General features: G+C 36.2%; 2 protein-coding genes and 2 long non-coding RNA genes across 4 annotated transcripts in view; 3 read left to right on the plus strand and 1 right to left on the minus strand.

Moving 5' to 3' along the window:
* Window positions 1-1,165, plus strand: part of ISOC1 (isochorismatase domain containing 1) — a 15,542-nt gene extending 14,377 nt beyond the window's left edge. The window contains exon 5 of the mRNA XM_039724113.1: window positions 1-1,165. This exon is cut by the window's left edge and continues 317 nt beyond it. The gene's annotated coding sequence lies outside the window, so the exon portion shown is untranslated.
* Window positions 1,166-14,204: 13,039 nt separating this feature from the next.
* LOC120509508 lies at window positions 14,205-56,472 on the plus strand. Its single transcript, XR_005629284.1, has 4 exons — window positions 14,205-14,233; window positions 28,334-28,441; window positions 49,470-49,551; window positions 56,399-56,472. It is a non-coding gene; the product is annotated as an uncharacterized LOC120509508 (long non-coding RNA).
* Window positions 56,473-111,739: 55,267 nt separating this feature from the next.
* Window positions 111,740-115,469, minus strand: LOC120509471. The gene is made up of 3 exons (XR_005629275.1): window positions 115,414-115,469; window positions 114,522-114,644; window positions 111,740-111,859 (listed from the first exon to the last, which is right to left on the minus strand). It is a non-coding gene; the product is annotated as an uncharacterized LOC120509471 (long non-coding RNA).
* Window positions 114,841-242,954, plus strand: ADAMTS19 (ADAM metallopeptidase with thrombospondin type 1 motif 19). The gene is made up of 23 exons (XM_039724118.1): window positions 114,841-115,235; window positions 116,186-116,799; window positions 139,926-140,091; window positions 146,799-146,971; window positions 147,908-147,991; window positions 148,797-148,954; window positions 159,095-159,138; window positions 180,901-181,006; window positions 193,100-193,240; window positions 193,822-193,972; window positions 201,077-201,178; window positions 203,924-204,054; window positions 206,459-206,628; window positions 209,614-209,741; window positions 210,451-210,571; window positions 212,554-212,634; window positions 215,444-215,601; window positions 216,313-216,466; window positions 219,197-219,332; window positions 221,603-221,807; window positions 223,712-223,864; window positions 239,057-239,234; window positions 241,733-242,954. The coding sequence occupies exons 1-23, from the start codon at window positions 115,151-115,153 to the stop codon at window positions 241,882-241,884; spliced, it is 3,591 nt and encodes a 1,196-aa protein (XP_039580052.1). The 5' UTR covers window positions 114,841-115,150; the 3' UTR covers window positions 241,885-242,954.
* Window positions 242,955-243,793: the final 839 nt, after the last annotated feature.

Raw genomic sequence — 243,793 nt, forward strand, 5'->3', positions numbered from 1 at the left:
GTGTTCTGTTTAGTTACAGCTGTCAGAAGTTTTGGGTATCGCAGGACCCTTTTGTTGTCAAATTTCTTCATTAAAAAAAAAAATCAACAGAGGTGCCTGCTAGTCCATACTATACACTGATTGTAACAGCTCAAAAAAATGCATATTTCTGTGACACCCCTTGATTGTGTGCTTTCAATTGTTCTGTGATGTCCTATTTTACTTTTGTATTAATAGAAGATAATTACTTATTGGATAAATATGATGTGATACACTTTAATATTCTATATAAATGAAGTATTTTATTAGGGCATAAATTAAAACTGAGTAAGATATATGACCTATATGTGTGCTTTTGTTCTCTAGGATAAAATTTAAGCACTTTGCTTCATAGATAAGACACATAAATCAAGCAGAGCTGATGTTTGGTTGCCCTAGGTAGCTGAAGTCTGCATCATGACTTTTGATTATATGAAATGGACTGCTCTAGGCTGTACTTTCCTTAAGTGTATACAAACAGAAGACTGTTGTGTAATGAGTTCTTTATAAACAACTGGTGTAAACTCCTCCAGAACTTGCGAATATTACCAAAGCTTTCAATTGGAAATGCTGAGGATGTTTAATAATGAAAACTTTCAGGTTCATGTGCTAAATCTGCTAATATGTTTAAATTTATTTTGCTTTGTTTTACACCCAGTTTAGTTAGATTGATTAATTCTATCCAATTTACTCAAGAGGGCTCTGAAAGAAGGTTTAGCTTCTCTCAGTTTTTGTGCTTTTTTTATGGTCTGTAGTTGGGTGGAGTTTGAATAGAATGTGGTCTAAAAATGTTCTTCAGAAAAATAGCATCTTTAACATAATGATATATATTTTTTCTATCTAGAACTAATCTTTTAACATGTGATTATTCATAAAGGCACTTCCTTCATGTTCTAGGGGATTAACTATGTTGTATAAAGTTTACAGTGTGCCTGAGACATTTATTTTTTTTAAAGAGTACTAAAAGATGTCATACTAACCACTGATCTTTTTGGTAGAAAAGCTATTAAAATACATGTATTGTTTTAATTTGCTTATTTTCCCCACCAGACGGCTCTAAATGAATTGTTTCATAAATAAAAATAATTTCAGTTGTTTCATATAACTTTGTCTGTTCAAAAGAAATAAAAAGTTAACATTTGCTGTCTCTCTTTCGCTTGTGATATTTATTGTAGAGCAAATCCTGAAAGCTGTGTTTGCCATGGACCTTATTCTAGTTTGTACAGCTGTGGAAGTTCTATGGATGTCATGGGAATTTTGTGTAAAGATCAAGGGTGGATAATGTTGAATGATTCTGGTCTTCAGCATCTAGTTATAGTGTTATTTAACACTGTGGAATATGAGGAATAAACATTATGCTTCAAGCTGGAGGCTGGAATGCTAGTTGGGTTAAGAATGCTTGCTATTATCACTGACCTACTTTTAACCTTCTTTCCTGGTATATTAATTGTGTTTCTTAGCAGTACAAAGCTCACTTATATAAATCAACAGCTATGCACAAAAATACTATAAATTTCTTATTAAATAATGGGCTGTCCTGGTTCAGGGCAAATTTGGGAGATAACCCCCAAAGGAGCTCCTCTACAAAAGCAGATTCAATTGCCCCTCCCCCCAAGCGGTTTGGGAGAAAATATCTCCTTGGAGAAAAAAGTGGAAAGAAACCTGTTCATTAAACAATAGAACCCCAACAGTATTAAACAATAAAACCTCTTGCTGCTCCAAAAGAGATGACAAGCTCAGAACAGTCCCTCCCGGGCTGCACTCGGCTCACTCGGTCCCTGATCCGGCCCTGCCGTGCTGCAAACGCCGCGGCCCAGGCCCGGCCCGGCGGCCACAGGTGGAGCTGCCGCTGCTCTCTGGGTGTTCAGGCCAGAGCAGGCTTGAACAGGTGCAAGAAAAAGAAAAACCACAGTCCAGGGAACTTCTTTGCCTCAGCTAGCTAAAACTAACTAAAAGCAAAAAAGAGCTCTGTCCTGCTGTCTGTCCATCCGCAGACAACACAGTCCAGGAGTGGGAATGTGGAGGAGTGAGTGCAGTCTGAAAACAAACTGTGCACTTCTTCCCTCCCCTCTTCACTGTCTGGAAGAGAGTCTTAAAGGTGTAAAACTTATTATTCAGTATAAACAGAACAAGATGATTGGGGATAAAAGCATCATATAGTCAACCCAGGACAGGGTTTATTGCCATCCTTAACATTATGTGGTGATGGTACCAAGAGAAAGTAATTGAAGGAAAAACTGTAGCATTTTTTCTGACGTTTATTTCTGAAACCACATCAGTTGCCTCAAAAACAAATGCATTGGTTTCTAAGAGGTAATGGTATTGTTACTAAAGTTTTACCACTTCCATAGAAAAGCAAGTTGAAGGACAGATGTCACATTTTCCTTTACGTTACTCTTTTGTGACAAGGGGAGTCATTGGGTAACAAGATGGCACTAAAGAAGAAGCTATGAAATACATTGATAGTCTCCATGACAATTTTACTTTTATTTTCCTTTAATTTGCATTGCCTTCTGTGATACACTAGATTTTTGTCAAGACCCCTAATTTGTGGGGTTTTTCCCATAAGCTTAAATTATAAGAATTCAGAAATACCCAGTATTATCTTATAAAACAGCTCTTAGATGTGAATTTAGGGGTGAAATACATTCCTCTTTTGTTAGATGGATGCATTATTCAGCATCACATGGGTCATTCAGATGAGATTGTAAGAGTGTTTATTTAAAAAGAAGAGAAAAAAAAAGTTGCCATATTTCTCTTATGTAAAGTAAGTTTATTCAGAGGAAATGATTTCCTTTGCTTCTTCATTGCTCTCTACTTTCCCATATTTTCTGTTCTCTGACAAGTGGGTGTTCCAATGCAGCAGAGCAGCAGAAATGAGTCGTTAGAGAAGAGGTCTGTAGGCTATTGGACTGTGTAGAGTAAGTATTGTTTTGTTCTGCAAGGATAGGAAATAAATTAATGAAATAAAGTAGAGGAGGACTGCTTAAGGGTATACTCAGCTGATTTTGAAGAATCTTTCTGTCAATCTTTTCTTTCTTTGAAAACTTCACCACAGCTATGGCTAAGCAATACAATTGTCACCTGCTGTAGGTTGCTTCAGCCACCTAGATAATTTCTCCTTTCTTGGGGGAGCAGAAAGGCACTTCTTGATAAGTGTGGTTTATTTTCCCTTGTAGGAAGGAGTTCTTGTTCTGTGCAAGGTTGCTAATACATTGTTTACCTCACTGCAGTAGCTGATATATAAATGCTGCATGAAGTATGGCAAGAGACGTGTGTGATTAGTTTTAATCTGCTAAATCCTTACAAAGATGAGTATTTTTTTCTTATTAGGACAGTTTTGGTTTCGAATTTAAAATGTGATCCTGTTTATTCACAGAACCCTGGTCCTTTTTTCATATTTCCATGTGCATGAACCAAACTGAGTAGGGTTTCCAGTAACCTTTGCATTCTCTGAAAACAGAGAATGAATAAAAGATCAGCTATTGTAAGCCAATGTTTTCTGTTATGGCTGAAGAAATTATGCTGTGAGAGCATTCCACCATAATTTTTGCAGCTGCCTGTTAGTAGCTATCAGGCACATGTTCGCTTAAATCCTGCTGGTTATTGAGGACGTTTCCTATTAGACATAGGAAACCCTCTCTCAGCTCCATGCCCTGCCCCCATATTTATTACTTTGTCTGAACAATTACATTAGCCTTTCTGGGGGGAATTCCAACCAGTAATTTTCTACTGCTACGGACTGTTTTTCTCTTAGGGAAGAGATGAAGGCTAGATTGTTGCTTTAAAAGCTTTGTTTGAATTAAAAAGTGATTCCTGGATCTCTGGAGCACTGAATAGTGACAAATAACGTTCAAGGCTTTTCCTTTGGTAAGGGGTGATGCTGACTAGTAGTGATTTGTACTCCACTTGTTCTTCAGAGTGGTTTTTTACCACTTTAACTGGTAATGGCAGAAGATGGCAGTGATTTCTAGAATCTGGGGTTTGGGGTTTTTTTGCTTGCTGGATAAACTAGAGAGAAAATGTACTGAATAGGTATAGCAGATGTCCTTCAAATAGGTTTAGAAAATCTGCTCAGCAAATGAACTATTGAAGGAGATCCATGAAAAAAAGATCTGTTTTGTTTATCCAGTGCCAATTTCATCTTAGTAATTGGAATGCTATCATCGAGTTGTCGTTAGCCCTTTCTGTAATCTCAACCAGTACTTGCGGTTGAGGAGAGGTTGCCGTTGATGGTATGTCTGCTGCTCCTCTTCGATGCAACTGTGTGTATACATAAATATACCCCAAAGTGTGGGGTCTGGTCCTTTATTACTCATTTGAATTGCATAACCTAGTTTTCCTTATGAGATAAAAGGATATTTGCAAAGGACTGCTGTGAATGGAGGGAATTTATTAAGTATTAGCATGCTTAGGTCAGCTTAATAGACTTATGAAAACCACCAGGGTTGGCAGCTCTCCTGCCACTGACAGCATTAGGCTTTACTTTAATGAAACCTTTTTATCTGCTCAAGAGAGAAGATTGAGCAAACAAATGAAGAGAGCAGTTAATAGAGAATAGATGGTGAAGTGCAAAGGCAAAATGGAAAAGAAAAAGTTTTCTAATTATTACTGGCTTGCTTCTTTTTTTGCATGGGGCTGTTAGGAAGCTGGAACATTGTTAATACAGAGTTACATACCTTAATTTTCAAAAACTGAGCAGGTCACACGAGTCATTGCCTCTATCCCACTGCTACCAAATAAAAAAGAAGGAGAAGGTGTTGGAGAAAGACTGAAGATCACCACATACTTGGCACTGATGTTCCCAAGCAAGTATTACCTGTGTTATGGCATTCCGACCTTCAGATTTTGATTCAGAATGTAAGGATTTCATTTGGTATGTTAATAATTTCAAAGGGACATTAATTGAGGTATTGCAGACAGGGAAAACTTCATAAAGTAGGAATCTTTGCTAATGGGAATAAGCTAACTGTTTAGCAAAGTGTTTAGTCAACTTGTGGCATCAGTGTTTCCACTTTAGGTCTCTGGATAGCTTAAAACCCATAAACTTAGAGTAATTTCAGCCATTATCTATCTTCTGTTTGTGTGTGTATGTGCATGGTGGCATTGTTCAGTTTCCTTGTATTTCTACTCAGGCATTGAAGATCTTGGGAGTTTGTCATGTTGAATAATCCCACTGGATGTTCCTAGTAAAAATTTTTATTTCCAAGGAATGTATTGATTACTGTGTTGTTTGCTAGCAACAGTCAGCTCTGTTGGTGCTGATAACAGTGATCTACGTGATCCATGGGTGGCAGAGACTGGAGGTGACAAGAAGGGTCAATGCCAGGACTATCCAAAGGCTCAGAGCAGCTTTTGCCATCTCCAGGAGACAGACCTTGGTAATGCATAGTGTCAGTCACCCCACAGAAACATTGCAGGAAGCCTGTGAGAGCAAAATAGGAGGTTTCTTCCTAGGAAACAGAAGTAGTTGAATGCTTTCATCTCTCTCCTGGGGTCATATTAAAGGGAGAAGAGGCTAAAGTCTGCTATGGAACCACTCTTCCCTCTTCGGTGATAAACATCTCATAATTATCTGAAGGTCAAGCAGAAGACTGAAACTGAAAAGCTAAAGAACATCAGTTTTATTGTTTTAGACAGTTATTTTATTTTAATAAGTACTCAGGAGGATACTCAGTCTGCAGGAGTTGAGCCCAGCACTGAATGACAATCCAAAGACCTCCAAATACTGAAGATCTACTAATCTCCTGTCTGTAAAGTGAGACGGGGTTAGAAAATTTTCCTGAGAAGTCATGATTTGTGGATGTCACTGTATTATATTAAATGCTTCCCTCTAATCATGTATCTGTGAAACGTGGTTTCTCCTATAAAAAGTGCCATAAGTTCATTCCAGATGGCACATTTTAGTATATTTTACTAATATTAAAAATTATGTTCATATTATCATTAATTTAAAACAGCTGGGTAGCATATAGCAAGTTTACATAGTGTATTTTCTGATGGGAACAGCTAATGTGATGTCCTTACAGAAACATGTTTTCTTGTTAAAAAATCTGTATTTCATATTCTGCATATGGAAAGAAGAGCAGCAATATCTGCATTCCCTGTTATTAATTGCCTAAAATCTATGTATTCTCAATGGAAGACTGACTAACAAATGCTGAAGTGCTGTGCTGAAGTAATTTCCTCTGTGAAAAACCTGTTCTGAGCTTGCAAAGAGTAATAACTGAAAACATTTCTTGTAATGCATTGTGGTAGAAGATTAGGATGTGTAACAAAACACCACACTTGGCAGGGATATGCAGTATAGTATTGAAAGACAGTAATATAAAGGTGGTTAAAATTGTTTGAATGTGACTCTTTTTCTGCTAGATAGGTTAGTTAATGTAGATAAGTCTATGTTCCTACTGCTCATTATCAGTAGTTTTCATGACATGGGAAATAGTTTCTGCAGAATTTTTAACTTGTGCTTCAAATAGAGTTTAGAGCAAGTTTTTTAACATCACCAGTATCGAATAGAGACCTCAAATTTTCTCCATGTGTGCCTTCATTATGGCTTTACACTGACATACATATAGGAGTCACGGAGGCCAGCCTGATTTGAGATAGGTTCAGATAGATCACCATTCCCTTGGTGATCCTGCACCAGTGCTGCACAGCTGCACCAGGAAACTTGGGACAGCTGTAGTCCAGCTGCTGGTGCAAAAGTGTGTCTGTGACAGATGCCACATAAAGTGGACTGAGATATGACATCCAAACAGCTTTTGAAATAGCTTTTGCCACACCTGTTATTCTGATGACTGAGCAGAGACAGCAATCAGGCTTTCTGAATTACATGCCTTCGGAAAAAGGTTGTTAAGGGCTGAATTCCTGCCTCTTGTAGTTCTGAAAGTTCTTGCTGTCTGTTCTCCCAAGCTAATACATAGGAGATGACTGCTCAACACATTGCTTACCTCCTGACCTTTTGATTTGAAGAACACTCATTAATTCACAAAAAGAATCTGGTGACAAAGTGGAATTTGTGCACAAATTTGGGCACAGCACCATACTCTTTTTGTAATATGCTGATTTAAGATGATCCTTCAAAACTTCTGTGATATATAGAAGAGGAAATCACTGTAGCCAAACCTTAACGTTGGCATAGGAGTGGTAAGAATTTCTGCTATCATAGAGGTGTATCATATTTTAAATCTTATAGGGAATTTTGTCATTGAATGTCAGAAATCCAGGATGTGCAATTATGCATTAAACAGAAGAATAACAGAATTTAAATCCAAGTGCCAGTGGTGTCATACAGTCTTTAGCACTGGCATGCAGTACTTACACATCTAATTTGTCTACAGAAAGAAATTTATGTGAAGTGAGGAAAAAATAGGAAGTGACTTTATAGTGACATTCACAAAAAATAAGGTTCTTAGAGAAACCCCACTATTGTTGATGCCTGATACAACCCTCTGCTCCCATTAGTACCTTCAATGAAAATGTCCTCTCTTTTCCTTGCCTCTGTAGGGAACAAGAAGAGATCATTCCTTACTGGAATAAAAGTCAACAAAGAAAAATTTCTGAGTGCATAAAAAGTGGAAAGAAAACATGTATGTGCAGAGACTAATTCTTCCTAGCAGGGTTTTTGCAGGTATTCAGGTAAAATATGGGTCAGTATTCTATTGCTTGTCTCACACCACAACCTGTTTCTGAACAGCAATAGAAAAAATGCAGTAGAAAATATTAGTATTTTCAAATGTAATTTGGATTTGAATACATACTAGAATGTATTGAAAACCTTCACTTTGCAGATAAGGGAAATAACTTTTTTTAGATTCTTTAGAAATTTCAGTTGTTTGAAAAATGTGGGATATTTCAAACTACTCTGTTTTGGACTGATCTGTTATGGTGGGGTTGTTCATCAGAGACATACAAATTACACAGCTCTTGAAGGTCCTTGTGACAAACAGCCTTGAGTTTATTCTCACAGCTCCTTTTGTAGGAGCTTCAAGTTTCCCTCCCTTACATGTGATTGGCTGAGGTCAGTGTGGACCAGCTAGCTCTCTGGCCAGTGATACATCTGCGTTTAGGGCTGCATGACATTGGCTGAGGGTCCCTGTGTAGATTTGAGTCCAATGTATCCTTGTTCACCCAGGGACTTGCTTTTACTTCTAGGCTGGTTGAGTTTGGGGGGCAGCTTCAGGTCAGCTCCAATGTGACACTGGTCCTTCTAAGTGATCAGTATTTTAAGTCTATTACCTGCATATGCACACCAGTAAATGTTAATTAAAATATTTGCCCTTTCACAAGTATGTGTTCCTATTATTCAAGCTGACTTTTTTTTCATGTCACCTTTTGTTCTGTAGCCGAGAGGCACATGAGATATCTCTCCACTGGCCACTCATCTCATCATTGAAATTGCTGGACATCACTCTCCTGATACTCCTGTTTTTCTGAGGATTTAATTCTGGAATCCAGATTATGACACCAGTTTATTTGGGTTAATGATTTGATTAACTCATAACTAATCCCCTTGCTTGCAAAGAGATTAGCCATTTCAAAAAATGCAAGTTTCACCATGTGTTCCTTTAGAGAAGCTAAAATAACTCTTTATTACCAGTCATCTCAAATCCTCAAGATCTTTCACTGTTTCCACAGTCTTTATTGAGTTAAAGTTTTTTTTCCCTAGGGAAAATAGTCTTCACTTTCCTGAATAATGTGTGGAATGAACAGAAGCAATTACATTCTCTCAGAATAATTATTATTATTTAACAATTTTTATTAATACCCAAAGCTTTTTTTTCCCCTGAAAATTCTAGTTACATTCTTTTAATTGTTATGTGCAACCTTGCAAAGATTCAATTATTCTTCTACTCTTTTTAAAACCTGATGGAGTAGACTTTTCTCTACAGACTGTTATCTACTGCTGTTCTGTAAGACAGAAAGGTCACATCCGCATTACCACATTGCATCCTTGGAAAAAAAAATCAATAGTATTCAAGGATCAGTGAAAAGGGAGCCTAGAAAGTTGCTAGGCAGGCATTATTTGCTTCCTGTATTCAGCAATACAGTAAAAGGTCCAGTCTGGCTAGATCTAGCTGTGTTAAAATGGAGACCTCAGTTGGCCACAGTTGACAGATGGCTTGGGTAGCTGTTCCTCACTGTTTTCTATTTGTTAGCCATTATTTACCAAATGAAGGGCTGGTGTCTGGCTGTGTCTTATTTTGGATGTAAAAATTTAGTAATCCCAGGCACCAGCCAAATATTCAGTGTGAACATAATTTTTAAATGGTTGACATTTTTAAACTAGTGGGGTGAAAGGCAATACTTGCTTTCTAGAAGAGCATATGGGGATAAATCCCAGCAAAAAAAGAAAGCTGTCGAACTTTAGGAGTTATAATCACAAAAGACAAAGACATCAGCCAGGAGTGGCTTCAAACACGAAGTTAAAGACAGCTGCAAATCATCAGAAGAATGTGTTTTTTAAATATTCCTCCAGTGGAAATGGCAGCACAAATTCTGACTATTTTCAAATAAAATATGCTTGTGTTTCCTGCATATCAAATCCTGCTAATAAATAGGAATACATTATATATTTGCTTCCAAAACTCAATAGCTGGTTAAAGTGATGACCCAAACTCTGAATATTTGCCACTTTATGGAGACATGCACTTTGCATCTACACAGACCACCTGAGGCTGATGGGCCTCCTCATATATGCATTGAAATCATCTCTGGGTCAAGACCATACTGCTCACCTGGCATTGTTTGAGACAAAACCCCCAACAAATTAGAAGACTTTTTTGAGGAAAAAAAAAATCAATCCAGGAGCTGAATCCAAATTCCGTAATAGGCTTGTGAGAGGCAAGGCCTCTGTGTCCAACCAGCAGTGTGGCTGGAGATGGGTTTCCAGAAGGTAGAAGCACATAGAGTGTATGTACACACCACATACCTGCCAGTACAGACATCCAGGCAGACACCTGGAGTCCTCACAGAGACACAGACTACACTGAGGGTGTCATTCTACTGCCCTCTCCAGGGCAGTAGGATGGGGCTCAATGAGTGACAATATACATTTGTGGATGACATGTCTGTCTCTGGCAGTTCTCTTAGACCCTGAGTCTGACCAGCCACCATCCCTTGATGTCAGTCTCCCGAGCTGCTAACACAGCCTGAGGTTGCAGCATCACACGGGCTGCTGGGTGTTGCATGCACACACAAACACACATACACAGGCACACAGAGCTGGCTGGGACTCCTCTGTCCTCATAGACAAACCCCAGGCGACTCTCTGAACCAGTGCCCTGAACAGGCCAAGGTCCACCCTCTGGAAGTCCAAGGTCCAAGTATTTTGCTGATTCTCTTCCTTACTTCTCCAAGAATCAACACCTCTGTGATTGATTCCAGTCTGTGACAGACTCCCAGCAGGATCTCTGCCATGCTGGCCATCCCTCTGACTGTCACCCACAGGCACCCAGCCTTATCCCCACTGTCCCTGAGCTCTGTGCAGCCAAAACCCTCCCCAGTGTGCAGAGCCACCCCACAGCCCCTCCTTCCTCACCTGTCCCTTCTGAGGAGCTTGTTGCCATCCACTGCAGCACTCCAGTCATCCCACCACATTCCCATGGTGATAACCACATCACAGCTTCCTGCTGCCACTGGCTTCCATAGTTGTTACCGGTGCTGGGTGCATTGGTGCAGATGCACTTCAGCTGGGCTGTCCGTGCCACTCCAACACAGGCGAGTCACCCCAGGCTCATCTCTAATGAGCCTGGTCTTGTCTCTTTCCCCCTTTAAAGCTGCTCAGTCAGTGCTGACAGCTCATGGGATAGAATCCTTTCCTCCCTTTCATACAGGTGAATCCAACCTGTCTGCATCAGGTCTGGTGCCATAGGGACTATCCCATGATCAAAACAGCCAAAATTCTCTCAGTGACACCAATCTGTAAGAGAGAGTGAGAAACATGGCCTGCAGGTGTTCCTGATGGCTAGTAATGGGTTTCCTGCTGGATGCAGACAAGAGTGTGACTGGTCCTGTGACAGCCCTGGGAGAGCCATGGCAAGGTGGTTTGTTTCTCAGGAAGCCTTGTTTTGAGTTCCTGCCTGCCATCCTGCCACTGGGCTCCTCACTGGGCTTGTGCTATGGGCCCAGTGCTCTGGGCGGGTGCAGCCAGGACAGGATATTATCTGGGATGTGTCCTTCGTGCTGTTGTCACCCTGTGCTTTTTGGGGGGGGGTGTGCATATGAGTTGCATAGCCTGACAAAATCAGTTCAGTAATCAGATCTTTGCAACCTTCCATACATAAAGAAAGCAAGTACCAACAAAAATTTGATGGCAAATTGTCTTTTATCTTTCAACTCACATGCCTGTGGCCACCCACGTAGCAGCACAGGGAAGTAACTTGTTGCATTGGAGTCTTTCATCTTTGCTTGCAAGAAAGCAAGTAAGGGTGACAAAAGAAGGAGGCAATGCTTCATTTTTTCCAGGGTTACCAGCTCTGGAAAGTCTGCCATTAGTTCCTCCATACTGTCTCATTGCTGCTTTTTAAGAATTGACTCTCTTGGCATTGTTTACTATTGTCTGAGAAGAAGAGGATGGTAGTTAATAAATATTCAACCTGGGGAAAAATTTTCTGCATGACTTATAAACTGGAAAATCTGGGCTGAGCAGGCAAAGTTTATAAAAGACTTCAAACCCACTAAAACAAGATGACATTTGACAAAATCAGTCCCACTGGTACCTCTAGTCTGTGAAGGTAAACAGAAATCAGTTCTGTTCCCTTCAATTTTTCTTTTGTTTTTTTAAGTACCTGAGATAAAAGAAAGGTAGAGATTGCTTGCTTATTTTATGCTGGTTTTGTAAGGAAGATCTTTAATTAATACTTAAATTATTATTTTTAAACTATGTTAAGCAGTACTGTCTTTGAAAACAAACATGTATTTCCACAAGACTTACAATTACTTATGCTGAATATCTTCTTTTCCATGGCATTTCAATAATTCTGCTTCAAGGGTATTTTGCAGGATTGTTAATATTTACATTTTTCATATGTAAATGGAAACATATGTCATCATTAAAATAAGGTATCACATTTTGAGATCTTAGATAAAAAAATTAATTTCAAGCAGAATTGACTTCAGTTGTATTAAAGTAAGCCAATTAAACTTCATGTATTCTGCTTTATAGCCTGCCTTTTTATTTTTTTTTTTCATGTTTCAAAATTACATGTACTCCTGAACATTTCAAGTAAGTACTAGTGTTTCCTTGGAACATCTCATTACAACTGTAGTTTATCCCATAGAGAAGTGTAAATTTAATTTATTCTTTATGTTCATTCGTAACTTGCTTGGATACTTGGCATATTCACTGTAGGAGTCCTGAATTGAAAACTCTGAATGTTCAAGGCTCAAGCTACTATGTTTTCTGTTTTTAAATCCCCCCATCATGCACCCAAGCACACATAAACACACTCACATGTCTTAACTGGGTTTTTTTTGCTGACACTTCATAGCATTTTTGTACATCTAGAATGTCTCAGCTTCAGAAGACAGTGTCCCTCCCTACAGATTATGGATCATAGAACCTTGGCAAGGGGTTGAACTAGGTGATCTTTGAAAGTACTTTGCAGTCTAAAGCACCCTCTGGTTCTGTGATTATTCATTTACTTTTATAGCTTTTTGCACAAAAACCTCAGTGCTGCAAATCTATGTTGCGGATCACTCTTAACTTGCATGAGTGATAATCCATTAGCATTAGTTAGCTTTCAATGACAGTCCCTTGACAGTGATAACAATTATTGCTTAGCAGCTTAACTTAGTGATAAGACCTTAAGTACTAACTTAATGCTTATTATAAATCTTTATGTTTAAATACAAATTCTGCTTTCCACATGCTGTTCAATTTTGTGACATATTGGTTTCACTGTAATGTGGCATTACACGCGTATCACTAGGGCGCTTCAGTGTGCAGCCCCCTTGTTAATACCTCTTCTATCATCTTGCAGATGATAGCAGTATTTTCTGCTGCCTTACAATCAGTTGCATAGCTGATTGGAAAAGGTAGCAGCACAGGAAATGTGAGTCCACATAGTCTGATTGTGGACAATAGTTCATTCTGACTCTGTTCACTAAGAAGCCATACAGAGGAGACACGAGTCAGGTGCCTAGCAGCTGGAAGGCACAGATAGCTACACATCAGGCTATGTGAGGTCTGATTTGAGGCTGACCCTGAAGAAAACATGATCAGGAAGGGTATTAAATAACAGAAGCAAAACAAGGAATGCACAGTTGCCTCCATTACCAGTTTCCCCAGCATACTGTAATGGAAACTCAGCAGCCAGACAGAGGCACCATGCGAGGAGTTAATATGGGAGAGACAGATGTGTTCAAGTTGAAGTTTAGCAGACCAGTAGCCATGGGCTTACCACTTCACAAAATATGAATAAATATTATAATGGAGAGGGGACTTATGATCACAATGTTGTTATTCTGCTTGCTGCTTTGTAAGCAACAAACTTATCTACTTATCAAACAGCTATGTTGTTCTTCCACTTACTTTGGCAAGTCACTGTAATTTCTTGAATCTAAGAGTGGCATTTCTTTCTGTCAATATATTTGATAGTGCTTTTGGGGATTTTAAAACCACTAATTAATAGATAAACAGCAAGATGCAAAACAATATTATGTTTTCAAATTGGGCTGAGTGGACATAAACAACAATTTTAAGAACATTTTAAAAAGTAAAGCATTGTACGTGCTCTGTCTGTAATGGACAGATTTTGATCTTAAAATTTAATGACCATTTGATGTTCTTTTCATAATGGAGATCTAGGCTGCCCACACATCTGAACAGCAGGTTTTTTTTGGTTTTTTTTTGCTTGAGATAACAGAAGTTACATCAACCAATCATTGCTGTAATACATGAAATCTTTATATAGTGGACAATTAGCTATTTTTCACACACTTCCAGAAATTGAAAACAATGTGCTCAGAGCTGCATAATCAACCGTATCTGGATTGTGATATTCAAGGGCAAATCACATTCTGTTAATAAAAGCCACAAAGGCCTTGGAGGTATGTGGTCTCAGGATAATCTTTTAAGTGAACTCATAGGTTAATCAGTAACCATGTGAGCAGGATACTCTGGAAACAGGCACATGCAGTACTTTGGAAGGCATTAAATGCTGAAAAGGTGAAGAGATGGAGCAAAGTACAATTGGGCAATGCTTCACAGGTAAACTTCTATTCAGAGGACAATGCTTTTACAAGATATATTAACCCTTGGAGGTATAACCAGCCCAGGCTTACAAAGCATTAATTTATCTGTAAACATATGAACATATGAACTAGTGTGATTTGTAGGTGTTTTCATTTGGGACTTTAGTTTGGGCATCTTTATAGCTGAACCTGCCAAAAGGGCCAGAATCATATCTGAAAACAGTGAACTTCACATAGAGAAGACCAGTACTTAAATTCTCCCCTAATGTTAGTTTATTTTTTGCAGTTTTTCTTTTCCTGGGAAAGGATGTAGACTGTGATAGTACATAATAGTTCAAAGAAATAGACTGTTATTAACCTTTGGAGAAAATCTTTTATGTTCCTTGCAAGCTCTGTCTGTTATCTTGTGCAGATTTGTTTTTCTGCTTTTTTTTTTTTTTTGGTGTGGGTTTTTTTTTGTTTGTTTGTTTTTTGGGTTTTTTTTGGTTGTGGTTTTTTTTCCCTAATAAAAGATCCTTCCAGTTTTCCAACTGGAAGATAAATTGAAAATTAAAAATCTAGGAAAAATCTAGAATTTTTGTTACCACCATGCTTAACCTTCACTAGAAAATTGATGAGATTCTCTCTGGAAAATTTTTTACAAGGAAGTATAGCCAACAAACATTTAACTTACTAACTACCAAAGAAATATCAATGGAAACAACATATTCATTGCCAAGATGCAGTCAGTAAACACAGGCTAGAGAAATGTGAAGCACCTTAATTGCTTTATGCGTTTCAGAGGCCACAAAATGATTTAAAGATCTACTTGTGTACCATGACGTATAACCCTATGGAGACATTTTCTAAAGAAAAAGCAACATATAAAAAGAAGCCAGCCTTATAAAATTGTCCTGGTGTTTACTTACTCCCTGTTTTAAGAAAGTGTGTCAAAGGTGTCTAAAGGAAAGCTTTTCCGTTTGAATAGTGACTGAACTGATACGCTGATGGCAACTGTTCTTGGTTTCTTGTGAGAACAATTAAGGTATTCAGGGAAAAAATCAGGACAGATCCCTTAAGGCATGACACATTCATTGTGAGTTGTACATTTATGTGTGTGTGCATTTAAGTATCTGGTCTCTGCTGAATGAGGGACCTGACTGAGTACCTTGTACTACCAGCCACCTGTCTGCCACACATCTCACTTTTGGACATAGGTCCCAGAGCACCTATTTCCTTCATAATCACTGGCAAGGGCCAGGCCATCCACACTGCAATAACAATCCCTCCTTTAATTTTGTCTAGAAAAAATGAGCTAAAACTTTATCCTTACTTTCATGGTGACATGATAAAATAGATAGGAACCCAAGAAGGATTTTCTATCAGAGAAAGGGAACTTATGCAAGAAGGAGCCTGGGGTATGTTGTCTCTGAAAGTTGCTCAGAAGTGAATGTTCTAAGCCTCCATCTAACAGCTGTAGTTAAAAGGTGATTTGAGGTATATTTTTGGCTGCAAACCTCACTGAAAAAAAATTAAAGAGGCTTAAGTTATTCCCCTGTTTTATGTGGGGACAATGAATACTCTTGAGTCTTGTATTTCCAGACCTTTTTTGCTGAGAAGCTCTTTCACTCAGAAATATCTCAGTACTTTAAGAGCTTTTGTTTTGCCCCTTATCTGAGATAAGTTCTTGGCACAATATCAGTCAAACATCTGAATGTTTTCAGCAAGAGAGTACTGGTGATCTGCTTAAACCAAAGACACATATGACAAATAGGCAGTGTTGTGAGGGACAGGTACAGATCACATGGTCTTCCGTGGCTAAAGAATGGAACCTCTAAATTAGAAATGAGTTTTTGCTAATGTGAGGTAACTGAACACAGAAATATTTAGGCATCAATTGTTGTTACTTTGTATTATTAATAGTTTTCTAGTGGTAACTATTAAGGACTACTTGGCAGAAACTTTACAAAACTGCCATGACTTAGTTATTTTAACAATTTCTAGTAAACTTGACACATACTATTCCAATAAAGGTCAGATACTTCTTTTGTTTCAGGAGAAATATATCTAGCAGGTGTTTATTTTTTAGTATTCAGCAACAGGCTGTATTTACACTGAAATAAGAATGGCATGTTTCAGGGAGGTTTCAAGCATCCTCTAATGAATACAGTTAAAGGAGTGGGAGGTCTTAGGGTTATATCAGAAAAATTATCTTGGGTTCTGCTACTTTTCAGCTTAAAATTGTAGAATTATAGAATATCCTGAGTTGGAAGGAATCCATCAGGATCATAAAGTCCCACTCCTGGCTCTGCACAAGACACCCCAATAATCACACCATGTGCCTGAGAGCATTGTCCAAATGCTTCATGAAATCTGTCAGGCTTGGTGCTGTGACCACTTCTTTGAGGACCCTGTTCCAATGCCCAACAGCCCTCTGGGTGTCCTTTTCTTGACATCCCACTTAAACCTGGTGATTTCCCAGCCCTGTAATTTATCCAGGTCTCTCTGCAGGGCCTCTCTGCCCTCGTGGGAATTGACAGCTACCCCCAATTTAGTGTCATCTGCAAACTGGCTTAGTATTTCTTCCAGTCTCACATCCAGGTCATTTATGAAGATGTTCAAGAGAAGTGAGCCAAAGATGGAGCCCTGTGGAGCCCAGTGGAACCCCACCAGTGACAGGTCATATCAGTCTGATGTCACCCCATTCACTGTAGCCCTTTGTGCCTGACCCGTGAGCCAGCTGCTCACCCACCATATGATGTGTTTATCCAGTTGTGGGCTGGGCATCTTCTCCAGAAGGGTCCTGAGAAAGACAGCATTGAAAGCTTTGCTGTAATCCAAAACCATCACATCAACTGGATGGGTTTCCCTGTCCTGGAAGGAAATTATATTTGACAAGAAAAACTTTCCTCTCATGAAGTAGTGCTGGGTGCAATGACTGCATTGTCCTCCAGACAGTTTTCAGTACTTCCCAGAATAATATTTTTCCATTATTTTAGTGGGCACTGAAGTGGGACTTACAGGCCTGTAGGACCTCCTTCCTGCCCTTCTTAAAAACTGGGACAACATTTGCCAGCAGATCCTGCACAAGTTCAGGGTCAACAGGAAATTGATCTTTCTCACAGCTGTGGTCCTCCAGCTCAGGGCACTGAGACCTCCTTGGTCTCTCACCTGTGTTGAAAACAGAGACAAAGAATGCGTTAAACACCTCTGCCTTGTCCATGTCCCTGTTTGTGAGATTGACCATCCACATCCTGTAAGTGGCTGACGTAATTTCTACACTGCCTTTTGCCATTAATACTTTTGGAAAAAGCTCCATTTATTGTCCCCCAAAGTTCTGGCCGTCTTCAACTCCAGTTGAACACAAATTTTCCCTCCATAGACAGAGTCTGTGGGGAAGTGAAGTCCTTCCCACTATAAGCAAAGAGCAGGTTCAGGACCACTTAACCTGAAGAGCCACCTGTTGATAACACCTGATTAGGCCACCAAGGCCCTGAGGGAGATGACTGCTATTGTTTCCAAGCCACTCTCCATCATATTTGAAAAGTCATGGTGGTCAAGTGAAGTCCTTGGTGACTGGAAAAGGGAAATATCACTCCACTTTTGGAAAAGAGAAGGAAGATCTGTGGAACTATAGATGAGTGAGCCTCTCTGTGTCTGGGAAGATAATGGAGCAGACAATCCTGGAAGATACACCATGGCACATAAAGGACAAGGAAGTGTTCTGAGGCAGCCAGCATGGCTTTACGAAGGGCAAATTGTGCCTGACCAATCTGGTGACCTTCTGTGGTGGAGTGATGGCAACAATCAGGATGGAAAGGCCAACGGATGTCATCTATCTAGAATTCTGTAAGGCTTTTGATATGGTCCCACATCATATTCTTATCTCCAAATTGGAGAGACACAGACTTGTATTTGATTCAGTGGATAGGGAACTGGCAGGATGGATGCCACCAGAGGGTTGTGCTCTGTGCCCAGGTGGGAGCTGGTGACAAGCGATGTCTGTCAGGACTCTCTGCTGGTACCGCTGCTCCTCAGTGTCCTCATCAATGGCACAGACAGTGGGATTGATGCATCCCCAGCAGGTTTGGAGATGACACAAACCTGAGCAGTGCAGCTGACACAACACAAGGATGGGATGCCATCAAGAGGTACCTGGATAAACTTGAGAATTGGGCCCAAGAGAACTTCATGAAATTAAAAAAATCCATGTGCCAGGTGTGATGGGATGCCATCCAGTGGGACCTGGATAAACTTGAGAATTGGGCCCAAGAGAACTTCATGAAATTAAAAAAATCCATGTGCCAGGTGCTGCACCTGGGTTGGCCCAATCCCTGATATAAGTAGAGATGGGGAGAAGAAGTCATAGAAACAGCCCTGTGGAAGACTTCTGGGCTGTCATGGGTGAAAAGCTGGACGTGAGTCAGCAGTGTGCACTCCCATCCCAGAATTCTAATGATATCCTAGGCTACATCAAAAGAGAAGTGATCATCAGGCTGAGGGAGGTTATTCTCTCCTTCTACTCTACCTTGTGAGACCTCACCTGGACTTCTGCATCTGTCTTTGGGGTCCTCCTCAGCACAAGAAAGATGTAGACCTGTTAGAGCAGGTCCACAGGACACCATTGAGGATGATCAGAGGGCTGGAGCACCTCTCCTGAAGACAGGCTGAGAGAGCTGGGGTTGTTCAGCCTGGAGAGGAAAATGTTTGAGGGAGCCTTTTCTTAATTGTGGCCTTCTAGTATTATAAAGAGGCCTAAAAAAGGAAGAAGATCATGCTTTTTTTAGATTTGCAGCCCCAAAATCCTGCTTCAGAAGTGGTAATAGACACTTGCCTTCACCTTTTTGTAAGTAGAGTTGGGATGCTTTCTGCCTGTACACATAACCTTGTGTTTACTGACAATGGTAATAGACACTTGCCTTCACCTCCCTTTTCATAAGTAGAGTTGGGATGCTTTCTGCCTGTACACATAACCTTGTGTTTACTGACAGTCTTTCATTCACCTTGTATTTTGTTGTCCACTCAATGGATTTAGTCAGGTGTTTCTGCCATTCTTCTCTTGGCCCTTGTAATTATTGATTTTTAAAGTTCATTTAGTAAGATGTTACCTTACACATATTTTCAGGTCATTTTATTCACATATTTCATGCTACTTGCTTTTTTGCATGAATTTACTATAGTATTATATAATTTTACCTTAAAAGCAACCTTCTTTAATATAGGAAGATCTCATGAAAAAACAACATGTTTTGTTGTACCCGTACTGATCTGCTCTTTTTACTATGGAAAACACACAGCTGAATGGCTTTTAAGACTTGGAAAAAGACATAGTTCCTGAAAGATGAGTTTATATTTCATATGTTTTTAAAAAATCCCAACTAATACACACTCCCAAATATGCTGGTTCCCAAGATGAAAATATTATCTGGAAGGCAGCTTTTTGAAATAAAGTGCCTTATGAAGCAACTCACACATAAATTCCTTCAGTGACAGGTTCTGATGTAAGTATTTGATTGAAAAAACTTCTCTATGGTATTCCAGAAGATGGAGAATATGCCCAATGTCAAAGAATTAAGAAACAAACCCACATCATTGAAGGTGGTGATGGAATAATGACAGGACTAAAATGAACACATTTTTAAACATAGCTCTTTGAAGAGAAGTCCAGAAGTAGGGACAGCAAGCTTTTGGATCTGATGAAAAGATTAAAAATTTAAATGGTCTAAGAGGGGTCTAAAAACCCCTCTTTTGAAGGTAGCTGGTAGGATTAGAGTTAGAAAAAATAGGATGAGATATGATTTGCTATTTAAGAGCATAAGTAATTAAAAAATTAACATACTTTATAAAACAATATTGTTTTGACCAGGTAAACATGAGAAATCTTTCAAAACAGTTTTGTAAGGGTGGCATGTGTAGGAATTGCAATTTTTATTTATTGTGCTTTTCCTTTAGAGATTGCTTTATCTTAAAAAAAATAAAGTTCCTCTGAAGTTATTGAGTTAGATTAAGATAAGCTGCTTTCCCATTCCCTGCACTGATAAGGAACCACTCACTAATTAACAAAGGCAACCAGCTTCTCTAGGAGCATTTAAGAAGCTCATATTTTCACTTTACACTGATTTCTTGAGAAAGGTAAGGAATTCTTTCCCATGAAGGCTGTGCAGACAATGGAATAGAAATTCCACCTTGTGAAAAAGCTCATGAAATATCAAGTACCTTCTCAAGAATAAGCAGAAGGTGCAGGAATAAGCCTCAATGCTGCATTTCATCTTTCTCACTGAGTATCATTCCCTCCTCAGAGGTTTACAATTGTCAAGGTTTATTTTCTGGAAGAAATGCAGAAATATCTTGACAGATCTATACTTCTGTGCATAACATTTTCTAAAGGAAATATAATTTACAAAAGTTCAGGAGAGATACAGATCCCTAATTCTGCATGGCTTAGTGTGGTCAAGTTGTGGTCTCTCCACTGAAATAATAGCAGACTATATTAGTGGAGAATATAGAACATAGATAATGTAGTCATTTTCATGCAAATTTTCCAGGTGAACAATGCACTTTCAAGCTCATCCAATTGGCTTTCAGGGGAATTCTCTTTCAAAGATGTGTCCCAGAAACAGAACTGGAAATGAAGATGTCATATGGTTGAAATTGAACCACTTACCACGCCACTTGCAAGGGATGTTCAGGTCATATGTTCAGGTGCTTGGAGGGCTGCCTCCCCTCCTTATCTCACATCCTCAGCAGCCTCCAGAATCTCCACTGAACCACAGACAAAAGGCTTTATTTCCATGTCCTTTGCCTAGCCTTTCAAAATCCCATCTCTTTTAAAGGGTAATCAGAATCTCTGTAATGTTGCCACCGGCCACAGTATCAGTGTGAAGATTCAGGGGTCTCATTAAAAAGTATAAACAAATTACCATGAGCCTAAGAATTTAAAAAATACCAACAAACTAATATAAAATTAATTTGTATTAAATAACACATGAAATATTATCCTTTTTCCCCCCCTCTAATTATTGTAAAGCTGTTGAGCAACATTTTATTGAGAACTGAACTTCAGCAAACTCCATTCATCATTTGGAGTACACTTTATGGAATAAAAATCCTCTTGCTACAATTGTAGTTCTGCCTTCTGCATGAGCCAAAGCTGGGTTAATGCCTCTGTGTCACCAGGCATTGGCCATACATGGTGGCCTGGCACTGGTGTTGGGGTTCTGTCACTTCTACTGACTTCTTTTTGTGCTTTTCTTGGGACTAAGAAGGTTAGAGCAAACCAGCTGGATCACAATGTTACTCCTTCCTCAAATGGGAATATGAAGTTAATTAGTTGTCATTCTAGAACTTTTAATCATCTATGGAATTTAAATGCTTACAAGTTGTTTTTAGGTTTTAGTTGTTATATTGTTTGGTTGATTGTATTTTGGGGGGGGGGTTTCTTTGTATTTGTTTTTGGGTTTGGTTTTTTTTTTTACTTTTACCTTCTGCAAACTAAGGTAAAAAATACACAGAAGAGATTACTTTTTGCCCCTATCGAAGTGGAATTTTTTTTACATCATGCAAACTTTTGCATGATGACTATGAAATGATTATGAAATAGGACTTTATTCAGTGTATGTATAGTCTGTGATGGATGCCCAAACAAAATGTCAAATGTCTGAATTTCCAAAATTATTGCATTGACTACTTTTAAATAAAAATACTTTTGCACTTCTATATGCTGAAGGTTGCAACTCTGAAAATGTCATCTGGGAAATGGAAAATTCTAGGTCTTAAGTGAGCTTGAGGTAGGGAGGGGCATTCTGAATGGAGTGTGAAAGGCTTGGATACACACATGCATTTTTTCTACACGGCCTTAGTGCTTCTGAAAGCAAGAAAACAATAGTAATGGCTTTGATTGGACATGGTGCAAGCAACCACTCTGAAATCCTCCCCATGCAACTTGCCTAATGCACTTCAGTGCTGGCTTATGATATCCCTCATGGTTCTTGTTCTGGACCTTTCTTGAGCAGAGGCTGCCAAATGTGTAGCCTTGTGCCAAACTACATGGTGGTTTTCAGATATGTGCAAATTGTGCCAAAAGAAATTTATTTGAAGAAATGAATCATATGTTGAGATGTTGTTAGAAATAAAATAGAACCATTTATATGCTGAGTTTATTTCTAAAGTTGCTTTGATACGCAAGTCTAAACAATCCAGCTCTTGTTAAAGTGCTGGGGTTTGGGTTCTTTTCCAGCTATAGAATATGAAAACCACCCTGAACAGTCTCAGCTGAGAAGTTGGTTAGTTAGTATGCATAGTAGCAACCTCAGGAAATATTTGGAAAGAGCCAAATGTGGAACAACTGATGCAGTGGAACAACATTTCCAAACTTTTAACGGCTCACTTTTTGGAGCTTGTTCTGTTCAGCAACAAAATGACAGAGCAACTGGTGTTCCCATGTAAACCACATGTTGCTAGATCCCACAGTAGGACATATGTGTGGATATAAGAAAACTTCCAGATTTAGGTTCAGCCACTGCCACATAGCATCAAATAACAGCAAAAATATTTTTAACATGATAACTGCATACACTAACTGGTTTCTTGTTTCTGTTCCTCTGTAACTAACATTGATGAAAGAGGAAAGAAAAGGCCTGGTCACCATGGTATAAGTGTTTATGAACCCTTAGGATAGAATCTTTGAAAGTGCCTAGCTGTGGCCTTTGCCCCTCTGACATCAAGAGGAGCAGAAATAAACCAATGCAGGAAGTGCCTAGCTGTGGCCTTTCTTTGCCCCTCTGACATCAAGAGGAGCAGAAATAAACCAATGCAGGTAACGCTATCCTTAATATGTTTTGCAGCAGAACTTGTACTTCTTATTATACCTTACACCTTGTTATCCCTCTTTTCTTCTCTCTATTTGGTAGTCCATTTAAATTCAATTACTCTCCAGACTGGTTAGCCAGGAATATTCAATGGCTAAAGGCACTTTTGTTACTTCATAATTTTAAAGATAAGGTGATTTTAGGAAATGTAGGACAAATGTATTCAATTTCAAAAGCTCTTTAAACAGCATGGCATAGTACTGACTAATACAACAAAAATTTTGTTAACAACAAACTTAAGCATTAAGAAATTAAAGTCAGAGCTATCTAGTATAAAAAATGGTCTAGAAATCTTAAAAATCCAGTGAGATACTTTTATGATGTTGCTAGCATATCTTGCTTTCAGCCCAGATGGAAGGCTGACAGCAAAAATTGTGGGGTTTTTCTTTTCTTTTTGGTTGTCTTATTGCTTCTCTTCTCACCAAAACTAATATTTAAAGAGGTAAAATAAAAGAGGCACTTAAATGTTTTGGAAATGTACAGTTTAAATGCACCTTCTTCTGTAACTCAGGTCTGGGCATTTTTGATGGAATGACAAATCAGAAAGAATATAATGGCAGAAATTCCCCCTTTAATCTAAAACTGAAGGCTTGGATGCTGTTCTTGGTTATACCACTGCAAGACTTGGCTACTGTTAATCAGTGCATTTTCACTTGTTTCATACACAAGCATTAGACAATTTAGAATCTTGCATGGAGACTTTCTGGTATTTTGTGAATACTAACATTATAAGATGGGGAATAAAACTAAAAAAATATTAACTCTACTTTAGAACTAGCCTAACATCTCACTCCAACCTGAGAAGAATACCAAAATCTTGACATTTTTACAGAATTCTGGAAAAATTACAAAATAATTTAATGCCATTCATTATTAACTTTTAAAATTATTATGCTATTAAAATTATTATATGCAGCAAACAGTTCTTCAGTGAGAACTAGACAAACATGCAGCACCGTCCCTGGTCATAATTTTCCCAGTTTTTGACCAAATACCTCCTTTAAAAATGGTTCAGGTACTTAGCAAATCAAGGGATATTCTGATCTGAACCTGTAATCTGGGTTGGATCATAATAATAGCTTTGAAAATAAAAGAAATGTGAAGGAGTGTAGATCCTGATCCAAGTATCTTGTCTTAGACTCCTTATTGTTCTTTAGCCTGTGGATTTCACTACTGGACACTACTGGCTGGGTTTTTTTCCAAGCAGATAGTCAAATGGGGACTTCTATTTCTCTTTATTTGGATATTTAATGGAACTTCTTGACACACAACTTTATTAGAAATCATTTTAGGCGAGATTTTCCACATTTTTCTAGTGAAACAGTATACTTTTCAGTGACTGTAGTGCTTTCTTTTTTGTATGAATTCCTAATTGTTAAGGCAGATGCAGTAAGTTTTTAAACATGGAATTATATTGTTATCATTTACTTTAATTAACACTAAGGGATAAGAACTTTTTCTGGCATAACAGTGCAAAGTTCAGTTGTCATGAGAACTACTGTGTGTCTATCTTTGTTAAACAAGTGAAATGCTGCTGACAATTATTTCAACTTTTTCAAGATACATTTTTTATTTTTCTTTTCTGATCTACATGCACCACAACAATGAATTCAACACTGTCTCAGCTGGTAAGAGTAGTATGGAGTACTGACATATTTGTCTTCTAACATGGAAGGCTACATAGCAGACAACACTGACCTAGTTACAAGATGTATTATAGGAAATAAAAGTGAAAATGGAGGAAAGCAATATCACAGGCCACTCTTACTATAAGTGAATCTTTCTGTAAATAACAAGGTTTTTCAACTTATGGCACTAAATTTTTTCAACTATGACAACAGAAAGAGATTAATTAGATAATGTTGATGGAATAGAAAAGCAAAATTATTTTAAAAAACATTTCAGAATATGCTTTACCTCCTTTTCTTCTTTCTTTGCTGATGAGCTAGTAGATCCAAATGTAAACTAACCAGCAGGTGGTAGCAGTGTTTAAGATTTCTAGAACTGGTATCTAAATCACGCAAGTTACTAATACATTGAAAAAATTTCAGAGGACAGACCACACAGTCAATGCCTCTGCAAGTTCATGGCAAGGTTCTTCCAACTTTATTGATGAGGTATGGACTTTTAGTTGACATCTTTAAGACATTTCAAAGACAATTTCATGTGCAGAGTAATAGATTAGACTAACAGGTTGTTGGGAGTGTTCTGTGGTTTTTGTTTTTGTGGTGTTTAGTTGTTTTGGTTTTTTTCTGGTTTGGTTTGGGTTTTTTGGCAGGAGATAGAGTATTAGCCTAGTACTTCAACTTCACTCGTTTCACTGCCATTTCCTCTGCATCTGTAAAACATAGAAAGATTTTGACAGTGTTCACATCAGAGGTTGTATTTTTTGTTTCATATTCACTCCAATTCCAGTACATTTCAGCTTTATCCTTTCATTTTGTTTGGCTTCTATTATTACAGTCATTAAAGTGAGTGGAAGAAATGCACCCCATGGAACCATGTCTTTGCAATTCCTTTTGTTATTTAACATAAATAATTTCAAGTAGTATGAGAACTCTGCTTGTTGTAACACACACAAACAATTTTTATAACAGGAGGACTTTTCTGTAATAGGATAATTTTGGGTCATGATACAGGCAGTCTCTAGCAATGCCTGAAAATTTTCTTAAAAATACCTGAGGCAGGTGCCTGTTAATGAAAATTTTGTGATATCAACAATGTAGCAAGCTACCTCTTCTTGACTAAGTGACCCTAATTAAATAAGAACTTTTGATCTGTACTAGAAAATCACTAAGAACAGCATGGTTATGTTAAAATTATGGATGCATATAGTCAACTGATCAGTAGAGGGAAGAGAAGCATATCCCCCAGACCTCAGTTTTAGGAGGTTACAATTAATGCATTCAAATTATACTTTAGGGCCTTTCAGCCGCTGCTCACATTCATGTAAATACTAACAAGAAGTAAAATATACCAGGCATGAATGATATATCAGGTCTTGTATTTTGTCATCAGGTATATTCATTACTCTTCTCCATAACAAGCAACCCAAAATATCACAAAATGGGGAGGGAAAACATGACTGATAAGATATAATTATGACAGAAATATAAAGCAACTTGTACAGTTAGTTCCAGTAACCTATTTTGTACTGTGTACCTCTGATTTTAGAGGGGAGAAAAAAAATAGAGAAAAAGCAGTAAAAAAGAAGAAAACATGTATCTGAGTCACAAGTTTGAAATAGAGAATGATTTAATCATAGCATACCATCTAAATACAGCCATGGTAGACTACTGCAATAGGTCAGCAGACAGAAGGGCCTTGAAACAACCAGAGAATCACAGAATATGCTGCCTTGGAAGGGCTCTCAAGGATCATAGAGGTCACCTCTCAGCCTTGCACAGGACCATCCCCAAGAATCACACATGCCTTGAACTCTATTATGCTGTGATCACTTCCCTGAGAGAGTCTCTTCCAGTCCCCAGTGGTTTTTCTGGGTTCCAAACCATTTTCTAATATCCAACCTAAACCTCTTCTGACACAAGTTCAGGCTGTTCCCTCAGGTCTTGTCACTGGTCAGCAGAGAGAAGGGATCAGTGTCTGCCCCTACTCTTTCCCTCACAAGGAAATTGTAATTGCAATGAAGTCTCCCCTTAGTCTCCTCTTGTCCAGCCTGAACAAATGACCTCAGCTACTCCTCATACGGCATCCCCTCAAGGTCCTTCACCTTTTTCATGGCCCTTCTATGGATGCTGCCCTATAACTTAATTTCTTTTAAAATATTTTGGCACCAAAACCACACACAGCACTGGAGGTGAGGCAGCCCCAGTGCAGAGCAGAGCAGGGCAGGACAATCTCCTCCCTTGCCTGGCTGGTGATGCTGGCCCTGATGCACCCCAGGACAGGATTGGCTCTCCAGGATTTGGCTGAGGTTGTTTGGTCTGTAGTGATGAATCTAGTGACCTTTTTTATTAGTTACTAAGTTCTATCTGTATGACACAATCACTTATTTATACAAATAGGCTCAGTTTCAACAACATTGATACAGCTGCTCTGCTCAGACACTGCATACAGAATACTTCATGATAAACCATCTGCAGTTATTCTGCCATTAAAATAAATTTGTAGTTTGATTTTAGAGAGATACTTAAAATATTCCAGAACAGAATGCACATATAATATACATTTAGTATCATACCTGTCAGAAAGCTTTGTTGGTACAGCAGCATATTACAGTTCCCACCCAGGGATGTGTAGCTTCTCTCAGTGACTGGACATGCTACACCTCTTAAGAAAAGAAACAGATATCTTGTGTCCTTGGTGCTTTAGAGGTAGTTGCAATGTATAAACCTGATACAGCTGCTAAGAGCTACTTCTCTTGGCAGGGTTACACACATTTTTGGGAATTCAACTTCCCTCTCTACCATTTACTGTTGATAATTTACATAAAATGTTTTATTTCTTCAGGTTATGTTCTTTTCTATATCTCTTCCATAAATGCTTGGCAATCAATTTATTTTTGATTCAAGAAATTGTCTGGATGTATGTTGACAATAATGTTTTCTTTTTCTTGCATGAATTTATTTATGAGACGTGCTACCAAAACTTCTTTTACTGTCTTGTATTCATTAATAGTAAGAAAAATGCAGTTGTTTGAAATGAGAAAAACAAAAACTTATAAATAGGGTAGAATTTAGTTTAATGCTTGCTTTCACATACAAGTTCACAGGCTGTCCTTAAACTTGCAAATGTAGGCAGTTGCTGAACTAAGTAATTCATAAATTACCACGTGTTACCTGTGCTAACTTGTTAAGAATTCAGTGGCAAGTAGACAAGAAAAACTTTGCTAATTTTCCCTCAGTAGGTGGGTGCAATTCAGTTGCCTAAAAATTCAGGGTTGCATCAGCACATCATGTCTGATGTATTTCATTGGCTTTTCCACACAAGTGCAAAAAGAAACAAATTTTTTAATAGACTGTATTGTTAAGTTTCTGAATATAGTCCTCAAGTGAACTTTTTAATGTTTACTACTCAAAATGTTTAGTTATTTGATGCCTTCTGGTTTTCAGGTTGTAAATTTCTGGAATGAGAAGTAGGCTTTGACATGTGGTTTTTCATTTCCATTTTTTCCAGCTCGAGTCCTTTCATAATTTATAGATTCATATCAATACTTGCTTCATGAAACTCTTTAACTTGCCAATATTACCTGATATTACCTATATAACAAATAATATATGACACAATTAATTGTCACATTCAATTTACAGAAAGACTCTTACAAATGACTGGAAGCCTTCCATACATGAAGATGATGGTTTATTATCTGTTTCAGCTGTGTCTCATATGGATTCATAAATACAGTGCACCGCCAGCCGGTAAGCAAATCCGTGCACTCTTGTTTTCATCTCGTGTAACAGTCTTGTACTTTAGGTAGTGTTGAGAAAACCTCTTCCCAGAGAACAGACATTTGCAACAGCTGTCTTAAGTTTTTGGCTAATTCACTATATTTCTATACTTCTGCAAAAATACTTAATCCCTCCCTACATTTTTTTACCTATCAGCAACCCCCACTACTAGGATTCCTCTTAGTAGCATGTCCTACAGTGACTAAGCAAAGTTAGCCAGGCTGTATTCACATTCCCACTCGAGCATAATAACACCATCTTGTCTGAGGTTTTCTTTTACATTCCTGCCATAGCTTCTTCTTCCTGAAAGGCTGGGTGAATTTCTGTGCAGTAAACATAGCAGGTATTGCCAAACCATTTAGTCCATATGATAGCTGTCTTACTAAGGTAAAAGTAAGGACTCACTTGTCATTTTGAATATTGAAAAATAATCTTCCTTTCTTTCCTTTTTACTGATTTTCATGGATATAACAGATGATTACCCTCCTGGGTGAATGGGATATCAAGATGCTAAGATTCAAGGAAGATAATATGACCTGCTTATTGTATTGCTCCATAGGAAAGTAATCCAAGGACATACAGTAACATGAAAAAATTGCAGTGTTTGTCCAACTGACCTGACTTCTCACCAGGCACTGATTATCCCAAGAAAAACAAGCTGTGAATAATCAAGTGCCTGGTTTCTGTGATGTAGCACCTGGACTTGTTTAAGGAATGGATGTAATGTTTACAGACAGCCTAAGGAAGCTTATCAGATGCTGCAGATGGTGCAGTCAGTCTGTGCATGTCATTTGTTTTTTACAGGATTGATTTGTAGATGAATCAGGCATAAAAATTATTTAATAGATTTCATAATTGAGGGCAGTACAAATCACTGAGTAAAGCTGAAACAGTTGAAACACTTTTAAAGTGAATCTCACAAGATGCTTATTTACTTTTCAGAGTAAAAGTAAAGAGAACTCTGGAAAAGGATCAATCTTCTCTCCAGTAACCACCCACACTGTACCTCAAGCTCTGTGCTATCATGACCTGTTACTTCACTTCCTTTTGCTGGTATCACATCTAAATAAGATTTACATGTGTAAATTGGCAAAACCTTTTCAGTAATTTAACTCTGTCATTCTGGATAACCTCTCCACTTTCTTGGTTAGATTACTTGCAATGACTGTAACATGAAGTACAAATCAGCAGAAATCTGTTAGTAAGTTTGCCCTGTATTTTCCGTACATCTGCTGCTGCTTATTGTTGACATTTGGAAATGCCCACACTTTTCTCTATTGAAGAATATAACTGATAATTCCAAAGCAATGGATAATATTAATAAACAAAATTCTACAAACTAGAAACAAGAATTGAGGAATACATACTATATTTTGACATAACAATACTTTCGTTGACTCCCTGATTTTTTTTTATTTGTTTTGGTGTTGTTTGAGTTTTTTTCCTGTCAGAGCTTAAGTCTAGGGAATGTCTTTGTACTTGTTGCAAAACAATGTTATGGGAGGATTCTTGGGCTTATAAAATCTTCATTAGAATGAAAATTAAGAAAAAATATTTTAAAATATCTGCATGTAGATAGATCTGCATGTAGATGACAAACTATTTCAGTATATTATTTTAAAAGTGCTTTTTATTTAGTTAGTTTACAACTTTGAAAATCCTGCAGACATGTTCACAAGTGTTTTTTTCTATTCTTTTCTTTTGGGTGAAGGGATGGGGGATTCAATTTTGTTCTACATTACTGTTTCCAGTATGTTTTTGTTTCCAACAGTAAATCAATTCCTGCAGCATATGATCTTCCCCAGTGTGGTTAAGCTTCAAGTCAGATTAGAACAGGAAACCACTCTTAATCTTACTTGATAGTAATGATCTGTTTAGCAGAAAGGTCAAATGCCTACCAGACCTATCATAGCTTTTCCCCTTCCAATGAGTCATTGCTAATAACTCTATTAAGGAACCTTGCAGACTGTCAAAATTTCCTAAAGCCTTGATTTGCCTCCTGTTCAGAAGATCCTATGGAACCCAATAATTTCTGTTCCTCCCTGGGGGAATCTTGTCCATTATGTTATTTTTCACCTTCCTTGGCTGATGTTTAAGTACACATACACAAATAAATATAGCATATAAATATGTATTTACATACATATACATATGTTCACATATACACATATGGTATCTATATACACACAAATATATGCAAATAAATATATCTATATCTAAACACATATGAAACTTTTCTAGCTGTAAGAAATTGTGAGTTTACAAGGCTGATAGACTCATATAACTAAGTAGTACAGTTCAGACTTTGACTTGAAATTTATAAATTTATTTTCAGATACTGTCCTCTAGCATGCTTAATCTCTCTTTCATTTTGGTTTATATCTGATAAACATATACAGGGTTTTCCCCAATTTCCCCCCTCAAAATCTGAATAATGGTGGAGTAAAGTTTTAAAAATCATATGTGAAACTGTGCTCAAGGCAGCTGTGTTGACAGTGTGCTAGTAACAACGACTGGCACTTTGGTGTTACCCAGTACTCTTTTCTTCTGGCTCATGCTTCTGTAGGTGTGTGTAATGTTACGTGGAACTTTATCAAAAGATTTTTTTTGACAAACCCAATACATGTGGTTACTGCTTTCCTTTGCTCTAGAGGCTATTAGTGTGTTTGAGGAAGACAATATATTGCCTTGGCATGATTTATGTTTTGATGGAGTTTGCAATTTGGCTTCTTCTCCTTTTGTTTTATTTGAAGAGTTGACAGTCATTTACTTGCTTCATGTTTACTCACTCTTTCCTTTGGCCTCAGGGATGTTACACTCAGGGCTGGGTACATATCTCTGGAGGGTATCTAATCCAAGCCTTCTAATTCACCCAATACAGCAAGGCACCCTCAACAACTCATCAAGGCCTCTCCCTAACTCAGTGAGGCCACAGTCAGTTGCTGTGGAATCTTGACAGTTTTTTAGTATCTCTAAGGAAGGAGACTCCACAACATCCCCAGGAAACCCATCTTCTTTGCAATTATTAAGCCTGTTTTGGGAAATATTTACTTAGCAAAAATAAAGTGAATGAGATTGATCTCATTCTTCGCCTGGCAAACAAAAGACAGGTACACATGTGATACCATGTGTACCTGTCTCCTTTTCAGTCCTCTTTTTTCTTTCCAGATTTAGTTTGCAATTGGAGTTTTGACAGATGTGAAAATCTGAGTTAAAATAATGAAGCTGAGTTAACTTTAGGTCATAATTCTAGCTGGAAGAAAACATGGTGGGATCATATTTAGAGTCCCCAAATTGGTGCTACTGCTGCTGCCAGCAACTCCACTGTTTTATCTATCTGCTGTCAAGCACTCCAATTGTGGTTACAGTGTACAACGGAGTACATGAAGGGCAACACCTTTTCCTTCCTTTTATGTAGAAAATGAGGTTTATCATAAGTCCTTAGGAATGGTGTTCTGATCATCAAGCCATAAGATGTTTCTAAGTAGGATTTTTTGTCGCTAATTCTATTTTCATTAGATCATTTTGGATATACAGTTGTGGGTAAATGCCCTGAACAACAACTACTCTGAAGTTGTTACTCAGCTATTGTTTATATTGAATATTTAATAAAATATTTGGTATTATCAAACTAACTGCAAGAATGTTATAATCCTTTATAATACATAAATAAAATTCCCTGTGAGGAAAGACATCCCAAGTTACTCTTTCTCTTCTGTCTCTGCTGGAGAGGTCAGATTAGTAGTTAGGGCTCCCTGACTTCAGTGAAAATCTTCAGCTGAAAATCAGATATTTTGTGCCAAGAGAAGGAAGAACTGGACTTAGTAGAGATCACAGGATGCTAGCAGAAAATAAAAACAACTTGCCTTCTGAAGTTTATTGCTGCAGCATTTAAACCTTACTCCTTCAAAAATGTAATGGAAAAAAGTAATTTTAGAATTAAATTTAAAAAGAAAGTGCTATAAAAACTGATTTCCTTGAAAAAATATATGAATTGTCCTAACATTTTTGCTCTCTGAAGTCTACTTAGGCAGTTTAAGTGTATGAAATATGCAATGTACATAAAAGCAGAGCATAATTTAGGATTCTGTCAGCTGTGCCTAAATGTCTAGACCAGGTATCCTGTTCAGTTCAGCAGCAGGCCAACTATTACAGTCTACCAACTACTCTATAACCACTTGGAGCTTGGATAGATTTCAAAAATACTAATGGTATTTGCTTTTATAGTCTGGAAAGTGACCCCTTAGCTCTTCACCTACTGTATGCAGGCAACAAACAAGCCCCTTTCAGCTATAAACCTGAAAATAATTGGTTACTTCAGTAAGCTGATTTATTTAATCATAGAAACATAACTATTGGGCTTTTTTTCCTGTTGAAAGTATCTTTGCTTGCCTGGGTAGATTACATGATTAACAATTGAGATTGTTAACATTTGTCACTGGCTCATGAAATTATTTGTTGCATTATTCCAGAAATCACTTTGTTGTTTTTCAAAATGCATGCCACAACTTTTAACTACTTTTCAGAGTATAATACTGATGCCTGTAAAACTATTTGATATCATTGAATAAGTAGTATTAAAAGTAACTTTCTAGATATGAGAAGGTTCAGATGCAAATCCAAACACAACTGTATTGAAACCACCTGTCCTTTATCAATAATATTGTATACTTACATTTTCTTAAATCTGGGAAAATAATAAAAGAAGCTATTAATTACTTTACTTGGAGTAGGTAGCCATGATGATGCCTTCCCTTTGTCTTCAGCATGGAATTTTATTTGTGTCAGTGGAAATCCCATATGTAGTTCCAAGATTAAGAAATGAAAGTTGTCTAAAAAAAAAAAAATTACTGGAAAATGTTCATATTATTTCAACTGCTGGGTACCCCTCCCTGATTTTTACTAGCTCTGGACTGGTTGCCTTTTGTTGAACTTACAGGAGTTCAATATCATGCTGGTTGCAAAAATTAGGAAACACTGAACATTGTTTATGTATCAGTTATGTCAGGAAGTGTTAGGTGAATGTAACTCCTTTAATTAAATTATTTGAAACACAGGAATACAGCATAATGCTTTGCTTTTTCTATGGGATTAGCTTTAACATATATAGTTTTACAGACAGACACATTCTATTCAGCTTGTATTAAAGACAACATGCATAAATATTAAGAAAAAGACAGATAAAATGGAAATAGTATCATTAAGTAACTTGAGATTGTAAAAGACATAATGTCAACAACCATTTAAAAAAATCTATTTATAGATAAATATAGCCAAAAATGCTAAAACTCAGAGAATAATTGGCCTTATAAAGTTCCTTTCTTGCTTGCAGAAATGAGGTTTTCCAAAGGTAATAAAATTGCCAGTCCTTGTCTTTGAACTACCTAGAAGGGAATTCAGTGGTATCAGTCTTAAAAGTGCTACTATAAAAACATTTAGTTTCCAATGCAGCCCTGGAGGACACACACCTGCTTGCTCCACACTGCCTGAGGAGTTCAATTTACTGAAATATAACAGTCTGAATGAGAGAAAGGCAATTGCAACATGGCCCTTGGGCCCCCTCAAAGTGACCACTGCACTGAAGTAACAGGCACGTTTGATTACAGGTGATGCAAAGTTGAAGGCTTAAACATTTAGTCTCTTGAAAGAGGAGCCTGGGACAACACTCTTGATTTAAATAATACTGTGTATACAAGCAGAAATTTGATTTATTTTACCTGACCCAGAACAGAAATGGGATCTTCACATCAACACAGAGGTGAAGCACTTTTGATCTTAAGCTCCCTGCAGAGTCCCAACATTCTTTAGTCTTCTGCTTTTCAGATGAGATCAACACCTTGGAAGTTCCTGTGCTCTGTGTCTTCCCCCCAGATGTGTGCAGAAAGCACAGCTGGTCAAATTTGACATGTAGAAAAATCCCAGAAACTAGTGTTCCGAACTGTGTATATATTTTTTCTATTGCTATAAATTTTGCTTTTAGCCAGGAAGAAGGTCTGGCAGAACTGGTGAACAGAAGTAGATAATTAATCAGAGTGGTCCCACCAGAAAAATCTTGGCAAAACACAATTAGGTCACAGGGAATGATCAACTTCTTATGTGATTAATTTTAAAACTTCAAAATTTAAAACTTCATAATTAATCAGAGTGGTCCCACCAGAAAAATCTTGGCAAAACACAATTAGGTCACAGGGAATGATCAACTTCTTATGTGATTAATTTTAAAACTTCAAAATTTGTCTATGCAGGAGATGTTATCGTAGTTTCTGGATCTCGTAAGAGATGAAGTTGTTTATGTAGGGAAAGCTAAATAAATATTATTAAAACTAGAAGAAAGGACTATTAAAGAAACAGTTTCTGATATTTTCTTTATAGGAGATAGTAAACATAACTCTAAAGCTGTCATAAATATTTCTATGACAAAGCCCTGTGCTGAGAAAAAAATTTAGCCTCCAATCTATGTAAAATTTTTTTTCTATGTAAAATTTCTTTTTATGTTCTTTTTTTGCCTTACCTGTAAATGTCAGTACAGATTTAAAAGATTCAGCTTTCAGTAACAGAATCATTATTGGGTAATTACCCTAGAATATTAACTGAAATGCAGAAAAAAATTAATTTCCTTTAAAATAATTAATTAGTGGTATTTGAGAGGTGAAAATATTGTAATGTCAGATTTTGTATTAACAAATTATTTGTTAATTAAGATATCAGAAATGCTTGACTTGTATGGCACTACCTTATTACTTTCATGTGGCAGCTGAAGATACTTTAATGATAAATACAGCACAGTATTTAATTTTCTAATTAATCATAAATGGATTATTTAATCTGTTTTGCTGTAATTAAATAAGGATGTGTAAGAGCTATTCTGTTCTAATAATGGCATCCCATACCAAAGCAAAAATCATTTGAGCTATTGTCTCATTTCAGAGTGACCATACTTGTTAAAGTGCTCTACTTGTTAAAGAGTCAAAGTAGCTATGAGTTTGGGATTAAAGCAAATCCCAATGCAAAATGGACACACTTCAATGACTTCAAAGGAATTATTTCTGTATATCTTTGGCCAGTTTATGGTACCCTTCGCTCATTATGAAACACATGTTAAATCCCTGTAGCACCTTTCCTGCTTGTTTCCTTTTTTTGCTGAAAGCTCTTTGGCCTGGTATATTGAATTATGACACTAGAAGTATTAAGGTATATAACATGCTTTATTGAATTGCTTTTAGAGATTTGAATGCTCAATCCATTGAATCGATATGAAAAATATTATTGTGATGCATTCTTCACTGATACATAGTGTCTGTGATGTTGCTATCTCCTATTAGAATGTCTGAGTTCATGTCCTGAAACTCAGTCTTGCAATGCCTTTACAATAGATACAAAAATAACAGCTTATTAATTACAGGAGAATTCAGACAAATGGATAGTGGTATCTCTGAAAATGTAGTCTCTCTGTCAGTTGTATTTCCCCTTTATTTTGTGTATTTGATTCTTTATTTTTTATCTATAGATATTTAAAAATAATTAAGACACTAGATAGTCTCTAGGCTAGAAGAATTCTAGAGTTAGATTACTTCTAGAGTCTCCAGCTTCTAAAGTTCCTTGAATGTAAAAAATATATGGGAATGATTTATGTTCATTACTTTGTGCCATAAAAATCTCAAAGCAAACTAAAATACTACCTAAAAGCCTTTATTTTGGAAGATAATCACAGTCTTTCAGAAATATTTGTTTCAGCCTAAGGAACATAAGTATTAGTTCAAAAAAAGGCTTTGGCCCAAGAGTTACACTTGCAAACATCTTTCTGAGTATGTGGACTTCTTATGGTGTCACAGTTAGACTTAAGTTAGAGACAGGCTGCTTCAGGCTCAGTCCTGTTCATGCACTTGCTGTGTTGGACTCATGCAGAGACCCGCTGATACCATGAGAGCTCAGGGAGGCGCAAAGTCAACCATGCAGCCAAGATTTATTTACAAGGACCAGAATCTTAGGTGGAGAACATGTGAATTTTGTTGTACGGCCCATTAATTTTTCACAGCTTTGGGGGAAACACAATGAATAGCAAGACTATTAGTTTCGCAGCTCATAGATCACAGCTCCCAGAAAAGGAGAGAGCCAGCAGGCCGGGGTACTGTAATAACCTACCAAGAACTCCCACCATCAGGAACACAGACTTCCTGCTTCGTGGTGGGGAGGCATCTGGCTGCACTTGCCAGCAGACATCAATTATTTCAGAAATTTTCTCTACTACAGTACAAGGGTGTAGGATTTCACAGAATAATTTGTAGGAATTCTAATGGTTTCTTTTGCCAGTATTTATCAATGTTGGGATGTACCTTTAGACTGTTGAACATATATCCACAAATTTAAGCGGATCTGAGATTTTAACAAGATATGACCTTGAGAGCAGATGATCTTTTCCTCTGACGATGTAATTTTTGAATTGGCAAATGCAGCACTGATCTTGTACTTTTCAATTATTAGACTAATTTAAAATGCTTCATGGTTTAGTTTTTTCTCATGACAATGTCAAAATGAGGGCAAAGGTAACTAGATCTATGAAAATAAAATACTCTTTCCTTCTATGCCCAGGAAAATTTTTATTTCCTACCAATGGGCTCCCTCAGGAAAGAACAGAGGAAAAGAGGAAAGAACAGCTAATCTCATTTTTCCTAGCAGTAGCACACATGGAAAGCTCTGACCTACACTGCAAGCCCTGCTAGGCTAAGACTTCCAGGACCATGGCAAAGATAAAATAGTTGTTCAGAAAAGAGATTAAATAAATGGGATTATCTTTAATAGGATCACTCAGTAGGGCAGAAAACTGTGAATGAATATTCCTATGACAAAGCAAACAAACTCCAAATTAACAATAAGTTGATGTGACACAGGGCTAAGGTGAGTGGAAATTAAGTTCATAATTGGGCTTTTTGCCTTTCTGGAGGTTAGTTTAATGGAGGGAATTTAATAAACTTTGTCTTTGATTCTTTAAATGTTAGACATAATATGAAGAAGTGGATTTCTTTAGGCTTAGAGAATTTTTACTGTGTGATTACTATTTAAGACTTAGTAAAATATGCATTCTTGCTGGCTTGCCTAAACCTAGAACTGGGGTAAAACGTGAATTTCTTTTCATAGTACTATGGTTTTATGCTAAGCAAAGCTGAAAAATTAAATTTTCAGAATGCTAGTCCCAGAAATAGCATCAGGAGCTTCCAGTTCATTATAGAAGCATACATTTCCTAATTTACTTCCTATTAAATATAGGAGTGTAAATATTTTTTTCAGCTTGTTTTACTGCCTTTCTTCATTTATAGAGATTTAATGGAGGATTATTGCTCAATTTTGCAGGTACCTGGTAGATAATGCCTCCCAGATAAGGCCCATAATAAGGCTTGACAGAAAGGAAGGGTGCACTGCAATGCAGTAGAGGAAATATTCAGTGAATCTAAGGCTCAGAAATAAGTATAGTAGCTTGTATTAATTATAGGTAAAGAAAATGTTGAACTGATTAAGTCAACAAACAAAAAATTCTGATGGACAACATATTTATATCAGTGTTATTGACAAAGAAGAATGTTAAGCCTAAACTGTATCCTAATTTTAAGCCTAAACTTTTCATAAAGGACTGATCAGGTGTAAAATGTTGACCAGTTACACATTAAATTATCTCTTGATGGTTAGCTATGTTACATTTGATGCCATTACTTTTGAAAAGCAGTAGAAACTCTTGAGTGTGAATTAGGTTCATCGGCAGAGTGTGTCCAGAAACTGCTGTCCCTAAATTTTAACACATCCAACATCTGTATTACATTATATTTAATTCATACAGAATAATTCCAGTCACTTACAGTAAGAATTGAAAGCAATTTAAAACATATGTCTCATAAACTGTCTGCCATAATCTATGTAGGTTCTTTGCTACAGCACAGATGCTTATGTTCAGGATGCTAAAGAATGGTTTTAAACATATTTTTGTATTTAATGAAAGCCAAAGAAAGTTTCTGTCAGTTCTTTACTTCTGTGTGTCACATAGAACTGACTTGTCCTGGGATAAGCTACCACACTGACACATCTCTAGTTGAGTTGGACAAATAAACTCAGCTCACTCTATGAGAACTGGAAACAAGATTTATCTATTGAATAATCCATCCCTTCATGAGTGTGTCATGCATCCCAATAGACAAATTATCTGCAGTCCTGTGTATATAATATATATATGTGTATTCCTGTGACACCTGTCCACAGTAATTCAACAGAATGTGTCATAAAATATAATGACTTTCTCTGATTGCATCTTCAAATATTCATCTTGTGTCCTTGCTAGTATATATGACATGCTGTCTTTAGCTGTTATAATTTTTAATCTATAAAGCTCAATAAAAATTCTTTAATTGTGAGAAGAAGGATTTTTCTCATGTTTGTAGTACAAGCTAGCACCACTATGACTGTGATCCTTTTTCTGGGAAAAAGAAATCTGATGAATAACACTGAACAACCTAATTGAAAAAGTTGAAGAAAGAGACATGAAGCAAAGGATACAATGATAGTTATACACTTCTGGGTACTAAATTGTCTTAATCCTCTTCTTAAGTGGGCAATGGGAAACCTGATCTCAGCACTCTAGTTTCTAGGAGAACAAACCACAATTATGTGCTTTGTCCTTGAAGTGTGGGAAAAAGTGCCAGAATATTAAAAGGAGCAATTTAGGTTCTTAGGACTTCAGGGACTGTGTGTCTGTGTACGTATATGCATATATATACATATATATGTATAAAGATATACACATAGATAAATATATATAATATGGATGAGTGTATATTCTTATCCATATATATGTAAATAAATGCAAAGATAGCTATGGGCTGAAGCAAAGGGCCACCTCCCTCTGAGGTGTTTTGACTTTTAGTTGCATTACATAGGGATTCTTCAGCTACACCTGAAAAAAACCATGGGACTTAATTTTCTTTCCATGATGGGGTAATAAGGTTCATCTGCAACAGTTGTAGAGGTACAAGAGAATGAATGATGTGATAAACTTCATCATGTTTTAAGAAGTAATTTTGCTTCTTTTCCTAAGCTACAACAGGACGTCCACTCTGATACCTCCAGACCTTCTCTTTCAATGTTTACTCTTGCCTACTTTTCATGAAGCAGTTTTAAATGTGAGGTAATCATTTAGTGGCATAAAAATCATAATTTTTGTACCTTCTATTTACTTTCAGCATAGCTTAATATTCCAGTGTATTAGAAAGTCTTCAGTAAAACAAAAATAAACTTTGGGAAATAGCATTTTCTTAAGAAATGTTGTAAGGAGTGCATACATGGAGCAATCCTTGTCCTTTTGATTGAACCTCATGGGTAAAATTCTGGCACCACTTCAATCAGCTCAGGTTGCCTGTTCTATCCACTGAGACAGGATACCCTCTTCTGTTTTTCACCATGTAGTAAAATGAAATTAAGGAAATGTTATCTCTATGAGTTTTGAAATGACAGTGTCAGAAAAGACAGATTTTTCTCCTGTCACTTTTAGTTGCAGATAAGATGTTTAGATGCTGCTGACAATTAGTAAGTTAATTGGTAACTAAGTTTCTAATTAGTAATGTTCCTAAAACACAACCAAACCTTTAATTGAAGTAGAAAGAGAATAGGAGTAACAGACATTTCATGTGAAAAAGCTACATACAAATTAATGGTTATCCTCCTGACCTTCCAGAAACATCTTTCCAACATCTATGAGAAACCTACCAGGAAACAGGAATCTAAGTCAGTAGTCCCTAAGGTAGTTAAGCATTGGTTGCTAAAGTAAAGAACTCTTTGTTGCCTGAACATTTCCTTTGATTTAACTTGGAAAGGTTGCTGGAAAATTGTTTGAGTTGGCCTTTTCCCGTCCAGTGATTTTTGTGTAATCCACATCTAAGTAAATATGTAATCACAACAGCATAGAATTATGTTAAAATCTTATTTTAGGATACTAAAGAATTTTGACACTTTGATAGCCTTGCCTTTTTACAGTTGAGAGTTATTTGAGGGTGCAAAGAAGAGAAGACAATCCATTCCAGTTCTCAGAACTCTTCAAAATATTGTCTGGATGAAATCTGATTCTCATAAAACAAGTACAAGTCAAAGAATACTGTACTGAATGACATGTGAGAGAAACAATGATGAGGAATACAGTAAAAGAAAATTTCAAAGGAAAGGTGTATTGGAATTCCTCTAATTTGTGGAGTACATCTGTACCAGTGAATACAGAAAATTCTATTGTCCATGAAATTCTGACATTTCACACTTATCTTACTAAGAATCAAATCAACATATTATGAAGCAACCTACAAAATCGCATTCTATTAAGTCAAAACACATTTCAGCTTTGGTGATTATTCATTACCTTTCCACATAGAATAAAACTTTGCACCAACCTCAACAGTTTTCTTTCATTGCCAGCCAGATTATATATTAAGTTCTAGAGAAATAATTTTTATAAGCTTGCTTTTGGCAACACTTACAGTGTGAGTGATATGCAGTATGACACCAGATTGAATTCCTGTTAGACATTATAAAAGACACCTAGAAGGCAGTCTCTCCTCTCCTCTCCTCTCCTCTCCTCTCCTCTCCTCCCCATCTCATTTCTTTTCTCTCTTTTGCTTTATATCAAAACCTGCAATGAATTTCTGGGGAACAAGAGAGCTGATAATGAATGTACAGAGATTTGAATAATCAGCCAGTTCCAAGAAAAACATTGGAACAAGTAATCATTGTACTGCAGTGTTATCTGAATTCCCCTTTTGAATTTCTAAGAACAGATTTTACTCCAATTACTATGGAGACTATATAAGTCTATATGAATTTGTCCTATAAACATATATTTTCAGAAACATAGTGTTATATCAGAGATATATACACACACTTATTCAACAGATCAGGGATTACATAAAGGTCAGGCAATTTTATATGTTATATTTAATGTTTATAAATTATATGTTTAATATATTTTCACTGAAAATTATTTCCCATCTTCATTTTTCATCTTTTCTTCAGTTTTCATCTTTTTCAGTGACAAAGATGTTACAGCTTGAAGAAATGACCAATGTGAACAATTTATGGAAGAATAATACACAAATATAAAAAGTGAGAATAACAAGGAATGTGAACAGAATTGAATTCTGAGACTTCACACAACAATATTTCTATCTTTATTTTGGAGTACTAATGAAATTTCTTATCTATACATTTTACTTCACAACGGCAAAAGTATTTCTGAATTCATTTACTGCTGTGAGAGGTTTCCTTTGCTTTTGGCTGCCATGAGCTTGAGCTGAGATCAAGACAAGCAGTATTTCAAAGCATTTGTTAGTTGAAAAACAAACAATCTGATTTTTTTTTTTGTTTAATCATCTCTTTAAGTGGCTAATAGGAGTATTTCTTTAGACAACATACAGAGGTTTGAGTGTGTCTGATTTTTGCAATTTTTAGCTTGCAATATTCAGATAAGGTTTTCTGCACTCTCTTTGTCAAGAAATGTGTGACTGACACTGATACAACAGCCCACACATACCTGTAGTTAACAGAGAAGGTGGCAGTCTGTTGAAACAGAAGATTTCTTATAAAGAAACTATGTAAAAGTCTTAATCCTTCTTCCTGTAGAGGTCGGTTGGAGTTTTGCATTTGATTTTGTGGAAACCAAATTGGTCCCTTGTTGAATAGAAAACAATCACTCACTGTATAGTGAGAATTTATATCCTGCACAAAAGTATACATTATTAAAAGGGACTGACATAGGGGTCACTGAGCAATTTTAGTAGCCTACAGATCATTACATTTATTACTCATTTTTTTTTTCTTTTATGCAAGAAAAACTCACAGTGACTTCAGTAAGAGTTTTTCTTACTTAAGGAGTACAGAACTGAGTACTTAGCTGAGAATGAAACAAACTTTAATGACTTCCATATGTTATTGCATAAACCTCATTCATATGTTTTTGATTTAAAATATTATAAAACAGAAAACAAAAATATTCTGTGTAACTTTTGGTGAGAAGCAGAAATGCTCTAAAGACCATGGATGAGAACAATTGAATTTTAGTTAGATGTGCAGTAATTTTTTGAACCCTGGAAATAATTTCTACAAAATAGTCCCATTCTTTTTGTTCAGTCTATCTGTCTTACATACTGTTTCCATTCTCTTGTCTTCACCTTAATTATTTCCAAAAACCCTGTGGGGATATTATGTCAGCACTTCTTGACCTCATGTGGTGAAGTTGTCAATGTTGAATTAAGCATTTTTTTAATATAACCATATCAATCCCATACACAGATCTTCCCTACAACACCCTTGATCATGTAGTGAGGTGAAAATACATAGGCAAATGCTGTAACTGAACTGCACTGAGAATGTGGGAGCTTACAAACTAGTTCAAACTTGTTAAATAAATTATGACTCAACATATGAATACTGTTCAGCTCCTATTCTTATGCAGAAATACTTAAGCAGAGACATAATCCCCTCTTCAAAGATAAGGAATTGCAAACACAGCAAGACTGAAATTCAAAAGAGAAATAAAACCTGTTGCCACAGAATCTGAAAATAATATTTGCAGCATCCTTAGGTACTGAAAATAGTAAACTTTTTTTCCAATTTTTAAAAAAATTAAACCTATACCAGGTTATAACCTAAACTACTCCTGTAAGGACAATTGTCTAAAGTGGACTTCTACTTTGATCTTGGTATCTGGAATTTGAAGTCACATGTACTTTCTAGCTCAACTTTCTCTCTATGGCTATTAATTGGGTTCCTCTGCCAGACAGGTGTAGCCAGACAATATGAAAACAGCTGCAATTTTTTGTATTTACTGTGTTCAAAATTTATCTTGTAATTTTCCTGGATGTGAACCATGTAAAATAGTGTAAGCCTTAGATCACAATACAATCAGTTCAACTATTTCTTTGCATTTATTTAATGAACAGTGCTGTGTTATTCTGTTACTGATGAAGTGAGGAAGAAAGCATGAAGAAAGCAAGGTAGTCTTCTAATGAGCTGTGTTCATACCAGACTAGCAGCTTTCAAGCAAACATGCTGTGGCTGGAGATTTAGGTCAGTAGGTCAGGAATTGCTCTTTAAGAAAAAAAAGGCTGACACTGACTGACAAGGCTGTAAAATTTAGTAGCACACATTGAAACGAACATATATAAAACCTGCAAATAATGCAAGCTGAATTGAAATAAAAGGATTAAGGAACTGGAAACATCTCCAGTCCTCTTCCTTTTTATTGCTGCACTTTTAATAGCATTGAATCAGTAGGATTAGAGGAATAAGAAATCACTATTTAAAATTTTATATTTATATTAGAGGCAGATATAAAACATATAAACCTATATAATATATATATTATTATATACAAATATATAAAAACATATAATGTATATAATACATACATTACATATAATATTATAATATATTTTAATATAGGATAATATATCACAATATATTATAATATATTATAGTATATTGTATATAAATAAATATTTATATAATTGAAAAAAACCCACCAAACCTCAAAATACCATAGCACACTCTTGGAAAAGGTGGCAGCCCACAGCTTGGACAGGAGCACTCTGTGCTGGGTTAGGAACTGGCTGGATGGCCAGGCCCAGAGTGGTGCTGCATCCAGCTGGGGCCAGTCACCAGTGCTGTCCCTCAGGGCTCTGTGCTGGGGCCAGTTCTGTTCATTATCTTTATTGATGACATGGATGAAGGTTTTGAGTCTTTCATGGTAAATCTGCAGATGACACTAAGCTGGGAGCATGTGTCAATCTGTTGGAAGGTAGGAGGGCTCTGCAGAGAGACCTGGAATGGCTGGATGGATGGACAAGAGTCCAATAAGATGATGTTTAATAAGTCCAAGTGCTGCATCCTGCATTTGGCCACAATAACCCCCTGGAGTGTTACAGGCTGGGGACAGCGTGGCTGGACAGTGCCCAGGCAGAAAGGGACCTGGGGGTGCTGGTGACAGCTGGCTCAATATGAGCCAGCAGTGAGCCCTGGTGGCCAAGAAGGCCGAGGGCATCCTGGCCTGGATCAGGAATAGCGTGGTCAGCAGGGCCAGGGAGGTCATCCTTCCCCTGTACTCGGCACTGGTGAGGTCACACCTTGAGTGCTGTGTCCAGTTCTGGCCCCTCACTTTGGGAAGGACCCTGAGACACTTGAGCACGTCCGGAGGAGGCAACGAGGCTGGTGAGGGGCTTGGAACACAAGGCCTGTGAGGAGGGACTGAGGGAGCTGGGGGTGTTTGGCCTGGGGAAAAGGAGACTCAGAGGTGACCTTATTGCTCTCTACAACTCTCTGAAGGGTGGTTGTAGTCAGGTGGGGGTTGGTCTCTTTCTCCAGACAGCAGCTGACAGAACCAGAGGACACAGTCTCAAGTTGCACCAAGAGAAATATAGGTTGGATAATAGGGAAAAGTTTTATTGAAAGGGTGATAAAGTTCTGGAATGGTGTGCATGAGGAGGTGGTGGAGCCACCATCCCTGGATGTGTTTAAAAAAAGACTGTATGTGGCACTCGGTGCCATGGTTTAGTTGAGGTGTTAGGGCATGGGTTGGACTCGATGATCTTTAAGGTCTCTTCCAACCTTGTGATTCTGTGAATATGTAACCTAGGATGAATAATTTTTCATTGAAATGTTACTTTCTTAATGTTGACAGTAACTGAACAAGGCATCCAAAATTAGAAGCAGGTCAGTCATCTGAGGATATCTCTTTCCATTTCCTTGCACCCTTGTCTTAACTAAATTTCCCCAATAAACAGATCAGCACCTTTTACCCCATCCAGAAGTGAGAAGTCCTTACAGACTAGAGGTACATTATACTGGCTCACTTTCTACAAGTTTTTGCTTTCTAGGTAAGTATCCAGATTCAATGTAAACATCTGACTCTTTAATAGGGATTCGTTACTGTTTTCTCCACCTAAAAGTAGTATCAGTTGTTTACTATACAACTAGTTGAAACAATGTATATGCTCATCCTCAACCTGCCTACAATGATGTAATTAGAAAATTAAAGAAAAACATTTTATACAATTTATTTCCTGGGGTATTCTGCAGGGCTATTTTTAAACATACATTGTGTTATTCTATTATTAATGCAAATTACCCATGAGGCTTTTCTAAGATAAAATGATAAAAAAGATCAACTATTTACTGTGTTCAAAATTTATCTTGTAGATAACCTGGATCTGCAGATAACCTGGATCAATACTTTTTGAAAAATTACTCTTTAGCCACTATCTCCCAAACCCTCAGCATTTGGAATTTTTTTTTTTTTTGGTGGCAGAACATTAATCACATTGTGTCAAAAACTAAAGAAATATCACTCTGACAAGAAGGATTTAGTTAAAGAGTGCACATTATTAACAGAAGTGGTAGTAATAGTGTAGGGAGTGTAACATATACACTTGCCTGGCTTCCAGCTGTTTGGCTTCACAGTTATGATGTGCACTGTGACATAAATAAATCTTTCAATAATAAAGCAAAACATTTTGGAGTCCATGAGTTACTTTTTTTGAAGATGAAAGAAAATTTTCTTACACTATTAACTTTGAGGTACTACATAACCTCTCTCAAGTAAATCCAAAAAAATTAGAATGACCAGTGAATTTTGAATGACCGGTGAAATTAGAATGACCAGTGAACAACCTAGAAGTTAGTTCAAGAAAATTCACTATTTTTTCCTAGATACAAACATACTATTTAAAAATTTTTAGCTTTCCAGAAGTAAACATAATTTCAAGTCAGTAGTACAGTTAATATTATTTCAGATCCCTCTGTTCTGATACCGATTAAAATCTAGGCAAATGTAAGAGAAAATATTGGCTTTTGAGAAAATTCAGAATAGATGTCTGTGTTTTTCCAGATTTGCAATTTTTGGATTTCTTTTCCTCAATGCTTCTGAGGAAGTATTTTCATATTTTCAACAGGGAAGTATTTCTACTTCTTGAGCTATTTATTGTACTTGTTTGTAAACTCTTTACAATAAAATCTGAATCCATGTTTATATCTAGGAAGAACTACACGGGTGCATAAAAAGAACAGAAACTGAAGATGGAGATAAATACAATATAACACTTGATTTCTAATAGTTGGGTGGAAGGAAACCCTGTTCTGGCATTATCACATCCTACTGGTTATAATACTTTTGTTACTGAGACACTAAAAAGTTGAATTTTAAATCAACTGTAAGAACATTCTAAACCCAGTAATTCATGTAAGACCCAGCATTTAATGAGCAACACTGAGATTTGAATGTGAAATGTACAAATTACACAACGTGTTGAAAGAATTGACTGTGCAAGGCCTGATATGCTTAGGCATATGGGAATCCTATTTGTTGTCCTGCTTCACTGCACTTAAAGGCTGCTATTTTCACCATAAACACAAGTACAAGACACAAACAAGAACTCCTCTTGCTAACATCCTGATAATTTTGCCAAGAAATTTAAGAATTTTAAGATAACAGAGAATAAGAGACATTATTTAAGAGTTTAAGTATCTATTCAGTCTGATTTGTGTACTCCAGCTTGAGATATGGATGCAGAAAGATATAACAAAAACTAAGCAATGAAAACAATTGCTGTCCTTCCCCTAGGTGTTTCATTTCAGCAGATGTTAGAACAAGATGAAAACACAGTAATTACACTTACATAAAATACAGGGCTCTGTGTGTGTGTGTGTGTGTGTGTGTGTGTGTGTGTGTGTGTGTGTGTGTGTGTGTGTGTGTGTGTGTGTGTGTGTGTGTGTGTCCCCTAGGTGTTTCATTTCAGCAGATGTTAGAACAAGATGCAAACACAGTAATTACACCTACATAAAATACAGGGCTCTCTCTGTGTGTGTGTGTGTGTGTATGCACCTTTATTCACTAAAATTGACTTATTTTTACATCATGATTTTTCCCATCTTTGCTTCCAGATTTCATGTAGACAAAAAAGGACTGCCATTTCAGAAAAAAGTTCTTTTTGGGAGAATGGCCACTGCAGAGTTTGGATCTCACCAGTGAGCCAGAGCACAGATAATAACTGTCTGGGTTTCTCTGTTATTCTGTCCAATTCACTGGTATTTCTGCATTCATCTTACAGCACTACAGTTGACCTCATCCTCCTATCTGAGGTGAAGTTTTTCACCACTACTATCTTCTTTTTATCACCAGCATTGTATTTTTTTGTTCTGACTTGCTTTTAATAGTTTTCTTGGTGGGCCTTCTGCGATAGTCTTGTAACACTGCCAAAAGTTATTTTCTCAATTAATGTAGTTTAGTCCATGTCTTAGTTGTTTATTCACACTGTATTGTAAGAAAAAGAAAAGTACATTGATGATCCTGATTCTCAGTCTGGAAAAGCACAAATGGAGTCCCAAGCTTGTAGGCAGCTACTCTGAAGATAAGTAACAAAATGAGATGACAGTAGAACTCTATAGAACTCTATAAAAGATAAGGGTTTTATTCACATGGGTCTAATAATGTGACTGGGATCCAAAAATTATATGGCTTTTGTCCTTACAGATGGTCTGAAAAATAACTCCTTTTGGTCCAGGTACTCCTTTTTAATTTTGGTTTCTTGTGAAAGTCACATCTCTATCATAATGCATGTGAATTTATCTCCAAAGGCTAAATTACATTTCACAACTGGGGTCACTTGTATAAAATGCTAGAATGACATGCCAAAGACTACAGAAGTTTGGGGCAGAAAAAGAACAGAATGTTCGTATCCTACAACCTTGCCCAGTCCTTGAACCACCAGTTCAGCCTTCTGTTTCACTGTTACTGTCATCACCATGACTCACAAGTTGTCCAATCTGTAGTCAAGCTTGAATGTTTTAGTAATTACAGCTGGCTAAGTTTAGTTTGTAGAAGAAAATCTTGAATTATAGAAATAAACTTGCAAAAAAGTGACTTTTGTTAACTGTGAACACCACTTGTATTCATTAATTATTGCTAATTATGCAACTGAACCTTCTTAAAAGGTTTTTTTTCTGAGAAAGAAAGCCAAGTGTTGGGTATTTGTAATACATAACATTTCCATAACATATTTGTATACAGTGTGTGCATAATATCCTGCAGTGTGTGTTCCTTTATGGAAAACTGGGCTTAGAAAAAAGAAATTACCCATCTAGAATAACACATAAAAGCAGTGGGGGAAAAGAAATGGCTTGTACTGGGGAAGGGTATCCTTTCACTTTAAAATTTTTAAGTGAGAATGGATCATTTCACCCATTTTTCATGGGTAACAACTGATAAACACTTTTAGATATTAAGAAATAGAAAAATATTATGGTGGTCTGTAAGGAATTCTGAGAAAAAAACCAAAATGACAATGTTTAATGAACAATTTCATAAGACTGATTTTACCTCTCAAGGATTTAAAGTCTTGTCTTTTTGCTAGATCAAAACAAATTAAACCATTAAATTCAGTTTATGCTGAAGAAATCTCTTCTAACAGTCATGACTTAGGACCTAGGAGCTTGTGTTGTGAACAGAAGCATATTGCAATGTATTTTAAAAATCTAACATGATTTTCTTATAAGAATAATTTTCTTAAAATATTATTTTTTTTATATCTTAGAATTGCTGTATTTTAAGGGTTTTTTGTTTATCACTAAAGTTTACCTCACTTGTTGGAGCTTTTCTTCCCACTGGAAAACTTAAACATATGTATTTATTGCAATTTACAGCTTTTTGTGTTTCAGCTGTCACTAAGGTCTCCTTACACAAGTGCAGAAGTATGCAACAATGAGAAATAATGGCAAGAAAACACTTAGACAAGCATTTCTAATGCTGCAAGAGAGTTTGATCTGGTATGAGATTTCTGGCATAAAGGCTCTAGTCGGGGGTTAAAATGGGCTCCTTATTTTGCTTTGTAAACTCTTTTCTTCTCAGTGACACCATGAAAAAAAATCTACTACCAACCTAAAACATCATGCCACTGTGTCACTGAATTTATGTACACCTGTATTCCAGGAACTACTGCAACTATGAAAGAAGCTGCTCTTACTTTGTGAGACCAAACTTCATTAATATTTTAAAGAATTATGCAAATAAGGTAACTAGTTTTAAAAATAATTTCACATTTTTTCAGTTTACTAAAAATGCATCTTGGACTTCCGGCCAAGGTAGATCTGTTGGGTATTTTTTGAAGTGTCTACAAGTTACAATAATTTTCACATCCTTACTGAGAGCTTAGGTCTAGGGGAAAAAAAATGTGCCACTTTACTGATGGGGAAGACAGATAAGACTGCCCTTGCAGCTTTTGTTTGGGGGAAAAAATCAAGGTCACTCACTTTAATCAGTTGTTACAAATAGAGTTTGGGCATGAATTTTAGCTGCACATTGCCTGCTTGAAGCTAGTGCAGAGGCCACCTGGCACCAAGTGAAATGACTTTCTATCTGCTCTTATCTCCTTTTCCACTGTATAGAACAAAGACAAGCAAAGTATCTTAAAGCTGCTTAATCTCATCTGCCTGATGAGAAAGAACCAGAAGTATTAAAAGTTAGAAATACTTGAAAAAGTGGGTTAGAAGCAACTATCCTGTGCTTGTCTTTTACTGTCTATTCTTTCATCCCAGACACTAACAGTGTTTTTGTGAATGGGCTTGGCATATATTAGTCAGAATAATAGCAAGTCAGAGTAATATGAACAAGACATTTATTAACAAATCTGAATTGAAAATTCAGAGGCATACCTGCATTGCTCTATCTCCTGGGAAAGCACTTCAGCAATGCATAAATCTCCTTACATCTGAGACAGAGTTCTGCATAGGGCTCTGCTGCCTTCCATGTTCCACTCATTCGCTGTAAAGGTCACAACTTTCTTTCTTTTTCAAGAAGAAGATAACGAACTTCCCCATGGTAAAATATGCAGATGTGAAGGATCAGAGAAAATGGTAGATGGAGTGAAGAGCTAAAGTCTAAGATTAATCAGCCTTTATATGTACATATATATATATATATATATATATATATATGTATAATTTACATATATGTTTTTAAAATATATATTTATATGTGTCTTAACCAAAAAGCAAACTACAGGGACATTTCTGTGATTTTACCATGGTATTACACTCAGTTCCTCTTTTGTGCAAAAGCCTCTTCTAAAAAGAAAATATTTTCCAAAAGTTGACACAAGCATCTAGACAGTTAGATACTCAGCAGGATTTGTGTGCATAAATACCGTTTGTGGAGCTGAGATGTAGTATTTAGCACCAGAATGGTTAAGGATATACTAGGAATGTCTTGTAGTTGAAGCTGCCTAAATATGTTTGAATTATTAGTGGGTTAGCAGAGAAAGCAGGAGGGGTTACTAATGCATTTCTTACCCTGTTCAAGTTGTTTATCAAGTTCAGCCAAAGTTAAATGTTATGCTCAATGCACTTCAAGTTTTATAGGTGGTATGGGGATAGATAACATGTAGAGCTCTGCTACTTTCTGCTTGTATTCAGCTATTGCTAACCTTCTTTTTGCTCATTATCTAAAGCTGGTCTCCATGGGTTGCAACTATTTGGGACACATACATTTTGCAACACCCCTATGTTAATACGGTTCTCCAGAGATCACAGCTGGGACACAGCATTTCTGTAGCTGCTTATGATTAGATTAAGACTGTTCTCTTTCCAACCTTTACTTCTTATGTCACTGTAGAATCATGAAGCCTGCTTTTGCAACTTGTGCCCACTTAAATTCTGGAAACAATACTCTCAAGGAGATTATGGTTTATTGTTTTCTTCTCTTTTTTTTGTACATGTTGTTTGCTTTAATTTGGATTTTTAATATTGATTTTTAATTCCTGCTGCTGTAATTTAAACAATTTTACTGTAAAGATTTTTAAATTACTCTTATTCCTGGTGGAATTACAAAACAATATGTTCACATCCCCCTTTTCTTGTTGTTTTATTGTGAAAAAGGAAAATATATTCATCACTGCATTCATACTAAATAGTACCATTTTCTTAAAGCTGTGATCCAAATTCCTTGCATAACAACTATTTAATCCACTTCAGATGAAATCTACTCTGCAACTTTAAATTTACTAAGTACTGCATGTGCCCTGAATCCACCACTTATTTTAACTGATACAAAGGATAAGGCATACTAGATGAACATCCTTACCACTGGTTGAAAAAGGGTATGCTGCCTGAGGTGAAGACTCAGAGAGAAGAGTGGAAGACCCTAATTTCCTGCACTGACATAGCTAGATTTCAAAAAGGATGCCCAGTGCCTGAAAATGGGTTTCCAGGCCAGTACAGATACAGACTGGAACTCCAGAAAATCTGATTCCCTTGACAGGAGTGAAGGGAAACTCTTGCAAGTTTTGGTTCTTTACTTCCTGTGTCTAGATTTGACCCTCCTGTCCAATGTGCATAGTTGTACATGCATGCACAGTCTTTTTAACTGATCATATTCCTCTGCTTTTGTAAGTGGTGCACCATTTTCTCTCTGTTTAACTCTTCCCGGTTCCTTTTTGCAGTATTCCTCATGGCTGAACCCAAAAGGCAAAGCCTTTGTCTTTTGATTGGTGTAGTGCAACCAGTTTTCTGTCTCCTGGTTAGACAGGGCACACCTAAATATCTGTAAAGGTGTACACATGCTGTGTATTGAGCAAAGAAATATACTGAGTGCTTTAAAATGGGGGTCATCTATGCACTCTGGTAGAGGACAAAGCATGTGTAAGACTATGAGAAGGTTCTGTGTTACTAAGTGAAGTGAAAATATTTTCTATTTAGTAAAGAAAACAATCTTGAATTAATATGCCTGCAAAGATTCTTAGGTGAAGCTTTTACTTTCATTCTAGCTAGTGCTGTCCTTGGTAAGATTCCTCAAAAATTATTTGATTAGTTGTTTTGCCTTTCTGGAAAAACCTGGAGAAAAGCTGCGATGTTGTGATGCCTGTCATATTGTGAAAGACCCAGAATACCACATGTGAAAAACCATGAGGTTGAACTACATATTCATTTATTAACTACCTTGTGCAAAGATTGTGATCATATCTTCCATCCCCCAAATACTGAGCTCTGTGGGGAGGGAGGGAGACACAGAAATGGGGTCAGTGAAGCTCATGAGCGTGATAGCAAAGCCAGCAGTTTGGGGTGCAGTGCTCCTGGCAGGGAGAGCAGCCTGACATCCCGCACCGGTACGGGACGTATCAGATCAGTGGCCCCCAGCTGCAGCATGAGGTTCATAAACAACTGAAGAAAGGCTGAGCTGCTCTCCAGCTCCTCTCGTCTTCCCTTTTTATCACCCAGCTGTGAGTATTCATGCAGACAGTTTTATTGATGTACAGTTAGTATTGTTTTTGCAGGACAAAGCTCTTAGCATGTCACAGCCTCCTAATGGGTGGTACTTTGCATTTAGATATTTTGATCAAATTGCTTTCTGTGTTCCTCCCTTCTTTCCTTCCCGCTAGTTGATCTTTCTGTTTATAACGCCCATGTTTGAAGAAAAAATTAGTTGCAACATAATAGCTGAAAACTTGCTTACTTTTACTGTTTGGTACAGTCATTGCAAGGAAGTACTGTATATACTTATATACAGTATTACTATACATATTTATAATGTATATAAGGATCTAATTTTTAATGTTATGCATTTATTTTACAACTTTTGCGTGATGTTGATATTTCCTGTGCAATGGATGGACACATATGTTGCATATACAGTATATGGCATATGGCACTATGCTGGGGGCTTTTTGACTTTAGCTGGCAGCTGATTCTTTATGTAATAAGAAAAAAAAATACACTCTTCACCCTATCCATTCTTCTACATACTGACACTGCAAGTGTGCAAACTGTCATATCTATTAAATCCTTAAAATTATGTAACATGTATTTATTTGAAGAAGAAATTAACTCCAAAAATTACTGTTAAAAAGTTATTAAAATTTAATCCAATGTAAGACAGACAGTGCTAGTCTCTGCTGAGACTAGCAGAGCTTTATAGGAATTAAGTTTGTTCATGATTTTTAGTGGTTTTCCACAGGTTTTTTTTTTATATAATTTTTATTTTTATTTCATACTGCTGAGTACTTTCTCAACTGGCTTGTTTCCGAGTAGGGCCCTAAGGAGGGACCAGCTGTCACCTAGCAGAGAGAGGTGACAGCTGCTCCTGACACTTCATATGGTGGCAACAGCCTTCAGGATAGGATTTAAGATATGTAGTGAACACTCTGCATCTGTAACAAATTAAATAACAAATCTTGATGATCTGACAGAGCTACCAGCTCTCATAATCCTTACATTGCAGCATTTGTTCATGTTTCCTGAATTCCTAATTACTGAATATCTGTGATTGAATGAAAATTTCAACTCAGAAAATAAATTTCTAACCTCCATTTTACAATTACCTATCTATGTTTTCTCCCCAGCCTCCTAGAATTCACTCCAAAGTTTGAAACTCTGTAGAATATAATAAGAAAATAGTAACTGAGGAGCAACTTTTCAAAACCCTGCATTAGTTGATTGCAAAACATTATTTATTTTAGTTTGTATATTTAGACCTTTTTCATGAACATTTTTATAATCTTAGATTTTAAATATATTATAGCACTGAAAAAAGTATGTGCATATTGCACATGGATATTTACTCTAGTTGATGGTTATTCCATGAAAGGATGAAGGACTTAAATCAGAGAGGGATGTAAATGATTCCATCAGTATTATCAGTTCAGCATTTTAACACTGGTAGAAGACTAGGTGAACAACAAGTCATCATAATGTCATTTTATATAATGAACCAAGAAAGCTGATAATTTTAACAACTGCAATTTTATTAAATTTAGTTTTTAAAGTTTAATAAATCTTTTTAGTATTTTCATAAACATTGATTTGATATAGACTGGGAAAACAATTGGAGTTCCTTCAGACTCAGAGTTTGCATAATAACTGTACTCCATACAGTGCTTCACTCCATAGCTACTTTCACTAAATTCACAGGCTTTAGAAGAAGATTTTCCTGTCAGTCTCCTAATTCCTTCACTATTGCAGCTGCAGGTGCAGAACTTCAGAACTTCAAAGGGTATAAATCTGCAGACAGTAAATCTGCAGAAAAATGTAGAGAACACTCTAGAACATGAAGACCACCTCTGATAATTTAGAAATGCCTTGGTACGAATCTGGACTTCAAATTTCAAAGGAATTATTTCTAATAGACGTAGTTGGTTTTATTTTCTTTCTTCTTATTCTCTCTTTTAATTTGTGGACAGTTTCTTTATGTATTTCTATCAGAAAAGAGAAGCTCTTTGATCTCTAGGATTTACAGACTATGTACCTGGTATTTGCTGATCAAGTTTTGGAAGTGGTAATAAATTGGAAAATGTAAGGCTTAATTTTGTTTCCGTATATTTTCTTTTGGGAGAGGGAAGGAAGGGATGAAGGTGATTTGTCAACTTTGGAACAATTGCTTGAATTTAAATGTTGAACGCCAAATTATTGTAGGAATTGTCTTGTCACATCCTAGAATGATTCTTGAATGTCTAGTAGAATGAAAATTTTCACTCTTATGGGTTGTTAGTTCAAAGTTGGTTGCATTTGTTGGCTGAATTTTTTTCCCTTTTTTTTTTTTTTTTTTCTTTTCCAGCAGATATCCTCTTGATAAATTTCTTTCTCTCCTTACATCTAATAAGAAAAATATTTTGGAAGACAGCAATGAACTTCTTCACCTATCCAAAGTATTACAAAGTTTCTAACAAGTTTGCTATTTCTTTTCAGCTCTTCAGATGACTGTAATTTAGTAATAACCTTAAAATCTCTGTGAAGTGAGTGGTCAGTTCCTAGAAAAGGATAAAAATCAGATGCCACTTCTTACATGACCCTGTAGGCTTCAGAACAGGGCTCTGCTATTCCCCACACAGGTTAATTGTGAGGCTAGGGAAAATGAAAACAGTAAAAAGCTATGTGAGAGAGAAAGAATTCAGCCAATTCCTTTTCTTTTTATTATTTTCTTTCTTTGTGTGCTGTCCTTTTACTGTCTGTCTCTCTCTCTGACCCCTTTTCAAAAGTGAGAAATGTATTACTGCAATCAGAAAACTTTAGGTAAACAGTAAAAAAAAATTTAGTTCTAGGGTTGAGTAAAGTTTTAGTAAAGAGGCTCTGATATTTGGTGTTATGATTTTCTCTCATTAGCATCATGTAAAGCTGTGGAATTTTCTAGAAACCCGCATTCTAATCCATAAGATAAATATTTTTTAGTTCTGTAAGCAATACTGTGAATGAGAACATATGGCTGAAACAAATGGTAATAATACACTTTTTTCACCAGCTCATATCAGCATGAAATACATGTTCTGTCATTTATAACAATAAAGGGATTTGTTTTATTAAATAGTTGTTTATCCATACACGCTATGCAGCTGCTAATGTCAGTTTATCATTGTGATCTTGTTTTGTTCATTATGTGGCAGCTGGAGGTTTGCTCTCCATGGACTTTGCAGAGGTCAAAAGAAGTCTTTCTTGTAATTTGGAAGGCTGTATTTCTTAAAACAAGCTTGACATATTTGAGAACATGGTCTATTTTGCTAATACCAGACTATTCTACATAGACATATATTTCAGATATGTTTTCTGATGAGGTTTTTTTTTGTGTGTATATATATATATATATATATGAGAATCTTTATACATAGTGCTAGAGATGGAGATACTTATCCATTTTCTGTTCTGATTTTCTTGTAGATCCTTAAAAATCTATGCCTCTTGTCAAACACAATTTAGAATTTGGGGTTTATTTTAATGACTTATTGGATTGGTGAAGTGGAGCAGTAGGATCAATTAACTACATTATTAAGCAACTTCATGTGTATTTTTTATACTTGTTTTTTTTTTTTTCTTTCTTATAGATTTGAACTGTAACTGACTGAAACTCACAAAAAATTAAAATGTTTCTATTTCTTTCAGAAAATAACCAGTCTGAAGAAATGACTATGTGTGATATCACTTCCTTCCAGAACTGGAGATGTAATAAAGTGGACTAGCTACTAATAAAGAGGTCTAGTGGTCTTATTTTATCTATTATTTATAAGAGGTGAAAATGAATCAATTTTATTATCCGGATTTTTTTGAGAAATGTCTGTGAATGTTCCTGTGTATGTGCAAAGTAGACATTATTTTTAGAGGTCATTTGTAAATGAGAGAGACTTTGGGTTTTGTTTAAGAAGCAGATGAAACTTCCATAATTTTTTTTTTTTACTTCTCACATTTAGGAAGATCAGGATTTGACATTTTTCCTTTTTATTTTGCCTTAAGGGCAGGTAGAATGGGAGTGAAGTGTATCATAACTTTGTTTTGTCCAGACGGAAGAAAACATGTAGGCTTGAAGGAGCTCATTTGAATGCAACCCATAATGTCTCTAATTTCTCTAATAATTTTCTCAGTGGAGAAAAGAGTGAATTTCTCATTCAGTTATTAAGAAAGGATTATTTTACTCCAGAGGCATTTAGAAACTGATAGATCAGCTTTCATGAAATTAAAATTTATACTTGAAAACCTCGCATGGAGTATGTTCAAGTCCGTATGAACTGTTTTGACGTGAATTCTCGTGTAGACAAGATTGAATTTTCAAAGAATTACAGCAACACAGGGGAAAGAAGAGGCTTTTCTCCTGTGTAGACATCGATCATCTTCTCTCTTTTCTTGAACTTCATTCATTTGGCCCACTGGGGCCAAACTCTTACATGCTATAACAATTTTCAGCATTTTCCATCTCTTCTATTTTGAGTTGTTTGATTTTTTGAGCTCAGTTGTAAGTCCTGGCAAGAGTTTTAAAGATGACCTTTATATTTAAACTGTTATGAGGAATATGTCCTCAAGGAATTAAGCACATACATTTCAGTGTAACACTTGAGTGAGACACTCCTCATCATCTCCTAAAGTCTCTATCTTTGCCCCCTAATTTAACTTATAGAGAGTGAATTAACTTGGTGACCTAATGACTTAGTTTTTTAATAAACATTTGGATACAATGACACAAACCATCAAGACAGGCTTATAGCCAATATAAAGGATTCTTGTGATAAAGTTTATATATCAAAAGCAGCTGGTTTTCCAAGGCATACCTCTTTCTAATTATCCCTGTTACTGGAAATCTAGACAACAAAATAATAGATATGTTATCCTATATAGTAGAATGAAAATGGACCTAAAATATTAATGTTCTTTAACTTCCAAGGGTAGAGAGTAAAAAATTGATTTGTTAAACTTATTTCATATTTTAAAAACATCATTAAACAATTCAGGTTTATTTGTCTTCGAGTTTTAACATTGTGAGAAAACTAGCTTATATTTTCCTGATTGTTATTCTTACTTTTAAAGAAATGATCTATTTTTCTACTTGAGACACAAAGTTTGCATAAGGACAAGCATAATTTTTGTTCCAGGTCCACATTTATTCCAAGTATGTGACTATAATGATGTAAAACACGTAGCAATACATAACTTGGATTAACATTTACAGATCCTTCTTAACAATAAACATATCTTATATTTCCATTATCCACATTTTTCAGATTTTTATATGCATCGTTCATTATTCCTTCAATAAAGCAATGGAGGGAACAAACAGTTTCTTTGTTGAACACCATTTCATCTGGAATTCTAAGCATACATTTTTTTTAATGTTGTGTTAAATTGTTTTGTAACAGATGGCTCTAAAACCAATTGAAGAACATGTATGTGGAATAAAATAGTTCTTCAAAGAATACACAAATGTTATATTTTTTGGACAAATTAATTTGCTATTCTAAAAGTATGTACATACTAACATTCATGACAATGATTAATCAAGTTTACATAAGAGTTTTAGTGTAGAAGATCAGTCATGTTTATCAATTTTGTGCTAATAGCATTCCTTAGTATTCCAGCTCTTTTATGTCCCTGTCTTAATTCTTTATTCTTGTAAACTTCTCACTCATGTGGTTTTGTACTCATGAGTGAAACATTAGCAATGAACCAGACTAAAATGCACTCAAGTTCTGTTCCTCTTTTTCTGATTTTTTTTCTCAGTAGCTATTCAGTTTTAGTTCTCCTTGAGACTGACAAACTCCAAAGGTTCTGAGATTACTTTTCTTTATGAAGGAGAAGGGACTTAGCAACTTACCCTTCTGTTTATGAAACACTGTTTTCAAATGAGGAATCTCACACTGTTATGTATTTCTATATTACATATAGTCTTTACAGTCAAGAAGTCTCTCATATTGTCAGACGTCTATGTGCTCTTGGAAGTCCAAGTTCTGCACCTGCTTGGTTGTGTCTATAACGATGTTCTTTGTGACATAAAAGTGTATGTGCACATTTTAAAAATTTGTGATACTGAAATGTAATGCTATAAAAACAATCCTTTTTTCATTATTCTATTTGCTTGTGGATAGTGCCACATGAACTGGATAGTCAAAAAAGCCAATAAGCTATTTTCACTGTTTCTTTCATGATGCATCTAATCAATGTCAAAATATTTACCCACACAAACTGTAACTTTTAAATCAGCCTTTTAACAGGTCTGAAAAAAAACTTCATCAGTTGTATACTGCCCTCCTTGAATTTAATAGGCTGATGTTGAAAAAAAAGAGATCTCACTTTAAAGGCACTGTATGCTCAACAGCTTGGGATTTCAAAGGAAATCTGTGTCTTCCATCTCTGACTCAGTAAAGTACATTATATAGTACTGCTGATTTATAACTAACAGTTCTCAGATCTTTTAACTAGATTCATTGTGACTTGGGTAATTTCCAGTATCATTGAAATACAGCAAAAACTATCAGTAAGTACTCAGTATTGCTCTTAGAAAATGTCCTCAGAAAATTACTGTTAATTATAGTTTTATGCTACCATGAATTATTATTATCGAATAATTTATATGAATTAAAAATCTTAAATGTAAATGCAGATGCTTGTTACCTGGTTCCTAATATGCTAGTATCTCACAAGTTATTGAGAAAAATTCCCTTTTTGTTGTGAAAGGAACTGTAAATTGCAGTATCATTAACACATATAAAAATAAGGTGAAATTGACTATCTTCAGAAATAATTCTTTGTGAAGGAAAAATTACTTTGGAAATAACTAGGCAAACACGGAACTGGTAGTCATAACAAAAAAATGGAAATAAAAATATGTTTCTAATAGCCATGTCTTCTTTGCACAATTAAAGGAAGAAGAAAAAACATTGTAAACAACTTTTTTATCTGCCAAAATGAGTTCAGAGCAATTAACTTCTTTTAGTACAGAAGACACCACAAACAACCAAAGCAGCAGTACAGGCAAATTTGCTCTTTGTATTTGATTTGCATGTTAGAGATGCCATCAAAACCAAACCACAAAAAATCAAGCAATAACCAGCAGAACAAAAAACACCAAACAGCCTTTTAGATTTTAATATTTAAATGAAGAAGGAAATAACTTTAAGCAGTTTGGCTTAAAAATATATTTTAAAACATCCATTAGTGATTCTGTATTTGACTAAAATACATATTGTACATATACATCTTGTACATCTACATATATTGTAGATATTGTACATATTAGAGCAAAAGTACTTAATTTGCTTTGAAATGATATTAAATAGAAGGTTTAATGCCTGAAGATAAAAGCAGAAAAAAATACTTTGAAAGAAATACAAAACTTTATGCACCTTTCCAGGTAGGTATGGCAGCAGTTAACCCTGGCAATACTAAGGTAGGCTGGGGAGTTCAAGGCAGGCAATGCCCTGCCTTCAAGTAACTTCAGTGTTCCTGTTGTACATTCCCTACAGCAGGAGCTCAGTACAGAAACAACCCCAGGCACCTGGACCAGAGGCACATGGGCCCAGTTAAATTTATTAATGCACTTTCTTCTGCAGCTGCACCATATCACTAAATAAACAGATAGGGATGAGAAAGAGACGCCAGCCACAGCAAGAACAGAAGAAAACAAACAAGAAGTGGCAGATACCCATGATCATCTATAAAACACTGTTTATTTTTTCAAGTTACAAAACCATTGGAAAACAGGGCTGCTTTTACTTATACTCATTTTACGTACAAGAGAGGTCTGAAAGAGAAGTACCTGGGAAGTATTCAGTGTGGGAATTATGGATTTGCTAAATAGGCAGAGTGCTACTTCAAAGGACTGGTCTTACAAGCATATTTTCTGAAGGTGTAATTACTGAGTACCCAAGAAATTTACATACTTCTTTTTCATTTCAATTATTCAAATGAAATAACAAATAAACAGGGCATAAGAGCATTGGGCTTTGGGCATCGGTGCTGGACAGCAGCCAGGCAGAGAGGGACTTGGGGGTGCTGACTGACAGCAGCTGAACGTGAGCCAGGAATGTTCCCAGAGGCCAGTGACATCCTGGCCTTTATCAGCAATAGTGTGACAAGCAGGCCCAGGGCAGGGATTGTACTTGGCACTGGTGAAAGCGCACCTCAAGTTCTGTGTCCAGTTCTGAGCCCCCCAATTCAGGAAGGATGTTGAATTGCTGGGGCATGTCCAGAGAAGGACAACAAGGCTGGTGAAGGGTTTAGAACACAAGTCCTCTGAGGAGTGGCTGAGGGAGCTGGGGGTATTTAACCTGAAGAGGAGGTTCAGGGGTGACCTTTATCACCCTCCTCAAGTGCCTGAGAAGGTTCATCTGAGTGAGGTTGATCTCTTCTTCCAGGTAACCAGTGACAGGACAAGAGGACACAGCCTTCCCACTACTTTCCCTCTAGCCTTCTGTGGCAGGGGAAGTTTAGTCTGGACTTTAAGAATTTCTTCACAGGAAGAGTGACTGGAGATTGGAATGGGCTGCTCAGGGGTGTGGTGGAATCACTGTCCATGGAGGTGTTTAAGAAAAGACTGGATGCAGCACTCAGTGCCATGATCTGGTTGACACAGCAGTGTTAGGTCATAGGACGGACTGGATGATCTCAAAGGTCTTTTAAACCCTTGTTTTTGTGATCCTGTGGATCATATCATTCAAACATTTTTATACTTACGAATTTAGACACTAATTTTATACACAACAAAAATAGACTAATTTAGTCTATGTTGTCAAATGAGAAAAAAAAATTCAGCAGTGCTTTATGCAAGATAAAAATCACAGTAAAAAGTTTATAGATAACTTCTGTGTGGAAAATAGCTATTATTTTTTATTTTTTGTTTTTATTCACACTTTTCTAGACCTGCAGATACTTAATTTGCAGATACAAATTAAGTTAATTTGGACATGGGAGGGAAGCATTGCCAGCCAATGTTTTCTGAATTCCTTAGACTTGCATATTTCTGCACCTGTGTATTTTCAAATAACTGAGATTTCAGCTGTATGAAAATAGGCACACTTGTGGTAATAAAAAGAAACAAAAACCCTGGGGTTATTTTTGTGTATAAGATCAATCTAAAATAATTATTGAGATGGTGCATTATGTATGTAGTGTCCTAGTAATCCAGAGGAAATGTGTATGTTAAAATTGCATGGGAATAGGACTATGGATATCTAACATAAAGCAATAGATAAAAAATACTTACTAGGAGAAAGCTTAAATATAGCTCAAGTGTATGCAAAAAAGGCACAGTGGAGTCTCAGAGAAATGTGTGATTCTATACCCTAACAGACCAGCTAACTAAATAATTTAATATTTTCACCTCTTTACTTACGCATCCTTATGAATGTGCATGAGAAATCATGTCACAGAACTTACACCTAAGTAAATGCATTTTGAAGTAAAATGAAATAATTTGTGAAAGTGAGTCTTCTCATCAAATGTCAGAACCATAACATGTTGAAGGAAAGAAAAATTTCATGAATTTCCTTACAAGCAACTTGGGATGGGTCAAAATTTCCATTTCTACCACCTCTCCTAGTCATGTAAGTTAATACAGTTTTCCCTGCAAATTTGAGTGAACTCCTGTCTCTTTTGCCAAGCAGAGTTGTGAAACTGCCAAAGGCGTAGCTACCAGCTCCAAAATAAGGTGTCCAGATTTTACCCTGTACCCTGTATTTACAGATTCAGTGCCTGCAGAACACTGTTGTGATCTGTCCATGGGGTGTGTGGACAAGGGTGAAACACTTTTGGGTCTGAGGTAATTACTGAGTTGCTCTGCACACTCTTATTTGCTCCTGTAAATCCTGCAGTATTTGAAATTGTCTGTCTCTGAAGAAATACTGTTTTTGCTACATCACTCTTAAGTACCCAGGTGTAGACACCGAGGCCCAATCTGGATTGCTAAATAAGAGAGACCAGAAGCCACATCCTGGCTCCAAAGCCAAGTAGCAAAGTCTGGGTTGAGTACACACATCTCAGCTTTTCTTGTCTGCAGGCAGATCCCCTGAAACAGGACAGTCACACTAGAGTCTTCCCAACTGGAGTAGTTTCTGGAGTTTGCTATGCCCCAAATTACATTTGGGAAAGCACAAGCTGGTCTCAGACAGAACAGTGCCAGGGAATGTCCTAATGACAAAGCAGTCCAGGCAGGCAAGCAATGGGGAAAACTCACACTTTCTCTGTGTTAGCACTCACACCCTTCTTCTTGCCTTTGGGATCCTCGAAAGATTGTGAGGTCCTGGTACAGGACTCACTCAGGCTGGCCCTTGTGGAAAGGGCAGGATCTGTGAGTTTGTAATGAGTTGATTAAGAGTTGATTGGACCTTAACCTGAATGATGATCTTGTTAGAAAGAAAACTAATTTGTGCCTACTGAAATGCAGATATATAATGAAAGTGGTAAAGCAGATTTGAATAAATTTCTAAACCTTATGTGTCAATTCTAGAAGGAGTTATCTAGTCACCACTCTGTGTTAGGAATATTTTCCTGGGTAAATCTGATAAAATAGGCCTCAATTCTATTTCTTTAGCAGGTCTGTAACTTCAAATTCGTAGAAAATTTCATTAACATTAATGGGACTATCAGCATTTTCAAAGTTATGAAGATACTACTGATACAGGTTCAGTATATGCCTCTCTCTTCTCCCAGCAGCTTTTAACATTATCACTTGTACTTTGGTAGCGGGTGCTGTGCTATTTTAAATAGAGCTGGAAAATTAAACTCACTCAGGATGCTCTCTTTCCCCCCTCCCCCTTTCAACAAAGGAAGAGGACTAGGAGAGATTATAAATTGGAATCACAGTTTACTGAAAATTACAATAATCACAATAATTTTAGAACAAAGAGCATACAAAAGATAGAGGGTGTTTTATCCACCAAAGGGTATTCACCACTGAATAAATGACAGTTTTTATGGCTTAACACCTGCATCCATCCCCCTTCACATGCTTTCAGCCCAAGAAAACAATGAGGAGCTCCATCAAACAAACCCCCCAAGAAGCTAGATCATCCCTGTTGCCCCACATGAGGTTCTCTGATGAATCCACTCCATTGATTTGATTCTGTGCAGCTGCCTCCAGCACCGGCACCACTACACTCGGCTCTGCTGAGGCTTGGGCTTCACACAGCTTGGTCCTGTGCTACTGCCACTCTCTCTTCTTTTTCTCAAGTGGCATCTCACAGAATTCACAGAATGACTAGGTTGAAAGAGACCTTAAAGATCATCGAGTCCAACCCATGCCCTAACACCTCAACTAAACCATGGCACCGAGTGCCACATACAGTCTTTTTTTAAACACATCCAGGGATGGTGACTCCCTCGTTGCTCCAAGCACACTGTTCCAGAACTTTATCACCCTTTCTATAAAAACCTTTCCCCTATTATCCAACCTATATTTCTCTTGGTGCAACTTGAGACTGTATCCTCTGGTTCTGTCAGCTGCTGTCTGGAGAAAGAGACCAACCCCCACCTGACCACAACCACCCTTCAGGGAGTTGTTCAGAGCAATAAGGTCAGCTCTGAGTCTCCTTTTCTCCAGGCCAAACACCCCCAGCTCCCTCAGTCCCTCCTCATGAGGGGGTTTGTGTTCCAAGCCCCTCACCAGCCTCGTTGCCTCCTCCGGACGCGCTCAAGTGTCTCAGGGTCCTTCCCAAAGTGAGGGGCCAGAACTGGACACAGCACTCAAGGTGTGACCTCACCAGTGCTGAGTACAGGGGAAGGATGACCTCCCTGGGCCTACTGGCCATGCTATTCCTGATCCAGGCCAGGATGCCCTCGGCCTTCTTGGCCACCAGGACTCACCGTTGCTGTCTTTCAACATGAATCCACAAAGGCCGTGGTTCAGAGGAAAAGGAACTGCCAGTGGCAGAGAGGGGCTAGGCATGCCAGGGTGACCCAGTGACTTTTCCTGCAGAGAGACAGGCAAAATGGCCAAGTTTCCATTTCCAGGCCTGGGGTTTTTTTTCCCATGGAAATCTTTCTTCCCCAGCAGTGACATGTAAGGTACCAAACAGACAGCACTAAAAGCTCCACCCCCCTGCCTCTGTACCCAAGACAGGTCCATATTTGCATTACAGGTTCTTGACAGTGTATGTCTGGATAGTCAATCCCATAAAAAGAAAAAGAATATTCTGTCATGCAGGCTTGTTAATTTGTATTTCATATTCAAGATACATGAGCCTTCTCTTTGACTAGGAACATAGGATGAGATCTGAAAGTCTTGAGCAAGATTCACAAAATATTAGACCAGATAAGCAGTGAGTGCTATAAAGATATTTTTGTGGAAATGGAAGGCATCTGTAAACATTTATGGAAGAGAACAAAAACACAACATGCAACAGAGAATTTATATGGGACAACATTCTGAGCAGGTCTAATAAAATTAACCTCGCTTCAACAAGAGACATGCTATTGCCATGAACTCTTTTGTGAGTATATATAAAGAAAAGGTGTTTACTATTGTTGTAGTTATTGGTGCTGATTTCATTTAAGTATAAATTTTGGAAAGCAAAGGCACTCCATCTCACCCCAAAATCATCAGTTTATACAACACTGAATGGATTTTTACTCTTCTCATTTTGCAGATTCATTTGAAATCCTCCTCCAAATATTATGTAGTGTAGGTATTTCTTTTCCTCGTCTTGATGACTGCTTAAAAGTTTGTGACATTAAAAATATCTGTAGGCAAATTTTTAGCCTGGTTTCCTGAGGAAACAAGGCTTAGGCAGTCATGCTGTCTGTGTGTCTGTGTTTGTCTCACTGGTGCCCTGGAGTGCCTTGGACAATTTCAACAAAATTTGACAGACATGGAGTTTTCAAAGATATTAAGCTCTTTCAACCAGCCTGTACAAAATATTGCCCTGGGGCCTCATTTAGGCTCCAGAGCTGTTTGTTTGATCCATCAGAGTTGAGTTGTTCTGTTTAGGCTCAGCCAGCAGCCAAGAAATAGCAACTAGCTGGGCAGTAAGCTCACAGAGATCTGCTAGTCAGTTGGCACAGTTGCATTTTTACAAAGCCACAGTGCGTGACACTTCTTAATCATTTTTGGTCAGGAAAAAATTGATAGGAACCTGACACGTTGTGGGGAGACTCATGCAGGAATATGGACATAGCTGCCCAGAACTGCAAAGCACTGGGGTTTTAACCATTCTATAGAATAAATACTAAGAAAGAACACAAAGAAAACACAAAGAAAACCCTCTAGAATTTTTAATTTAAAACTACTGAAGTGGTGAAACAACACACAGAGTTCAAGACTCACCACCACCCAAATATGTGTGTAACACATCTGTTAAGAAGCACTCAGTAACTGAAAAGTACAGAAACAGAGATGAACATCCAGAACATGTGAACATGCATGTAGATATATCTATGCATACTTGCATATGAATGCACTAATCCTTGCACCTGCAAAAGCTGATGGACATAGTCCTTAAAAAACCTTTAAATTCTGTGCCCTTGGTATTTTCAGTACATTTTGGCCTCACAACACATAGTTGCTACACTACTAGATGGTGGAATACAGTATTTGGCCAGTAAGATCAGGGTCAACTCTACAAATTTTAATCAAGTTTACTGGTTTAGTTTTTCTAAATAAAATTTTTGGATAAACTATGTAATTTGTCACTAGCAGGGCTCATATTACATAATTACAATGTGAGCTGCAAATAATCTTCACAAGGGCAATGGTATCACAGAAACTTTCTAGTAGTTCTAGAAAGCAGCTTTTTTTTCAGAAAAAAGTCAGAAACTATTTCACAAATTTATTTTATTGCCAAAAATCTATTTCAAAATGTGTTAAACATTTGCCTTTGCTCTTTACAATGAATTGCTGTCTGTCTTCGGTTAAGAACAAAGTGGAGCCAAACGATTAAGGCAACAATTTAATATTTTTGTATTGTTTAATGAAAAAATGTATTAAAATTAATAAAATTGAAGGAAAATGAAAGGAAAAAACTCAAAAACAGCATTTGAAGGGCATAACAGAGTGGACAGCAAATGTCCTGTAAGTAATGCCAGCAGGCAGGAAATAACATAGATTAAATTCAAAGCAGCCATTCGTGTCTTCAGTCTCTCCAAGAATGCTAGTATAAATCCAGCTGGCACCTCAGGTAGCTTCTCCAGCCACATCTGCCTGACGCATTTGGCTGTGTCTGATACTTCTTTTTTTTTTTTTTTTTTTCTTTTCTTAAGGAATAGTCTGACTGCTAGGAAAAATATAATTCATTTATTTTAGGATTTCACGGAACAGATAATTCACCACGTGGCAACTTCTCTCCTCATCAGGTTTTTCCTACTGTTGCAATGCTGAGCAGGAAGAGCTGAACAGCTATGACTGCCATGCTTCACATTACTTAGCGAGGCATGGCTGTCTTTCCATCACATGTTTGTGGTTTTCCTTTTTCAGAAAGATGCCCAGTCATGAGCTTGAAGAAATGCTAACTTCTTGCTGTTGCACCTAGAAAGCCCTGAACCAAAGGCAGCAATATATCAGCAAACAAACAGGTCTTCAGTCTGATTACATAAAGCACTGGTTAGGATTGTGCTAGTCCAATTTTACAAGATTCATTTTACACCAAACATTATCTGGCCAGGTTTCACCTTCATTTAATTCTGTTGAATTTTGGCTTAAAATCAGGAAGGATTTGGATAACAGGCTAGGAAAGGATCATAGTCTCAAAATGTGAATCAAAATTTTTGAAAGCCTCTAAATTGGAAGTGAAGTTTTGTTACAAGCTATCTTTCTTTGCCACAACAGGACAACATGGGATTGTGGAATTTAAATGTTTTGTGTTTTGATTATATGGTTTTTAGCTCATCAGAGTACAAACTATTTCTCTATTTGAAAGAAACGTCTTTTGTATATCTGCATCTATATGATGCATTCATCTTGGAAAATTGCATATAAATTCCCAGTTCAGATTTGAGTTAGAAGTGTTATGTGAAACCTCAAAATGACACTACTCTATTGCACAAAAAAAAAAGGAAAAAAAAGAAGAAAAAAACCCAATTAGAAATAAAAAAGTGCATTATTCAATATCTTTCTTTATGCCTGCACAGCATCAAGCAAACAACTAGCTCTCAATAAACCATAAGAAATAACAAATAAGCACAAGAGAGTACAGTTGAAATAATCCCAAAGAATTAAGTCCAAGTAATTACAGCTTCTTAGATATGTTGACTATAAAGAAGTGTTTTCCTTGAGGGAACTTGAGGTTAACCATATGGCATACTGACCTAATCTTCAAAGGTACAGAATGGGAGGCTTAAGATGAAGCATGGCATTGCTATCTAATTCCATGACACAGAAGAACAATTTGTGTAGTTCTGTAGATAATTTGGTAGTCTTTATTAATAAAGTGGTGTGTAAGTTAATATTATGGCCAAAATTCTAGCATAATGTTTTAGGATATAAAGGGAGGAGTGATAGAGCCAGGAAATCATGTTGCCTGTGTGGAACAGTGATTCAGTGCAGTATGAATCACTTGTGTCTAGAGGCAGAACTGGTCCTATTTGTGTTTTGCATTGTGTCAATATTTCCATGGCAAATCATTGTTTTCAGGGCTTCTATCCATGGAAAATAGATTTTTAATTAAAACTGGTACATAAAACACCAGGGCAACAGCACCAATGTGAATTACTGGAAGTTATAATTGTTTCCCCGTACAAAAGCCATTTGGGTAATTTGTAAATATTTTTCCAGACAAAATTGATTTTGAAATGAATATTTGAATGATACTTATTTTTTGTGAACTAGAGAGGAAAAGATCAATGAATTTTACTGTCTTTCGTTTTTAAGCTTTTATATTATTGTTCATTCTTTCCACTACCTATTCTTCAAATCCTTACTACTTTGTACCACAAAACCATTTTGTTTCTGGATTTCTTTAGTTGCAGGTGTAAACCCAGATAACCTGTGAGAGCCTGACTCTATAGTCAAGAAATAGCAGACTTTTAACTCCCAGTGTGTTCCTTGTAACAGGACTTATATTTATGGTTTATTTCCTAAGTATTTCATAACAGGTAAGATGGAACTTTGGGCGATAAGTACAAATGCTTTTAGCATAAAAGTATAAAAGGTTTTAATCAAAACCTCATTATCAGAGCAAAATTTTTTCAGGTAATGAAAATACATTAATAACTAGATTTCCCAAATGTCATTGGTTTCTGTCTGGCATTTGACAGGTATGACAAACTCTGACCTCTTCAGCAAAATTATAGAAATGGACGTGGAGATTTTTTTTGTCCCATTTGGGAGATGGATAAACTAGACACTTCTGTGTAAGTCTGTTACCTGTGTATTAAGCGTCAGTAATATATCTGTATAATTTGAAGATTTCCCACCATGAAAATTCATTTTTTTCTTTACTCATTTTCTTCAGATTTTAGTGCTTTGGGCTTTATATGCATGTATTTCACTACCAGACACCTTGAAATAAGTAAGGTTGTCTGACACAGCTTGGTAAAGGGGGAGGAAATGAATAAGTGGTCACAAAGATTAATAGTTGTAGGGCATCATTATACATTCTGTGAAGCTTATTGATCATATAACAGTCTATCTTCAAAATATCTGAAATGTTCTGGCCTAACTCAGTGTAGGGTTGGTTGGTTTCCTTTGGCAAAACGCAAACAAGCTAGGTCAAACAAGCTAGGTTTTGCTAAGGGGAACTTTCACCTCAGAAGATATTACAGAGTTTAGACACTTCTTGCTTTCTCAGATGTAAGGAATTTTCTTTTCATTCATGACTATATCTATTAGGTAAATAAATTACTATCTCATAATTATGAAAATGTCTGATGAAACTAATAACACCACTTAAATTATCATTAAAAAGGGTTTAGGATAGCAAATGTAGATGCTAGTAAGTATTCAATAAAATCCCAAATTAGAATCATAATGCTGTTTAATAAATACTAAGGATACAAGATAAAAATGGTTGTCATGACAATGATGATTATTAAAAACCTTCTTAGAAATTTCTTCCACTGAGGTAAATACTACAACACTCACTGTCTTAATATTAAGAGCTTTAATGTCATCCCCTGCCTCTTTTTAAGTTTTGTTAAATTGAAAGTACAACTCAGAAGGAGTTATCATCATAACTGTGATGACTGGATCCTTGACACCACCTGTTACCCATGCAGTGATTGTCTCTCACTTTTCTCATAAGAATTTCTTCTTTTGCAGAAGAAGAGGTTTAGATAATGTAAAGAGGATTAGATACCCTAAGAAAATTTAGATAATACTATGGGTAATAAAAAGTTTTAAAGATCTGAAGTCCAGCTTTACTTTTTAACAGGGTAGAGACTCTAATATGAAGTTGCAGATTTTTCCAAACTTTCCTTTCTCAATTCAAATTATTGTATTTAATGTCAACAAAAAAATTATTTATTACTACCACAAGGTATTCAGGTCTAAAATTTAGAAAGAAGATTAAAAGTTCCTTTAAAAAAAAAAATTCCTGCATAAAGTAAACATGGTGAATGTCTACTGCCACTTTTTATGGATGAAATCTTCTTTTTCACACTTCATGTTTTCCTTTCTCTATTCTGGCTTAAATTTAAAAGTATGAATTCAGGTTTTAACCTGAAAGTACTCAGGGAAGAAGATGGAAGAAGTAATCACACTTCCACTTCTTGGAGTGGAAGGTTGCTGACAACAGTGCACCAGCCTACACAAAATAGGAGTGAGAAACAGATGGGAATACAAATCATACATAATCCTGTTTTGTTCTCCATATGACTCAGAAGAGCAGTTCCTTGTGGGGGTAATATGTACTTCATTTGAATAGATGTACATTTCCATTTTGCCTTTGCAGCCTCGCAGTCCAGAGCTATGCATATGTTACAATTCTTCTGACTCCAAGCCAGATAAAGGGGAAGAGCTAAAGGTCTTGGGTTTCCTGTGGTATACCCACATACTCACTGTGGAGACTATAAGAAAATACTTCACACCTCCTATTGTCTTTACTTTTCCATAAGTGGAAAATTTTCTCTGAAGTGGATTCATTATCTCTGGCATGGATCATCTGAGTGCACCTTCAGGGGGAGGTTGCTCTGCAAGATTTTAGCAAAAGTCTCACAAGAGGACACTCTCACTGGGAGCTCCCTCCAACACTTAATTGTCTCATTCGAACATGTCAATCTTGAAGCTGCTAAATGGAACTTCAGATAATGCCTACAGAGAGTTTAGCAATAATACTTTGCCTACAGCACTCTGGCAGGACTGCATGAGCTGTCAGTATGCTTGCAATGCAGTAGCATTTCTTTGAAGTAACTATTTATTTTGGAAGCTTACTGTCATTAACAGAAACCACCCCAAAGGTATGCATGTTTCTTGTCATCCATAGGTATTGGATTCAGAAATTTGTCTGGAATGTGCATGTGTCTTCTTTAGTCAAAGTTAGAGGAGTTTTATACTATATTCATAAAAGCATGACTTTTTAAAAGCGAAGATTACAAAGCTATTGTAGATGCCAAAGAGCAGCAGCTGTCTGCTCAGCTGGAAACCAGGTATTCAATAGCAGGAGTCCCCGTGATGTGGCTTACTGTGCATAAAAGGATATAGGTGAAAGACAATTCATAATGTCAGCCTAACAGGCTCTTGAATCAGCTGAGATACATGTGAGACTAAATACCTTCTCCTTGTATACTGCAAGGGGGGGGGTCTGTTATGTAAATGTGCACCTATTAAAGGATTTAGTAATATCTTCAGCTTAGAGATATCCAAAGCCTGTTTGAACACAGCCTTGAAAAATTTGTTCCACCTACCCCTCTTTTGAGCAGGGGTGTTGGATCTCCACAGGTCCCTTCTAGCCTCAACCACTCTGTGATCCTCCATAATAATGTGATAATGTGCAAAATCCAGTTAAACTGGGTGCCTTTCATTTCTCAGCCCTATTCCAACTGCTAATGAATCTCATTCAGGATGCTTGCAAGAGTGAGCAAATCAAAATTGGTTAGACTCCAGCTTTTTCCCACTTTTTATAGTTCCGAGTCAAGAAGAAAACAATTCAGAAATTACTTTTCTCCCAAAAAAGTTAAAATGCTTTATTTTTTTCTTTTTACCATTTTAATGTTATTTATTTTCTGTCAGTATAATGATAATATAATTATTTATAATTCAAATAGCTTCTCTATATTGCCATGCTTCTACATACAGAGTTCAGTAGCAGAATTATATTATTTATTTTCCATAATAAGAAATACTTGCCCTTGAGCCACTGGGAGTTGTACTTAAATTCTTGACAATCTAGAAATAGGAGATGAAAAATGATAACTCTTTTCATCCTTGAAGAGTCAGTACTAAAATATCAACACAAAAAGCTCCTGAGACATGAAATTTTATAGCTGTGTTTTCTCTGGGAGAAAAACATAATTGAAGTCATTCTGGTTTTTAAATAATTATCTCATTTTGATCTCAGTGCAGCTGGTTTCATAGTAATTAAAGTACTGGGGGTTAAAAATTTAATGTAGAGACCATACAATAAATAAAATTGAACTTCACACTCAATTGCACTAGGTAGTGGGTGTATTTTATTTCCTAACATTTGATTTTTTCTTGGTTGTTCTGATCCAAACAGGATGCAATCTCTTCTTCTGAAGATTATTGTTTCAAGCTGTGAGTTTGGAGGTTTGTGTGTTTGTATTCAGCTTACGAAGAGCATCACATTGTGGAAAGATACTGGTATAAATATTTTAGGCAATGGAGGTGGATAAACCATCATTAAAAAGAAGCCAAATGTGCAGTTCCATATGTGTTTCTGTTTGTTTAGGGTTTAGGTCTTGTTTGGTTGGTTATTTTTAATTTTTTTTTTTTAATTTCTGGGGTTTTTATAGTTTTTTTTTGAGTTTTTATAAAGTTTTTGCTATTGGTGTTTTGGGGTTCTAAAATTATTTTATTTTATTTTATTTTATTTTATTTTATTTTATTTTATTTTATTTTATTTATGCAGATTTTATTTTATTTTATTTTATTTTATTTTATTTTATTTTATTTTATTTTATTTTATTTTATTTTATTTTATTTTATTTTATTTTATTTTATTTTATTTTATTTTATTTTATTTTATTTTATTTTATTTTATTTTATTTTATTTTATTTTATTTTATTTTATTTTATTTTATTTTATTTTATTTTATTTTATTTTATTTTATTTTATTTTATTTTATTTTATTTTATTTTATTTTATTTTATTTTATTTTATTTTATTTATGCAGATTTTTGCATTCAAGGGTTAAATCAGAAACCACACAGACATTGACTATGGAGTCTCCCCCACCCTGCATCCATTAGAAGACTTTGAACTCAATTCATGTCTGCAATCCTCCTTCCATTACAAAGCAATGTCAAGATCTCTGCAAAGACTGCTCTGTTTATTGTTTCAAGCTGTGAGTTTGGAGGTTTGTGTGTTTGTATTCAGCTTACGAAGAGCATCACATTGTGGAAAGATACTGGTATAAATATTTTAGGCAATGGAGGTGGATAAACCATCATTAAAAAGAAGCCAAATGTGCAGTTCCATATGTGTTTCTGTTTGTTTAGGGTTTAGGTCTTGTTTGGTTGGTTATTTTTAATTTTTTTTTTTAAATTTCTGGGGGTTTTTATAGGTTTTTTTTTTGAGTTTTTATAAAGTTTTTGCTATTGGTGTTTTGGGGTTCTAAAATTATTTTATTTTATTTTATTTTATTTTATTTTATTTTATTTTATTTTATTTTATTTATGCAGATTTTTGCATTCAAGGGTTAAATCAGAAACCACACAGACATTGACTATGGAGTCTCCCCCACCCTGCATCCATTAGAAGACTTTGAACTCAATTCATGTCTGCAATCCTCCTTCCATTACAAAGCAATGTCAAGATCTCTGCAAAGACTGCTCTGTTTCATGTCTTATTTGTCATCTAGTTAAATCCTACTGTTTGACATTTAGAATTATCTCTAATAGCTTTGCCACTTTCCTAGGATCTTTGTCCCCATTCAGCACAGCTGTTGTATAATCTTTACTAAAATAGTATGCCTAAACCAAATAACATATATGTTACATAGATTTTAAAATTGTAAAAGGCTATATAAACATCAAGTCCGTGGAGATTCAATCTTGTTATTTCAAGTGTAAAGAAAAGAAAACAGATGTCATACATGAAACTTAAACTACCTTAATCATAAACAAAAAAGATTAAAAGAAGGGAAAAACTAGAGGTTGCTGTTAGTCTTATTACAATCAGATTCAAGATTTTTTTCTCACAGTTCTCATATTTTCAAAATGGAATTTAAAACCAGCTGGGACAACCTGAAGACTTTAGTTTTCCAGGCTGAACAAACCAAATTCTCTCAGCCTTTCCTCACAGGAGTGGTTCTCCAACCCTCTGATCAGCTCTGTGTCCCTCCTCTGAACTCACTTAAAGAGGTCCATGTCCTTCCTGTGCTGAGGATCCCAGAGCTGGATGCAGCACTGCAGGTGAGGTTTCACCAGAGCACAGCAGAGGGACACAGTCTGTAGCCCTTCCCCTGCCACTGATGGAGTCACTCCATCATTCAAGGCCGCTGGGTTGGTCAGGCAGGACTTGACCTTGGCAAAGCCATGCTGGCTGTCTCATATCCCTATCCTTCATGTTCCTTAGCACAGCTAAAGAGTAAAGTAAAAATAACTTCCACTAATATTTCATTATTAATATTAATTAAGGGACTAATTCCCAATACTCTACAGGCTTGACTGTAGTAGCATTAATCTGATAATCAGACTAAACTTCTGTCATTGAGATCAGTAATTTAAATTACATGCTGCTTTGCTCTGCAAATAAGATCATTATGTTTTTTACACTCAAACTTCACTACTAAGATGGAGAGTTAAATTTTTTTTGGTCAGAATTTATTTTGTTTGCAACTTTCTGGAAGACCTTGGCACACAAATCCATTGCTACTTTCTTCAGGGAACAAAGTTGAACAAGGTGTAGCCTTCTCCTTCCTTGACCTCCAAATGGTGCTTCTGATTCTCTGTCCCAGTATACCAAGCCTTTGTACCTCTCCAACTCTCTGTGGGACAGCACTGCAAATAAATTAAATGAACTTACGTTTGAAGTGCAACAGGTGAACTTGAAAAAGTTGTCAATTAGCAAGCATAACTATGGTGGTGGTGAGAGATTCAGCATTAGGGACATTCTGGCTTCTTGCTGTTTGCACTATAAGAAGCTCTCTGCCTGGGGCTTCTACCTACTGACATTGCAATGTACAGACATGGTGGTAAAGTGTTCACTGTAACACAGCGATTCAGTCAAAATGCAATGGAGAATTACATTTTCCTGTGTTTACACAAAAAACAGGAGTGGCCAGAAAAGATGACATAAGCATACATCATAATACATCAAACTGGTTGTTCTGATATGGATAAGGAAAGCCATGTCCATAAAACTTTGTTGCACTCTTCTGTGGGTGCACCATCTTACAATTAGTAGGATGACAAGGCCTTCTGAATGACAGAAATTGCCCTCTGAATTCCAGTGAGATGCTAGAAGCAGCACAACATGACAGTGATTGAATGTTTTCAAATAATCTTGGCATTTCCTTTCCTGGCTGAAATATCCTTTTGACTAGTTCATCCACCAAGGTAGAACTTAAACACTGATGTCCATGGAAAGTTTCTTTAACCTGACATTTTCCTCAAACTCTGGTATTTGTGGCATAGTCCTCTGCTACCCATCTTGGTATAGCAATTTGTAATTTTATTTAAGCTTTCACTGACAGCAAAAAGACTGACATTAAAAACAAAATCTGTTCCCAGATCAGCCAGTGAAAACCATGACAAATCAACAAGTCAGAAGGTGACAATGCTGATGGTGACAGACTCAGGACAACAGGCAAATATGGTGTAAGTCCTCACCACCACCATGCTAGAAGAGAATGAACAGAAGCAACTAGGGCCATAAATGAAAATTTTGAGGAAAATGCTATGTAAGCACCTAGTTATATCCTCCACATAATTAATTCAAAATACATCTACTCCAGATTCAGTTTACATTACCTAATGATCAAACAGTGCTCATTACCTCATGATCAAACTGACATCAGAGATCACCAGGTCTTTTTAAGAGTGGGAGGGAAAAGGGGCAATGCATTTTCCATATCTTAGTTTCAATGTTTAAATCAATTTTTAGCAAACATTTGAAAATTTCTGAAGAATATGAGTGAAGAAAAATACCTTAAATGGCCTGCTAAACTGTGGTGACTTGAGCATTGTAGAAGTCTCTGTATGATTGCAAACACTCTGGATCTATTTTGGTGGTTCTATGCTATGGAAATTGGACGTGTTTCTTTGTTTTTGAATCAAATACTATATTTGGAGATAGGAAGAGTAAAAGAATAGATGTAAATAGATATAAGTCTTCAAACTGCCTGAGAACTGACCAAACTCTTAAAGGAGGAAACAGAACTATAAACTGAGAAAGAAAAGATGCATTAACACATTGTCTCCGTTAGAGCTAAGAATACTTCAATTATGTTGGGGTTCAATCCAGGACATGTGATATTAATTAGAGAAGTGTATATATGTAACAAAGATGCAAATGTAGCAGCTGTTGCTCAGAATTTTTCAAAGTTTGTTTTGTAACCCTGGTCACTGCTATCTGTATTCCTGGTGGAATACAGTAGAAAATATTAAATATTTAGAGAAATTGTTCCTAAGGAACTGCCTTTGGGCAAGGTGGCATGAAGTTGTAGAAATTTACTGTAAAGTTATAGAAAGAGTATATTTACTACTCAGAACATCACATAGACTCTGAAAAACAATGAGTGCAAACAAATTAACATTACATTCTGTACAGACCACTAGAAACTTATGGAAATGCAATGTTTCCTATGCTGACAACTTCAAAACACAGTCTGTAAAATAAAAAACCTGTGTGGCACAATTAACTCAAATACTTTCCCTCTCTGCGCCCGAAAAATGAGTTTGAGGAACAAACTCTGTGTCTGTGTTACATTGCGTTTGGCTCAAGAGTGGAAAACACATTGTAAAGTGCAGAACAGAGCACAGACTTAGGCCCCTAATTAGCCTTCCAGCCCTCAGGAGAACGGGCATTTGGGTTCCAAGAGGGATCTTTTGAGCACTAAAAGGTCTCCATCATCTCTAATACTAGTTAAGTGCAATCCTGCAAATGTTATGCTTTGTTGATTAGGGGGAAATGCAAGGTATGAAGTAAGAGCAAGAATTTATGTTAGCTACAAATTGAGACTTTATTGCAGAGCTCTGGCCCTGCATGTTAGATTTGCTTATTAAGAAAGCGTATGTCAAATCATCAAAATATTTTCCTTTCTCTTTTCAGACAATATGCATATAATGTACGTGTATAGCAACCTACTTTTTAGGAAAAATAATAAATAAATTATATGTATAAAATGTCCACAGAATGACAATAGGTTAAAAAAAAAAAAAGCACGTGTATTTGAGCATTTCTTGCATATATTTTACCCATCTCTAACTTTCAATCTCTTTAATATCTGTCTTTCCCACCAAACATGCCCTAGAAGTCTCATACAATTCAGTCCTTCTCTACTTTTAAGTCCTTCTACTCTTCCCCTTTTGACACCAGCCCTTTTAATGGGACACAATTAAAATAATAAAATAAAATAAAAATAAAATAACTAAATAATCCATCAGTCTGCTTTCAAAATAATTTCTTGCTTTCCTGTTAAAGACAGGAAAGAGAGGCTATGAACAAGCTTCCCCTGAAACACTGTACTTATGTCTAATACTCTTATACGGCTATTACTCCTGTATAACACAAGGCCACTCTGCTATCTATGACTTCAGAAGAGTGACTCAGAGCAACGATGCAAGGTTTATTTCTGCTTGGAAAAAAGCCTTAAAATATTTGTGTGTTTTTATAATCATAAACTGCTCAGTACAATAATTTGCAAAACTGCCAATATGTCAACCGTGCCCAGTCTTTCGGCCCATCAATTTCATATATCTTTAGTCACATTTACCAGTTTCTGTTAAAAACTCCACTTTCTTCAGCTGTCCCTGTGAAATGCCGAGAAAATCAAATATTTAACAATACTGTACAATATGCAAAATTTTGCAGATGGAGAAGGGAACAGTTGGTTGTTTTAATTTCCTTTAAAGTGCATTAATTGATTTCCTAAGAAGCATAACAAAGTCATGTTTTCACTCAGATTCATGACCTGAATAAGCAGTACTTTTGTAAGAGTCTTTTCCACAACATCTACTGTCTGTAAATATTAATGACAATCAACAAAATAATGAAGTTATAAGCCTTCTTTTTGCAATTTGTTTTTAGAAGTTCAGTGATGAATTTGCTCTGGACAACTGGTCTGGTTTTTTTCCCCCAAGCTATGCGAGGCTGTGAGATGCACAAGTTATTGTGATGATTCTTGAAACACTTCTACTACAAAAACAAACAAACAATTAAAAATTTTGTCTACCTGTGTGTTCCCAGGATTTAGAAAATAAGGACAATCCATTCTGAGATACTCTGCAGACTTGGGATTTTCCCCTTGAGACTGCTGGAAGCCATTTTTCTGAACATTCATCACTGAGTGAAACAAAAAAAAAATTATATTTTTGAGATGATTTAGGATAAAACATATTCTGCAAAAAGAGAAAAGTAAGATTTTAATGTATTCATGAACTGAGAGTAAAAGTAAAGTAAAAATTCCTGATGAAATGAAAACAGTAAAGGAGCTATGTGAGACATTCTGGCTGTGCGTAGAGAAAATAGTGTAGAATCCAGAGTACACATATATTTGTAGGCAACATGTTAAAAAAGAAGTAATTCATTGAAGACAAATTTGCTCCAAATCAAAAAATCTACCAATAACCGTCCAACTAAACAGAAGACTACTTATTGAAAACTATTGAAACAACCTTGCCCTTTTAAATTTATTAGATTAATGGGATTAATGAAAGATCTATTCAGTGATTGAGCAGAGAAGTCTCATATTTTTTCCCTGCACTTGCACACTAATGTTGATTCTAATCAGGTAAGGTTCGTACAGCTGAAACTAAACTAGTTTTCAGAGCTTCAGTATCTGTGATAGCTGACCTTTAGAAATCTTTCTAAATGTTAACATAATTCTGAAGATGTTTCTAAAATATTTTTCACACATCTAATATGACTTTAAAAACTCAAGATTTTGACCTTTTTGAACATACCAGAAAGACCAATGAAGCTAATTTATAGAAGCAGGAAAAACAAATGAGTGCTAAGTTTTTATGAGTAAATACAGACTGGAAGTTTTACTTCTAAGAATTCAAGGAATAGGATGTTGCAGGAATTTTTCTACAGGGATAAAAAGAAGCAAGTTATTTTAAAGTGTAAGTTTACATACTTATGGAGGACAAGACAGAAGAAGATTATGTGCAATAAAAAGGGTCTAGACTTAATATTCCAAGAGGATCTTTCTAGTTTTATGTCAAATTAGAGAAAACTGCAAGCTATTGGAGTGCATGATTCTTATTAGGCAGTTGCAGAAGATCCACACAAGAACAAGTGTTAAATCCTTAACCCAAGGGAGTCTGAGTTTGATTTTTAGAGGAATAGTACTCAGTATATTACATAGTTGAAGCTAGTGTCTAAAATACTCAGAAGTATAAAAGTTAAATGCCAACTTTCAAGAAACTGCAACTCAGTAGCTTACATTGCATTCTCTTAGGTAAGTAAGATGCTACTAGAAATGGAATTTATTTTCTTAAATTATCTGGCTGCTTTAGAAATCTGTACACATTAGCTTCTCTAAGTGCATGATCAGAGAAACAAATTTAAAAGAAAAATTACTAAAGAATAGTAGGGAATTATAAAGACAATTCTGGGTTTTATTATTCAGCATATGACTTAATACAATGTTTCAGCTTATTTTAGTATGTCTAATTAAATTGGAAAATTCTGAAATATCAGTAGTCTATTTTGCCACTGTATAAAATTGCTACATTTGAATGAAGAGCACTACAAATCTCAGGGCAATTTTACCATTTTTGTATTTCTTCAATTAATCAAATCAACATATCAAAATTTGTTACTGCTTTAACATTGCTGGTTACTATCTGTTATTTTTTAGACTAATTTTGAAGTGAAATTTTAACCTTTTTTTTTTTCCAACAATATTCCACAAATTGCAGCTCAGCAGACAATTGCCATATTTATATGCTTAAATGGCAAATCTAGATTCTTAATTGAATTAATGGTTAGGCAAGGTATGCTTTCTATGAGGAGACTAAGGGAAAATATATGTAATCAAGCAGGTTGCAACCTTGCATAAAACCTTAATTTGGTATAGCCTTAACAATTTAACAAATAAATAGTGTATCAATATTTGGCTCTTTTAAGTCTGGCAAGATCTATTTCTTCTTGTGAGTTTCACTGTGCTCCTTCCCACCCCATACATCTCAAGGAAAGCAGTAGAAGCCCCAAGGAGCAGTTTAGCTTGATTTCACAGCACAATTCTATCTTCTGTGGACAACAGCTGGCAGTTAATCACAAAAACCCCTGTCTTATCCAGACACATTTATATTCCAGGTGTTCTTCTGTAAATTTAGGCTGTGAATGAGATTATGTCTCCCTTTTTATGTTGCTTGCTGTCTTGGCTTTACAACACAGTACCCCCAAGTGGCCTGTTTAAGTCAGAATTCAAACATAATAGTTCACTGATGGGTTTTTAATGAACAAAGCTGAAACTAGATTAAGATTAAAAAAATAAAGAGGGTAGCAGGGAGCATTTCAAAGAATCTTATGCAAACAAAACTCAGCTCAGCGACGTGTCAGAGGAAATGAGTGTTTTACTTAAAATCACTCAGAAGACAATCACACAGATTTTGACTTTGCAATGCCTTTCACTGGCCTGTGGTCCTGGCGCATGGTTTTGCTCAAGAGTGTCCGTAAAATGGTAACACTAATCTTTGGAAGTAATTTTTTCCCCTTCATGGAGGTTTTGTGTGATCATGAGCCAAAAAGGACTGGGTAGAGCTCAAACTTGTTTTCATGTTTATCACATGGCATTAAAAACAGCTGAGCATACGCTAGATTAATGACAGTGACATTGAAAGGATGACAGAAAGGAGAGGAAAGGGGAGAGGGAGCTTCACCCTACTTTTTAAAAAATTGGCTGTTCCCCTATTTTTTTTTTCATGAGCTAAAATGTAGTATGTTTTGTACTGGAAACTTCTGTTCTAAGTAGCCAGTCAGCTTGTTGAAGCAAAAACTCCCTGGACAGTTGTCATCAAGCGTTTTGATTGAAACCATGTTGCTTTAAACAGACATGGGATTATATTCTGCAAGGACCCCACAGCTGAACAGCCTCACTGAATTCACTCGTAGGTGAAGTTGTACTGATTGGTATCAGTCAGGGGGCGTGCAGTCCATGCTTCAACATGCAGCCAGGGTTAGAGGAACTGATTGAGGCTCCATGATTGGTGTGGGACTCTTGGGAATGCAGAAAACACCTCTTGCTGTAGTCTTCACTCATAGCCCAGTGAGAGTTATTCTGAATTCAGATGATGAATGAATATTTGTTTTAAGGTCTGCCTGGTTTAAGTACAATGATAAGAATGCCTTAATCTGATTTGTTTCTACCATTGGCATAATCCTTACATAAAGGCTACTAAACACTGCAGTCATTCTATCTTTCACGGTAGTATGGTAGGATATCGTGCCTTGAACTGAGGTTTCTGGGATGTATCTCTCCCTGAACAATGTCAGTTAATTCATCTGATTGAAGGACAATCATGTGACAGCAAACAAAGGGTTTCATGTAATATGATAACTTTAGGATTTTTTCTCTTGTTTTCAAATATGAAATATATATCTATATATGTCTGTCTATCTATCTATCTATCTATCTCTCTATCTATCTATCTATCTATCTATCTATCCTGTGTTTAAGATTGAGTGTCAAAGACAAATTTTACCTCATTGAACATGATAGCTGAATGATACTGCCAATCAAAATACTAAGTAAAGGTAAACAACATATTTTCAGAGTCCACATGATGGTTTATACAAGAACTGATATGCAGGGTTAATATTGGCATTTAAAAATGATGCCAAAAATGGATGGATGGAATTACAGCAGCAGTAGTTACAACTTGCCACCAACTTACATTTTGAATTTTGTTTCTTTTTCACCACACAATTATTTCATTAAATAAAAAAGAGAGATGAGAGAGAGAAAAAAAATAATATAAAATAGATTAGTTAGGATTTGAAACGTGCTATACAACTCTGAGTGCTCAAGGGTCTTCTGTTATGGACCACATTCAGAAAACTCTATCTTCCCTTCAGCAGTAGCTCACCCAAAACTCACCCAGGGTGGCTTGCATGGGGTCCCACCAGCAGGACTTTAGATCCTGTACCTTCATTTTTTAGAAAGATACACTAGTCCAGAAATCTTATTACTCTCTAACTATGATCACGATATGAAATACCACATGGGAGATTAAAGAGAAAAATCATGAAATTACATGAGGAAGCTATAATCTACCCTCTCCATTCCTTTTGTTGTTAATGGTGTTACTGGTTATATGCTGCCAACAAGCACAGGAAAAGAAGTTATATGCCCAAAGGACTTACAGTTGTACAGACCTGTTCTTGCTTACTGCTGTATGTGACTGTACACAGGTATATACATACCAGCACTGAATATATTTTCTGTTTGCCCATTGACTGAGATGCTGGAAAATTGCAGTTTATTCAAGAAAAGCTTCCATCCACATCAAATGCAATTCTGAAAAAATAATTAAGGCATGCAGTGAGTATTAAATAGTACTAGTATTTATTTAAAAAATCCATAAAAACTGACTGGCAAGAATACTGACCTACATCAAATTGTAGGTTTGGACAACTGTTTGATAAAATAAAAATTTTAAAGTAATCCTACAACTACTTATTTTTCTACTTATTTCAACTATTCAGATAATGGGGTTTTTTGCTTGTTTTTTTTTTTTCCCCTAAATCGCTTGGTTTTGCTGATTTGTTTAACATTCTCTATTTATGTCTTGTTACATGTTTTCTACTTTTTTTTCTAATGTCATCTCCCCACACTGGGTAATTTTCCTTCTGAAGCCCTATTAAAACAAAGGATAAGCTGTATAGCTAGTCAGTTGTTAGCTATTGTCATCTTTATCTTATTATTAAAAATGATGAAGATTACACAGTTTTGATTGTTATTTACTGGGGGTGTGGGTTTTGTTTGTTTTCATTTTGCCCTGTGGGCTAATTAGGCCTGCATAAAATATATTATGATTATAATAATGAGAAAAATATAGCCTTTCAGAATTTTTAAATCACTCTTCTCATTTTCATACAATTTCAAAGAAGTTCAGGTAATTCTGTAAATGGAATTTGATCCAACTAAGGCTATTTCTTCTTTAGTAGTCTGTTACATAGGTATATATGAGGCTGACAAAATATTTGCATGCATTTTTTAAAGAAAATCTAAAACTGGTAAAGCAGTCAAACCTTACATTTTTGATATTGATTTTCAGGTTAATGGTTAAGGTTTCTGCATGTCATATAACCTTGTCTATCACAATTACAGAGTACTGCTTGTTATGTCCTTCAAACACCTCAAGAGAATAGTAGTGTAAAGGAACTATTTTCTTGTGCTGGAGCTTTTATGCATGAACAATCTGACATCATGCCACTCATTAAGGAAAATTTAATAAATGTTTGCTATGAGTTAGGACTGTAAAAGCAGAGAAAAGTTGCTCTGTGACAGGATAAACCTGAATATTCCATAAAGACCTTCTTTCAAACTGTCCTGATTAAATGACTTAGTCCAAAGTTACCTGACCCTTTTTATTCTTCTTAGTTTTCATATTTAGAAAGCCTTGTGAATTATTTTGGTCTGTCAAGAAACTTTTTTCCCTTTATCATTAATCATCTTTTTTATCTCTAACTTTTCTCCTCTTAGGAGGAAATTGTATGCAGAACATTGTCTGCATTGTCTTATGATGACTTTTCTTTTGCTAAAAGAAAGTCAATCAGTCATTAATCACTTCTTATCTGAACTATTGCTATTTCCTCTTCACAGTCCTTATAAATCCTTATTATCACAGCTTTAGCAGGACTGAAGTATCATAGCCATAGAGTCCTTCCTACCCAGTAAACATCAACACATCAGACTCTACCCTAGCTTTCTACTTAAACTGATCTTCTAATCAACTTCAAAGTGGTGTTTTTCAAAATGTTGATAAATTATTTTCATTCACTACATTAACTTGTTGTCCAGCTATATCTAACTTTACTATTTCCCCTTGATACCTTCTCTGTGTCTGCACCACCATTTGAGCAGATTACTAGTGCCTCAAATGAAATTCTGTCTTTGTGGTATCTCTGTGACAAAGCAAATTTAAATCTCACATTTAAGTCTCTCTATTTTAAGGTAAGTTGATTGATTTTGTGTATATCCATGTAAGATATTGTTTTATACAGAACTCTGTTTCAGAATTTGCCAGTAAAGTCCTGCAGAATAAAACAAGAAAATAATGCCATGTAATTCTGTAGTTTTTTCCAATTTAATACTTGATGACTTTAAAGTCTTCTTCATTTTATACTGATGACTTAAACTGACATTTGACATCAGTGCATCTTTTCTTTGCATGAGTTACTCCACAATATTTTTTTCTTTTTAATCCCCTAAATTAAAATGGGAGTGTACATTAAGTACACGTATGTAAAAAGATAAAATTTATAGCTACATGAAGAATTTGAAAGTTTTTAATTTTATAAAGCATTCTGTTTAAGCAAAGTAATACTTGATTTTTTAAAATTATTTAAAAAAATCTTTAAATCAAGATATTAAATGAAATTGATGAAAAGACTCTGGCATGAAGCATTATAAAAATTGTGAGAAATGCTTTATAGAATGTGAAAAAAAAATTAAATAAAGAAATCAAATAAAATCCACATTAGATTTTTCTAGTAGAGTAGATTTTGTGACTAAGTTCCTTCCAAGCTGAGTAAAGACAATTTTGCTGTTCATGAGAGCATCCAACATTTGTAAGGCTATGGGGATGATGCACTTGCTGTCTGACAAAACAGATATATGACAGTCAAAACCACCTCATACTGCTCCTCAGACAGGAAGCCTTAAATTTATCCCAGCACCCACTTTTAGGCAAATGTACATTGGGGAGCTTCCTTTGATACAATATAAAAAATACAAAAATTCAAATACAGGTTGGTTTGTGGTTGGTTTTTTTTTTTGGTTTTTTTTTTTTTGTTTTTTTCATAAATTATCATTCCTGTCACAATCAGGCCAATCGATAGCATGTGAGCTCTGTTTTCTTTCTTTTTAAAAAATCTTGATTTGCAAACTGAAATAGGAGGTAAATGCACTACAGGAGCTTCCTTTTACCAGGCTAATTGAAGGATTTTTTGTTGTCATTGTTTATACTTGAAGAACAGATCTGTAAGATCTAATTAAAAATATTAAGGATGCTACAATCCAGAAAACTGTACTTATGAAACACCCTGACTTTTCAATGAGATATAAAACATCACATAGTGTATGAAAGCTGCCAGTAGAAGAGTAGTAGAGAGAAACAGAAACAGAAAACAGGGACAAGGTCAAGTCTGGAATATTTCAGAGACTGAACAAATGACAGATGAGTGTGATAGAGGTATGGAGGAATAGATTCCTGGAAACATACTTTATAATTAGAATATGAGTCCTGAGTATCTATCTGGTGGACAATCTTCAACTCCAGCTAGGTTGACAGATTAAATAACTTTGTGTTTTCTTTCAATATAATGGTAGGTCACTGCAACTTCTTATACTCAAATCAACATTTGGCATACTGTCAGTAGTTGGCTATTCATGGCTTTTGTTATTCCAAATAGAAGTCAGAAAACTGGACACAATGTATCTTTAAAAAAAGGTACTAGATATTTGTAATTTCTCTGGAGGTTGTTACATAATTGCTGTATACATTTCCATCAAATGCCAGTGCAGAGACCTGGGTACCATACTCTGCATCATTTAAGCTCATCTGTTAGAGTAAAAAAGGATAAGGTTCTTTGGCTGCAGGTGAATTTAACCTATAGTTACCATTTCATAATTTTAGAATTACTAGTGGGGAAACAGTCTTTTTTCCATATAAAAACATAACATGAAAAATTGTTCTTTTTTTCCACTCCTTTTTGGTATAGACTACCACAACTTCTGGATAATAACATGTGATGTGAAAAGGCAAAGCCAAAGATTTATGTTTTATAATACTGAAGACTGAAAAAAGAGATAAAATTGAACACTGATGAACAGAAGCATAAGATTTTCTGATAGTCCTAAAAAACAGTTTGAAAGAAACTTACAAATTTGACAGCAATACAACTCAAGAAGGCTTAAGAACCACTAGTTTAATGAAGATTTATTGATTACTGCTTAAGCAGTTGCTGAGCTTTGTTTGTAGGCTTTCCACCTACCATAACATAATCGATGTTATACTCCTTTATTACAGAATTAAACAGACTGGACCATTTCAGCTTGGGTCCTCAGGGAAGCCAATCTCAGAGGCAGCAACAGGAGCTCCAGAGACAACAATTTCAATTGCAAAAATACATATTAGTTATAGTGGGATTATTAATTAAGATGCTTACTTGCTGAGGTGTTACTAAATGATATGCTACAACAGGCATGAACATACTCTTCTGAGAGCCTAGGCCAACAAGAGCCATTTAACTGCAATTAGAATATCACAGAGCCCAAGCTAATAAGCCTTGGCCTGAAGTATGGTATGTTATTTTAGGAATTATGCCATACTAAAGTGGCATGGACCATATTGGTTGACAGTGAAAATGAATGAGATTATTTGCTAGCTAAAACATACACAGATATTGTCACAATTTCAGCACAGAGATTAGGTTGCTCCAGCAGTTCAGTTGTGCATTTCTAAACTGAATATTTTATACAAGAAAAGCCAGAGCCCCAGCTCAGAACAATGAGTTACTGTGTTTTCATACAGAAGTTATGATGTCTGTTATGTAATAATTAATAATTAATAACATGAAATCCTAATTTAATTGCTTTTTAGTTACCATTAAACATAATGTTGGGAACTGGGGAGAAGTGACATTGCAAAGAGGTTTAACTGCTCTTTCTCTCTGGAAATAGTTGAGATCCCCACAAAATTACAAAGAAAAGAGCTACTTTGCTAGAATTACATGTTTTAAGATGGACTTGCTATTAATGGATAATACAGAATCACGGAACAAGTCAGGTTTGAAGGGACCACAGCGTGTCATCTGATTCAACCTCCCTGCTCAATCAAGCAGGAGCATCCTAGCATACACAGCAGAGGACTGAGTCCTGATGGTTCTTGAATATCTCCAGTGAAGGAGATCACAGCACCTCTGTGGACAATATTCAGGTGGAACTTCCTGTGCATCAGTGTCTGCCCATTGCCTCTTGTCTTACTGCTTATACCAAGAAGAACCTGGCTCCTGGACGATATTCAGGTGGAACTTCCGGTGCATCAGTGTCTGCCCATTGCCTCTTGTCTTACTGCTTATACCAAGAAGAACCTGGCTCCACGCTCTGACAATGTCCCTTTAGATATTTATACATATTGCAGAGGTCCCCTCTCACTTGTCTCTTCTGAAGCCTGAAAAGGCTCAGCTTCCTCAGCCTTTCCTCATAAGAGAGATACTCCAGCCCTTTAATCATCTGTTATCCTCTGTTGGGCCTGCTCCAGGAGCTCCATGTCTCTCTTGTACTGGACACAGCACTCCATATCTACATATTCTTAGAAAAGATATCCTATTGTCAGAGACATTATTATGACTGTTGAAAGACTTCTTACTCTCTTAGGTTGCACATGCAAGATTTGGCCAGAGGTATGTATTCTACCTGTTAGAGGTGGGGCAGTTTTCTTTATCTCTTCCACGACCAATCCTACCTCCAGGAGATATCTTCTGTTAATGGGCCATTGAGTGTCACTGCATGACTGATAAAATTACATCATCCCATTGGGAGATGCTCCAGCCAGAGGGAGGAGCCAAGCATTCCTACCTGGATATCATCTGAGATATGGAACACAACAGGCAGCTTTTTCCCACTGGACTCCCAGAGGAGCAGCTGTCTTCTTCACTGGATTCTCAGAGGAAGACCAGGCCCATCTACATTCCCACTGGTCCTTCAGAGGAAAACTGCACCCAGAGGATCACTGCTCCAACAGAATCACACCTGTCACTGCAGGAGGACTGCAGCCACCACTTAATCAGACTGCTACCAACACCCTGACCCACAGGGTGTCAGGTTGTGTTCTGACTCTATCAGTGTTGTTTTATATCATTACATTTTTATTTTTCCCTAGTAAAGACCTGTCATTCCTACTCCCATATCTTTGCCTGAGAGCCCCTTAATTTCTAGATAATAACAATTCAGAAGGAGTGGGTTTACATTTTCCATTTGAAGAGATGCTCTTGCCTTCCTTAGTAAACACCTGTCTTTTCAAACCAAGACACTTTGGAGGATGACAGCCTTGCTGTGGAGCCATCTCACATGTAGATGCAAGGTGACAGGAACTGAGATGCTGGAGCATGCAGAACTGCAAAATCAGGTTGCATTGGGAGTCCCTCATTCTGTACTTAAGAAATAAATGGGTACTAGTAAAAACTAAGATTTTCAGACAATGGCTTTATTTTAAAAAGTGTCTTCGACTAAAACATTTATTGTGTTTAGTAAATGAAACAGAAAGTAATAGGTTGGTATGTGCATTATGAGCTAGGACTGTTTTCTAAAGGAAAGGAAAAAAGTGTTTGAAAATACATGGCAAGTAAAATTTTGGAGGAATCTGATTCTTCACTTTCAATTCAGACTGTAATTTTGGCCTGTCCTGGACCTTTGTAAGGCTGTCAAAAAGAGGAGCAGAAAAAGATAATATTTGCCAAATAATATTTGGCAAAATATTTAGAAATCCCTGTCATATTTTTCTGCATATGCCATAAATAAAGGGACACCTCTCTCTGCCCCTCAAAATAATAACGTTTTGTAGTCTGTCAATCTCCAAAGCTAAGCAGGCAAAAACTGGTATATTGTCTGAGGATAAGTGGAACCATACCCTGAGCAATTTGACAGGCAACACCCACAACACAGCTACAGACTGTTGGAACCCAGAACATTCCTCTGGCTGCCCTGCAAGGGGCTCAGAGACCCTGGCACAGAGTCAAAGACACCTGTGCCTTCAATTTTTAACCCATGGAAAAAATTACCAACTTTGTATGAAGATGTAAAAGCCAGAAGAGTTTAAGTAGAATGATAGTTAATTTGTCACAGGGTGAAAAAGTAGAATTTTGGGGTTTTAGAATGGGGGTTCAAGAGGCAAGATGGAGAAATTTGGGTGTGTTCTGTCCTACCATCTCCTTCTTCTTGTCCTCCATCTTCTGTGTGATGGTGGAACTTTTGGATTGTTTTAGAGTAGAGACAGACTGTCTAACATAGATGATAGGTATTGGAAAATTATTGTAAATAATGTACACATAGTTCTTAGTATAAAATGTTGACACCACCCCAAGGGTGGTCAGTGTGCCATGAACCGACCTGTTAGACAGACCTCTGCGGGTCAGGAAAAGAATGTATTAGATAAGAGGAAATAAACAACCTTGAAAACCAGAGCCAAGGAATTCCAACTCCATCTTCGATCACTGGGCTGGGAAAAAGAGACTTTCTAACAACACCTCGATGTCATCTCGACCTCAGAGACCCCCCATCAACAGATGCCAAAACTTCTCCAAGAGCCCCGAAACCTGATTTTCCAAATGTAAGTTTGTCTGAAAACACATGAATTGAAACTCTGTTTTTCAAGACGTTATATATCTAACATAGCAACAATATGTAATGCACAGACAAATGACAGTGACTTCAGGTACTGAAGTCTGGGGTGAGATACAAAATCACTCATCCCAGTCCAAAAGGAAAACTTCCTCAGTAGCAAAACATCATTAGAGAAATCATGTGGTATCTTTTATACTTTGCTCAACCAAATTACATTTTGGCATCAGCCAAGAACCAAGCTATCATATTTAATAGAAATGCAGTGAGCCTATAGTATTTAAAACTGATTCCAGAGGAAAAAAGGCATTGCAGAAGTACAAAAAAGCAAACAATGACAAACAGAAGAATTTATATGATACAGTTTCTGAAGTGTTTTCCCATTCAGAAAAAATATAATATATATCTAGCAGAGGAAAACAACAGTAACATCTTATATTGCAGTCCTGAAAATCTGGTGGGCACAAACAGAGGGAAGTTTGGAATTGGACAGAAATTCCTTCTTCCAAGTTTCATCCTAGTGTGCTGCAAAAATGAAGGTAAGGGGTGACATGAACCTGCCAATTTGTACAAGAATACCTAAAGTGATAATATCAGAACTAGCACCCCTATCAAAGCAAAGAGATCTCATAAACATCTTTAGTAAAAGTGACGTCTGTGCCTGAGGGGGAATATATAGATCCAGTTCACTGGGACATCACATATACGTCGAAAGTATCTGGTACATTTTATGGAGCACTCAGATTTCACACAGAGTACTTGCCTTAAGTACACCTAATATGTCATCTTATTTGTGCTTAGCAGAGCCTGAAACTCTACTAAATCAGCACAGTATCACCAACAGAGCTATGTCCATAATAATCCCCATAAACTGCAGGCAGATGCAGTTTCTCCCCTTGTAGCTTTCGTGAAACAGCAGTGTTGTGCCTCATAAAAATATGACTTTGAAAATCCCATTGTGCTGCAACAGGGGTTTGATATGCTCTTTCTTGTGATAGCTAGACTGAAATAGTTTGTTCTGGTTCTGTGTTCATCTTCCCTGACAGCTGGGGAAATGTCCTCATGTTTTTTCCTCATGAGACATGGCTATTACTAGAATGTGAGCTACTTTATTAAGAAAACTTATTTTACTTCCCTCTTAACAGTTTTTTCCCCTCTGTGTGGCTCTCTTATGAGATGCAACCAACTGTGAAAAAAGGGGTACCATCAATATAGTTCTGGCACTTTAGTCTACATCTTGGAACAATAAAAATGGAAAGCGAGTGAAAGAATCATAACCTAATGCTACTCTTAGAGCTGAAGGATTTGAACTGGTAAAAATCAAAGTACATGTTCAATTCATATAGATTTGCCAGAATTAACTGTCCCCAGTATGCTTCTTCTGTGTCAGTAGGAAACAGAATATTACCCAATGTGGCAAAATGTATTTGAGAGGAAAAGAGCACATTGGATTAAGTAGCTCTGGTGAGGGTGAGTTCTGCAGCACAGAAGTACTGAGCTCATCTTAGAAAAGTTTGAAAGCAAAGGCTGTGCCCAGACATCTATTCAGCCTTCTTGGCAGTGTGCTGTCTGGGGTCACAACTGTGAAAAAAGGGGTGCCATCAACATTATTCTGGCTAGTCAGAAGGAGCCAGATGTGGGGCTGTTCATTTTTGTAGAGAGCAGCTGTGTTTTGGGTTCTAACTCCTTTCTGAGCAGAGGAGAGAAAGGCTGCAGCCTTGAAATGCCTGAAGGAACAGTTTTCTAACATGTAGCTTGTTTTTCATGGATGTGATGCACTGGAAGCATTTTCCTTATTCCCCAGGGAAATGGTGGACTACCAGCTGCAGTGCATAATTAATATTAGAATGAATCTCAAATGAGGTCATATAATAAATATCATAAACATCTCACAGTGCATTTGATCGTCTCCTTCAACATCTGTAGTTTCAACATCTGTAGCATTTACGGCAGCCATCACTTTATGGAACAGAAAAATTAATATTTTTGCTAATAAAAAAGGTCTAGATTTTCTCAGTTTCTATCATTTCTTTTCTCCATGCCTACATTAATTCTCCTAATATTTTTGAAATAATCTGCTATTTGGATCCTTTTTGCTAAGGCCTAGTTTCTTCCTAAGAAAATCTTACGGAGGGAGAGGGGGTAAAAGACTATGATACAAGGCAGACATGGTTTTGCAGTAGGATTTCTTAGATTTTGGCATAAAAATTTCTTTGCAGTAAATGTATGTTTTTCATCAGGCTTGCTCTACCATGTGGCCTAATCTTCTTGATATTTTGCCCAACATATTATGAGCTCAAACTACTATTTCTTTCCTTTGTACAAGCCAGTAATATAAATGCTAGAGCAAATGGTACAAATCCCAGTGGAACACACATATCTATTTCATTTGGGTTGCTGGTTGCCAATGGGAATAAACAGATTTTTTTGTCTTTGAAGAGTTCATTAGCTTCTAAGGGGAAAAAAAAGGGCATTACAAAACTCCCTTTCTAACTGTGTAAATCTATTGGGAACCAAACTCAAAACTTCATTTAGTTTTTTTAGGAGCATCTGCTGACCTTGGCTTTGACAAACCTTGTAAGCTGTACTTTAGCCCACACAGCTTTAGACGCTCACTGTTAACTTAGCAGACACTGCTTGTGTCCAAGCTGAAAAAGGGTGTTGGTTGAGAAAACAACTGCCTGAGTTATCCCGATGAACTCTTCTATTAGATCATCCCTATTGCCAGCTTTTCCCTACTGTTTGAACACCTTTTCCTCAAGGTTGGCCAAGGAAGTATTATCTTTCCTGGACAGTGTACAGAACCCATCAATACTCCCTCAAAATCCTATACCTGTATAGAAGTGCAGTGTATGCAGGATGTATCCAGCTACCACTCTCAGTCTCTGTTTCTATTAAAAACATACATATAGGAAACTAGCAAGATCTACAGGGCCAAATGCTATGATTCTTACTTGATTTAAATTGCTATCAACATTGAAAGGATGAATGTTCAAGAAAATACCAGATTGTCTACTGGTTTTTTTTTTCCCAGAAGGCACTGTCATCCTACTGGTGATCCTCTCTCCAGACTGAGTCTCTAGAGGGAATTCTAAAGAATCAGTTTCAATCATAGGTAATTCACAGAAAAAGAAAATTAGAAAGTGGAAAAGGAATCTCTGACTAAAGAGTACATAAAAAAGGGGTCTAGAATTATTTTTTATTTGGGATCAATTTTACTTGTTCCATACCATCTTATAGTAATTGCTCTATGACAAAGAATACTAGATAAAAAATCAAGTTGTTAAATTAAATGAAATAATTTTCATACGAAATGCACGCATGGGAGCTTGGAAAAACTGGCAAATTAGTTATGATTTTCAGACCTCTAGAGAGGAATTAATGAATAAATTTGTAAAATTGAATAAATAAATGTATTTGTTCTGCTAAATCTATATATAATATTTTCAAATAGATTAAAAAATATATCAGAAGTGATTGAAAATGTATTTCAATGTAACTTCAACTGTTAAAATGTAGGCAAACCAGTAATTACAATGCTCTAGTTGTTCACAGTTCATACAAAGTATTTATTTGATGTAAGAGAACAGTACCCAGACATTAATAACAAGTCATGTAAGATCCTCAATTTTTTGGAGGATTTTTTTGTATATTGTTAGAACTGATCAGTGGATATAGCATCAGGTAGTCTTGAGATATGAGATGCCCATAGGTAGCATGACTATTACTGCCCCAAGAACAAAGCCACAGAAAACTCAGCATTCAGATTTCCATCACTATCATCTCTACATCCTTTGTTTTGTGGCTGTCTTACACTTGAGTGCCTGCTACAAAATAACTGTTATTAAAATTCAATTACTGAAGATAATATGGTCTTTTACTTCAACAACTATTCATGACTTTTTGTGAATTTCATGTCCAGCCATTCTCCTAGCACAAGCATTGGATGTTTCTTACACAAAGTCTCATTCTCACTGTAACTCGCATTATGTTTTCAGCTTTTTTGTTTGTTTGGTTGGTTGGTTTTTTGGTTTTGTTTTGTTTGTTTGTTTTTTGTTTGGTTTTTTTTTTTTTTTAATGCGATGCCTAATGTAATTGGTTGTTATTTAATGGATGTCAATAGTGGACACGAAAGGAACACTATCATCAACAGTAGAGAAGAAACATGGAAGGAGGAACTACCTACCATGCTTGAACTAATTTTTTCCTGGTGCTGATATTTTTTCCTGGAGGTACAGCAATCTTGAACAGGGCACTTGTACTAGCATATCTCTAAAAACTGAATATTTAGGGATATCTTCAAGTGCTTGCATCTTTCCTGGTCCTGTGTTGTGGTTTAACCTGTTGGCAGCATAGGACACCCCCTTGATCAGGTGGAGTCAGTTTTCCCAATTCAGTACCCCTCAAAACTCTTGTGTACCCCAGCCTCCTTGCTGGAAGGGCAGTATGAGGGGCAAAAATGACCTTTACACTGAATGGGCACTGTTCAGCAATAACTAAAGAATCCGAGTATTATCAATGCTGTTTTCATCACAGATCCAAAACAGCACCAAACAAACTGTATAAAGAAAATTAACTCCACCACAGTCCCAGCCAGCTGAGTCTGTCCACAGATTCTCTCAAACTTGCCATTTTAATTAAAAATAATTTCCTTTTAAGACACAGTGATAAAGGCGTAAATTAATATAGGTGATGACATTTTCTGTATTGAAACCCATTTTGGGATGGTTTCCAGCTTTAAAAAATATCAAACTAAATAAAAACAGCAGATGCATCAGCATTTGTCTGTGAAATTCTGAGGCTCCAACCGTGAAGGCAGAACTCACAAGCAATTTCTCTTGAAGTCTAAAGTACTTTTATAATCCGTGAGTGAATTATTTATATGCAAGCCTAATCAATGTTTACAGCATGGTAAGAAATTCTCACCTCCTATATGCAATGCAATTTGTTGTGTAATTTCATTTAGTTTATGTAAGCTTGACAACAAAATCCAAGAGAAGGTTGTACATTCTGTAGGTATTCTGTAGGTCCCTATTAATGTGATTATTGCACTGTGACATTGTCACTGTTATCCTCATGCATCAAGCAAGACTCTCACAGCCATTTGCTCACTCCCCCACAAGTTGGACAGGGATAGAATTGGAAGGGTAAAAGGAAGAAAGCCCATGCATTGAGATAAAGACAGTTTAATAAGAAAAGCAAAAGCCATGCACAAAAACAAAGCTAAACAAGGAATTAATTACCACTTCCCATGTGCAGACAGGTGTTCAGCCTTCCCCAGGAGAGCAGGGCCCCATCACATGCAAGTAATTTGGAAAGACAAACACCATCACTCCAAACGACCCCCCACTTTCTCCTTCCTCCCCATTTTATAACAGAGCATGATGCCATATGGTCTGGAATATCCCTTTGGTCACTTGGGGATCACCTGTCCTAGCTCCTCACAACCTTCCACACACCCCCAATGTCCCTGCCAGCATGGCAGTGCAAAAAGCAGAAAAGGCCTTGGCTCTGTGTAAGCCCTGCTCAGCAATTACAAAAACATCTCTCCATTATCAACCCTGTGTTCAGCACAAATCCAAAACAAGCTCCATACCAGACACCATGAAGAAAATTAACTCTACCCCAGCCAAAACAAGGTTATGTCTAGGCATATTTTTTGCCTAGACATGCCAGATGTACCTCAGTCGTACTCTTACCAAAAACAAAATTAAAATTAGAACTCATTAATGTCCAGCTGGGTCACATTCTTCTGCTTATCAGGCTGCATCAGGTTTTATTAAACATAGGTTGCATTACAATCTCTGCCACCTTTTCAGTAGCTGCTGCTTCTGTGGCTTCTCTATCTGCTGGGATTCTCACATTTCTGGTGACAAGCCCAAACTGCTAGGCCCTAAATCTGGTTCCACTCTGCACAAACTTATTGGACATTAGGGTGTTGGATTAGCTGGAAGTTGTGGCATAATGTAATATATTCCGGTATTCCGGAATATATGTATTTCCGGTACAGTTACGACCATTAACATTTACTTTAATATTAGACACAGACGCCGCTTGTTAGCAAGTAGTACATTATAAGTGCACTAACCTGACTAGTGAATTACAGACCTTAACTAAATTATTAACCATGAGATATCCTCAGCCTTTCTGAGGATCTTTATAGCATTCTGCTGTTGATTTATTATTCAATTTACCTCCACGCACAGTATATACCATGGGCGGAATCCCAGTGAAATGAAATGACAGATGGACTTCTCTCACTCCAGTAGGTCACTGGACATATTTATTTTAGAACTTTTGCATTTCAACTTAACTAAATATCCAAATTTCATTTTAAATTAAATACCTAAATAATTTCATTCAGCTGGGTAAAATGCGTCTACTTGAACAGATCAAATGTGAATAAACTTATTGCCCTGGGAAACTGTAGCACTTATATGAATACCAAATCTTCTGAACAGCTTAAAAATATAGTATTTTCTGTAAGTAGCAATGAAGGTAATAATTATGGTTATTATGGACCATGCTTTTTATCATGCCCTTTTCTGAATCTTGTTTTTCATACAGGACTGGAGATAACAACAGTGTAGTATATAGAATCCATATTACATATAAATTCCAACTAGAAATCACCAAAATACATAATGATTAAGAATTTGCTCATTATTGTCTGGAACACTTCCTGATCCAGACTGCCTATAAAAAGCTCTGGAAAAAAATTTATTTTGCTGCCTATTAAGAGATTGGTAAGCCACTGTTATCTCAGCTGTAGGTGCAATACTACCTAATAATTATTTCTAAGACTTAGCATAGCAATGTCCTGAAGTATCACAAGAGATAACTAGTGTCAGTGACAAAGATGCTAGTAAAGACTGTCCAATGCCATGACTGCTCAGTTATATTAGTCTTCTTTTCCATGACATCTGTAACATCTCAGTCACTGACTAGTTCCAAGTAATTGTCTACTCTTGGGGCTGTTTGAGTGTTTCATGATGAGGGGTTTTTGTTATACTTGGATAAACACACTAAAACTCAGAAATTACTTTTGGCTTGCAAACTAAAAGCTGGCTTCAGAAAGGACAAATGCTTTTTTGGCTTGAGTTTTGGTCAACAGTATCCCTTGGTGAGACTCTAGAAGCACTAGGGGAGTTTCAAACTGATAAATAAGCCAAACACACAAGTTGCTTTTGATCAATGAGATTAGAGGAAGAAAGCAAGATATCACTTCATTTGTTCTCAATTCTCTGTGCACTGACAAATTTTTTATTTACCAACTTGATATCAAACATTCCTTCTATGACAACATATAGAACAAAACTCAGAACAGAAATAGATTTTTTTCTCATGTTTTATGCTTTGTGGCAAAATACTGTGCCTATGCCAATGATTGCCTGTTACCTTGCAATAAATGGGAAGGGAACGCAAACTCTAGCCATTGATTCTAATTGAACAAAAGGGATTATAATAATAGTTTAACAGGCAAAGATAAATCTAACTTGGATTAATTTATTTAAATTATTTATAGACTATGAACAATCTCCTGCATCCTGTTTTCAAGACAGTTTGTGATGGCAATAAAATTGTGGTGTCTGTATCTATTACTCAGCTTTATATTGTTATTTACTAGGTATGACAAAAATAGTCAGCTTGTCTCTTTTGGTAAGGGCATGTCTGCAAACAAGTTTGTGGGAATAAAATTAAGAAGACTTATCCTTGCAAAACTCATCAGAAGAGCTAATGGCTTTGTCCTATCTTCTATTCTATTAAGGAGTTATAACTGAGGATTATGACCCAGAGCTTTCAACTGAGACGATTATACGGATTTTTAGGAAAAGTTTCTCAGAAGGAACATCTGTGATGTTCAGCTTTCATTTAATTTCTTTATGTAATACAAAGATTCTGTTTCCATTTTAATTTTGTTATTTTGGTTTTAACTTTTATCTCCTTAATTGCATTGGGTCCCATGTGTCTCAAAGACAGTTACCCTCTGAAGACAGCCACCATGGTAGGTAAGAGTATCTTCAGCATTCCAGTTAGAATTGACTGTTTATTTATAAGAAATGGGAACCAAAGCCCTTTTTAATGAAAGGTTCTCCAAAGTTTAAGATCCCAGATAGGGCTATTGTGTAGTCTTTTGTGACTATCCTTATCAGTATATGGGGAATCCTTAAGAAATGTATGTTTTTCACAAAAGGGTCTCCAATTGGATTGTGCTAAAATGTAATCATTACTAGGATAACCCTGGCAGAACTAATGAAGACTGACATATTTCCTTCCCTCTGATCCCTGACATGCCTTGTATTCAGGTTACAAATGATCAATATCCTGTTTATGTTATGCTATTATGAAACCAAAGCGCCTAGTCTTTTGACAAAATTTTCAAGTCTAATATTGAAGGTCTTTCCAGTCCTTTCCCCAGGGAATTTACAGAACTACCTGCATGCAAACGTACTGCTGCATGAGCAGGTTTCTGACTAAGTATATTTCCCAACCATACATACCTAGTTTTGGAGCAAATTCTGTTGTTCCAGTGTGTTTTACTCAACTTTCATTTATTTGACACTTGTAGTATTAGATCTTTTTGCCTCAGCCATTACTACAATTTGTCTCTTTTTTCCACTTTAATGACTGTTTCTTTGTTTTTCTTTCTGTTCCCGCATTCACTTCCCATAATATCCAGGTAGACAAATTTCCCTACACACTCAAAGGTAAAGATCCTATTTCTTCCTCTGGAGTGAATAGTTAGATCCTGTTTTCCTTGGTGTGTCTGTTTGGTCCAGATGCCTTTCACAATCACTCACTAAGACGTACCAGAAGTATTTTATTTGGGCATGTGCCTGGGGGAAAATACTCATGTTCTCAGTGGCTTTTAAATTGTTCCTGGTCTCCTTGTTTTTGTTGAATATGATCGAATACAAGCTTCAAATACATGTCCAGAACAAAACTGGACATTGAGTTCACTCTAACTTCCATGGCACACAAATTCAGCTTGTTGTGATTGAAGGGAAAAATGGCAATCCAGGCAATTATATTTCTGTGCAATTAAGCCATGTCTCTAGATTGTTCCTGGGACCTCAGAGCTGGAAACCTCTGTTTGTACTGAGAAAAAAACCAAAATTTTTTGTACTCCTCTTCTCAGACTAAGAACAAACACATTATACTTACTACAGCTTCAGTATTGTTGATTGAATGAAAACTGAATCTTTCTAAACACACCTTCTTGTCACCTGAGGTTGAAAAACATGAGCTTTCATTGTCATCAAACAGAAAGCAAAACCATGTCACGAAGCAAAACAACTTTGGTGTGGAAAATCAAGATTATAGATCTCCAAGACAAAATAATTTCAAATCCAACTTTCTCCTACATGAATCAGTCTTGTAAAGACACAAGTCACAGAATTCAGGTATATGGTACATATTGGTAAATGAAAATGGCTGATATAGGTGCAACCCATTCTTGTCACTTGTTATTGTAAAACTAAACTTTTAATTTCAGGAAACTGTCGTGAAATATGATGCAATATTAGCTTCCAAATGATAGCAGTGAATGAAAAGAATGAATTATTGGTCACTAAGATAACATATAAAGTCTGTTTCATAAATCATAGTGACATAGAACCATGGTCATAAAACCACAGAATGGGATGCATTGGAAGGGACCTTACAATCATCTATTTTCAACTCCCTGCCATGGAAAGGTGTGGATGCTGGTGGGTCAACAGGGAAAGAATTCACAACACTCCCCTAGAGGGAAAACCCCTAAAGGGATAGGCATTTCTTTAGGTTAAGCAAAAAGAATTCTCCCAGCATACCTTGCTGTGACATGCAGATTTAATGTATCCCATTGGCCCTTCCCCCTTGCTCCACCCCTGTGCCCGCATCCCACTGGCCCTGGTGTTCTGCTCCACCCCTCAAAATCCATATATATAAACTCCTGCTTGCTCTTTCTGAGTGGCTCTTTGTGGCTGAACCACTTTGAGGCAAGAGCACAGTAAAGCTCTCCTTGGAATCCCACAGAAAGACCCTGTCTCTCCTTCTGCATCACTTGGATCACAGAAGAGCTGAAATCACCTGTGCCTGCACCCTGAGGTGTGTTTTTCAAGATGCTTCTTCAGGAAAGTTGTGGCACTCTGAACACTGCCCACCACAACAGAAAGGGACTAGGCCACGTTAGACTATGGTTGACCCACTGTATATAAAAAGCAAATAAATTAATAAATTGCTCAGAAGACAGCAGTAGTCTTCCTAGATGTCCAAGTACATAAAAGTTTGGAACTGCAATATGGGCACAAAACCAATCTTGTTCAGACACTCAGTCTCAGACCTCTTTGGTTTTTTGTTTTTTAATCAAACATTTTCCCCCCCTCCTTCATTCAGAACCACTTTCCTTATTTTTGTCTCATGAATTGCCTGGGCTTTTGGGTAATGAAAATCAGTGCTTGATCCCACAGCTCCACAGCTCCAGAAGCTAATGAAAATGTCTACTATCTGAACAGCTAATAGAAGTAGTCTTTAATACTAGAGGGCTAGCAACAGTTTTCATTCTACCTGCTATTTTATTTCTAGCTATTACTAAGAATCTAATTTTCTCTTTTAGTTCTATGGCTTCCAGACTCTTAAATTTGTTTTGATTTTGGTTTTGCCTTCCTCTTTTTGCTGTCGTTTAATCTTTACAAGTTCTACTAGACTTGACAGCTTCCAAAAGTTCTGTAAGTTGCACTGTCCCCAAAAGAACAAATACTCTATTGTTTTTTCTGATACATTGATTTTCCATAGTTTCTTAAGATACCCTCAGGCTATTTTGTTTCTATGCTTAACCTTACTCATTCTCTCTCAGTGTGTTTTAGAAACTCCCATGTGGAGCTGCGTGACTCTAATTAGCAGTTTTGATGTCATATTATGGAGTTTTCTGCAATGTGTTTCTTTTATTGTTGTATTTATTCTTTTTTTTCGTATTTTTTCTTTCATGCAGGCTGTTATACTTGTACATATTTTGGAGAGTAAGAGAGAGTTACTGTGATCTTATTCTGTTATAATTCAATGCCATGTTCCATTCAATTAATTCAGAAATAGATCTAACATAAAAACAGTGAATTGTTTCTGTCACCTGCTCCAGCACTTTTACTTTCATATACAGTTGTAAGTTTGAAACTACACAATTTATTTTTGCTATTGAATACACACCCACAATGTATCCCTGTGTTGTGGAGGCTGTAGCTCTACCCATGAACCAAAGAGATTTAAGGACAGCAATACCTAATTCTGTCTTAAATGTTACTTTAATCCCTTTGGGGATGGATGCTGCAAAGGAGAGCATGAAGGTTTTTCTGAGGAGAAATGAAACTGCTCAGTTGCCTAACTCAGCCATGGCTGAGACCAGTCTCTTTCACCATGAGGGAAGAGACATAAGTTAGAAGGACATAGAGGAAAATAGAAATATGTAAGAGAACAAAAGGATGGTGATGATGATAAGTTTTATAACCACCCCTAGAGACCCTGAGAACCTGAACCCTCCAGCAAACATTTCACTTCCCTCCAGACTGTGGCTCATGAAAATATGCCTGCGCTCTGTTGCCACATTTATTTTCTATTCTAGATTGCATAATCCTGAGGCTCAGAAAACCAGAATAATAGATGCCAATGAAATTCAGTTTGAGTTCCTTTCACACGAGTGTCATTAACTATTGCTAAAAAACGTAATGCTAGTAGCAACTGTTATATTTTTTCAGATGGATATTTGGTGAGATCATTATACTTGCCTGCAGTTAGACTAGATATGGTGAAATCATTAGAGAAACAGGCGAATAATTTTTTTGGTATAAATTTTGTGTTCTCTCTATGGAACTATTGCACTCTTTTTGTATAAAAGTTTTAGTCTATGGTCTTATCTTTCTTGAAATTCATTCTGTTTATTTGTTGCCTATTAAACAGAGAGAGATTTACTAAAGATACAGCACCTACCATTTCTGTGAGCAATTGAAACTGAAGGCTCTTTGGAACAATCAGGGCTTCATGATGTCACAGGTTAATAGAAGGCCCATGAGGATAGCCACTCTAGCTTATGATTACAGAATCTGCTGAGGAGATTCACCATAATGTTTCCTAATGCTGAACCTGAAAATCACAGGAAACCATACAGAGGCAGAGAACACCTGAAATACAAACTATGTAAGTTTATGTACAATTAATTCCAGCTAATACTAGAATCACTCAGAGACACTACAAAGCCCTAATTATGGTTCTTAATTTGACTGCAGTAGCAAAATAGGGGAAATCAAAGAGCTGTCTGTGTGCTACATTTCTTCTCCTCACTGCCTGGTTTCCACTGGTCTTTTGAACATATTAAAATCTACCATATTTCTGTGTCTCTTTGCTTTTGTATAGTGTTTATTCTAGAAGAAGAAATGGTATATTGTCCTGGAATACAATGTACCAATACTGACTTACATCACTTAGTCATTTTGGAACACATTTCCTATGAAATAATACAAGATAAGTACATTACATAGCTAGTTCTTATGCTTACAAAGGATTTAAAGTCATGAGAGTTTTCTTGTCTGGGATCAGGACCAAGCTCTACGTCAACAAGTTTCCATAAGGGTTGCTGGATGCCTTCTTGTACATCCTAAATACTTGTGCTTTTTAAAATCCAAGGAAACAAAATATTTTAGAACAATTTTCCTTCAAATGTGCTGTTGAAGAAAAGCATGAGAAAACACTGACAATAAACTGAACTGTGGTTGTTCAATTCCCGTTGAAGAAAATCGTTCATCAAGTCTAACAGTAGTAGAAAGTAAATGAAAATGTGACTTAAATCAGCAGCACAAAAAAGCATAGACTTTAAGGCTGTAAGAAATGCTTCTGTCACATTTTTGGCATAGTTTTGCCCGTATATTATATGTCTAAAATACTGTAGGTATGTTCTCAAAATAATAATAATAATAATAAAACTGTAGTAGACATTAAAGCTGTTCTTCTTGAAGAAGCAATAGAAGTTTAATAGAAACCATCTGTTAAGATGCTTAGACTCAAGAGGCCATTGTTTCAGCTGGTTATTTTGATCTTTTTATGTGATATTTTTAACAACAAATTCTTTGCAAAAATACTCTATTTAAATAATTTCTAAATTAGAATGTCTGTATTTTTCCCCCCATTTTTAAGGTGGGGGGGAAATTTGATCATGCTATCCTTTCAGTTACCTTTAACTGCTTATATGCTCTCTTATTCATTGGAATAAGCTCTTCCTGGAACCGTTTGATATGTTGTATTCAGTGAAGTTTTACATTAAAGTTTACTTGTAAGTACAGCATAGGAAGTTGAATCCTGTCACTAATATAATGTAATAGTCAGGGTTTTTCCTCTGGTTTTTAACACTTAGTTGTATCTTCTGCTCAGTAATATGTATATGGGAGAGAGATTCAGGCAGTAGTCAGTAATGAGATAAATTAAAAGCAAAAGCACTAACAAGGAAACTTTTTTTCCTCTCTGTGTGAAGACACTTGGTTTTTACATTCTTTCATTTAGGAGCCACATCTGTGCATAACACTGCAGTGCAGCACACAAGTCCCCTGAAACAAACCTTAACTAGCTCTGCTAGCAGGACAGTTTAGTGGCTAGAACATTTAGCATGGTAAAATGTCAGAACATTTTCTTGCCTCACACAGGTTTTGCAGTGAGGCTGCTTCACACAAGAGAATTTAATGCTGCCTTTACTGCTAGCAAAGCCAAGGCCTGCTAATGCAAAGCAGACGCTGAGAGGTTGTGGCGGTACAGCTGTATGGAGGCAGCAAACTGCACAGTGGATAAGTAGACATTCCAAGGAATGAACAGAAGAAATGCACCAAGACAGTCTGACTCTAATTTAGAGGCGTAAATGAGAAAACGAGTTGAATTCTTGACCAGCTTAAAGCACCTGAGTAAAAATCATAACTTTATCAGAGGTCATATACTTTGTCTGGTTCTACTGTAAAAGCAATGAATGTTTTACCTGACACAATATCAAGCTTTTCCCTGCATTTCTTATGCAAAAGCATGTTCTCTATTTATATTCAGGCTTGAAAATACAAAAGAAAATTTATATATTTTTATAAAACATTATCTGCATTCTTGAGTAACAGAACTACCATTTTAAGATACAACTGTTAAGAGCAGACTCTAATTTGATTGAAAAAAAAATTTCAAAGCAAAACCTAATGTTTTACAGATCATTAACAACCTCGACGTTGTGGTCAGGACAACATGCAACATATGATGATATTTCAAGTTCAACTTAACTTATTATAATTCTGTGTAGTGTTATGGGAATTACACGTCGGCTACCATAACAAGGTTCAACACCAGGTTTCCACTGAATCAGTAAGCTGAAAGTTGTTTTTATTAATAAGTTGAGTTGTTGAAGCTTGACCTGGGTGCTTCTGATGGCAGGCTTCAAACAAAGAAATTGCTGGGCAATTATGCTCTTAGCTTCTAAGCTCCTTGTCCCATCCTCAAGGGACAGGTTGGACCCATAGTAATATTAGGATTTCCTTGGTTTTCTACTGGTTTGATTTGTTGTTATTATTGTGTTGTTGTTGTTGTGTTGTTGTTTGGATTTTTTTTACTATGAGGTTGTTAAGTGGTCACCTTCTTATAAGATACCACATCCTGTAGAGTCAGCTTCGGCTGCTCCTGCGGTTATCTGTTTGGCATGTTGAAATCTGGCTGATGTGGATCGTATGCCATGATATACAGGCTCTGTCTGCTCTAGCTATTACTACTGTTTAAGCTGCTAGCTCCAAGTTCCGACTAACTTTGTCTACAACAGCAGGTAGACTGCAAATTCTTTTAAAGTTCACTTGAGTAAATATGTAGCTGCAGAGCTCCCTCTAGCAGAGTTCAGTTATTCTCAGTCATTTTATCCAGCTTGTCCTCTGAAGTGGTTCTATGACTGCTTTTCTCTCTGTTTTCTTAAAACACATTGCTTCGCATACATGTTTTTTCAGAAGTTAATGCTAGATATTCTGGAAATATTTTGAAAGAGATTTATACAATGCAGGAACATTATTTTCCTTTCAGACAAAAAGGTTAAGAAAAAACACTCTTATCTTGAAAAGACACTTGAAAAAAACTTTGAAATGTGCAGTCAGTTGTACCCTTCTGTGAACACGTCAAGTGTGCTTAAAGGAGATAACTATGTTACCACAAAAAAAGACAGAGCATTCTTTTTCACTGTATATAAAATTGGAAATGCTTCTTAGAAATTTTGTAACTGATAAGTTGGGAAGGTGTCTCAACTAAAGATAACTGAGTGCAGTATTTCTATCAAAGTTATTTTTATACAAAATAGATTTAATTGAACTTTCTCTTTTCACTAAATTGAAAATGTATTAATTTCATTGGGAAACTTAACTGAAACACTCCTTAACTGATGGCATTTGCTTTCTTAAAGGGGGTATTTATTTATCTTCATTATATGTATCCCCTTCATGATTTGTATTGATTAACAGATATTTTATATGATGCAGCATATTTTCTTACAATCACCATTTGCTTGCTGCTTTACTTATTTTTATTAATCAAAAAATTACATAAATATCTAATGAAATCTTTTCTTGAAGACATGGAAAAGATAAAGAAAAAATTAACAGGATAATAAAAGATATCAAGACGACTTTCAACCAATGTCACCCTGAAGCTTTGAGGAACAGAAAATGAGCAATCTTTTTAATATATGACTGTCACCACTGAGCTATTAAAACACACAACTTATATCTGAATACTCAGTAAAACAAAAGATCATTTTTTTCAAGGTCAAGCCCCAAGACATCTAGAACTTTATTATCTACTGCTGATCTTCTATGATAGGCATATGCATTTGCCTAGAAATAATGGCAGCAATTATTATTCTTAAATTAGACAGACTACTAATGGATATTAGGAATATAAACAATATAAACAAAATATATGCAGCCTACTCATTGATGCTAGGAATTTTAAATTAATAATTTCAAAGTTGGAAGTGAGAATAATTTCTCTAAAGAGAAACTTTTACTTCAGAAAAGAACATGCAGAAATTTGACATTATGTCCAAAATGCCTTATAATAGTATGCCTTTTGCAAAGCTCTGTAGTTTACTAAAGCAGGAGCAAAACTTCAGCAGCCCTCAAGCTGAAAGCTGGTATGCTAGACAGTCACCACAGAAACCTTGCAGTACTCATAACTCTTAAAGGGACAAGGATGTGTCTCACTTTTTTCCCTTTTTTCCCCTTCATTTTTCGCCCTTTCCTTATATTTTTAGTTGTATCCTTGTTAATTTATCACTTTTGCTTGTATATGTGTGTCCCATTTCTTCTCAGAATAGCCACTTGATTTTGTATAGTGGAAAGTATTTTAAAAAAGAAGAAGAGTAAGCTGTGAAAAATTATGATGTGTTAAGATGCGCAAGATGACACTGCACTGTCAGCCACATCGGAACTGCAAATTTGTGCTTTGCTTGTTCAACAAGTGCAGCTGACCCTCTGTGGACTAAGTACTTAACAGTTTAGTGCAATTCTGCAGTGCCTAAAAGTAGGGGAAGATTTTTCCCTCTAAGTAATTTCCTTTTCTGAATGAAGCAGTGGACCTTCTCACTAGCTTTTTCATTGGCCAAAATGGAGAAGAGGAGGAGCAACTTGTTCATTTAGAGCATTTCCAACACTGATAGTGGATAGCCATTTCATAGATCAGGAGGGACAGTCACAGGCAGAGCTTGTTATTTGGCCAGATAACTGGGTTGTTATTTGGCCAGTCTCCACGTAATTTCTTCCAATCAAACTATATCCTTATTTGCTTTTGCTGTGCCTTCATCTCTTGTTCTCTAGAAGTCATATTAAAAGAGAATATAGGTTATATGGTCCTCCTAGCTTGTGAAACTACGTATGTTCCTTAATGCACTCTAAAGTTCATCACATCAAGTCACAAAGGAATCAAATTGGATCAACCTTTTAATAAGTATCAGCTGGAAAATAGCCAATAACAATGATGCTTTTATATAGACTGTGAAATACAAGCAGTAGCTATCGGGGTAAGTGCAGTATAAACAACTTTATTTATCTTCCTTGTCAGAACTAAACTAAATCTGAATGCTCAGTTTTCCTCTGAGCAACCAATGCTTTAAAGCTAAATTTATGATTTTTGATTTCAATGGGAAGAGTTCTACCTGTGTAAGTTTTGATCTTCACAGCCCCCAGCCTGAATTAGCAAGAGGCTTTCTGTGCTAGAACACCTGGTTACAAAGCAGGTAGCTATTTAACCAGGCAAGGGACCCCACTCTTTGAATTTGACACCTCGCAGATTTTATTTTAAAGCCAGCATCTCTCTGCCTGCATCCAGGTTTCTTCACTGCTTTGCAAAAATTATTTCTTTGGCTCCTTTTTGCATTTGAAATAGTTTTCCAGAAGAGATGTCTTTATTTCCCAAGATCAAAGGAAGACTTTCTTCTGATATGTGCAGACTGATGAATGAGGGGATAAGTAAAGTACAAAGAAATCCTGCTACATTTAGAATGAAACAGGAGGTGCTGCTTTGGCACCAATGTGCAAATACCAAACACAGATTTCCTGAAGCAAAAAACAACCCATCAACATTCTCTGATCTGTATTCTGCAAGCATTTACCTTTTCTGGGTAACTGCTATGTGTTAAAGTATTTAATTTCTTTTTTTTTAATTTATTTTGGCAGAAATAGGCTTTGTTTAAAATGTGCTGTTTTCCCTTTAAGCCCATCTTCTGAGAGTGTATTTTTGAAAAATTTGTACAAAAGGTTTGTGCAAAAAAATAATCCAGTTTCATTTTCTCTGAAATCTGTCACACTGGCACTGATCTTGTTAAATCAGCCATCCCTAATCATAAGCATCTAGAACCTGCTCATCTCCTTTCCTTCACATAAAAAATTAAGGTAAGAAATGGGAGGGGAAAGGTGCAGATGATCTTACTTGTTTATGAAATTACTGAATTTATAATATCTTGGGTTGATATTATCTTATCTAGCATAAATATTAAATTAACTGTTTCTGCTATCCAGGACACCAGCTTGGAAGTGAGAGATCATAGAATCATGATTGTAATTTTAAATTCAACTTATGTACCTCTCAACAGATCACTAGTTTGTGTCTATGTGCTTTTTTTACCAAAAAATAACATGAAAATATGTTTTTGTATCTTTTAATCATGTAAGTACATTAAAACTGTAAAAGGCTATGATAGTAGGACCTTTAAAAGTAGGGTGATGTACAACATAAGTGGATTAGCAATAAACAATTACTTTGATGTTCTATCAGAAATATTTCTGCATATAGGAAAACTATTTCATGTATTTCTTATTATCAGAACACCTGTTAGTCTTTTTTGGCAGGATAACCATTCCTTCCGTTTTTTTCAGTGATATAATATCAGTCTCAGGAATCATACAGTAGTATTTAGTTTGAATGCAGGGAAGCCTGTTTCCTTCATACTGGACATGAGTTTACATGGCTATTTAGACGTGGAGGTAAAATCCTTGGTCTACAAGCTTTTACACTGGAAGAAAATTAGGGAGCAATCATGGGCCAGATTTACATCAGCTGCCTCAGAAAAAGTATTTATAAGTAATCTGAAAGTCTTCTGACACTACATAGCATTTTACTGGATAATTGAAATTTTTAGATAGTAATGATACATAGCACATTTAATCTTCAGGGAGCTCTGGAAGCAGAAACTGATGTCTCTTCCACAATGGAGATTTTTGAGCTCTCTCTTTACTGGCACTTCCTGCTTTTGGCCAGGGGCACGATCATCATTGTATGGCTTGTCAATTTGTTTATTTCTGTTGCCTGACCTTGCTTAAATACACCAATTTTTCCACTTTGATTATTATCCGTCTCAGCTAATGGGAGAGAGAGTGAAGTAGAGATTAACAATTATTAAGAAAAACTTAGAACATCTCATAAGATGCCAGTATTAGTTTTTCCACCTCTGTTCAAGCAAAAGACTTCTAGAGCGTAGCTTGGAAACCCTTTAGCCGTGTGTTCTTGGCTTTTTGCCTGTTTAACAGAGGTCTTGCACAACTTGTGTTTTATGTGCTGTCACCTTCATTTCTCTATATTTTAGCTGGTCTCCTGGTGCCACTGTTTGCCATTGGCCTGCCTTCAAAGCGAGTGCCTGTGGACAGTACTCATACGGTATGTAACGTACCGTATACTTTGACAACTCATGTGGTCTTAATGGGTTTCCCAGTTACAGAGGCTAAAAGAGCAAGGCAGCCTGTTCTGCAGGCTACCACACAGCAGTTCTTATGAATAAATCCTTTAGATAGGAGAAAATAAATCATTTCTACAATGTTTGTTTTTTATATGGTAGCTATAATGAAGTCTTTCTCTTCTGTGGCAAGGGAAAGTGCAAATAGGATATTCACACTGTCACCTAAATGAATAATGACTGGGAGACTAGTTAACTTCATTTATAAGGTTTTATGACATCTTCAGTGCTTGCAGATAGGTAAGAAGCTGAAGGCTGATATCTAGAAATCAGTGACTGTCTTTGATTAGCTGTTACTGAATACTTTCTTTAAACCTACACAGAAAGAAAGATGTGCTTCAGAAAGCAAGACTATTTGTATGCCTCACCTTACCAAACAGCAAGGAAATTACCTTGCTGCATGGACTGCTTCCTTTGATTTACTTACAGCTTTTGAAGTGGAATCCCATGACCTTCTCTGTATTCTCTCGTTTTACTTGATTTCATTTCCTTAATCAGTTTTCCTTAATCACCACTACACCTGCTTCTCCTCATCCTGGATCCATTCTCCTTCCTGTTGTCTTCTTTTACGCAGTGTGAGGTAGTAGCATAATAAAGATATTGTTACATAATAAAAATGATAATGTATCTATACTGATAAACTGCAGCTTAACTGTCTGAAACTCTTGAAATTACTCAGTTTTTTAAAACATCTCTTGGAGCCACATTTCATGTCATACCATATTTGCCTGCATTGCCTTTTATATTATCATTCCCAGTCCTATATTCTTCATTAATTTTTCAAGTTTATAGGCTTCTGTGTTATACTGATTCCTTGACTGAAAAAGTAGGGGGTTTGATCTTTCTTTTCAGAAAATGCTGTAAATAGATTATGATGGTAACACCACTTAGCATCTAAACTGTTTGTGGAAGCAATGGAAAGTATTTTTAATTCACTTGAAATGATTGGTCCATTTTCTGCATAAAACCTGAATAAATTCTGAAACAGACTGGCTGATTAGTAGGGCTGGGATAACTTGCTTATTGAATATTTTAAACTTACTAATTTAAACATAGCAGACCTAACACTCCTTGATAAACTAATGTAGTTGCCAATAATTCTGGTTTTATTATAAATGATCAGTTTTGTACTCAGTCCCAGAGTTTTGCAGTTCCTACCAAAAATTTTCTTTACTTATAAGGTTTGTATTTCTGCCTGCTGTTCCCATCTCCTTTAAATGTAGGGGGATGTGTGGGCAATGAGATAATGAAGTCACCCTGTCAAATTTCCTGATTTTGTTATTTTGTTTCTGATAGGAATGAGAAGAGGTTTTATGTTTTTGTGGTGTGGTTTTTTTTGTTGTTGTTGTTTTTTTTTTTTAATAACAATGCTACAAATGAGATACTTTTCCTACAGGAATCATTTCCACCATTTTTGGTGATGAAAAATTTCTTTTCTCTTCTAACCTATTCCTACAGTTTGGAAGAGGAGTTTAAGTTTCTTTATTTTGGGGACAGACTTTCCTCCACTCTGAAAATTTGTGTCCATTAAGCCCTTTTTAAGGGTGTTTTCCATAATTACTTTTTTTCAGTAGTTAATGTTTCCATGTGCTCATATACATTTATAAATTGTGCTGCAGTTCTAAACTATTTTTATTGTGTAGATGCATTCTAAAACAGGATTATTGTATTATTTTAAAATGTAATTGTCAAGAAGAAACATACAATGTTAATCAACAATGTGAATTATTCTCCATAAGTAGCCTCTGTTATAGCATCTTTTCTATTATCTCCAAAGGCAAAGGTTTGATGATCTCAGAGGTCTTTTTCAACCTAAATGATTCTGTGATTCTTAGAAATTAATGATATTTTTTCTCCAAGAGATGACTTGCAGGTTTCAAATTTGAAGCCTTGCCCATTTAAGATGTTCCAAAAATGGGAACTATTTGTTGATCATTCTGAAGCCTGTTTGCCAAAATTGATCAGGTGACATAATTGCTTGTTAGATTATTCAGTTAAGAAATATGAAGAAGGTCCCATTTGAAGGAAAACTTTAGCTTGGGAAGTTGTGTGGAACTCAGGTTCACACAGAGTGCCTTGCTGTCTTTAAAGTGGTTTCAGCTTGAGTAGAGTACTTTACTACCTTCCATTGTACAGGCTGAGCTTTCTGTAAAAATGTAAACAATTGCCAAACTTAAAAAAAAAATCACTACATTAAAAGGCTATAATAAAAGAGCTGTGAAAGCCTATTCTAATTAAGTGGTGACTTGGTGAAGCATACTAAATAAATAGGGTAAGTGTTGACAGCATATTTTTAGCTAATATTATCCACAAATTGATCAATACGACTTTGAGAAGTAACTCACAAGGCACCAACTTGGGAGTAAATTTTCCTTCAATTAAATTTACTAAATTCAACTGAATAATAAGAAGTAGTGGTGTGGCATAATGATATTTAGCTGCTGTGGGCTTAACTTTGCCTTTTCAAAGTCGATGCACTTTAAACAAGTGGAGGTATTAAGCTCACAACAGTCTGACACATATCTTACTCAGCAGGTCATCTGATTCTACCACTGAGTTCAGATGTAACCATAAGATTTGGTCTGCAGTAAGAGCTGCAAAAGAGAAGTTTTTTTTTAAAGTGATCTTAAATACAATCCTTTGAAATAAACTTTCATGTTGAGCTTGTAAATAGTATAGAATTACAGACTAAATGTTCAGAATTTGTGAGCTAGTGGACAGTAGAAATTCACTGTTCAGTTGAAGAGATAGGGAATATAAAATTTTATAGAAGGGAAAAGACTTCTTTCCATTCATGCTTAGGTGGAGAAAATTTGCAGCACTGGTTCACATGTATCTTTTAAATCAGAAGACATTTTGTTCAATCTTCTTTGAAACAAGTTTATTTAGACTGAGATAACATTTGCAAAGCACCCCAGAAACAGGAAGATGTGAGTTTCTGTTTCTAATCTCAGTGGACACATGATATGTGGCCTTAATGTAGTAAGCACCATTCAAAAGAGAATTGATTTCTTCCATCCATCCAGAATATCTTCTTAAGTTGTAAAAATCTGAAACACATATACTTAAGGATTTTTAAAAAATCAATGGTATCAAAGTTCAATAGTTAGATATAAAGCATACGCAAAAATAATTAATAACTATATCCTTGTGAAGAGAATTAAAGGTTTGTGGGGTTTTGGTAACAATTACTGGAGGAAATCTTGTATATAATGCAAAGCTGAGGTAATCTTAAAACCCTTTTTAATGCATAAACTTGTATGAGCTTTTACAGTTAAATGATTAAGTAAGGAAAAAAACAAACCAAGGGAAGTCTCTGACTGATGGCAGTGTTTATATTGCTAGAAGATGATATTTTGAATTCTAGAGAATGCTCTGTCCATACTTACCTTAATCCTCAGAAATAAATCACTCCTAACAGATAGTAAATGAAATGAGGGTCTGGGGGAAATGGATTCAGCCCCTTGTTTTTGTAAGATAAGACAGCAACTGCAGCACAGATTTAGATCAAACCATGGGAGGAGGGGAATGAAAGTTAGAGAATCATACTGATATCTTCAAAAGATGGCTTGAGATGTCTATATTTTGTTATCAGTGATCATGAATGATCTTGGCCTACTGAAGAAATGGGAAGTCAGCCTGTGGTGGGGACTGGGAGAAACCTTCCCCTGGCTGTCCTTAAGAGAGTGATGGCACAGCTTTGTAAATTTAACATCAGGGAGGACTAAACAAAAGGAAATTGCCAAATTTATATTGATTTAAAAAAAATTGGGTTGATTTATCCCAGTCAGGAAGGACTGACAAGGACATATTCTTTGCTTAATTTTCTGGTTTTTTTTTTGTTTGTTTTTTTTTTCCATGTCAGTGACATGGTCTGAATCATTGTTGAATTTTAAAAATTAACACATGCTTTACATTTGTGATTCTGCACAAATCTTATGAAATGCCAAAAGGCTTCAACCTTTCAGATGGGTGGTACAGTTTTAGGAATTTACTGGATCAAACAATTTTTCTTTTCATTTTGCTTTGTATTATGTTTGAAGATATTATTTCTTCCAATTTTACAAATGCATAGTTAATAACGCCTCCTGTACCACATCTTTGGTAAAGTAAAAATTATTTTGCACAGTTGGAAAGGCTTTGTGACTAAGAAAATAGTATTTTCTAGACTACACACGGATACAATATTATTATCTCTGCAAACTTACTGTGGTATGAAAGAATTGTTTTGTTCCTTTAATTATTATTCTCTTAGACATAGGTTTCCCTGCACTAGTCTCACAGTGACTACAGTTAGCATGTGGTGGGCTACAATATCATTTACCAGCATTAACCTATGACCAGACTCTGTTAAAGATAATGAACACCAGTAGGGGCTCTATTTTATAGTGCACTTTCCCCAAACTTATACATAGAGAACTTCCTCCTGTATTTTTACTTTAACTATTGAAATGATAAAAACAAAACACAAAATGAACTAAAGAAATTTGTTGCAGCTCCATGTTGATTTTAGCTTGCCCTGTATTCATATGTGGAGAATTATTAGAAATGTTCTTTTTTCTTTGGCTGGTTATGAAGTCAAACATATTAAAGTCTTTCTCAATTGGCATTTTTTAAAATGTCTTTATCATTTGCAGTTGGTGTTGAAAAGGCCAAATTCTCCTTACCTTACTGTCAAAACCAGTGTTGTGTCTTTTTAGTAAGATTATACATGTGAACAAGAGAAGCAGGATCTTGTCCAAAGGGACCAACACTTCAGCAGATTGGAAACAGTCACAGCAATTTGCAGTTTTAAAGTAAGCACATTCACATGCCGTATCTCTTTTTACCTTATTCCCCCTTGTTATCCATTAATGTATTTTGTGATGTAACCGTATGCAGAGTAAAGGTCCTCTCTGTGCATTTTTGCATCTTGCCTGCATATTCTGATTTGCCAGAACAAAAATAAAACCAGAATTTGTATCTAGTATTTTCACAGGAGCTTATAAACCACATTTTGCAGCACTTCCTGATCAGTTGTAAGGATATTGTAGCTATGAAAAGGCTGCAGGATTTGGCCTATTAACTAATTCCACTGTAAATTACTACATATGTTTTATTTATTTGGAAAACAAAGCTTTTCTTGAAATGCATTTTAAGGTCACCTAATTATCAGACAAATACCAGTTTGCAGCCCTGAAAAACTCCCCTCTTCCTAATCAATTCATCTTGTTTTCACTGAGTCCCTCTGATTTTGCTTAGTGTTAGTTGGCTCAAATGCCAAAAAAAAAAAAAAAGAAAAGAAAAGAAAAAAAGACCTCCGTATGATAACCTTTTTCCTCTAAAAAATGAAACAACTAATAAAATAATACTATTTGGAGTCAGCTGAGAATACCTATCCATGCAGTATATGTTTCAAGCAGCTATCGAGCAGAACAGAGACCAAAAGCCAGCTGCATTTGGCTTCTGTGGAGTCTAAACGTGTTTTTTATTTGGAGCTGTAACACGTGATTTTTGTTTGTTTGTATGCTTTGCTTTTCATTTTACACAACTAACTTCTAGAAAGAAGTCTTGCAACTTCTTAGCTTCCCCTTAACGGCACAGATGGCTTTCCTCGCCGCACTGGATTGCTCTGCCTTCGCCTAAGGCACAGCAATCACCTTTGACACCAACAACAGTAGGTAAAGCAGCAGAAGTTACGACAAAATCCGACTCTTAGAGGGCCGTGTTTACCTGTTGCTTTTGCAGTTCATGCTGATGCTAGGTGTGCAGCTAAACCTTTTGGCTCAGCTCCTCATTTACTCGTTCCTCTGCTGACAAGGGCCGGGGTGGAAAGTGATGGGTTTCCATGGAGAGCTGCGTGGTGGGGGCAAAAGGAGTTTAGAATCAAATTACACAAAACTAGGCAAAAGCAGCCAGTGCCTGCTGCTCCCTGAATTTAGGCAAAGGCTCCGCTGAGCGCCTTGCTGGCGACCGGGACGGGGGATCCCTCCCTGCAGCCGGTGCGCGCCGCTGGCGGGCGGCAGGGCCGGGCGCTGTGTGCGCGCACGGGCCGCGCTCCTGCCCGCCCGCGCCCACGCACACGGACACACGCACGCACACGGACACGCACACACGGACAGACAGACAGACAGACAGAGACACGCACGCACACACACACACGCGCTCCCGGCCGCCGTGCGCTGCGCATCCCGCGCCGCCGGTGCTGCCTGCCCGCCCCGCCGGGACGCGCTACTCGCGCTCTCCCGCGGTTCTCCGCGGGCGCCCAGGTGGCTGCGCCCCACGGCATTCCCCGCTCGGCCCGGCACGACTCGGCACGGCCCTGCTGTCCTGCCAGCCGGCGTCCCGCGGGCGCAGAGCCGATGGCGCTGGGAGGAAGGATGCGCCTGAGCCGCGTCTGCTGCGTGTTCTACCAGCTGTGCGTGCTGTCAAGCGGGCTCGGCGCAGGTAAGTGCGCGCCTTTCGCGGGATGGGCCGAGCCCGCGGCGGCCTCCGCGCCCCGCCGGCCGCCGGTGGCGGTACCTGGCCATTGTTAACCGCGCCCGCCCCCCGTAAGCGATGGGTGATCGGATAATGCGCGCCTTGGCTGTGAGAATGCACTGCGCTGCGTTGCTCTCTACGAGACCTGATTTCCACAAGCAGCCCTGTCATCTCTCCTGGCTGTGCTGTTCCTAGAGTGTGCGATGAATGTGTAAATAAAACTATTTCCTGTCTCAGGCTAGTGGAGGTTGTGTGTACTCAGATCCCTGTAAACATAATGCTGGCATGACGGACTTTGGTTGTATTGTGATGTAAGAGTGTGTGGGATATGTGGACATCAGTAGTTAGTGATTCTAATTCAGTTTCATTATAAGAATGATCATGATACGGCATGTCCATGCAACTGCTGCTTGTATCTGCAGCCATGGTGCGTGTGTGCGTATATTTTGCCAGACTTTGGGAGGCATAATGGGTCTTGCCCAGCATGCTGAGAAGAAGGTTGAAATTTTTAAATTTGTTCAGATCTTCCCCAGCAATTTTTTTTAAAAGCTTTATGGAAAAGTAGTTGCCTTGTCTAAATGATGAAGGGTTTATGCAACTTTCCTTGCATGGAGGTGGTGATCATGGTACAAACACAGCTTCTGCCCAGCTTGGGGTCCAGCATTCTCTGTGTTCTGCAGAGCCTTGGTGTGTTCCAGATGCATCAACAGAACAGACACATCTAGCAGCTGGCCCCCCTGCTGTGTGTAAGGACAAGATGAAAGGGACAAATGAACCCCACTGTATTTTGTGTGGCATGCTTGTTGTCTAGGAGTCAGTAGGATCATCTTGTGGTGGGCAAAGGGGAGGGTTTTTTACAGGCACTGGACGCTGTTTGGTGCTCCACTCATTTGAAGTATCTGCCGCATTTCCCACAGGTCTCCATGCTTCAGAAGAGACTGAGGAGTGGGAGATTGTCTTCCCTGCACTGTGGAGCCCGGGCCAGCAGGAGCCAGCGGGTGGCAGTGGTGGTGGTGGTGGGGGTTGCAATGTTGACCCCAGTAGTGGGAACCGAAGCAGCACTTTCAGTGCCCCAGTCACACCTAGCCCAGTGGCTGGCAGCTCCCGAGAGGTGCGTTCAGTCTCCTCCTCGGTGGATGGGCAGGCACAGGCTGTAGGGGAGGCAGCAGAGGAAGAGGACACTGAGGATGAGTATGAGTCTCAGGAGTTTTACCACTGGTCCCCCCTGCCCCAGGGGTCTGGTGCTGCCTCTCAGTTGCCAACACCACCATCCCCACCGCCACCACCTCGAGCAGAGGATGGAGATGAAGTGCTGCTGAGGATCCCAGCTTTTGCTCGGGAACTCTACCTGCTGCTCAAGAGGGACAGCCGCTTCCTGGCTCCTGGCTTTGCTGTGGAAGAGCGGCTTGGGGGTGAGGGCAAAAGTTCACCCAGTGCCACACAGTCACAGCCTGAGAGAGCTTGTTACTACAGCGGTGCTGTCCTCCGCTACCCGGGCTCCTTCGCCTCCTTCAGTACCTGTGGTGGACTGGTAAGATGACCTTGCATGCACCTGGCCTAGCACCCATGTCTCCTTCGAAGTCCCTGCTTCGTCTATTGCTTTTCATTCCCATTCCTTTCCTAAGGTCTTACTTCTTTCTTGGTAGCATCTTGGGTCCTACCTCTGTACCTAACCTCATTTTTTAACAATTTGCCTACTCATACTCTTCTCCTAACACTTCTCAAATCCTGATTCTGCCTTTAGCCTATACAATGGTGATACAATTTAGCCTGTTTCCAGATACATACCTATCTGGTTGTGGATTTCCAGTTCTTACACCATCCTTTCTTAAACTTTTCCCATCTCTGTCTGTAATTTTATCTTGCCTTTAATGAGTTTTGTAATTAGATACTTTCATGCTCTCTTTATTTTTTCTGTCTCATCATCTCTCCTGCAGTCCATCTGTAATCCATTTGTTCTTCATTTTCATCCTGTATTCTAAAGTTATTTCCCTCATTTGAATTATCTTCCTTATGCTGTTCAGTTTTCAATCTGTTCTGTCTTTTCCATTTCTAGCAGTATTTTACCAACGTCTCCTTTTTGTTATTCCTTTGCTTTCACCTCTTTGGCCTTTTTTCTGTACCTCACAGCTTCTCACGTGTGGTACCTGTAGTTACTTGAATTTGGAACATCTTTCCTTTTAACTCCTCCATAGAAGAATGCAATGAGCGTGTTCTCAGCAGAAACCTTAATGCCTTTTCAATTGTTATTACTTCTGTGGCATACTTCTCTTATTTAAAACAAGCTCCCGCTGCTATTATTTCTGTTGCATCAGTCGTGATTTTTGATAGAAAAAGAGCAGAATTGGGTACACTGACAAGAGCAGCAATGATCCAAAGAGCTGCAATCCTAAGGTACTTGCAGGTGGGTGGAAAGTATAGAAAGAAAAAAAAGTTTACCTGCGATGATATAGAATGCTGGCAGGATCTTAAAAAAACCCAATTATTGCTACTGTTATTCTCATTTGGGGCCTTTATGTAGCATAACAAATGCACATTGTTGCAGCACTTAACAGAATTTAGACTAGAAAGAGTAATGGTGCTCTGGAGACGGTTAATATCCTCTATAATCCTGGGATTTGGGTGTAAATCACCATAACTGCACGATAGATTTTTTTCTTGTATTTCCTTCTGAATTTGAACATCTAACTCCACTGCTGATTCATGAAGATACAGCTTTTTATTTGTATGGCCATGAAGTGAAAACAGGTAAAATGTGGAAAATTTGACTTCTTATTCATTTGCCTGTTTGAATTTATTCAAAAATCAACACAAACTGAGAATGGTGGATTGACACCAAATAAAATATTTGCCTGCACTCCTGCAAAGTGAAACCACCAAGTTTCACACGACTCTAAGTGGCTGGCATTTAATTATTGATATTTTGTCAGATTTTCCGAAGCAAGGTAGTAGAATTAATTGTGGAGAAAAATATTGAAAGTCAGATGGTGGTTTAAAAACAATTGGGTAAAAGAGATTTGTGTTCATGAAAAGCATTTGACTTTTATGCTCCTTCTTATTTTGAGACTTTTACTTCCCTCTACATTGTGTTTGGGTAAAATTAAGTTGGAAAATCTTTGTAAAGAAATTAGTGGAAATAATTATCACCTTTTTATTATGTCTACTCAAAAGCCATGTACATCATTGCATGTCTGTAACACCTCTGATTTATTATATAAATTGATTCACTTTTTGGATAGATCCCAGTTTCTAGAGAGCCCCATTAGTAATTTTTGATTCTGTTAGACTCTACTAGGAACCAGATTACTCCAAAGCCTTTGGCCATCTAAGTGTGCATGTACCTAGATAATGTTTTCCATCTAGAAAACTGCAGCTGAAACATAAAGTATTGTGTGTATCTCAAATAAAATTGTCAACTGTTGTTGACTGGTGTTGTCATGATTCTCAACTGCACTGTCCTATTTGTGGTGAAATAGTTAAGCAGCTGTTCTTCCTGAGAGTGTTGCTGTGTCAGGCATAGTTAAAAAAAATTGCACAGTGCTATTATGTCAAAGTTGTCATAACAAATCCTAAGCTATTTGTCATTCTTTATTCAGTCATTGCTTGGGCTCTATTACATATGTAAGTTGCTGAGTTTCCAAGAGTATTGAAAAAACATCCTAACATGTGTTGGATATTCCACCATGTTTCATCTAGGCCTAGCAAATAGAGTCAAGCCATATTTCAAACTACATTTTTTTTAACATGTAAAATAACAATAGAAACTTGTCCCCAGAAATATTTTATTGTAGTTACTGGAATTAGAGTTTATATTTTCATTTTAAATATAAAGACATTTCAGAGAAAATACGAATGTCTTACATATGCTCTCGTTTCAAAGCCTCGCACACCTTGTGTTAGGTTTAGTAAGCTGCACACACTCTGGAAAGTCAAATGTGGGCTAATATGCTGCTTAGATTACACTATTCTGCTCTTCAGAAATAGCCTTTTACTGAGTCTTTTTACTGACCAAAGAAATCAGCTGTAGTCTGACAGACAACAGTGATTATGCCATGCAGGAGAAAGGGTGAAGGAGTGTAGTGGTTTGGCCATCATATCCAGGGAAAGGTCATACCTGGTAGTACAGATGTATGGCTGTTCCTGTAGGACTAGTTTTGTCAAAAGATTGTGCATCTTCAATAAATTTAAGAGAGGCCTTAGGTGAAATTGTTGTACCATCCACATAGGATGCTGGTATCACTTCCAGTTTCTCAAGGCACAGAGACCTCACATGCCAGTGATATTCAGGAAATAGGGGGAAAAAGGCCTGTGTAGTAATCCACTTATGTACACAGAAAGAAGAATATTGTTGCAGATGTTAAGGACCTTACCCTCTGAAGCTGAAATTTAGATGCTTTTTGAATATTTCACTGGTTGCATTTGTGTAAAGCATCTAACATACAGGACAACATTAAAGCTTCTCTATATTATTTCACAGTTCTTGAGAGCTTCAGTAGTGGGTTTTTTTTCTTAATCTGCTCATCAAGAGCCAGTATGGAGGGGTAATAATAATGTAGCTCCTTATGCATCATGAAAGTCATGCCAAAATACAAGTGAAAAATGAAAGCTGTAGTCCTAGATAATTACTAACCAAATTCTGACTGCAAGCATTCAGAAGTGTCTTCATTCAGCCACTTAATATTGACAAACAAAACATAACTCAGTGGTTATTTTCTAATGCATCTAAAGATTGGAGATAGTAATCTAGAAACTATCTACTCATCTAGATCCTATCTAGAAACTTCATCATGGTGACCTTGATGCGATCTCAGAGCTCACATGATCAATGGTGACAGTCCTCTCCAACTCCTTGGTAAAACACTTGAGGATGCTTACATCTCTTTGAAGCTCAGTGGGATTTACTCTGACTACATTTTGGGATTCTGCACTGGTGCTCTGGGAAGATGAATAAGGAGAGGTTTCTGAGGATTCTTCCATCTGCATGCTGACTGCTTGGTTCTTGTTCATGGCTGGCCAAATACCAAGATGTAAACAGTCCTGCTGATGCCACTGAGACTGTTCTTCTGAAAGCAATTACTTGAACAGCTGTACCATTAATTATTTAAGTGGTTGTTTCTTTTGTTTGCTTGTGTTCTAACATAATATTTGAAATAAGAAAAAAATTGTGTCAAAGGTTATTGGTATACATATATATATATATATAATATATATGGTTATTTTCTATAGCATGCTGTAGGAGAAATTTGCTGTGAACCTAGAATTAAGAAATGAGACTGCTGGTTCTTTATCTACTGCTAGAATGAAAGTTGAAGTAGTCTCACTGCTTTTACCACAGAGTGCTGTAAACATGGCAGATATGTGCTTTATCCCCTATTCATTTCATTTCAAAAAGAGAGGTATGACTACAATTTTTTCTCAGTAATTAATTCCTTAGGTAGTATTCTATGGCTGTGTACTGATAGCCAGGGATTTCGCCAAAGTTTCTTCTTCTTTTGACTAAAGCAGTCTGCAATAAATAGAGAACAGCTATTTCTGTTTAGGCTGAGAAAGGATCTGAATGGCTTTTTATTTCTAAAGCAGTGGAGCATTTTTAGACTTTCAGGAAGTGCAAACAAGAGCAAATGTAGACACAGAGAATGGACATAACAATGCAGCTTCTTGCTGCTGTGCTGTTCATCTCAGCTTCTTGCAGGTTCTCTAACAGAACATTTTTGTAGCTCTGCCTCAGAAGACAACATTGACGTTTGGGTTAATTTACTGGAGAGAAATTTTGAAGTTCATCTGATTTTCACTGGATCATAAGAAAGTGAATCAGGCAATAGCATATTTATAGTTCTGATGAATCTGTGTAAAATACAATTTACAATTAAAAGTAATGTGCATTTTTACAGTGACTTGAGTTGGAACAAATCTTATCATATCTCCAGACCAGGGAAGAGCAGAACTCTCTACAGAAGTGTGTGGTGCTTTTACTAGGCCTCATTGCCAGTGACAAGCAGGTTTTTAAATGTCAGATCGATAGTTTATAGACAAGTACTTCACTTAAATAGCCCTATCCAAAGCAACCTTGCCAGCATCATCAAAAGAATGGATGACAATTGTTCTGTGCCATGCAGAAATGTGCCAAGTATCATTGGAGGACAGCATTTCAATGAATATTTCTAATTGTAATGTTCTACTTTTACAATAAAACAAGTAAATAAGGATGTGAAAAATGTATGTGCCTTTACTGGCCAATGGAAGGGTTGTATAGTGCTTCAGTAAAAAAACACCTGAAGCAGCTCTACAGGAAATGCATATCTTTTTTTACTTCTGACCCAAAGTTTGTGAAGATTAGTTTTGAAGATTAGTGTTATTAACTACTAGTAATTGAATGACACTTGATGGATTAAAAATATTTAGGTTTCTTAAGATATTCTAATTTCACATGTCCCTTACATTCAGGACATTAGAGCTTCTAGAAGACTGGAATTATTATTTTGTACCTCTGCATTGAAGACAGTATAACTTTGTAGCTTGTCTCAGAACAAGCAGAATGAAATTGGAATGACCAATAGTAATAAAATCCATTAAGAAGTTTACGTTTTCCTACAATTCTGCACACAATCAGTTTTGGGGATAGGATTCAGCCTAAGAAAAGGCTGAATCTGTGTTTTGACATCTTTCTTCCTAGACAGCGATTTTAACTATATTGTTTCAACATTTTTATATGGGAAAAATCCCAGTGAATATATTGTTACACTTCCTTGTGATTTCTGCAATGAGAGTAGTGCCTGATACGGCAAATATACTTGAATATTTGGACAGTTCAAACAGTTTTGGAAAGGTGAACTGTACTTCTTCCTTTTGGTTGCACAACTTTCAGTGGCAGTGCAATATTTAACTTGCTGGAACTCCTTTCTTGGCGTAGGACCTGATGGGTTGAGGATGAATAGGCTGTTTGCATTTGGAGTGAGTAATGAGTCTGTTTGTTGTGTGGTGGACATACAAGCTAGTCTTGCTTTTGTGACTATCCCTGCTTTTGTCCGCCCCTGGGAGCAGGTGGTCAGAACAACTCATACATGTGGGCTTCACACATTGCCCTGGGAAGCTGTGCTGTTACAGGATGTGAGCTCCCCCTGTAAGGCTCTGGGACTTAAATAGACTTCTTGCTTCGATCAGGCTGGAATGCAACTACCCGGTTACACATCCTGAATCATACACTACCCACATGGAAGCTGAAATGGGTTAAATACCCAGCCTTTTGTCAACCAAATGTAGTGCCCCTTCCTCCCCACCTCAGTGACCCTTGCAGTTACACATCCGTATTGAGTAAAGTCCACACCAGATGCTTTCCAAAAGAAATTTGAGACAATTACAGCTTCTTTTATGCTGGTGGTAAGCATTAGAAAATAGAGATCACCAACAATTTTTCATAAAAGGGTAAAGAAAGGAGAATGTCAGCAGTCTTTTTGGTCTTTTTGGTCCATATGATACATACATACTAAAGTTTGACATTGCAGGAGGAGGATTATAAAATTCAATAGGATTATCCTTACAGGCTGCCAGGATGAAGTGAAGTACAAACTCTTTCCTATTCACCCAGCTTCCTGGGATCCTTAAATGAAGGGAGAACAAATAGAAGCAGTCTGCCTACTGTTTCATTATGAATTTGTTAGAGAAATAAAACTTTAATGAGAAGGAGAGAAATAAGTACGTGAATGAGGGTACTCTATGAGTATCCCATACTGAGAATTCTCCAACAAAATTTGCTTTGTTGACTTTAAAATGTGCTTTATTTGTGTTTTAAACATGCTTAAATGGGCAGTATAAAATTTGTGATCAGTATAAATTGGTGAGCAAGGCAGGGCATGAGTGGAAATGTTAGAACTGAAAGCAGTTTTGCTCTGTTATGAAAGTGTTTTGAGTATTTTTTTCCCTCAGAACAAAAAAACCCAAAACAAACATTCCTGGGAAAATAAAGCATTGGACAAAAAATTAGTGCTTTCTCCCTCCGCATAAGTTTGGAGAACCAATGAGATGTGGTAGTGCTCCTGGATGAATGAAGTCTTTCATTGTCTGTGTTGAAACTCTTCTGGGTTGTTCCTCCCGGATTTACATGACAGTGGAAGGTGTGAAAGAGGAGGGCAGCCAGCCCTGTAGGAAGTCTGGTTTCCAACAGGACAAAACAAGTTGTTTACATGAGGTTACCAGGGCATGGTTAGGCAGAGACACATCTGCCTCATTATTGCCTCCAGCTAAAGTTTAGCTGCTGTGTTTGTAATCTCTCTATTTAATTCTCTTTATTAAAATATCACCTTGAAAATCTAATGAAGCAGAGCTCAGCACACAGTAGAGAAGCCTAAGAAAATTAAAATGGAGTAAGTGATTGTGGCCAGCTGAAATAACTAGCATATATGCACAAGAAAAATGCTATTAACACTCTTAACAAACTTGCTGAACAGGAAGTTAATTACAAACAGAACTATTAAATCTAGGTGGGGGTGTGGGTTTTGTTTTGTTTTCTTTCTTTCTTTCTTTCTTTCTTTCTTTCTTTCTTTCTTTCTTTCTTTCTTTCTTTCTTGTACTGGAGTTAGTATCCCTTTAAAATTTTATTACTGTCATTAAGTGCCATAAACCAACAAAGATCTGCTTAAAGATAAAACAATAAGCTGTCTTTGTTTCTGCTTTTTCCTCCTGGGTTCTGATGCTGCAAACTGTTGCTATTCTTTATCTTTCTGGATGAAACATCTTTTGGTTAGATTTTTGTTTTGTGTATCTGAGACCTCATCCTAATTCATAAGAAGGATACGTCTTCTAAACGTAGGAACAGTATTGCTAATGTAAAGCTGAAAGATTTAGAAAATCAGGTTTGACTTAGGCCAAGACTTCCTTTGAACTGTAACAATCTCTGTTTCCTTTAAGATTAAACACTGTCACACGGTATGTGAGATTTTGGGCCACCATGCCTCAGACCTTGTGGTAATGATTCCTTTCTTCTAAGAGCTATACTACAATGATGTAGGTGCTCTATCCTTAGACAGGTTTGATTTGTGATTCCAATCCTGCTTATAAGCAGGCTGTTATAACAGCCTGCTTTCTACCTAAAGTGCCTAGTTTCAATACAAATACTTCCTTCACAATATATTTCTGAGTCATAATTAGAAATTAGAAATATGCGATCTCCAGAGTGGCTTCATTTAAGGAAAAGAAAAAGAGATTGCTGTGCATCACTTGAGATCTCTACCTATTGTAAATAATGTATAAAATTATCAAGGTTATTTTTCAAGGTAGTGTGATGGTAAAACAGAAATTCTGGGTAATTCCATTAATTAAATTAGTAAATTAGTGACGTTTTTGCCTCCTAATTGGATGTTAACTGCTTTAAAAAGAAATGGCAGAGCACTGAGTGTCTTCCAGCTACAAATGCTAACGTTAGTAAAACCAACATTTTTTTCAGAACATGTATCCCTGGCTTATATATCTCATGTATCTGCCAATTGTTTCTTTGCTAGCAAATGAACCAGGATTTTTAAAAGAACCAAATGTTCTCCCTGTTGCAACCCTTGTAATACTCTGTTAAAAGGACTGTTCTTCGTCTTTCTTTTCAAAATATTTTCTTGCAGGAGTGGAGATTATTTTGGTTGTTAATGATGGATTGTGACAGGGAGAAAAAGAGCAACATTCATGATCTCCATGCTAAATAAGATAAAAATAGGGGGAGCTGGTAAATAGGGAAAAAAAAACAACCAAGAAACAAACAAGAGAAAGTATCAGGTGTGCGAGCTGTGGGATTGATAAAAGGTGAGAATATTCAGGAGGAGTCTGTGAAAACCAATAGTCATGTAGAAGTAGTATTCAAATGGTGAACAAATTTTTGCTATGTGATGAGGAGAACTACCTCAATAGAAAGGAGTGAGACACAGTGATTTGGATTTCTGGCAGAATGAGATGTTTGCAGACATTTTTCTGTGGAGTGTGGTCTTTCCTTGGTTTTCTCAGATCTCTGACTTCAGTGATATAGCAGGAGGGCTGGTTGGTTTCTCCATGCAGAGAAGTTGTGGAAATAGCATGAAATACACCAAACATGAACATCTGTCTTATATTGCAGATCCAGACAGTAGTTGGTCAAATTTTTATAAACCAATAGCCCAAAACATCTATATTAGTTTTAAGATCACATGTGCATCTGCAGTGCATTAGCAGTTCAGTTAACTTTTTGTTGTTAACATGTCATTGCCTGGACAATCTGGTCTTCTTGTTTATTTGTTGGGGTTTTTTTTAATTGCTTCTCACATGCCATATGAGCAATAAGTATTATTTGGAAGTGAAAGAATAAAAAATATTTCTAGTGTTAATTTTAGAACGGTTGATTTTAGACTGAGAAATCAATCACCTAACATTAGCTGCTAATAGTACATACATCTGCATGTAAGTGAATAAAAGTAAAATTTTTTTGGAAGCCTGTGCTGTTGAATGTTTTTCTTGGGTCCACCAGTACTTCAGTCAGAATTATTTTCTGAATGAGTTTTGCATCCAAAAATGTAGAAATGTGCCCAAAACTGACTTGTGAAGTGATTTAGTTTCTGTGTGATTATCTTCCAACAATTGCATATGCTTGTTTTATGATCTCAGCTGTGCTACCTTAAGTTCTCATTAGATGTCAGAAGTTTAACTGGGTCAAGTCAGGGCAAGCTTATTTAGACAGCAGCAAGTTAAGGAAAATACAGATATTTCTGCACATGATGTTAATTCATCTGGGGACTACTTTCTATGCTTCAGTGCAAAGTAAATGTCCTGCTCTGTCCCTCTGAGCTTCAGGGGATGCTGGGTGGAAGAAGTGCCCAAGTGATAGCTACAGTCATTATAGTTACGCCATCTTTTATATAAAATGTTAAACTATGCTTCAGATGTGCTTACAATTTGGAGTGATCTTTTTTTTTTTCTTTTTTTTTTTTTGCTTGTTTGTTTGGGGTTTTTTGTTGTTGTTGGTTGGTTTTTTGTTTTTCGGTAATTAGCCTGACATTTGGATTATAACCCTGAAAATTCAGATGTAACTCTCATTCAAGGCATGTATGATGTACTTCAGTTTTCTTCTGGAGCTGGGACACAGGAGATAAAAGGGACATCATGAGGGACTCATATTCTCTTAATATTTAATTGTTGTCTTACTTTATTTTCTTTTGAAAAATACTGTTAAACGTGAAGCTGTCTGTATGTGTTTCTGTTGTAAGCTGTATGTGAAACTCTTCTAATTTGCATAATTTTGAAATCTGAGTATTTACAATCTTGTAAGTTAGGAGACAGGAAGCTTAGGTGATTTTTTGTCTAAATAAGAGATTGCTGGTCTCTTTTGTCTCTTTGTGACCTCAATGGACCTCACCTCAATTATTATTTAGAAATACATGAGGTTAGGAAGTTTAAAGTAGAAGAGGATTTATAGAGTAAAATGGATGCAATTTGGCATATAAAACTTTGTTTTCCAGTTTCTGGCTGATAGTCCTAGCATGTTTCCCTTTTTCTTTCTGATTACCTGCTTCTTCTGTAGTAAGCTATCTAAGGAAGCATAATAATAACAACACATTTCTTGGATGTCTCTTTAGGTTTGTTTCTTGGCTTTTTTTTGTGGTTTTTTTATTTGTTTGGTTAGGGTTTTTTGTTTGTTTGTTTGGTGTTTTGTTGGGGTTTTTTTGTTTGTTTGGGGTTTTTTTTGGTGGTGGTTTATTTATTTTTTTTCTTACCATACAAAATCATTTGCATGAGAAATAATGGAAGGAAATAATTCCTTTCCTTTGTATTTTGTGTTGGGTAATAAATAACTTGATTATTTCATATAAGCAAATTTGTTTGGAAGTGAGTCAGACTGATGGTACTTCGTTATGATCCATCGTAATGGATCATAAACTCTATTATGATCACCATTTGTGTTCTTACACACATAAAATTAAGTTCTTTAACTTAAAAGAGAAACCTTAATCAAAATTTATATTTCTTCTTTTAGTTTAAATAATAATTATTGAAGAATGATGAGATACTGTACCTTCTTTCCTAAGGGTAGCAGAGTTTTAGTTTCTTAGTGCAAGAAAAGGTAAATAGATATTTCTTTTTCCCTCACAAAGGGAAAGTAGGGTCTAGGTTTAGAAGTTAAAAGCAAGAAACTGAATGTTTAGAAAAAAAAACAAAACAAAACAAATTCAGTTAGGAGTCAGAAGAATATGACTTCTGTATATTTTCAACTTTTTAAAACAATGTTGTGGGAGTCTTGTTTATTTCTCTTAAAGCTGTCTGGTTTGGATTAATGTAATTCTAGATAGAGATATAAAACCCCTAAGCATAACTTTATTTTATAGAAGGACTAACTTTGTTTGTTGAATTGTAGTTCCATACCTACAAATATATTTTATTTTCCTTTGTTGAATTACTGTTTTCCACAGTTAGTAATTCTGGCAAATTGCAGATTTGAACGAAACTGAGTTTCATGGAGTGTTGCCTTGAATTAAATAATGTCTAATAATAGGAATAATAGGAGCAGTTCAGCCTCTCTGTCAGAAAAAAAACCCCAAGATAATGGAGTTGTGGATGGATATTTCAGTAAGGATTAGCAGAGATTAAAATTTCTCTGTGGACAATCATGGGTGGGTTTTGGAACTGTGCCACATCCTTCTGTGGCTACCATGAAAGCACATGGGTTTGAACAATGGTGACTCGTTGGTATGCACTATTTAAGTGTTTTACATGGATGAATCAATTTAAACTTGGATCTCTTGTGTTGGTCATCTTGGTACTAGTCCATGTGTTTTATCTGATGCAGATTACAGTTGTTGGCATTTCCTGTTTAACCTCCTGCACGGGACTAGGTGTAGAATGCTTAGTGCTCATACTTTGTGTATTATAATTTTCCTCCATAAAATACCATTTCAGATTCTGATGGGATAAAATCCAGGCTTGCTCTAAAGAAATGGATTTAATGCTGTTTCATTAGCTAAAGGTACAGCACTTTGATTCATACTCCAAAAGAGTGGTTTTTAGTCTTACCACAAGAATTGCTGAAGTTACTCATATTACACCAAAATGTTCTAAAGGAACATCTTTATGAGCACTGAGTCTTTAATTGCAAGGATTTTTTCCTTAGGTGATATGTTTCCATAGGTGTTGCTTTTTTTATAACTAGTCATGTTTAGCTGTGCAAACAGTCTTTCTTGGACAGTATTAATAACTACTCAAACGTTGTTGTGAAATAAGTGATCTTAAATATCACTAAACCAGCTCATTGTAAAGAGTTTTTAGTTTAAGTTTTATGGAATAATTTTTTTAAAAATCCTGACTCACTTTATAGAAACTCTTGTATTTATTCTGGAAAGGAGTTATGGCTGGGTTTCTGAGTTTTATTTTTTTAACATTAAGTGAGTGGTTGTGTTCCATTTTACATAGCATATACTTGGTGAACAAAACCAATTGATTGCTAACATCATGTCTTAGGACAACATGATAGACACAATTTACAGGTTAGGTGGCTGTTCTAAAAATGTATTTTTATGTTAGTTCTTCTTTGAATTCTACAAGTAAAGGGCTGTGTCAGGCTTGTTTAAATATAATAGTACTTTGCTTTTCATTTTAATTGTAGTTTATTTTATTGGCCAGTATTAGTCATCTGTAGTTGGTTGAACATAATGCCCCAGCATACTTCCTGAAGCAAAATAAAGTAAGGCTTTTCGGAACATTTCAGGCAACAGATCGGAAGCATTTTTATTCATTTGTCAGTTGATGCATGTACCAACAATGGAGCTGAAGTCATGCAACCACATAAAATGTATATTTAATACAGGATTGTATAGGGGGGAGAATTAATATCTTTGTCCATAGTACACAAGCATTTAATTTAGTTTTTCCCTTTAGGTTTAGCAGCCTTGGTAGTTGGTTAATGCTTCCTTTTGTGATGGTGGTTAGGTTTTTTTATGCATGTGGAAGCTGTGCCTGAACCACAGTCAGCTCTGATCATTGTTTTTAATGAACCAAACTGAAGACATGGCCCTTTTATTACTTCCAGCTTCTTGGAACATATGCCTACATGAAAATGAGAACTAAGAAAAATGAAAAACTAATTCTGTAGCCCTCATAAGGACAGATCACAATTTGAAACCTGAAAACCAAGATGCAAGAAGACCACTGAAAGAACTTTCGTATAAAAAAAAAGTTTCTGTCCAGAGATTATCATTTAGAGCTGTGACTATAGAAATTTTCTATGTCCTTTTAATAGAATTTTAATTATTTCTAAGTCAGTAATATTGAGTTTTTAATGCAAGTGAAGAGGAATAAGGTGGCCAATTTTTTATTTTCACAGACATTGCCTTCTAGTTGTCTTCTCTTTAGTAGCTCTAGCTCCATGCATTAAATATTATTTTAAAATAAATTAATTTTGTAACATAAAGCTATGGGCAATGGATTTTGCTACACAGCATAAAATCAGAATCTTAATTATGTAAAATAACTTTCTCATCAAAACACTACCATTGATCTAAATCAGTATGAAATGAGATCTAAATCTTAGTGTTTAGACAGCTAGGATGGAATACTGTATCTTGCTTTATTAAGGATATATTGCCCAGAGATAATTGAGCGTTATCATCATGGCCAGAACAACAGCCTAATTTGTCTTGCCTTTTACCATAATATAATTGAGAAAGTATCTTCAGATCTGATTGTAGGCCTAGAAAAGAGCTGGAGAGGGACTTCTTGCAAGGTCTTGGGGTGATAGGGTAGGGGAAATGCCTTAAAAATTGATTAAGTGTTTAGATTAGATTACAACTAAATTCTTTACTCAGAAGGTGCTGAAACAGATTTCTCAGAGAAGCTGTGGATGCCCCATACCTGGCAATGTTCAAGGCCAGTCGGGGTGGGCTTTGAGCAATCTAGTCTAGTACAAGGTGTTGCTGCCCTTGGGGGTTGAATGAGATGGTCTTTTATGGTTCTTCCCAGCCCAAATAATTCAATGATTTTAATCATCTTATGTTACTGATATAAGTCCGCCTTTAAGGCTTTCTAGCCCTTACTTGTAGTTTCTGCTTCTTCTGTAATAGAAACCAAAACTACATGAGAGAGAGGAATAATTCCAAGATCTATTTAGTTTTACAGATCAGTTCAGCCTCCTAAGATGAAGGGTAGAAGCTCCTGAGTGAAGAGAGAAATTATCAGAAAGAGACCATTAACTTATAACACAGTGGGTTGGCACGTTACATATTGTTGTCTTTTGTGACAAAAGTCATGGTTGCCATAAAATCTGCATTGTTTTAGGTATCTAAGGATGAAAGTATTGTATTTATTTTCTTAAGGATTACAGTGTGCCTTGTGTGCAAGTATGGATATTCTTAACATCAAATAGCTGCACCGCTGATGAAGTCTGACTTGCCGATAGCTGTCTCTTTTCTTAATGGTGTTAGTCAATCCTTGTATGATTGCCTGTAGCAAATGAATGAAAGCGTTTTTCAATTTAAGTTAGTTTAAAAATCAAGGGTATTTTCAGTGTGTCATTAATTCTAAGTGTCTTGAAAACAGTTTTTAAATTGACTGTCACATGTATTGAATTTCATTTAAATGATACCTTGTAGCACTTGGATCAAAAATTCTAACTTGGTTTTAAATTTTTTGTGTGTGCTGTTCTTTCTAAGTTACCTGTGCTGGGAGTAGTAGGCTTTCTCTACCTCATAAACTTCCAGAATGCTGCATGAAAAAAAAAAAGAAATAAGAACACACCTGTGTTAAGTCTGCACTTCCTAGTTTGTAGTTGTGAACTGTAAATCTTCAGGTATTAATAATTTTGGATTTATGATTTTAAAGGTATAATTGTGGAATACTTTTCTTGAGTGAATGTGAAACTGTGTACGTGAAGGAGAATGGAAGTTCATGTACTGCAAACTCAAATTTCCAGACCATCTCTATATTCTGTAGTCTCTTTCCCCTTTCCTTTTTCCTCCTCTTTGAAAGAATCTAAACACCTAGTAGATGGGTAGATGTAAAGCTATTCTATAGCTTTCTATAGCTGTGTATCAAGAGTCTTAATATCTGCAACTTGGGAAAAAAATATATTTCTTTACACAGTCATTTTAGCTGTGCAACATGGTAACAGGGAAAATGCATTTAGAGTGCTTCTGTCAAATATTTTTCAAATATTCTTGCATGTTACCATGTGACTGCAATTCTTTTGTAGATGTTACAATTGAAAAGTAGGCTTTAAAAGGTGATTTATGTCAATTTTTAAAATATAGCCACTGGTTCTGAATGTCTCAGATTTTCAGTATTCAGCATATACATATATAATCCCCAAACTGAATGCTAGTTAAGAATACATAAGCATCTTGGCAAAATTTAGATTGCAAGTAGATAGAACAGGACGAGAATTCAAAGCTTAAAGCAAAGACAGAAAGAAACTAAATAATAGAATTGGACTAGAATTTAGAGATCAGAACAACTGATAAACAACTGAGTAAAACATCACAGGTAAGTATGATTCCATGTTGTATGCCTACTGCTCTCAAGGACCACCAGGACCATTTTAGAATATCTTCTCACTATCCATCCATCCATGTAATGTAAGTCTGTGCTAGTGCCAGCTGTGAATCTGTCCCAGGGACTGGAGCTAGGCTTGGCATTCATCCTAGATGAATTTCATGATGTTCCTTCTGATAACTCTCCATAAATACATACCTATACATATATATATATATTTTTTTTTTCATGGCACTAAAATCAAGTTAAATAAATTATTGGAATCTACATAGACCCACATTTCTGCCATTCTATGGCTTTAATGAAGATACTGGGATTCTTGCTGGCTCTTGCTGTTCTCTGTGCTTTTACCTGGCTCATAGATGACATTCTTTATCTAGTCATACCTGTTCAAGCCCCAAAATTTTAAATTTTCTGGAGGTTACTATTACATGTCATGTATGTGCCTATTAAGCATAACAGTATTATATTCCTGTGACACCTTGTGATAAAGTTATCTGCAGCTAGATGCAGTTGGTTTGGTTGCCATGATTTTTTTTTTAGAAAAAAGTAGGCTATACAAGAGCATAGTACATTTAGCTTTAGGAGTTTGTGTTTCATATTTGTTACTTCTCTGTTTTAAGCATTTGAAAATAGAACTTAGAATTGCCTTGTGGAAGTAGTTTTCAATGAAGTGTTATTAAAATCACCTCAAACTGGGAAAGATTAGTCTTGTATCTAAGGAGAGAAAGAACAGCACACTCAAATACGGTTCATGGGACACTCTGTGTAGGGTAGTAATTGTTTATAAGGTTTCTATAGTTGTTCCAAAACGAGTCAGTGTAAGAACTATAGGGTTTCACTCAACATCAGTGTCTATTTATCTTCATTTAGTTTTTTGAAATTTGAGTTATGGTGCCTTAGTGATTTTGAATTTTTTTATGTGTGTTTAAACTATTCTGTGCCTTCTCATTGCAAGATTCTAAAGGGTTTGAGATTAATTCTGTGTTTTAAAACATTGAGGCCATTCCAGTGTTTTTACACAATTAATTTGACTGAAACACACTAGCTAAACTACACTTCAGGATAACTGCTGCCAAAATAATAGTGTACAGTGGAGTTCATTTACAGTGTGCTATTGAAGCAATAAATCTGTGAAAAGAGCAACGTATGTTTAGTTTCAGTAAACTTAAATTTTTTGCCTTTTTTTTTTTTGTTAAGGAAAACCTGTGAAAGCATACATGAAGTTATAATGAACTTGTGGGCACATTATTTAGGTGAAACAATTTTCACAACTGTATCATGTTACTCACCTTATACCTTAGGAAAAGTAAGTCGCTCCAAAGACTAACAGATAAAACTAGGTAGAGCTAGAAAATTGAGATGCAAAAAGGTATTTATAGAAATACCTTTTAATATAGAAAAGTTTTATAGAAACTGAATGTCAGGTGTAAATAATAAATTGGAAATAGGAAAATGTAGAAATTGTGTTACCTGTAGTCATCCTATTCTATTTTTGTCTGTTGTTATGTACTTTCCCACTTCTTAAAGACTTCATTCTTCATGTGAAGGTATCTGGCTTTCAGTGGAAGATGTACCTCTGGTAACTTCCTATGATTGCTCTGAAGTGCAACTCTCACAAGTTTAACTGGCAGAATGAGAGAAAGCGTTGCAGTAAAGTTTGCTTGGGTTTCAGTGTGACTTTTGTTCACATTAACGTGGAGAGAAGGCAGTGTTTTAGATGATGAAGTATTTTCAAAGGAAGTAAACCCCTCTATGGCTGAAAGGGTTGGTCCCTTTGAGATGTAGTCATGAAAAACCTAGTTTGGATGCTTTATATGGTTTGGACATGAGTTCAGTAACAATCCCTGGGGACTTGGCACTCCATTAGTAGCGCATTCAGAGCTGGGAGGCACAGAACAATTGAACAGACCAAAGGTAAGTTGCTTCTATTTGTGACTTAATAGTTTTATACATTTATAGATTTACTTTGTAGCGTAGTGAATTAGCTGACAGTGACAGGAGGAAAAAAAGATATGTGTATTTGCTGATCACAGGATCATTATGGCCCATCAGGTGTGTGAAATTGGTGGAGGACGTTAAGTGAAGATATAGAAACTTTATTTTCATTTCACAAATTTGCAGTGTAATGATAGCTGAAATGTGGTTGCAGTTGACTTGCAGTTCTGCTTGCTAATGTTCAGAAAGAGAAGTTAATTTGTGGTTACAAGGATAGCTACATAATCAGAATATTCCAAGTTGGAAAGGACCCACAAGGATCGAGTTCAACTCTTAAGTGTTGAACTTAATCCCTCTTCATACAGGGACTGAACCCACAAACCTTGATGCTATTAGCACCTGGCTCTAACCAGCTGAGCTAATCTCAGAGTTATAGTAAGCCTCTTTCATTAAGCCATAGTCAAAGGCTGGTGTGTTTGTCATCACACAGTAGAAACTGCAATACACTTTGATTACCTTTCGTAAAAACTTCAGAGTGAGTATCAAGGGACCTTGGAAAGCCAGCCTGGACAGCTGGCCCAGAAGGAAAGCAATGTCAACACTGGATCAGATGGATCTAAAATAATGACCGTGAATGCATTGTAATATTGGAAAGATTGTAAGTTGTAATATTGAAAAGATTTCCAAATTTTAAGAGATAAAAATATGAAACCTTTCAAATAAAGGTAGTGAAATAATAGAGCAGCAGTTCTATTGAAACTATTTTGTTTAACAGTAGCAGCAAGGAAATGTGAAAAGAAGTGTAGTCTGACTAAGGATTTGTGTTATAACTGTAAGATAGTCTCTGTTTTACAAAATCTCAAATGCATAGGAGACTGGACTTAATGTGTGGATCTAAGACATTAAAATACAGAGATAATTTTCATTGTGTCTTTCATTATTTTTCCAGTACTACAGGACCTAAGCAGTGACAATTGAGGTTGTATAATGAAAATAATGAAATAATGCATGATGCATATGATGTAAAAAGAAAATTTGGTTTGACTTAGTGTGTTGAATGTAGCTGAGTTTGTTTCAATAGTCAAGTGAAATCTATAAGCAAAGCTGCAACTCATGAATGATGTATAAATATATTTTAATATGTTTGATTTTCTGGATAGAATAAGAAATTAAATGGCTTTTTATGACTTTGAGGGAAAGCTGAAATTCCATTGTGCTAGGTAAGTTGCTAGAGGAATCAGCCAATTGTTGTCTCATCTGGTGCTTTCCTCAAGACAGTGTCCTTTTTTTCTGAATAATATACATGGGCTGTGTTAATACCAGGTGCTGCAATCAGTGTTGGAGAGCTCCAGATGACTGGTAGCAAGTGGTCTTTTCTGCTGTTTTTTTATTCTTTTCATAGGTCTTTCAGTCTTTTCATGTGTTGGGCTATGCCTTCCTTCATCACAGGTGTTTTTTAAGTTCAGGTGGTTTTGATCTTGTAAGCCGCAGATTAGTCAGCCAGAAAGTGGGCAAGAGATTCCTGGGCAAGGGAGGAGACAGGGGATGGAGCACATAATTTCAGCATTTTACGATTGGTTTGCTGACTCTACTAAATTCTTCTGATGGTCAAAAGGCAAGTGTGCAGTAGTTCAGACTGCACTGACATTTCTGAAAATAGTGATACAAGCTGAACCAGCGAACTTGGTGACAGTGTAAGTTCCAGGAGTGTACAGTCTTCAGGAGGCTGGTAGTTGTAACAAGAAGAACAGAGAGAAGCTGGCAATTAGAAGTAGTGGTCACTCGAGCCTGATGACCAGCTAGTTGCATTGCACAGATAGCTCTGGCACTTGGAGGGGCTCCTGTCTGGTTCATGAGTTTCACTGCTGATAGCAGTGACCGAATATCTGTCTTTAAAACACCACCATGAGTTTAGGAAACACATTTGTGCTTTTACTAGAAAAGACACTTAAAAAAATTATAGCATTTAGAATTGATAAATTTTATGTATTTTGTTTGCAATTACATTTTGTGCCTATCATAGAATCAGTTAAGTTGGAAAAGACTTTTGATGTCGGCAACTCCAGCCTATGGCTTAGTATTGTGAATACCTGTTTAATTTTTAGTAGCATAGGGAGTGCTGTAGATTGACGACATAAATATTTTGCTGAATCTTTGTGCAACATCAGGTTGTTTTGAAATAAGTAGCCATTGTCTTAACATGAGAGCAGCATCCTATAGAGAATGATTTTCTTAAGAATTCAGAGCATTGTGTATCTTAAACCAAACAGTACAGGAGTATGGGGGATTTGGAAGGATTTAAAAGGATTTAAAAGCCATGCAAAAATTGTTTCCACAGACCTCAAATTTGGGGACTAGTACCTGAATACATGCTTTGAACCCAGTGATCTCTGCATAACAGTCTAAACGTTTTTTCCACTGTTGGGGCTATAAGGTATAGCATTGTGCATGTTTGTGTACTTCAGTAAGGCACAGCCCTCTGATTAAAAAAGATCCCAGAAAGGATTGGATTGATCACTACATCAGCAGCTGAAAGCCAATCAACAGTAATAATGCTGACTTTTCCCTCTGTGATGTCTCCTAACTCCATGCAGCAGAGTGGAGTGAGCAGACAGGTAGAGAAAACCTCCAAGAAATGGGCAATGTGTATGATGTGCATGGCTGTGAAACAAAGTTAATTGAAGACAGAAGTTGCCAGCACTTATGTTTCTTCAGCCTCCAGCAATGAAGGTTCTTATAGATGGAAAGTGGTAGTGCGTTTGAATAAGAGCTTTTACAAAGTTCTTACACTGTTGTTTACACCGTTTGAAAAGATATTTAAGCTTGGCTTATTATTTGCATTAATGAGATCTGGAGACGTTTTGTTGTATTTCAGCTCAGGTCAGGTTCTGATAGAATTTTTAGAATCAAGACACTAAATTAAACCTGGATTGTTAAAATCATGGAGAAGAACCGTCTGAGTGGGATACTGATATACAAATAAAAGATTTTGCCTGCTTACTCAGAAATTAATGCTCTGTTTTGGCACATTTGACAAATAGCACAAAGCCTGTTACGAAATTATTTTTCAAAACAAGTAAATAATGAACTTAAAATTTGGGTTTTTTGCATGGTACAGTGAAGGGAACCCTTCATTTTTATACTGCAAACATAACATTAATATTGTGGTGCTGATGGATGCAACATATATAGCATAAACATTTTCTGCAACTGATAGGAGTGCATTTTTCCCATTGATACTTGCCTTGGGCAGTATGTTGGGAGCAGGAGGAAGTAGAGTCTTGTAGAGCCTGTCCTTACTTGCTGTGTGCATTTGCTTCACAAGACAGTGGAGAGTTGGCTGCAGCAGGGAGAAACTGTAACATGATGACCACACCCACTGTTCTCTACCTGACCTGTGCCACTCAAGGTGATGGGGAAAGGTGTTGTTTTCACTTGTCTCAGTTTCCCACTATCCAAATTTGGCAAAAAGATAATTTTCTGTAACTAAAGTTTTTTATTTGCCCATCAGCTGAAGTTTGTCCTATATTTAAGGTCTCTCTTTACTTTATAAATAAATAAAATACAGAGCAAGTGCTGAGTTCAGCAGTAGTTTCAAAATTTGAGGATTCTTTTTGCAAAATGAGATTGGGCTGGTCTTGAAATCTGCTGAGATATGTGTGCCACATTTAAGTTTTTTTTGTTTGGTGGTTTTTTTTGGGTTTGTTTTTTTTTTTAATGTAAGAAACTTGATAAAGTGGGGAAAGAATGTCATGCTATGTTACCTTTGCATGAGATATGTCCAGCATCCTGGTAGGCTTTTCAATTGCAGCTGTGAGCAGTAGTATTTTTTTCTCACCAGAATTAGTGGAAGATGTGTCAATTAGCCAGAGCTCGCAGTTCTATCCCAGATGGATGTTAGGGTTTTGCTTTTCTGTCTTCTTAATTTTTGTTTTGCTGTGCATTTTCATAGCATGGAAGTTTTGCCATTTGAACTGTCTAAAGGCTGCTATTGGCCCTGGCATTCAATATCTGAAAATGTGTTAAAACTGAAATGCTTTAATGCATGCTTTGACTTCTCTGCTTTCTGTGTTTACTTCATGAAAAGATCTTCTCAACTCCATTTGAAATGATTATGAAAATATAAGAGCATGGTTGACAAAGCTACAGTTTCACCTACCACTTTCTACCTGTGAAATTATCCGAAAATTGGAGAAATAGTATTTTTTTTTCCCCAAAAGCAGTCAAAATGGCATCAAAGATAATTTGGCTATACAGATTTGTCTGAGGATCATCCATTTGCATATCTATAACTTTACATCACTGTTCAGTTCTTTAACTTCTGACCCAGGAAATAAGCAATAAATTTTCTATCTATTTCTCTACCAATGAATTAAACTTCAGTTTCTGTAAGGAGCTGGAAGAAAACATTAAATGTCGGTCCTAGCACAACTTTTCAGAACTTCTGAAGAATGGTGGCAATCTGAAGAGCATCATCCTAAAGCCCTGGTTTTGTTTTACAGCAAAGAGAATGAAGATGGAAGAAATGTGACAGATGTTCTATGATTGACTCTGTTCAGGAGGGACTAAGGCCTTGCTTTTTGTTGGTGGACAGGGGATACTGACAGCACCAGTAGTGGGCTGCTATTCGTGTTCTATATTCAGTTTATCAACATCTTTATTATACTAAATAAGACTTCAAAAAGGGGAAAATAATCTATGCCTGAGAGAAGTTCAGCATTCAACATAAAAATCAAATGAAAAGTAATTTATGCATTTTACTAGTTTGAGAACTATGCTTTTAAATAAATTCTTTTCATGTAATTTGAAATTTATATAACACAATTTAATTGTTATATAAAAGTAGCATTTTAAAGATACACTTTTCAAAAAGTGTTATCTTGTCGGTGTACAGAAAGTATGTAGCTAACTTCTAGTATGTGACATTTAAAGCTTCTGCTGAGCTGAACCTAAAAAGTAAGTGAAGAAAAGGAAAAGGAACAGCCAAACCCCCAAATACATTTGTGTTTGTGTGCAATGTTAATGATGACCTTTTGAAATATGTTCAGCAATCCTTAGCTATTGTAACTGATTGAAAAATTTTGTGTGTGTATTCACATTTATTTCATGTGATTGTGCAGAAAGATTGTTGGGTTTTTTCTTTTTGAGGTGTTGTGTTTGAATAAAATTCAAACTCAAAAATTTTGATTTTGTTTTCTTCCTTGGGTCAGAATATTTTTGGGTGGTTTATTTAGCTGTCAGACCGGATATCCAATGTGATAATGGCACCTACATGATTCCAGGAGAAACAAAATTGTTTTCTACTTCTCCCCATTGGTGCTACATAAAAATATACAGAAGAGCTCTCTTAGCCAGATATATCTCATTGTTTTGTTTCTGTAGCAAAACAGTATAATACGTTTTTTAAGTTCAGAGAATGTGGAAATTAGCTGTCAGTCTTGCTGATGTGGAGGGGAAAACCCCACAAACCTTGCTGTCTCCAGCTTTACTTTTGATAGGAACTTGTGTGTGTTGGCAGCTTAACAGTTTGTGCTGAGTTTTATTTGTGTGGTATTTATATCAGTATGTTTTGTAGAATTTTTTTTTTTAGCTTTGGCTATGCCCTTGTAATATTAGATGTGCATCTGGTGTGTTAACTTTTCATGTGTGTTTGTGTGTATAAATATACTGGGAGAGGGGAAGAGTTAACCAGCTAAACGGCTGTGTTCAAATATTTTCCTGGTATAACTGCTGGAAACCAAGAAGGGATTTCTGCCTTTTAAAAATAATTTTGGGTTCTTTTAGTTTGAAAAAGAGAAAAAAGAGTGCCACATTTTTTTTAGGATGTATTTATATGCCTTACATTGTTCCTGTTATTTCAATAAATATAGTTATCTAAAAATGTGACAATAATAAATAATAACACCAGTGCATAGACTTTTCTGTACATACTGTACGTATATAAATTACCTCCTGGGTCTCCTAAAGTAAACTTTTAACATTCCGTATCTTTTACTGTGCATATGCTACTGGCATGTAGCCACCCACCCACCCAGATTTAGCTGAAATAAATGAAATTTATTCTAGTTCATTTAAGTAGCAATCTTGTAAAATACAAAGGTACTCACTTTGCTCATAAGGTTACTAAAACAAAGTGTTTCCTTAAATGGAGTGTTGTGGTTTTTTTTTTTCTCCTGCAGGACTGTGCACAACTTAATAAATTCTTACCTTATATGTTCCTTTTGTTTTCCTTTGCAGATGGGGTTTATACAGATTAATGAGGACTTCATATTTATTGAGCCACTCAATCACACTTTGGCTGTGACAGGACATGCACACAGGGTGTACAGACGAAAAAGGTCCGTAGAGGAGAAAATTTCTGAAAAGCCACCTTCTCAGAATAATTTCTGTGGTGTTGTTACAGGTAATATAAAAATCGTACTGCAAAGCTGTAATGTAGCAAATATACTTTCAAGAAAAGTAGATAGTAGTTTCAGCAGAACCTTGACAGAAGCAGAATTGATTATTCATGTAGCAGTATCCTACAGTGGACTCTGAGGTGGCATGTCACTTGCTGGGAGAGGGAGTTGTCCATTAGGAATAGACTCTGCTTCTTAATATGCATTTGTATTTGAAAGTAGGAATCTTTAGGGCATTTTTAAATTTCAGCTTAATTATTAAAATATATTTCTTGTCTGTCTGTCATCAGAGCTGCTTAATCACTCACCATGTGCAATGATTGTACTTAATTTTCTGTTGTCTGTGATTTTCATGAGTCTTGTTCTAAGAATGACACTTAGATGCGTATGAAACAATCCTAATGCATCTTCCTCAATGGCAGGTAGAACAAATTGTTGAAGTAGAAGGGTTTCAACAGAAGTTTGGCTCATAGTGATGACTTCATAGTTTTCATTGGGGGAAAATGGCTTTTGTGAAAGATGGTGTTTTGTTTTTTTCTGCTTCATCATCAGCTGTCATTCTACAAAGGATGGAGGACATCTCAGTCCTTTGACCTCAACATGAGCTGAGGGTGTTTCTAATGTTGCTGTGAGAAGTTATTTTTCTCCCAGGAAATAAACCAGAATGAATGCACATTTTTAGGCTTGTTTTTCATGTGTAAGTGGAATCCTGGCAAAATGCAAAGAAAATGGCAGAAGTGCACTGAAATTGTTTGGAGGCTGGATTATATGACATTTGAGAGGTGGAAGGAACTAAGTTATTTCAAGCAGGTAAGGAAAGATAAAGGAAGGATACAGCTGCAGTTGTCTGTTGCCTAAGGGTCTGCAGAGAGAAGATGAAGCCAGACATTCCTTAGAGGAATGCTGTGACAGACAACAGTTGTAACTTGTGTTCAAGGAAATTTCAATTTCCATAAGGAAAATAAAATCTCTACAAGAATGCTTAGCACTGGAACAGGTTGCCTAGAAAGGCTGTCAAGTCCACATCCTCAGGTATTTATAAAGCATGTCTAGAAATGGCTCTAAGAGAGCCGATCGCAGTCTGACACTTGGCCTGACTTGAGCAGGAGGTTGGACTAGCTGCCCTCTGGAGATAATTTTCAGCCTAAACTTTTCCATGGCTGTCTGATCCTTTCTGAACATTTGTACTGCTCTGTCCATTTTATATAGTTACAGAATAAATGTGACAGTTTTTGTTGTGTTGGATTTTTTTTTTCCATTTTGGAAGTATTGTTTTTATAGTTAGGCATCAATCTAGAGTTTGAAATCAAAGATAAATTAACAAAGCAAGGCTCTTTTTGCAGTGGGATCAAATAAATGGCATTTAATTTGCTCCAGTTTGCTCTGAATTACTATTCTAGGCTTTGTATTACATTAACACTGCTTATCTGAAAGTTAAACTTTCTGTATTATCACAAGTTTTTCACATTAAGTAAAGCTGTTTATTCCTCCCTATTAGAGAAAAGTGAGTTAGAGTATGCATGCCTGCATGTGTATGGGAATGAGAAATAAAAAATGAAAAGTGTGCATGGTGTATGCACTGCAAAAAGGGAGGAGGAGTATCTGACAAAGTAGCAAACTATGATGGGTATGAAAATGAGTAAAGATGCAAACTTCTCCATGAAGACATGATTCTTCTGTGATGTTCATTATCAAATATCCTTTCACTTTCTCTTATGCTCTAAAATGGGATTATTCTTTTGTAATAATCTTACACTCCAAGCTCTGATTTGTTCTAAATAATCTGTCAACAGAGAATCAAATATCTGCTTGAAGGAAGTTTCATTATATCTACCACCAGGTTTAAAATTTCAAAATAGTGCAAGCTGTGCATAACTGAGTAGCATCTTCTGACAGCGTTATTGTGAGAGAGTATAAATTGCTGAACTTTCTAGCCAATGCTGTTGTTCTAGCAAGACCAGTCCCTCACTCCACTGCTACAGGTTATTTTACTAAGAGTGACTGCAGTAAGTTATAAGCTTAAAAGCTCTGTCTATGCTGAGAGCAATTTGTTGGTGTGACATGAATTTAGTTAATATCACCAAAATACTCATGCTACAGACACATGCTACACACATGCATGTTTGCACACATGGTACAGCCTTAAAGGTGAATAAAAGCATCAAAAATAAGCCTTTACATAAGTATGTCAGAATTCTAAGTCAAATAATAAGCTAAGTAAATAAATTAAACAAAAATAAAGCACATGAGTATGTGGGGCTCTGAGACAGTTTCATCTGCCTTTATGGTAGAGGTGGAACTTCGTGACATAGAGCAGCTACAACCTTGGTAACACAGCAACTTCTCAGCAATATGGTCTTATCTTACAACCTTATCTCTTGCTTCTACAGTGCTTGTGTGTCGGGATAGAAACAGGTATTCTGTTGCTGGATTTGATCCAAATTGATCTCAAAGGCTGGCTACCTATCAAGCAAATGTGTATTGCTTGATAGGTAGCCAGCCTATCATGAAATTCAGCCAGTGATGAATTGTAATTATCAGAAGGAATGAATGTCTGTGCTGGAGGTGTTGAAGGATCACTATTGGGAATAATAGCTTTTCATGGAGAACTGGCAGAGGCAATCAATGAAGGTATTGTTTGTTGTCCGTTACCATTGAGGGCTGGACTGAAAGTTGCTACACAGCCAAACTTGTTTGGAGAGAACAAAGAACTTGTTTTTGTGAATGGGGTGGTTTTCTTATTAATTAGGCGAGGGAGAGAATCATACTGACAGAAGCAGTTGCTTTCTTGATTGTTGACAGTGTGCACATACATCCTTTTGTTGAAAGTGCCAGTGATTTATTTACGTACGTGAGCCAGTTCGACATACACAGATCTTACACTCCACACCTTTCTTTAGCACATGACCCATGAAACCTTTAAAAGAAACCAGTAGAAAACTGTGTTACAGAAAAAATGTGAGAGAAACAGCTGTAATTAGGGCAAAGGGCCACATTGGGAAGCTAAGGGTTTTTTTCTACCTGCTCTGAAGCACTTGTTCCAAACCAAAGTTGTTTGTATAGAAAACTGAACTCATGGTGAAGGCATGTTGAAAAAAAAAGGAATCTCTTACCAATCTTATCTCTTACAGGATACAGTAAATATGAATTTTGAATCCCTTCTGAATTTGGAAGACTCCTACTGCTTAGTTCTGGCAATAAGCAATATACTGTCCTGAGATACCTGTGTGCTTTTCCTCTTAGAATGATGGAATATTTAATGAAAAGCCTGCTAAGTTTCACTGAATCAAAAGTAGAAGTCCTACTTTATGGCATGTAGACTAGGCAGTTAGCTGGGAGAGCTGTGTTGATTCCTGCTCTACAGCCTGTTTATACATGTGATAAAATATATGTAATATATATATACAATAAAATGTGCAAACAATCTTGGTCATGGATCTGTGAGATTGCATAAGATGGAGACTGATGCTACTCGAGATATTAATTTCTACTCCTTGGGTCAGAAAAAAAGTTGTCACTCTGTAGGAAAAGTATTTAAATCCCTATTCAAATTGTAGTAGAGGTATAGCTCATGGCTTCTTAAGCTCCTGAATATTCCCTGTGTAGGCAGAATACTGCAATTTCCATATGACTACGTTACCCCCTGGGGAGTGATGGTGATTCCTCTGTAGTCTGGGCTGCATGTGCATATACTCAGGAAATGCTTTTGTGCCTGAGGACTTGAAGGTGTCCAGGAGTCCTCTAGTCACAGCCTCTTCTTAATGTTGGCTTAGATACTTTATGTAACCTGTGACTATAGTAGATGGCTCTAAATTTTTTTAGAGTAGGGTTATTGTTTTATTAACATTTCTGCTTGTTTTCTCTTAATTGCCTATTTTATGTCAAATTTATTTGCTGCAGTATTTTTAGCCTTCTTGCTGAAGTAATGCAGTATTCTGAGCTTTCCTTTCAGTCAACTGAGTTTAAGTAGGAATGCATATGGAATCTTTTTATTCTACATAGTTGTACAAAGAGAAGTCTTATTACACAGAACTCTTCTGTAGAATTTATATTTTATTTGGCAATGTAATTAAATTTCTAAGATGAATTAATGCATCTTTCTTCTGTCTTTTATCTTGTTAGTAAATGAATTATTGATGTAGCTGGGGTTTTTGCAGCAGTTATCTCTACATACTTCAATAATGACCAGTTCTCTGTAATTTTACTGATTTATGAATATGTAAAGAAACAGGAGTTTTCACCCAAAACCCAAGTTTGCTTGTTATCTGGCAGCAGTTGTGGCAGTTATTTGAATACCAATAGTACCAAAATTACTAATTCAATTTATTTAAAGTTCTTAGGAAAGGGCTACAATTTTCAGATAAATGAGATCTCGTGATGGGGATTTCTGCCAGCAATTTGGAAAAGGTTGGCTGGCCAAGAACAGATTGTCCATTTGTTTGTTAATGGGAGAGATATCTAAGGCAGACAAATGATGAGCAGACAGCTTGTCTAGAGAGCTGTGTAGCCTGTGTAGTCTTCTCATTCATTACAATCCCAAAAGACAGAGGTTTCAACAGCTTTTGGGACCACAGTGTTCTTAGTGTTTAGCACAATGATGTATTATTGTGGACTGTCAGTTCTGAATAGAAATGCACTACTAGCTATAACTTTTAGAGAGATGTGTTAAGAGAATTCTTTGTACATGCTAAGATTAAAGTTTTGAATCACTAGCTGCTGTCTTTTACAAAGAAGTGAACAGTGAATAAACTGTTGCTGGAAACTGCACTGTGCCTAGGAGGAAGGCAAGTTGACCAGGTGGGTCATAAGAGATGTTTTTTAGCCCACATGAGTTTACTTTTTAAACTTACACCTACATCTTACCCTTGCAGCATTAGATGTTTCTATGTTAAGCCATAGTTGTATGGCTTATAGGAGGAGGATTTTTTGGCACAAATATTAACACTGAGGTTTCATTAGAAATTATTCTCAAAAGAGCGATGAAAACACACATAATATTTTATTAACTAGGCCGTAGATCCACAGTTAGCAAACATGAGTTAGGCTAGAGCGTAGCAGAAATTATAAGGCTAAGCAAGTTTCTGAATGATCAAAATAAATATACTTTAATTTTAGACGGCCAGAATTTATAAGCTGCTTCTATTTCTAGGTCATCAAACACCAAACATTTATTTCTGGAGAATACATACTTATTTCTTTTAGTAAATGTGTTAGTAAGTCTTACACTGCCACCAGTTGTAGAGGGATCAGTAAGACTTTCTCAGATGCAGTGGGATGAACTAAGTCATTCAAATGAGTAGTCTTTTTTTAACGATTCAGAAAAGGATAGAAAACTTTTTTAAAGTGTACATAATTTACACATGTTACATTGAAAAATATATATCTACATTATATTTACATAAAATCTTTATTACATGTGTATTTAAATCACAGACTCCTCTTCCACTGGTATTTTGTATTTTAAATTTAATTTGTGAGTTAATTGACTTTGTGAATTTATTTGTAGCACTGTCCTGAAGAGTGACTTATTTTTTTGGAGAGTGGTCGTGTATTATAAATAGAGATGAGATTGATTGTTTCAAACATTGTCTCAAAATTTTGAATATTTGATTGTTTCCAGAACATAATTGTCATCTGAAACATCACGTTTTTTCATCACAGAGAGCCTGATATTCCATTGTGGATGCTGCATTTGGTTTCAATGAGATCAATCCCAGAAGTTTTACATCCTCTCAAGAGGATCTAACAAAATTTGGCTATTACAATAAGGAGTTTAATTTTTCATTTTGTTTTAAATTAGATTATTAAAAATGGCATTGCTAACTCCTGTGTGTAAATCTGACCACCTTCTGGCTTGAACTGTTTCTCTGTAATTAGGCCGGGGGGGTTTCATATGTATCGTAGTAGTAAGGGGGATTTTGTTGGGTTTTTGGAGGGGAAACTGAAAATTAACGCCATTAATAACCTCAATCTTACAAAAAACATAACATGTTTTCAATTTGTAGCTTTCTGTAGATTTGGAGTCGTGTTTCCAGGGTTTAGTTTTGTTACTTTTCTTCAGCTACTTATAATGACAGGAGCACAGATTTTGAAGTCATGTCAGTAAAAATTAATTTTTTTATTTCTAACAAACTGATGTCGTTCTTTGTCATTCATCTGAAATATTTCCTCTTCACAAATCACAGAATTGTTGCATGTATTTACAGAATACATGATTTTGTGGCAAATCTGTATTTGTTGTCTTGTATGCTAAGATATTGAGACATCAAGATATTTTCTCTGTGATTTATGAAGATGGACAGACAAAAATTATGCAATGTCAGTAAGACTGTTTTCCCTTGCAATGTCAATAAGACTGTTTTCCCTTCAGACTCAGCATGAGTTGAATTTTCTCCCACAAACCAAAGTAAGAGACACATATTCTTTTTATAAATATCTTAGTTGAAAGGGTGCAAATAATCTTTCTGACTTTATTTGAAAAGATGGTTAAAATTTCTGTTTTCTTGGTATGAGCTAATATGTATACATAGAAGAGACCTTCAGTATGAGCCCCTTAGTATTGGCAGTAGCAAATAAGCATAATGTATTAAAGTCCATAGCTATTAGTTTCCACATAATGAGAGTTATAATATAACCAAGGGTAACAAATCCTGAAAAGTACTGCAGGGGTAGTTTGAAGGATGAGTTTCTCAAGCACTGTGTTGGTTTACAGATAAAAGAAAATCTAAGAATCAAAAAGGGTCTGAAAGTGGAAGAGGAAAGCGATACTCTTACAAGTTGCCTCAAGAGTACAACATAGAAACTGTTGTGGTGGCAGATCCAGCTATGGTTACGTATCATGGAACAGATGCTGCCAGAAGATTTATTCTAACCATCTTAAACATGGTAGGAAATTTAAAGCTAATTTTGATGTTTTGACAACCACGCATGCACCGCAGGCTGATTTCATTGCTCCTTCTAGTGATTGTGACTGAACACCTGTAAGACACAGTCAAAACAGGACCATCAGCAGGCTATAAAGACTTAGTCCATATATTTTGCAGCAGAAGACTGTAGTGCTGCAGGCTTGTCTGTACTGTCTAGTCATACATCTCAGGGAAGCCTGGAAGTGAGAGAACAAAATGACTTTGTGGTTAGAAGCCCTTTCCATGTTGTTGGAAAGGTTGGGATATGGGATAATTTCTGGTGACCTGTTCTTGATATGAAGACATGACATTGTTATCGGAAAGCATTGTGGGGTCAGTGGTGGTGCAAAAAAAAAAGAAAGAATAATGAATTTGGACAATTACAGTCCCTTCCAGTTCTGCCTGGAGCTGTAGTGTACTCATTTGGTGCATAAAGCAGTGAAAAATAGCATGTGTAATATACAAGGAAAGATTGTTCTAAAGAAGGAGCATAAAGCAGTGAAAAATAGCTATAAGCTTTAACTATTCTGAATGGAAGAATTTGAGAGTTAGATGTTGGCTGAGACCACTTGGTCCAAGATCATGGATTTAAATGAATAGAAATTTTCATGTGAACAGTATTAAATGTGTGTGCAAATATTTGGAGAAAAAGGCCACAATTTATAAAGTGATTGTGGCCATTGAGAGGAAAAGGTCTTTTTTATGTTCCCAGAATGAATATTGCCTGAGCTCTATTTTCACTTCAGAAGACCAACACAGTACATTATCTTAATGATCTGTGCAGATTACAGAAAATAAAAGCAGTCACAGTAGAATACGAGAGCTTTTGAGGTTCTTTGGGGTTCTGTTGTTTTTAGTGTTTTTAGCAATACAAATTCATATTCTTATTTGTTGGAATTCTTTTTTTCTCTCTTAGGTTTTTAATCTTTTCCAACACAAGAGTCTAGGATTACAAGTAAATCTTCGGGTGACTAAACTGGTCCTTCTTCATGAGACTCCAGTAGGTATTTATAACATTTGTCTTAGCCTGTAGAGGGTAATGCTACTTAGCTTGCTGCTCCACAAAAGCTTGCAATATTTATGAACTTCAATGGCTAAAAAATTTCCTTGGTTAGCTTTCGTATATTGTGTAGTGGTTTCCACTGACAAGCAGCCCCAGTAAAGATTAGTCTTCTCCTAATTTGTGTACTGAGACTTATCTGTTCTTGCAATTAAAAGTCAGTCAAAGTTTCCATGTGGAAATCAGGTAGATCTTAGCAAAATCTGCTTCTGCTCTGCTTTTTGTGCATTCATATATCTCAATGGAAAAATAATCTCCTTTAACTCCATTGGATTGCAAAAGGGGGACTGATGTTCTTTGTTGTCTAATCCTTAGACAAACAAAAGCTGATATAGCACTTCATAAGGAAGTGGGATTCCCTTACCAATGGGTCTAATAGTGAGTAAGTAACTTCTTTCTCCAGTTCCTCTCAGCAGCTGGAATAATCTCATTTCATGTTCACATTTTGCATCTTAACATTATTATACTTTTCCTCGCCATGGATAATGAGAAATCAGGAAATAAATAAGACTGCAGTTTGGGTGAACTCTAGTACACATGTACATATACACTCTCAATGCACTGTCTTCATTTGTATCTTTAACATGTAAGGAAGGTGGTCTTGGCACCTGAAGTTTGAGTTGTTCTGCCATGGACATATTATGCCATAAAAAGTGGAATATTTTTGCTAACTCAGTCAAAAAAGGGTCCAAATTCTATGTATAGAATTCTAATTTTAATAACATTAATTGTCTTTAATTCCCAGGCAGATATGTATATTGGACATCATGGTGAAAAAATGCTGGAAAGTTTTTGTAAATGGCAACATGAAGAATTTGGCAAGAAGAATGATATACACTTAGAAATGTCGACAAGCTGGGGAGAAGACATGACTTCAGTTGATGCAGCCATACTGATAACAAGGTAAAGTAGTGAAAGATGAGCATTAAAAAATAGGTAGGAGCTTAATGGATCAAAGTAGATGGCCAAAATAGTAAGAATTTAGTTTGCAGTGAGGAAGGGAGCATTTTGAGGCATTTGGATCTCAAAGTTGGTGGTAAAGTGTTGGTAGAGGTAGTGCAGAAAGCAGTATTTCCCAGATGGTAAATATTTGAAGGTATGAACTGGTTACTCTTTTGTTTCATCATTGGCTGTATAGCCAAGGCCTTATCTTTATAGCAAAGCTTGGAATCCTTCAGCCATATGCCTTCATTTAACAGAGGCAGCACCCCAGGCCTGTAGATACTTTCAGTCAAAACACAAAAGCATATTTAAACCATTCAAAGCTAGACCAGCATTAGGCACATTACTGAGTTATGCTTCTCCCTTGACTGATCTAGAACTGGTATGATCTGTGCTGAAGGTACATCACGTTCATCTTCAGTATGTGTCCTGCAGCCACAAGGGTATGATTACAGATCTGCAGTTCCTTGTAGCTCTTAAGTGTCAGGTATTTCACACATTGAGAAGGAAATAGGATTCCAGTTCACCTCTTTCCTTCCAAGCAGGTACATGGTTTTGTCATGGTTTTGTCTGTAAGTGCTGCATGGGGGATGCTGGTTGGTGTTCAGCCAGCGCACAGGCATGATCCAGAGGAAAGGACAGAATGATGATTCAACCAGCCTAGGGTTGGACTTAGTGCCATTTTTGAGGTGGAGCTTGGACTGGATAACCTTCAGAGCTCCCTTCCAAAGAAAATTGCTGTGATTGGCTGTTGTGGAATACTGCTGTGCAGTCCCATGCTGGTCAGTGATATGGTGTCCTAAAACCGTGTGTAATCTTTACACCTACGTGCCATCTTTTGCCATTTATTCACAGCACTCTCACTGGGAAACCATATAAAATAAAAATAATGCATTCTTCTTGAAATTAGTTTCATTCTGATTACTCCAATATCTATAATGTATTTCAATCTTTTGAAGCAGAAAAATGCTTCCCTAAATTTGTATGCTTTGGACAGCCAGTCCCTTACAGGAAGCAGGAAATTTAGAAGTCCAAACTGTCTGTGGTGAGAGCTTTGTTGTTACTTTTGCTGTTCAATCCCTTTTATTTTCTGAGAAAAGCCCACACTTCTTACTCTGTGTCATCCTCCTCTATTTGATGTGTATATTGGTTTTATGGATTGTTGGGGCTTTGAGGGGGCAATTTACTCTTTGTTACACATTTATGCTAAACTGTAGTTCTTCTCACAAGTTCCTTTCAAGTCTGGTGGAAGACACAAGAAATAATGCTCTCTGCATCAACTTTTCATGAACTCATCAGGAAACATACTTTGAGTGATAGACTAGAAGTAATTTTGTAGATTAAGACCCCAAACTGATTTTAATAGTAATGACTGCATTGTGGGGCTCGGGCAGGGTAGCGGGGAAGGTCTGGAAAGATAGAAGGGGGAAGAAAAGAAGCAAGCTTTAGGAAAGAGTAAACTTGGGCCAAGGCGTAAAGAATGCCTGAGTAATATAGGAGGCATTGGGTTAATCGGGATGGCTAAAGGGGAATAGACTTCCTTACACCTAGATGTTCCTTGTGACTGTTCAAGGATAATGAGCAACAGCATTCTGCTTGTTTGCTAGAAACCTTAGGCTCTCTTATTTGAGACAGCTGAGGCAGCCAGCAGTACCTACAATAGCAGCAAGAGTTAGAGCAAGTATTAAATGCTTCAAGCCTGTGTGGGTCAAGAGAGTGAGCACAGGGCTGCATTCTTTAGGTCATAAGGTGCATCTCATGAGTAGTAAAATGCTATAAAATAAATAAAGCGTGTGACACCTTTTTCCTGTTATTGTTTCATCTTCAGCTTAATGAGCCTTTGTGGGAAGAGGCAGAGGCATTCTGAACTGATGCAAGTGAGGTAGTAGTTAGTTGACAAGAGTCAGTGATCTGGAAATGTCTTCAGCTGTCAGTGCTTTTGGCCACACAGCTTTTTGGATTTAATGCAGTGTTTCTGAAAGTCTTGGTGCATGACAAATTGACCATGCGCTGGTAGTGTACCATTGTGGCCTGGAGGACCAATGGGATTCTGGGGTGAATTGGGAAGAATGTGGCCAACAGGTTGGGGAAGGTGATCCTGCCTCTCTCTTTGTCCATGTCTGTGGTATTGTGTTCAGTTCTGGGCTCCTCTGTATAAGAAAGAAAAGGAGCTACTGCAGGGTGTCCAGCAGAGGCCACAGAGATGATTTGTGATCTGAAGCATCTCTCTTATGAGGAGAGACTGCAGGAGCTGGGCCTGTTTAGTCCAGAGAAAACTTAGAGGGAATCTCATTAGTGAATATAAATATCTCAAAGGCAGGTACCAAGAGGATGGTGCCAGACTCTTCAGTGCTGCCCAGCGACGGGACGAGGAGCAGTGGCCATAACCAAAACACAAGAAATTCCGCCTCAACATGAGGAAAAAATTCTTTACATTGAGATTTTTAGAGCATGGGAACAGGCTGCCCAGGGAGGTCATAGAATCTCCCTCTCTGGAGACATTTACACCCCACTGGGAAATGTTCCTGTGTCACCTGCTCCTGGTGACCCTGCCTAGACAGGAGGATTGGATGATCTCCAGAAGTCCCTTCCAACCCTAACGATTCTGGGATTCTGTGATTCTAATGGTGAAAAAGCTTTGTAACAGTCTGATCATATGTTAAGATGCTTTTCTCCTTTGCAATGATGATATTCTGTTTTCATAGAATCATATGGGTTGGAATGGACCTTAAAGATGATTTAGTTCCAAACCCCCTACCACATGGGATATTTTGTGTTAGAGCAGATTGGTCAAAGCCCCATCCAATCTGGCCTTTAGAATTTCCAGGAATGGGGCATTCACAGCTTCTCTGGGTAACCTCGGCCAATGTCTCACACCTTTACAGTAAAGAATTTCTTGCCTATATCTAATAAAAATCTTGCCAATTTCAGTTGAATGCCATTCCTCTTTGTCCTGTCACTACATGCACCTGTAAAAAGTTCCTCTCCAGTCTTCTTGTAGGTCTGCTTTAGGTGCTGGAAGGTTGCAAAAAGAGCTCCTCTCTTCTCTAGGCTGATCAACCCAAACTGTCTTGGCATGTCTTCATAAGAGAGGTGCTCCAGCCCTCTGTTGTTTTCATGCTTCTTGTTTGGATTTGCTCCAGAGCTGTCTACAATTTTTTACCTGTCAGTTTAAATACAATTTTTTAAATTAAGTCTGTGATCTATTTTAAGGAATTTGAAGTAGAGAGTAGGGAATGATTGGTTAGATGTCAGATAGTAGGTTGTTGCTAGAGCCAGAAACTAAAGATCTCTTCTTCTGATGTTTTTATTTTTCAGTGTATTATTCTCTAGACTGTACTGCCTCCCACCTGAGAGCTGCTTTAGCTGCTAATAAATCATACCAGAGCAACTTTCTGACTGGGAATGTTTTGCTAATCCAGGCTACCTCTACACATCATCAGGTTTATGGTATAGCTAAGACCATGTGTGGCTCTACACGTGTGTTTTGTTAATTCAGAGTTTCATTCTGTTTTGCAAGCAGGGAACAAGCTCCTTTGTCACAACTTCCATTTCGACAGCAGGTCTGCTTATTGAGAGAAATTATTTTGTTTATACAGATGAACAGCAACTGCTTGGTGGTTTTTGAGTAAATGTGTAAAGTTTTGGGTATCCAACACATTCTGCGGCAGCCCTCCTAAAAGTTGCCACATCTCCTCTTTTGTCTCACATGATAATAGAACAGCAAGAGTTCTTTGTAAAAGGTTTCCTCTGTGCTTTCACATGCCAGTTTTATGTAGTAACCAAAAGATTAGAAATGAAGTATTGAGTGTTCTGCAGAGCTAATTTTTAATGCCTAAGTACAAAGAGTGCAGTGTGGATGTTGTAGAGATTTGGTGTTCAGCAGCCAAAGGGCCATCATAGCCTTTTCAGGAAAAAGGTACTTTTTCAAAACTTATTTTTGCATTTGTTCTGTAAGGAGGAAAGCAAAACCAGCTTCTCCTCACAGCTTTCTTTGCTGCCCAGCTAGACTGTAATGATGCATATCTGCTACCAATTAATTTCAATTTATTTTGGCCCTATTTCATTATGTCCGTTTTTGTTTAGTTTCTCTTTAAATTGGCTTATTTTGATGAAATGAAATCCTGTTTAAAGTATGGTGCCATGAAGTAGAAGGAAGGCAGAAAGAGTTTGTGATCTATTTAGAAAAGATTATTATGGATATATGTGGTAATGTAAAAAGTATTTGAATGACTGTCTTGATAAAACTACCTGTTTCATCAGGTAAGACTTACTGTATTCACAGTTATAAATTAGCACAGTTACTTTATAGATAGACAGTATCAGGACTTTTCTCTGAGGAAAAAGTGCAGCATGTTGCATCAACATCCTCCTTGCCTTTTAAACTACAGGGTCTGAATGTGCAGAGACAATCCCTGATTTTGGTGGCCCCTGAGATGACATTACCAATTCCTATCTGCATAGGTTGCTTGACCTGAATGAGGTAACTGAAAATAATGCAGTAAAAGGCCTGTGGAATTCCCACTTGTTCTGTGATGGTGCTTAACCTCTTATATAGACTCTATTACAAATTAGGTAATGAAAGCTTTGAAGTGTGTAAACAGGTGGTTACAAGAATGAGGCAGAATTTAGCTTCACTTCACAAAATTATGCATTTTGCTGCTTTTCCAGTGCATTGGTCAATCTGTTGTGTCACAGTGGTTTGTAGAAAAAGTGTGAGAAAAATAATACAGAAAAAGACCAAGTTCTGTATTGTTCTCCTTCTCAGAACTATTTTCTCGTGTCCTTATGACAGAAAGTAAACCTCTGATTCTCCTCACATTCATCAAGTAGTGATATTCCATGTTGATAGTGTGCATCAGCCACTTATTCCTACTGATCTTCAGTATCTGAGATCTCCTTGGCCTGGGTGACGCATAATTGAAACACTGCTGTTAGGGACTTTCACTGTAAGAAAGTGCCCTGTTCTATAAAGTATCTAATGGCATAAACAGCACTTAGGTTTCATAAACATTGTTTCACTTCCAATAGTTTAAACCATCCAGAACTCTTTCCAAAGCTTGGACAAGATTTTTTAAAATGTTGCTATTACCTTCCAATAAATAGAAAATATGCAGTTATTTTTCGGACTTTGATTTTTATTACCTATCTGAACCAAAAATAAATCGTCAAGAAAGTCAGAAGAGGACGATGGTGAAAGATGCCTGCATAAATGAAAGTGATATTACAGAATGACCCCAAAAGCCTGGAGTGTTTGGCAGTCAAAATTGCTGAAACATATTGAGGTATAGATTGGGTTATTAAACTGCTACTGCTGTTCTTAAATTCCTCATGAATTTCAGCTTTAGAAAAGTGAATTCTTGCAAATGCATGGTGAGAGAGAAGATTATTCTTAATTCTGTCTTCGTCACTGTAACTTCAATACTGCCAACTCTCTTGATCATTTTGTACTCAATTTATCAACTCTCTTGATAATTTGGTTTATTTGACACTACCAGCAGGCATCAAGGAAGTTAATGAGAATCTCATGTGGCCTTTCTGCTAATTATTTAGTAATAGAATTGCAGATGCAGAAGAAAGCAGGGAAACCTGAAAAGAGAAAAGAGCATATTTAACTAGAAAGCGGTTTTGTTGGTGTTTTTTTTTTTTTTTGGAGCCAGAATCTCCTGTAAAATTGAAGGCCTGTATTTTTACCTTGTGTATTTTTAAAAAATCCCACTAGTTTTAAGTCATCTTATGCTCTTTTGGTTTTTTCATTTTTAAGATGCTTGTGTCCGTGAAGTGATAATGGTGTGGTAAAATGGTGTGGTAAAAATTTGCATGAATTTACCTTTTGCTGTCAGCTTACTCTTTCAAGCTCTAATAGTTAGGCTACGTATGTTCCATTCACTAGTACAGGTCTGTTGCATAGGAATGTATGGACTTAAACTGAATTTAAAATCTCTGAATATCTAGTGTGAGACCCAAGCATAAAATTTAGACACTTATTTTTACATTTTAATTTCCTGGTGATAAAGAAAGGTACGCAAATCTTAGACAAAATTTGAAAGAAAGGAAGATTAACTGTTTAGCAGTTGATTATTGGCACAGTTATTTACTTACTGAATGGACAGTTGGACTTATTTCTAATTTTTCATACTTCAGCTTTCAGCCATACCCTTTCTACCCTTTGTCATTTTGATATTTTCGTGTATCTTTACCCAGGATTGCTGTTCCTTTCTACTGCTTATTTCCCAATATTCATTTTTTCTTGTTTCATCTAATCAAGTTGGGAGGCCACTTTTGGTTACACTAGACAAAAATTTACTTAAATGAGTTGTCTTTAAAATTTGATCTGTCTTGATTCCTATGTGTATCTATCAGGACTCATTTAATTTTTAAACTTTACCAGGAATGCTTTTGTATTTTCTTCTGCATTGTTGTTTAATGCTAATGCTAAGTCTAGGTTCTATTAAACTCCACTCAGAAGCACCTTTCTTGGGCTCCTAACTACACTGTATTAATGGCATATTCAATTCAGCTGTTTCTTTACTTATCACATTTCCAAACTGTTGTTTTTCAGTCTGACTGAAATGTGAGCTTTATGATATAATAATAATCATAATATGATTATTTATATAACTTTTTTAATCTTAATTCAGCTTTAGAGAGCCTAAGTGATGTGTTAACCATTTGAAGTAATTAAATATATTATTTCCTGTTTTTCCTAAAATACATTGACCAGTACATATTGGTGCCTTTCAGATTTGCCCTCAAAATAATAAAAAGTTTCTGAAATACCATTTACACTAGTACCATTTTCCATTTATTTAAATTCCCAAATAAATAATAAATAAGTAATTTTTATTGTGGTTCAATAACATAAAATAATTTTAAATTTAATTACTGTCCTTAAAAGTGCATTTATTAATTAGTATACGTGTGCTTGGTTTATATGTGAGAATTATTTCAGAATCTCCTTTTATGTGAAGAGACAAGAACATCTTCAGTGTTGTAGTTATTCACTTTGCACAATGGAAGTGAAGGCATCTGCAATTTGATGATAATGCCACTTACCACAGTACCATTAATTGCAACTATTCCATATGAAAATCTTATGATTTGTTGAAAGTTACTACTTGAACAATAAGCCTCAAAAGTGTTGTAAGCCCTGGAATCAATAGCAGCAGAAGTTAGGCTGCTTGAAACGGCAGTCTAACTTCTGCTGTTATTCAAGGTACCTACATGTTTCAGAAATGCAAACGTTAGAGAAATTGGAGTAGAGTGAAACCAGAATGAAGGTCTGGTAGACTGGTATAATCTGTTACCTGTCCTTTTTCTTCTTTTCTCCAATTTGGCATATAGAATGAAATGATACACCAACCTGAGTAAAAAAATAGATCTTTTGAATATTTTGACTTGCCAAAAAAAGTATTAAATTTATCTAAAATGATAAATCACTGGAAATAATTCACAAAAAATAGGTCTGGATTTTAATTTAGTCTTCCTTCATTGTTCTTTTGTCTTCTGTTTTAGATACCACCTGCACATCACGATTTTTTTTAACAAAGTCAATGTACTGATATACTTTGTATTTAAGAATTAAGTTACCTTTGTATGCTTTGAAGGTCTTTCCTAATGCTGTATGTAATGAACTAAAATCTACTAACTAAACATAATTTTGTGAAACAGTGCAGTAGTGGTTATCTGTCCTTGCTTAGAATCCTTTTCTGGAGTTAGCCAGAGTGCAGAATTGAGGCGTAAATAGTGTGAAAGCTTCTCCTTTCCTTCACTTGAGTAAGGATCTGTTTTCTCTTCCATGTGTATGAAAGTGACCATTTAGAGTAATGGACATTATGTGCTGGGCACTGCTTGGAGTAGGTGGGCTTTAACCATTTCTTTCTTTCATTGACAGACTCAGTTACCAGCTGGTGCCACTAAAGCTTCTATATGTTGCAACAGTAATTTTAATATCTTGGATCTGAGAGAAAGGATGAGAAGGAGGAAGGCAAATAATCTGTCTGAGGACTTGGTAGTGTGCTTTATTTTTGTGAGAGTCGCTGGCAGGTTTAGCTAGAACTGTAAATCTTTACTAAGGAGCCTATGTATGTAATGCATTCATATTCCTGGAAATTAAAGAAGGCATTACATTCCTTCAGTGTAAGTCGGGAACTAAGAATGGTTTACTGTATTTCCCTCTTGCCAAATCATAGCAGTACCATTTCCCCCAAGTCCCATAATGAAACCCTGAATGCACAACATAATCATAGTCAGATTCAGCCAAGAACTGAAAACAAAAGAAAAACAGCTCAGTAAATATATGAGAAGAAAGCTATTACATGAGCAGAAACCTCTTGGATATTGGCAGTTTTAAAATGTAACGTGGCATTCTTTTACAGTTGAAGGTATGACCTAGTTATTTTCTCTTTTCTTTTTTAAAATTTTTTTACACTTATTATTACATAAATCAATTTTTATGGTGGTTGGGTGGGTGTGCATGGAAGGCAATCAATGTCCTTAGATTGTCTTTACACGTGTTCTCTTGCTTCACCTCAAATCCCATATTTCTGATCATTCTGTCATGTTGCTTAACAAGACAATAAGTCCCTTGTGTCACATAGCACAAAACAAAGAACTGTGTTGCATCCCAGTGCATTAATGCAATTTCTTGCAGGTTTGAAAAAATAAAATAACTTTCTTCTGTGTCTGATTATAGTTTCTTGTTCACCACCTTTTGCTCAATTTCCAAGGCCCTTTTAAGTGTGTTCCCAGACTGTCCTGATCACTTTACACACAACTTTATCAATATATAGCACTGCCATTCTTCTTCTCCTCTATGGAATTATCTGGTAGTGGTGACTGGTTAATTAAAAGCTATTTAACCCCATGCATCTGTCTGTGTGGCCCTTAACAACTGTCAGAAATTTGCCAAACTCTAGAAATTGCTTTTGGGTCTAATTCTCTATGTAGAAATAGTATGTGGGAAACAAAGAAACAGCTCTTGGAGTAAATACACTTCGTAAAAAAATAAGTGTCAGTATCTTTCATTTCAAGCACCAAACAATTCCTGCATTTTGTTCCTGGAAAATGGGTGTTTCTCTATATGTATATCTTTATCATTATCAGTCTATGTGTCTTATCTGTGTACCATCATAGGCAGAATATAAGAACTAAATTTCTCTGAATCGTGGTCTCTCCCTAAAAACAGAGACCCTTATGCTGTGGCACAGCAGAAAACCAGAACTTCTTTTTTTGTGGGGTTGCTATATCTGAGGTTCTTTTATTCTTTTTTTTCCCCCATTGCTTCCCTCCCTACCTCCCCAGTTCATGCATACCTCAGCAGCCTTTTTTTAAAAAGTGAAATAACAAATTAACATTACTTATAAATACTCCAGTAAAAAGCAGTTTTCCCTTTGCTCTTTTAATAACTTGTTGTGTGTCTCTGAGAAGAAGTAAAATGCGTGTGAAATCAAAATGAATCCTAAGCAGAGGTTTAAGACACAGTTGAAATATTTACCTCCTTTAGGCAGTAGAGGAGTCTTATTTAGAGACCTATGACTGGACTAAAATAGGTGTTGGAGATAAAGTAGTTAATTTTTATAAGTCTTCCACTACTGTAAGGGGATGCCCTAGCAGAAATGCTTCTTGTAATATTCCTATTAGTGATTTTAACCATTGACTTGCTAGAATAAAAGCTTTCAGACTCTATTACTGATCTAAGTTCAGCATTTGAATCTTACGTAAATCTGGAAATTTCTGGAAATATCTTCATTTTGAATTATAGGAAGACTAGCTTTAGACTTGTTACCTTTCAAGATATTACAGAAAAAGAAAAAAAAAACAAACACAAAACCCAAATGAACTTGGGAATGAGGTGCAATGCAATTTGAATGTACTGTACATGTTTTGTCACGTGACTACTCTTAAATGTGCTCTGAGAATAAACTGGAGTTTAAGTGCTCCGTGTAATCCCGGCCTTTGCTTCCCCTTGCTCTTTGTTGAGATAATGGTGTTCTGTATTTATTCATTGAGCCATAAAAATTGTTTCTAAATAGGTTACACAGTTGTTAACGACTAACAGCTTGACTTGCTTAACATTTTTTCTTTCACCCCCAATTCTAGGAAGGATTTCTGTGTACATAAGGATGAACCATGTGATACTGTTGGTAAGTAAATAAACATAGGAGACTGTGTATAAACTACATAATAAAATTAGTTTTATGTAAGTAGAAATGTGAAGCTAAAAGACGACAGCAAAATCAACGATGGAAATAAGTAACTAGCTAAAATTCAAAATACATATTAAATGCTAATAATACTGTTAGATTGGTGTATGCTTCTAGTAAAACACTGTGTTTTAGTACAATATTTCTATCTCTTTGATAAATCAAACTTTAAAACTTCTTTTTAGTCTCACTGACTAATAGAAAATTGTTTTACTATTTTTAATTTTGAAGATGAAGGTAAGAAATTGTGTTTATGATTCTTTTGTTATGGAATGGATTTATCTTTGGTGTGAATATATGTATAACTTTTTGTATTTATGATTTTTTTTCCCTGTTTCATTTCAGTTGCAAAGGTTTGAGGAGAGTTCTTATGTAAACTGTATTACCTCACCACTTGCTATTCTTCTTGCTTTTACTGCTGTGTCCCAAGTGTATGTGAGTTTATCTGTGGGATGGCTATCAATAAAAAAGCCTTATAAATAAGAATGTAATGTGTTTCACAGCAGTAAATGATTAAGAGTTCATAGTGTTCTTTTACTTATTGGTATATTGGTCTTAGGTGAATTCTGTATGAGTGTTTTTTGTTTGGAGGCATTTATTTTTGACTTACTTGTTTACTTCCAGCCGAAAGTGGAAGCAATGCGACAAGAAGTCTTCATCATTTTATGCTGATCTAAACTGAAATTTAAATCTGGAGTACTTCCAATGTATCGAAATCAGGATAGGCTTCTTCCTGAATTTTAGGATTGAAGTGAATATATTCAAGGATTTTTCCTGAACAATGTTTTTTCTTTGGCCAAAGCTTGGAGGTAGTAGGAGAGCTATTTGTCTCTGAATTCATCTGTAGAATTTTAAATTAAATAAGATTAAACTTCCTCAAGTATCAGTAATAGCTCTGTGGTGAACAAGCTGGGATGAAGCTCGAAAATGTGGCAGTATATTAATTGTTAAGATCACAGGAAGTAAAGAATTTTAACTTAATATTGTCTTAATGTTATAAGCAACATTAAATAGAGACCTTGACTGAATGATCTGGCATATTGGGGATTGGATGTTGTGGAATTTCCCATTCTCTGTGTTATTGTTTGGAGGTTTCTTCAGGAACTGAGCCACGGTTTGTATGTACAGTTCTTTCCATATAGGTGTAATTGTGCAGCAAAAGCAAAAGTCATTGTTTTCCCATGTTTCATAATTTGTTTTTTAAATTTCAGTCATTATTTCCTCAAGTGAATATTGTGCCTTTCCATAAATGTAGGACATAATTTCTTCCATAAATAGAGTACTGTGGGTCCATGCTCACTGTTTAGAAGATAATTTTTTGAGGGTCTTGTCCACCATCATTCTGGAGCTCATCTATGGAAGAGTGTTGAAAAACTTTGCACATTCCTCTTGAAGAGAATTTTTAAAGTTACCTTACTGTCAGGAATATATGATGTCAATTATTTTAAGGCTAACAAGTCTATAATGCCAAATTCTTGAAAGTACATGTAGAAGGTTGTTTCATTTTGGTATCTACACCGACTTTTTTTTTTCACCCTAGGAAAACCAAAAGATTTTACATTAGATCATGAGTAAAAGTTTGTTGATAGGAATTGAAGGGCAGTTTGGTCTTCCTATATTCATGCAATAAATTTAGAGGCAAAAAGAGACAGTACATTCCAGGGATGTATCGCATGCTTTAAATGGCAGAATTTGCTAAAGATGGTAAATGAGAAATGCTAATGTAGTATACAATGTCCAGACCTTGCCTCACCTTTCCCTTCTCAAACAGTACAGAAGAATGCACAGTACAGACTCTTCTGTACCATAAAGAGAGGAATAAAGCAATTCTCTCTGAAATATTAATATAACTGTATAGGAATGTGAGGCAGTCACGGTGATCTTGGTAGCACTTTAGGCAATCCAGCAATGAAAGTTATGAGAAGGGAGCATATATAGGACAGACCTCATTATTGGTTGTCATGTTGAATAATAGTTCTTTGCAGTGATGGATACTAAGCAGACAAATACTGGATTTATTGTTTAGTCATTACACGCCAAGACTCACACTTTTCGCACTGGACATGAGTATCTTCTCAAACCAGAGAGAGAAAGTACCAGTATTCAGTTATGTAGACAAAGCTCTCATGTATTTAGGTGGCAAATAACACACTTTTCTGTACTTCCAGTCTTGTTCTACAGAAACTAAAGAACTTATGCACTCTTCAAAAAGTACTTTTTCATTGTCTCTTAAAATAACAGTGATTTATATGAAGATTTAATGGTTTCAAGGTATAATTAACCCAGAACTCTGTTAAACAGAAAAAAATGTTTACTCGAAATCAAAACCATATGACAAACCTCCCTAGAAATGCACTGAAATATATTTCATTAATGATTTTGAACAAAATGTGTGGTGATAATCTTCTAAATATTCCTTGATAAAAGCATTTAAGGTGGAAAAATACAAGATTTGTTTTCTAAAGAGATAAAAAACATTATTTGAATTGATTGTCAAAAAGTTTCATTCTTAGTCAGGGAAAAAAAAGTCTATCTTGTAGACCAAGCATCATAGAGAAGAGAAGACTTTGGGGAGACCTCATTGTGGCCCTCCAGTACCTGAAGGGGACTTACAAAAAGAAGGAAGAAGGGGTTTTAATGCAGCCAGATAGTGTCAGGACAAGGGGAAATGGTTTTAAACTGAAAGAGGTCAGGTGTAGATTCGGTATAGGTAAGGCATTCTTTACTCAGAGGGTGGTGAAGTTGTTGAGAGTTCAAGGCCAGGTTGGATGGGCCCCTGAACAACTTGATCTAGTGAAAGGTCCCTGCTTATGGCAGGGGGAGTGGAACTTGATGATCTTTAAGGTCCGGTCCAACTATTTTGTGATTCCAAAACTCATTAATACTTCATATTCTGTAGTTTTGCAAAGTAGACAGAAAGAGAGGAATGATTTCAGGAATTTTATTTGATTTCCCCAAAGTCTCTTGAAATTTAGGAAGTAGAATGTATTTATTTTATGCCTTTCAATATTAAGTATTTCTCTATTGCTAGAAATGTTTGGAAATCTTTGCTGTACCCAGGAAGTTGAAGGTCTACTTTCTTACTTCCTAGTGTAAATCCAGAGTAACTCAGATAATTGCCTTCCTTATATAATCCCATGTTTCTGTGTAATATTAAGCTATACTCTTGTGTGGTATCAGTCAGCCCAGGTCAATTGATTTCTGCAAAGCTATTCTGATTTCAGCATTGTCAGTTGTTGCAGCCACTGTCAAATTCATTCTGGGTGGAGAACCACAAAGCAATTGTTTTAGGCTGAAAAATGACCAGATCCAAGTGTTCTTGGGCTTCCTCTGCTTGGCTGGTTGGTTGGTTGCAGCATTCTTTATTCTTTTTGCCGCTCCTGTTCTGCTCATTTATATGCTTTCTCTCCCTTATTCCTGCACAGAAGTGCTCATATCATACTGCTCCTTTGATTCTCACAGTTTCTCTATAGTTTAAAGAGAGGTTTCAGACCTTATTTTTCAGTATGATCATCAGGGACATTCTATGATTACAACAGAGGATTTCTCTGAGGGTAGAAAAATATCAAGATGTTTTTATAAAAATTAAATTAAATTTATCTAATGAAAATATTATATTTGATATGCAATTGTTCAAGGTTCTTTTGCCCCAGAAGACAATTTGGTTTTGGGATCATAGCATTTTTCTCCTACAAGCAAGTTTTTTCAACTTAGTCAGAGGACGCTGCTTTTTGAATTTTTGGTGATTTGGATTGTTGTTCTTTTTCTTGGGCTGATGACAGGTAAAATTATGAGTGTAGGCATCCCAGTGAATTTCTAAAAAAAATTAAGAAGTAATTCAATTGTTGGTTTCCAGAGAAGTCCGTTGCAATAGAATCAGCACAAAATGCAAACTGGAGATTGCACATGCTATACATGCATGTCCTTGTGTGTAGCTCTTCTGGTATTATCATATTGAAGTAACTGAGACGAGCAATGATTTATAAGGAAAATTGTTATTGGGATATTGCAAAAACCTTTAAGTGAGGAAAATAAACAGATATTTTCTCACTGAAATCAACAGATATTTTCTCAACAAGTAGGCTTACAAGTAAAGACAGAAAGACTATTTCTTGAAGCAAGTGTATGCACATTTTGACTTCCCTTCCTCTTGTCTACATTTCCACTTCAGCAAAGAGGATTGTGAGCCTCTATGGTGTATTTCTTTTGGATTAGATTTGTTTTTTGCTGCTAGCTAGTGTCTTCTGTGGAAACACTGTACTAGAGTTCTTAGAGTGCAGTGTTACAGGCATGGAAGTATTCTAAAATGATGCTTGACTTGTGTTGGCATCAGTTTGGAGCCTTGTTAATCTGCTGAAACTCAGGTAGCGACTTCTTCCATTTTTGGTCATTTATTTCTAGATAACATTTTTAGTTAATGAAATAACAGCTATAAAAACATGTGATTCTATCTAAACTGTTTGCTAAAAAGCATTTTCCAATAAAATGCAATCTCTAAACAGAATTCCTCTAAAAACTTGTCAGATTGGTTTTGGGCATAAATACAGTATATTAAAAATTTCTAAATTTAGTAACACCTAGTGTTGCAGATGAAAAAAAAAAGGGCAGAAAATTAAGGTGCCATCAGGTTTTTGTACTGATGCAAAGGAATGTGGTGTGGATACATATCATAACTGATAAGGAATCAGACGAACATATACACTATAAAGAGCACAAACCAGAATGAAGTGAAAGAACATATTTTCCATCCAACTTAGAAAAACACCAAAGACAGATTTATTTACTCTTCTTCCTTAATATGAATCTATCGATATTTAATATAAAAAGCTTGGAGTTTTCCTCCGAATTTTTACTCTGGGACAAAGCCTTGGACCAGCCCTATGCATTTAGAGATATGAGATAAATAAGGAATTGGGCAGACTGTCCATTTCCAGTGAGGGTTAATGCTGGAAATACTGAAGCTGAATTCTTAGGGCCAGTTACTAATGAGCAAGCAGCCAAAGAAGTTGCACAGAACACAGGCAGCAGGCCAGCTGAAGTAAACTGAAGAAGTCTGTTTCCCTGTGCTTCCTCATCTGAATCCGTTCATCTGGCTTCCCTCCTCTTAGCCAGACTAGCGTTCTGTTGTAGTCTGGCACAGCTGCTCTCAGCCTAACTAGCTGGTAACTGTTGGGAATTGCAGTGAACCTCCTCATGCTGAGCTGTGTGCTGGACTCCCCCGGGCACTCAATGCTGCTAATTCAAACCTAGTTCAAATACCTGTGGGCTGCAGAAGAGGAGCCCTTGAGATATAATCCATGCTGGCAGGGTTCATCTTTGTTAGTCTGTGTTTTTTGCTTGTTACTTCTCTTTTGTTGAGTCAGTTACTGCAGAAATACTCATGCAACAGTTGAAAATCAATATTGTGGGTTGTTCAGGTGTTGTCACTTGCAGGGTATAGGAAAATTTCTGAAAAGTCAAGGCAAACAGGAATCCAAATATCCCAGAGCCTGTCATTTATGGTATGTCCTAATATTGATGTGCATTTTTGGAAACAGGTGTTTCCACGAGACAGGTAAAGCTGCAAATGGGGTGAGGGCCAGGACTACTACCATGTATGATGGAATATGGAACCTATGTATAGGTACTGCTCTGTACATAGCAGAGTAAAGTCAGTCTTGCAGATAGAAGTGCAGGAAGAATGCTTAGAGGATGAAATCAGTAAAGGTTGGAAAAACGAGTCTTGTAATATTTTTGTAACATCTAGGTTTTTTTAACATTTCAGCATTGCCCACAGTCTAGTTGGATATTGATGAAAAGTGTTACGTTTTAAGTAACTGAATATTGTATGAGTATATACCATTTAAAATTCTGTTGACTAAGGCTACCTGTATATAGAGATGTGCACCAGCACGTTTTTCAGATATGCATCACTAGTGTAATTAATTTGCTTGGTTTTGTCGTGAATGTTACTGTTCTTGGTGCCATGGGGAATTCAGACTGGGAGGAGGGCAGTTGAATGACAGATTGGATGATGAGAAACAATTACAGGAAGTTTCTCCCGGCAAAGGCATAACTGAAGTCTGTTAAATTTCCTAGATCTTAAATGTTCTCTGACATATCTCCAAGCTCGATGCTAGACAAAATTTGCAAAACCAGCAAAAGCATTTTAAGCTCTGAGTTTTGCTGTTTGAATTGATTTTTCCCACTGAACAAGAGGTACTCTAAGAATGTATCCTATGTAAAGGAAAGATTTTTTTTTCCAGTAAAACAGCTGACATTGAGAGAACTGGGCTCACAATTTAATATTTAATCTGCGGAAGATTTCCAATATCTAATCTAATCTTACGTCATTCACATAGCCTTTACAATGCATACAATTTTGCATTCATGCAACATTCTCTTTTCCAGCAAAATCATTATAATAATAGCTCACAGACCTGTACAGAGAGGAGCACCTCATACAGTGAGAGCAGGACCATCTTTTAAGTGCTTCTGTGGAAAAGCTAGCCAAAGAGATCTCACTCAATTTTAATTCCTGGACTTTTGTTTCTTATAAAAGAAAAGCACTGTAGCTCATATGAGTATTCAATACCTGCAAATGCCTCAGTAGCTCTATTATTCACACGTGACTTCTGAACATTGATTTTCTTCTGTAGAAATGCAAAAGTTCCCTAGGAAGGGATATTCATATGATAGTCCAATGTATCTAGTATACAGGAACCTGTAATACACAAGATTGTAAAAAAAACTGGAAAATTTTGACTTCTACAGCCTACAGAATAAAATTTGGCTTTGTCAGTGAGTTACATGTCTGTAAGTACAGCAAAACAGATCCTAATTATTTATGAATTCCAGTAAATGTGCAAAACCAAAGCAAAATAGTAAATAGAATTTACCTCATATGTCATAAAACATCAAATGAATTATGCATGTTTGGTGCAGTTTCTTGGGAATGCAGAATGCTGACTACACTACATGTGCTCAGTCATTACATCGAGATGGTGCAGTTCCAGTCCTCAACTTTATTCTTTTTATATTAATTTCAGTTCTAAAAATTATTAAGCTTTATGTTTCCAGCAAAACTCTTAAGATGCAGTCCTATCTTGCCTTGCCTCTTGTCTTACTGAGTTGGAATATGACAAGACTCTAGTGAGACCAGAGAGATAAATTTTTACATTAAGATATGCAAACCTTTGTTTTCAAATGATGTTGTAACTTCAGACACAAAATAACTGGGTTACAACACATCAGATTGTTTCATTTTCCAGTGCTTTATTTAAAGTGTTTAAAGCTTAATTAATCTCAACAGCAGTAGGGTGACAGAGAATTGAATCTGTCTGAATGGACTCTTGATGGCAATTTCATAATCACTGAAGTTTTAATTAGTGGCCCTTTCCATACTTAAAAAAACAAGTCTTTTCTTCATTAAACGATTGATCAAGGCCTTGATGCAGGCAACTCCTTTGTTTTCTTTATGTTATTTTTACTTTGAAATAGTTAACCAATGTATTTAGAGAGCTGAAAGTAATGGAAAAAAGGTATTTTCTGTTTGTTTTTCAGATTATGCTACAGAGATTGCTTACTGGTTTCTTGGTAAATGTGTGATAATAGTCTGTCTTAGGAAGCAGTCTTAGGGCCTTTGAGTGTGTTTAGGAGGATGGGAAGGTTAATTTTCATGTCTACATATAGTTTCAGATCTTTACAATGAAGTCTGTGTAAATGTTAGAGCTGAGAAAATCTATGACATTCTGTATTGAACTTCCATTAGCCTCTGGATGTTCTATTTAATGGTGTATTTGAGGCTGAAACGTGTTGCTCATTTGATGTGCAGGATAATTTTGTGCATTTGTTGATAGTGTTGGTGTGGATAGTTGTCTTTGGAACTATTTATTTTTATAATAGCTGTTTATTTGTTCTAAATAGAAAATAAATGCACTATTGTTAAGATAGTATTAAAGGTGAAATTATTCCTCATTTTTTAAAGAAATAAACTTTTTCAGATAGTGTCTGTCTTGAAATATCTCTGAGGTTAGACATGATTTTTTCCAATATTGAAATAATAACTATTAGGTTAGACCTATATCTAATTCCTGTTGCACATTCCAGTTCAGATTTATTTGTGCTCTTTCCTATTTAGTTAACATGGGATCATTGTTCTTAATATATGTTTAAATGTGAGTGGATTCAGCTACAAGATCAAGCTCTGAATTTGGCTCTTGACTTGAGTAAGGGGTGGTGTGATATGCCTCAGTACTATCCACAGGCTCTCGTAATTTCATATTCTTACTGTGAAAATGCAGTAAAACTTTTATTCTCTACAGATTATGCTGGCTCATCTCCAGGTATGTCTTTAATTTTATTTTGTTTTCTGAGTTTAGTTTCAACTTATCTGAGGTATTAAAAATCCTTTTTCAAAGGAATTTGAAATATAGAGAGACGTACTATATGTAAGAATTTTGACATTACACTGAATAGCATTTAAAATATTTATGTTTCAACCTGGAACTTCAGTTCACAATTTTGTCCATAGACAAAATTCCCATATCCATCAGAAAAAGGCACTCCAAAGTAAGGACAAAGGAATCCCATGTATTATGTGGTGCATATATACTATGTGTTAAAGAAAAGAAAAGGAAATGGCAAGGTAATTTCTCAGTAATTTGTGTCTGACTTGTGAATAGTGTGTACTTTCTAACTCCATGTGGGGATCCTTCACTAAGGCGTGCCAGATGCAGAAGTGAAAAATGAGTGAAGCCTCTGGCAGTACTGCCATGGTACACAAGGGATGCTTATGCCAAGGATGGGGCAGGGCAGTGAGACACAAAGCAGAGGACAGGCTTACTTAGGATTACGCAAAATTTTTTCACCAGGAGAAAATCTACCGTTTTTGCTAAGCAGATTGCAAAAGATAAAAATATGAGTGGTTTAGATACCCTCTCAATGCATTAAACTGTGAATTATGTTTTGTGTCACTCTATTTATTGAAATTGTTGAAAAACTAAATCAGGTCCAGGCAGCTGTGAGCATATAAAAATATCTTTCATTGTCTCCTGGATTTTACAACTACTCATCTTTTATGTTTTGGTTTGTGGGGTTTTTTGTTTGGGGTTTTTTGGGGGGGTTTTTTGTGGGTTTTTTTGTTTGTTTGTTTGTTTGTTTGGGGTTTTTTTGGTTTTTTTTTAACATGAAAAATATAAAATCATGTGGGTTGAAACTGTAAACAATCATGCATCAATAATAAGTTACTCTATATGCTATAATGCCAGTATATGCTCTGAATTTGTTTGTATAAAGAATAGCTCTTAATGTATCATACATACAATTAAATTTAAAAAATAAAAAAAATGTGCTGTCACACATGACAAATTAAAAGCATTCAAAATATATGGCTGTAAAATACTTGTTTTCTAGCTAGCATCTGTTTTGCTAATACGAGTTTTGTGTTGAGCTCTTCATAGATATTCTTGTGTATAGTATCTTTATCCCCTTAAAAGAAATATTTGCAAAGTTATGCATGAATAGTCAACTTTGTATAGTGTTATGCACTAGGGAATCCTGGTGTTTTTTTAGTGGAAATATTTTCAGAACAATATTTTCGGAGAGGCAGGTAGCTCCTTGCAACTAATGCATCAGTTTCTGCATCCTGTAACGATATAATGGTGGGGGGAAAAAAGCAGTGTAATGGAATTAGATGTAAAAACCACATTTATTTGAAGAGTGGGATTGGAAGTCAGTGGCACATGAATCCTTTAACTGAGGAGGAGACAAAAAGAGCTCCATATTTGTGGAGAGAACTGCAGATGATCTATTCAACTGCATCTAACTTGCCAAAAGACAAGGAAAAGTGCTCCACAAATGTCAGCAGAATAGAACAGAGGGGTAGGGCCAAGTCTCACTCTTTTTTTGAATGTCTTTGAGAAGACTTTCCATTTGAATCTGTTGCATAGCTCCTTTTTGTGGCATTTAAGTGGCAACAAGGGTGGGTTTTTTTGTACTTTGTTTTGAGTCTATACTGAAGTTTTTATGTTCTTAGGGTGGTAGTATCCCACACTGAATAAAACATCAAGTAAGTCTTCCTTTTACTCTGATTGCTCAAGCAGGAGCTAATGCTACATTCTAGTTCTCAATTATCTTCCATCTTGCAGACTTAGCAAAGATTATTTTGGGTTATAATGGGTACCCAGAAAGAAGAAAGACCTGATACTCTCAGACTATTCAGCTTGCTTTCTTTGAAATCAAACTTCCTGAGAATCATCCCAACAAACTCCAGGAATTTATGAACTGAAAAAAAATTTGCAAGAGCCATGAGATATGGGCTTGAAGAAACCCATCAGATAGTGCTGTCAGTCAGTGGTACTGACTCTTACTGGGGCAGCATAAATGCTTTCATCATGTGTGATAATACAGCATGAAACAACATAACTTTAGTTTTACCAGTGCAGACAAAATACTGGATGAATATCTGCAGATAACAATAGTAATTTTAAATCAAATTATTTTAGCTAAAAAGAGGTCTGGTGGAAGACCCTTCTCAAGGTAGCTTTTCCTTTGTTCTCATTTATCAAAAGATACTAGCTAAGCTATGCATCTGGTCCCTGTTTTCTTTATAAAGGAACAATTGGCTACCCAATTCACATTTCCTAAAAGATGTGCTAGTACTTCATGCTAAAAACAGCCCCAAGAGCAGTCACTTTCTTATAGTGCATCTCTCTCTTAGTGAAACAAAGTACAGTTTCACACAAATATCTTAAATAGCACAAACTGCAAAAGCTTTTGCCGTGGAATAGTACATTATGCTAAAAGTCAAAGAAAAACCAGACTAATACCTCTTTCAATCCCACTAGCTGCCCCTTGTCTCTCATAAAAGAGAGCACCCCATTAAAAATGGGAAAAAAATCCTGAATATTTTCTTAAGAGGGATCTCAACAACAGTAAAATAATCACTTTTGTATCACTTTTGTGTGTATTGTAAAAACATGAGAAGTGTTTTACAGGAATTACTCTGGTTGCAGAAGATGAGGGAATATTTTACTGTGCTGAAGCCCTCTGTGTCAAGGAGCGATTTTTTGTATTTCTGTAACAGAGGTAATTTTCGTAACATTGGTATAATAAAATAAGTTGGAAAAGAAAGCAAGACAGTCTTGTTTTCCTCATAGTTTGTTGCAGGAACAAAAATAAGTCTAAATTATATAGGATGAAAATTATGTGAGAAATTTCACAGTGGTCTGTTGCATAGCGGTTGGTATCAGCCAGCTTCCAGGAAGAAGGCATCAGAAAGTAGGTTACAGGAGAATCAGCTTAATAGGGTATCAAGGCTGTAATTCTTTTAAGACCAGGAAAAACATCAGTGATATATTATGAGTAGATCAAGCTGGTATGGGGAATTGATGTTACACAAGCTGGGGAACATATTCAGGAAAAAAAGTTATTTGATGGAATGAGACAGGAGGTGAATTCAAAGGCGTTGCAATGTGTGTAGATGTACAGAACATGGGAACAGCTTTAGCAGCTGCACACCTTATGAATGTCAGAACTGAAATCCAGGTATCAGGAAGGCAAGAAGAGGGATAATCACCTGGGTGAATATTTTCACTAGTTGGATGGAGTGACATAATTCTTAATTAATTCCAGTATGTATTTTACTCAGTGATGCTGATGTATTTTGACCCAAGTGTACAGAGTTGTAGGTTCACAGTAGTCTAAAATATGTTAAAGTGAACTCAAACTGCACAGCAATGGAAGCTGTTCTGAAAACCGATTGTACCATCTTGTGTTCCAGGACTACATTTAGTCATCATGTTTTTTACGTGGAGAGTCACATTTTTTCAGAGGTAGAATCAGAGACAAGACTGAGTTGTAAACATACAGCATTTTCATTAAAATAGGAGTGCAATAAGTATTTTCTGCTTTTTTGTTTTTTCTATTTACAAATAATGAAGTACATTAAATCTTGAAATTACATGCACTCAAGTTTCAAGGCTGGCACAATTTTTTTAAGGTTACAGAAGTGATGTCAAATGTCACTTTGGAAAACAAAGGCTGCCTCAGAATTATCTTGGAAACTAGGGTAACTTTTAAAGCCCCTGCATAGTTCCCTGGAAGTCTAAAACTTACACTTACATCTTCATTTAATCAGCATGCTGTTGATGTGTGCTGTTCTTCCTATTTCCTTAAGCCAGGACCTATGACATGAAATGTTAAGACTTTTAAAACAATATTTTAAAAGAAAATGTTGGGGTGTTTTCATGTATTCCACACATTTAAAATATTTTTTAATTGACCAAGCCTTTCTGTATGTTATTTTTATAAAAAAGTTGTTTAAATAGTGATTGATTTATTTTTTTTTTAAAAAGGGCAATTTAAAAACTGGCAGCAGCAAGAAAGCATTTGAAGAAAAGCTGTAACAAATTATTAAAAAGAGTTGTCTTCATCAAATTAGGTCAGTTTCTCTTTCTTAGTAGTAGCAGGTATTCATGTGATTTCTTATACTGTGATATTCTTGGCAAACTAAAATTTCACTTGCCTTTTTGGCAAAGATATGTCCCTTTGAATTCAGACTAGAAACTTTTGTTCCTACTTTCCCTTTTACAGTCATACCCTAGGAGAAACTTCAGTTTACAAGCCTCCAAAACATTTTTGTACCATTTACTCGGCTAGAAAATTAATTTTTTCTCTCATTTTGTTTAAGTTAAGTCTTTTTAAATACTTGTCCTAGTAAATCTTTGCCTTCTGTTTCTTACAGATTTTTGAATGGACAAATAACATGTATAAATCATCCCACCCTGTTTGATGTTTAAAACAAAATGTACTTACCTGAAGACATTTGATATTATGTGGGATTTTGATTTAGCAGAATGATATGGCAATATACTGAAATCAGTGCAAACCATTGTGCAGCCATTGCAGTATTCTGTGTGATCACAATTCAAATCTCATTCTCACTATTGGCCCTCATATGGTCATTGTCATGATGCTGAGCATCCCCCAGTGCTGGGAAGGAATATGTGTATTAAAGCCTGCTCAAGCCCATTGCCCTGTTCAAAGTTCATTTTGTCAGTTATTCAGTTTTTATACTTTTTTGAGTGAGCTACATATGCACTTACCCCTTGCTGGGCTGGCTAACTCAAGAAGCCATTCACACTCTTTTGATTAACTCAGGCATAAACATTTCCACAAGCAGTTAATCCACTGAACTGATATAGGCATTGATCTAAAACTAGCTTTCCAGTCCCTCTTGGATTCAGTTTTCTTTGCTGCAACTGTGGTTATTCATTCCCTACATTCTTTGCTCAGCTTCAAAAGTACATCACCCTTGCCCACTACACCTCTTTTTTTTTAATAACCAGGTTTATTTATGAAAGGTAGGTTTAAAAGAGAAAAATGAAAGATGAACTAAATAAAGACCAAAAGAGAAAAAGAAAAGTGAATATATGTATGTACTTAGAAATGTAGAGACAGTCAAATGAATAAGATATAGCCTTTACAGCATGTGCACCTTGTAGCACTAGACAAGTGTAGGTGTCAGTCTGGAGTAGTGGTGCATGCAGTCACAAAGGTAAAGAAGTAAAAGAGAAGTGTACTCTTTGGTTTATGTATTTCCCAGTCATTTTGATGATCCATTCATAGCAGTCTTTCCTTAGGGTCCGTGTGGGAAGGCCTGAAAGACTGCCAACCAACATTGTCACATTGCCCACCTTTAAAGAAGATGTAATTGTAAAGCAAGAAAGCAAATTTTTAAAAATTACTTCCTGTGGTGTACTGCAGTGCTCACTGTCATCCATCTCACCATTTCTTAGCGTAACAAAGGCTTTTGTTGGTGTACATAAAGAGTTTATGGTAGGAAGCAGGACAAAACTCATTATCTGTCTGTTATGTCTAGCCAATGCATCAGTGGAAAGCATATCCTCAAGATTAATTTATTTATGCATGTATTTGGTAAGAGCTGTTCTCATGCTAAGCTTGAAACTTGTTGCTGGCTCTTTAAGTAACAAACTTTCCCTTTACTAGGTGAGCCTCATTGAGTTTTGTTGCCAAATTAGTTGAGGTGTCTTCAAAGTCACATCTTATTTGATTGTATACAGCAGTTCCATGAAGGTTTCATAAGGCACTCTTATGATTTACCCAGGTAATATAGGAGCTGAAAGTCTTTATTGTGTAAGTCCTAAAAATAGACATTGCTACTTCTGTCCAAATGTTTAATTTATAAATTTAGATCAAGATTCTTATTAATATTCTATGCCATGTAAAAAAAAATCTAGAAAAGTTGCCCATGAAAATTATGCCATGAGGAAGTTAAAGTAAACTGTTTCAATTTCTTAGAAGATTGAGTTACTTCTTAGAAAGTTTACATTTGGTTTTTCTTTCATGTTTGTAGTATGACAAAATATGAAGCAAAAAAAATAATTTATTGCATAAAACTTCATATCCAATTTTTCATGTTTTCTTCTGAGTAGAATAGTTTAGGACTTCTTTAACACTAATTATATACAATCTATTCAAGGTGGGTTTTTTTCTCTTTCTAGATTACAAAAAGAAGGTTAAATGAGGAGAAAAGGAAGTTGTGACTTTCTCAAATTTATGACTTACTGCTTTTCATTTAACACTATGGAGTTTTTTTCCATCTATGTCTTTTCCTGTTCATGCATATTTTTATGGACAAGTTTTCCACTTGATGATGTTGCCTTTAAAAAAAAAAGGGGCAATTAAAAGATTTTAAAAGTATATTGACTATACTCAGTGACCATGTTACAATGTGTTATGGCGTTAAATATTTTCCTTTACATTTTAAATAAATTTTTATGTGTGGCTTATAAGTTAAAAAAAAGAAGACATGGGAACTATTTGTCATTTTTTACACTAGAAGAAAGTATCCTTGAGTTCATAGGTGCCGTGCTTCATAAACTGTTTGGAATAGTGGTAACCTGCATATGCTTTCATATGGTTTGAAGCATTCTGGATAGTTCTATAAAAAACTGACAAAAAGAGTTGTTCACAGATATCAAGGTCCTGAAAAGGAGGTGAAAAAGAACATGGAAATGTAGACAAGCTATATATTAAGAAAAATACTAGTCTTCAGCCTATATGTGTGTAGTCATGGGCTTTGCTGCCACTGAGTAAAGAGATCAGAGAATGGTAAGGCCCAGTTCTCTGAAAATCCCAGAATTTTTAGGGTTGGAAGGAACTTCTGGGGATCATCTAGTCCAATCCCCCTGCAAAAGCAGGTTCACCTAGAGCTGGTGAAAAAATAAATGTCCAGGTGGGTTTGAATGTCTTCCGAGAGACAGACTCCATGACCTCCCTGGCAGCCTGTTCCCATTCTCTCACATCCTCAGTGTAAAGAAGTTCTCCTTATGTTGAGGAAATACATTTCTTGTGTTTTGGTTATGGCCATTGCTCCTTGTCCTGTCACTGGGTACCATGGAAAAGAGTCTGGCACCATCCTCTTGGCCGCTGACTGTGAGATATTTATATTCACTAATGGGACCCCTCTCAGTTTTCTCTTATCTAGACTAAACAGGCCCAGCTCCTACAATCTCTCCTCATAAGAGAGATGCTCCTGATCACAAATAATCTCTGTGGCCTCTGCTGGACCCTCTGCAGTCACTCCTTGTCTTTCTTGGGCCCAGAACTGCACATGGCACTCAGGTGTGGCTCACTCGATCTGAGTACAGGGGCAGGATTGCCTCATTCAGCCTGCTGGCAATGCTCTTCCCAGTGTACCCAGGATACTATTTGGTCCTCATGATCAGCTGAATAAACTGAATGTTAGGACTGAGCAGGAAAGAATAGAAAACCATAGAAAAATCATTATTTTGCTCTTCTATTAAGCCATAGTACAATAGTCATTTTGACTATAACCACTTTTGTCTGAAAGACTGTAGTACTACAAGAATAAATGAGGTATACAGTGGGACATAAGATGTCAAATACATGTAAATGGCCTCTGCCAGATGGGTTGCTAAATTCACTAGATCTTCTCAGTTGATCATTGCAATGGCTGACAGAGATCTGCTGTAGTACTACAAGAGTAAATGAGGTATACAGTGGGACATAGATGTCAAATACATGTAAATGGCCTTTGCCAGAGAGGTTGCTAAGTTCACTAGATCTTCTCAGTTGATCATTGCAATGGCTGACAGAGATCTAGGAGGGCATAAATGACTTTGAATAGATGAATAGAACTTTGTATTTGAGTTAGAACACCCTCTCTGAAGTCTTCATAAAAAGAGAAATATGTACTGTTGTAGGCAACTACACTCTGGAGTTATTGGCATGACACGTTATGGACGCGGGTAGATGCCGGTAAGAAGGAATATCCAAATTCAGAAGATAATTATTATGCTGGCTGTTAAAGTTGACTGTGCCGATGCAGCCAGCCTTTAGCTCGGGACATCCCTGTATCTCTTGTCAGCAAAGGCCAGGAATGGGCAGTGGGGAAAATTTACTTATTGTCTCCTCTGGGTATTCATCTTGGAAGAAATGTTTTCCAGCATTTTAGAAGAAAATTAGTATCTTCCAGCACTTTTGCCATCCCATCCCTCTAACAGCATCTTAGAGGCCTGTAGACCCTTCAGACCCCTTTGCAAGAACTAAAAACCTAGAACAGTGTAGACACATTCAAAATTTATTTTTGCAATTATGGCATGCATATACACTCTCTATTTTTAGTCTTTTTCCCTGCTCTAAGGATTAAAGTACAGCAATTTGTTTCAAGCTGTAAGAGTAAGCTTCATAGTCTGTTCTGAAACACAGAATCACACAGTTACTAGTACATATAAGTTAGTGTAGTTATTCATGTTCTGCTGAAAGCATGGGTTTTCTAAGATTTTTAATGATAAATCATAAAATAACCAAAGACACTAATAAAATTTAAGTTGCATTTGGGAATAATGAAACAGAAGCTGATTTGATTGTATCCCATTATTTTTTCTGATGTCTTGCAGTGATGTGTGTTTGTGAAGAGACGACACACATGTATTTGCCCTCACCGTCGTATCTCTCACTTAAAAAGAGAAAAATAAATATTCCTGGGCTTTGCATTTTGTATTTGTGATTTCTGTTTGTTAACGGTCTTGTTTTGATTACTGCCATGGTTAAGAGCTGCTGATTCACAGACAACTGACAAAACTTGCTTTTCCTGGAAGTAATTTGTGACTCTCTTCAGAGCAGCTTGTGCTAATTAGACTTTGAAGTGTCTGCCTGGTGGAAAACTTTTTTCTCCTGCTTTTTAAAAAAGCATCTGGTCTGCTAAAAAAATAATTTGTTAGATTAGTAATCAAGTGCAGTTAAATAATGTTTTGTTTGCTGACAAACCCACTGATTTGCCAGTTCATTTAAATATTTTTAAAGTACTTTATGCTGTAGTAAAATCAAAAGCCAGATGTACTTGGGCTTTAAATTATGCTTCTATTGTAGTGGCTTGTGAGTTTTTTGCACCACTGATAATTCAAAAGAAGATCATGCTATTGGAAGTCCTGAATAAATGCATGGCTAATACCATGACAAAAACCTGTTAATGTCTTGTGAAACAAAGGAAGTTCAGAGGAAAAGAAATTAAGTGGGATCAGTAAGTAATTTGGGTGGTTAGAGTTCAAGAATATTAACTCTATTTTTACAGTGCTCACTGTAAAAGGAAAAGAACCATTTTCTCGCCTTTTAGAATGCAGTATTACAGTCGTACCTACGTGTTTTGTGGTCACTGTAAGGAAGTCCAATGTTAGTAAGCTTGACTGAATGGCTCTTACTTTGATTCTGTTTGGGGTTTGTTTACTGTGGAGTTTCGTTCCTGGGGGCAATGCTGACAATTGCCTTTTAAGGTCGGTAGAGGATTTATGTTGCAGGCAGTTGGCCATGAGTGAGCAGGTAGAGCTAACAAACTTGTTCAAATGCTTTAGCTGGTGATGTGTTAGATGTAACATCTGTCAGATGAGCTAGCACTTTTCAACAGAAATGGTGTAGATGCGCACCTAATTTGAAACAATAAGTAGGTTGGTGATTGATGAAAATGTTCATTAACAAACAAGAAAATTTCTTATAGTTTGTAGAATGAAATGCCAATGTCTAACGCTAGCACTAATAGCAGGAGTAATAAACTATTGCTATGACTTGAGGAAAAGTTCCACTTTTCTGAAGCAGCATTTATTTCTTTTGTATATTTACATGTTTGATAAAAAAATGTAGCCTCTTATGCACTTCTTCTCAGGCACAAAGCTACAGGTTTACTTTTCTGATTGATGTGGCATGTATTTTCTTCTGAATTAGCTTGAGAAAATTTATCCACAGAGGGAAGTAATTTGAATATATTACATTTGACATGTCTTCAGTCAAGCTCTTTGTTTAGTTTCAAACCATAGCTTTTTATAGATAAATAATCAGATTCTTCTTTATATTGTCAGTGAGATAAAGTTACTGCTTTCTAGCTAATACTTTTCAGATACTAAGTGTTTTAATTTGAAACAGTGTCTTCAGGCTATGGGGTTCACTAGGAATATCTTCATCATAACAAGGCAGCAACGTTTTGGGGTTGTGTGCATTGATTTTTTTTGTTTGTTTGTTTGTTTTGGGGTTGTGGTTTGTTTTTTTTTTATTTTTTTGTTTGTTTTTTTTTTAATGGGGATTTAACCTTGGAGCAGTTCCAGCTGTGTTAATAAACCACAGGAAGCTTCAGTGAACATAAATATATTTAAAGAAGAAATTCTGTCTCTTCCCTAATGTACAGACAACTAAGCAAGACCAGCTGCTTACTGAAGTCAGTTTCTTTTTCATTACATGTGAAATTCATAATCAAAAACAAGACATGATACTACTTCACAGCTAGTAGTTGGCTGATTTACACTCAGTTGCTGTTGAATGTGGCTGGCACATAGGAGGTTGAATTTGGTTAGCAGGGGAGAAGTCATAAAGCATTAATTGCTTTTGATGCTTTCAGTCATTTTGAGAATCAGCAATTTAATTTAGTCTTAATGAAATTTAAATCCTACGTTTTGTCTGCCAAACTTAAAAAGTTCAAACATAATCAATTTTCTTGAAAGAATTCCAAGTATGAAAACATTTTTGGTAATATGTGAGAATATATATGAGCATTACTTGAGTATTATATGAGAATTATATGATCAATATATGAGTATTATTGAAAATTCCTAATAATGCTGACTGCTTCTTTTGCAGAATAGGTATGAAATTGAAACATTAATAATTCTTTGGGAGTAAACAGTGGGGACAATCAGAACAGTGGACAGCAGAACTGGCAGTACTCATGTTGTTGTATGGAAAACCTGCCATTTTAGAGATTAGAAGATGGTTAGGGCATTCCTTTTCCCTTGAGAAAGCTACGGATTATCATGCAGTTTTCCGTTAGTACTGAGCATCATCATGAAGAGGGAGGTTTGGGAATTCTCTTTCTGTAGATCCCAGCAAGTAAGTTTTATCCAACTGAGAACAGCCATCAACACTGTCATAACTGAGCTCCAGATGGCAACTAAACACCACACAGCTGCTTGCTCTCTTCCCACACAGTGAAATGGGAGGAGAGAATTGCAAGGGTAAGAGTGAAAAAAGCAATGGGTTCAGAAAAAAATAATTTCCTAATTGAAATAAAAATAACGGTAATAATGATAGCAATAATGAGAAGGAAAATAACAGAGATAAGTAAATACCAAGCAGGAGAAATGATGCTGCTGAAAACAATTGCTTACCACCAACCAGCCAAAAGGCTGGCGAGTCCCTGAGCATCGCCACCTTGGCAGCCTCCTGCCTGCTCTTTTTGCAGAGCACGGCGCTACAGGGTGTGGGATATCCTGCTCAGCTGGGGTCATCGGTGCTGCCTGTGCCCTCTGCCAGTGTCATGCCCAGCCCCAGCTCTCTTGGTGCTGAGATGGTGCGAGGAGGAGGAGAGGCCGTGAATCTGTGTAACCACTGCTCAGCAACAAGTAGCACCTCCCTGTGTTACCCTCACTGTTCTCACGCAAACCCAAAACATAGCTCCTTACCAGCTACTGGAGTGTACACCAGCGTGTAATTAACTGTATCACAGCCAAAACCAGCACAGCAAGAAAAGTATTTCTGCATGTTTTGTATTATAATAAAGGATCACTCCCAGTGCTTCAAATGCCGTACTGGCTATTGTCTATGGCAAAATTTTTCTATTGAGTGATTTTTCTATTTTGTTGGACCAATTTTTAAGTTCACTCATGATGGCTGAAGTCAAGACACTGATGTTCACTTCTTCTGATATTGTTATCAGCTGTACTACTTCAAGCTCCAGCATTAAAAATCTTTCTATCTTTATCAGTTTGATCATCAAATCTTAAAAGAGGATGCATATAATTGTGGAACTATAAGGCACAAAAAATATTTCTAATTATTTTGGAAATATTCTTGGTTATAATTCAGTCATTGCAACATAACATTATTGAAATAAAACTTTACATTTCAGAGCATTTCTTCTCTGTTTGTTATTCGAGTTAGTATAAGTGATACCTATATTTAGCATGAGGTCTCATTCGAACAACTGTATTTTTTTTTCCTTGACCAGATTTTGCTTTTTCTTTCATATCCCAGATGGCTATTCCCTATTTTGGAAACAAATAGTAAAAGTTGAAATACTCTGCCTTATTCAAATTTAATTTGTCATTGTTTTGTTCAGCCCTGGACAGTATTTTTTGTCACAAGTTCTGTGTCCGAAAGATTTCAGCTAGTTCTTTTGAGGGCAATACTCAAAAGTTGGCAGAATAGTGATGGGCTGACTACTACATGTGGGTGAAGTGTTGTGCTCACAGACTGACGGATATTTGGACTGTAAGAAGAATGGCTTATCTTATTAAATTGGAATGATAATTATGACTAAATTTCCAATACTGTCAAACATTTCAAACTTGACCTTTACATGCAAATAATCCAGCAAACACGCTGAACCAGAGGGCACCATTCCGTTGAAAGGAAGTTCCTGGGAAGAAGGCCAAACACTTGAAACAGTGTTTTGATTGCTTACTCCAGATTTTCAAATGAGAAACGACGACAATCATCCCTGCTAGATGTGTTTGTGGTCTGAAAAATTTACCATTACCCAAATTAAGCTTCATGTTCCTCAAGCTTTTACAGTTATGGACACTCTACTTTTAAGAAGCTGAGCTTGAACTCAAAACCCTACCATTAAGGCTTCATTGGGTTTTTTGAAAACTAAGGTATTATGTAGTAAAGGCATTATAGCTTCTACACTAAATATGTTTGACAGGCTGCAGTCTCCTATTAACTCTTCTGGGACATCTGACTCTTCTAAACATTTTTAAAACCACTAACATGCTGAATGCTTTATGAGTAATTAGTAGTGATAAATGTAGGGGCACAGCTCTGTGCTTTGCACTCTGTTCTTCTGTCAGAGGAAATACCTGTTCAAACTTGTGTCCTGTTGTTGTAGACATTTATTTTCCTTTACAATGGTACTGACATTCATACATGTGTTCTATCACATCTCATTAAGGCACTGAGCAATGCTTTTAAAGAATGCATTTTCTGTACACTGCAGACCATGTAGTCATTACTGTGAGGTAATATTACCACTGGTGGGAAATTGAGTAAGTAAACCTTTGTCAGATATCTGTTTATATACTTGGATAGCTCTGACCACAACAAGGTTTCAGTCTTGTTTGGGTCTAATTATGCCGTAATATATAAAGTTAGTAATAACAAAAAATAACTGAATGTGGTGGTTGTGTTTCCTAGGTATAGCATACCTGAGTGGAATGTGCAGTGAAAAACGAAAATGTATAATTGCAGAGGACAATGGTCTGAATCTGGCTTTTACAATTGCCCATGAAATGGGTCACAAGTAAGTATGTGGATCTTAAAGCATTTTATTCATTTGCATGTAATACTACTGTGATTTGACTAATTTGGTTGTGTACTTCAGTTTTTCCTTTCTTTCTATAAGGAGGGGATTTAAATTAAATGAAAAATTCAGAAAATAGTGATTCTGTTAATAGTAATAATATGTATTGATACATGGTATGTAGCTTAAGAAAATGTTTATGTAATGTTTAGTAATACAAAAATCTTTATAGCTACAAAATAAATAAATTAACTGGAAAGACTGTTTCCCATTGTCTGGGGAAAATCAGGTGCCCCAAGATGTTTGTTCTATGCTGACTATGGTATTGTGTAACAGATCCAACTCTAACAATTGTTGCCAACAAACATTTTAATGAGATCATAAGTTGGAAGAGCCCTTATTTAATTTGGCTTTCTTAGGATAGATCCCATTATAATGTAGAATAGTCATTGCTTATTGCAACATTAATGTTTTTCATCTTAGAAGAAGAAAAAGATGGCAGAATGAAGGTGAAGTTAACTGTCCTTCACAGTTGGGCTGGATATTTTTACTCATTCATTGTCGAATATTTTAATCCAAAGTGAAAAATTAATCTTTTGCAATAATAAAATCTGTTAATAAGATTTCATCTTCGTTCTTGGCTTCACTACTTGTAAAAGAAAAAAAGTCTTATCTGAACTGAAATAAAAAGGAGATATGTATTACTCTTATAATTTTTTTCTGCAGTGTCTGTGCCAGGTATTTGTGTACTTGTATTATAATGTCAGTTTCAGAGGGACAACAGAGAGAGATGTTTTGCTAAATGTGTGGTTAGGTATCTTAGGACAAAACCTTTGAATTGAAAGTGACTTGGTTTAAATTTGGACAAAACTTTCTGAGAATGGAGATGCTAGCATGAAATGTTGAAAAATGAAATTAATTATAAGAAAAACATGGAAATTAAAATATTTGTATTGATTTTCTTTCTGTGTGCAAAATAAGCAAATACAGAGCAATTATTTAAAGATTGACACAAGTATAAGTTGCTGCATGAAATTGATATTTTATGGTTTGTTGGGTTTTTTTGTTAGTTTGTTTTGGTTTTGGTTTTGGTTTTTTTTAATATATTTTTTTATTTTCATAACTGCAGAAAAAAACTCCTGGTTAATATAAGCCAGCCTACTTGCATGATAGTTGTGATAAAGAAAAGACCTAAAACTAAATACGTATCTGTGTTTTGTAGCTACACATCATTCTATTTCTATTTTTTGCTGTAGTGTTTGCTGGTATTGGAAGAGGGAATGGGTAGAAGAAGAATGTTCTGTAAACTTATTCCTGTGACAGTAAACCAAGAATAAGGGGAATTAAACAATCCCTGATTATGATCTGCAGATAGGTTCACTGGTAGAGTAAATTAGAAAATTGTTTGATGCAAGTATGATAATAACATATATACTGCTTTATGAGCAACACAATAAAAGTGTTTTAGAATATAGAAACCTTTGCTGCAAAATTACTGTATTTGAAAAAAGAGACATCTCAGTCAACAAGAAATACAACATCTTAAGGTCGCTGAAAAATGGTGATACATAATATTCTTGGGAAGTTATGGGTGGTGTGTTAGTTGTGCAATAGCAAATTTACAAATGTGGGATACTGATCTTAAAAGTTTATGTGGTTACGTAGTGGTAAGGTATTTGTCTTGCAGAAGACTATCATACCTGTCTTTGGCTTCCTAAGGTTTTCTAGATGACAAGCAGTACATGAAACAAGGTAGACAGAGAAGCTCACTGTTGCTGCTAGCAGTTCTTCCAAGACTGCAGCATAGGTCAGGCTCTGTAACCTGTGTTACATTTGTTTGTGAACTTGGAATATCTTAATGGCTTTGCATTGCAGTTGGACTGTGAAAGAGAAGGCATTTGCATGATTTTCCTACAGGAACATAAAACTTATATTGCTGATATATAAATCCTGGGACAGACAAATGTTTCAAGGCTACATATGAAATTTCAGAGCTTTCAAATCCTTTCGTACTAATTCAAATAAACTTGGAAAAACAAATCATGATGGTATCCCAGCCATCATATTATCACTGGTAATGGTAGTAATGGCATTTGAATGTCATTAGAGACATCCTCACAATTCTCTGTGGGTAATGCAATAGATATTTTTTAAAAAGTAGAAATAAAGAATAAATCAAATCGTGTGTCGGTGTAAAAGACAAGATGTTGATTGAACCAGACATTTCTTCAAGAAATCCAAACTAATGAAGGCTTGTAATAGACCACATAGTGTATAGGGGAAAAAAAAAAAAAAAAAAAAAAAAAAAGAGTATCCCCCAGTGCAAAAGATGCAGAGGTATAGAAGCATAGATCCCTGCTTCATGATGGAGTCAGAGTCCTTAGCTGTCACAATCTGCAATAGAGTGGTCTTGCACCAAGGAGCGTAGGGTGACATTTTAGAGATATTTGTTTTTTTCTGCACGGGTGTCTCTGTTTGCCTGCCAGGCCCTGGCAATTGCAAAGAAGGTTCTGGAAGTAGTTGAACCTTTGTGAAGAGACAATATAAAAATGTTTGAAGACAAACATTTGAATGTAGATCCTATTGGAAAAGACTTGAGCAGATTCAAATATATCTAGAGAATCTCTTACAGAGATTTGTCTTGCTCATTCTTAACTGCCTCAGAAGTAGAGATTAAATGCTCACCATACAGATCAGTCATAAACAGTTCCTTAATACATCATCTTTTCTAGAAAATTTTCACTAACTTTTTTTGAATCTTGAGGTCATCTAACTGCTACCTTGGTTTTTTTGTATGTAATATCTTTAGCCATTCTAGTTGCTCTTGTGAAGAGTCTAGCTCAGCAGCATAGAACCAAAAGCTTTCTCAAAGACTTTTCTTCTTGAAGGATAAAGGACAAACAATTTTTTCCCCTTCTGTACAACAGATATTCTTGCCCATAAGTTGTCATACAAATAGATGCAAAAGTTATGTAATATAGATGCTGTTCATTTTCATTTTATGAGAGCATGAAAATGTCAAACAAAGACACTACCAATTGTCATTGTATTGATGAATATAAAGCTCTGATGCATTCCTTTCACTAAAGAAATTTTTCCTGGTATCCAACCTGAACCTTCCCTGGCACAGCTTGAGGTGATGTCCTCTTGTCCTGTTGCCACTTGCCTGGAAGAAGAGACCCTTATATTGAATACATTCCGATACATTGATGTTTATTAAGTGTTGTGTTGTTGGTTTATTTTTGTTTTTCCAATTGAAAGAGGAATATTCTCAATGAAATACAATGACAGACTAAACCCTACTTTGCAATGTGAAATGTCTTTGTTCTAGCCTTGTGTTCTGAATGTAGATGATATTTTAATGACACTGAGAATTAATGAAAATCAACAGTTGATTTTTGAACTCTGTCTGTGTAATCGGTCATTTAAAATTGTATCGCATTAACGGATTTGGTTTTATTAAACATATTCTAATTATTAAAATAACTTTATTAAGCAGTTAGGTAATTACATAATGAGGTCACATTACATAGTAAAAAACTAACAAGTTAATTAAAAGACATTGTCTCTGTATGGAGAAAAGAGCTAAGAGTGACAATTGCTGATAATGAGGTTAACAAGCTACATGTGATTTTACTTAAATGATAGCCCTCTATGGGCTATGATTCCTTTTGAAGGATGGAGACATAAAGAACATATGTAAATTTCTGCCTCTCTAAATACATTAATTTACAATTATTAAGTGCTTTAAATGTAGTTTAGATGTTGTCTTAGCCACTTAAAAGAGAAACTGGTGTAATTCTGTTATTACTGGTGTAATAACTGCATACTTAATTTTATGCACATCTGCATTCTTTTTCTGACAAGCATTCTTTGAAATATGAGAGGTAACTGTTACTAAAATTCAGGATGTTCTGCCACATATTTTGTAGTTATGAACAGGGAGTCTGTGGAACTTCTGGATCACCTATTTAGTAGTTAATAAGGAAAAAGCATATATTCTTTATGAATATATTAAAAAGTTGTATGAAATCCTCACTCCTCAAGGGTCAGTGGAGGCTGTGCTAGTAAGCTGTCCCCAAAAAATCTTGCTTCCTTCTCTCTCCCACACAACCCTATGGGCTATTATAGTATTGGATAGAAGGTGCAGGGGAAATTCTTGTCATTGTGGCTTTATTCCAGCTGCAGAGTCTCTCATTTCCCTCCAGTTGTTTCTTTCTTAATTTTTTCTGTTCTTTTTGGCTGATGGTCTAAAGCTGGGTTTCTCAGTCCAAAATACAGAGATATGGATATTAATCTATCGGTAGGTGCTCTCAGAGATGTTGAACTTTGGCTGTTTTGGCTGGTTCTCATCACCACTGCATTTTCGGTTCAAATCCAAGTCAACTGAAGTGTAGAGAGAGGAGCCTAACTTTCAGTAAAACAGTTCGAAAAGTACAGCTACTGTTTGAAAAATTGAGCTTCATAGTGATTTTTAAAATACATGCACAGCAGATATAGGCAATCATCTTTCCCATACGCATATTTATGTCATCACAGATTTACACAGAAAAGGTTGTAATTCCCTGCTTTTTGTGCATAGCTGCATAGAACGTGGACATGCCTGGAGAAGAGAAGGCTCTGGGGGAAGCCTATGGCATCTTTAAGACCTAAAGGTGACCTGCAGTAGAGCCTGGAGAGGGGCCTTTTACAATGGCACATAGTGGCAGGACCAGGGGGAATGGCTTTAAACTGGATGAGAGTAGGTTTCTATTAGATATTAGGATTTTTTTACTGTGAGGGTAGTGAGGCATTGAACGGGTTGTCCATAGCGGTTGTGCACTCCCCATGTTGAGTTGATCAAGACCAGGCAGGGTAGAATTTTGGCCACCACCTGGTCTAGTAGCAGTTTCCCTGTCTGGCAGTGGGTTTGGAACTAGATGGTCTTAAATATCCCTCCCAACCCAAACCATTCTATGGTTCTCTTCTTTGGTTCTCTTATTTTTATATTCTGTGGTTCTCTTATTTTTATATTATTTTTGTATTGTTTTACTGTCTGTGACATTTTCTATCCTCCTTTTTTAAAAAACGGAAACTTTACAGGGGTATTTATCTATAAAGCATAGTACTTGTTTAATAAGAAGCTACTTTTAAAAAAATACTCTTAAGAAGGAAGGTAATGTGCTTTCCCTTTTCCTTGATACTTATTTATTTGATAAAAATTAATAGGAGGCTTTAGCTTTGTATTGGATTTCAGCATTACATATTCTCTATTTCAAACATGATCTGTACAAAATACCCTACTAGTTTAATGACTATCTTTTTTTTTCTGATAGGTCAGAAAAAGTATCCAAGAGGTAACTGTTCTAAACACTTGCAGTTAAACTGACAGTGCACTGAGTGGTCTTGAAAGGATTTTCTTAATTTTTTTAAAAACTACTTTAATGAAGTTCAAAAGTATATGTATTAGATGCTCAACCATGCAAGTCCTTGAGATTACCTTACATTCATTTTCATGCTTTAGTGGGTAATTTCTTTAAAAACTGGTAATCTCTTTTTTGCCTGCATCTATATCAAAGTAGACGTCTTTGTTCCACAGCCATATACTTAGGCTGACTTAAATCAGTTTAGGATCTTACTGGGCACATGGGTGTATAATTCCAAACTTTAGTGGCCTGAAAATGGTACAACAAAATACATTTAAGGTTACAGATGACAGAAAATAATGAAGTCTGTTAACATACTTCATATTTATGTTTACTCATACTCAAAATGTTTCTGGTATTAAAAACCATGAAAAAAAATAGTATTGTTGGTCCAGTTCTAATCACATTTGTGCATCATGTCACTGCAATGCCAGGCAGAAATAAAGCATCACCAACCTTTTGCTGGTAATAAGACAGCTGAAGAAACAGCTCAGGGAGAAATAAAACACTGGGATAGGGAAGAAGCACTGCATCAGCAGTTTAGTAACGTAAAAAGATATGATTTTTTTTTTTTTTACATGAAATTTAGATTAGTCAACTCTTTCTCTGTCAAAGTATTAAGGGTCGTGTTTCTGCCAGCCTTTACTGTTCCAGGATAGGTTTATGTTACATTTTCCTTAGGATAACATTTGTAAACTAAACAATTAGTAACTGAAAAACATCCTACAGGATGCAAAAGATTGATAGCCTGATACATTTAAAATATCTGTGAAAAAATTGGCAAAAGATCGTAACAATGTCAATGTTTCTGTTAATACAAAAGCTGGTTATTTATAGGTCTTCACTGAGTTTATGATAGCTCAATGATGTGGCATGGGTGTCGTATTTGCCAGAAGCCAATACTTCTTCTGTATTATATAATCTCTGTAAAAAACCTTCAGGAGGAGGAAATGTATATTTTCAAGTTCTGATGCTAAATATACCTGTCACAGCAAACCTTTGAATTATTTATAGACTTCAGTCAAAGGGCCATGGCTCAGTAGTTTGTCTAGATCCACCACCATGAAGCATGGTGGTAGAACTATTGGAGTTACAGAGGAGAAAGCTGTTCTGCAAAAGCTGCCAAGTCAGCTGGACAGTGGTGTCCAATGTATATTAATACCCCTATACTAATACGCATGTTGTACTTTTACCCAGCTGTTTTGAGACTGAAAATGTAATCTGAATTTCTAGCATTGTGGAGAATGAACAATGATTCACAAAGGGAAATAACAGTAGCATGAAGTTATTTATTTTTACTTTTTCTGATCTTATAATTTTTAACAAGAAGATTGAGATTTCCGTGTTTGGTAGATTTTCCTTTGAAGATAAATTCTTTCCAAAAGAAATCATGTTTTACCTTTTATCATCATAATTTTTCTGTAGCTGGTCAATTGCCTTTCACTTTTAGCTAAATAATTAATTTACCAGTTGAAATGGTCTTATCCCATTTATTCAATCATCTGTGAAGCCGTCATATGGTTTAAAGGACATATAAAAATCATACAACACTTAATACTCCACTAACCAGAATTCAAAAAAAGAACAACAAGCCAACATATAACAGCTTATAAAATCCTTCTACTAGTCTTGTCTTTTTATATATTTTTCTCTCTGAAGATAGCAGTGTGATAAAACATTTTGTTGAAAAAGTGCAATAAAAGTACTAAGAAAGCTAGTGTAGCTTCTGTCTGTCTTTGATAATCACATAAGGGGTGTTATTTTCACTTATCAAATACATCCTCATGATACTGCAGAATTTCAGACCAGACAAACTGATGTGAAAATCATTGTACTATAAAACTACATATAAGCTTTTGAACCTTGTAATTGTAGTTTAAAAAGTTCTGATCATTCTAGTGATGCTTTTGCACTATTGCACAAAATTGTTTAAAAAAAAGGCAGTGAAAATAATTAAGAAGATAACACTTCTAAACATCATTAATAATACTTTTTAAAGTTAGTTTTATTTTTAAGGTAATAGAATTTATTATGTTAGTGATTTATTTAACAAAGTGGAAATGTATCTAGGATAATTGTATCTAGTTGCAGAGAATTTACAAATACTGTGTAGTAATCACTTATACCAATATGTATTTTTAACAAATCAAATGGAATGTGATCCCATCACACATCACAGGTATAAACTGACAACTGCATTCAGAGGTTTACTTTCTCCTTCACAAGGGGAAAGTTTTCTAGTAATTTTCAGTCTTTCCTGAGCTCATACTAGTAGTGTTATATTTGGTCTGTAGTTCACACTCATCATTCTCTTGTTCTATATATGACTTGGAATAAATAGATCCTTTAGTATTTGGGAATCTATTACACTGAACATTCTGTTTATTATACCGAGCACTGCTAGTTCCTTAACGCAGCACTTGCTCTTGCACTTTTCTTGATCTGCCTCTTATTCCTGATCTGTCTCACTGTGACTATGAAAATCTGAGTTTTAGTTGTTGTCTTTAATGTTTTTGATTCCCTCCGGTTTTGTTTGCAGATAAGCCTAAAGTAATTCTCCACATATATCTGAACTAACCCAATTAATTGCTCATATAGTATGTTTTTGATACTATTTAATCTTTGTCCCTTCTTTGCCTGTTTCTGGTTTAACAACATCATTCTTGTTTAGGTGCACTATTTGCATTTTGATTGTGATAGGATGGTGACAACTATCATCTCCCATTTGCAAAGCACAAACAAAATAATGAATAAATAATAAAAAGCTTTTACCTGGAAGCATGTGGGGTCACTGAGCAAATGCATATTGTCATGAAAGTAGCACATGTCAAAGAATTTTGATATCCTATGGTAAGAAGAAATATAACATAGCAATGCAGACCTAATTATTTCAAGAAGGTGTGTGCAGAACCTTATTTAGCTCATTTAAATATAGAATAATGACTGAGGATCCTCTTTTGAGGCTTAAAAGAGCTTTGATTTGGTAATACTCCATTATAATTAGATCAAGTTAAATTGTAGTACTTGTTCAGTATGTTGACACTGGAACGCATTTTGAATGCAATAATATAAGCTATTCTCAAAAATGACAGGAGAGATGCTATTACCTTTTTAATTCTAGCTGTACACATATAATTGCAGCAGTAGGTAATTGTAAAATAATTGCTTTGTAACTGAAATATTGAACTAAAATCTTTCTTCTGCTTTCAGTGCCCGGAGTTATTAATTCCAAATACAGAGATTTTAATGATGTTGTTTTTTTGTATTATTTCTACTTGCATATTAAAAATTTAGCAAAAGTTATTCTGGTTTTATACAAGGTATCACATAAAAAATCCTTTAAAAAAGTTTCAGAGTGTTTTTAGATAAAAACATTTTTTTCCAGTGGACTTGATTTATACTGTTAGTGGAGTTTATTGAACCAACTCTGTTTGTCAAAATATTTTAAAACGTAATTAATAAAATATATATTTTATTAAATATATAATATTTTTAATTGCATAGAGTGAACTTAAATGTTGCTAATATTTTATTTAGGGAAAGAATTCTATACAATACTTCCTACTTGCATATTTTGTCTGCTCTATATAGCCTTTAATCAGAATGGGTAGAGCATTTTTATGCAACACTGAAAAAATACCATTTCTTTCCTTAAAAATATAATTTATTTCTATATATAGACATGAAGTACTGCTTGTTAAAGTATAGCACTTTCTTTGTTAATTGTGTTTTTTCAGGCTATTACAAAGTTATCTTATAATCCCAAACTTCTTTGTCTTCCTCTCACATGCACCTGGTGTTGCTTTACTCTTGTATGAGGTTGAATGATCACAGCTGTGCTAGAGGGAAGAGGGAGCACTGCTGAGTGCTGTCATAATACTTTCATTCTGCAGGAAGAGACAGAACAGCACCTTACACAGACACAGTTTCTGTGGTACCTTTGTGTCAGTGAAAGGATATAGTTATGTCTTTCACGTGCAGCAAGGGGGGGCTGGAAAATACCATGACCACCACTGCATGCGCTGAGAAATGTTATATCCTTGATTGTTAATGGAGAAGTAGGTATACATGCTTACACTAGTTACTCTCGTGCTGAATAAGAAGGTAGCAATGACTGTTCAGCTTCTTTTTCTCACCACACACAATGTGATGTGAGGAATGAAATCAGAAGGTAGTTCTGCTGCACACTGACTTTTATGTGGTCTTGTAATTGATACAGATCAGATAAAAATATGCAGCCATTACAGAATAAATCAAAAACACTCACTGAAGAAAACATTCTTGAGAATGTTTAAGAGCAGGTTCTGTTGCTTCTTTAGCTTACTTATCAGATATTACCCTGAAATTTAGTTAATTGATGTTAACTTACAATGTGTATTTGCCTTTTGAATAGGCATTTTTGAATGCCTATTCATTCAGGTAGGCAAAGGATTCAATACTTGCATTTACTGTTTTCTGGATTTTTTTTTACATGTACTTAATTTGGAGGTGGAAGAGAATTGAGGAACGAGTTCCACTGGGTTAGCACAGATATTTTGAACAGTTGAATGTCAAAGCAGGATAGGAGAACTGTTACAAAAGTATGGACAGATAAAGTACTGGAAGATTATTGGAATTAGGTTTTTTATTAGTGCTTTATGTAGCTAATTTTCACAGCTGTTAAAAGTACAACACTTTTAAAGCACTTCATGCTTTAAAAGACAATGTTTTCCTCAGAATTCTTGTGCTAATAAACTTCATAAAATGCTTCTGTGGTAATAGATTGGAAAAAGCGGGGGACACTGATACATATATGCAATGGTGGCTAGTGCTCTTTGAAACAGTCAAGATCATAGTTTAGCTTAGCACACATTTCTCTGGCTGACTTTACAGAATATTTTGTGACAAAGTTTAGCTTCAGGAATTGTTTTTCAGAGTGAAGGGAAATAATCATAATTAGAAATTACAGGGGGTTTTAAATTTTTATCTTAAAACTATTTAAAATAAGATATAAATGTGTTAATTCCACTCTGCATAAATGGGAGACATGAATTATATCATAAATTTTGTCAAGATTTTGTGTTTTAAATATTTTAGTTAAAATCCTACAGTGTATATGACACTGACAAATGAGTATTTTTAAATTACTACTTTTGCACTAAGGAAGCATTTAACTCAAAGGGAGCTATGAGCAAAATTTTTTCCTATGTAGTCCACTAGGTTAAACATCCACAACTTTCCTGTGTCTTCCTCCACAGTTCCTATGGGTGTAAATAACTCTGGAAATAGAGACATCTCAAATTCTGCATGTGAGGCATGCAAGAAGAACGTAAGGCGAGTGCAGAGGCAATTCTGTGTAGTTGTTTTGTGCTATTCAGGCAGGTCAGGAAAAGACAGAGGCTAAGATCAGAGTCAGACACATTTGATTGCCTCAGTTATATGGTTTACAGATAGCAAAATTGTCCAATTTATGCAGAAGGCACTGCTCCAGAGTGTGGGGTGTACACATCAGTGTAAGAGACAGAGCACTTCTGTAGGCAAGGTAAAGCCCTACCTGATATTTCCATTAATTTCATTAGTAAACACAAGGTAAAGCAAATTGCAAATTTATGTATAATTTGAGTAATGAATGGATTTTGGGACAGAGTGGAGAGCAAAAGTGTTGGGAGACAGGCCTTTTTGCCATTTGCAGCTGTGGGGTGGTGAAATAAGGAGAACCACAATGTACTCCAGTTTTTGTAGACACAGCAAACTTACTCTGTCTTTGCAGTCTGTAAGTGAACGAATCAATACAAGGCAGAGAGTTTTATTAAACCCAAAGTTTTGCTTTTCTGCAGGGCAGAGTAATGCTGCAAATTTCCAGCTCTGCTTTAAATCCAATGCTCTGGAGAGTAGTCTCACACCCATTTGTAAATCTCCAAAGACAGCTGAGTGTATTTGTTTCTTGTAATATCAGTCAAGCATGATCCACTTAGCTAATTCTGAAAATCTTGGTTTTATTTAGGTACTTCTTCTTCCTCTCTGTTTGCTAATTCTGGATGAGAGTGACAGTAAGTCTTCAGTTAAACAGCAGCTTCAAGCAGATATTCAGTAGAATTTTTCATGGCAGTAACTGAATGTGAGGACTCACTAGGAGGCATAAGGGTGCTAAGTCCTTATAATCAAAGTCAATTTAATTTCCTCATCAGTGTTATTTTTAATGAGAGATTGAAGACTCATTTAGGTGTTGTTTTTCTTTAGACGCAATAATTGCCCATCAAAGTTGTGATCATTTTAGTATTCTATAAAATTTCAACCAATCTGTTCCATGTAGAATGAAGATAGAATCACTGTCAAAATATTCACTGATCTTAAAAAATAAAGAGTGCGTTGCCCATTTGCAAGAGAAATAGTATTCATTAAACTTGCAATTGTGCAATTTTGGAAATTCAAAAAGTTGTCCAAAATATGTATTGAACTCACTAGAATGCAATATTTCTCATCAAATAAATGCAGTTCCACATCCATCTTAAATTATAAAATTGTCTAGACATGGTTCCAGGCACTTCTATGAAAGATACCATGGAAAAAATAATCAAAAGAGGTTTCCTACATGCAATATATATGAGCTATTTTCAGTCCTTTGCAAGAGTTTCAACTTACAAAAATTCTGAAAACAACCTGTTACTTTGTTTCACTTTGTTTTATTTTTAATAACTTCAAAATTTAGTATGGGGATAAACCACGACAATGACCACCCATCCTGTGCAGATGGTGTCCATATCATGTCTGGGGAATGGATTAAAGGACAGAATCTTGGGGATGTTTCATGGTCTCAGTGCAGCAGAGAAGATCTGGAAAGATTTCTCAGGTATATAATTCAAGAAAAGAAATCTTGCTGTATGTCATTTAGAAATAGATAAAATTAATATACTGAAATAATAAGATTTAACTTTTTTTTACTCCAGTTGGAGATTTTTTTTGCAAAATCCATCAAAATATTTTAAATCATCACAATCTAATATTAGATTTATTAACATGTTTTCAGGAATTACATGGATTTTTATATTTTCGTGTCTTAATCTATATGATTATACTTTAATATACTTATATGGAAATTTTATATATGTCACTATGTTTACTGTGTATTAATGTGCTGTGTACTGAAGTGTTTGGCCACCAAAACCTTTATCCATTACGTAAGTTTTATGCTAAATTGTTGTCCAGCACATTTCTGAAATGCTGATCAATTATATTTCTGCAAATGTACAATAACAGAATACACTAACTTATAACAAGCAGGCCATATAATTTTAAACATGAGCCGCAGCCCAATGCTGATAAATAATAACATTTTAATTGTCCATGTCTTTTGAATGTTGTATGCAAGTTTAAGTTGGCACGGCAATGGATTGGATTTCTCAGTATGAATGAATCTCTGCATATTACCAGGTCAAAGGCCAGTAACTGTCTGGTACAGACGAATCCTCAGAGCCTCAATTCTGTGATTATTCCCTCCAAGCTCCCAGGAATGACATACACTGCAGATGAGCAGTGTCAGATTCTTTTTGGACCAACTGCTTCCTTTTGCCAAGAAATGCAGGTAAGGCTGTGCCTGTACTTCAGAAAATGCATCTACCATCTAAATTTTGTGTGAGAGTAGCTTTTGTACATGTGTTTGATAGTAAGATAATATAGTATCTTTGAAGTAAGAATTTTACACTTGCTTTCTAAAAATTATTATGCACATATTCATTGGTTTATTTGTAAGTCTTGCTTTAGGTTTCTGAATATCTTGAAGCATGTTTTATTGATAGTTCCTTTGTACTTTAGAAACATAAGATGTCGTAGTGTTAATACACCTTATTGCGGCAAGTCGAATATTTGCAATTTATTATTTAGGCTCCATTTTATTATGGCTTGAACATCCATTTCTGGCCTTCAGAAGATTATGCTGTGTCTGTGCAAGTTGGGAGGAGTAATGGTGGTGTTAACTGGACTTTCTGCACCTCTGAGCCCACGCAGAGCTGTACAGTGCCATGATAAGAGTTCCTGTACTTAAGTCAGTTTGCTGACCTTGCTTTGTGCCAGTGTGAAGCAGTGTCACTATATTAGCCTTAAAAAGATAGGTTAGCAAAATTGAACAGATCTTCATAATTTTATTAGCTAGTGCTAGTAGACATCTGATTGAAAAAGCAATTTAAGAATGATTTTTACAGAGAAAAGTCAACCTTTTTTAGCATGAAGAGAAGAGACTAAACATATTTGATGCCCTTAAGACACTAACCAAGTAAAAATGGGAAGACAGTATACATATATGTAAAGAGCGTGGAGTATGGATTGATAGAGTAGGCACTAGAGGAACTGTGAAATAAAATTTCATCAGAGTTAGTGGGCAGATAGCCTGAAAAGGTTAGGAGTACTAAACAGGAAAACATAATTCCTTTCTCCTTTAGTTCTTCAGTTCTCTTCCTGTTTTCATTTGGACATAGTACTGTTTCTTCAGAAACACTTTTTTCACTTAAACCAAAGATTCTCAAAAAGACTCTCAAAGGAAACATGCTGTACATGTACTACTAAGGCATGCTGAGAGTCGTATAGTTAGAGAGAAAAGGGGAAAAAACCCATAGGTTAATGGATTTTTTTTCTAGCTGCCTAGCTGTCTTATTGAAAACTCTGGATATGAGAAGTAAATCTCAATGTCACAATTCTACAGATATTCTTCATTACTTCCAAATGCTTTTTTATGTATTTCAACCTGTATCTTGATTTTCAGTACATTGCTTTCTATTGAAGGATGTATTTCTGGTTTTTGTTCTCTAGAAGCCCGTTTTAAACAAGAAAATGGTAGTGTATTTAGTATTTCTTCTTCTTCTTTAACGGTTAAAGATTCTCAAAAGGAATTGAAGAATGAGACAAACATCAAGATTTTCTGTTGCATAATATCTTTATATGCTTTTCATTTGTCTGGATAAATTCCCTTCGTTTTACATTTGTGTTTTGTTCTTATTCTTATATTTAAATTCAGATAGTCAAGTTGTCCTATGCCTGTTGTGTTTGTCATAGATTCAGTAAATATTCTCCTTCAAGATCCTAACTCTGAGCCTTTCTTGGTATACATTATTTTTAAAATATTAGGAAATTAAATTCAGTGAATATTACCAGGGTAGTGTTCAACTGTTTGCACAGAGATTATTTAGGTTCTAGGTGCTCATAGCTAATTGCCCATTTCTAGTCATCTTCAATTGTATTCCCCCTTCTGACATTCTGCACGTGAGATGCCTTTCATCTAAACCAAATATTTTCAGCTAAATAGATATGTCTGCTTTTTCCTACCTATGGATCATTGCTTTATATTTATATTAAATATTTATATTTACAGTTAAATCAACAGAAGTTTCTGGCTATTTTACTGTAATATTAAATATTAGTATTAATATGCCATTACGTATTATTAAATATTAATATTAAATAAAACATTGAAATTTCAATACAAGTATAATCTAAGGTTGCTGTGAAGAAAGAATATAGTAATGATGTAAGGCAATACAAAAGGCCTATGTATTTTCAACTATGCTTTTTTCCTGATAAACTGCAATTTAATTTTAGCTCTCATCATAAAACCAAATGAGTTACCTGGTCACCTTATGGTCTAACAGTAAGAAAAAGAGAGCCCAGTAACAATTGTTGAGAAGACAGCAATGGGAAGAACCTTCTGCAGTTTTCCCAAAATCCTCTGCAAAAATGGTAACCCTAAACTGAAAATTGTATAACGAAATATTGAACCAAGAAATTACTGTAATGTATTTTTAAGAACCTTGGATCTATTGGAAATGAATAAATGACTCTAAGAACAAATTTGAGAAAACATGGTGAGAATAGAAGATTTTTCCAAAGCTTCCTTCCTGACCTCAGTAAAGTCACCTTGTTGGTTCTCCTCTGTGTTCTGGAAGCAAAATTTACACTCTTAACTTCCTCCCAACGAAGAAAAAAAATCCAAGAAACCTGATTCTCAGTTTCTAGACATGAAGAGCTACTTACAGAAAGCTTAGGCACTATATTAAAATCTTCTTTTGTTCTCTTCTGGGGATCTTAAATTGATGTCTTCTTTTAGGGAAGTTTACTGCAAGTCCAGTTAGATATTTAGAATTTCTAAATAATAGAAATAACATTTCTATGGTAAAGGGGAAACTTGGAGCAATGGATAGAGTACAGCCCAGAGGATAAGAAAGTTGTCCTTCTTTTACATGTTTTTTTTTGGTATGTATGAAAAGAAAGGGAAAAAAAAGTTACCATTGCAATTCAGGTAGAAACAAACCATTTAAACATTCCAGAAATCTTTCATGAGTTCTAGCACATGGACTGTGCAACACCAAGAGATCTATTGGTAAAGCACAGTTACTCAGTAGCTAATTTTATCATCGTCTTCAGAAATAAAAACATGTTAGGTACAAATAACAAATATGTTGAATCTAACCTTGCAAATAATTGCATTTTATTTCATATGAAGATAACTCAAATTTCACTGTGTTGATTCTACAAATTATTGTGGCTGCCATTGCAGAAATCAACATTTAGAATACCTTTCTAATTTGAATGCAGTATTTCATTACATATTACATATTACATAGTTACTGTATTAATTTATTACAATAATTATTTAATTATGCATGGGTAATCATGGAATATTCCATGATATCCAGACTACTTCCTTTAATCTCTGTATAGTCTGTCCTACTCTGCCAGTAACTGGAAGTTTATTATGGTTATAGTTGTTGTCCGCAAGCCAGGAAATGAGAGAAACACACTCCTTGAAGGTTCATTTAAATGTCAGTAAATCCAAAAATTTATAGCCCAGGATTTTTTGGGCATGTTCTACTTGCTGAACAGTTCATGCACTTCACTAAAACTGTGTAAAAGATAAATTATGAACTATGTAACAATCTTACGTTTTTTGAGACTGGAAGATTATTTAATGAATAGAGTTCCATGGAGCCTTCTACATTAAGGAACTGTGTTTTGTATATAGCAGTTATTTAACTAAGAAAACAATTGAGTCATGATGAAAAACCACCTGAAGTCTATAAATATCAGTAGTACAATCAATAGTGCATTTCTACTGAGATACAATTTTCTACAATTGTTATTGCAAAGGAGGACTTTAGGACTGCACTTCACAGTTTGCATTACATGGCAACCTCTGAGAAATGCTACTGATGCAAATGATGTTCCGTTGCTATCAAGAATCCCTCTCTATGATTTAATTTAATGAATGAAGCAAAGAACTGAAGGAGCTACTGTGGTCCTACTCCTGTATTTTCCTAAGTGAGGTCCTCCTACTCCCCTTTCATAGATGGTGAATTTATTTTTTCTTTTTCATCTTCATTTCAAAGAAATTTTTTTCATATCCTAGGTAAAATTTTTAGACCCTACAAAAGAATGAGTGGATCTCCATGTTCAAGATTTATACTGTGTCTCCGTGCTTACCTTGTAAGGGAGCCAAGTTTGCTTTTATGTCCATGATGTCTCATGCAAGAATCAATTAGATCCTAACATTATTTCACAAAACAGATAGTGAGATCATGGCCCAGAAGTAGTTCGTGATGATTAAACAGGATTGTAAAACTTGACAATTTAATGCAATTGTTGAACAACTAAATACTGGCTTTTAAGATTAAAGTCCAGGATGTGAATGCTATCTGGTCAGTTCCACTAAAACAGTTCTTGTCATAACACAGCTGTGATCTTTGCAAAGTAGGAGACTGGTTATATTTCATGGTGATTTTTAAGGCATTTCAGGGAAAGATCACAATTAAAAGGAGAAAAGTAATGGAAATACTATAGTCCTGGAGAAATATCTGTCCTCATCTCAACCACCACATTTTAAACAATCTTGACTTTGCACAAATACTGCTCTAAAATTCCCTTTTTGTGTCTGGTCATTCCTTTCAAGTGAACTTTCTTTCCATATGCTTACATGCTTGGAAATATATTCTTCTGATTCACATAGACCTGTCTCACTAATTTAATTAAATAGACAGAAACAGACATAAAACCCCCGCAAAACTCCAAGGCTGGAGTGACCTCTGTAATGCATTGTGACTTCCATGTTCTATTTTACAAGCTTTTGCTGTTAAAAACTCATGACTAGCACATTCTTTCAAAAAAAGTTCTTTGTGTGTGCTTGGCAATATTTTGTTTTCCAATGTACACATTAAAAAATATTTTACAGATTGTGAACAGGCTAATGTCACAATTACAATTTTTTAATCTCCAGTGTCTTGTTTCTTCCCTTGTCTTATCTAGAAAGCTGTGATGGTTGTTGAACTATACTTATCATAGATAACTGGTAAACCTTTGTGAATATTAGCTTAGCTATCTGTATTTTGACTGAAGAAAGTTTCTTTTAAGAGGAGTAAAATCCTGGCATAGAAGTCTGTGCCCTGATTTTGAAGTAACTGTAAAATTCACACTCTCCTCCAGATTTCTGTTTGCTTTCAAATCAGTCTGGATCTGCTTCATTGCAGGTTGCTAATGAAAAACCCATATTGTATGTTGTGGTCTTTCCCTGGTCTTTTACAGAAATCCTTAAATGTCAAAATATAGATGCTGACAGTAATCTCCTTATCTCATACCTCTGCAACAGAAATAGAGTCGGAACAATATCTAAAGAGTCTATTTGTGATTTGACTGAAATGAAAAGCCCAGGAAAAAAAACAAACTTACAAGTAAACCACCAATTTTCGTAATTCCATACATCCCTTTTTCTTGGGTTTGGGGAATTCTAATATTGTTGAGTGTTTTTAGAATACGGTGAAGTGAGTGTTTTTAGAATACGGTTCACTTAAAGCCCCAAGTAGTTTCTGTTTGAGGAAGTTAGATCATGGTTCAAAGGCAGGTGGTATACAACTATTTGTAGAAATATGGAGATGTGTAAAATGTACATTAGCAAGAAAAGGGTGTTGATTTGATTTTTAAAATTTAGTTTACATGGTTCAAGTATGTCTCTGTGTTTAGGTACCCAAAATACCTAAAACCCAGTAAATCTGACTTAATGCCTCTCTATATTTGGAAGAATTGTTTCTAGATTTGTAAAGAACTGTTTGTTGTAAGCCATTCTGCAGTCATAGACAAGTGAAATTAAATGGAGGATCAAAGTGTTTAGGGAGAAAAAATAAAGGTAATATACTTAAAAGTGTCATGTCACAAGAGAAAATTTGCCTGTATTTTTTGAAAACTTGGGTAAATCTAGATGGCTTTTCTGCCATTGTATTTGCTCATAAATGAGGATTTAAGGATATGAAAAAAATTTATTTAGGATAAATAAATTAACATATATTTCTGTGGAGTACTACCAACAGTAAGACTTTCATTTCCTACTTTGTCATGAACATCTGATACTGTATCTCATCTACTATTGTCATCATCGACATTGTTTAAAAAACAATGAAGAAGAACAGAAATGTGAGTTTGTTACTTGAAAAATGCTTGCTAAAATTACCTAGGAGCAGGATAGAACTTCTGTAGCTGTTTTTTTGAGACATACATAAGCTAGTTATTGTGGTTTTAGCTCAGTTTCAGCAAAAAACTGTTACAGGGTGAATCAAGAGTCTGACTGCTGCCATCTCTTGTTTCTGTACAATGCTTCAGACCTCTACAATCTTTGATATTTTTTTTGTTTTTTGATTACTGATGTTAGAGACATTTTTTACATATAAGACTCCCAATGGAACTGCCCTGTTCCTTGGTTCAAACACAATCTTTTGTTGAATTGTGCTTTGTCTGCTTTTAGTCTTTTTTTCAAGGTAGCATAAGATTTATGACAACTTTTTCATGCATAGTGTAAAAGGCACAGGGACTCTTACTGGGTGTACCAATCTAACAAATCATTTCGCTCAGAAAAAGCAGGTCTTCTGGTTTAAAAAACCCAGCTGTTCTTTACCTTTTATCCTGCTTGCATCACCTCCCCCTCTCCTGATCCTTCTTGCCCCTCTTTGGGCAACATACATTGTGGAGGATCACTGTGCATATGCAGTAATACTCAGGCCACAGTTCAGCCTCACGTGGCCTCTCTTCACTTCCACATGGTTTATTGTTAAGGGGGAACAGACAGCAGGGAAAATGCAGTCCTGACTGAAAACCCTGGGAGAAGGAAGACTTTTCAGATCAAAAATAGGCAAAGCTGCCAGGGAAATTTGGGAAATGTGAGCCAGCATCCTGCAAGGCTTGGCTTTCTTTTGAGTAAAGTAAAAACTCTTTTGTTCTGATACTTCAGAGGGCTTTTCTTTCCATCTCTAAAATTCATTGCTGACTTGCATACCTGTCATCTCCCTTCTCTTCTTTCCAGCAAAAATATTTCATTTGTCAGGTAACTTTGCGTCTTCTTTGTGGAGATCAGGTTTGATGGCTTTTGGAATTTTTTTTCTAGAGTAATAAGTGAATTCTATATGAATTATGAATTACTGAAGAGTATGACAGTAGCAGTCATTGGGGTAGCACAAACAAGAGGGATCTGGAAGTCCTAGAGAATCACAATTAATACAAGTCAAAGCAGACTGCCCACTTGGGTTTTTTGAAATGTTTAATATGTCTTTAAGTGTATTTCAGTACCATCAAACAAGTAAATTTGGACAACAACAGTGGACTGCATACCTAAAGTACGTTTGCATAAGATAGATTTTGTGCTTACTCTTTGTTTGGTTTTCAGCATGTCATTTGCACTGGGTTGTGGTGTAAGGTGGAAAATGAGAAGGAATGCAAAACTAAACTAGATCCACCAATGGATGGAACAGACTGTGACACTGGAAAGGTATGCCTCTGGTGGAAAAGCAATATCAATTATATCGAACTTCTGACATTTAAGGAAACAAGCTGCATAGGTCTTTGCTGTTCTTTGAAGTTCCTACTTACCTCTATTATCATAAAAATAAGCTATGTACAGTTTGATGTATTATATATGATGTATTTTATAATATAGATATGAAAAAAGAACATTCCCCTAAAACCAGTGAATTAAAAAAAGTTAACCGAAGAGACACATTAATATTTACACTGTTTTATTTAAAATTCTTCCACATTTTTTGTCATATTTATGAATAGAATGCAATTGTTGCTCTTCAAACTGTAAATAGAAACTTAAGCTTTCAAAGGTACAGGGCTTTCAGCTATGTTTTAAGATTTAGGAATAGTCTCTTTGAAGCAATTGAAGCAATTGATAGAGATTGTTGTTAAAACCTTTCAGGATAAGTTTTATCAAGAAATATGGTGTAAAAGAGTTTAATCCTATGCATGTAAAAGAGTGACAAATCCCATTAAAAGCATGTCATCACAGACGCATTAAATGATCACCCAATCAGACTTAGATAAATTGTCCTGCAAGAGCTTTCCAGTTAAAACTATTTGTAATATTTGTATTTATCTGTAAATGAATATAAACAACCTCAAACAGAAAGCAGAGAAAGAGCATACATGTGTCTTGGGATTTTCAAGATACTGTGCTGACAGCCATTTCCCACAGGAGTGATTTTACTCTTTGAGTCATATTACATTCACCAGGACTCTCATCATTCTCCTAAAATCAAATCAATCAGTTAATATAAAATGTTCAGATAATATGCTAATAACATGCTAAAGGAAAACCAGTTGTATTTCTGTTCTTATCTTTAAAATAATGACAATTGCTTCAGTATTTTAATTCTGATAAAGTTCATAGTCGATACTGTCTAAAGTCAATATTTGGAAAGTAAGAGACATGAGTTTCGTTTGATATCACAATTTTTACATTAAGACTGCCCATGCTATGGAATAAGAAAGCAGAACCTCTTAACACAATTACTAATTGTAATTAAAATGGCTCATTGAGCCAGGCTACAGAGATAACTAATTTATGTATAGCAGTAGAAAACTAAGCATATATCACCAAAACATCACAGGGGATAAGAAAGAGTTATTATTCTTGTTTGCTTTATTATCTGTCCAGGAGGAGGTTTAGGTTACACAGATCACTGGCTTTGGGGCTTTTTTACTGGTATTGGGGAGATAAGTATTTTTGTCTTGTGCTCCTCTTAGGAAGTGATGGAAATGTCATTTGCATACCTTGTCCTACTTGGTTGGGGTTTAAGTCAAGAATTTTAGAAAATCCCTTAGGCTGCACGGAGAGCAGATGCTATCTCAATAGAAAAAATCCATATTTTATCTGAAGCAATAACTTTAAATGTATATGAGCATTTCTGGTTTGAAACAACCATGTGCATTACAAAATTTATATTTTATGGTTTATATTTTATGGTAAATAAAGATGGAGACACCCATGAAGACTTTTTAAAAGTGGAATAATTATGCCTTCACTGTAATGTGATGATTAAAGAGAGAAAATTAACATCAGTTAATCAGTAAAGACCAGTTTCAAATTGTAGGTGAAAAGGTTGCCAGATAAGGATTCAGCACAGACATTAAAAGTTACAGAAGTGTGTTCTAAAAAAACCAGAAGTCTCTATTGACTGCATTAGTGACACCTTTTCTTTTGCTATAAATACAAGACTTGTTTGTGAAGTCTGTTATCCATTGGTAACGGTAATTCACCAACAGTTCAGAAGGTAAAAAAAATTAGTTAAATTACTGATCTTAATGGCATTAAGTGATCATTGTCTGCTTTATAATTGCTGAATCATTCAATAATGAAATTTCTAAGGCTGGAAAATACCTATATTTCCTAATACATTGGACAGAAAAAAAATTGGTATAATTTGTTAAAGCACTAATTTCTGCAGAGTTTATGATAATTAGTATGAGATATGGACATAGGTTACAAAGCATAACAGTAGTTATGGATTGTTAGTAGATTGGATAGTTTTTGAGTGAGAAATTCAGTTTTCCTGGTAAATGATATATGCATGCAAGATCATGGAATTTATTATTACTATTTTAATAAATAGCAGAAATTCTCTGGACTTTCTCAACACCAGCTTTTTGAAGCTTCCATTTTATCTTTGAATACAAGTGGTGAATAAAATCTCATTCTCTCTATTACTTGTAATATACCCTTCTATTGAAATTGTCTCTGGATAATGAGGGACAATGAAGTTCCTGTTGGTGGGAACTGTCATGCTGAGCCAAGCAAGTCCTGAGAATAGCCCTGGACACTGTGCTGTGATCATCTGCACAGTTCAGCTGGACAGTGATGCCTTCAGTAGGTTTGGGCTGAACTCTAAAATGCTTTCTCAGGCAATGCCCAATCTAAAATGAAGGGAGACAGCATAGTATGGATACCTCCAATGAAGGAGGTGTGCTTCCTTGGAAATGAACTTACTTTTGAAGTTGTGGACAAGAAGTGAACCTGCTCCGTGGCCGCTGAAACAGAGAAAGGTCTCTGGCTGTTGAATTTACTAGGACAGATAAAAAGCTTTGGAGAGTGCTAGGCAAAAATATATCTGACTGATAAGAAAACCATGTAACAAACCAAATGTTTGTGTTGTGCTTCCTGTGTGCTCGTGGAGAAGTGAATTGTTTTGCGTATGCCTTGATTTATTTACCTAAGAGCTGGATTTTTACCTAGTGGTGTAAGGCTGGAGACTGTATCAATCGGACCTCTTTCACGGAGCATATGGAGGGGGAGTGGAGCGCATGGAGCACTTGTAGCCGTACCTGCAACACCGGAATCAGCAGTCGACAACGCAGATGCCCTGGGTAAAAATGAGTTCGGGTTTCCATTGCTGTTCGTCGCAATTTCTGAACAAAATTTACATCAGCACAGGACCCCATGAGGATACAGTTGGCCTTTATCTAAGCAATTAATACTTTATGAATACTGAAAAACACTTAGAAGAATAGGTATTTCAGGTATTTGATTGCATGGCAGCACTATTTTTCATCTTTTCTGCTTCTGTGAAGACCATAGATAATATTAATATAAGAATAAAACTTTCTTCTTAAGCTTCACCTGAAGAAACAACAGAGTGTTAAATTTAAAATTTCTGACTTGCAGATTGATAGTGTGTAATTCTAGTCTTTAAATTTTTCAACTAGAGAAGATTGACTTCTGCTTCTCATCTGGACAACCAAGGAACCTAAAGTCTGACAAAGAGATCTTCCTACCAGTTTCTCAGACATTAATAGAGGAAATCTAAATTATCTTTCCAGATAGTCTATCTTGTAAAAATTAAAACCTTCTGCCTTTGGGGATAAAGGCTTTTACTTTTCACTTGAATGAAATTTGTTTCACTGTATTTCAGTGACCAGCTAAAAGGTGTTTTCATTTTAATTACTCAGTACCAATTTGATTTTTTTGTGCCATTTATACACCAAGTGAAAAAGAAAAGAAAATACAGGCATAGGAGTGGGAAAAGAGTAATGAAGGCAAGTATAGGGAAAACTAATCCAGAGTGGATAAGACTAGACTCAATGCTTTTAAAAAAATAACAATAAAAGGGGGGAAATGATGAATTATGGAAGACTATGTAGCAGATTTTGGTGTGAAATAGGCAGGGGGTTTAAAAAAGATACATTTGCATAAAATTTTTTGAGGAAGAGTTGTATATGGCTGTACAAAAACATTGGGATTTAGCAGAAATTTTGATATGCAAAGCTCTTTCGTAGTTCATACCATCTAAACACCACTTTCAGCTGTATATCTTAAAGCTATTTCTAGAATTTATGGATGTCTTAATTTTATGCTCATTAATTCATTTTCCAGGCAAGGTTCCAAATAATGAGCTCCAGTTTCTGCAGTTCTGTCTTCTTTTGCATTTGGTCATTAGCACCTGCAAGCACAACTGGAGTGACCAAAGAGAAACAAAGGATTTGTCTGAAACTTGTAACACCACACTTCTAGAAAAATGAGAGGTAGCAAATCTGCAGGTGTTGCTTCCTTTCAGTAGGCCCTTTGGCTCAGCCCAGATAGAGAAAAATCTCAATTTTATCAAAACTGCACCTGAAGCTCCCCTGACTGAACTCCTACTAGTCCTAGGGCTTTCTTGGGTCTAAGTGTAAATTATGGCTTAGCACCCATCACTCCTTATGTGTAATGTAACCAGTACAAAGAGAAAGCAAATATATTTTGTTCTGTGACTTCATTTTTTCATGGATTGTTGCTGTCCTATTGCAAAGGTTTCGTACCTTCTCAGTGGTTTCTCACAGGCAGCTCCTCACAGCACTGCCTCCTTCTTCTCAGCACAGCCAACAAACTCCATCTCACATCTCAACCAGCCAACCTGCTCTTTTATAATACCCTCGCGACCAGCCAACCTGCTCTTTTATAATACCCCTGGATCCAGCTGTGGCCTAATAAGGGCAGGCTTGTTCTTAATGCTTGATAATTAGCACAGCTGTAACTCCTTAGGGATGAGATTATCTTCACCACTATCTCTATTCTCCTACCTTCTATCTATCCACAATGGATGAGTTCTGAATGCTAAGTGTCAGCAAAAATGCCTGCTATTTTTAATTGGTGTCTAGCATAGGTAAACTATACTGTGAGTTTGACAAAATATTGCCAACAGTAAAGGGTTGTATTTATGCCATCTTTTCTAGATCAGGCCTTGAAGGACAGTGTCATGGGCCCACAACGCAGTATAGGGTTATGTGTAATGTAACCAGTACAAAGAGAAAGCAAATATATTTTGTTCTGTGACTTCATTTTTTCATGGATTGTTGCTGTCCTATTGCAAAGGTTTTGTACCTTCTCAGTGGTTTCTCACGGGCAGCTCCTCACAGCACTGCCTCCTTCTTCTCAGCACAGCCAACAAACTCCATCTCACATCTCAACCAGCCAACCTGCTCTTTTATAATACCCTCTCGACCAGCCAACCTGCTCTTTTATAATACCCCTGGATCCAGCTGTGGCCTAATAAGGGCAGGCTTGTTCTTAATGCTTGATAATTAGCACAGCTGTAACTCCTTAGGGATGAGATTATCTTCACCACTATCTCTATTCTCCTACCTTCTATCTATCCACAATGGATGAGTTCTGAATGCTAAGTGTCAGCAAAAATGCCTGCTATTTTTAATTGGTGTCTAGCATAGGTAAACTATACTGTGAGTTTGACAAAATATTGCCAACAGTAAAGGGTTGTATTTATGCCATCTTTTCTAGATCAGGCCTTGAAGGACAGTGTCATGGGCCCACAACGCAGTATAGGGTATGTGAAAATCCTTCTTGTCCTGCTGGTGTGCCTGCCTTTAGGGACTGGCAGTGCCAAGCTTTCAGCATCAGATCTTCATATCAGAAGCATGTGCACCAGTGGCAAGCTGTCATTGATGATGGTAAGTATAAACCATCTCCCGTGTTCTTATAATCTGTTTAGATGGCTTACATCTTGTGGATATTGTTGTTAATCTAAGATGTAGTTAAAACTAAAACGAACAAACCTCAAACCCAGTATTTTTGGTGAGTTTTTTTAATTTCAGAGACAGGATCTAGCAGTACTTTTGTGTGCTCTAGAATATTTTGTCTTTTATTCCTATGGAATTTGTCCTTCTTAATAGGTAATAACTACATTTAAATGAAAATCCAGTCAGCTTTTTCCTTTTTAATCAGAATTGTAATATGAAGTCACTCAGAAATACAGCTTTCTGGAGTAATGCTCCATCATTAAACATACCTATGTCACTTATATGTTTTACCTACAAAGCCAAAGAGACAATGTAGATGTTGTGAGACTTTGTTTTTGAGGAAGGAGAAAAGTTCTAGCTTAAAATTGGGAGTATTCCACATATCAGTGTTTCATTTGGCTGCAATGTGTAGATAATGTGTGCTGTAAACTTCTGTAAGATTTCTATAAATCCTAATATCTATTGTATATGAAGTCCTGGCATACTGTATTCACGCTTCCATGCAATAAACTTGCTTACATACTTAGGAAAATGTTCAAGTGGGAGTATAGTAAGATCAGACTTACATTATCTGCAACAATAATGTTGGTGTAAAACATCAGTGACTAAGAAAACAAATTCCTTCTTGCTAGCAAAGTGAACAGTAATTTCTACCCCACTGAATTTTCTGTATATCCTTGTGTTTTAATTTATTTAAATTAGAAACAAACAAAGAAAAAAACACAACAAAAACACATCAGTTGTGAAAACAGTTGACTTGAGAACTTCACAAAATCATAGCAAGCTGTAATAGAGAAAGCCCGAGAATGACACAGGAGTACTGTAAGCGTGTTACCAATTTTTAAGGAGTTCATTACTGTAAATTGTTTTTACTTTTGAAACAATTTATCAGAAAACATTAGAAAGCATCGAAGACTATTTTTGCTATCAACATATTATAATATATGTCTAAGAATGTCTCAAGAAGGTGGTTTTCTTTTCATGTAAGCCTTTTCTCAAGATGCCAAAGGAAAACTTTTTGATACTACTTTTATTAGGCTTGTATGTTAGCTCATTTCATTGTAAAAAGAACTCTCTCCAGCTGTTACAAAGGTGCTTTTCAAGTCAATTAGTTTTGGCTTGTTTTACTAAATTTCATTTTAGCACAGGAGCACATGATTTGTATCCTAAAGGATCTAAATGTTTATCTGGTTTTAAATAATAGAATTTCATTTGAATGAAAAAATCTTGACACTGGCATGTGCCATGTTATTGAGTACACATCTAATTGTTTTCTGAATGATCCTGTAACTTGAGGTGTCCCTCAGGAGAAACAAAAGTGGACCAGACAGAGAATGCCTGTATCCCAGTATACATTATTCCCAAATCCTTAATTGTTTCCTCTCTTAGTTAACTGTAACTGTGTGCCATGTCCAAAATAGTTGCTGTATGTGATCTCCTGTAGTCTGTTGAAGTTGTCTGGTGTTGTTTAGTTGCTGTGTCTTTGAGTCTAGTGTCTTCAAAATAATGTTTAGGTCATCAATCTTATATTCCTTTAAAAAATGCTGATACCCACTTAAAGCCCCCAGGGAACTTTGAGGTTACTTTAAGGAGGATAGCAGGAATGCAGAGGGCACAAATACAAGATGCTTTTTAGCTGGAGATGGCTTTTGTCTGACCAGCTTCACATGTTGGCAGAAGAGATCACATCTGTTTGTACCAGTCCTCTAGTGATACCCTGAGGCTCTGTCAATTTTATTAATTTAAATGCGCCCAGACCACTCTGTGTTGTGTAAGTCAGCTGGCACAAAACTCCTCTGTCTGTACTTTTCTGCTGCTTTGCATGCTAAAACTACTTTTCTGAAAACGGTCCTTTGCAGATGGCAATTTCCAGTCTAGACTGAGCTGGTGCTAGTTAGCACATGCAAAAAATGTGGCATAGAATGTTTTACAGTTCAGCTGTATAGACAGTAGAATTCCAGTGCCCCTGAATGTTTCCTGGAACTGTTTAATTTACTAATAAAAATGCACTCCAGGAATCTAGAAGTCAGTATGAAGTCAGAGTGGCATAGATTGTGTCCAAGTGAAATCAGTTTCAGGTTCAGGATTGACTTTTATCCTTTTAAAAATCTGCAACAGATTTAGGTAGAAGTTCTGAGTAAGTACGTTTGCTAACAAAGGTATGAAAAAATCCTGTCATTTTGTACTCGGTTGACCACTGAGAAGGCAATTATTTTCTTTTATTCACTGTTACTTTCACAGTGGTGAAACAAACTTCATTGTTTATGATGTGGCCATTAGGAATACATGGATACATAGGATAGCACTACATTTTTATGCACATTTATAATTAGAAATTATTTGCAGAATGTTTTAGACATTTATTAGAAAATTGCTTGGTAAAAATGTTAGGGATGATGTTTCCAGGGGTTTTGTGTGGGTTTTTTTGGTTGTTTTCTTAATGTGAATTTTGTAAATTCATAGATTTTTCTTCCCAGGGTGTATCAGTTATTTCATTTTTTTCTCCTTGACCTGCACAGTTAGGAAGTCTGGAAAGTGTTAGCTTTCTTTTTTAACCAATATTTATGATCTGCCAAAAATACAGGAGAATGAAAGTATAGATTACAACCAAAATATTCCAACAGCTGTAAAGTGTATATTCTTAATTGCATCAATGAGCATGACATGAGTACTGTGTAGGCCAAGTTTATAGCAACAGCATGCTCTAGGAAGAAAAAATCTCAAGTTTTTCAAACAGCTAAGAAATGGATCAAAATCTTTCTTGTTTTCCCTGTGTCTAAGATAACTTCCTATGCTAATGTAGCTGCATGCCATGCATAAGCAAGTACCAGTTTTAACAAGAGTGTTGATGATAATTCTTTATTTCTAAAGTTCCTTTTTTCCAATAATGCACGGTTTTCTGTCCGTGTGCTACAGAAAAGCCGTGTGCTTTATTCTGTTCACCGGCTGGAAAGGATCAACCTGTTCTTCTAACAGAAAAGGTGATGGATGGGACGTCCTGTGGCCAGCATGGGCTAGATGTCTGTGCAGATGGTAGATGCCAGGTATGAGTTACTTGTTTTGAACCTGGATATACAGTCACACACCAAGCATACATATATATTAAGACTTTAGAATATTTTTATTTCATATCAGGCCCACATATATTAACTTTGTTGCTTTTGTCAAGCTACCCCTGATATTAATTCATAGAAATGTGTCTAGCAGTAATGTGGAGATGCTCAAGTAAACTTAATTTGTGTTAAACTGAATGCTTTTTAGCAAAACATGGGTGCCATTTATATTTACATATCCTAGACCTGCTTATGCCTATTCAGAATATGTCCTTAGGCTGACATTAATGGCGCTTTACCATTATGAGCATAACAAAGAATCATCCATATTTTGAGTAGAAAGCAGGAGAGGCACATTGCGTTCTCTTAGTGGGAAGGCCTGTGGGGTGTGTGTTGCACAGTGGGTCTGATGTGCCACAGGTCCCCACCAGGAGATAAGACTGCAGTTGTGTTTCTCTTGGAGAACAGCTGGTAGAGTTAGCCAACACACAAGAAGAGTGAATGCAGCACTCTACATAAAGTCATGGGGGAGTTTTCTATGGGACAGATCTCTGACATGAGCTAGTGCAACCCTCATTGTCAGGAGGGCTGGGTCCTGCTGGCTAGGCATCTTGAGGAAGGATGAGGTACCTCATACTAAAAGCAACTTTATGAAAAATGTGGCCTGTGTCTCAATAGCTTTTATTTTCTTCTCCCACAGAAATTTGGCTGTGATGGTATATTAGGATCTCTGGCTCGAGAAGATCATTGTGGTATATGCAATGGTAATGGAAAGTCATGCAAAGTTATTAAAGGTGATTTTAACCATACCAGAGGAGCAGGTAATGTCTGTTTGGTTTTTTGCTTCAAATAATAAAGAAAAAAGTGGCTTTTTGATTGCTTGGAGCATTGAGAAATTATTAAAGCTATATTTCTTAAAATTATGCAGATCTTCATAAGAACTTTAGATCTAGCTTTTAAAGATGATAAGACATTGAGGATAAGAATGCATAAGTATGTTCAAATTTGTTGCAAAGTTGTTCCACATTATTTCAATGGCAAAATGAAGGAAAAATCTTACATTAAGATACACTCTATTTCATAGAAGAGACTGATTTTTAAGGGGTATGAGAAATTAGGTTTATATTTTTAGCAAATAGAATTTGTAAATTATTTTACTGTTTAGCTTCATTTAGTGTTCTTCAAAATAAAAATCCAAATTATGATTTTTTATCTAGAGCAATGTTACCAAACTAAGCCAGGCAGTGCAAAATCATAACGCCAAAAGAATGAAGAATTCTAATACCACTTCATTACTCATTATTTTATTCTAATAATAATATATCATAACAAGCCAATACATTTTTAATGGGAAATGAACATCAGATATCCAAATGCTGCTGTGATCTGTCCTGCAAATGGGAATAGCTTACTGGCTCCAGAACAATCATGTTGACAGAATAGAGAATTGAAATACTAATAATGTGCATCTTGCACCATGTATACGAGTCTTTTCTTTGAAACAGCATTTGACCAGCTATCATAATTTATTTACCATTTTGCTTTCAGTTGCCTGAGTAGAAAATGTGTAGAATTTAGAGGTGGAAAGTAAATCACATCAAAAATAGTGTAATTATAAGCAGACAGCATATCATCAGAAAATAAAGGACTTCAGTGGATTTTAGACTGAAGTATAGTACTTTAGGCAAGAGGAGAAAGTTAGGTATAGTCTTCAGATGTTTATGTCTGGCCCTCTCAAGCAGAATGTAAGGCAAATCAAGGATCCCAAACCCCTGATGAGTATGGAGGACTACAAGATATAAAAACCAGCAAAGACAGTTCCTGCTAATAAAATCACATCATGTCAGCTCTCTTTAATTGCTTGTGTGAATATCCACACACTTCCAATGTTTTTGGGGGCGTGTGTCAATCCTCAGTATTGTGGTACTGCCATCTTAACCCTTCTGTAAGTTATTTTGCTTCTCAAGAAGCTGTAATCAATATTTAGGAAGTGTTATTAACTCTTACAGAAATGAAAGATGCTGCTTTAATTTTCATGTTTCAGGATTATTGAAAAAGTATTGTAAATGCTAAGTATTTTATTGTAGAATATCACAAAATAAAAGATGGATATATTTTTTTCCCTTTGTGAAGTTTACCTGGATAATCTAAAATATGGGATTTTTTTTCATTAATGGCATTCCTGCCTGTAGAGTGGTTTCCACCTTTGTTGCCTTTTCACTACGTTTTACTTAAAGCAAATTGTTCAACATCCTTTTCTTAGTCCCACACTAGCAAGAGACAATATCAATTTATAGCAAATAAGTAGATTTCAAAACCAAAGCCTGTCACAACAGGGTTTGGATATCTTAAATCAAGGAGAGGAGCAAAAGATACATAAAACAAACTAAAACTAAGCAGCGGGAGGATGCTTTCATTTTAGTGTCTTTAGCATTTTTCTTTACATGCTGAGTGAAGTTGGAATTATTTTACAGTCATCTGGTGGTCATGATGACACTGAACTACTTAGCTAGAAAAACTTCACCTACTCCGTCCCCAATCTCCAAGCCTAACTAGTTCTTGTTATGTTTTACTGTGCCATACTCTTTTAATTATGTAGCATTGTATGTATATTACATATAATACACAGTTCCATAGCTTTTCTTCAATTTTGCAAGAATCTTCAAAATATTGCTGTATAAATTATATCTTTCTACACTTAAAAAGCGAAATAAGGGAGAAGAAATGAGAAAGCATACAAGATGTACTTTTCTATGCTTTTCTGTTTTTCTACTTAACTTGGGACATCTGGTCTCATGTTTAGGTTATGTGGAAGCTTTGGTGATACCTGCAGGAGCAAGAAGAATCAAAGTTGTGGAAGAAAAACCAGCTCACAGTTATTTAGGTAAATATTATATATGTTCTAGTGTTACTGTCCTGTTTTGCTCAACACTGAGGAATGCAAGCTAAACACGCCTTGTCATTGAACAAAGCTCTGAGTAGAAAAATAGATTTGTGAGGAACTTGTCAAAGGAACTGAACAAATTATTACAGAACCATTTTTCATATAGGTTTTCTTTTGGACTTTTGTGTCATCTTTTTAAGAGAATATTACAAACACTGTATTTAGATTATATAAAAAATGTCTGTGTATACTTGCAAATTTTCAATTTTTCATATAAAAAGTACATTAAAACTACTGAAATTGCTAACGTAGTTATCAAGCCACTTTCAAATATATTTGAAAAATCATGGCAGCCTGCTGAAGTGCCTAGTGGCTGAAGAGCAAGGACTATTGCACCATTTTTGAAGAGGATAGAATAATAAAGAAGACACTGGCAACTAGCATTCAGTCAGTCTTAGCCCTGCTGTTTTCAAAAATTACTTAAATTTCAAGTCTTAATGTTCTTAATATGGATTGAAGGGACACCTGACAACCTGAATGGAAGTGAAACAATTACTTCCTTGACAAAAAATATCAGTGAATGTATTTTCATTTAGAATTGAATTTCATATGTCTTTTACATTTTCTGTAGAAAAGTAAGGGCAGTCAAAATAACATTACTTTGATACTTTTCTGGAAATATGACTGTATTTTGGGCAAAGCAGAAAAAATTCATGCAGTTAATACAGTAGAGTGATTTGTCCATATTAAAAAAAAATATTAGTATGTACTGATTTACCAAGTGGAGGACCAGAACCAGGACACTGCTGCTCCCCACTGAGAAATGGCAGATTCAATAGCTGAATTGTGATTTGTTGTATCTGTCTGGCAGTGTAGCCTCTCACATCTCATTAAAATTATACGGGTGTGTAGTCCTTGCACAGTAATTAAAAAATACATTGCACTCATCACCATCACTTAAATGCCATTGTTATGATGGCTGTTTTTTGCTCTACAGAGATACAGTTGTAATTAGTCCCTTTGGTTTAGCACTGAAACTGTGGCTGTGATTACAATTGTGGTAGGCTATCCCTGTCCAAGTTTTCTTTGGTTGTCTTTTCAGGTGTAGGTGTATTGCTTGAATTACCTGAGAGAAGATATCTTATGTTCTGAATGTTCTTCCTGTTTTCAGTTACCTTGTACAGAGCAAGCTCCTCTGTCAAAAGTTAAGAAGAATAGGAATATATGTGCAGTATGGAATAAAACTCAGTGAACTTGCTTACAAAATGGGGTGTGACAGAGTCAAGAACAGAAGCTGCACTGCCTGAATCCAAGTCCACATTTCAGGCTTGAGGACACACTGGTCTAAGACCGGTGACTCATATGAGGAATCTGAAAGCAGAAAATGCAAGATCTGACATATTTCTGTATTCTGAGCTGGGATTCCAGTTTCCTGCACATGTCTGCATGCTGTGGCACACACATTCATTTTAAAGACTAGACAGAAAGATTTCTGTTTCTCTCTGGGGAGAGGATGCTGCTCCATCTGAGCAGCATGACCCGGCTGGACCTTGGCATGTTCGAGTGTATTTTTTTAATTTCTCCTCTGAGAAGAGAATTAGCCCCAACAGTTTTGACACTAAATAGAACTTAAATACCATTAAAAATTGAATGCTTAAACTTAAAATACCAGTTTTTAAATCTTGTAGAATGACTGGCTCTTTTTAGTACAAGACTGTTACAGTGTTAATGGATTTTATAGTCTTAACATCTATTACACAGTGCTGCAGTTGTACACATCAGTGGTGTCTTTTTCAATTGGATTTCTGCCAGTCCATAGGCCTGTTGCCATTGTTTCCCATAGAAACAAAACATAACAGTATAAATATGAATAGGAGAGGACATGATTACAGGAGTGACTCACATTAACTTACAACTTTAAAAAGGGAAATCTTGGAACGTGTGGAGGTTCTCTTACAACAGTCTGATGCCAAACATGCAGTTTCAGTGAAGTCAAACATGTAAAACTTCTTGTACAGAAGGTGTCTTCAAGTCTTCTTCACATGATTATTCAAAACAAATTGGAACAAAATAAAATTAAATAAAACAAAATAAAATTACAAATTTACTGAAGAATCTATTCCATTTACTATAGAAAATGTAAATTTTGATAATGTAGAATTCTTTGTTCTTAGTGTGTGGTATATATCTTACCTGGCTTGATCATATTTTTAAATATGAATTAGATCAGCATGAGAAATAATTCAGCCACAAAGAACAAGCTTTTCCTATTTATTAGAAGCATGCAATTATGTGGTAAAAGTCTTATCAAATTCTAAGGTGCAGAAAAGGCAAGTGTAACTATTAGAGAAGAAAGAATTTTGAACTAGAATTTTTCTTTCAAAAAAAGTTTTAGCTTAGTTCCACAAATCTTGAAGAGTCCCTTGTGAAAATTGTGTTTCTCATGCTTTTATGGATTATAGAAATGGCCACCCTGGGAACAGAGAATATAGTTCCCTTTGCCTTAAAGTAATTCAGTGTTCAGGTTATGAGTTATGCTAGAGCCTGTCAGTCTTCTCAGGTATTAAAATGCTGATATTAACTTCACGTAATGTTAAATACATATGATTTTGCCAAGCATTCCCTCCAGGAGGTGGTTCTGAAGCACATACCAACTGAAGTTCATGTAAAGTAGGATCCATAAATATCTTTGCAATCAGAGTTAGGTGAATTTCGCCTACTTTTAAAATTATCTGACCAGGAAGTAAGAGAAGAAAATCACTACTGAGCAGGCACCTTTTATATTGGGCTTTTTTCATGTATTTTGCAGCTCTTAGGGATGCTGGAAAACAGTCAATCAATAGTGATTGGAAGATAGAACATTCTGGAACATTCAATATTGCTGGGACCACAGTCCATTATGTTCGGAGAGGTCTCTGGGAGAAAATATCAGCCAAAGGTCCCACAACATCACCCTTACATTTGCTGGTATGACAATTCAGGTTTTTTTTACTTGATTCCTATGATATAGCATGGTAACTAATATTTTTTCCAGACTCCTCAACAGAATGAGATCTATATGCAAGATATACCTGCTTTTGTGTTTACGTATATATCTACAAAAGTGGGAAGGAGGGGATAAGGAGAGAGAGGTCTGTCAGCCTGCTTGTAAAAAAATGCTTTTAAATCCAAGAGCAGTCTTCATGTTGTTGGGGCAAGATTGAAGGTCTCAGCATTTCTACAAATGTCATAAAAAGATGATGTGCCAAGTAAGGAGAGAAATTCAAATTAATTTCAGGTGGTTTTATGAAATTTCTGGCTGACTATAGAACAGCGTCACCATTTCAGAATTGCAATCACCAAGTTCTCTATGAAAAAGTCAAATTTTGGTGCATTTCAGTTAAATAGAGGAAAAGTTAATATGCACCATAAAGAAAAAGGCAGAGATGATGGCAAAGGATTTCACAATTCAAATCCTTCAAATTAAAGGAATTTTTTTAATAAACAAAATATTTTCTTCCATTGGCTTGATTTGGATACTGTAGTTAATTTCTTTTAGCAAATCCATTAGGATGGCTGAAATGCAATAGAGCATCAATAGCACTGTTGTGCTTTTCAAGATGATCTACTTGAAGCTTGGAGTTTGTCTTCCGTAGTGTCTGTGTATGTAGGAAGGATTTTCTTCTTTGTATCTTGCAGGTGCTGCTCTTCCACGACCAGAGCTATGGTTTACATTATGAATACACAATCCCATTGGATCCTCTCCCTGAAAATCAGAGCTCTAAAGTACCAGAGCCCCTTTTCATGTGGACACATTCTACCTGGGAAGACTGTGATGCTGTATGTGGAGGAGGTAAAATAAAATAAAAATGTACAAACACACACACACACATATATGAAAAATGAATATGTGTATACAATATGCATGTATATACGCAGTGTAAATGTGTGTATGCAATATGTAGTTATTTGTATAAACAGTGTGTTTACATATAATTACGATTCTGATGGTCAGTGTTGTCTATTTAACACTAACATTCTCATTGTGATTTGTATGTTTCCATACAATGTAGACGTACGTCAGTCTTATGCTTTCTGATTGCATTAAAAACACTGATAGCTCTAGAAAAAGATGCAAACTAAATATAAAAAGTAGCAAAAGATGGTAATGAAGGAACAAAATCTAGACTAACAAGCAAATTCAGGACACAGTTTCCAAGAAGAAATACAAGTGCGAGAGCTAGAACAAGAATAGAAAGTGCATTCCACTCTGAATTTGGATCTACTGAAGATAAATGATCTGTAAGAGACATTTCAAACCACAGAAAAGCTGAATCCCAGTCTCAGATCAAATAAGTACAGTTAGTAACATGAGTTGAGGATGATCCAGAAACATATGGAACAAATATTACAACAACAGATATTAGTATGCTGATGTGATATTTTTCCTGAGTTTATTAAACATAAAAAAGTGATTTTGGAAGAACAAAATATGATTCTGAAAACAAATATTGGAATATGAACAGTATTGATGTAAAAAAAGTCTTTCAAACTGTTTTCTAGAAGATGTTATTTAAAATTTTACTTACACTTAAGAAACACTTCAGATAGGGGTTTTTTTAAAAGAAATGCAGTGATGTGTTCATACTTTGTGCAGTTAGTCAGCGTGTGAACAATGTATTGACTTTTGATACCTGTCTTTCATGCTGACAACCTTGACAGTCGTGGTTGCTCTGATCAACAGTTCTGAAAACTGCTATGCACCTTGTGATTGAATAGGAAAGCCTGGAAATGCTTTTCCTTCTCATAACATCAGCATAAAGAACACAGTGTTCTAGCTCCTCTGACTGTGTGAACAATCCTGGTGTCATGAAAGATTGCTGTGGTTTCCATAAACATGCTTTTTGTGGTTTGGTAGGAAAGCTTCTTCCCTAGATGGTATTTTGTTCATGGTGCAAGTAGCATCTTCTGATTCTTAATAGTGCATCCCAGTTTACTTGTGAATTCACACTTTTTACAGTTTCCTGATGTATTTTTAGAATAATTTTAATGCTATTACAATCTGTCATTATTGTCCCAGATATTTCTAAATATTTCTATCATCTGCAGAAATCTTAAAATGCAGTATGTCAGTAATTTATTCTATATTAATGCTTAAATAAATATTTAAATGTTTTACTCTAATGCTTATCATTTTTTTCCTGTTGTAACTGGTCTTCATTTTATGTTATTGTCTAAAATAGCTGAGTTATTACAAAGTTCCCTAGAAGGTAAATATTCTGAAATACTACTGAAATATTTTTCTTACTTTAGACAAAACTGTTTTTACTTTTCTTTTACTTTCTGGCTTAAATATCAAGCAGTAATGAAATCAAAATACCGCAGCTTTTACCCTGTCCAACTATTTATGATTAAAATTTAACATCAATATTTTGATTAATCTAAATGAATAGTAATACAGTTATCAATAGTTTTGCTTAAATGCTCAAAGCGTGTGTCAGGACAAAACTGTTGATGAAGCCATGGAAGCCATGTGTTTTTATGCATGTTTGTATATGTAACTGGTCTGTGACCTCCTGTGTTGCAGAAAAGCTTTCTTTGCGTGGGAGAGAATATGAATACATAGATGTATATATAAATGCAGAAAGAATTGTCAAACATTTCAAACGCTGTGATATAATAGATTAGTTGCATGGGCTCTCACGTACACAAGCTGTGTAAAAATGTCAGAAGTGGTCATGCACATAATATGCATTTATAGCATAACTGCTCCATCCACAGGCTCATTTTTCACCTCTGGTGAGTGTTCATGCTTAAGCCTGCTCTGCTCCTGCACACAGCCTCTTTTCCAGTAAACTTTCAGGCAGAGTAAAAGTAACTCTAAGAACAAATAGTTCAAACTGAAATCCAGAATTCAAGAATTGCTAGTTTTCTAAAAATAAGACTCCAATCTAATTGCAAGTAACTGCTTGTGGTCAGTATTACGTTAAATTCTAATTTCTAACGCTTCCACGTTCAAGAGACACCAGGCTCCAGGTCACCATCAGGACAAGGACTCTGTACAGAGTATGCACTTGATCTCTGCAGCAGTACCCAGATTCCTAAATGGTTTTCTGACCTTGCAGATCAGGTCATCTGACCTCTTTAGTTCATGGGAAATAGTGCAGGCACTCTGTTGAAGGATGCATGTGCTGATTCCCTTTATGTGAATGCCAGCCACTATTTGTCATTTCTTTACTCATTTTATGTAGTAATTAACAACCATATTTGTAATTTTCTGCAAGCATTGCTCAGTGATGGAGTTGCAGTGGTTGAGAAAGAAAATTATTCCAGTGAGAGTGAGGGTTTGGCCCATAACTAATTGCAGGAGTAAGAGAAAAACTGTTGATGGTGGTGTGCAAAGACTAGGTTAGAAACTCACAATGTTCTGTACAAACTGTAGGATTTCTTTCAGATTCCCTGGTAGCTTTGATTTTTTTTCAGTTCTTTTAGCCAAACTGTGTATGAAATAGTTGTATCTGTGTCCTTAACAATTAGCATATTCTTGCTTTCCTCACAAACCTGCTTATTTTTATTTTTTTAGGTGAAAGAAAGACAACAGTCTCTTGCACAAAGATTATGAACAAGAATATCAGTCTTGTGGACAACAAGAAGTGCAAATATTTAACAAAACCTGAACCACAGATCCGCAAGTGCAATGAACAGCCCTGCCAGACAAGGTAATAATGATTTGGTTAAATTAAACTATAATATCTAGATGTAAAAGCCATGTAAAAGCAGTGGACTGCTTCTCACAATGAATGGCCAGTAGATACATTAATTCAAAACATTATAATGCAAAATGAAGGGAAAACAGAAATGCTGGAAATTGTTTCTCCTGAGTTTTAATGAAAGAGAGTCCATAAGCACCAAGCCTGAATAAATTCTTATCCAGTAAAACAGTTATTTCCTTTCCTCAGGAAGTATTCTTAAGACTGATCTGTGCCATAAAACTGAAATTTAAATGCTGTTTTTACAAAGACATAGATGGGATTTAATCCCATATTCTTAATTTATATGTTTTGGAGGGGTTTTTTTTGAAGCAAGGCTTCATGTCTTTAAAGGTCTTGATAAACTCTGGTACCCTAAATAGTAAATAAATAAATCAATCCCTGTTAAAGATTCTTTTTATGTTAATGCAACTTGAAGTATAGCGAGCCTGCCCCTCACTCTGCTCTTTCCTCTCACCCCATTAAAGTCCTTGTATGTGCTGAACTAGACTCTAGTGGTTGAATATTGCAGGAGGCAGGAGGCAGGTCCATGTGCAGCCTGTGCCAAGCAAAGCCACCCACCACCCACTGGTGTTCCTGCAGCTGAACTGGCAGCCTGCTCCTTGCACTGGCTGACCAGGTCAGCACAGTGGCCCATTTCAGAGTTATGCCACTTGGCAGCTAAAAATTATGTGTTGAGGAGGTCCTCAAGAATTGCACGTACTTTTTTGAAGCAAGTGAGAGCAAGTCCACACCTTTCAAGGGAGGGCAAAGCAGCTAGCAAGAGCTGGCTAGCATCCCCAGGAGTAAGCACTAGGATCAGTCTGCTGCAGTCATCTGGAGTACGGGTAGATGGCATTTTTAAACAAAACAATGCAAAATAAATTAAATGCAAATATTGTTGAAGAAAGAATGAGAAGACATAGCTTTCTTGGAAAGGATGAATACTGAAATTGATAAAATGTGAAGTATTATACATTTTAAGTAAGACAGAACTACTGACATTTGGTCTTCCCAAAAGAGGGCATTAACCTTTGGACGGATTATTTAAACTTCATTATATGCAGATTTGAGAATTTTGTTTTATTAGCACCACTCTTTACTTAATGAATAGTAATGGAATAATCTGATCTTTTTCTGAGGCATTGTCTACCATAAATATTTAGTATTCTGTGTTTTTTCTGGCTTATTAAGTGAAAATTTTAAAACTTTGCTAATACATACTCAGAGATGCTGTGCAGAGAAATGTAGAAAGATTTAATTATCCAATTTTTAAACACTGTAAGTGATGATTACAAAATATTACTAGCTTTCAACAGAAATGTTACCAAAGCATACACTTGCATAAGTACTTTCTTGCTATTGGCCTATGAAGAAATATCTTAAAGTCTATTTCATTGTCTTAACAGGTCATGATTTGTAAATTATATATCTGGACAGATAAGAAAAAAACCCTTAGTTAAGTGTTTTATGTTTTTGCTACAAATGCATGACAGAAGGTTGAAAAAATGTTATTAAATCTCAGTTTCCTAAAAACTCTCCTTGCAAACTAAGTCTCCTTGAAAACTCTTGTGTTGTCAGGAGACAGAACATCAGGGGCAGAACTGTTTGATTTTTTAAGGGCACATGGCCATAATCTGGATCTACAGAACATCTGGGGAAAATTATGTTCTAGAACGGTTGCTCTCTAGGTATGTGGTCTGTGCCAAGCTGCATCAGCCTTCTTTGCTGTTGTGATTTAAGCCATGCACCCCGTTAGGCCTCTACTCCAAAAGACATGAAGAATTTTGGGCTTTTGTGCTTTTTCCAGGGCAATGAGTCTTTCACATTTGAGTGATTCTTTCTTGCAACACAATATTTTCAAGGAATGCTGGACTTTATATGCTTGACATACACTTGACATTGATATATACACAGAGAATAACAGGCAGGCTGATCAGGGATCTGTCATCTTTATATATGCATTTTGGAAATTTTCTAATTGGGATTATAATTAGAGGAAAGTAGTTTGAAAACATAGGGGAAGTGTACTGGGGAAGGACTTTATATGTACATTAATACCATATGAAATGTAGTATATGTTAGATTCATAAATACTCCATTAGCAAAATAACAGTAAAAGGAGGCTGAAAATATGCAAGTGTGTCTTGGGTGTATACACTTAGAATAAGTGAATAAGCTATAATGGTATTTTTCCCCTCCTGATTTTGTATTACTACATTACCTGTGTTTCTTCGCAGATGGATGATGACAGAGTGGACACCATGTTCAAGGACATGTGGAAAAGGAACCCAGAACAGACAAGTAGCCTGCACACAGCAGCTCAGAAATGGGACCCTGATCAGAGCTAGGGAGAGGGATTGTCTGGGACCAAAGCCTGCTTCTGCACAGCGCTGTGAAGGCCAGGACTGCATGACTGTGTGGGAGGCCGGGGTCTGGTCTGAGGTGCTGCATTTGTTTATACACCAAATACTCCATTGTCGTTATTTGTGCCTTAGTATTCTTTGCAAATAAGGTTTTTTTCACCATCAAGTGGCAGTTTAGCCTAATGATTTTCAGAGTCCTCATGCAATGTTTTGGCAAAGGGTTCAGGGGCTAGGAAAACCTGCTGTGTAGAGCTACTGCATTTTATCTAGTTAATGTTGTGCAACAGTCTCTTCTGGCCAGTTCTCAAGCACATATAATCAAGTATGTCCTGTCTGTAGTAGTGGGTAACTAGGGGGAAATGGAATTAAGGCACCACTTACCAGCTACAAGACCTTGGGTTCAGAGTGGAAACATCTGGGATGTGCTTTTGTACCAAGGGATATTGATCAGCAGATGGATGATGCCATCCTGCTTCAGAGAGGCTTTGAGGGGAGCCTTTGGCAAAAAAAAGGCATCTTCTTCCCTTCCTCTTTCTTTGCTCTTTTTCCAAAGCAGCAGCAATAGGCAATTGGGCTTGTAAGTAACACAATTTCACATATGTTGCATCCTGAGGTATTGCTACAAAATGTAGTCATTGTTCAAAAAGCTTTATTAATTTAAGGTCTTTGAATGTGCTCGTCCATTTGGCTTTCTTCATCTTTGGTTTTTTCTAAAATTGACTGACCACGGAGGAAGAAAAGTATTGTTCTCACTGCCATCTGGACAAGATGAAAGGCTTAATTTGGAACTTCTCCTTTTATTGAAAGAGTAAAGGCAATTCCAATTGCATCCTACACTAGAAGCTGTGCTATGGATCCCTCTGTGATCAAAATACAGATAGCAGCTTCTGAATGCGGGTGCAGTCCCTTCTTTGAATTGCTCTACTCAGCAGAACTCTTTGATCCCCAAGCAAGAAAGAGCTAACAAATAGGGAATGTTTTCAAAGATAAAAAGCATATGCTAAGGTAGAGATAGGAGATGTAAATACCAGCAGTTTCTGGCATGGTACACAGTTTTATAATGTGAGAGCTGGTTGTGAGAAGAAAGACATCCATTTACAGAGATGAGTAAAAGAAATACACAGATTGCTTCGTCAGTTTGTTTTACTTCAGAGATGAGAAAAGAGAGAGCATGTTGTTGTTGGAAGCAATAAATACTTTTTGAAGAGCGAGGTATTTCCTGTGGCCATTCCTACTATCACCATTATGTAGGAAACTGACCATTACTGCTTCCTGTGGTTATAATCAGCTTGGCAGAGGAGAGTTTTGAACTGCAAGCAGTGGGATGATCAAAAGCAGTGATAATGTTTTGAGAAGGAAATGGCATCATTTTTGGCTCTGTAAGTGGGAATGGTGAAAAAACCCATAGATTAGGACCTTCTGAGCAACTTGAAAAGAGCTTTCACATGCTGACTATATAGTGACTTTGAATTTTCAAGTTCAGTCTGGATTCTTGCATAGTTTTGGAGTATTTACTTTTCCATTCTACATTTTTTCCTCCTCCCAAAAAAAGCTGTTGGACATGAACAGAGCTTTTCTTAAGTTGCTTCATATCTTATTCCTGTGGACATTGATTTTCTTTCACTGTATTTCCTTTCATTGGATGAAGAAAGATTGCCTGATATTTTTGGTGTAACATTTTGCATTCACTTAATCATAACTTCTTGGATATTTTCTTATTCAAAAGCCTATTCTGTCCTTAAGCAAGTAATTTTTTAAATCTAATTTTAGTAAAAATGAATCAATTATCATTCTGTCCCCTGAGGAATTTTTGTTCAGTTTTTATTTTTTAATAAATCTAGTGTTGATGCTATTGAAGGCTGGAAGTTAAGAGAACACTGAAGCTGTGAAATATTTATGCTGACCTGGCAGAAGTCATATAGAACGGGATGAAATGGGGTAAGTGAATTTTGTAGAAATCTGAAAAACCATTTTTTCCAACAGTGCTCTGTAAAGTGTGGTAAAGGAGTACGGCATCGGACTGTGAGGTGCACCAATCCACGCAAGAAATGTGTTTTGTCCACAAGACCTAAAGAAGCAGAGGACTGTGAGGACTATTCCAAATGCTATGTCTGGAGAATGGGAGATTGGTCTAAGGTGAGTAATCCTTGATACTAGTGGCTCCCAGCGTCACACATTTTGCAAGTTGAGTTTTTATCAAAAATGTAAAAATGTCCCAGCTGAAGGAACAAGAAGGCTATAAACAAAAAAAACCTAAACTGGTAGTCACAGTGGGCCTACAGTATAAATAAAAATCAGGAATATGAAGTAAATGTGAGATAAATCTTCAATACAATCCAAATTTGTATTATCTTACTGTGTCAGTAGGCAGGCAAGCAGCTTCATAAACTGCAGCCAGCTCCAAACTTACCATTCACATATTTTGTTGCTTTGTGTTTGCACACTTTATTTGTGGTTCCAGTAAAGTACACCCTCCAGCCTTATACAGTAGCACCTTTAGCCTCTTAAATTTCCACATAAACATTTTAGCATCTGGGAAGCATCTATTACTGTTTTTCTTTTATTATTTTTTTATTATTGTGGACACTCAACATAACTGTCATTACATTATTTCCTTGGCATATGTGTTCTGAGAGGTGGATAAGCATAGGCCAAACAGTAACAAACAATATTGGTTAGATCTGTGATTGGCCTTCAGTGATACAGTTTTGTAAAACCCAATACATGCTGAAATTCTGAAACTGAGCCTAGTCAAGGTTTTCTCATGCTGTATCACAGACCACACTGCAGCAGAAAGATTGTAATCTTTTTTTATTTCCTTTGTTTCTCTTCATAACTTTGCACACAACACTTTTACTTTCAGCACCTAACATTATTGCAGTATTTTTTAAATTTGCTTGTATGGAGAAGTATTTAATGTATTTTTAGTTGTCTTTCATGTGATGTAGGAGCTGGAAACAAGGACTAAAGCCAGCAGTGTATGGCTAGCCAGCCTTCCAAGAATTAGCTGCAAGTACTCTGTGAGTAACTAGCTACTTCAAAAGCACATAGTATAACCATTAATTTTTTTAAACAACAGAAGCAACTAACTTTCAGTAGCCGTATTACTTTTACAAGAAGATATGTTTGGCAATAACGTTTAGTATTTCCATTTCTCTACTACATAACTGCGGTTGAAACCTGCCTCATTTAGCACTAGCGCTAGTAGGAAGTAAACCATGGAGAAATGACCATCTGCTTTCTTAATTGAAGCAGTCATTCAAATTGGGGTTGCTGAGGCTGTGTGGGTATGCTGAGACAGTCACACTGTGTTCCCAGTGCCCTCTGGAGTGAAGAACTTTATCCTCTCAGTACTTTTCACAAACAAACATGTCATACATGAGTGTACAAAAACTTACATCTTCTTGTTTAAAATTTACTGGCAATTTTGTATTTCCTGGTCTCCTCCTACAGAGTCAAAGCTGTAACACTGTCACCTAAACTGCACTTTGAACTTCAAAATTAGGACACAAGGAATTATGGAATTGGCAAAATCTTTTGAACAGTTAACATACACTCTGACTGTGACTTGTGCAGCAGAGATTTTCAAAGATCTATACTAAAAAATAGATACCATGATTCCACTACAGAGATGCAAGTTCAATTTAAAATATATTTGGATGTCAATTTCTTTTCTCTGTTACTCTTCTGTTCCACTGAAGGAATACATAACAATATGAAGTCATGGCATACATGTTAATACAATATGAAGTCATGGCATACATGTTAATATGCCTACAATGGTGAGAACAAACAAAAAGCTCAGATAACTGTTAATCTTTCTCTCTGTTTCAAACCCAGAGGTTCAATGCAGCCTTCTGTATTTGCAGTTTTTACTCCTTAGGTTTGTTCTTGACATTGACAGAAATCTGTTCCTTTGAGCAGAGCCAAGTTCTCTCTAGCTAATGCCAAGACTTTACTTGAAAAATTTAGATGACGCTTCTCACATAGTGAAACAAGAGGCCTAATAGCTTACTCCCTTTTCTGTTTCCTTTGAACTCCTAAGACATAATTTTCAATTAAGCTTACATTGCATTATTACTGAAAAGATAACATGATTAATAATTATGGAGTGCTGTAATAAAGTTAATTTGTTTTATTGGTATAGTCACATAAAAATCCAACAAAACAGTTTTTGAGCTCTATGTTTTAACAATACCAAGATGAAAGAAAATGTGACCAAAATTCCAAGCTCCAATAGATCAATTATGGAGCTAGTAATCCTTCTAAAACTCAGTCTAAAAGCAGTCTGTACAACCTGGCCTGTGTGCAGCATTTAACTCTGTAATGGTGTTTAAGTCAGTCCACTGGGTCAGTATGCTAAAAATTGCTGTTTGTAACATCTCCCAGGCTCTGTGCCTGCCTTTGTGAGGAATATAGGTATGATGAGAAAGGAAAGAATAAAAGCTCAAACTGAGCTTCTGGAGGCAGCACCTAGCAACATTACCAATGACATTGTATATTTTCCCAGCAAATGCCATCCATGGCATATCCTACCTAACGATGTGTGAAGTACCTTCAAATGAGGAATGCTTACAGACCACAGCTATTCCAGCACCAGCTAGGGCAAGGTGTTGTTAGCAACAGTGTCCCTTGCTAAGCTGCCCACTGGCTACCCGTTTCAAAGCCATACAAGGACAGGATGATGCTCAGAGGCATTCATCACCTAAGTATAAACAGATAGGCTGAGGAGAGGTGAAATTAAATTCATGTGAACTGCATGTTTACACATCTGCACAGCTTACAAAAGAACACATCATTGTAGAAGTCATTCTCATTTCAGCAGCGTAGGGTGCTCAAAGGGCATGTCTATGGTACTTTATGTAGGAAAATGTGTTTATTTTTTTTCTGCTACTATCACACTTTTCAGACCATTGGCAGAATAAATGAAGCATGAGAAGCAGGATGAATTTTGGAACAGAGAGTAATTTGGAAAGTGGGTATTGAAAATGGTAATTTGAAACTTTAATATAATATTATATCATTCAGCAAGGAAAAATAGGATCAAAAGTCCAGACAACAAGCTAAAATTTAGGACCAGCAATTTGTAAGATATAGTATGTGTCTACAGGGGATCGGAGAAGATAATGTGGTGTAAGTTGTAATAAAGATTGGAAAAAAGATGCATTCTGTAGAAACTAAAGATGGAGCAGCAGCAGAATTTCAAAATAGTATCTGTGTGTTATACCAGAGATACTGAGGAGTCAAATATAACATCTGGGGTAGTGGTCCCAGTGGTTGGCATGCAGTTCATATTGTCTATAGCCTGAAGAAGCAAAAACATGAAGCAAAAGTTAATCTACTTTTTTTTTCCACTGAGTCTGGAAGGGCATCTGAGGCAACTGCTTAGTTTTTACACCAATGAATCCCAGAATGGGCTGGGATTCATGGCATATTCCAAATTATTTATTTCAGACACTACATGCAGTGCTCCCTAGAAGGTGTGTGTGTGTAGTCAGAGGAGGTCAAGTCTCCAGCTGTTAGGGACAGATTCACAGAGAGATCTACTGAGGGGTACACAATGCAGATGTCAGTGATAAGGATTGTTTGCCTTCTGCCCCAGTCAAAGATCGTGTATAAATGGAGAGAGGTAAATGCCCACAAACTTTTTTTACTAGCTATTCAAGGGCACGGGATGTTCAACCTTCATTTTGTGTGCTTAAATATTTAAATAGACTCTAAATTTACATAGCAAACAAACTCAACTGATCTCCTCCAATTTAAAAAAATAGGATTATATTAATATTATGATTTTACTGACAAGGGACTTAGCCTTGGGTTTTTTCCTTGGATCCCCCTCCAAAATTATTAGTCTCTTATAGATTCTTGGAATAGTGCTGGCCATGAGTCAAAATATAACACTATCAGTAGATGTATGGACAAAGCAATTATGCAATGTGAAATAATAGAAGTTATAATATAATCAAGTCAGTAGTTCTCCCATGGTGGTGGGAGAACTATATAATCAAATAAATAATGAAAAGAAAAAGAAAGAAAGAAAAAAATTAAATCCACCCCGTAATACATACTCTGGTTTTCCCTCTGTGTCCTAGGAGAGGGTCTTAAGCAGAAGTTACCCCCATTATACATTACCTTTTATGTTTCCATCAAGAGTGGACAAGTTTGTTCCCAAAATGACCTTAACAAGGAGTACGAGATGGTGTAGTGCATAAAGAAGGGTGCATGTGCAGAAAACCAACCCTCATAGCCTGGAAGATGGCAGCATGTAGTGAGGCAAATGCTGCCCCGTGTTTAGCTGTGTCTGTACAACCACAGTCTTGCCACACAATGTACAGCGTGCTGCACAGTGCCACCTGAAGGAGCAGTGTGGGCAAGAAGGAGGTTCACTTACACAGCCACTCTTGTGTCTCTGACACTGTCTGACAGAGAAAGAAAAGGGTAATGCTGATGCATTATTCAGCAATTGAACAAAATTGTTTTGGACTCTGATGATTTTAAAAAGTAGTTTCCATGGAAGGAGGTTGAGAGGTCTTCTGTAGAGATACAAATCTGTAGTGAAAAGATTGACTTCTAAGTCACATTCATAAACCTGAACAGTTAGATGAAGTCTAGGAATTCCAAAAGAAATGAGATCTGAAATATTCTTGAACAAGCTAGGGTTTTTTACTCCCTGGTAGCAGAAGTAAAATGATAAAAATACTGCTAAAATAGATTATTGACAACATTATAAATAAATTTTGTTTTATTTTAATTTTTAATTGCCCAGCAATATTTCAGAATGAAATATTGTTGCTATTAGTATGAAGCCATTGACTTTGAATCTTTAGGAAGCTCTGTAAATTTTCTACATGCTGGTTCCCACAAAATATACTGTGGTTCTACCAAGAGAATGAAACCTTTGCTGTAAGCAAAGCAGTGGAGCTGCTTTTGTACCAGATGTAGGCGCCCTTTGAAATTGATCAGTTTGATTGACTGGATGTAGTGATCCCTGGGAAGGCCAGATGAAGGAGAAAATCTATGTCATGCACCACATGTCATATTCCACTAATGCAGAAGTTATGGAGAGTAGCATTCACAGTTTTCCATCACCTCCTTCACTGCTAATATCTTCCATAGTACAGACTACCCAAGCAGATAAAAATTTCCAAAGTTTGCTGCTTTTGAGTTTTACAGTGTCAGGCCGTGCATTACTGGTGCAGGGCAGTCTGCAGGGCAGTGCACACATATGCATATAAAATACATAATAAGTGAAGGAAGCCATTCTTGGGAATTGCTGAAGAGAAGTAATGTCCTTTATATGCTATGTGCTTTTCCTGAAATGCCTGCCAGTTTTTGTTGAGGACACTGGGATCTTTGAACAGTGGATTTTCTGGAAGGCTGATATGAATTTTCAGCAGTTAGATGAATGGTCTAGTGCTCAGACTTGGTGAATTAGGCATTCTTTTGCCTGGTGTATCTCCATATCTAAGGTCATCTAGCTTTTTCCAAATTTTTGCTCAGTATCTGTGACTCTGTCATCTGCCATGCATAACTCTTACAACTGATTAATTTGGGTTCTGTTAAAATTTATGTAATCCATTTTTTCTTGTGGGACCTAGCAGATTTTTATTGGATTTTTTTTATTATTTCATGTTTCTGTTATCCTGTATTTCATGCAGCTAAAGAACATAATGCCTCATTCTTGTGGGTAAACTTGATATTCCATGAAATTCTTGTTTTATCTCAAAATATTTATTGTTTGGTTTTCATTATTTTGTTTTAATCTATGGTTTTGTCACTTTTTGCTGTTTTCTCGTCTATTTGACAAGGCAAAAGATGAAAATACTTAAAAAATGTAAGAAATAACTGAATCTTGAAAAATTCTTTTGAAATAGTTTTTTCAGAGGCTGCCTTGAGCAGAGCAACCATGAAAAAATAGAGTTTTCAGTCTTCAAAGCAGTAAGGACAGGGAACAACAGAACTGCCACCTTGTACTTGCAGAGGGCAGATTTTGGCTTGTTTAGAAGACTGATTGACTGAGTTACTTCAGATGCAATCCTGAATGGCACAGGAGTCCAGGAAGGCTAGTCATTCTTCAAGAAAGAAATCTTAAAGGTGCAAGAGTTGTCTGTCCCCTTGTGCTGAAAGATGAGCTGACTGCCTTGTTTGAACAGAGAGCTTTTTTTCCACTTGGGTGGAAAAAAGAGTTTATGATCTTTGGAAGATGGGGCAGACAATTTAGAAGCTCTACAAGGATGTTGTGAGGTTATGCAGGAAGAAAATTAGAAGGGTCCAGGCCCAGCTAGAGTTTAGTCATCCTACTGCCAGAAAAGACAGCAAAAAATGCATCTATAAATGTATGTGCAACAAAAAAGGAGGGCTGAGGAGAATCTCCATCCTTTATTGGAATGCAAAGGACAACATAGTGACAAAGGATGAATAAAAGGCTGAGGTGCTTTTTATGTTCTTTACCTCGGTCTTTAGTATTATGACCAGTTGTTCTGCAGGTGCCCAGCCCCCTGAGATGAAAGACAGGGATGGGAAATACAACCAAGCCCTCATAATGGAAAGGATAAATGGTCAGTGACCTGCTCCATCACTTAGACAACTCTGTGAGGGATCCACATGAGGATAGTCTGGAAGCTGGAAGAAGGATCCAGGGAACTACAGGCCTGTCAACTTTACCTCAGTGCTGGGGAAGGTCAGGAGCTGATCATCCTGAGCAACATCATACAGCATGTGCTGAACCTGCGTGATCTGGCCCACTCAGTATATGGGTTTATTAAAGGCAGTTTTTTACTAACCTGATCTTCTTCTAGACAGGGTTATCCACCTAGTGGATGAAAAAAAAGCTATGGACATTGTTTACCTGGGCCTAAGCCTTTGACACTGTCTCCCGTAGCATTCTCCTGGAAAAGCTGGCAGCCTATGGCTTGGACAAGTGCTCTCTTTGCCGAGTTAAGAGCGATCTGTGTGGCTGGACCCAGAGAGAAGTGGTGGTAAGAGGTACTCCCTGGAGCCTAGTGTAGGGCCAGTCCTGTTTGACATCTTTATTGATGATCTGGACAGGGGGATCAAGTGCACCCTCAGAAAGTCCACAGACAACAGCAGTTTGCATGGGAATGTTGACTTGCTGAAGGTAGAAAAGCTGTGCAAAGGGATCAGACATGCTGAATTTGTGGGCTGAGGCCAGTGGTAAGAGTTTCCACAAGGCCAACTGGTGGATTGTGTACTTGGATCACAACAACCCCAGGCAGTGCTCCAGGCTAGGGCAGAGTGTCTGGAAAGCTGTCTGGCTGAAAATGACCCGGGGGTGCTGGTCAACAGTGAGTGGACATGAGCCAGCTGTGCCCAGGTGGCTGAGAAGGCTGATGGCATCCTGGTCTGTGGCAGCAATAGTGTGGCTAGCAGGGCCAGGGCATTGATCATCCTCCTGTGCTTGGCACTGCTGAGGCTGTTGAGGTTTGAGCCCTCCACTGTAAAAAGATATGGAAGTGTTGGAGCGTGTCTAGAGAAGGGCAAGAGAGGTGAAAGGTCTGGAGTACAAGTCCTGTGAAGAGTGGCTGAGGGGGCTGGGGCTGTTTAACCTGGAGGAAATGAGGCACAGGGTAGACCTTTTCTCTCTCTCTGCAACTCTCTCCGAGGTTGTAGTGAGGTGGGTTCGGTCTCCTCTCCTGAGGAGACCGAATGAGAGGAAATGGCCTCAAGATGAGCCAGCAGAGGCTCAGATTGAATATTAGGGAAAAGATCCTCAGCAAAAGGGTTATCAAGCAATAGAACAGACTGCCCAGGCAAATAGTGGAGTTGCCACGTAATTGCGTTACTTAGGGATATGGTTTAATAATGGACTTGGCAGTGCTGAGTTAATGGTTTGCCTCAACAATCGTAAAGGTCTTTTCCGGCTTAACTGATTCTATGATTTTATTCTTGTGTTTCAGCTAAATAAAAGTCCTATGAGTTCAGTTTCCTTGTAAATTCATAGGTTTTTTATGTTTTGGTTTTTTTAATATCTTTCATAGCCATTTATGTGAGTCACTTGCTATTTCAGATTTCATTATTTAAAATTTGGTAGATAGAGTGATTGGAAGTAAAGTCATTATCAGAAAAGAATTTTCATTTATCCAACCTACTGGAAAAACTTTAAAGTGCTACATAGAGTGATGATATTTAAAGGACAGTGCTTAATTATATGTTGAACAGAAGAGCTTTTTGACATATGATTCTTTGATTTCTGAAAAGTAAATAGATAAAATAGAAAATTTTAAAAGAAAGAATTTTCTTGGAGTTTCTCATTTGAAATTTCCTTTGTGTCCTTAGTGGGTTCTGTGACCTGTCTTTTCATTGGAAATACTGTAATCCTTTAATTACTTCTTTGTGCTGTTGAACTATGATTTTCCATGCAAGCTTTACTACTGAGCATCAGGCTAGCATTGTCATGTATGGTAATATAATTATATAGTCAAAGGCTAATATTTCAAATTAATTTTAAGTATTTGTTTTCATTATTCCAGAATAGCATTCTCAACTAATTTAATCAGAAGGATAAAGGTAATTATGTAATGAAATCTAACTGTTTGCAGATTCTTGTTTGGATGTGTGATAGTCCTAATGAATGGACGGTCATCTCCTGCCAAAATACCATGCAATGAAATCTCAGATATGAAAGTTGGAAATGTAATAATGTCTTGTTTATTGCTAAGCACTAGTGGCCGTAATATATGCATTTGTGAGTCAGCACAGGCAGGCATTTGGGACAACCACAAATCCACAGCTAAAATTTATTTCTGTTTCCTCGCTAAAAGAGGATCCCTGCAGCAGTGCCCAGGCAAAGGTGCACAAACAAGGCTAAAATCTGTAAAATCCACCAGTGTTATGATGTCAAATACTATTTAGCAGTGTGTCTAAAGTCCTAAATAATAATAAATAATTATTTCAGGTATATTTAAATTGCCTTAAAACTTGGATGTGTTTTTGTATTAAATATAGATTTATAGAAAGTATAACTACAAAATTTAAAATGGTGTGTACATACATCTGGAGCATATAGAGGAACTTGGCTTTCTGTTATGGTATCATAGGATTGTCCATGCTTTGATATAGGTCATTCATGATGAGAGAAAAATGGTGATACCTTCCCTGATATCAGGGGGAAATGGTAGCCTGTAATAGAGTTTCAGGTGTTTTATGGATTTGGACTTCAGGTTGTCTCTAACAGAACAAATTTGTGTCATTGGAATAATCCAAGTTTTTAAACCGTTAAGTTGATGATTGTGTTTCATTAACTCACCTAAGAAAGAAATTGGGCATTGGAGCCTGGGTTTCACATGGAGACAAAGAATACTCCACTTTCAAACTGAGTCCAGAGAGCCCATTCAGATTCAAGCCTATCCAACCCCTCTATTGATTCAGAGTAGATAGGCAATGATATTCTAAAGAATAGATACATACTGACCTAGAAAAAAAATAATTTCCTTTTGTAATCAGCTCATGAACTTTCAATTGCTTCTTTTCTTGATACCAAAGGCAGTTTTGCCTCCTCTGCCAAACAACCAAATTGTTCTCCATGGGGCCTTAAAAAGGATTCAGGGAAAAAAAAAAAAAAAAGAAAAAAAAAGAAAAGAAAGGTTCAAAATCTTGAGATGAGGTGATGAGGATTTCCTCCATGGGAACCCTATCTCTAGTTTATCAAGGGAACTGGAGCTCTGTCTGTCTTAATTTAAAATCTTATCTCTTTTGGAATCTTATATCTTCTTACCCTGGAATAAAGAGCTATGAAGAAAAAAACTGAGGGGCAGTGGGCAGAAGAAGGAGAAAAAGAGGACTATAAGGTAAATCAATAGGCATAACTCAGACCTGCTAAACTTAGAAAAGACCAATAGCAGATACTTTTTTAGCTAAACTTAGCACAAGTTCTGAATTTTAAATCTGGCATACTGAGGTGTTGGGTGTGTCAGAAATGAGGGAGGCAGAAAGACCTTCCTGGAAATTATGCATGTGAGAACTCAGACTCCATCTTATGCTTGTATCTGTCTGTCCCTGGTTTTGCTACACTATTCAGAAATGCCTTTATAACAAAAAAAAAAAAAAAAAAGACTTCTATAAACTGCAAATTATTTGCTTGACTTAATCTTTAAGAATATTGGCAAACTCAGTACAAAGCCTTTGCTGAAAAAAAAAAATGCACCACATTATCTACTACCTACCTTCAAATGCAAGCTTCATAAAAGACAAAACAGAAGAAGATTTTGCAAGTGTGTAAGCAAATGTGAATCCTGCTGCTAAAGTCTGATTGCTTACTATTCTTGTTTCACACTCACTTCATGAAAAGGTTGAAACCGCTTAAAAGCTGGAACTGATGAACCTATACATAAATGATTAGGAATGCTCTGCTAATAATTTCCAGTAAAACTCATCACTGAGTGTCCTTAGAGGCACGCCAGCCTGCTTTGAATGCTACTTAGACTTGTAAAACCTTTTATTGAGCAGTCCACTTATTCTCAAAAATAAATTGTCCAAGTCAATTCTGTTAATACTGTCACAGATTGGCTTTTTCATTGTGGATTGTATCAGCCTCTTCAGCGATTGCCTGTTGTCTTGGCAGAAAGACACATTTTGACTGTTACTGTCTGCCAGTGACAATTTTTCCCTTAATTTAGGAATTCCTACTTCTCATAAAGGCCAGCTGGAAGCAGCTAACACATTACAGCAACTTCCTCAGCTGTTGGCCTTGGGAATATGTATTCTCTCCAGAATATATATCTTTGGCGGGAACAGAAAGAAGGAATCTTGGGTAGCGGGTGTGCATGCCAAGTGTAAGAATTGTTATATCTAACACCTAGGTTTCTGTCCTCGAAATTATATCTAAAAGAAGTTCAAAAGTTGGACAAAATTCAAACAGGGTAGTAAGATTTTTTTAAGAAAAAAAGATTTTTTTAAAAAATAGGTGTTGACTATCTTTACACAGGATTTTTTTGTAAACTTTAACAAGAATGTTTTACATGTCTTGCTGCTTGAATAGTTTTACAGTACCTTTAGGACTGTGTCCAAGATGCACAGATTAACAGCCACATAAAAAAAGCCCTCTGGCTGTGTACTAGAACATTTAGTCTAAACCTACAAATATGGTTGTCCTACAGGAACTTTTTGCTAATCAGCTACATGGCCTTAAAGTGTAGGTCATCTGAATAGTGAGAAGTAAAATGTAATTAACCTCTACAAAAATAGAGTACTGCATGTGCAAGACTGACATGTGGGGAGATAGAGTGGGTAGGAAGAAGAACTATAGAAATGTATTCTTCATTCACTAATAATAAAAGCTGTGGGTTGGAATTAACCCAAAACCTGCTGAATTAATGAAAATTCTACATATTGGTTGGGAGTGGGCATTTTCTGTAAATCATATATATATATATATATATATATTTACATATATATATATGTAAATCACATATATAGATATATATGTGTGTGTATATATATGCACAAAAATTTATTTCTGATTAAATTCACTGATTAATGTGTAAAAGTGAAAATATTTTTATTTCTTTGAATTTGAAAGCTTTGTTAAGAGTTTTAAATGTGTAAAGTCCAGAAGTATACAGAATCTATACAACTTCAACTACATACCATAAGCGCTACCTAAAATGTGACAGCTGCATATCCAGTCAAAGGTATTTACATCAGATTGAATATTTGCAGTGAGGGAAATCCAAAGGTGAGGTAAGTTTGGCAGGTAGTTTTGGAAGAGTCTGCTTCAGCTTGAATGTACACATACATGTACAGTAAAATGAGTGTCAAAATGAAGGTTGGAGCTGTTGCTCAGAAGGTTCATCTGACTGATCTGCAGAAGTTGAGGTGTCTCCTAGTAAAGCCAGAACAAGTCCGTGTCTTTTCAGGATAAAGAAGGAAAATACGAGTTACTTTTATTCTCCAAAATCCAGTGTCTGTTCTCAGTTACAGCAACAGTTGGCTGATGTGTTTGCAAGACAAACTCACATTTAAGACATGGACATCATGGACACAGAAACTTCACTATTTGTCTGTGTAGCTAGCAAGTGCACTGCTAAATGCCTGATGCTTTCTCTATTTCATACTATTTTAAATATATAGGCTAATATAGCTGATAGTTATATGAGCTTTTGTGGTAATTTTTTTTCTGGCTTCCAGTCAGTAGAATTCTTAATTTCAAAGTCAGACACCACCACTGCTGCTGCTGTGTGAACATAGAAGAGCACAGCATGCTTATCAGATCCCTCACTGATTTTAAAACCCTCGGTGTTTGGAAAAATCTTGCTTTACTTGCATGTTGACGAGCTTGGGTTTAAAAGTTTTGGATTGCAAATCACTGGAGTAGCCCTGCTTCTTCTTGATGTTCCACAAGCATCTTACAAGACTTAGTAAGTTCCCATTTTTAAAAAAATAAAAATAAGTGCACTGTTAAAATTTAGTACATTTCTGTGAAAATAAAAGAACACAGAGCACAAATTTCTCTATCTCCTGCTTTGCCACGCATTTCCTGTATGAACTGAGACATTTAATTTAATCATCCTTTGATGTCAGTTTCTAAAATTGTGATATTAATAGGCAGGTCAAGAAAGACTAATGGTCTTGATCTCTACATGTTGGGATGGAAAACGACATTGTAATGCTTCATAACACTGGAATATCTCACCAAGCGCAGACTCAGTTATTTAAAGGATATTAATTCACCAGGAAAGATTTTAATGCCAAAATGTTGCCAGATTCTGCATGGAAATTCAGACCTAAACACTGATTAGCTGAGAAATTTGTCTGTTTGTTGCTTGTTGTGTCAGTTGCAGTCACAACAAACTTTCAAGCCAGAGCTCATTTGATGTAGAAAAGATGTGACTCTTGCCAGAGTGCTCTTCACAAAGGCACCTGCCTACATTAATTGTTTGGCATTACCAATTAGCAGATAAACCATTGGAACCCATTTTGTTTGCAAAAGACTAGTCTTTTGCAAATCCCATTTTCCCCTCCAGTATTCCCAGTGGCTGGATTGCACCTACTTACTTTAGGATGACCTAAGGGCAAAGAAATTATTTTTTGAGATCTTATGTACCAGGTCCACCTGTCCATGTCCTCCTTCTCTGCAGTGGACTAAAGGAGGTACCACACACTTGCACATACTCTAACTTTGGCTGATAAACATACAAATCTTTGAAGGAAAAAAAATGTAATACTGCATGCAATATTACTGTAAATTAAGATCACCATGATAACATTTAAAGATTATCTTCCTTTAGTAGAGATTTTCAACATACTAGCTTCATCATATCACCTTCACTTTCCTTTTACTCTCACATTTGTTTTCTCTTTATGTTGTAGTTTTAGTTTTGTCCTTTTTTTTCACCTTTTTAAATTTTACTTTTCCATTGTCTCAGTTTTAACTTCATTAAAATATTCCAAAAATAAATATCTCTGAAACTAGGATGAGAGGAATTTAAGGAGTGGTCAGAATTTCAGCAAGATAAAAATCTGTATTCCATCTGCTATTGGGGATAAAATTCATGTCGATACATGTGTGATTTTACGTGTTGACCATGTGCATAATGTTGTCTGTTATAGGAACTCAGATTATTTTCCGCTGCAAAAGAAAAGGCAGAGAATTCAAGAAGGGGAATTCTGTTGAGATACTTTTCTCATGCAATTTTACAGCAGTATACTAGATTTTATGGTATACTTTGAAAATAATTCAGTACTGATTTCCCTCCTGTAAACCATATATTTGTTCATGTGTTAAACTGTGGTTGATACTGAATAGACAACTGTGTATTCATAATTTAATATCTTTACATGTCTTGGTTCATGGAAGCTGTATCTGATTAACTCAGCAAGATACAGTTCTGTATTGGCTCACTGAGAACAGGAGCAAAATCAAGTCCACTTGCTGCCTCTGTAGAATGCCAGTGTTTGATTTCATGTGATTACAAGTTCAGTCCCTTGTGAAAACTTCCAAGTGTATATCCTAGTCCCTTGTAATCACTTGGAGTCTTACAGTCCAAAAGACAGGCGTCTCCCTTCTCTTGATGCACATATTGGGGCACAAGGCCTCTATTTCCCATTTAGCATGTGTAAATCTTTCTTCCACATAGGCTTTTAAAATGTCACTTAAATGCACGTAGATAACCAAACCAAAGGATAAAGACTTATTTAGTGTTCCACATAGTCAAAGTTTATTAATCCTTTGAAGAAAACTATAGTTCTCCATCTCGAGACAGGATGGCTGGGAAACATTTTTTGTTATAGCACCTCCTTCTTGTCTTTCTGATTTCAGTTTTTTTTTTTTTCAGCTGCTTCTTGAAGCCTCTCAAGAAAATATATTCTGAATATTTATGTAATAAAAAATATTTAGAAAAACATTTTTAGGATTGCAGCCTAAGCTCTTAAATTATTCATTACAAGAAACTGATTAGTATTTGAAGATGTTCTATACAGAAAATTTCTGTAAAAATTGGTGAAATTTCTGGGTTCTTGAGTCAAAATCATTAGAGGCTAGGATGAAATTCTAATATGTAATTTTTAATAGATTTGTAGTTAAAACAATAGCATGTGAGTCAAATGGACAGAAAAGTAATTCATGTCCTATGAAATTTTGTTCACAAAAAGTCAGAAAAGGCAAAAGCATATTTTGGTTTGGTTTTTGTTTTGTTTGTTTGGAATAGGTTTTGTAAGCATCTGTGCAGCACTGTCCAAGTTTTCACTCTAATATATTATGTTACTGTGATAGAAGTAAAATGTTACCATTGTTAGAGTGCTCAGTTGTTTTCTTTTCTTACCTCATTCTCTGTGGCAACAAGATGTCAAGATGGATTAAAGGCCTGGCATCGTGTCTCACACTGTGTTTTATTTGTGAGACACGTGAAAACATGAAGATGTGATGCAAAGACAGGAGGCATTAATTATGCTCAGCAGAAAGAGCGTTTTTGCTGTGGTTAACTAATGACTTTATTAAAAATTCTTCTCTCTGCTAGTGTCTGTGACTGTTTTTACCATCACTGTAATCTCTAATAAGAGTAAATTTGTATATAGATACAAGAGACTAACTTTTGCTTCCTCCAGGCACATTGCTGTATTTGAGTTTCATCACAGGCTCTGCAAAATGGACTTGGATAGCAATAGGATGCTGGAGTGAGTCCTTCAATTAGTACTGTTAATTAATTTGTACTTTTTAAATTGATTTTCATTTAGCTAATGGAATAGAATTCAAAAATCTTGGAATGCTGACATCTGAAGAAGCAGCCACTCACTTCACATGGACCGGGAATTCATGTTCATGATTACCAGCAAAAATACCTTTACAATGAATGTGTCTTCTGTGTGTTCCAGTGCTCTGTCACCTGTGGCAAAGGAATGCAGTCTCGAGTCATCCAGTGCATGCACAAGATCACGGGAAGGCATGGCAATGAATGCTTTTCTTCAGAAAAGCCTGCAGCCTACAGACCCTGTCATCTCCATCCCTGCAATGAGAAAATTAATGTTAATACAATAACATCACCCAGGTTAGGTAAGCAGTCAAAGATGAAAAATCTCTTTTCAGAGCTTTCTCTCCATACAGTAATGATGATCCCAGTTTAAAAACAGAAGTCAGGAGTTATTAAGGAGATTTAAATTCTATGCGGAGACTGATCTTCCTGTCTCAGGTTTTGAGTATGTACATCAGAGACTGTAACTGATGTACATACTCAAATGGTGAAGGGTTTTGTTATTCAAGGAAGGACCTTATTATGAGACTCTATGATATTAAGGGAACAAAATGTCCCATATGAAAATATATTTATATTAGAGACACTATAAACATATATGCTTTTATATATATTCACCCAATTTTATCAAATCTTTCTAAAGTAAGAAAATACCTTCTTTTCTATTTAAAAATGTTTCAAACTGTGTTCTCTTGGTATTTGTGAAATCAAGGAGGCCCTTATTTGTTCTTTAAATACAAACAGCTTTTCCACATGTCTTTAGTTCAAATCTACATCTATGCCTGATGTATTAGGATGTGTGAAGGAAAATTTCTTTGAATGAATAGATTTTCTGTACCTGGCAGAACTCAGGTCTATTCTGTTCTTAAAGAAATTATGTCATTATATAACTACAGAACTGTTAATTCTGGTAGTTTTTGTTTCCCAGTGCCTGGTTCATGATGATTACCATTATTTCCCCTAATAATTTGTCTGCATCTTGAGCATGATGAGAATATTCAAAGGCTTGTTCTAAGACAGCACACCCCCTCTGGCTGATTTTCCAGAGTCCTTGTTAAGATAAATCCTCCTGTCCAATAGATTATTCCCATACGGAAAACAAGTCAGGCATTTCAGACTGTGTGCAATAGTTCTTTTAAGACAGTGAAGCTTATTTCTCTTTGAGGTTTTTAACCTTTGAACATTTCTGCACCGTATTCATTGTTGCAATTTGCTCTTGCTTATGGTCCTCTCCTTGCTGTTTCACCATTTGAATGTTCCTCCCCTTTGTACTTTATCCTTTTTTGTTCAGCTGGTCACTCAGAAGCAAGATGCCATCTCCCCATCATTGATGATTTTCCTCTGGTGAAGTTATATAAACAGCTTTGTGTCACAGAGTCAAGTGAATCAGAGTAACACAAAAAAAATACAGTGTCAATTAAAATTTGACTTAATGTGAAGTGCAAAAAAAAAAGATAGGGCTATGCTGTCACACAGAATCACAAAATAACTAGGTTGGAAGAGACCTTAAAGATCATCAAGTCCAACCCATGCCCTAAACACCTTAACTAGAACCATGACACCGAGTGCCATACCCAGTCTTTTTTTGAACACATCCAGGGATGGTGACTCCACCACCTTCCCAGGCATGCCATTCCAATATTTTATCACTCTTTCTATGAAAACCTTCTTTCTAATATCCAACCTGTGTTTCCCCTGTTGCAGCTTAAGACTGTTTTCTCTCGTTCTGACATTTGTTGCCTGGAGAAAGAGACTAACCCCACCTGGCTACAGCCACCTTTCAGGAAGTTGTAGAGGGTGATAAGGTCACCTCTGAGTCTCCTTTTCCCCAGGCCAAACACCCCCAGCTCCCTCAGTCCCTCCTCACAGGCCTTGTGTTCCAAGCCCCTCACCAGCCTCGTTGCCTCCTCCGGACGTGCACAAGTGTCTCAGGGTCCTTCCCAAAGTGAGGGGCCAGAACTGGACACAGCACTCAAGGTGTGACCTCACCAGTGCTCAGCAGAGGGGGAAGGATGAGCTCTCTGGACCTGCTGGCCACATTGTCCTCATGGCATGGATTATTTAGGACTGATATTAGTAATCTACAAATCAATGTCATCCAGCATGGAGTCAGAATCCAATCCAGTAGAAACCTTAACGTCTCTTGAAATACATAATGGAATGCTTCTCTTCAATATACTAATAATTTTGGCTTCCAGTTCCATTCATATCATACAGTAGAGATTTTTTGAATTGGGGATAGGGCTAGTGAAAGCTGATGAGGATTGTGCCACCACCTCTTTTACAAATTTCTCTTCTGTTAGCATAGGAGATTAATTCAAATCTGAGATTGACTTCTTTTTTCAGTGTTTGTGATGGGTTTTGGACAACATCTTGTTCTTGCGCCCTGTTTTTTACTGGGTTCCCATTTTAATTCCATGAATGTACTACGTATGCCAGTATTTAGTTACACTTGATATGTATAACTAAGTGTGAAGTGTTCCAACTTCAGTGACACAGTCCTTCTGTGGTAAGCTGTGAGCTCCACTTACTCATGAGAAGACAGTCGCATGACATTAAACTAATTAAGTTTGATGCAACTTAATCCAATTTGTAAATAAAGCTGGCCTTAAAATTTTTTATTTGAATATATTGACAACAGGAGGACAAGGGGAATTCATTCTTTCGTTAAATATCTACATCTAGAACCCTTTCTCTTTCCCAGATACACTTCTTATGTCCTTGTCTCTTTTGGTACATGGTTCTTCACTAGTAAAGGCAACAGTAATGTATATTTGATTTCGCTGTTGTTGTTTCACAGCTGCTTTGACATTCAAGTGCCTAGGAGACCAGTGGCCTGTGTACTGCAGAGTGATAAGAGAGAAGAACCTCTGTCAAGACATGAGGTGGTATCAGCGATGCTGTGAGACATGCAGGGACTTTTATGCGCAAAAAATGCAACAAAAGAGCTGACCTCTGTCAGGCTGGCTGGCTCTCAGCTCTTTGCAATCTTTTTATTTATAGACACACACACCCACACAGGCTTTTTCAGACCAAATATTATCAGATGACATATAATTTAATCAAATTAATTTATTTTTGCCTGTCAGACATCCTTAATGGTTTTGGTTAAGCAGCCAACATGTTTTATCTTCTGACATTTTCATAATTAATTTTTATATGAACAATTTTGGATACATTTATCAGAATTTTTAAAAAATAGTAACAAGTATTTTAAATGTTTATTTTCAGTAATGTCATCTGTTGCAAAAAAAAAAAGTCATGTTATCTTGAATTTATTTTAATTTAGCTGAATAGTTTTGTTGTATATGGAAATAAAGTTCTTTTTAATTTTATTATATTTTTGGCATTTGGAGTCAGAATGAACTCGTGTTTTTTGCAACAGATGTCAAAATGAACAAGCTAACATTATTAAACAGGTTATTACAGAATGTATTGTGAAATTAGTTCATTTGATTTAGAAACATACTGAAGGGGATATTCTACTGTAACTTATATTATAAACAAGAAAATTAAAATAGCTAAGTAGAGATTTTGATCATTCTCATGGACACATACTTGAACACAAGTATTAAATCAATGAAACACTGTAGAGATTTACACTGAATCACTGTTGCACTGTTTGAGGTAGTGTAGAGAAATGCAGTCCTAGAACTTGTACCATCCTATGAATCCACGTCTGTAGTGTTTTAACATGTCACTTAATTTTTTAAAGTTTTGAAACAAAAAACCCATGCCCCTATATACCTCTGTGTGTCCTTTTGCAGATTTACAAATGGAAGAGTCCTTTCTCCTGCCACTTGTATGGATTAATCTGTTAAACATTCTCAGTTCTCTGTTAATAATTTAGAAAATAGCATTGTAATACTACTTTAGTTTTATCTTTAACTAATGAAAAAGTCTTTATAAAAATTAAATGTTTTACAGATTTGTGAAACATTATGAAACAGCTAAGATTTTCCTTATGAGAAAATATTGTACATGATTCACATGATTTTTACGTTTTCAATAAAAAGTAAAGCTCCTTTTGCTGTTTGAATTTTTCTTTTTTTTGTATGCCTGGGTCTGGTAGATTAATCCATCGAGCCCTGCATTGCAGCAGGTACAGCTACAGTATGAGTGCCTTCTGCCTCTTGACTTAGGCACCATTCTGCAGCTGCAGACAGACATGTCACTCTGTGAGCCTCGATAGATAGATAGATAGATAGATAGATAGATAGATAGATAGATAGATAGATAGATAGATAGATATGGAAAGTTGAGAAGAGCAAGGTAACATTCTGTGGAGAGGCAGGCATTTATCTCAGGTGAGTCCTGTAACTGCTGAACTTGGCAAGTGGATAGCAGCAGGTCTTCTGCCCTCATTTTGTGATGCAAGTCTTTACGTATGTTCTTAAAACATGTAGGAGAGCAAATCCTGAAGGTAAGACAGCTGGAGAAATAAGCCAGAAAGGCATATTTTCTACTCAAAACAAAAAGTGAATGCAGCTTTATTTGATTTTTTTTTTTAAAACTTCTCTTCAAAGACTCTAGTGTATAGATGTGATACACAGTTTCCAGAGACAGATAACCACAGATACCCACAGACAACAAACTGCAGCCCCCAGTCAGGACTGTGATTCTGTCCAGGAAGAATACTTAGATGCAGTCTTAACTACCATTGAAATCAACATTTGTGTTTTAAATAGCTGTACTATCAAAATCTTTAGTTTGGCATCTTACTGCTCTGCATTTGAAAACTGCAACTTTAATGAGGTGCTTGTGTATGATTTTAAATAAAATACCTTCTGATTTTAAAAAGTAAAAAAAGAAAGAAAAATAATGTTGACATCATGGAATGTTATATTTTGTATAATTTAAA

Source organism: Passer montanus, unplaced genomic scaffold (assembly GCF_014805655.1).
Source record: "Passer montanus isolate IOZ18808 unplaced genomic scaffold, ASM1480565v1 scaffold52, whole genome shotgun sequence".
Lineage (NCBI taxonomy): Eukaryota > Metazoa > Chordata > Aves > Passeriformes > Passeridae > Passer > Passer montanus.

What these genes read in the sequence shown, in the direction of transcription:
- ADAMTS19 (XM_039724118.1), top strand. Translation starts at nt 115,151, where the DNA reads ATGGCGCTGGGAGGAAGGATGCGCCTGAGCCGCGTCTGCTGCGTGTTC. An exon ending in GATCTGGAAAGATTTCTCAG is followed by an intron (nt 193,241 to 193,821) that starts GTATATAATTCA and finishes GCATATTACCAG; the next exon opens with GTCAAAGGCCAGTAACTGTC. An exon ending in GAACAGCCCTGCCAGACAAG is followed by an intron (nt 219,333 to 221,602) that starts GTAATAATGATT and finishes GTTTCTTCGCAG; the next exon opens with ATGGATGATGACAGAGTGGA.